Source organism: Engystomops pustulosus, chromosome 9, assembly GCF_040894005.1.
Source record: "Engystomops pustulosus chromosome 9, aEngPut4.maternal, whole genome shotgun sequence".
NCBI lineage: Eukaryota > Metazoa > Chordata > Amphibia > Anura > Leptodactylidae > Engystomops > Engystomops pustulosus.
This window is the reverse complement of record NC_092419.1, coordinates 11,496,546-11,783,793: the sequence shown is the minus strand read 5'-3', so window position 1 is coordinate 11,783,793 and position 287,248 is coordinate 11,496,546. Positions and strand designations below refer to the sequence as shown.

Sequence of the window (287,248 nt, the reverse complement as noted above, 5' to 3'; positions counted from 1 at the left end):
AAGCACCACAGCCCCTTCTATAAAATATTTAACAAGGAGTCAGACCCCACTGATCTGATATTGGATAGGTAATCAGTATTAAAATTCTGGACAGTCCCTTTAAGGCTTGGTTCATGGGAACCTGCATTAAGGGAAATCTACCATCAAAATCCATCCTCATAGATTGTGGTATCTGCTTATATTTGTTATCCGAGGCCTCCTTCCTTCAAAAATCAACTTTTAAAATGATGCTAAAAAGCCAGAAGGCTCTTGGGGGCATTACAAGAGACCATCTATGCACTAACAAGCACTTCCCCCCTCCCCCTGTGTGCTGAAACTTCCTATGCTGCAGGGAGATTACATCAGGCAGGGGGAGAAGAGCTGGGGGAGCAGGGTGAGACAGAGACAGAGAACGTTACTATAGCCCTTCTGTACTGTGGCTTTACAGGCTGTTACACTGTGCAGGAGCACTTCCTCACCCACCATGTGAGATTACATAAGGCAGAGGGAGGCGGATGTGCTGAGGGAGCAGGGGGAGACCGTGTAACAGCCTGTAAAGCTACAGCACGGAGAGGCTCTACTAACGTCCCAAGAGCCCTTTTGGCTCATTAGCAAAAATTTCAACGTTGATTTTATAAGGAAGGAGGTCATGGGTAATAAATGTAAGAAGATTACCAAAGACCTGGTGCTTGGATCTATGAACTATCTACTTGTACTTCTCCTTCTGGGTGGATCCACTGGATGGAGTTCTTCCAGAATATGCAATGGAGAGGATAAATTAAAGAAAATCATCCAGTGAAAAAACTGCAACTACTCACCTTCGCTCCTCTTCATCTTGATCCTAGCGCTGTCCATCACTAGTCTTGACATGCCCGGATCACCTAGAAAAGAAAGTTATAAATAGCAGCACGGAGAGCATGGACAAGATGTCCGGTGCTCCGGGCTGCTAATTATGCACACCCCAAACATCACTGTATACCATGCTGGGAGAGGGAGGTGACATCATGTGAGAGGCGTAAGTTTACGCCTCTTGTGCGACTTCACCTCGCTCTCCCATGCTCCCAGCATGGGAGAGGGTGGTCCTGGAGCGTGCATAATTAGCAACCCGGAGCACCGGACATCTTGTCCCTGCACCCCGTGATGATAATTATAACTTGTCAAGAATAAAAGGAACAGAGGTGAGTATTTGTAGGGTTTTTTTTTGTTTTTTCACTGGTTGACTTCCTTTAAAGGGCACCTACCACCACGATTCTACCTATAAAGGTAGATCGGGTGGTAGGTGGATGTAAGGGACGTGAGGAGAGCTCTTTTTAGAGCTAATCCTCACGTCCCCGCTAACTTTTACTAAACTTTATTCCACTAATATGTAAATTTACTTATGTGGCTACTTGGGCGTGGAGTAGCCAGGCACGAGGCTACACAGCGCGGCTACTCCACGCCCCAGTAGCCACGTTACTCCTCCTACCCTGTGTGTGCGGCGCGCAGCATCGGACAAGCCGGAGTTCTGCGCATGCGCAGTAGCTCCGGCCTCAGAGCTGTGGCAGATCAGGGCAGATCAAGTGAACATTACAATCCCTTTTTAGTATAATTTCAGTCCTCAATTAGCTAATTCTACAATGGGTCAAAATTATTTGAACATTTTTGGGTCATGCATTTTGGACAGTTTTTAGCACAAATCCCACCAGAATTCTTGTACGTTCTGCCAAGTTGATCTGTAAAAATCTCCTTACCCAGATGTGTATAAAGACTAAATTTGATAAATTTGTGCAGTATAATTGCAGGGAGAAGCAGACACAGCGCGTGGGCGGCCGCGGAGGGAGGCGGCCATGTTTTTCTAATGTCATCTCCCGCCTTTAATGAGCGCTGCTTTATAATAAATAACTCGTAAACACTAATAGCCCGGATCACTAGAGTACAATAGAGAGGCTGATGGCTGGGATATAATGGAGAACAGAAGATGCCAAGTTTCATTGCATACCTGAGGCTGCGGAAGTGCATGTCAATGGTTCTAGTGACCTTGGGAGCAGCTTTCTAGATCAATTAGACCTTATCACAGCGTTATATCTGGGAGGTTATATCTGCTCTCCAGCACAGGATTGGAAGGCATTGTCTGTTTAGAGCTGCCTTTACATTGTTGGTTGAAATATTATCAAGGAGCATAAACTGTAAAAACGGTCACATTAACCTGTTATCGTTTTGCGTTTACAGCTCCTATGTGAAGCTATGTGCCTAGGGGGTAGCAGACTACAAATCTGCAACTTAAAGGAAACCTACCACCACAGATAAAGTAGATCGGGTGGTAGGTGCATCTATAGGACGTGAGGATAGACCTCACGTCCCCGCAATCTTTTAATAACTTTAAATTCCCTAATATGCAGATTTTTGAAAGAGGCTACTGGGGCGTGGAGTAGCTGGAGCTGAGGCTACACCGTGAAGCTACTCTACGCCCCAGTAGCCTTTTTGATCCTCCTACCAGAAATCTTCAGCGCACAGATACAAGGAGCTGCGCGCCCTCATCCGCGAAACCTGCCGCCTGCGCGATCACTGCTCCTATAGATGCACCTACCACCCAATCTACCTTTATAGGTCGATCCGTGGTGGTAGGTTTCCTTTAACAAATATGGAATATTCCATATAAATCGTGGCCCACATGTCTTAAAGTGTTTGCGCCAGTTTTCTGTCTGACTTTGCACTGAAAAGAATGTGGAAACTGCTTGTACATATATTTATAAAGTGTCTGCGCCAGTTTTGTGTCGTGGCGGCTCTGTGCCCGACAAGACAGAAAAATGTGTGCACCTAAAGGAGCTGTTACTACTTAGTCGGTTCTGGGACAACATGTCTGTCAGGATCAGTGGATCCTCTGGAGCACCGCGGGAGATGGAACTAGCCGACACCTGGGACCGGAGTCTAAGTGGCACCTGGTTTTCACCAGAGTCCGCCGCAAAGCGGGATGTTCTTGCTGCGGCAGGATACCAATAGGTCGCTCCCAGGTGTGACTAGCCCGCGGTGGCAGCCGAGGTTGAGGTACCTTAGCGGAAGACAGTCTCGTAGTCAGGTCCAGGGTCAGGGCAGAGATGCAAGGTCAAGTCCAAATCCGGGGTCATCAACTTGAGGTCCAGGCAGGTGGGAACAGAAGACAGGCACACAGGACACAGCAAGACGGAGTAATACACAGAAATAATCACCAGGAAGCTTTCTCTTAGGCTGCGAGACAGGGGACACAGGAAGAGGCAGGATTTTAAAGGTGAGGTGTTTAGCCAGCGCACCAATTAGCGGTGCGCTGGCCCTTTAAATTTTCAGCAGGAGCCGCGCGCCCTAGGAGGCAGGGACAGGCGCGCACGGCAGTCCGGGGAAGAGCAGGATCCAGGAGAGGTAAGTGAGCTGGCTGGGCTGCAGTGGGGGCACACGGAGGAGCACGGGAGCACCCGTGACAATGTCTCTGGATTAAGACTGCCATGTGCCCTGGGCTGTAAGAATTTTATAGCCCTTACAAGTCTGGATTTGCTTCCGAAATATGGTACAAGAATCAAGTCCTTTCTGCCTGCTTTCAATCTATGGTTTCGGGACCTTTGGAGGACCTTTAAAGGTCCTGAAATGGCTCTTGTGTATTGAGAGCAGGAACAGATGTACAACGATTACATGGGCGAAGGTCCTTCTCGGTGTAAAATTTGGTGGATGGTTTGGGGTGCCATAGGCCCCCTAGAAGGCTTGGGCCTCGGGCTACTGCCCAAATCCACTATTGGTCTCTGTGGTAACAGACTACAAAAATTATTTGTAAAGTAGCCTGATCCTGCAGACATCTCTTACTGCCTGCCCATCTCTGCAAATGTATGTAAAGAAATCATTGCTTGAGTAGTTGTGACATAATAGGCTATTGCCATGTTTGGTAATGACATCAGGAACAAATTGGAGTACGAACATTATATGGAATTTACTTAGGGGGGGGGGGTGATGGGGTGATTGTCACTATGGCACACACTGGTAGTCAAAAGTGATTCGGAAAGTACTTCACAACAAATCTGTTTATTGGTGTCTCGGTAACACAATGCGTTTCGGAATCAGCAGCGATTCCTTTTTCAAGTGAGAGACTAAAAGAACATATGGGTACAATGTGTGTCGATAAAGGACAAGAAAATAAATCGGGAACGAGCCGCCGGTGTTTCGCGTTAAATTAACGCAAAACACCGGCGGCTCGTTCCCGATCGCAGGCGTTTCCATAGAAACGCCGATGCGATCGGGCCGAGGCCCGCCCCGGTGGGCGCGACTTTGTCTGCGTTTGCGTTCGCAAGCGCAGACAAAGCGCCCTGTGTGGCGCCGGCCTATGGGTTCACAAAAAAAAACAACTGAAACATTGTTTTTTGTCATCAATGAGGCTGAAAAACCAAGTGTGATGTTGTCAAATCAGTGTTAAAGGAAACCTACCACTGATAAAATCATGCGAGCAGACCACCTGGTAGGCTACAGGCGGTCCCCTACTTAAGGACACCCGACTTACAGACAACTCATAGTTACAGACAGACCCCTCTGACCTCTGGTGAAGCTCTATGAATGCTTTACTTTAGTCCCAGACTGCAATGATCAGCTGTAAGGTGTCTGTAATGAAGCTTTACTGATAATCCTTGGTCCCATTACAGCAAAAAATGTTTAAATTGCAATTGGCACTGGGGCCAAATTTTTTTTTGTCTGGATCTACAATTATAAAATATACAGACCCTATCTTGTACGTAACTCGGGGACTGCCTGTATTTAATACTGATGCCGGCACATACTTTAATTAGGCTCGGCGATCGTTAGTTCAGCTAAAAAAAATGTTTTACTTACATATGAAAATATCCCTCCGGTGCTACCCCTACGTCATCTTCGGAAGGGAGATGCCTTCCGATCTTTAATTATTCCCGCCTCCTTCATTGTAGCCGTCCTCCTTCAGGTGCCGAGAGCCGTGACGTCACCAAGCTCTCGGCACCTATCGCGCATGCGCAGATACTAACTCTCACACAGCCGGCTGGCGATAGGTGCCGAGAGCTTGGTGATGTCACGGCTCTTGGCACCTGAAGGAGGATGGCTACAATGAAGGAGGCGGGAATAATTAAAGATCGGAAGGCATCTCCCTTCCGAAGATGACGTATAGGTAGCACCGGAGGGATATTTTCATATGTAAGTAAAACATTTTTTTAGCTAAACTAACGATCGCCGAGCCTAATTAAAGTATGTGCCGGCATCAGTATTAACTAGCCTACCAGGTGGTCTGCTCGCATGATTTTATCATGCGAGCAGTGGTAGGTTCCACGGATCTACCTATAAAGGTAGCTTGGGTGGTAGGTGCATCTATAGGATGTGAGGATAAACCTTTTAAGGGCTAATCCTCACGTCCCCTGCAATATTTTACTAACTTCTTATTCCCTAATATGTAAATTTTGTAAAGAGGCTACTGAGGCGTCCACGCCCCAGTAGCCTCTTTGACCCTCCTACCAGATATCTGTGGCACGCAGCTACATGGAGCAAGAAACCTCGTCCGAGAAACCTGCCATCTGCGCATGCGCAGAACTGCAGGCTTCGGAGCAGTGACCGCGCAGCCGCGGGCCTGCTGTTTTGCGCATGCACAGACGGCAGGTTTCTCGGACGAGGGCTCGCAGCTACGAGGAGACACCTGGTAGGAGGGTTAAAGAGGCTACTGGGGAATGGAGTAGCCATGCCGTGTAACCTCAGCTTTAATCCTTCAGGTTTTTTTGCGGACACCGAGACAAAACGGAAGAGAAGCGGAGACGAAACGGAACAGATGCGCAACTGAAGCTGATGACGCCAATGTGAAAGAACCCTAACGCTGATACATTGTAGCAAACTATCAAAGCATTGACAGAAATGAAAAGTTGCAATACCAAAATCAGCCACAGTGCTCACCATCATACAGGTGATCAGCAGGGACATGGTCATCATTTTCTTTAGTCCTTGCATCACCCCTTTTAACTTTTCTGAGTGTATTACTAACCAGAGGTTTTATATCCTACAATGCCCAGGATCAGACACTAGATGGAGCTTGTGAACATCCTCGTTGCTTTGAGTAAAGTCTATTCACCGTAGTCCATGGAAAATGCCTTTAAGGATGTAGAGTTGTCAGCTTCTATAAAGAGCTGCTAATATCACACATGCCGGTGGATGTAAATGTCTCTGGAAGTTCTCACAAGTCGATACACAACGTGAGATAAAATAATCATCGGCGAGGCAGAGATTCTGCAGGACTTCCTGTCATTGATCCCATTGAAGAACCCTACAGTCTGCCTCGCCCCGGCCTGAAATGTCTCATAAATGGGAACAATAGAGGTCATTCTAATGCATCTCAAATACAGATAAGATCGACTTCAGGACAACCCCGATATTGTGCTTCCTGAGACATCCTTATGGCATGTAGTTTCATCACTGGGAGCCTACATGATGACCCTTTATCTCACGGAGGATCCACTTATTATGGGGCACCCACTGTGTAAGGATTATGGAGAAAAGATACAATTTGTACACTTTTTAGTCTGTATTTTGCTGGAGCCAATTATTACATAAGAGCCTGGTCCTGCCGGAGGATTCCCTGGTGCACGACTTTGCATGTACTATTTATAATACAAATATTTCATTTTGTTATAGAGGAGTCTTTGTGCCGCTTTAAGTTCCATACAAAGACCTTAAAGGGAATCTGTCCGCAGTTTTGACCATACAAAGTTGCATACAGTGTTAGGTAGCAGCCCCGGAGCTCTGTGTAATCCACCCTTTATGTATGTTCTTAGTAGGTACAGGACTGTGAAAAGTAAAAATATAATCCAGCTGTGCAGCTCTTGCATACAGTCAGGGTGGGTCTTTCAGCCTGAAGAGCTTTCTGCTCTGTGCTGCTCCATAGCCCCTCCCTCTTCTATATCAGGATTTTGGTTGGATACTTACAGCAGCCAGGCAAAAGGGGAGGGGCTGAAGAACAGATCATTACAAAGAGCAGAAAGCTCTTCAGGCTGATAGACCCACCCATAGCACTTGCAGGAGTTGAAAATCTAGTTTAAAATGTCACTTTTCCCAGTCCTGCTGCTACTTACTACACATAAAGGTACAGTTACACAGATCTCCAGGGCCTTTACCTAGCTCTGTCTCTAGTTCATTATGATCAAAGCTGATTATGTGTTCCCCAATCTATGCCAATATCGGACCCAAGTTCAGGCACAATAATGGGTCCTAAAGTTGTAGCACAAGTTCACCCCATTTAGTTTAAATTTTGGAGGTCATTTTCTTCCTGTATGACCACGGTCTTACATCAGTAGTATCACGTCTCTTTCCATGCTGTTCTCCGCATTGCTGGATGATTCCCGGAGAGTCACTACAGATTTCCAGGCTATACTTACTAGGGCAGTATACGTTGTCACACATTGAGTAGCCCTAGGGGGATGAATCAGGCCTTTCTTTTTGCTTTCTTTGGTGATTGAATAGTTGACAATAGCGTTGGTAATTGCAAGGATTTTGTAGCATTATGTCACATTATCCATAATCACTGGATCAGTAGAGATGGTGAAATGTGTCCAATACTCTTCACTTCAGTGCTAAGGACCAGATCCATCTTCTTATGCATAAAGCGTTAAGAGAATCTGTCAGCAGTTTTGCCTATACAAATCTGCAGCCAGTGTTAGATATTGTCCTGGAGATATATTTAAGCATTCTTTTGTGTGCTTGTTAGTAGAAGCAGGACTGTGAAAAATGCATTTACATTCCTGGATAGTGACAAGTGAACCCAAACATTGCGTGTTTCGGTCCGCAGAATATGAACCTGGACTTCAGTCCGGATAGAGATCGGGCACACACAGGTAATTATCCTTTACCTGCAACAGGTAAAGCCAACCCTCACCCAAATCCATATGCCTACAGAGATCTTCAGGGCCAATACCTCACACTCCCTAGTTCTGGTTTATGGTCAAAACTGCTGACAGACTCTCTTTACTAAAGTGCTACTGGTGACAAGTGATTAATATACTCCACCTTCACGTTTGTATTGTAGAAGGGACCATGCGTGACATAGGAATGCTCTTTAGTATTTACTTGTAAAGACGTAGTATGAATGAAGAATGTACCCGGACCTGCATGGATAAGGGACAAGCCACCTAAAATTGGGGAGGGAGAAGACTATAACTGAAACCTTTAAAGTATACAAAGAGTTTGATCCAGATTTAAGAAAGGTCATTTCAGAGTAAGAAGTGATGGGACAAAAAGAATTAGCAAATACAAACAGGACGAGGGATGTCACCAATCTGCCCCGAGATAAAGCTATTCACATGCAAAGCGTGGAGGCAGGTGAGAAACTCAAGCCCAACACAGAAACTCCTCAAGGCTTTGTCTCCAAGATTAAGAAACTTCATGTATCTCTCAGGTTCAGAGATCAGTAGTCAGAATTGTTTTACACTAGTTTTCACTTCTGTACAGTTGGCCAAACCGATAAGATACCTGCTCACCCGACACTTGTTTGTTGGATAGTATCATCCTTCACACACATGAACCCTCGGCTTAGCTGAGCATACATGTTTACTGAATAAGAAATCAAGTCACTGACTGAATGCCCCCCGCCAAATAGACTACACGGTTTATGGGACACTCGTCTGACCGAGTTTCCTGAAGATCTCATGTTATGACGTGGACATCTATGGGATGTTGGAGAGCTAACAATGTATGGCTAAATGTAAACCTACAGAAAGTAGGGTCATGCGGCATCTGGCATTATAAATGGGGGGCAATAATGACAAACAATGGTGGACCAACTGTATATTGTAGTATGCCTGGGCATGGAGAATGCTGTATAGAGTAGGTGTGGGTGAGGGCCTCAATAAACTAAGAGGTATCCTGTCACCCATCAAAAAAAAAGGAACTAGGTAAAGTAAACTAAAGTAAGCAGCTCCTAGTGCTACAACAGATGTAGCAGTGTTACACTTTTACTTTTATCAGAACCCTCCGATGACGCTAGCAGACACTGCCGCGCTGTACAATAGGAATTGTGAGCTTGGTCTGGTGTATTCATGAGGGGGCAGTCCGAGGCGCTGGTTCTTCCCAGGAGCGTTCCTCCCACTCCATAGGCTGGTGGTGACTGCCAGGCTTCATGCGGCAGTCGCGCCTCATAGTCCCGCCCCCTCATGAATACGCTGGACCGCTGTAAGCATCTAGACCAGTGGTGGTGAACCTATGGCACGTGTGCCAGAGGTGGCACTCAGAGCCCTTTCTGTGGAACCCAGGCCTTCACCCCAGAATAGAATTTGCTAGATGTGACTCAAGGCTTCCGCCTGCAGTCCAAGTAGCCATGGACATGCTATGGTCAGTACTAATTTTGGCTGCCAGGACTACACGAGAAACGAGAAGGTGTGGACAGAGATGGATTATGATTGAAGCTCCTGCTCTGGGTCCCCTGATTCTTCCTCTTCAGGGGACCCTGAAAGGAAGCTATAATCCAAATTTCTCCATCTTCTTTCTATTGTATTGGTGTCCTCAGGACGCCAATACAATTGAAACTCGTGATACAGCTGGGATCAATAGGTTACTGCATAAATTGTCATGTTGGCACTTTGCGACATAAAAGTAGGTTTTTTGTTGTAGGTGCCCAACCTACAACAAAAACCTACTTTTATGTTGCAAAGTGCCAACACTGATCTAGACTATTTAGGACATACTCACAGGATATTTCGTAAATAGACAATAGATCCAGGCTGCACCTCTTGGATCCACACCTATTTCGGAAACAGGGGTCCAACAATCCTCTGCCTGCTGCGGAGTGAATGGAGAGTGGACTGTACAGGAGCAACAAAAATAGCCAGATCTGTACGCTTGGCGCACAAATAGGGTTGAATGGAGAGTTGGCGTGTATCCACTGCCAGCGAGATTGATGTTGATCCCAGAGGTAGTACCCGCACCTATCATCTAGTTATGACATATCCTCTGGTTGGGTCACAAATATTCTATATGGTAAAACACCAATGTTAGACTCAAATGCAAAATATGTACCAGGTCTCCCAAAATATACTTCTTCTACTATTCGGAAGAAACACCCCTATGGCCCCTAGTCCCAAGTATGGGCACATTCTCTACAGAAGTCTCTCGGATTATGTGCCCCAAGTCCAATACGGGTTTATCAGATTACAATTTCATTAACCCAGATATTGGTCACGTCAGGATGACTTTAATATGTTGTTTCTCCCCAGTTTGGAGGTCGGTCTATAGCGTGAGTTATGATCAGCATTGGCCACTTACTTAGTGTTACATAGTTGGGTTTGAATGCTTTAGCTCAACCCGTCCAGTCCATTAGCACCCATTACTATGTGCTGTATTAGAAATAGGGAGGTGCCAGATGGCTGTCCACCATTGTGATTTGCACCAATCATGAATGGGCAGAATGGAACGTCTGGTCTGAAGACTCTCGATTGCCACCGGTAACCGCGTGATGGTAGTGGAAGATCAATCTACCATTTAAACCCATAGGGATATCAGATCCCGGGCAATCCATGGAAATCTTGGAAAGAATTTAAAGGTATTAAACCAGACCCCCATATCTCGCTACAATTAAAACCAGCATTGGGTGTATTCCCTAATGGTGCCGTAATGGAGCTACCCTTTAAGAAGGTAGTAAGATCAGGAAGTGTTCATCTCACTGATACTATGATGAAACGTCATATTTTACAGGCAATAACCACTGAGATATGTTGCAATGTTCCCATGACAGGAATAGTAAGATAAGTGTCAGGGCTCATTGTCACAAGTTACAGCCCTTACACTACAATGAGTATCAGGTGTCAAGCTGACGTAACTTCTGAGTTGTTCTTGTACTGTGTAATGTGGTTACCTGTATTTAGTAGTGGATTATATCATGGGCGATTGGGATGCAATCCTGGGGCCCAAGGCTTCTAGGGGGCCCATTCCCACCCAAACAAAGACATATTTTATAATGTCTTGGAGAGGGACATCCAGCCCTGGATCCTAATACATGTGTGCCAGCTCTAGAAGTAATAGCCCTTCTAGGACCTTTGAAGCTCCTCCATAGGTTCTTTAAAGGAAACCTACCACCATGGATCTATTTATTAAGGTAGATCCGGTGGTAGGTTCCTCTAATGTACAGTTGTATAGCCCCTTTTGGGGAAATTTTTTTGTAAATTTTAATTTGCACAATATTCAAATTTTCTAAAGAGGCTACTGGGGCGTGGAGTAGCCAGAGCTGAGGCTACATGGTGCAGATACTCCACGCCCCAGTAGCCTCTTGTGTTCCGCCTACCCTGACATCTTCATCGCCCAGCTCCTAATAGCTGCGTGCACTTGACTGAGAAGCTGGGTTCTGCGCATACGCAGTAGCTCCAGCTTCAGAGTGGAGACCCCGAAGCCAGCTGCCTGTGTTCTGCGCATGCGCAGAACCCAGCTTCTCAGACGAGTGCGTGCAGCTATCAGGAGCTGGGCGATGAAAATGTCAGGGTAGGCGGAACACAAGTGGCTACTGGGGCGTAGAGTAGCCACGCTATGTAGCCTCAGCTCTGGCGGGGGACTGTGGGGGGATTTACTTTTAAATGATGCAAAAGGAGGTGATTGGCCCCTTCTTTGGCGGTTACTAATGGGGGGCAGCTTGCTGAGCCCGCCCTGAGGGGTTATAAGCTATGGGGGCACGTGGGAGGGCCTCTTTTTCTGCCCTCTGGACCGAGCAGCGAGAAGTCCCCCCCCCCCCCCCCCCGCCCTCAGGATATATTTCTTTACAGGTTTTTCCCATAATTCCGGTTTCTGGCTGTTTTCAGATGTCACAGCATTGGCAGATTTTTTCCATGCCCGTAGGCAAAATGAAGTTGCCCCCATGACGTCTGCCGGCCAGCAGCCCCCATATGGGTGAAGGGTTTTTTCTCTGAAGAAGAGAAGGACTTGGCATGTTTTTTGTTACAACTGTTTTTGCACTTTATTATGTTTTTGTTTAGTTAATTAATTGTTTCTCAAAAAAATAAATGCTGTGGCCCCCACATAGCCACAACAATATAATGGTGTGTTGTCCTTCAATGGCGGGTTATTTGGGGAATTTGGAAAGTCCCCGGGTGAAGAGCCTTGATTTTGGGGTTTAATCCCTGCAGTCACATTCAATAAATGGTGATTTTTATGTCTGTGTTTGATTCTTTGAGGACATGTTTATTTGGGGCAATGAAACTAATGTTGGATGAACTATTATTTAGGAAATCTTCATATCATGTTAGGCCGCATTCACACGACCGTCGGGGCAACGTAAAACCGGCTGCAAATTTGCGTCTGAATATACGTCCCCCATAGATGGCTATGGCGCCCAGGCTCGGTAGATTGAGCACAACAAGTGCTCACCGTTCCGTGCCCTCAGAAAAAGATCAAAGATCATGCTCTATCTTTGGGGTGAGAACAGCTATGCAGCAATATTTTCTATGGAGAGGGGAGGGGTCCTTAGGCCGCGTTTGTCACGTTTTTAGTTGCGTTTTTGAGATATTTCAAAGGCTTCGGCCTTGATCACATTCTAGGGTTACATAGCGTCTCCACTGCATTTGCTAAAACACTTCAGCACGTAATCACGATTCAAGCCTTTGGAATCTGTCGAAAACGCATAAAAAAAGTGACAAAAACGCATTGAAAACGGATGTACGTTTGCACATGCGTTTTTCAAATGTTTGCGTTTTTGAGGCTGCGTTCAAACTTTTCATTTTTCTTTTGCATCAATGCATGTGTTTTCAAATGCGTCACGACTGCTGGGAAAATTTGCCTAATTACTTTGCTATCAACTTTGCGTTTACGAAATGTAAATAAAACACGTGTTAATGCAATGTTCACACAAGCGTTCACAGTGTTAACACGTGCGTTTTGTAAATGCAATGTTGGCAGCACTGTAATCAGACAAATCTCTTCTCAGCTGCTCTTTAGCGTTTCAAACGCATGCGTTAATGGAACGTGTGTAGGCAGCCTGAGGGCGCCTTCCCACGTGGCGTTTTTAAATGCATCCAAAACGAAAGTAGGAGGGGGTTTGACTAAAACGCATACGTGTTTGCAATAAACGCATGTGTTTCAGGCAAGCCAACCTCCCACTTTCGTTTTGGATGTGTTTAAAAACGCAACGTGGGAAGGCGCCCTCAGGGTGCCCATACTTAATGCCAGGCATTCAGAAAAGCAAGTACTGGTTGGCACAATATGTATTTTGTGGTTGGTGAATGGCCTTGGAGCTCTATGGCCGCCATTGATCTCCACACAGTATTTCGTTCTCTCATCTCTGGTGTGAGGCGGCCATTTTGGTTGTCACCCAGATGTTTTCCCAAACAAATGTCACCAAGAAACTGTAGAACAGATTATTGACATCACACAAGGGAAGGAACTCAAGGAATTTCGTTTTTATTAACCCAAATTGTCATGGAGGAGCAGAGTTGTGAGTTTATTGATGTCATAACAGTGTGAGTAAGTTTCAGGCGTGGAGATGCCTCACAGGGCTCTCCATGGTGTAACATGGGACTGGCTTCTGCTTATACCAAGGCCCGGGAGTCGCTTGGCTACGCAGACACCTGGCAGGGGAAAAGGGCGGGAACAGCCTCTCAGGGTGTGGGACATTGGGTGTGGTCGGTCGCGTCAGCTAGCGGTGGGCGGGACTCAAGTAGTTGAAGCGGGAGGCTTCTAATCTGTCGTCCATTGGGTCTTTGGGAAGGTGGGCGTGTCGCTGTCGCAGTAGTGCTCTGCTATTGGCTGGCACGGTTGAGGTGAGTGAGTAGACGCTGTGGTGGCGGAGGACGTACACTACGCATGCGCATTCGGCGCTGATCCCAGGAGAGGAGAGGAACCCAAGGCTCTCACACACCGGAGAGACCCCCTCACGTCTTACACAGCGGCTGTCCCCCGTTACCTGCATTCTCTGGCCCGCCATGGTGGACTATCACATGACCGGCGGCGGGGCAACCCTCATGCAAGATGGCAGATACATGGAGCAAGAGGAGGACTGGGACCGGGACCTGCTACTCGACCCGGCCTGGGAGAAACAGCAGCGCAAGGTGATTAGACTTATAGCGCGGTGTCCCAACGGTGATATGTACCCAGCTTGCAACCTGTAGCACTACAACTGCGGGGGACTACAACTCCCAGCATGTACGGACACTCTGCACTTACTAGTGCATGCTGGGAGCTGTACTCTGCACACAGGATACTCATTATGTGTCAGGTTACTAGGGGATGCTGGGGGTTGTTGTTTACTGTGAGATCTCAACTCTTGTATGCTAGATTTTAGTTTGAAGGTATAATGGGAGTTGTAGTTTGAACAGAGGTCTGGCTTATGTATCCTGTCAGTTACTTAAGCATGCTGGGAGTTGTAGTTTACTGTGAGCAGCCTATGCATGCAGGCTGGGAGTTGTAGTTTTACTTTGAGGAGCCTCTGCATGCAGGCTGGGAGTTGTAGTTTGCACACAGGACAATCATTATGTATCATTTAGGTAACCTGCACATGCTGGGAGTGGTAGTTTACTAACATGACAGCTCTTATATAGGCTATATGTACTTTACTGGTAATGCTGGGGCTTGAAGTCTGCAGATACAGCCCTCTATATACATCCTAGATATCTTAGGTATGCTGGGAGTTGTAGTTTGCTCATGGGATACTTCTTATGGGTCATAGGTTACTTCAGTATTCTGGGAGTTGTAGTGCACTGGCAGCTAACCTTGAACCTTGTAATGTGTTGAAAGGACAATTCTTCCACACCCTTGATGTATGTTGGGAGTTGTTGACTGTAGCTATTTATGCTATTGGCACCTTGGACATACATGTAGTTGTAGTTTATACACAAAACGCTCATTATGTTACCTGGGTATGCTGGGAGTTGTAGTTTGCAGACATGGAAGTTCTTATGAATGCTATCTGCCCAGTGAACCTGGTGTGCTGGAGTCAGATTGCTGACGGGATCCTCCTTTTGCATGCTGGGAGTTGTAGTCTACTGACAGGACACTCCTTACACACCCTGCATGTCACTTTGCAGGTATGCTGGGAATTATAGTGTTCTGGGAATAACTCTCCTAAAGCACCCTGTATGTCCCTCTGTAGGTGACCTCTGCTGCACCTGGGTGTTCCTTGTGACCCGGGGCGAGGTAGTGGTTGTACATGACTTGTTGTTCAGCATTTCTCTGTAATTAGATGCGTGTTATCACATCACATGACATGTATATAAAGTTGATACCCTCCCTGTATATATTATATATGGGATAGGCGTCAGTGTGGTGTGTGGGCAGCTGTGACAGGCGGCATTGCTTTTGGTGGCTTGTGGCTATCAGTAAAGTGTTGGTTATTATATGTAATCTGCTTTACAGGGTAATTGCACTTGCTATGTGTCATGGCCCTCTTGGTCATATACTATACATGTACTGGTGTAGGACAGGAATGTGCCTCGTACAGAGGATTATAATATGTCCCCATCCCCCTGCTATAGGCCCGTCCCCTCTGACCGTGCACTACTGGGTCTCTATAACCTGTTGCATTGGGCTGGGCCGTTTTGAAGCTGAAGTTGCGTAATGTCACTTCAAGTTTGGTGACATCAGAAATGTCACATTCCCATTCATTGTCATGTAGTGCAGATGTATGAGGCGTACAACTCCGATCTGCCTTTTCGGCTTTTTCAAAACTACAACTCCCAGCATGACCTGATATTCCAATAACGGGAGTTGTAGATTTCCGACAGTTTAGACTTTTAATTTGTCATCATACATGCACACATCCCTTTATATAATATAGGTCTGCATCAGGGTGAATCCCTAAAACCTTTGTTAATATCACCAGCACTACAAAGTCATTTACTGAGTTCCTGAGTCTTAAAGGGGTTGTCTGGAATATTACAAAAGTTGGACCAGGGTCAAAAATCATAAGAAGTTGAAAGAAAGGAAAAACGGCTATACATACCTTTCCGTTGAAATGTTTTGTCGCCCCTACACCTAGTCCCTACCATTTCTGGTCAAAGCAGGGTGCGAAGTGATGATTGGCAGGTGACAGTCAGACCAGATCACATGACATCATCACTTCTAGTTCTGCTGTGGGACCAGACTACTGGTGGCGGAATAGAGGTCACTTTAAAATGTACAAGTTTTGTTTGCTTAATGTTGTGATAAGTTCATCTCAGAGGACAAGTGCAAGTTTTAAGGGCCAACATCTTCTATCAATCAATCTTCATCAATCTTCTAGTTGCACTTCTATAGCCATCAATAAAATCGAGCCGAAAAAAGTTAGCGGCAGCAACAAAAGTGTCCATACTACTCAGAGATTGTAACTATGTTGTAAGATTTTATCTATGGCATCAACTTGTTACATCTTATGTCTAATACTCTCATTGAATGGTGACTATGTTCTGTGCTGTATTCTGGGGGCTTCTGGGTAACTGCTGTTTACAAATAGGAGAAATGAATATGAATGATCCCTTGGGTGGAGGTTTCCATAGGCGTCTATAACTTGCTTAGCCACCTGTGATTTGTTACACACCTCTTGTTTGTTCTGCAGCCTCCTATTCGGACATTTGCACTGCACTTGGCCGTAGCACCTAATCCCAGAGGGCTAGCCCTTTGTTGATAGCTTTTCTTGGAGGGTGCAGAAGTTGCTCACAGGTCTGGGCAGTGAACTTGTTGGGAGGGAATATGGGAATGTTGGGTGGTTTGACAGGGAGTCACAATGTACTGGAGGGTGTGGCAAGAGATCAGTGAGACATAATTGAGAGTCACGCGTATAAAATTCAGATATATTGGCGCGTTCACAGAGCGGTGGGGCTGTTTCCTAATCCCGGGGTGGGAGTCAGTGATTGTTGCCAAGCTGTTAGTTGTCACGCCGGGGTATGAGATGAGCGTGCCCTTTAATAAGACTATAAATATCCTCTGCAGATGGGGCATGGCCGGACTCATTAATGCGTTGCCAACTGGGCTGGGCTACCTGAAGGCATGGAGGCTTGTGGTTAGCAAGGGGGATATGTTTTTGACCTGAGATAAATCTGTCTGTAGGGTAGTTCCCTTTCTAGGCTGCTGTGGGGGAAGCCACGTTTGTACAGGTGACACTTGTCTTGCAGTCAGGGGAAGGTGTATGTACTCAGGGCTATTTTCGGCTAAATAAACAGGACTCCTGACTGTGTCTTCTGTATTTATGCGATTCTCCTGAATAACTCCTTTAATGCTCTGGCTTCTGTGGTCCAGGTCTGAGGCGGCTGTGTGATGCATGCACAATTGTGTCCCTTTCTTGTAAGTCTCTTTTCTTTCAGGCTCTGAACAGTTTAGTGTGTCCAAACCTGGTTTGCCAGTTGTAAGCGAAACCAGTGACCTATTAACAGAGAGCCTGGAAATCTTTCATGTTTGTGCTTTAAATCCCCCCTCCCCTGGCTGGGCACAGTCTTCCTCCTGTCTGAAAGACCTCTTTATGGGGACTCTCCAAGTGGAGCATAGTTGCCTTTTTGTGGCACACAATGACCACAGATAAGAAGGGCGCTCAGTGTTCACATGCTGACCAGACCTGAATTCTCATATTTTAAGGTTCCTGTCCTCATGGATTAGTAACATACTGATTGTTTGTGCCTCTGGAATAAAGACCTCAGATCACTTTCCTGGGCCTCATGTTATTGAAAGCTATTAACCCCGCGCATGCTGGTCTGCACTGATACACCTGTTCTAGCCAGACTGGGCCCATTACTGGAAATTTTAGTCCCTATTGTTTAGTAGTCAAGCATGAGAAAACAACTTTTGTCTGAATGCCCACTCTAGTTACACCGTGTTACAATCTTCTTATGAAATACATTTTTGGGTATTTTAGACCAAAGAATAATATAACTGGTGACGGTCTTTGTAACATTGCACTGGAGCCTAGGCCCTAAGCGAGTCAATCATTTGCTGATTTTGCTTTGTAATCCTTTATCATATTGGCCCATTCTGAGGCTTTTGTATACTTCAGCCTGGTCACCCTAAGACTCCAGTTTCACCCACAATTCACTGCATTAGTTATTTATTGAGTTTAGTAAGTGCATCCCAGTTGCCCCTCCAAGTAGATGGTGTCCAGCTTCATTGTAAGACATTGTATTTGGAGACGAGGGCTGGAAATGTCCTCTAAACGTACCGCTGTGTCGTTTGACTTGTGGACTTGTACTTTTAACCTTCCAGCTCTTTAATCATTAACATGCTTCATCAAGGCCCTGTCAGTAGAGAATAGGTTAATGAGTGTTGCGTTCGCTAACCTGTGCAAGCAGAAATGGTTTGAAGAGCTTAACCAGGTTTTAAAGTTGATGGCCCACTCTCAGGCCAAGCAAATAATATTTACCTTGTACGGGTCTGACTCTCTGCACGTCTGCTGATCAGCTGTTTGCAGGCTTTGTAGACATTGGGCAAGGAAAGCAGTGAGACAGACAGTGATAGAATATCACTTGCCTTAATACACACAATAAATATCGCTATCAATTTTACAACCTGGATAGCTTCTTTAGAGGGAACCTGTCAGTAGAAATTGACCTAATAAACCACTATCAATATGTTGCCCAGCATCTGGACACCTTCCAGATCGTGTTACTTTCATGACCCAGTATGGTGGCATCATCCAAAAAATCAACTTTGAAGTAAGATGTCAGCTGGTTCTATAAAGTCAAGGAGGCGTAGATTTTAACACTGAATTCAAGCTCTCTATTCCTCAGAAAGCCCCCTTTACTGTAATGGATGGTCCTGCATCAGTTACAGATCATGAATACATGTCAATCACAGAGGAGGGTGCAGTCAGAGCTTCCCATCTTGACTTTGGTACTTGATCTCTCCGCCTCCTTGACTTTATACAACCAATGTACAGGCGGTCCCCTACTTAAGGACACCCGACTTACAGACGACCCATAGTTACAGACGGACCCCTCTGCCCACTGTGACCTCTGGTGAAGCTCTCTGGATGCTTTATTATAGTCCCAGTCTACAATAATCAGCTGTAAGGTGTCTGTAATGAAGCTTTATTGATAATCCTTGGTCCAATTACAGCAAAAAATTTTGAAACTCCAATTGTCACTGGGGCAAGAAAAATTTTTGTCTGGAACTACAATTATAAAATATACAGTTTCGACTTACATACAAATTCAACTTAAGAACAAACCTCCAGACCCTATCTTGTACGTAACCCGGGGACTGCCTGTACATCTCACTTCAAAGTTGATTATCTGGATGATTCCACCACACTGAGCCAAGAAAGAAAGAAAAACGAGAAGGTATTACAATGTTTAACAATATACTTCGAGTGGTTTATTAGGCCTGTTGCTAATGACGGGTTCCCTTTAATGCTTGCCCAGCCTATCAGTTGTTACCCGGTGTTTGCTTTGGCCTTGTGTGCAGCCATGATTTTTTTTTTTTTCTTCTTCCTTCTCTGCCTCTTACGTGACTCCTTATTTATAACACAATAATGGCCTCTTAATTAGATGAGTCACTGGATGCAATCTAATACTACAAGCCCTATAGTACAACTAATAGATCACTAAAAGATGTGGATGATCTACTACAGAAAGCAAAAGTGGATTTCATTCATCTGTAGCAAACCTAAACTTTCCAACTTGATGTGATGTGCTCTGCTGTGCCCATCTGAGGAATATAGAATATATCCGAGCTGTACATATCTGACAGATGCCAATGAGTGACATCTGTCCGCCTTTAGGTATCATCACCATCCCCAATCTCTACTTGAAATCTGATTTATGTCCCTAATACCTGGACTTTCTAGGATTTTCTTAATATAGGACCTCACAAATTCCACAGGTGAGGTGATATTCCCATTTTGTGGAATCTCTTGTCATAGTCACTGGCATATTGCAGCATGTTTCCCCAGAATACCACCCTAGGGAGGTAACCAGTAGCCTGAAAATAGACCGTGCTGGAAAGTTGCTTGCTCATAATGTGTCTTTTGTGTAGTTCCTATTGGCAGCTATAATAACATGAACATCTGTGAAGCAGGCTTAGGTGTGTACACAGGACGCCGTGTCCTCAGAAGCTTGCAGTCTACAAAACTGCGCCCTCCCCTTGCAGACAATCGTGCTCTTCTATGGAGTCCACTTTTTTTTTTTCTTCTTCTTCTTGAGAGGTGTTCAGACCAGCGCTTCATTTACAGCTGCTAAAGTCCAAGTTTTCCTGTGGTTTTTGTTGGTTCGTTCCCTCGGGTTGCTGGACAGGAATCTCAGCTATGCACTTTTTTTTAAACAGCCAAGCAGAAAATGTGTGCGCCCTTTGCTTGTTTTCCCAAACTTCAACAAACCAGATCCCCACACTGTGCCAGTAAAGATGCTTTTCCATTTTCTATTCTGGATCCTAACTCCCAGGCCGCCTTATCACTATAATTAGCATCTCCCAGACTGCTGCAGGAGAGGAGAAGGGGAGAAAATAAAAGAGCGTCTTCAGCATCCCCCCTCCAGTCCCTGCTCCCACAAACCTGGCTGCTACCAGCTTTTTCCTTTCTGTTATTGCTGTGGGTGTAATATTGGTGTTTGCTCCAACTTGTGACTGGATGTGTGCCAGCCAAGAAACACAAGATGCATTTCAAGGCTGTATTGTGTTAATAGGGAAGCCTGGAGCCAGGAGGATGGAGCGGGGGTCTGCTTAGACCACTGTAATGAGGGGATTCCTGACAACCATTTATATAAACAAAATAGTGACTGCTAATAACCAGGCTATGGTTATGAGGTTATTGCAGGTTTGCATTTATCTCCAGTAAAGGATCAAAAGGCAATCTGATTGGTTGGCGCGGACACGGATGGTGAAGAAATCAATAATCAATGTTGGTTTTATTGGGAGTCTTAAAAGCACAACACATTTCTGGGTATAATTCTTCTCCAGGAAAAGTATACTTGGCAGCACCCAAAGTTACTGAAGTTACACAGATCAATGAGTAATTTGCACCCATACTGCCCTGTACAAGAATATAACAGGTATTACCTATTACCTGGATGATGTGAGGACGTGGGCATCCCAATCTCTGGCTGAACAGTCTGTGCTTCTATAATGGCTAAATCTCCAGCCCATAGCAGGATCTTTCTCTGAACCTCGCTGATCCTTTCACATTTATAAAATGCTTGGCTAACCACAATGTAATTTCACTAAAAATCCGTCTAAACAAAGAGGAGACGAGCATTTTGTTTGCTAGCTCAATTCCCCTAATGTACGTTCCAAACTTTTCTCTAGATATTTTGTATCTTTGCTGCAGGATTTGCCTTTCAGTCCTACTTTTATGCAGTTTGAATTGCAATTAGAAACGCAATTCAAGCACAGTTTATGCAGTACAGGCAGTCCCCGGGTTACGTACAGGATAGGTTCCATAGGTTTGTTCTTAAGTTGAATTTGTATGTAAGTCGAAACTGTATATTTTATAATTGTAACCTCAATTGCCCATGTGACGATTGGAGTTTCAAAATTTTTTGCTGTAATGAGGCCAAGGATTCTCAATAAATCTTCATTACAGACACCTTACAGCTGATCACTGCAGCCTGGGACTATAGTAACATCCAGAGAGCTTCACCAGAGGTCACAGTGGGCAGAGGGGGTCCGTCTGTAACTAGGGGTCGGGTGTCCTTAAGTAGGTGACCGCCTGTATAATTCATTTAGACCTAAAAGCTTGCATTCGGGAACAAGCAGCGTGTGTTGCTAGTTCATTTTATGGAAGCGTTTTAGGTCTTAATCCATTAGGTTGAATGAATCTGTATGTGTCCATAAGCCAAAATGGGTTCAGTAAAAAAATCACAAATACACTTGTTGCATTTCTGAGGCCCCTTAACATGTGGTTCCTCCAGTGATCACATGTTGTGGGGATCACCGGAGAAGCCTTGGTGCTGCGAATTCGACTGCAACATTGAATGCTTGAAGAGGCCTTGAAAATTCCTTATAGGTAACTCTTCTGCATGACTTTGGTGACTGATAACGTTGAAGAATAGCACGTGGTGTGTGTGGAGAAGAGGTCTGTGCTCTTGATTCAGTTACCTATCAGTATTGTGAAATCTTGACTTGCCCTCATAGTAACTTCTTTAATATTGTTATTCTTAATTATCTGTGTCTGCGAGCCATGACCAGTATCTCGGCCAAGCTGTGGGAAATGTGGTCAGCCAGTGATTGCAGGGATGGGAGTGTAACGTCTGTACGTCTCACCAGCCTCGCCCTTTGTGTGTGGCAATACCTCCATGAGGCACCTAGGTAGGATCTTAGTTTGGAGCTCTACCTAATTACATCATCAGGATCTTGGGTGCCAGTGGTCATTCCATTTTTTTCCATTATGGGGTCATGTGCACAGGTTATTCCAATAACAGGTTTTGCTGCCCTTTCATTGAATAGCGACAGGTAGGACCGGCTTATCCAGTGCGTCCTATTGTTGGGATCGTGCCTGTCTGCACCCAGCAATTACATATTTCTTGGTGGTTAACGCTGAGAAAAGTAAGATTTCCATGTTTGGTATAACCTCTGTACCTATGCTGTATGTTTTCTTGTAAAGCATTACCACAGTCCTCCTTTCGCTGTGTGGGCACCACTTCCAGGCAGCCGTTTTGCAAGAGGAAATTTAGAAACTTGATTGTGTTTACTTTACTGACCTTCTCCCTATTTTGTATGGAGGGAGCAAGTAAAACTGTGGTCCTGCAAAGGCTATAAAATGTGCTTAATCCCTTTTAGAGGCGGGGGGGGGGGGGGGGCAGGGAGAGAGTGCCCGAGGCTGGGTGCAGTGGCAAGGGCTGTATGTAGTGCTAGTACACAATGCATGCTCATTCCAGGGTGTGGCGGGTAGGGGATCAAGATCCAGCGGCTTCTTCATTCTCACATGTGACTCTTATATATTGCATGTCTGACGCTTCTTATTTTCCCCTTCATGTATAAAATGCCCTGAGACCTGAGTCAGTGTTTTCAGTCCCATTTATTTATAGCTGAGGAAGGGCAGACCCCTATTTAACACTGTATGATGTCAGACCCCGCTAGCAATATTTATAGGGGAGTTTTGTGTATACATTGGCTTATGTGGGTCATAAAACCTGCTGCACTTTGATGTTCCCATATACAGAAACTTTTAATAAAATCAAAATGTACGCGGCGGCGTCCCTCCCTCCCTCGCCCTGCCGCTTCTCTCTTTACATCCTAGGAAAGATGGCTTCCTGTCTCACACAAATTGAGATTAGGCGGTTTCCAATTTGCAATGGAGGAATGTGTTTGTTTGGGTTTTATATCACCAAAACATTTTTAAGGCGACCACCCAATAAAAAAAATAAATAAATATAAGTCCTGATTGAAAACTTTGCAGGTACAATAAATGAAATTCTACAATCAAAATCCATCAGGAGGTGGCACTGACTCATAGATTCAGGTGCCAAAACTCTGATAATATTCTTATTTTTGTTATCCGTGGCCTCCTTTCTTCTAAAAAATCAACTTGTAAAGTTATGCTAAAGGAACAGAAGGGCTCTGGGGTATTTCCAGAGTCCCTCAGTGTTGTATGTAGCTTCACAGACCGTTACACTCTCTACCCCTTTGCTCTCTCAGCACTTCCTGCACATTGTAACAGTTTGTGGAGCTACAGTACAGAGGGGTTTTGGTAATTAAGGCCAAGAAGGAGGCCATGGATAACAAATATTACAAGATTACCAGTTACACTGCCTGGTTTAACATGAGGGATTTTGAAAGCTTTCTATTAACATTATGTGGCCCATGTTACACCTGTAATAATGATTAATAGAATGTAAAACTATTCTTTGTGACCTTGTACTTCAATAACTCTATGGACTTGGCTGCAGTATTTCCATACAGGGGCATCCAGTACACATTGTATATCATGCAAATCCTTCATTGCCTGAAGGACCTGTCCAGTTAAGGTTTGATAGTCTGCAGGTGTTGTACACCACTTATACATTGTATATAGAAGCTCCAGACTGTGCTGATATTATGTTGCGGCCTCTTATTGGTCGTGTCTGTGAATATGCAATGGTTTCTGCATATAAAATAGGGGTGGATTCTGCTTTCTCAAAGCCGTCCGGGCTTCTTTACCAAGTAAGGACATGTCAGTGTTCTCAGGCCTCTCCCCTTGTGAGACAGGTAGTGTGACTTGTTCTTTCCTCACATTTGGCCCTGTGTATAGTTGTCGCTCACACCTTCTTTAAGGCAGATCTGCCTAGTTCCACAAGTCTGTCCTGAGACAAGAATGAGCAGAATGTGTCTGTGGTAAAACAGGACCATAAAGCTCTCACTATGCTGCCAGACATGGCTTTATGCTGCTGCTTCTCTCGCACAGGACGTTGTGGTAGCCTCCGCCATTACCTAGTATACTGCTATGATTGAATAATGACTCCTGTTTGTTGCAGGACTCCTCTAATAACCCTGCAGGCCACGTTCTGGTTGGCTTATGTAGTCATATGCTTGTTGCCTGCTTCCCTGGGAAATTATATGAGATCTACACCTGTGTCTGATGTAGACCCCCATGTCAACTTTTTTATTTTATACCCAATAAAGGTGGATTTTCTAACTTTTGGAAAAAACATTCTGCTTCTGTATAACCATAATCAATTAACACTCCTCTTGAGGTCGTCCTCCCCAGGAGTCACATCTTAATGCAATGTATAAGCTGAGGCCAATGGTGCACTCAATGGCCATTTGTAGGTGGAAAAAGTTGTGCTATACCCCACTTCCAAGTGTTAAAAATAATCCTTTTAAAGGAACAGCTGATTCATTGAATTAAACCTTGTGTGGGGAGGAGCAGGACTCTAGCAAGGTTCTAGGAATACAATGTCAATGAGTCCTGCTCCTCTCTTCTGACCATGCACCATGCATTATTCAATGAATTGGCTTTGGTGTGTGTCTTCTCTACCATCAAAATGAAGCACATACTCATAAGTCCAGGCACCAGGACTGTGGTAATCTTCTTATATTTGTTATCCATGGCCTCCTTCCTTTGAAAATCAACCTTTAAGCTTATACTACTGAGCCTGAAGGGCTCCTGGGGGTGTTACCAGAGCCCCCCCCTCTGTTTTACAGCATGGAGGGACTCTAGTAAAAAAAAAAACCCAGGATCATTAGCATAATTTTAAAAGTTGATGGAACAATGCCATGGATAACACATATAAGAAGTTTACTCAGGGTTTCCTGGATCTATGAGAAACGTCTCTGGTTTATCTTGATGGATTTTAGATGGAAATTAGATTTCTAATGTGTTTAGATTGTCCTGTATAAGTTGCTAATTTGGATGTTAAAATTTTGGTTACAAATGCAATTCAGTCATAACTGCAAGGAGCATTTCCATCATTTAGTCACCATTCAACCTCCCAAAGTGAACTCTCGTTAAATCCGTCTACATATTCCTCCTACATCAGGGACCACAAGTGACTTTTGCATCGGGGGAGGACAATGTCTTCAAATGACCCAACATCCTGTGTAGGCAATTGAGTTTGCATGACTTGCCCTGACATCTAAAAAGTTCTGTGTCCTAACTTGTGCCATAATTGGGACGTGTACTTTTTTTTTTTTTTTTTCCAGTGTTAATGTTGGGAAGTTGGAATGTGTAATAAAAGCAGGATTGTGCCAGCATGGAGTAAAGGAGCTTTGTGTGCACTTGGCGGCTTTCAGTACAGTCCAATTAGTGTAAGATTTGGGGGAGTGGGAAGTAACTCCAGGCTGTGCACCTCCCCTGGACTGTGTTCTGCATCACATCTCAGGGAGTAATAGAAAGTGACTGCAGTAAAAGTGCCAGAAGCAGTCAGCACAATCATAAAGTGCTGTCCCCTCGCATGCGCTTATCTCCTGACCGGCAGACTGTTGTCATATATTGTGCATGGAGCCAGCGCCTGTATTTATGGAGTTGGTGCAGGCCTAGACTTGCAGACATTTCGGTTTGTGGATGACTTCTCACGTGGAACAGACCTGTTTATAGGGTAGGGCTTGGGATCTGCTCCCAGGGTGGTAACAGTCCTGATCTAGTTGAGAAGGTGATGCAAACACTGGCACCGGAGAACTACTCGGTAAACACACGATCTCTAGGATATTCGCCCACTCCGTGTACAGAGCACTTTTGCAATGCAAATCACATAGGTGGCCTTGTTCAGTTCTAGTCTATTGGCTAGTGAGATGTGCGGCCTTTGTCTTGTCCTTTAGTAATCATGCAAATGCAACCCCTTGCACCCCCTCCCTATCCTGTCTCATAGGGGCTGCGTGAGATCCGGAAGTCAGAGCTTCCTTGCTTTAAGTCTCAGATAAACACACTGATTGCTTTCAAGGGCCCCTGTCAGCAGCCTGTTGCTTGCCAATTTTTTTTTTTTTTTTCATAACCAAACATTCCTTGGCCGGCTCGGTACATAATAACCGTACGTGTCAGTCTTGAATTGTATATGACACATAGAAGTTTGTCAAACGAGTATCTGATCACCTTTTATAGAAAGACTTCAGGAGATGATAAATGTGACTTTTGAATGTCTTTCATGCATATTATGACATTTTTCTTTACATTTTGGATATCTGAGAGAGGGATTGTTACCAAAACTGCAGGTCAGTTTTGCAGGTCAAATAAGTCTATTTTACTTATCCTTCCCGTAAAATTAAAACTACTTCAGTTTTTCTAATGCAGTTATCTCAGTCCTTCAGCAAAGCTTCATTTCTTCACCCTATTCAATTTAATACACACTGAATTATTTATACTTGAACTCACTACAGCTAGTTGTGATTATTTATGGGGCTTGTAACATATTTGTGTCTGTCTATAAATGTTTTTTTTTTTTCTTTTCCGCTGGCAACTTTTTGGGGCAATTTAGGACGCTAAACAACCCACAGATCCTTATGGAACGGTCGTTTAGGGTCTAAAATACGTATCTGGGTCTGTAATGCAAAAAACGTTTTGTTCTCCTTGGTCTGGAGCTTCTGTACCTGTTAATGCTTTATTAAAGCTTTCATGATATACCATGGTATCACTGCGCATATGCCATAGGTATGGCACAATAAATAGGGGGTGTATTGGTGTTTCTTTGGAGCAATATAGCAGAGATTAGTCTGATTTACTCAAATTGAACTCCTCTCTAGGTAAAGTATAAAGTTTGTTTGTTCATGACGCTGTAAAAGAAATAAAACCGGGCGAAATGGACCTGTTTTTCAGTGTCCCTAAAGGACTTGTTATCGGTTTAGTGTCGCCAATCGCCCCGGCATGTCCTCTTTAGAATAATGTAAAGATCAGACTGGTATACAGGGTTTTATGTAAGTGCTGCACCTGTCACACCCCGGGTTTCAGCAATGTCCTAGTGGTCCTAGCTGCTCACATGAAAGGTCAGACCGGAAGGCGTCTAAGTCGCATTGTAAGTCAGTGAGAGAGAGCGCATCCTCAGCCATGTTTGGGCTGCAAGTGACTCCTGTTTCCTACAGATACTGCCCTCCTTGCTCACATTTCCTGGAGCAGCTGCTTAATAGGATTTGTCCAGTAGGATCAAGCTATGGGAATTCTCCTCATTCTTCATCCTTATTAGGCATTTGCAAACTTTTGAATTTTAGGATGAGGAAATTCTTTCTCACACTGCCCCCGTCCCGGCTGCCCCCCCCCCATTATTCTCACACACGTGTGTGATCCCGTGCATCACTCTTTCAGGATTAATGTTACTTTTGAACCTGCCACTAACACACAAGAGTCACAAATATCTCTAAAAAATCTCCCCTGCTGCAGCCCCAAATATGGCAAATCTTGAGTGCCCGCAGTCGGCATTGCCTAAACTTAGCGGCTCTGGAATTTCTGTAGTTTTAAATAGGATTGTTATACATGAAATCCCAAAAGATTAGAGCAGGATAGTCTGTGCTGGGGCTAGACAAGTTACATCTGCACAAACTTTTAAGGAAATTTTTAGACTATATATGCCCTCAAATGCAAAATGGCACATATTGTCGTATACTTCATTTCATGATGAATCACTGATGCTCATTTTTTACAATCCAGTCTGATATAGTGTCTATAATGACCTCACACCAAGGGACTGGTGATGGATGGGCTGTCATGGGCGAATGAAGTTGGGTCATTACTACAGGTATCTATCAGTAAAAGTAAATTGAGCGGGTTTTTTTGGCATTTAATCATAAACGTACTGTATACTTTCTGGTTTTGTATAAGATTGCTTCCGACATGTCTATAGCTAATTTGGAGCCTTAAAGGGGTTGTGCAAGGTTTATATGGGGATAGAGAATTGCAAGGTGGTCGTTGAAAGCCTGACTGCCTGTACCCGCCACAATCATGAGAACAGCACCCCCACCAATACTAATAGTTACGAGAGCGCCAGAGATACGTCCCACTATCAGTTGGTGAAAGCAGAGCCCCCCTGTTCTCCGGATTACTGGGGGTCCCGTTTCATGATGGGCCAAGCCCTCGCTTATCAACTTGCGAGAAATTATGTTTCCCACTGATTAAACCTACTTTTAATGTGAGAATGAAAAGCAGCTCTTGCATTTAAGTGTAAAAAGTTTCACTTCTGACATAATTAAAAGCAGAGAATCCACCGCAAGCCTATGAATGTGCTGCCTGGTGGAGGGTCTGTGATACTCATCCCCAAACATGACCTGGAAGAGAGTCCCTGCTTATTATACAGGGGTGAAAGTCCAGTAACTTCGCTGTTACTGAATTACCTTCATGAACGAGGTAGAGTTGGATGAACATTGTAAGGAGATGGATGAACCATGGGGGATGTAGATGCATTTCATTAAAGGTGCAGCAGTAGGACAAACCCTATGTTTAGACCTGGGGTCTGTCTTACTCTCCAGACATTTTCTTTACTTTGTAGAACACTCTAATAACATTTTGCTTACATTGTTGCCTGCTTAGGGTCAATTGTAAACATAAAAAGCGACCTGATACTTGTCCAAGCGCCTTCAAAGAGGGATGGAAGCGAAACACTGCAGATAAATGGAATAGATATCGGCTATATTGCTAAAGGAAACCAGTACTGGAGAATGCATGCCTTATCTGCTTCCATACAACCTCTGGAGAGCATCTATGTATGTGCATAGATTATTTTGTAGGCTCTCAAATTGCCAAACTATTAGTATATTTCTGAGGGGTTGCACCAAGTTTACACGTTACTTCCTATTCACAAAATAAGGCATGCAATAAGCTGATTGGTGAGGGTCTTACTGCTGGATCCCCTGTTTTCTGGATCTCTAGGGGTCTATGTTCATGATTTGAGTTGGTCCCTCACTGATTAGCTTATCTTTTCACCACTATATCGCAGCTTAGTGGTTAGCGCTGATATCTATTAGCACTCTGACCCCGGGTCAAAATCTGGAGATTGTTTCCTCATTCAGTCCTACTGGGGACAGATGGAAATGGTGATTATGCTGCAGGATATGTTGGTGCTATAAAAGCAGTACCAATAACAGTGGTTTCTGCTCTGGAGGACAAGACATGACTATTCATTGGTACGGGGCTTTGTAATGCCTTGCTCCACTGCAGAAGTCTTCTCCAATGTTGTTCTCTTTGAAAGAGTTGCACTGAGTTTGCATTTTCTATGCTCACAGGATATAGGGGGATAACAGCAGATCTGTGGGTCTGACTACTTAGACCCCCAATCATGAGGGATCAGGATGATGGGGGTCCTGTTCTCGCTAATGAGTGGATGGACAGGTTGCACATGTGTCCTGCTGCTTCTTTCAGTAGTACAGAAGTGCCATCAGTGTTATCTCTGTGGCTAGAGGATCACATAAAAACTTGATACGACCCCTTTTAAAGTGAACCCAAACTAAAGTGACTTGCCTGTTTAATCACTCTGTCATATACTATTCCTCAAGATATATATAGCTGCTTTTTTTTTCCTGCCCACCGTACATGTCATACAATCATGGAGGCAGAAGGAAGCCCTGGCCCTGGTGGTCGCTTGTCTCCCTGCTAACCAAAAGCTCTAGTGCAGTGATGGCGAACCTATGACACGCGTGTCAGTGCTGACACGCGTAGCCCTTTTCACTGACACGCGGCCGCCAGAGAGTTACTGTAAGTTTCATCGTACACATTGCAGTAGCGGGAGGCTGAGAGATTGCACTGAGCTCCCAGCACTCCCTCCTCCTCCTCCCCACCCCCCTGTGTGAGCTGTGCCTCCTGTCTCCAGGTATCAGCAGGGCACCATAGGAGACTCTTCTGCAGCTAGTAGTTGTTCCCCCTCCTTTTCCTCCCCCTGTGTGAGCTGTGCCTCGGGTGTCATCACGGGGCACAGCAGGAGAGGTGACCCGGCCATAAACACATGGAGACTCCTCTGTTGCTCCTTATTGCTGCCACCCTACCCCTCCACAGCTCAGTCAGAGGCCACATTGCTGATGCTGCCTTGTGTGATGTCCCAGAAGCTGCCACCTCTACACTGACCAGCTCCACAGCAGAGACCAGGGAGGACAACCACTCCCATCATACAGTGAGTAAGGTCAGTGACTGTATGATAGAAGACATTTATCAGGGCTTGTGTGTCAGTTTTGTAACGTACAAGCCCTGAAATAATCTCAACGCCTTGCAAATCGCCAGACGTTGCGATTATTTTGCTCCTCACACCTTCTCCATGCCAAGAGGGCATGAAGAAAATGCTGACAGCGGCACCTGCTCCTTTGCTATAACTTATGAACTTTCATGACTGAAAGTTTGCAGGTTACTAAGCATTTCCACACTTGTCTGATTGTAACCGATTACAATGTGAAAATTGCACATAGTAATAGATGTGGAAAATCCCCATATGCTGCCATACTGTAGTATGGCAACATATGGTAGTATCAATCACACATTCCTAGGGTAAAGTACCCTAGAACAGTGATAGCAATCCTTTTCGACGCCGAGTACCCAAACTACAAAACCCACATATTTTTCACAAAGTGCCGATGCGACAATTTAAACAACTCCCTGCTCTGTCACATGTTTAGATTGAATAGGCACCTGAGGACACCAATACCGTAGAAAGAAGGAGAAAAAGCTTTGATTATCATAGTAGCTTCCTTCTAGAGTCCTGGGCTGCCTGGAACAGGCCTTGAGTCCTGTCTGGCGAAGTCTGCAGTGGGGTGATGGTGCGGGTGCCCATAGAGAGGGCTCTGAATGCCACATCTGGCACCCGTGCCATAGGTTCGCCACCACTGGTCTAGAAGTTAAATAATATACATATTTGTTATTTAAACTATAAATATCACAAAATGATGGTTTTTTTTGTCAAGGTGACACACCACCCAAGTTATGCTCGGTTTTTTGGCGAATTTTGACACGCCAAGCTCAAAAGGTTGCCCATCACTGCTCTAGTGTGTTATATAACCCCCTGAAGCTACTCCTTTCCCCTCCTCCCATACTGGTTCCATCATGATGGATGTTGTTGCTTTTTTCCCCAATAACCATGTTGTTTTTTTTTTTTTTTTTTTTTTTTTTTTTGCTGTACTGCTACCCCCAGACCTCCCCCTGCTATCCTACACTCCCAGTTGATATACTAGTTTTCCTAGTTTAAGCCGGAAGTTCTTGCAGACCGATTTGTGCAATGCTTTTCTACTGCCAAACCAGTTTGAGAAGCCATTGTGAGAGCTTGTAACTGTATGCATGAACCTATAAAAGGTGTCTGCGACCTGCACACTACATAGACTTCTTCTGCTGGGTCTCCGGTCCACAGTCCGCAGCCTTTCTATGTCCTGAGTGCGGGGGGGGGGGGGGCAGTGGATGCTGAGCAGATGGCTGGGCCTGTGTCTGTCCACTCCTGTGGTGTCTGTGATGTACTCTCCCTCACAGCTCTATGATCCCATATGTCCCAATACACCAGAGGTGGCACTAAGAGACCTCTGTGTGCCCAGAGTACACTATGGCCGCCTCCTGCAGTCCCAGACTACCCTGGATGTGCTACATCCTTGGCTATACGGGACTACAGAAGCGAGAAGTTATGGACAGGGCTGGATTATCCATTGGAGCTCCTGCTCTGGGCCCTGTAATTTTTCCTGTTCAGAGGAGCCTGGAGGGAAGCTAAAATAATTTAGCAAATTTCTCCTCTGCTGTATTCATGTCCTCAAGATGCCAAAAGGATTGAAAGCCGTGACAGAGCAGGGAGTAATAAATTGTATGCAATGTATCCACTAAATACTTTATTTTGGTTTTTAACTTACAAATTCAAATTTTAAAAAAAACAAGCATTTTTTTTTTGGTATATTATAGCTGTGATGGGGCTGTGCTTATATAGGATGACTACAAACTGAAGTATTTATAAGTGTGAAAACCACAGAAGCCTCCAGTATAGGCGCCTCAGTTCCTGTTAATGTATGGTCTTGCAGCCTCATCCATCTCTTTATTATTTTTGGTTTCTAGAAGTGTTTTTCATACAGTCTTTGCAGTGTAATAGCTGATTATACTCTTACACCAGGACCCTGATAGTCGGTGCAGGTTTTCTGTCCGCTACTACTTTGTATATTGACTTCTGTAGAGCACCCTGTCACACGACTGTACAGCTCTGTAGCAGGATCCATCTGTTATCCTGTGTGTAAAAGGTAGGGTTAGGTTGTACTGCCCCATATATGTCCCGACTTGCATCAGCCAAACTCTCTGATCACTTTACTTTGCAGGGAGGAAAGGATAGGATAGGGTTTGTCATATATTCCAATATGTGCTCCACTCATCTCTTCCAACTCTGGATGGATTGGATAGGTAGATGCTAGCGACTGACGACATTGCAAGTCATATTCTATACTGACATCTCATTAAAGCATAGCCATCCGACTACTGCTATATTCCCCCCCCCCTCCCCATATAGCACCCTACAGCCATGATTACTGCAGTTGTCTTAAAGGGAGCATGTCAGGTTGATATGTGACACCAAACCACCAATGGGTCTTTATGGACCTGGGTGTTGGTGTCCAAATCGCCCTGTATGAGTTTTCTCTGGTCACATGAAAAAAAACTTGTCTCTTTCCGAAATTTTGGAAATATCAACTCCAGTTACTTCCAGCCTTGTACCAACGACTCAAGAACTACCTGGAGATCTGCGTACTATAACCAGAGCTGAAAGCAATGTCTGGGTACACTCTTAATCCTGAATTACAGAAGATTAAATGTATGTGGTATATTCCTCATGACAGTAATTGCACATGTGGACATCTATGTGAAAAATAAAAAGGGTGGTTGTCTCCCATTCATTGGGGGACATTTATCAAAATTGACGGAGTCGTATAGTGCATATTAGACAATCCAGGCCTTCCCTCGGGGTAGTATTACACAGGCGTTGGCGCCCACGATTTCCTGTTAACTGCTCCTTTCCACCTAGAGACTTTTTAGCAGAATTGGTGTGAGATGGTAATCATTTGTCACTGGTTTTTGTGTAATACCTCCATAACATTAGCAGGTAGCAAATTTGCAGATTGGACCTTGGTAATTGTCAGTGCTTTGTCATTACTTGAACAATGGCCTCTAATGGTACATGATGGATAGTCTTGCTCTTCCAGAACTATATTCTATGACACCCCTCGCCCCCGCTTCTCCTCCTGTAATGTTTCTATATAGCATTCCTCAGATGTCACCAGCAGGACAGGCTTGGCGTGCCTATGACGTGTCCCTGTGCATTAGCGTTTACATTTTACAAGAGCCGAGTATACATTTGATGCATAGTTTCCGTCGGCTCGTGGTAATCCCTCATGTTCCCGTAATGCAAAAATCTGCCTCTCGTTTTTCAGTCCAATATGGAATTTACAAGTGTCTTGGCCAGAAAAGATTTGTCAGGGTTTGCTAACCGTGAGCGCGATCCAGCGGAAACGCTCAGCGGCAGGAAATATTTGTCTGCTGGGCCGGGGAGAGGCTCGTATGTGTGTCCTGCGAATACGGCTTCATTTCAACACCTCTTAGGCCGTCTGCAGACATGACTGCGACCACTTCCCCATTGTATTGGGAGGGAGGGGGTTATACATATATGTAGGGGGGGGTAGCTATTGCCGCTGTGAATCCAGCGCTGTCCCCACACATTCCTGACCTTCCTGTCCTATGTGGTTAACATTCCTGATGTCGCTTGATTATGTCTTGATGTGTGTGTTTTGCTGGATGCCGTCCCGGTCAGGAAACACTACATCATTCTCAGGGAAAACTTGTTTCTGCTTCTGTGTTCTTGTTATTTTTCCCAAAAAAACTGATCATTATTGAAGGTTTCATGATGTTTCGTCCTCTGTGGAGCTACTTACTTCACTGCCGTGAACTCTCTGCCTTCCTGCCTGCCCCTACCTTCCCGAATGATAAGGTGCTTACAAAGTTTAGGGACGGAGCAGGACTTTTATGACTGGTGCCCGGGCTTCCTGCCGCACCTCGCTCTGCTGTGGATTTTATTAGAGTCCAGGAAGCCGCTTGGTGGTTTCCCTTGTAAAATAAAGGGTTGAATTGCAACTTCAAATGCAAAAGAGCTTGCATCTTATTATGCTGCCCGATGCTTTAGGAGGTCTTTCTCCCATTGATAAACATGACTATGGAATATGTCAGTGCCCCATTCTCCCCGACCACCCCCTCCCCAACAAAATGCAACTGTTTGTCCAGCAAGAAAGCGCACACATCACTAGTGGATTCAGATTTACAAGCAGAGGCTTTGATGCCACATTCATGGGAATCTTTCACCCCCCTCCTTGTTCAGATGAATGAAAGATTTCACGACTTGCCTGTGCCACATTCCTCCGGGCTGAGCTAATGCCAGCCACGCTGGATCGCCCCAGGCAGGAGGGTGGGGAACAGCTGGCCCCATCCTTGTGTGCTGATCCAATGTTTACCTGGTACCGGCTCAGTAAACGCCAGGACCCCAGAGACGGTTTGTGCCGGTTATCAAGTTTATTAAAAGTTTACTAAAACTAATTGCCTCTTCTTGCAGACTTGAATCGAACCACTTTGTTTCATTGTCATTCATCCTTATCAGCTGCAAGTTTGTTGCGATGTAAAATTGTATTCTGGGTATTTGGGGGCAGGAAGATATTTAGGACGTGCATTTTGCTCTTGAAACTTGTTTCTATACATGTGAACACGCCCCAAACGTCCTTCATTGGTTACTATCAATTTGCTATATAATGTAATCAATGTAATCAGTATACTTATGTATTGGGTAATCTAGAGACAAGTGGTCCCCAGAATGCAATGACCTGTATGGAAATGATCCATTTACTTATTCTATAAACCTCTCCTGTTCAAAGGTCCCTTCTTTCCCCTATGTTGTAACAAAATGTCATAAATGTTCCTATATTCAGTTTTTGTGCAGAACTCCGTACACCCAGTTCACCAATTAGGAATAAAACATCGGAAATTCATTCCCATTTTTTTTCCTGACTCCTCCTAGGACGTCCCTACAGAAGGGTATTGGCGGCTCCTCCAGTGCACAATAAACCTTACAGCGCTTTAGAGACGTGTGTAAATCTCCTCCGGACCACACATGGGTCTATTCCCTCGTGTGTGTGCGCGACCTACGTTCTGGGGTGATGCACGGCGTGATGTATACATGATCCCTGGCTGGGGTGGGTTATTAGAATTGGGGCTGAATCTCTTGATAAGCGATTAGTGTATAGTAAGACCTTTTAATGGGGCTCTTCTAGGAGGTCCTTACAGCCAGCTGTACAACCCCAGGCGCTGACCCTTATCATTAGACATATGCAATGTCTACAGCTGTTGGCCCTTTACTCATGCACAGCTATTCTATCCCATCTCCCATGTGTATTCATGGTGACATAAGACCACATACAGAATACATGTTAGGATTGACTGGTACACATCAGCTTGGCAGCTGTACACTGCCTGACTAGGCCTATCTGAAGAAATTGCTTATGCAAAGTTCTTTGCAGGACTCGTTTTGACCCACAGCGAAGAATAACACTTTAATTTCTATAACTACCCATGCCTGGTGATTTTTCTATCTACAATTCATTCAGTAACTCCAGAGCAAACTATGAATTTGCATTCTTCTCTCTATAAGCTCGAGCCTTGTTTTCTCCGTGACGTTGATGCAGATTAGCGCAGAGGGTTGCGCGCGCCAAAAAGTGACTGCATTAGGTGTGGCAGGAGGTAATGAGCGCAGGGTAAGTCCTTGTATAGAGAGGACAGGGTGTGTGCGATGGGGGAAGTGCTGGTGACTGCAGCCGGTTCACATTCCTTACACCTCACCTGCCCCCTCCTCAAGGACGTCCCTATCCAACTCGTGAAACTATGACCTGGAAGGTGCAAGAATGTCAGGAATTAGAGAATTTGCGTGCTCTCGTTGGGCAGGTCTCCCGGGGAAGGGGACAGGGTGTTGTAAGAGTACAATGGAAACTTCTACACTGCCTGCCTGGTATGAGTAAGACGCTGCTGCAACAGGTGCTGCATCCAGGCATGTCCTCACCCTCGCCATATTGAGGGGTGTTGCCCGTAACGTCCCTTTCTACTCCACAACACCCTCCCTGTTCAGATTTTGCAATTAGAAAGGTATTCACACCTCCCTTACCCAACGAATTGCAGCAATGTGAAACTTGGAAAGGGCAGCAGAGGTGAATACAAAGAACATATTAAAATGTATTAAGGACGCAGCCTTGTTAGTGCTACATAAAAATAAAGTGCAAGTGGCATCTTGTGCACTGTGAGCCGGCAGCCAGGGGTTAAGCTGGATGCATTGTCTTTAGCTGTGAGATAATTGTGCGCCTATTTCAGGAGATGTGACTCAGTCTGGTGTATAAGGGGGGTGGGGACCCCAGGAAATGACCCAGAAATATGTCTGTCTTATTGGAGGTCTCTTGGCTGGCACCTAATTCCCCTACTGAGATGGTAGACACCCCCAGGCGCTGCCCAGCTGGCATGTCCTGGTTGGTGCCATGACATGAGACACTTATTCCATGTCACGCAATAATTCAGAGATCTTTGCTTTGCCCCATATTGTGAATCATTCATTCCCCGAGCTGAGGCCCTGGTGTAATAATTTACCCAGCCGTTCACTATGTGACATTCCTTATAAGCCAACATTAGCCTTTATGGCATGTGGTGAGGGCAGAGTCTGCCACCTGGAGCTCCATGCCAAAGGCCAAGGCGGAAGATGTTATAGAAACTTTAAGATCTGACTTAGTCGCCTCCCAAGACTGAGGTTTTCTAAATTCTGGCTCCAAAACCCTGGATGCAAACAAATAAAAGCCTGCACAATGCATAAAATATTCTTGGTCTGATATGTAGCGTCTCCACATTGAATACATTGTCACCGCCGAAATGTGATGAATCCTAGAGAATGAATTCAGCAAGAACTCTGAAATTATTTCTTTACTCAGTTATGGACCCGATCTCTATACCAGCTCAGTCTTTGTTCACACTAACAGAAGACACAGAGCTTTGACAGCCCGAACAGTCACGTGCTTCTACCCTTAAAAGGGTTTCCCAAGTTTTGTTATTCCCTCAACCCATACACGGGGAAAGGTACAAGAGTCTGTTTGGAGGGGATCCGACTGATGGACCCCACAGTTCCCAAGCATCGAGGTCCCATGTCATTAATTGAGGCAGCAGGTTGAGCTCATGTCCTGCCACTTCAGTCGATACTTTGGTAGTGAGAACATGACCCCTGGTCTTTCTGTACTAAGGGGGTCTGTTCTCTTTATCATTTGGGGTCTCCGCATTCAGACCACCACTGATCAGAGTCTGCCCAAATCCTTAGAGGAAATCTACCATTAAAATCCATCATGATAAACCAGGGACATTACTACAGCCCCGGAGCCTGGATCTATGAGTAATCTTCTATTTGTTATCAATGGCCGCCTCCTTTCCAAAATCAACTTTTATTATTATACTGGTGAGCCTGAATGGCTCTTGGTGGCATTACCTGAGCTCCTCTGTGCTGTTACACTGTACAGGAGGTTGCATCAGGCAGAGGTAGGGACGTGCTGTCAGAGCAGGGGGAGAGACAGTGTGACAACCTGTGATGCTGCAGCATATAACGTAAGCACTTCAGACTCCTAATTTTAAAAGTTGATTTTAGAAGGATGGAGGCCATGGATAAGAAATATGAGGATTAACACAGTCACGGGGCCTGGAGCTATGAGTAATGTCCCTGGGTTATTATGATGGATCCTGATTGTAGATTTTCTTTAATGTAAATCCTCTTGATATGAGTCCTATAGTCACATGTAATGTCATTTTGGATTTCCTGTGTAATTATTGGCCTTTTAAATGTTTTTAATTACCTCTATGGAAGTGTTACCATCACTACAGATGTCCCTGTGCTGCCGATTTTGTAGACACTTTGATAAGTGGATTTCTGTATTTATTTCTTCACTTCTAGCAGCCAAGGCTTCATGTCATCTCATCCATATTCACCAAAGCCGAGTACAAAGAATAGTTTCTTGTTTTTGCCTCTTGTGCCAGTATATTCATTGTCATGTGTATATCTATAAATTGCCAAAAAACTTGTCACCTGCCTCTATGTTGTTCCATTTATACCTTCAGTCCTATTAATGGAGCGGTCTCTTCTCTCCACAGACATTCACAGCTTGGTGTAACTCCCACCTGAGGAAGGCCGGCACCCAGATAGAGAATATAGATGAGGATTTCAGAGATGGGCTAAAACTCATGCTCCTCCTGGAAGTTATTTCAGGTGAGTTTTTAGCAAAGTGCCCAAAGACTAGAGGGTGTACGTGTCTGGTAACTAATTTCTGACTTGTCATTGTTCTATTTCCCAGGGGAGCGTCTTCCGAAACCAGAGCGAGGAAAGATGAGAGTCCATAAGATCAATAATGTTAATAAAGCGTTGGACTTCATTGCAAGCAAAGGAGTCAAGCTGGTCTCCATTGGAGCTGAAGGTAGGGGGACGTGTTATGTTTTTAGGCCTGGTCTTCATTGCAGCTTTCTGTAGCTCTGCAGATTGATTTTTAACTGTCCAGTGACTGCAGCTGTCCCTGCTAGCTTACATGTTGACATATTTCTTTTGTAAGGTAGTGCAATGGTTAAAGACAATGTGTAGCGCTATAGAAAGCCTCAGTATATCCCAGGCCTCCATACATCCAGCACAGGATACCGTTTTCATAAGTCTATGGTCACTGCTTGGTGGGGGGTTAATGCTGCAAGCTCCTGAGCCCGTGTGCAGTCAGTGTTCGGCTTGGAGTGCTTATGTTTTATCTTCCTTCCAGAAATTGTGGATGGAAATACAAAGATGACTTTAGGAATGATCTGGACCATTATCCTTCGCTTTGCCATTCAGGATATTTCTGTAGAAGGTGCGTGCTTTTACGATCTACAAATATTATGATCCAAATATCTTCCTTTTCCGCTGAACGTTTTGTTCTTTCCACAGAAACCTCTGCAAAGGAAGGATTATTGCTGTGGTGTCAGAGGAAGACTGCGCCTTACAAGAATGTCAATGTACAGAACTTCCACATCAGGTCAGGCTCTTTTCTGCAGAATATTGGCCCTCTCCATCCTTATTGGATTGTCATGGTGTCCGTGTGGTCTGCAGGTCAAATGTGAACACTCAGCCCAGTGCATACAACGTTTACCTGAAAATGCCTTTCCCAGTAGTGTCCTTGGCTTTAGCTCCACTCATAAAGACTAATCCTATTTAATAGAAATATGAATTTTTCAAACAAAAAATGTCCCTTGTCCCGTCACTGCTCATAAAATGGACTGTAGCCTGTTTCACTGAATGACAGACGTAGGAGTCTCAGAGGATTGCAGTGATTTGAGCTAACGTGGCGGATGGAAATCTACCATCAGAAACCTTTCTAATAAGGTAGATTTGATGGTAGGTACCTGCTTACCCGAATCTATATTTAGCTATTCCAAGTATACATCTTATCTAACTAATATGCTAATTTCTAGCAGAGGCTATGGGGGCGGGGACTAGCCTCTCCGGGCAGCGGGAGCAAAGGTTAATCCATGCCCAGTAGCCTCTGCAATCCCTCCCACCTGCTTGTCCCTTCTTCTTAGTCTGCCCAGAGAGGCTATTCCACGTGCCAGTAGCCTCTGCTAGAGATTGGCATATTAGTAAGATATACTGTAGTGTACTGTTTGGTGCACAAAGTATTCTCAGATTATGGTTTAGAAGGGCATTGGGAACCTACTATCAGATACACCTGAATAGGTAGAGTTCTGTCGGTAGGTTTCCTTTGACACCTGTGATTGGTGCCAGCACTGTATATGAAGAGGGCACAGTCTAATTCCTCTCCATACATCCTTAACATCACTGTGATGTATAGATCCGTCACGGGTCATCAAGGTGATGAATCCTTGTGCTGTATCCTAGTCACCATTTCTCTTCTGCTCAGTGTCTATACAAGTGTAAGAAGATTGAGTGCAGTTAGTTGCGTGCCATGTGTCGGAGCTACAGCGCCCGTATGTTCAGACTGTAAACGGGCAGCTGAGAGATTATGCACTAGGGAGTCTGAGAGCCTAATCCCCATAGATAACAGACTTTACTACAGTTTCCCTGTAACTAAATCTGTCTCGATGACTGACTGTTTCCCCTCCTGTTACAGCTGGAAGGATGGCCTTGCCTTTAATGCCTTGATTCACAGACACAGACCGGAGCTTATAGAATACGATAAACTGAGGAAGGTGAGAAAGGATCAGTCTCTGTCCAGTAATCCTGGAATGACCGTATCGTCCATCTTCTTACGCACCTTGTACTCTCTGCTCTTAGGATGACCCAGTCACTAACCTGAACAACGCCTTTGAGGTGGCCGAGAAGTATCTGGATATTCCCAAGATGTTGGACGCTGAAGGTATGGGACCCTCAAGCTGTGTCTTGATGATGAATTGTTATTGCAGATTTTTTTTTTTCTGGTGTTTTGGACTCCTGTCCATACTTGAAACCAACCTTTTGGATCTGATAAAACTTTGTTACACAATAATGGGAGGCTAGTGAGCTTCTAGCAGCTCTAAGCCCCTTTCCAATCACCCCTTACGGTTTTTCAACTTATTTCCTTCGTTCACAGACATAGTCAACACTGCTCGTCCCGATGAGAAGGCTATCATGACATACGTGTCCTCTTTCTACCACGCCTTCTCTGGAGCCCAGAAGGTAGTGTTTGGGGCGACCACAGCGCCCCCACCTGTCTCCTCTCCTGCGCTTTCTCTCTTCTGCATGCCTCATGTGCTTTTCTCGCAGTCGCGCGGCATGTTGTCATCTTGTGTCAGGAATCTTGTAGCTCGGATGTAGAAGGGTGACTGCACTCTTAGGGGAATAAGGAACTACTCCCGGCTCTTCATTCCTGGCACAGAGAAGAGGGCAGAGAGGTGCAGATCTGGGACAGGAAGCCCATAGCCCGGCTCCTGGCTGGTCCTGCACCACCTCCTCACCTGGCCACTTGTCCTTTTCTTTCCTCTTTGCACAGATATTGTGGGCACTCTCAGGCCTGATGAGAAGGCCATAATGACCTACGTTTCCTGCTTCTACCACGCTTTCTCTGGTGCTCAGAAGGTGAGCTGCTGCTGCTGCTACTACTGGCGTTTCTTACTTGGTGTTTAACCCTCGGAGTAACTTTCTTATTAATTACTAATAACCTGCAACATACTAATTATTTCCTATCAATACAAAAATCATCTCAATACCTGTCAACCTCAGATTCCGACCCGATAAAGTTTTCCTATATTGCCATTCTTGGAAAATGCATTTACTGTGTGACTAGAACATAATCTGACCTCCAAGTTGTCACTGTGCACGGTACTACAGTAATTGGGTTTAAGTTCTATATATCGTCGTGTGTCAAACTTGCTTCAAAATTATGCCACGTATGTAGTAATATAACTGAAAGACAATGCACATTTTATTTTGTTTAGTTGGTGGCAGTTTTTGGTTTTGCTGACCGGAGCATGTTCTGTATACAAGAAGGATTCGCTATGACGAGAACCGGGCTCCGCTAGTGATCCGTCACAGTAGTGTAACATGTAACTAGATTTTACCCCATTAACCCATCAGGTTGGGTATGGCATGTCCTTTCTAGAATTCCCTCTTTTTATGGAATTAATAAAATATCAGCTCATATGCAAACGAGCAGAGAAGAGTCAAATTTTACTATAGATTAGCCAAGAGATGCAGGGGGTGGGGCATCAGTGCCAGTGTCTAGAAACCTGCTTCAGGTGTCATATTAAAGGTAAGAATCTCCTCATTCAGATCACCCACAGCTTCGTCTGTATTTCTGGCTTTGTGGATCACAGAACCACATATTAGGTTCTATAGAAGTGACTCTCTCTCCCTGCAGCCTCTAAACTTGACTCCTGTCCGGTAAAATTATTCTTCTCTGCTCATTTTCACACGACTTTTGAGGAGATGCATTTTTTTTAAATGGATAAATGGGTTAGATTTTACAGAAATGCAGTGTGTAGCATCACCCTAAGGCCGGTTGCCCACAAGCAAGTTTAGTTTGGAAATCCCACCAGTATAGAGCTTTTTTGTTTGTTTTTTTTGTTCAGGACTGAACCTGTAGTCACTCGTGCATAACCAGTTTTAGGCTGCATTCACACGTTGCGTTTTAATTGTGTTTAGAAATGCAGTTCCAGAGCAGCGGGGACGACAGATGCGCCTACACCTCACATTTTGGATTGAGCAACCACTTGTTTGACCTGCAAATAATGCAATAATACTTCCTCCTACAAGCATTAAGGTCTAAACGCTTCTGTGTTCGATAGTAGCTCCTCCTCACTGCTCTTAAACTGTTTTAAAAAAATTGACAAATGGGCGTAAACACTCTGTCGATGAGAAGTCCTGTCAGTTTATTCAGAAGAAAAGCCCAAGTCGCTGCAGCAATGTTGCTGTGTTTAGAAAACTTCCCGGGGATTGTTGTAGTGATACATGATGATCCAGCACTAGTGCTTCCTCATAGGCCCACATCTATCAGAAACTGTGCAAAGTGCACTGTATGCAGTTTGCCTGTGTAGTGTGCAGGGGGCGCCCCTTGCACTGCCCACTTTTTTTTTTATAAATTAAATTTTTTTTGTGCACCTTTTAACATGGGACGTGCAACACAATTTTGTCAGACTTCCGGTGCTCTGTGCACTGTAACCCCCATTTCGGTGCAGGGTATAGTGCAGCTGCGACACAAATGTGTTGTAAACACTTTAAGTACAAGTACAAGGGGTGTGCACTGAGAAAAAATTGCAAAGTCAGAGGAAAAAAAACTAGTGCATGGGGTTTAATAACTGGGGGCTATTGTGTACGAGTATTTCTGCACACATGGATATAACTACACTGCAGGCGTCCAGGCTCTCATTTATTAGCCCCTGCTAGGTCCAGATTTTGAGGTTTATAATCTCAATCTTTCTATTATTGGATGTTATCAGATCTTCTTAAACATTTTGTGTGTCCTCCTTTTAGGCCGAGACGGCGGCCAACAGAATCTGCAAGGTCTTGGCTGTGAACCAAGAGAACGAACATCTGATGGAAGATTACGAGAAGCTGGCCAGTGATGTGAGTCCTTGTCTCCTCGGCTTTCCTGCGTCCCCCTTGTGCCTTATGTGAGGGGTATTTACACAGTGCTGTGCATCCACATCAATTAACCATCATCATGTGATCTGGCTCCATTTTTTGGTTTTGGTGCAATATTCAGTTTGGTTAATTACTACCGATTGACCCTTGTCCCCTTCTCTTAGCTCTTGGAATGGATTCACCGCACCATCCCATGGTTGGAAAATCGTCAGCCCGAGAAGACCATGAATGACATGCAACAAAAACTTGAAGACTTCCGGGATTACCGCCGAGTACACAAACCACCAAAGGTTCAGGAGAAATGCCAGCTGGAGATCAACTTCAACACCTTGCAGACCAAACTGAGGCTCAGCAACAGACCTGCCTTCATGCCATCAGAGGGCAAGATGGTGTCGGTGAGTGTCAGGATGACCACATACAAGGATAAGGTGGAGTCATGCACCTGTTATATAGTGTGACAATTTCCTTTCTATGGTACCGCATCACAGCGAGATTGCAGGATATTACGTCCAGCATTCACCGGCTCTGACACTTGGGATTGGAAAAGCTCCGATCCTGAGTGTTCAACACTACATGGGCAGCACTATGTAAGGAGCTGTAGAGCTCACTCTGCCACTCATCAGCACTGTACAGCTGCTATCATGGAGTGCCAATGACATCACAAATTAGCCGGGGGTCCACTGAAGTGTCAGAGCCGGCGAATGCTGGACGTAATGTCCTGCAAGGCTTCCTGTGTTAACTTTCTATTAGGCCAAGCCAGAGGCCTGGCTTGATGGACACCTACCTGTCTGTGACTGACAGTATATTACACTGTACAAGAAATCAAGTGATCTCCAGTCTGTGCCCCTTTTGTGGGACAAAGTATATACAAAGATATAAAAACTGTAAAAAAAAAAAAAAGTCACAAAAATTGCCCATTCCTTTAAAAAATTAAAGGAAACTTTCCAATATTCTGCACTTGCACCTCTGTACCAATCCAGTTAAAGTCATCATATCAATGCATGTGTGTAATTTATTTTTAAAAACATATATTTTATTTATTTTACAGAAAGGTTTAATAGCACAATTTTGAGTTTCATATGTTATTTAAAAAACCTACATTGTGTTTTGAAAAAAAACTCCATAATGCAATTTGGACAGAAATAAAAAAAAAAGATTATATCTTATAGAAGTCATTGACAGAAAAGTCCTAAACATTAATGTGGAAAACAGGAGTTAATATTGACCTTTTATTTATTTATTTTTTTTTAAACTTTCTTTGACGCTGCATATTTCTCCTTATTTCAGGACATTAATAATGGCTGGCAGCACCTGGAGCAGGCGGAGAAGGGCTATGAAGAATGGCTCTTAAATGAGATCCGTAGGTTAGAAAGATTGGATCACTTGGCTGAGAAATTTCGCCAGAAAGCCTCTATACATGAAAGCTGGACGGAGGGTGCGTAGTCTGACAGTATCACTCGATGTGTTTGGAGAAATAGCGGGTACTAAAGATTCTTAAAAATCACATCTTTATTTAACTCTTAATAGGTAAGGAGGCCATGTTGACACAGAAGGACTATGAGACGGCCACTCTTGCGGAGATCAAGGCTCTGCTGCGAAAACACGAGGCCTTTGAGAGCGACCTGGCAGCCCACCAGGACCGCGTGGAGCAGATTGCAGCCATCGCACAGGAGCTGAAGTGAGTCATAAAACACGGCTGCATCAGTCTACAGGTTGTGTGTCGTGTTGCAGCTCATCTCCGTAGAAGTGGACGGAGGTCAATACCACTCACAGCCTGAGGACAGGAGTGGCGCTACCCATCCAAAACCCCAGCCCCTAAAATCTATTGGAAAGTTGACACCCCGGCCTTTATTTATTGGGAAACTCAAAACCATTGCAGTAGCTGGCGGTGCTCAATTATTCACTACAGTGTTTATAAAGCCTGTGCCAGCATGGGTATCCCCTGGCATATTATTCTGTGTAGCTGGAGGCTGCACAGGGAGGATTATTAGTAATACTTTGAGGTTTGATCTTTTTAAGGCTTTGAACACTTTGAGACCTGCACAGATGGCTTTGTAGTTGTGATGCCACGTGGGTTTTGTGTGTGCGCCCCGGCATAGGTGTGTAACGCCACAGAGCGATCATTGTCTCGTCTCCTCGCACGCCGTTATTATAAGACATTCCAAGGCCGGATTTCCACAACTTTACATCTCTGAGCTTGCCTCGGCTGCAGTGAATAGATCCTTTTATTTCACGTTGTGTGGGGGCTGGGTGGATGTGTGTCTCCCCACCATATCCAGCTTATGCCCTTGTAACCTCTCATCATCATCTTCTTTTTTTCCAGTGAACTTGACTATTACGACTCCCCCAGTGTAAATGCACGTTGCCAAAAGATCTGTGACCAATGGGATGTGCTGGGGTCTCTGACGCACAGCAGACGGGAATCCCTAGAGGTAAGGACAGCCATGATCTTGCACTGCAGTGATGTTACACTTTCCTCCTTCTTGCTTACTTATTCATCGCTCGCTTTTTGTAGCAAACAGAGAAGCATCTGGAGGCCATAGACCAGTTGTATCTGGAATATGCAAAACGAGCGGCCCCATTCAACAACTGGATGGAAGGGGCTATGGAAGACTTGCAAGACATGTTTATTGTGCACACCATTGAGGAGATTGAGGTAAAGGGGATGCAAAGTTTATTAACCGTGCCGTCATCAGGGTCTGTAAACATAGAGATAACATGGCTGATGCGTTGTATCGCAGGGGCTTATCGCCGCTCATGAGCAGTTCAAGTGCACACTGCCGGACGCTGATCGCGAGAGAGAAGCCATTCTGGACATCCAGGCCGAGGCACAGAAGATTGCAGATTACAACCATATCAAGCTAGCATCCGGGAACCCCTACACCTCCGTCACTCCACAGACCATCAACTCCAAGTGGGAGAAGGTAGGTGTTAGTGGCACAGCTGGAATAAAGTGTAACTAGGTCACAAACACAGATCCATAATGCATGCATTCCTTTATGGTACCAGGTCCAGCAGCTGGTTCCTAAGCGAGACGGCGCCCTGAAGGGAGAGCAGGACAAGCAGCAGTCCAACGAGCGTCTACGTCTGCAGTTTGCTAACCAAGCGAATGTGGTGGGACCCTGGATTCAAGCCAAGATGGAGGTAGAGAATACGGCTCTAGTATTATCACACGTCTCTGATTACTACTTGTGTTAGGTCCAGTGCGCCTCCCAGTGTATGAGCTTTGGTACTACACGTGATTGTGCTGGATCCACATCTACAAAAGCCTAATGCAGAGGTCCCCAAACTACGGCCCGCGGGCCGTTTCTATCCGGCCCCCCTCTTATTGAGCACTTGGAGTGCCACTGGGCTGGCACTCATGGCCGGCGCCAGCACCCGGCTTACCCAGGCAAGTGCCGGGGCCCCAGAGCTTCCAGAGGGGCCCACGGCGCACGCTGGCCCGATCTTAAAACTCAATTACATCGGCTACCTTGTGCCGCCGATGTAATTGAGAGCCGGCGTGCTGGCGCAGGTGACGGGGTGGCGCTGCAAGCGGGACCCTCCAAGGACTCTGCAAGTGACAGGCAGAGCGTCTCTGTGCAGGACGCTGGCCGGCGACGTCATGACCTCACGCCGCCAGCGTCCCTGCTGCTGCACAGAAGACGCTGCCCTGAAGATTGCGGCCCCAGAAGAGGTGAAGAGGAGCGCGGGATGGAGCCCTGGACCTGCATGAGGTGAGTTAACGTTTATTATTTTTCTACTGCCCACTATATGGTTGCTAATCTGAGGGGCCGTGTGCTACATTAATTTTTTCGCTTCACACCTTCTAAAATCTATAACGTTTCCATTTTCCCGTGTACAGAGCTGTGTGAGGGCTTTATTCTGCATGACAAACTTTACTTCTCAGTGACGCTATTTATTATTCCTTGCCGTGTACTGGGAAGCTGGAAAAAAAATCCAAATGCGGGGAAATTGGCGAAAAAACGCATTTGTGTCACTTTATTGTGGGCTCAGTTTTTTTCCATATATGTAGGTTTTATTGCATTTTAATACAATTGAAAACGTTTTCATACTGTAGGCGCTGTGTGTGAGATGACGTTTTCATTGCTACCATTTTGAGGACTGCAACTTTTTGATCACTTTTTATGAAAAAAAAAAAAATGTATGTGATGATGTAAAGGTGGCGTTTTGGCTAATTGGGCGCGGCGGTCGGGCAGGGGCCTCCGTCTGTCCAGACAGGAAGCTCCTGCCCGTCACTGTATAGTGCTCGATGCGGCTGGAAACGGCTCGAGCTCTATTACTGCAGGTGGAGCGATGTGGCCGGAAGACAACCCCGGCGCACATCGCTACTTGAACCTGGATGCATCATCACGCGGGAAAGAAGACGCAGGAGCCAGTGGTGAGTATAGGATTGATTTATTTTTTTTAATTTTTTAATTTTTTGTAAAACAGCCGTAATAAGATTGTGGCAGCCGGGGGCCCAATATATGAAATAATTAATTATGGGGCCATTATAGAAAATAATTAATGGAGGGGTAGCATAGGGAATGATTAATTATGAGGGGCAGAATATGAAATATTAGTGGGGGCAGTATAGGGAATAGTTAATGGTGGAGGGGCAGCATGGGAAATAATTAATGGTGGGGGCAGTATAGGAAATAATTAATTATGAGGGGCAGTATAGGAAATAATTAATGGTGGAGGGGCAGTATAGGAAATAAATGGTGGAGGGGCAGCATAGGAAATAATTAATGGTGGAGGGGCAGCATAGGAAATAATTAATGGTGGAGGGGCAGCATAGGAAATAATTAATGGTGGAGGGGCAGCATAGGAAATAATTAATGGTGGAGGGGCAGCATAGGAAATAATTAATGGTGGGGGGGCAGCATGGGAAATAATTAATGGTGGGGGGCAGCATAGGAAATAATTAATGGTGGAGGGGCAGCATGGGAAATAATTAATGGTGGGGGGCAGCATGGGAAATAATTAGTGGAGAGGGGTTAATTTGGGCCAATATATAAAATGGTTCACAAGGGGGTGCAGTATATTAAATAATTACTATGGGGGGACCCAGTGTATTACGGATGCGGTCAACTGTACCACGAACGCTGTGTTTTCAAGGAAGTTCTTTTTTTTTTTTTTTAAACTTTAGTCCGGCCCTCCAACAGTCTGAGGGGGATAGTAAACGGCCCCCTATGTAAAAAGTTTGGGGACCCCAGGCCTAATGAATAGTGAACTTTCTTAATTGAGTCATGTAAGGCGGGAATCCGTTATTAGGAGAAGCAATGATTGGTTTTGCTGCTGCATCTCCACCCAGTGGAACCCAATATCAAAATTTGACTTAATTATGAACTCTAAGCACCTATATTAATTTCAGGGGGTTGGGAGAATCGCCATTGAGATGCACGGCACCCTGGAGGATCAGATGAGTCACCTGAAGCAATACGAACAGAGCGTCATAAACTACAAGCCCAACATAGACAAGCTGGAGCAGCAGCATCAGCTCATCCAGGAGGCCTTGATCTTCGACAACAAGCACACGAACTACACCATGGAGGTGAGAGCCCGGAACATGGAGTCTCTTCACGACCGACCTCGCCTCTTGAGCTCTTCCCTAATCTGTTACTCTGTCCTTTTGCAGCATATCCGTGTAGGTTGGGAACACCTACTGACCACCGTTGCAAGGACCATAAACGAGGTGGAGAACCAGATGCTGACACGTGACGCCAAGGGAATCAGCCAGGAACAAATGCACGAGTACAGAGCATCCTTCAATCACTTTGATAAGGTGAGGGGGGGGATTCGGGAAGTAGATGCCTTTCTGGTTAGGTTAGTAGGAAGGTTCGGGATCCCATTTCATTACATCTCACATGTCCCTACTCTTGTCCATCCAGAGATTTGGAGTCCTCGGAGCACCCCCTCATGTCTCCAGGCCATTGTATGCATTCTGTAACGTAATGTTTTGTTTCTCTTCCATTGTCCACGGTTTCCACCCATCGCCTTGCTCTCCATTTCATGGCCTCTGTCTCCCGCCCACCACCGCTTGCTCTCTCCGGGCCTCCATGTCCTTTCCCCACCACCACCACCACGTTCTACTCATGACAGGATCATACGGGTGCCCTGGGACCTGAAGAATTCAAAGCTTGTCTCATCAGTCTGGGCTATGATGTGGAGAATGACAAACAGGTACCACATGCTTTGTGCTATGCCCAACTAATGCTCTGCCGCTTCTCTCCTTTCTCTGTCTCCTCGTTCTTCCGTTGCTTCTATCTCGTTCATTGTTTTCCTTCTCTCCTCCGCTCCGTCTATCTGTCTCCTGTTTTTTTTTTTTCTTCTGCTGGATGTTGTTTATTACTGTTTCTTGGAAAAGAAGAGAATTTCTGCTCTGGATGCTGATGACTTTCGGGCTCTGCTTATATCCACTGGATACAGCTTGGTATGCGCCTCCCCTCTCTGTCCTGTCATTTAGCCTCTGGTGTTTCCTTTAGTATTACACTTTTTAGTTCTTCTTTTACGCCTTTCACCCATCCTGATCTGTTTGGTTGCCTCACGTCAGGGCGATGCCGAATTTCACCGTATCATGGCCAGCGTTGACCCCAACAATTCTGGCATGGTGACGTTCCAGGCGTTCATCGACTTCATGTCGCGGGAGACCACAGACACCGACACTGCAGATCAGGTCATTGCATCCTTTAAGGTCCTCGCTGGGGACAAGGTAAGTGGCTGCAGTGTATTATGTCGTCTGGTATACAATAGATTTTTCTCGTTGTATTACAAATTTTAACAAATTTTTTTTTTTTTTTTTTTGTTTCGTCAGAATTACATCACGGAATCAGAGCTGCGCCGGGAGCTGCCACCCGATCAAGCAGAGTATTGCATCTCCCGTATGGCCCCCTACCACGGTCCCGATGCAGTGCCTGGAGCACTGGATTACATGTCCTTTTCTACTGCATTGTACGGCGAGAGCGACCTGTGAGCTGGACGGGGAGAGATCTACACTGCCCTAGCACCCTCCATCAGCTGCAGAAGGGGAGAAGCGCCGGATGGTCAGGGGGAGATCACTAGCATCCTCCCTGCGAAGGGGGAGAGGGAGGGGATCACATTAGCTTTCATTCCCTTTGCAAGGAGGGAGGAGAAGACGGAGCAGAAGTTGCAGGACCACTCCTCCCCCCCCTTTTGCAAAGCTATCTATGCAATGGCTAAGGGGCAGGGGTGCTTCCATAGACTGCGCTTCTGGGGTATCTCTCTTTTTTTCATATCTCGCACCTTGTACAGTTCTGTTAGACCCCTCTCTCTCTCTCTCCCCCTTCCTTTTGGGTTATTTATTCCTAGTCCTACAAATCTCTGCGAGGGGCATGCGGTCCGTGCCTGCGCAGTCCAAGTACTAACGCCGTCTTCTTCCCTTATTCATCAGTTTCATAATGCAGCGACCTCCACGGTGAGGTCCTGACACAGAGGGCTCCGCACTGCAGGCAGGGGAGAGATCCATATTCCGGGGGGGGTGCTTTATGTCCCCCAGCTGTTTTACCATATAATATTTTAAGAGGGTTGGGCAGGGGCGCACACACACCAGTCAGCTGGTATCTGAGACAGACCAGAAGAGACGGCCACGTCATTCCACGTCGCACATTCCGTGTCACGATTTGCATGACCCTTCGGCGACGGTCACACATTCCCGGGATGCATTACCCCCCTACCCCCCCCCCCCCCCCCCAATTTTTCTTTTGTATCCTGAACATTCGCATCGGATCATGAATTTCGTTCTGTTCCTCGTCTTGATACTTTCTTAGCCCCTATCATGGTTTTTATTTTTTGTTTTTTTTCCCCTAAGGACCAAAAAAAAAAAATTATTATAATAAAGTAAAACTTTAAGAGGAGGGTTACTATTTACTTAATTTAGGGGGATTTATGATATAAATATATATTCACCTAGCAAAACCTATATTTGCAGTTTTTTTCTTTCTTCTAAATAATAATAAAAAAAAAACAAAAAAGGTTGCTGATTGTTTATCACGAGGTCTGTAACATTCCTTTATCTCATCCTTTTTATACCAGCGGCCCACCAGGAGCAATGTCAGGGGGCAGCGTCTCTTTCTATCATTCCTGCACCTCCTACAACTCCGTACAGAACAATAAAAAGTAATATTTTTAAGATAAGCATCGGCTTTTGTGTATTTATTTGCACTATACTATGTTAAAGCGCCGCCTGGTGGTCAGTTTGTGTAACGCCGTGCATGTCCACCTAATGAGCCCAGTGCTGGTGGACGCACAATCTCACACTCTGTCTGCAGGCAGGTCCCTGAGCAGATCAAACATTAGAAATGTGGTTTGCCCTGTTTGTCAGGACAGGAGCAGTCTCTGCAGTAATGAAGCAGAATAAGAGGGAACTAAATTTTTAGAAGGGGATTGAGGCCGATTATGACCTGATTCCTGTTTCTAGCAACACCAAAGAGGACTTGGTGGTGTGTGTGTGGGGGGGTGAGCTCATTTTAATGGTACGTATTATTGTGTTTTAGGATTGTTATGGACATGTGATATAAAGGGACAATCTATATGTAACATGACTGTAAACCCCTTTACATTACCCAATCCCCTTTATTACAGTAAGATCCATCTATATGGACATTTCATTTGAGAGCATCCGCATTACAATGTAATGAAGGGCCTGGGAGTTGCGTCTCTTTATCATGTGCCATCAAAGGGACCAAATGTAATTGGGTGATGGACTCTTGGGCAGTTTATGGATTTGTTTGCCCAATTCCTTTCATTATTCCCAATTTGAGCAGATAAAAGTTCCGGGGGGTTGGTTTGAGTGGTGGTGTCTGCATTTTGGAAGAGTTTGATGTGAGGAGAACTTTAAAATCTTTAACTGCATCTGAATTGTTTTGTTCAAAGGACCAAAATCTCTTTCCGAAAATTAATGGACCCAACTGTGAGTCTAAAAGTGCTGAGGAGATCTGGCAGTCGCCTATTTTACCGCCTGTTTCCATTGTCATGACCTAAATTGTTTTTTTGTTTTTTTTTGTACTTTGCTATACAGGCAATCCCTGGGTTACATATAAGATTGTAGTTTCTAAATTTTTTGCTGTAATTGGACCAAAAATTATCAATAAAGCTTCATTTTTGCAACCTGGGACTATAGTAACAGCCAGAGACTTACAGTGGACAGAGGGGGTCGTCTGTAAGTCGGGTGTCCTTAAGTAGGGGACCGACTGTATATGGCAGCAGAGTCCGCCTGGGCCCCAAATTAATCTGGGATCGTAAACCGTTTATGGAGGAAACAAGAAATGGGGCCGTGTAGTGACCCACTACCCGGAGAGACTGAGACCAGGGTTCAGACAATAGGATTAAAATAAACTAGTTTGTTATGGACTACGAAAATACAAAGAAAATTATACAGGAAAAATAGTCACAAATATAGAAAATTCATAATAGTTATTAGGATAATATTTATAGTAAATAATATAAAGGCAAACAAGTAATTGGTAAAATAAGTATAAAATATTTCTACATAAACAAAGTAAGTCATAAAGTTGTGTAGACAGTGATGTGACGATTATAATGAGTCATAAAATTAATCATAGTATCAGTTTATACAGATGAAATAAGACACTTGTCCATCAAGTTCAACCAAGGAAGGGAAGGGATTGGATGAGGAAGGGATTTAGGGGAAACAATTCTATATAACATAACAATCAATGTTATTTAGGTGTAAAAAGGCATCTAGACCCTTCTTGAAGCTCTCCGCTGTCCCTGCTGTGACCAGCGCCTGAGCTCTCTGCTGTCCCTGCTGTGACCAGCGCCTGAGCTCTCTGCTGTCCCTGCTGTGACCAGCGCCTGAGCTCTCTGCTGTCCCTGCTGTGACCAGCGCCTGAGCTCTCTGCTGTCCCTGCTGTGACCAGCGCCTGAGCTCTCTGCTGTCCCTGCTGTGACCAGCGCCTGAGCTCTGTGCTGTCCCTGCTGTGACCAGCGCCTGAGCTCTCTGCTGTGACCAGCGCCAGAGCTCTCTGCTGTCCCTGCTGTGCTGTGCTCCTGAGCTCTCTGCTGTCCCTGCTGTGACCAGCGCCTGAGCTCTCTGCTGTGACCAGCGCCTGAGCTCTCTGCTGTCCCTGCTGTGACCAGCGCCTGAGCTCTCTGCTGTCCCTGCTGTGACCAGCGCCTGAGCTCTCTGCTGTCCCTGCTGTGACCAGCGCCTGAGCTCTCTGCTGTCCCTGCTGTGACCTGCGCCTGAGCTCTCTGCTGTCCCTGCTGTGACCTGCGCCTGAGCTCTCTGCTGTCCCTGCTGTGACCTGCGCCTGAGCTCTCTGCTGTCCCTGCTGTGACCTGCGCCTGAGCTCTGCTGTCCCTGCTGTGACCTGCGCCTGAGCTCTCTGCTGTCCCTGCTGTGACCAGCGCCTGAGCTCTCTGCTGTCCCTGCTGTGACCAGCGTCTGAGCTCTCTGCTGTCCCTGCTGTGACCAGCGCCTGAGCTCTCTGCTGTCCCTGCTGTGACCAGCGCCTGAGCTCTCTGCTGTCCCTGCTGTGACCAGCGCCTGAGCTCTCTGCTGTCCCTGCTGTGACCTGCGCCTGAGCTCTCTGCTGTCCCTGCTGTGACCAGCGCCTGAGCTCTCTGCTGTCCCTGCTGTGACCAGCGCCTGAGCTCTCTGCTGTCCCTGCTGTGACCAGCGCCTGAGCTCTCTGCTGTCCCTGCTGTGACCAGCGCCTGAGCTCTCTGCTGTCCCTGCTGTGACCAGCGCCTGAGCTCTCTGCTGTCCCTGCTGTGACCAGCGCCTGAGCTCTCTGCTGTCCCTGCTGTGACCAGCGCCTGAGCTCTCTGCTGTCCCTGCTGTGACCAGCGCCTGAGCTCTCTGCTGTCCCTGCTGTGACCAGCGCCTGAGCTCTCTGCTGTCCCTGCTGTGACCAGCGCCTGAGCTCTCTGCTGTCCCTGCTGTGACCTGCGCCTGAGCTCTCTGCTGTCCCTGCTGTGACCTGCGCCTGAGCTCTGCTGTCCCTGCTGTGACCTGCGCCTGAGCTCTCTGCTGTCCCTGCTGTGACCAGCGCCTGAGCTCTCTGCTGTCCCTGCTGTGACCAGCGCCTGAGCTCTCTGCTGCCCCTGCTGTGACCAGCGCCTGAGCTCTCTGCTGTCCCTGCTGTGACCAGGGCCTGAGCTCTCTGCTGTCCCTGCTGTGACCAGGGCCTGAGCTCTCTGCTGTCCCTGCTGTGACCAGGGCCTGAGCTCTCTGCTGTCCCTGCTGTGACCAGGGCCTGAGCTCTCTGCTGTCCCTGCTGTGACCTGCGCCTGAGCTCTCTGCTGTCCCTGCTGTGACCAGCGCCTGAGCTCTCTGCTGTCCCTGCTGTGACCAGGGCCTGAGCTCTCTGCTGTCCCTGCTGTGACCAGCGCCTGAGCTCTCTGCTGTCCCTGCTGTGACCAGCGCCTGAGCTCTCTGCTGTCCCTGCTGTGACCAGCGCCTGAGCTCTCTGCTGTCCCTGCTGTGACCAGCGCCTGAGCTCTCTGCTGTCCCTGCTGTGACCAGCGCCTGAGCTCTCTGCTGTCCCTGCTGTGACCAGCGCCTGAGCTCTCTGCTGTCCCTGCTGTGACCTGCGCCTGAGCTCTCTGCTGTCCCTGCTGTGACCAGCGCCTGAGCTCTCTGCTGTCCCTGCTGTGACCAGCGCCAGAGCTCTCTGCTGTCCCTGCTGTGACCAGCGCCTGAGCTCTCTGCTGTCCCTGCTGTGACCTGCGCCTGAGCTCTCTGCTGTCCCTGCTGTGACCAGCGCCTGAGCTCTCTGCTGTCCCTGCTGTGACCAGCGCCTGAGCTCTCTGCTGTCCCTGCTGTGACCAGCGCCTGAGCTCTCTGCTGTCCCTGCTGTGACCAGCGCCTGAGCTCTCTGCTGTCCCTGCTGTGACCAGCGCCTGAGCTCTCTGCTGTCCCTGCTGTGACCAGCGCCTGAGCTCTCTGCTGTCCCTGCTGTGACCAGCGCCTGAGCTCTCTGCTGTCCCTGCTGTGACCAGCGCCTGAGCTCTCTGCTGTCCCTGCTGTGACCTGCGCCTGAGCTCTCTGCTGTCCCTGCTGTGACCTGCGCCTGAGCTCAGCGATTTCACAGATTCACAGTTCTCATAGTAAAGAAGCCTCTGGTGATTAAACCTTGTTTCCTCCAGATGGAGACAGTGTCCCCTCGTCACAGATAAATATATGTTATGCATTAGGATATGGGAACACAGTATATGTGGCGGCTTCATATTAAGAGGAGGAGAATAGTTAAGAGGGTTGAGCCTCACAAATCCATGTATATAATGACAATACAAGCCCATTCTGTGTGTGTATATAGAAGTATATACACTCACCGGCCACGCAAGTAACGAGTTGGACCCCCTTTTTCCTTCAGAACTGCCTCAATTCTTCACGGCATAGATACAACAAGGTGCTGGAAGCTCCTCAGAGATTTTGGTCCATATTGACATGATGGCATCACACAGTTGCCGCAGATTTGTCGGCTGCACATCCATGATGCAAATCTCCCATTCCACCACATCCCAAAGATGCTCTATTGGATTGAGATCTGGTGACTGTGGAGCCATTTGTGTCCAGTGACCTCATTGTCATGTTCAAGAAACCAGTCTGAGATGATTCCAGCTTTATGACATGGCGCATTATCCTGCTGAAAGTAGCCATCAGATGTTACAGGGTACATTGTGCTCATAAAGGGATGGACATGGTCAGCAACAATACTCAGGTAGGCTGTGGCGTTGTACCAAGGGGCCCAAAGAGTGCCAAGAAAATATTCCCCACACCATGACACCACCACCACCAGCCTGACCCGTTGATACAAGGCAGGATGGATCCATGACACCACCACCACCAGCCTGACCCGCTGATACAAGGCAGGATGGATCCATGCTTTCATGTTGTTGACGCCAAATTCTGACCCTACCATCCGAATGTCGCAGCAGAAATCGAGACTCATCAGACAAGGCAACGTTTTTCCAATCTTCTACTGTCCAATTTCGATGAGCTTGTGCAAATTGTAGCCTCAGTTTCCTGTTCTTAGCTGAAAGGAGTGGCACCCGGTGTGGTCTTCTGCTGCTGTAGCCCATCTGCCTCAAAGTTCGACGTACTGTGCGTTCAGAGATGCTCTTCTGCCTACCTTGGTTGTAACGGGTGACGATTTGAGTCACTGTTGCCTTTCTATCAGCTCGAACCAGTCTGCCCATTCTCCTCTGACCTCTGGCATCAACAAGGCATTTCCGCCCACAGAACTGCCGCTCACTGGATGTTTTTCCTTTTTCGGACCATTCTCTGTAAACCCTAGAGATGGTTGTGCGTGAAAATCCCAGTAGATCAGCAGTTTCTGAAATACTCAGACCAACCCTTCTGGCACCAACAACCATGCCACGTTCAAAGGCCTCAAATCACCTTTCTTCCCCATACTGATGTTTGGGAGAACTGCAGGAGATTGTCTTGACCATGTCTACATGCCTAAATGCACTGCCGCCATGTGATTGGCTGATTAGAAATTAAGTGTTAATGAGCAGTTGGACAGGTGTAACTAATAAAGTGGCCGGTGAGTGTATATTGTAGAAGTTATTAAGGAAATCTGAGCCCAGAAGAATAAAAGCAGCTGAAAAAGCTTAATCTCTGCAAAACCTGAAACCTCCAGTAGATGGCGTCAGAAACCTGTGCAGGGAGTCCTGGTGCCGGGGAGGACTATTTGCTGGGACTTGTCATAGAGGAAGTGTCTGATGCTGAATCTTTGTTAGACTTTATTGATTTCAGGCACAATTTCAAAATGTAAAGTTGTCTTTATGTGGACCTTGCATCAGTGTCATCACAGGTGCACGCTGCTGCAGGTAACTCCGCACATGATCCAATGCAGGGGCATCCAACATGACAGGATCCTTCTAATGTGTCACTGTCTGGCCCATAGTCTGAGTAGAATACTGTGATGGTCCAGTAAGAGCATAGACTGAAGGTCCTGCACACACCCGAGGCATGGGGGACATGGTGTCCGTATTCTAGTACTTGCTTTATTATAATTCTAGTGCAGTTATTACTGGAGTGTCCCTTTAAATCAACCCACAGGTTCGATGACGGTGCAGATATTGCAAAGTGGATAAATCGGGGGGGCCAACATGTGAGATGATTTCCATCTCTGATGTTCAGGTATCTCTGAGCCGGTGGTTATTATGTCTCCTACACTGCACACAGAACGTAGAGGAGGATCCACATCCGACATCATTCACATTTTGGATGGGGCTGTAGCACATTCTATGACATTGTAGATGTAATGACTTGTATTGAGGGGAAATAGAAACTTACTATTAGCTGCTGCATGACCTGTTCCTATGTGTTTGCTTCTCTCACACTTAGATCTTCTAATGCCACATAAGATCTGATATTACAGGGAGTCATCAGTTCACCTTGGGAAACCCAAGATGAATTCCGCTGAGTGTAAATGTTGGTACCCGGCTCGTGCACCCTGTGATGCTGCCGTCCTGTCGTCACACATCGGATCTGCAGGGATTACAATGATCCATCAGGTGAGTGTCCAGCTTTTGGCTTTGTCCCATTATTATGGAATGTGATCATCTTATTATCTTCTCGTCTTTGTCCTACTTTACCCGGACACAGAGTTGTACTTCTACTTATGGTTCACGATAAGCGAGACGTCTGCACAGAAGTCGTGTGATAACATCTCTATGTCGCCTGCATCATGTTACAATAAGTTACTCATTACTCTCTGGAAAAAGCATCGGAGAAACATAATTTCCTAATAAATGTAAGGCTCTGAGGGCGGCATTGTCACTACACAACTTCAAGGGGCTGCACTAGCACCCAGCACCCTACATGCACCAGCAACCACAGTACAACACAAATGCCCCCCCATTCAGAAAGTAACAGACCCCAGACCGGGCAATTATTATTATTATTATTATTATTATTATTATTACAAACCCCAGCACCCAAACATTAATAATACAGACATCTAATATACTTGAGACCCCAAAATAGCCTATAATAATAATACTGAAGACCCCCTGAGTAGACAGTAAGACCTTAGACCCCCAGAAAATAATAATAATAATAATAATAATAATAATGGAGACCCCTGAAACGGCTACAAAGTCTGTGTCCTGATGCTGACAATGGACAATGAGAAGAGAGCCACCTAAAGCAGGTGAGGTGCAGCATTACTGCTCCCAGGTTCTCCCCTCAGCTCTGGGTCCCGGCACCACCTGGACTCCTGCACCAATGAGTTCTGCCATCAGTGATTGCAGCGCTCTCTGGACTCTGCCGGGCTGAAAGTGTGGCCCGGTGGAACAGGCCTTGTCCACACTGAGCAGGACCAGCAAGGGGATGTAAGAAGAGAGCGAGGCCACAATATAATGGAAGGTTTTCCCCTGGGGCACTCCCAGTGTATGCGTGTGATCGGAATCCTTGTGTAGATGGTAGAGAGGAGGCCCATGATGTTAGAGGCAGCCTGGTATTACACGTAGAGACAAGATGTAGAACATCAAACTTACAGGCTCTTTATTTCGAAAACTTCAGTGCAGCAATGGTATCAGGCTGGGGCCTAGGTCCTATCTGCCAATGTCAGAGGTAACTGGTAGGATGCAATCTAGTAAAGAAGCGCAGAGCCTAGATTTAGTCACTTTGGCAGCAATCTCAGGGCAAACCCAGTATAGGTGCAGGGCTACCGCAGGTCTGATGGAGGGGTAACCCTCAGGCAGGAGAAAGCGGTAGTAGGCTGCTCTAGGAAGTCTTAGATTGGTCTAGAACTGAACTGGAACTTCCTGCCAGATGGAGCATAATTTATTTTTCACTCTGGGTGGAGCTTCCAGGCATCCAACCAATAATGAACCTCGAGGCAGAACCACATTGACATTAAACACTACTTATTATTGGTTAACAATAATTACCAGTAATGGTCCTTAGATGGATCCATACTAGAAGAAATTAATATATAATTAAGGCAACTACATATAGGACCACTTAGAATATAGGATATAATCGACTGTATCTCACCTACATAAGGATCACCTAAAGTGTAACGGTTCGTAAGGGACCTGTCCAGCGGGCCATTACAAACATACATTGTGACCTGAATGTTTACCACTTTCTAGTGGCACGAAACTTGATGGATATACTAATGTGCATCTCCATTAGCCGACCTGTCACTGTCACATTGGTTCTCCATCTAATCTACTTGGATTGAGATGATAAGCAAAACCATTTCAGTCTGATTTATAGTCGTTACAATATTCCATTCAGCGGTTACTTGTCTTGACAGGTAATTACTTTCAATGTTGCCTCCGTAGTAAACACAGAAGTAGGTTGATGGCCGAAAAACCAATTGTCACAGGTGCCCCCTCGCTGTGCAGGAGCCCTGCGACCCACATCCCCGGCCGCGGGCACACCCATGTCTCCCCGTGCCCCCGGCTCCCATCCTTGCCTTACCTGCCCACGTTCCGGGTCCCCGGCGTGCGCGTCCCCGCCTCCTAGGCCATGCGCGTGCTGGCACTCGATTTAAAGGGCCAGTGCATCGCTAATTGGTGCCATTTCCAGGAAATTGATAAGAGCCGGCCTCTCCCAGCATACCCCGCCGGATCTTTGTGCCTAATCCCACCGAGAAAGCTATTCCATGTGGTTTGCTTTGTTTCCCAATTCCCGTTGTGACCCCGGTTCCATTATTGACTGTGATCCGGTGCTGCCTGCCCTGACGTTCTGCTACGTCTTCGACTCCAATCCTGAACTGCCCGTTCTGACCTCCTGTCTGTCCCCGACCACGGGTGTGCCAGATGATTCTGTACCTCGACCTTGGCAGCCACCACGGACAAAGTGCGCCTGTGGAACAACCTGGTGGTACCACGCCGTAGCAAGACCAACCTGCTCTGCGGCGGGCTCTGGTGAAGACCGGGTACCACTTAGACTCCGGTCCCAGGTGGACACATGTTATTGTATCTATAGTCCAGATTTGCCAGAAGTTTAAATTGAGGCAATAACACGGAGACTGAGGTTTCTGTTTCTTTACCATTATAGATCCTGCAAACAGAACCCCCCGAGTCTACAAACACCCAGATCCGGAATACAAATATGTGAAGAAACAGACGCAGCATCAGAGCAAACAAGCCGCTGCGTAAATAGGAGTCTTTTTGTTTTAGTCAGTTTTTCATTAGTTTTTTTTTTTTTCATGTAAAATATAAAAAGAATAGACAAACAAATAGAACCATGGGGGGCCTGATCGTCAAACCCCCCAGCCTAACCCAAAATGGTGAAGTCAAACATTATTAAGGTGTTAATCGATAACAGCACAAAAAAAATCTCTTACTAACATCGGGGGCCAGAGCATGTGCATCAAGTCACGGGCCCAAATATTTTTTTTTAATTTTTATAGCATTACGTTTTTGGTAACTTTTGGTCCTACCTAGTGAAGAGCTTTTTCCCCAGATATAGTAAACGCAGTTATGACTCTCCCATACAGGAAGGTCCGAATATACAAACAATGTACAGATGTGTCCTACACTTTATCTATAAGGTCAAGAACAGAACTCCAATAACATCTCAATTTGTGGCAATTCCACATTAAATGTATCCAGTGCCCGATTCCTGACACCATGGACAAAGGTCACCCCCAAACATCCCATGTGATATAACCCGGCCTCCCTACCAGGTGAGAGGACAAACCACTGGTGGAGGCTGGGAAGACAGGTAAGTTATCCAAGGGTTCAGTGAGGCCAAACCACCAACCTCCTTAGACCTCAACTTGTTCTTTTTCCACACCAGGTCCCTGAAAATACAGGTCAGAAAATGGCAGGTCCTATCACTGACAATGGAGGTTTTCGCCAGTCTTTGACCTGCTGAAAACTCAATAAAGGAGGGGTCTATACTGAGAGCTACATGTTCCTCTGGTGTAGTTGATATCCCACAAACAAAAGTTATGCCCAATCCACGGGAGATAGAGATTAATGGAGGAGAATGGTCATGCGCGGCCGTCTGCTCCATTAGTCTGACGGAGTGACGAGGGGTCTGATGGGTCCGGCGGCACGCCCCCGATTTCTGTTGCATGAAAGCCGGCACCGCTGCACCAAAATCCGCTTGCATACGACACAATCCCCTTCTCAACGCGGCGCAAATCGGAAATCGTCAGATATTCTGAAGATGGTGCGGTCCGTGGACCCTTAATAAATGAGCCCCATAGACAGACCTAAAGAGAACAAGTTTGATAAATCCAAGAAGTCTCATCAGAGACAACCAACTTGATGGCTACAGGCGCCAACAAGATGATGATGGTGAAGATAACTGCACATTGTAATAACAGGTGATCCCTGACACCTTTACACGGCCTCGGGGAGCAGAGGTCACATGTCTCTCACATTCATCTCATAAGCCTCCACCTCCCTATATAACATTGACTATTACAATGAGGGTTCACTGCACTTACCTACCCGGCACTGACCAGGACTATAAGGACGACACAGACCCCTCCACAGCCAATAACCCACCCCCTAGTGATATGTTCCATTACACACGATTACATCCCTGGATCCATCCTTGTGAGATTCCGCTCCATTCCATGGATCTTCCAGCAGGAGTCTCTCTCGCTTCGCAGCTCGTCCTATGAAGTGGATTTTCCAGTTTTCGGAGAGAGACTCTTAATTCTCGGCTCTGCCCCTTCTCTCAGGATATAAAGCATCTCTCCACTTCATGAAAATTTAGTACTCAGCAATTCTTAATAGCAGCAAACATGGCGTTTGTACCAGCTCCGGGCTACCAAGCTGCCTTCAACCCCGTGAGTATTAACCCCTTCACCTGCACATAGTCTTTTATGTATTCTATAAACTTTATTACGCTGCAATTAGGATTTGCAGAAACTTGGGTCATGTGTTTTACTGATGTGTGTTTAGGATTCTCCGTGTCATGTAGAGCTGGGAGGGTGGATCTGATCTAAGTGCGTATCACATGTATCATACGTGTTGCAACTTTGTATCTAACCTATAAAAACTGGGGGCACATCTACTATTGCCATAAGTGGGGTGAACAGTGATCCCCCTTATATTCAGGGTCACACAACAAGAGCCGCGCCCCCTAGAAGTGGCAGCATTGGCATCAGATGCCCCCCACATTCTGATGTGCCCCCCTATCATCTTTATGCATAATAACAGTATCATGTATGTATGGATATAACCATATATTATTAGCTGGGTATCTGCTGCCAAATTCTTCGTCCAACCCTTAGTTATTAAATTCTTCGCCTAATTCTTCACCGGAGGCAAATATTCGGTTCACCTAGTTCTTAGTCTTATAGTCTGGTCACAATATGGTGGGTAACCTTACAGCCTGGTCACTATAGAGCAGCGTGTAACCATAATGTCCCGATCCCTATAGAGTGGGTAACGTGCACCCCTCCAGCACCTTGGCACATCCCCTACACCCAGGCTACACCCTCACCGTTTTTGTCTCCCTCCTCCCTATAGTTCAGTTATTTTGGCTGTGTATTTCTTGTCTCCCCAGTCTCCAGTTATACATATTTTACTAGTTTAGCTTCTTGCGGAAAGTTGGCATCGCCTGTAGATGGGATTCAGATGCCAAAAAGAGTTTTTCCAAACTTTTATTAAGTTTTGAAACTTTTAAAATCAGCTAAATCTTTGTGTAAATCTACCAGGAAATTACCACTGGAAATTATAACTATAAGTTGGAGGGGAACGGCAAAGCCTCGCCCAGTTCTTGCTGCAATGTATATGTGCATGTTTATGGGGCATCAGCACCCAGACAGATTCATACACATGATACCTGCAGGACTGGGCCCCTTAGCAGTGACCTCATGTGGTGGCATTAAAAATTCAGAAACTATAACAGTTTCCTGTTCCCTAAAATATTCCCTAATTTATCATCCCAAACATCCCCGTCATGGTTATTTTATATAAAGCCCCTCTCATCCCCATGGATTCCTTATGTAGAGCCTTGTGTGGGCCCCCCCAGCAGCCCTGGGCCCTAGTGCTGGCGCCAGACCTGTTGAACGACGCTGCTACAAATTTGCACTAGTAAATTTGCTGACTATTCCAAAATGTACATTTCCAAAAAGTTGAGCGTAGCATAAACCATCCTATACGGAGGGCAGAGGTGGTGACTCCTTGGTTGTGATGTAGAATAGAGACTGAATTGTCACCACTTGGGTAAAGGACGTTTGGTGATTGAGAGATTCTGCATTGGGGAGGACATTTGGCTAGAAGATCCACGGTAAACATTTCAAAAAGTTGAGGTTTTGCCTCCATTAAACAAGATAAGATAAGTTATGACCTTGTAGGGTCCTAGGACATGGGGGGGGGGGAGCATTGGTAACCTGGACTGTAAGGATTCATGATTTGGGTTAGAAGAGACATTTCTCGTTGTTTGGTGGAAACCAGGAATTAGACATGAGCAGAGCGGAGTGTGATCATCTCGGTGCTCCGGGAAGATGGGAGAGTCAGGGTGTGTCAGCTCCATGTCCCATCATTAACCACAGATGGGAGGACATCTGCTCCATAGATGAGTCTCTAATGGAAGCCAAATGTTTCCCGGATGAATATCTTCCTATCAGCCACAATGGGCACGGCGCAGCGTCGGATTGCCCCACCTGAGACTCGGAGAATACTCCGGTAGGACCCAACACTTGCTGGTCATGTGACCTCAGAGTCCACTCACCATGACAGATATAGTACCACGCAGTAGGAACCTTATGGCAACATCTAACATTACGAAGGCTTGAAAATTAGTTTTTTTATGGTGGGTAGAAGCAAAATCCATGAATGACCCAATGTCTCTGCTGTCAGGGGTGATATGCCTTGGATTGGTTGGATGTCATCGGTCTGAGGCTACTGCTTACCCGAGAATGACCCAGACACATTTTACCCCCCCGATATTAGTCAACAGTATATGGAAACCGTAGGAGAACATGTCCCCACCACCGGTGTCCGGTGCCAGAGCCGCCATCTTGTCGATAAATGTTGTTCATCTCCTCCAACTTTTAATTGAACCCAAAACTTAGATTGGAATGTAATCGGTTTATATCTCACCTATCCGCTCCCTAATATCCCCACAGCACAAGCAGGAGATACGTGGGATCATCATCGTCCTACATCCCACTAATTACGTAGGTTACATGTAAAAGAGGTTCTTCATCTTAGATAATCTATAATTGATAGAAAGGTCTCTTAAAACAAGATGAGAACATCTGCAAAGAGTTTGTATGTTCTCTCCGTGTTTGCGTGGGTTTCCTCCGGGTCCTCTGGTTTCCTCCCACACTCCAATACATACTGGAAGGTAGTTTAGATTGTGAGCCCCATTGGGGACAGGGACCGATTTGGCAAGTTATGTGCAGCGCTGTGTCATCTGTGTGCGCTATATAAATAAAGAATTATTATAGCAATGTCTCCGCCTGCTGGGACACTTATATGCGCTGGGGAATTTCTCTGCAGCGCCTCCAGAGGGGAAAGGAGTATTACATGACCATATACATCAATGGGTTGTTTGTGTAATGCAGGAGAGGTTGGGTCCATCAGAGCGGGGTCAGACTCTCTATACCTGGACCCCCACCATTCAGAATTCCTGAATACAATACAGATTTATGGGACAAACACTATTAACTTATGCAAAAGCACAAAAAGCAGATGTTGTTACAAAATTATAGCGAAAGCCGCTTCTCACAACATCTATTGAACACATAAATAGTAATAACTTACATATGAACACTTAGCCTATAGACAGAGGCCTCCTGTGCCTACACATGACACTGGCCCTGATACAATGTATATTGTATTGAATTGTTGCATTGTATTCAGAGCCAATATTACAGACGTTGTGCACAGTCATTACACTGAGATGATGAGGGTAGTAGTAAAAATAGCTTCATCTCTTGCAATATAAGAGGAATTTCTAGTGTCCGGTGAATGTGCAGCCGATATGTCAAGTGCCGGGGATTGTATTTGCACTCGCGGCTTCAAAGACTTTGGGGTTTATATAGGCGTCTGTTAGTGGTAAGTGCAGTAATGCATGTGGCTACGTATAGGGAGAGGACACTTATTTGCAATGGGGGATCTTCATAATGGGGGGCTCTGCTGTGGACATTTTATTAAGGGGGCTCTGCTGTGGCCATTTTATTAAAGGGGGGCTCTGTGGACATTTTATTAAAGGGGGGGCTCTGCTGTGGACATTTCATCAAGAGGGGTTCTACTGTGGACATTTTATTAAAGGGGGGCTCTACTGTGGACATTTCATTAAGGGGGGCTCTACTGTGGCATTTTATTAAAGGGGGGGCTCTACTGTGGCATTTTATTAAAGGGGGGGCTCTACTGTGGCATTTTATTAAAGGGGGGGCTCTACTGTGGACATATCATTAAAGGGGGGCTCTTCGGTGGACAATTCTGTAAAGGGGGGCCATTACAGGATGCGGTAGTTTTGTTGGGCAGAGGAGATTAGGCCTCGGGGCATGGAGTGGGTTTGGATGCTGGACCCCTGGGACACTTAATCCGCTTCTGGTTATTTGTATTGTAATAATGTTCGGCACCAGAAATCCTGCAACAAAATGACATCAGGTGCACAACACGGCACAGAAACAGCATCACCATAAAAGTCCATTAATGGGGTTACACTTATAGGGTCCGATGGGACCCCAGAGCATAACGATGTGTAAGTGTCCCCCCAGCCCTGGTGATATTTGACAATACCGCCCCCCCACCCCCACCCCTTGAAGATTATGAAGTATCTCTTAATCCCCTTCAGTGTTGGATTGATGGATGCTGACTGTATGCAGTGCTGATAAGTATAGACATGCTCCTCCGGGATGGGCTCTGACACGCTCAGCAAGTGCTCTCTTATTATCTTGATTATGAAGATTGAGAAACATGTCCTTTCATGGAGAGTAAAATGTCTCCCAAAATTATTGTAAGTTTTTAATATGAATCAGGTGCAGATCGGGCACAGAGGTGTTTGATGGCTTTCCAAGGCTCATTGTATCTCACACATTTGGGGCCACCTCTTTCAGGAAGAGCTTTTCCATCACTTTGCATGTCGGTTCTGAAGACAGAAAGATCTTTGTAGGATTCTCCTCCCTCCATTGGAATGGTGACTCATAAGAAGAACATGTTCTGCAGAACTTCTTACCAGCGGGCACATCACATAGAGGCGGCAGCAGACCAAGTTGTTCCTATCAGTGATATCCATCAAAGAAGTTCTAGAGACTTTTCCTGGCTTTCTGTGTGGGTTCCTTAAGCAGAATAATCCATATTATATAAGGTGAAATATCATAGATATTTGAGGAATTAATCCATAAAAAACAAATCCTACAGAGAACTGGTGCTCAATATTGAGAAGGAGCAGTAGCGGACTATAACATTTTGGGCAACAGCCCAAGGTCCAAGGCTCCTAGAAGGCCCATGGCCACCTAAACCACTAATCTGGTTTGATACTGTAATCTGGGAATAATAAAGACCAGGACCACCACCTCTGAAGTCTCCAGACAGTGCTGGCTCTCAACACTCATGTCCTTGCCCTTCTAGGACCTTTGTAGGTCCACCAACCAGCTTTCCCAAAAAGTTCAGATTTTGGTATCGTATGTAGGCAGTAAAGTTAGAGGGGCACATTTACTTACCCGTCCCGATCCAGAATGTCCGATGAGGATTCGGAGCTGCCACGATTCACTAAGATCGTGCGTCCAATTTCCTGCATGTGTCGCTTCCCCCGCTCAGGTCCGCAGGGGTTCACCTTCTTCTTCCCGGTGCATGTGAGTGCTGATCTTGCGACACATTTTGGTTTTTAAATCCCGCGGTTTGTCCGAATCAGTCGGGTTGTCCGACGTCCACGTCCTCCCGATTTGTGTCTCATGCAAGCCGGCGCCACAATCCGATTGCGTGCGCCAAAAACCCGGGGGCAAATCAGAAAAAAAAAACGCGAAACCCGACAGAAATGCGTCCGACGGACCTTTAGTAAATGTGCCCCAGACTTTTCCTACATCCCAGGGCTCATGGTAGTCTTAGTCCACCCATATTTAGGAGTTTAGGCTCTCCAGAAGATTCTCTTAGCCAGTTGCACCAACCCGGATTCTATGTGTATGTCAAGTCTACAAGGTGGATCCACCGCTGGTGCTTGTACTTTTTGCACCAGGTAGTATACGCAGTATATGATGGGGGATGGTCTCGCAGACACTGGTTTCTTATTAGTAGGAACAATGTCGTGTTTCATCACATTTTCTCAAGAGTGAGTCAAACCTGTGGAAAAATAATGGAAGGAATGGGGATAGCATCCCGCACGCTCAGGGACACACCCAACCTACAATAATATGTCTATGGGCAAACCACAAAACAAGTTCTGCATTACGAAAGAAGGGGTGAGTCACACACCCATCATGTGCTGACTCCGAAAGCACAACCAGAGAGGTAAAGAAAAGGAGGGGGAAAATGGCCGTCCCTGGTCTGCCAAATCCAAAGGATCGGGGATTACAATCTCCTTTGTTCTTTGGTTGAACAGATGTCCTCCTTGTATGACCATTAGCATATATGGAGAGGACCACCAACAAGATGACATGTGTAGGGGCAGGACTAGGTTTTGCATTACTATTCATACCCCTAGAAAAGGAAGACCCCAAGCTGTGCGGTCAACACTTCTCACAAAGGGTCTTCCAATCGGTTGTGTGTGTTGAGGTTGGGAAACAGAAGGTGTTGTCTAGAGTACGTCAACTCTTTGAGGGACATCAGATAACTGGAGCTACCGGAGATCTAGTGGTTGAATAGGAACTTGGGCTCCACCAGTACATTCAGCTTTTATAAGACTGGTGGATATAGCTGGAGGACTATAGACATGTTGCACCTAAGCAGACAGTAGACCACCACGTGCAGGATCAGAAGAAATCCCAAGAGGTCACAGGTCTGGGAAACATTGTCGTGACCCATAGTGTATAGCTGTTATGAGAGTATATATAATCATAAACACAGTTACACAGCAAATATGAGTGGGTAGCACTTCTGCCTTGCAGCGCTGGGGTCCTGGGTTCAAATCCCACCCAGGTCAACATCTTCAAAGAGTTTGTATGTTCTCTCTGTGTTTGCGTGGGTTTCCTCCGGGTCCTCTGGTTTCCTCCCACACTCCAAAACTTACTGTTACCTAGTCGTGCAGCAACACATCCTCAACCCTAGTATCACGTCATGACTTAAGATGGGAGGTCGTCACCAAGGTTTCCAATACAAAGGTACAACTAAGAAATATCCGGATAATAATAATAATTCTTTATTTATACAGCGCACACAGATTACGCAGCGCTGCACAGAACTTGCCAAATCGGTCCCTGTCCCCAATGGGGCTCACAATCTAATCAACCTACCAGTATGTTTTGGAGTGTGGGAGGAAACCAGAGGATCTGGAGGAAACCCATGCAAACACGGAGAGAACATACAAACTCTTTGCAGATTTTGATCCTGAGACTTTAACCAAAGTCCCCAGCGCTGCACGGCTGTTATGCTAATCAATGAGCCACCATGCTGCCCCTGATCTAGAAGAGGTGCCTCAAGGTTTTATATTGTCACATAGATTGGTGTGAAAGCAAATTTCTGCTTATGATATTTCTGTGATTTTTGCAGCCCATCCCTTTTACCACTATAATAGCCGGAGGTCTGCGTGTGGGGATGGCCGTGTATGTTCAGGCCACACTGCCCAAAAATTATAACAGGTAAGACCTATCATACGGTATTGTGAGACACATCATTCATTTTCATTCATTCCTTATAACTTTAATGGAGTATAGTTATATGAACTAATGCATTGCCCTCACGTACCCGATAGGGGAAGGGAGAACCTGCCGTGAGGGCACCATAATCTTATCTATAACACAATAATGGGGGTCATTTACTAAGGACCCGAATCACGTTTTTTCGTCGGGTTTCCCGAAAATTACCAATTTGTGCAGTATTTCCCCGGGATTTTGCCACACGGGATCGGATTGTGGCGCATCGGCACCGGCATGCATGCGATGGAAATTGGGGGGCGTGGATGTCGGTTAAACCCGACGGATTCGAAAAAACTGCCGTATTTTTTTTAAAAAAATGTATCGCTCGACACGCACTTACCTGCACCCAGGATAGGATGGTGAACTCCAGTGAACTCCGATGGACTTCAGCGCAGCAGCGACACCTGGTGGACATCAGGCGCACTACCTTAGTGAATCGCCGGAAGACCCGAATCAGCATCGGAGAACCCGCTGCTGGATCGCGAATGGACCAGGGAAGTAAATGTGCCCCAATATATGTGTTGCCCTTTCGGTAATTTATAAGATGCTTTAGGGAATTTCTTTCCATGATCTCTCATCAATAAGAAGTCTCCATCATCCTTGCGTCTGTGCTAGGCCTCCCAAACAATATTGGGGCACATTTACTTACCCAGTCGCGATACCGCAGTGCGTTGTCTGACGAGGATTCCGGTTCTGCCGGGATTCTCTAAGGTCCGTGCGTCTGAGTTCCTGCATGTGTCGCTGCGCCGAGGTCCGCCGGGGTTCACCTTATTCTTCCCGGTGCATGTAAGTGCGTGATCTCGCGACACAAATCGTTTTTTAAATTCCATGGTCTTTCCAAATCCATCTGGTTATCCGACAGCCACGCCCTACGATTTATGTCGCGTGAAAGCCGGCGCCGATGCGCCACAATCCAATCGCGTGCGCCAAAATCCCGGGGCAATTCTGAAATATTCGGGAAACTCGACTAAAGTACGGTGTTCGGACCCTTAGTAAATGAGCCCCATTAAGTCCACCATGAACCAACACTTATGGTTCTTCAAGTTCATCCAAAATTAGGTCTCCACTGCACAACCTGTGTGGAGCTCTATAAGGCCCCTGGGTCTCCACCAATTCTATACCAAGGAGAAGTAGAGGCACAAAAAATTCCAATAAAGATGGAGCTGCAGATTGTATCTTCCTATCTTGCTGTTTATTTGGCTGTTTTTGGTTGGTCAAGGTTCGCTATCAACTTAGCCGCCGGACAGGAGGACAGTGCAGATATTGCCTTACACGTAAATGCTCGATATGACGGCCGCGATCGTTGCGTCTTCAACTCAAGACAAGGCGACGTTTGGGGAGATGAGGAAATGAAGCGTGAAATGCCTTTCAAGTCCGGAAAGGTCTTCGCCATCATGATCGAGGTGACTCGCAACAACTTTCAGGTAAGACCATCTCCAAAACAACCACATGTAACCATCATATCCAATCCATGTTACATTCCTATCAGCATCTTCACTGGAACAAGATACATTTCATCTCTATGACTAATAGTGATCTTCTCCAACTCCCCATGACCGTGCCCAATCATTTGGTCAAACCAAGAACAGCTTATAGTACAAAGATCACAAAGGTTAAAATAGTTTGACCCTTGCTCCCCAAGCAAGCGCAGGCACTAAAGTTTCCTCCATGAAGGTTATTGATGGTAGATCCCATAAACAGATCCCCAAAACATGTTATTCCATCACTCATTTTGGCACATTCTTCTCTGTATTCCCCAGATATTTGCGAATGGTGCTCCTTTCTTTGAATTTGCGCACCGCATGCCCCTGGACAGAGTGAACTGGCTGCAAGTGAAAGGAGATATTACAGTCCAGGAGTTAAGCATCATTGGCAACGGACCAGGCGTCAAGGGCGTAAGTATGGCCAAAAAAGATGGAAGCCCTAAGGTTATCATGGAGAGAAGACCGTTCACCACCTGCACCTGCAACTCTTTGCATCCAATTATTCGGGTATCGTTGATATTCTTTACGAGCTACCTGTGCTCTGTGTGTGTTACCCAATATGGTAACTACACTGTATACTATGAGAAGACGAGGGGGGTCCTTCAAAAATTCAGACTGTAGAATGAAACCTATAAAAGGAACCAATGAGTCGGAGATGGAAAAGTCTTCAACGACCAAGCGTGCACAGCCACTTCTCTATCCAAAATTGTAGCTAAGCTGTGGGTACCAGTAAGGTCTCAGCAAGGTTTGGGGGTCCCTTCTGCAGTGCCCGGGTAAGGGGTGGTCCCAACACTATGGAAGGTCCGCCAGGCACCGGTCCCTTCTCCAGAAGGGATGGGAAGATGCGGTGCATCCATTATCACGTGTCAGAACCCGGGCCCACCAGGATCCTCTGCTACTCTCAGTGGCGTAACTAGGAGAGACAGGGCCCCCTAGCTGGCTACTGCATGGGGCCCCCCTTCCCACATGTGAGTTACAATCACATATAAATACACTCATGTGCATATACACATACATACAGTGCCATATGCAACATACTCACATACACATCACAGTATATGTTATATACATATGCTGGACAATATACAATACAATATAGCTATAATGGTGCACATCCTCCATTCTTTATTGTGTCAGGTTGGATGACGGGGCCCCCTGACACTATGGGCCCCATAGCGGCTGCTATGGCTGTTACCGCTGTAGTAACGCCCCTGGGTACTCTGGTTCTTAGGACTTCATGCAGGTGGACCTCTTTTATTAAACTTGGGGGTTCAGCATTATGTAAGGGGGGCAGTTTTTGATGGGACAGTGAATGTTATGTTTCTATACAATGTACTAACAATTCTGTATCTTTTTCAGAATCTTGTGTTATCAGAGTCACAGTCAAAACTTGTGGTCAGTATAATAAGGACTAGTTTATAGATCTTCTATATATATATATATACACACAATCATAACTCCGGTCCATATAAAGGATGCCCTGGAGCTGGAGAGGGTTCAATGAAGAGCCACAAAAATGATAAGGGGTATGGAGGAGGGTCTTAGTTATGAGGAAAGATTAAAACAATTAGATTTATTTAGTCTGGAAAAGAGACGACTACGAGGGGACAGGATTAATTTATATAAATATAGGAATGGTCCATACAAAAAATATGGTGTTAAGTTGTTTCAGATTAAATCAAATCAAATCAAAAGACAAGGGGGTAAAGTCTCCGTCCGGAGAAAACAAGGTTTAATCACCGGAGGTGACAGGGCTTCTTTACTGCGCTCAGGCGCTGGTCACAGCAGGGGCAGCAGAGAGCTCAGGTGCTGGTCACAGCAGGGACAGCAGAGAGCTCAGGGGCTGGTCACAGCAGGGACAGCAGAGAGCTCAGGCGCAGGTCACAGCAGGGACAGCAGAGAGCTCAGGCGCAGGTCACAGCAGGGACAGCAGAGAGCTCAGGTGCTGGTCACAGCAGGGACAGCAGAGAGCTCAGGCGCTGGTCACAGCAGGGACAGCAGAGAGCTCAGGCGCTGGTCACAGCAGGGACAGCAGAGAGCTCAGGCGCTGGTCACAGCAGGGACAGCAGAGAGCTCAGGTGCTGGTCACAGCAGGGACAGCAGAGAGCTCAGGCACTGATCACAGCAGGGACAGCAGAGAGCTCAGGCGCTGGTCACAGCAGGGACAGCAGAGAGCTCAGGCGCAGGTCACAGCAGGGACAGCAGAGAGCTCAGGCGCAGGTCACAGCAGGGACAGCAGAGAGCTCAGGCGCTGGTCACAGCAGGGACAGCAGAGAGCTCAGGCGCAGGTCACAGCAGGGACAGCAGAGAGCTCAGGCGCTGGTCACAGCAGGGACAGCAGAGAGCTCAGGCGCTGGTCACAGCAGGGACAGCAGAGAGCTCAGGCACAGGTCACAGCAGGGACAGCAGAGAGCTCAGGCGCAGGTCACAGCAGGGACAGCGGAGAGCTCAGGCGCAGGTCACAGCAGGGACAGCAGAGATCTCAGGCGCTGGTCACAGCAGGGACAGCAGAGAGCTCAGGCGCTGGTCACAGCAGGGACAGCAGAGAGCTCAGGCGCAGGTCACAGCAGGGACAGCAGAGAGCTCAGGCGCAGGTCACAGCAGGGACAGCAGAGAGCTCAGGCGCTGGTCACAGCAGGGACAGCAGAGAGCTCAGGCGCTGGTCACAGCAGGGACAGCAGAGAGCTCAGGCGCTGGTCACAGCAGGGACAGCAGAGAGCTCAGGCGCTGGTCACAGCAGGGACAGCAGAGAGCTCAGGCACAGGTCACAGCAGGGACAGCAGAGAGCTCAGGCGCAGGTCACAGCAGGGACAGCGGAGAGCTCAGGCGCAGGTCACAGCAGGGACAGCGGAGAGCTCAGGCGCTGGTCACAGCAGGGACAGCAGAGAGCTCAGGCGCAGGTCACAGCAGGGACAGCAGAGAGCTTAGGCGCAGGTCACAGCAGGGACAGTAGAGAGCTCAGGCGCTGGTCACAGCAGGGACAGTAGAGAGCTCAGGCGCTGGTCACAGCAGGGACAGCAGAGAGCTCAGGCGCTGGTCACAGCAGGGACAGCAGAGAGCTCAGGGGCTGGTCACAGCAGGGACAGCAGAGAGCTCAGGCGCTGGTCACAGCAGGGACAGCAGAGAGCTCAGGCGCTGGTCACAGCAGGGACAGCAGAGAGCTCAGGCGCTGGTCACAGCAGGGACAGTAGAGAGCTCAGGCGCTGGTCACAGCAGGGACAGCAGAGAGCTCAGGCGCTGGTCACAGCAGGGACAGCAGAGAGCTCAGGCGCAGGTCACAGCAGGGACAGTAGAGAGCTCAGGCGCTGGTCACAGCAGGGACAGTAGAGAGCTCAGGCGCTGGTCACAGCAGGGACAGCAGAGAGCTCAGGCGCTGGTCACAGCAGGGACAGCAGAGAGCTCAGGGGCTGGTCACAGCAGGGACAGCAGAGAGCTCAGGCGCTGGTCACAGCAGGGACAGCAGAGAGCTCAGGCGCTGGTCACAGCAGGGACAGCAGAGAGCTCAGGCGCTGGTCACAGCAGGGACAGCAGAGAGCTCAGGCGCAGGTCACAGCAGGGACAGCAGAGAGCTCAGGCGCAGGTCACAGCAGGGACAGCAGAGAGCTCAGGCGCTGGTCACAGCAGGGACAGCAGAGAGCTCAGGCGCTGGTCACAGCAGGGACAGCAGAGAGCTCAGGCGCTGGTCACAGCAGGGACAGCAGAGAGCTCAGGCGCTGGTCACAGCAGGGACAGCAGAGAGCTCAGGCGCTGGTCACAGCAGGGACAGCAGAGAGCTCAGGCGCTGGTCACAGCAGGGACAGCGGAGAGCTCAGGCGCAGGTCACAGCAGGGACAGCGGAGAGCTCAGGCGCAGGTCACAGCAGGGACAGCGGAGAGCTCAGGCGCTGGTCACAGCAGGGACAGCAGAGAGCTCAGGCGCAGGTCACAGCAGGGACAGCAGAGAGCTTAGGCGCAGGTCACAGCAGGGACAGTAGAGAGCTCAGGCGCTGGTCACAGCAGGGACAGTAGAGAGCTCAGGCGCTGGTCACAGCAGGGACAGCAGAGAGCTCAGGCGCTGGTCACAGCAGGGACAGCAGAGAGCTCAGGGGCTGGTCACAGCAGGGACAGCAGAGAGCTCAGGCGCTGGTCACAGCAGGGACAGCAGAGAGCTCAGGCGCTGGTCACAGCAGGGACAGCAGAGAGCTCAGGCGCTGGTCACAGCAGGGACAGTAGAGAGCTCAGGCGCTGGTCACAGCAGGGACAGCAGAGAGCTCAGGCGCTGGTCACAGCAGGGACAGCAGAGAGCTCAGGCGCAGGTCACAGCAGGGACAGTAGAGAGCTCAGGCGCTGGTCACAGCAGGGACAGTAGAGAGCTCAGGCGCTGGTCACAGCAGGGACAGCAGAGAGCTCAGGCGCTGGTCACAGCAGGGACAGCAGAGAGCTCAGGGGCTGGTCACAGCAGGGACAGCAGAGAGCTCAGGCGCTGGTCACAGCAGGGACAGCAGAGAGCTCAGGCGCTGGTCACAGCAGGGACAGCAGAGAGCTCAGGCGCTGGTCACAGCAGGGACAGTAGAGAGCTCAGGCGCTGGTCACAGCAGGGACAGCAGAGAGCTCAGGCGCTGGTCACAGCAGGGACAGCAGAGAGCTCAGGGGCTGGTCACAGCAGGGACAGCAGAGAGCTCAGGCGCTGGTCACAGCAGGGACAGCAGAGAGCTCAGGCGCTGGTCACAGCAGGGACAGCAGAGAGCTCAGGCGCAGGTCACAGCAGGGACAGCAGAGAGCTCAGGCGCTGGTCACAGCAGGGACAGCAGAGAGCTTCAAGAAGGGTCTAGATGCCTTTTTACACCTAAATAACATTGATGGTTATGTTATATAGAATTGTTTCTCCTAAATCCCTTCCTCATCCAATCCCTTCCCTTCCTTGGTTGAACTTGATGGACAAGTGTCTTTTTTCAACCGTATAAACTATGATACTATGATAACTAATATTGTCTATTGCTCCCTGATCTGGATTCCTGTGGATGCCCATACAGTCCAAGGCAATTAGTGAACTACATTATTTTCCTGGAAACATTGTATGGGGTTTCCCTGATCCATTGGGGCATCATGTAGGGGTAAATCCCGCACCCCCCTCTATACATGTATAGACTGTATATGTATCCGTACTGCTCCATGTTAGATGTAAGTCCACAGGTCTCACTGTCTTTTCTCCTTATTCTGCAGCCCATGATGGGACCCCCCAGTATAAACCCAGTAAGTCCCTGGTTCTTCCCATGACCTCTACAAGATCATAGTCACATTGCTATAATGTATCACTACTGAATGTCCTCTTCATTATTTACAGCCAGTTCCATTTTCTACAAACATCAGAGGTGGGATGATCCCGAAACGCACTGTGGTTGTGAAAGGAATGGTAAAATCTAGTGCGAAAAGGTGAGGGGGAAGGTCCCGCAACGTCCTGGTGGTCGAGCACGTGCGACGTCCTGGTGGTCGAGCACGTGCGACGTCCTGGTGGTCGAGCACGTGCGACGTCCTGGTGGTCGAGCACGTGCGACGTCCTGGTGGTCGGGCACGTGCGACGTCCTGGTGGTCGGGCACGTGCGACGTCCTGGTGGTCGGGCACGTGCGACGTCCTGGTGGTCGGGCACGTGCGACGTCCTGGTGGTCGGGCACGTGCGACGTCCTGGTGGTCGGGCACGTGCGACGTCCTGGTGGTCGGGCACGTGCGACGTCCTGGTGGTCGGGCACGTGCGACGTCCTGGTGGTCGGGCACGTGCGACGCCCTGGTGGTCGGGCACGTGCGACGCCCTGGTGGTCGAGCACGTGCAGTAGGGTCATGGGAGTCACACTGGTTCTTCAGGGGGGATTTGTGGTTCCTGATGGCTGCTAATTCCAGAGGTCGGAGTGATGTGACACTTCATAGGCGATTAGGGTTATTGGTGGGGTCACCCCATTCATTTGGACGCCAGGTCACACACCTAAACTCTTTCAGACCCCAAACCAACTGGCTAAATTTACCTCCTATACCAGACCACAAAAATAAGAATACAGGCGGTCCCCTACTTAAGGACACCCGACTTACAGACAACCCCTAGTTACAGACAACCCCTCTGCCCCCTGTGACCTCTGGTGACCTCTCTGGATGTTACTATAGTCCCAGGCTGCAATGATCAGCTGTAAGGTGTCTGTAATGAAGCTTTATTGATCATCCTTGGTCCCATTACAGCAAAAAATTTTGAAAATCCAATTGTCACTGGGGCAATTTTTTTTTTTCTATCTGGAACTACAATGATATAATATACAGTTTCGACTTACATACAAATTCAACTTAAGAACAAACCTCTGGAACCTATCTTGTACTTTTCTTGTTTTCGCAGCTTCTGTATTAATCTTAAAGTCGGTTTCAACAACGACGTTGCGTTTCACCTGAACCCTCGCTTAAACAAAAAGAAAGTGGTCAGGAACAGCTATATCAACGGGTCCTGGGGAGAGGAGGAGACCCAACTGGAGAAAAATCCCTTTAAGGAAGGAGAGTTCTTTGATGTGAGTCACTAAGGGAACGGTCATAGATGTATCTATTGCAGATTGTGAAGTCGTCTCTCAGGTCATTTATTGCGTTACATCAGAAGTAATTGGTAATTTTACCAATTTTATAGACTATCCCTTTAAGGGTCTCTTGATTCCTTCACGTCCAGTTGTTTTGAGCACCACTTCTGCCGTGCACAGCTGTGATGTCATCTATATTCTGCTGTACTGTGATGTCATCTATATTTGTCACGTAGTTTGCAGCTCAGTTTGATTTAAGTGAAGGGTCTGAGCTGCAATACCAAATATGGCCACTATACAGTGCACAGCGCTGTGCAAAACATTTGGACCTATACATGATATGGTCTTAAAATGATTCCCATATCCATGTCTGGGACCACCGCATCCATCCAGCTTTAAATGACTTCAGCAGGGTAAGAGTCCCACTTTATCTGTCATTATGGTTAAAGGGAATCTAATCATGATTAAAAATCCATCATATAAAGACACTTACTCATATGTCCAGGCACCGTGACCCTGGAAATCTTCTTATATTTGTTATCCATGGCCTCCTTCCTTCTAAAATCAATTTATTTTAAATTATGCTAATAAGCCTGCAGTGCTCTGGGGGTGTTACCGGAGCAACTTCCTGTTGCAGATTCACAGGCTGTTACAATGCGCAAGAAGCATTTCCCCTCCCACTGTGTGAGGTTACATCAAGCAGAGGGAGGGGGAAGTGCTGAGGTAGCTGAATGGGAACGGAGACAGTGTAACAGCCTGTGAAGCTACAGCACAGAGGGGCTATGGTAACTCCTCCAGGAGCACTTTAGACTCATTAGCATCATTTTCAAAGTTGATTTTACAAAGAAGGAGGCCATGGATAATAAATATAAGAAGATATCACAGCCCCGGTGCCTGGATCTATGAGGAATGTCCCCGGATGGAGCCTTCATTTCTCATCCCATCTTTTCCAGATTTCCATCCGCAGCGGAGAAAAGCAATTTAAGGTTTTCGTGAACGGTTTTCATTGCTTCGACTACGCGCATCGGCTCTGGAACCTGCAGCAGGTGGACAAGCTGGAGGTGGAGGGAGACGTCAACCTCATATACGTCTTCATCTAAATGCATCCATGTCCTGTCTCCTCCCAACGTATAGAACCCCCCCACGTGATGTCACCCAATGCTTCTGTGTCACATGATCTGAATAAATACATTGCATTAAGATTCTTATGTCTTCTCCATCCGGAATGATCTTTTCTTATCCCGAAAATCTGTCCAGTGTCCACCAATACAAAGCCACAAACCCTAAGGGCAGCACGGGGGCTGAGTGAGTAACACTACAGCCTTGCAGCACGGGGGCTGAGTGAGTAGCAGTACAGCTTTGCACCGATGGGGTCTTGGGTTCGAATCCCATCCAGGTCAACATCTGCACAGAGTTTGTACGTTCTCTCTGTGTTTGCATGGGTTTGCTCCAGGTCCTCCGGTTTCCTCCCACACTCCAAAACATACTGGTAGGTGATTAGATTGTGAGCCCCATTGGGGACAGGGACCGATTTGGCAAAGCTTTGCACAGCGCTGCGTAATCTGTGTGCGCTATATACATAAAGAATTATTAGAACAATCAGTGTTGGGATGTGGAGGTTCTCCAAGGTTCACCGGAGAGTGGCCTCCTCCTCCTAGGCCTCCGTATAAATACAAGCGGTCCCCTACTTAAGGACACCCGACTTACAGACGACCCCTAGTTACAGACAGACCCCTCTGCCCCCTGTGACCTCTGTTACAGACAACCCCTAGTTACAGACGGACCCCTCTGCCCCCTGTGACCTCTGGTGACCTCTCTGGATGTTACTATAGTCCCAGGCTGCAATGATCAGCTGTAAGGTGTCTGTAATGAAGCTTTATTGATAATCCTTGGTCCCATTACAGCAAAAAATTTTAAAACTCCAATTGTCACTGGGGCAAAAAGAAAAAAAATTTCTCTGAGGTTACAATTATAAAATATACAGTTTCGACTTACATACAAATTCAACTTAAGACCAAACCTATGGAACCTATCTTGTACGTAACCCATAGTAGTCTGTAGTCTACTAGTTGTATAATTGGTGTAAATTCTAGACACCTTGCCCATGAGTTGTAGGCGGTATTGCAGTTTAAAGGGGTTGACATGTCTCTGCATGTATCTGTGTCTTTGCCTCCTTTGATGATGGATTTTGATGATACATTTCCTTTAGCTGCATTGAAGTAAATGGCACGGAGCTGCAATACCACATATAACCTATGGATGGGGGTGGCACTGTTTCATATAATCATGGGCAGCCCCTATAAGTGGACTGTAAAAAAAAAAAAATAATAATAATGTAAAATAAAATATAGAGTTTAAAATAAAAAATTATGAACTAATTAAATAAACTCATTTATAAGTCATGTTTGCTGTGACTAGCTGCTCTGTCTATGGTGGACTCGGCCTTATCGCCACAGACTATGGGATTGTATAATAATAATTCCTTTATTGATATAGCGCACACATATTCCGGGCGCTGCACAGAGTTTGCCAAATCGCTCCCTGTCCCCATGGGGCTCACAATCTAATCACCTACCAGTATCTTTTGGAGTGTGGGAGGAAACCGAAGGACCCAGGGGAAACCTACACAAACACAGAGAGAATATTCAAACTCTTTGCAGATGTTGACCCTGGGACTTGAACCCAGGACCCCAGCGCTGCAAGGCTATAGTGCTAACCACTGAGCCACTGCGCTGCAAGGCTGTAGTGCTAACCACTGAGCCACCGTGCTGCAAGGCTGTAGTGCTAACCACTGAGCCACTGTGCTGCAAGGCTGTAGTGCTAACCACTGAGCCACTGAGCACGGTTGCTCAGTGGTTAGCACTACAGCCTTGCATCACGGTGGCTCAGTGGTTAGCACTACAGCCTTGCATCACGGTGGCTCAGTGGTTAGCATTGCAGCCTTGGTCCTGGGTTCATGTCAACACCTGCAAAGAGTTTGTATGTTCTCTCCATGTTTTTTATGGGTTTCCTCTGGGTCCTCCAATTTCCTCCCACTCTCCAAAACATACTGGTAGGTGATTAGATTGTGAGCCCCATTGGGGACAGGGACTGATTTGGCAAACTCTGTGCAGCGCTGGGGAATCTGTGTGCGCTATATAAATAGAGGAATTATTAAAATTATTATTACTACTACCAGGAATTGGACTTGTGGATCATAGTGATATATTTAGCAAGGAGTCCCTGCTTTCCCACTGAACAGCAGTGCTACAACTGATCGATGTGACGCAAGGAATCCCATCCCTGCAGTGTGTCCAGGCTGATCACGGATTGCATGAAATCTCTAGGGCTTATTCACACAATCATTTACGTTTTGCGCTATTATAACCCCAATTTATACGGATAAACGACCCTTTATTTTCTAAGTGTTTTATCAAGTCAGTTTTTTTTTCAAAAACATCATGGTTTTTTTTCTCGTGTTCACGGATCATGGATAACACGGATCCCAGCTCCCTCCCCAGGTTGTGTAGTTCCGGACTTGGCGTTCCTCGTATCATAAAGGATACGCGTTCTGCAGCAACCTGGCGGATTTATGCACGATATTACAGCTTATTATGTTTTCTTGGGTGTAATAATAATTATTATAGCTTATTATATTCTCATTAATCCTTGGATAATATTCTTGGGTGAGAAAATTCTTATAATAAAACCAAATTTATGAGCGTCTGAATCCACAGCCGGAAGGAGATTACACCCTGTGTTGCTGATTTCCTGTTATACCAGTAGGTGGCAGCACCGCTACACGTTTCCCTATACATTTGTTTTTCAGGCTTTGTTCACACTTGCAGTTTTTGTCGTAGTATTTTCTGCCAAATACTAAGGTTTTTCTATATACTTGTCCTGTCTATCAGCATCAACAGCTTCATGTGTGAGTTTGGTTTTATCCCGGGGGGGGGGGGGGTCACACGCATAGTAATTGCATCACACCACAAACTTGTCCGTAGCTTAACCCATTGCAATGTCTGTACGTGAATTAACCCTTGAAGTGGCTGAAGTCTATAATAAATGATTAGTAACCCTGTGCGTCACAACATTTCTGGGTCGCTGAGTTAGTGATGTTTGACCACAATAATCTTAGGATTATCCCCATGGAGCAGTGTAGAGATACAATCACTAGATCCCCCCGCATCGTAGGTGTACACATCACGCAGCATCACACGGACGCCTCATCTTTCAGTTTGCTTGCGGTTCTGTGAGCTACAGACGCATATATAGAAAGTTAAAAGCAGCAGGAACCACAAACCTGATGAGATTTGAAAGATGAGATTCTTATCTTTAATATGACACCAGCAGCATTCTACCAGGTGCTATAGAAACAAAGATTCTGAATTGATTCTGTCCATGAAGCCTCTAAACTTGACTCATCTGAAGCAAAATATGACTCTTCCCTTCTCATTTTCACAATGACTTTGGGGGGATATGTTTTTATAGGTAGATTCCATCTTTTAGGTGAGATCTCACATAATGAAAGGAATTCTAGAAAGGACGTTAGGGCCTGCTAGTTTAATGGTGTAAAATACAAGCTGACAGGTTCCCTTTAAGATTTTGAAATATTAAAAATCTCTTCCAGTGACCCAAGTTGGATGTTTCTCTGTTCCATAGATTGTTTCTTATAGATAACCACTGCACATACATGAAATGAATACTTACTAGTGATTTCTATTCATCACACATCCTAGTTGTGGTTTCATTTCAGAGTATTAGATTGTTAAAGGGAACCTGTCACCAGGGACCTCAATTTCACTAAAGACGTTTATGAGCAATCGCATTACAATATAATTGTGTGTTATAAATTACCTTGTACCCTGACAAGATCCTCTGTGTAGTCCCAGGGGTTGGGCTTTGGTTTGGATGCATTTAAAAAAAAAACAACATGTGACATGTCTGTGCTGCAGACTACTCATCTCTCAGCCCCAAACTTTGTGCTCCTGTACAGCTCCTCCCTCCTGATTCTTCAGAGAGGTCACATCCTGGTGAGCCGACATCAGTGGGGGAGGGAGGAGCTGTACAGGAGCACAGAGGTGGAAGCTGAGAGCTGAGTAGTCACAAGTCCCATTTTTGTTTTTTAAATGCATCCACACCAAAGCCCAACCCCTGCACCTCGGAGTGTAATGCGTTTTTGATGCATTTCCATAGACTTGTATTGGGTGTTTTTTATGAGCATGACTTGCAAATATAGAGCATACTTAAAGTTTCACGCACGTAAAAAAAATGTATGTGTCTGTAAAAACGCATTAAATACATTGGGTCATAGTCTAATGAAAGTCCTGCATCTCAGAAACACGTACAGAACGCACACGTGAAAAACGCTCATGTAAAAGGGGCATTACCCTTCCAGACTACTTTCCTTGAATGCATGCTAAGCTGCAGTACCCTGATGTGGCCACTAGGTTTATACATTGGGGCTCATTTACTAAGGGTCGGCGGAGCGCATTTTCGTTGGGTTTCTTGACAATTTCCGAGTTGCACCGCATTTAACAGGGGATTTTGGCGCACGCGATCGGATTTAGGCGCATCGGCGCCGGCTTTCACGCAACACAAATCAGGGGGCGTGGCCATCGGACGATCCGACGCATTCGGACAATGCGCGGGATTTGACATAGGAAATTGTGTCGCAATTTACAAGCACCGGGAAGAAGAAGGTGAACTCCGGCGGACCTCGGTGGGGAAGCGACACCTGCTGAATATCGGGTGCACGAGCCACGTGAATCGCGCCGGACTTCACCTTCGTCGGACTGTCCGGATCGGGGACCGCGACAGGACCGGGTAAGTAAATGTGCCCCATTGTGTACTTAAGGTGCTGCAAACAGCTTATTGGTGGGAGTGCAAGGTTTCGGTCCCCCACCGATTTGATATAGAGGTTTCTAGTGTCCTGGAAGACCCCTCTAACTATACAGGGCAGAAGGAGATGGATCTCTGGAATAGCACCCCCAGATATGGGGAACATTAGTGATCCTGAGTTATAAGCGTGTAGACTTGTATATGATGAGACAAGATCCTGCTCCATTTTCAGACCCAATGGGGATGATTTATCTCAAGTGTCTGAGGTAAAACTGGTCTAGTTGCCCATGGCAACCAATCAGAGCTCAGCTTTCATTTCCCCACAGCTGTTTATAACATGACAGCTGAGCTCTGATTGGTTTCCAGGGGCAACTAGACGATTTTTACCTCAGAAACTTAATAACAAATCCCTTTCTGTTCATATTTTTATGTCTATTTTACACGTCTGAGGAGCGACGACCACAGAACCGCTAGTAGAGTCATAGAAAGAGTCACATCAATGAATGTCCTTGAAGATATTACCCAATGTGCGTCTCCTACGATCCCTCCCCCCGGCTCACGACCCATTGACTAGATCCACGTCTCTCCGCCATTCACGAAAAATCCATCAGAACAATCGCCGCTCTGTAAACCTGTCTCGTAAAAAAAAAAACGCTGAGGCATTTGCGCCGTGTCGTAATCAGTGATCATCGAGCCCGCGACTATAAATAATGATAGACACGTCTGAGGAGGATCCGCTCGGAGGGGGTCCTGAATGGTTTGGTGGATCAGTTGCTATGGAAACGGGAGTGAAGTGCGAGCGACGTCTGTGTGTGTGATGGTGGGGGGTCTGTGTGCACAGAAACACAGTCTGCATCTCACAGAAGAGAGGAGCCGAGGCTGCACGCTGTGTAAGATGACGGAAAGGGGTGGGGAACCCAAAAACAGCAACGGCGGGGACATGCACAGACAACATAGACCCTCCAGACTGGGGTATATACTATATACAGGGGGGGGGGGCCATAATTACCGGAAGACAAAGGATCCACCTGTCATTCTGGTAGAGGAACTCAATCTACGAAAGAGGAACAGATGTCACCGCACTATTACCCCCCACCACTAGTCACCGCACCAGTGAGATGAACATCCATATTAGTGGGGATAGCCTGCAGGAAGATATGGATTCTATGGGGCAAATGTACTTACCTGGTCCTGTCGCGATCCCTGATTTGGACGGTCTGACGAAGATGATGTCCGGCGCAATTCACGTAGCTCGTGCATCTGAGTTCCTGCATCCGTCGCTTCCCCGCTCAGGTCCGCAGGAGTTCACCTTCTTCTTCCCGGTGCTTGTAACTGTGTGGCTTGCGACACAATTCTAAATGTTAGATCCCACGTGTTGTCCGAATTTGTTGGGTACGATGGCCACGCCCCCCAATTTCTCTTGCGTGCAAGCCGGCACCAATGCGCCAAAATCTGATCGCGTGCGCCAAAATCCCCTGTTAAATGCGGCGCAAAACGGAAACCGTCGGGAAACCCGACGAAAATGCGCTCCGCGGACTCTTAGTAGATGAGCCCCATTATGTATGATGCACATACTCATGACCTTGAAGACCACCTATACTATAGACTCCTCCGTAATGTCCGGTTACATGGGTCATGGCACATACAAACCCCAACAAGCACCTAGACAAGCACCTGTGCTAAAAACATCAAACTATAGTATTAAGATGATAACTTAGCATTTTGTGAAGATTTTGGGGCACAGTATTTGATTATTTTTAACAAAATAGTTTGACGCACTATAAGCGACCATCAGAGAATCCCAAACACGTGGGATATAGGGGGCAGCACCAATGGGTTTGGAAGATTCTGGTCTATTGTTATATGATCGTCTGATATGTAATTATTAATTTTGCAGCTCACCCTTCCTCGGCCGGCGCATGGAGAATTGACTGTCTCTGGTTGGACGGCACAGTGATACAATTCAGGTATGAAGAAAGGGTTAAAGGAAATCACTCATTAAAATCCATCCTGATAAACCAGCGACATTACTCATAGATCTGCGGTAATCTTCTTACATTTGTTATCCATTATAATCTCTTTATATTTGGCCTCATTCCTTCTAAAAAATCAACTTTTAAAATTATGCTTATGGGGGAAGAAGGGCTCTGGGGGGTTGTAACCAGAGCCCCTTTCTGCTGTAGCTTTAGAAGCTGTTACACTGTGAAGGAGCACTTCCGCTCCCACTATTTGAGATTACAGAAGGCAGATGGAGAGGGGGAGACAGTGTAACAGACTGTGATGTCAGAGTACTAAGGGGCTCTGGTAACACCCCCAAGAGCTCTTAAACATAATTTTAAAAGTTGATTTTAGAAGGACGGACAACAACTATAACAATATAACTAATATAAGAAGATTACCACTGTCACAGTGCCTGGATCTATTAGTATGTGTCGCTGGTTTAACATGCTTGATTTTAATAGGTGATTTAAAAAATTTGGATGCTACTGAGAAGTCTATAGACGGCCATACATTTCTGATAGCTCGTGTCCCCTGACTATGCTTTTAGGTTCTGTGTTCTGGATGGACAACTCTGTCCAAGAATATTCAGAATGTTTACATCAAACTTCCTTAAAGGGAACCTGTCACCAGGAGACCCATTTTTAGCACGCCCCCCCCCCCCCCCCCCAGTCCCCACAGAGCATAGCACATACACTGCCAAAGTGTTTTTGTATAAAAAAAAAATTGGTTTTACAGAAAAAAGATACGTTATATTGTACCTTTCATTAGCATCTTTTCATTGCTGTGTGACTAGGCAGTTGCCAAAAGGGAGGGTCTGGAAAGGAGCAGTCCCCCCCCACCCTTGGGAAACATGTGACCTTTTCAAATATATGAATAACTCCCAACACTCGGGATTGGCTGTAGAGGAGCATGGGGCGTCGCTAAGCCAAGTGATGGGTGTTTTCATATATTTGAAAAGGACACATGGAGGAGCTGTTTCCCAAGGGTGGGGGAAAACTGCTCCTTTCCAGCCCCTCCCAGTGGGCAACTGCCTAGTCACACAGCAGATGCTAATGAAAGGTACAATATAACAATTTTTTTTTTCTGTAAAACCAATTTTTAATACAAAAACACTTTGGCAGTGTATGTACTATGCTGTGTGGGGACTGGGGGAGTGCTAAAAATGGGTCTCCTGGTGACAGGTTCCCTTTAACTTTCTTCCCTGGTACCATCAGTTTGGAGAAAGTCCCCCACACATACATCCCCCCCCCCCCCGAATCAACTAACAATAACCTTAGACACTCCTGCCTGTATCCCCCATTACAAAACTATGCAGGGACACTTTGGCCAACTATGTCCTCTATTATTCATTATGACAATGGCCCCTGCACCAGTTTCTGTGCACGTTCTTGCATGTGTATTTATAAAGTGTCCACGACACAGTTGTGTCTGGTTGCACTATACCCAACACAACACAAAATTCTGCACTGAAAGGGGCGTTGCAGTGCACAGTTGGACCGTGCGCTACATTTATCATGCAGTGTCCGACAAAGTTGTGTTGCACACTCTTGGTGCACTCTGTTGAGCAGCGCAGGGGGCCACTAGATTCATGAAAAACGCGCAACACAATTCTGAATCTGGTGCCCCCTGCACACTACACAGGCGAATTGCAACTAGTGCAGTTTGCACTGGTTTTTATAAATGTGGGCCTGTGTAGGAAAAAAAAAAAATCAAAACTATGGACCACACTTAATAAAACCTGTGCAGTCTGCCTCAGTTTGCCTGTGGAGTGTGCAAAGTGCGCCAAATTCATCAAAACTGGTGCACAATCTTCATGCCCCCTGCACTGCTCTGGAAGTGGGCACCATTTTTCTTTTTTGGTGCACTTTGTTCATGCTGCAAAATTGAGGCGCACGGTTCGACTAAGCAGTAACTCGCCCCTTTAGGTGAACATTTTTTCTGTCTTGTGGGACACAGAGCAGCCGCAACGATATACTGGGGCACGTTCTTTCTAGTGCAAAGTCAGACAGAAAACTGGCGCAAACACTTTAATAAATGTGGCTCTGCATGTCACGATTTCCCAGGTCCACAGGAGGTATTGTAGGGGACCCCCCGATGACAAGATGTTTACACCCAGTTATTAATAACAGAGGAATGCAACAATGAAGAAAGATTCTCCACCTTGTTGTCACATTTTATAGAAAATGTTTTTGATATGTTTATGTAAATTAGCTTCTCCGTGTGGGGCAGTATATGCTGGTACACCCATTTTCTTCTTTTTGGTTCTTCTATATAGTGAGGATGTCAATTATTGTGAACATTGCTAGAACTAAGAATCCTAAAAAAAACCTAAACTGGGTCATGTAAGAGTTGGTTGATTGTCATTAAAACTTTGCAATTGTGCCGTGATGTGATATGTGATGGGTTTGTCTATGTGGATATTATTTACATTTGCAATATCTCCTTCCAGTCTCCTAAGACCCCACAATTCCCCCAGTTTAGAAAACATAGTACATGTGACGTCCATTGTTTCTGCTGCATTCAGCTGTTTTTCATTTATTTAGGTAGCCAAAAGACCTTGTACTGTGAAGAGATGGGGGTCTTGCAAATGGCCGAGTCAGAACATTCTGGAAAAGAAACATCCAAGGAACAAGAGATGTTGAGAAAGCCATCTACCGAGAGTAGCCAAAGTCCTAAAGCAGCGGAGCCATCCTGCCTAAGAGGAGCTTTCACCCGTATATTTCCAAAGAGGGCAGAACCAAACAATAAGACAGAAGAAGAACCTTCAAGTAACCAAAGTACAGAAGATCAGGAGGGAGTAAGAGGCAAGAAACGGAAACTGACTGGAAGCATTTTCCGACTACCATGCCTCAGACCGGCGGAGACAACCGGTAACGACATTCAAGATAAGTCTGGAGAACAAAGCAATGACAATGTTCAAGAAGAAGAACTGAAACCCTACTCTAAGGCGTCATTCCTTCGTAAAATTAGATGTTATAGATTGATGAGGGAAAAAGACGCTACGGAGAAGGAGAAGGTTGTAGAAGTGGCCCACCGTAAGCATGAGAAGGAGAATATTGAGGTGCAACAACACAAGGAGCCTGTGTTAGAGCAGAACGAAGACGGCCTTCAAAGTAGTGACCATGATGGAGTGGTGGGAGGAAATGCGAAAGACACATCAGAACTGGAAGGCTACGCTAAAAGTTTAGAGGAAGATGTTAATAACATCCAAGGACCAAATCTCAAGGTGGAGCATGGAACAAAGCAGGAGGATAGCTCAAGACAGGAGAAAGAGTCCTGCACAACACCTGTGAAATTAGAAAATCCTGCAAAAGATTTAGCGGTTGTGGATAAAGATATGGTAGAACATGAAAGTTGTGAAGAGTCTTTACAAGAGAAGAGCGTCAGACTCGAAGGTGAGGTGAGTCTAGATGACAAAGAGCAAAAATGTCCGGTAGAAAAGAAGGAATGTGCGTTAGTCGGAGTAAAACATCAGGAGGAAGACATGCAAGAACAAAAGAACGGTCCCGCTAACGTAGGAAGCGTAGACGAAACTTTGTCAGAGAAAGAGAGTCCACCAGAAAAGCCGGAAAAACACTTGTCCATCCAAAACCAGGCAGAATTACCCAAACAGGAGAGTCCTGGTATCACAATCACTGACAAACAAGAGTCCACGGACATAATGGCTAAAAAAATTCCAGAAAATAAAGGTCATGAAGATGACTTGAGAGATGATGGAAAGTATCTGTCAGAACAGGAAGATCTTACGAAAGAAAATGAGACCAATTTGTCAGGAGAACACCTTGAGGGAGACACAAGGAACTGCTTGTCAGAACAAGATGCTCAGCTAGAGACGAAGGGATTAGAGGACAAAGATATGATTGAGGGGGATAAGGAGAGCGATATTATCGACAAACTGGAAAATAACGTCAGTCATGAAGAAAAGGGGAACCATGTCGAGATAGGTAGAGACCAAGAGAACAACATGGATAATCCTACGGAAGAGACATCACATAAAAACATTCAACACGTTGTGAAGGACACTAAGGCAAAAACATTGGGAGAACCTGAAGATAATTCCGAGGTCTCAATAGTATCCAAAGAGCTTCAAGACGAGCAAAACTTTACAAACGACACGTCTAGTCACGGACAAACCAAAACTATCGAAGACAAACAGTCTGTGGCCTCATTGGGTTCAGAAGCCAACGAAGAGCTTCCTGTATCTGTCACCAAGACTACGGCCAACAACATCCTGACCTGTACTTCTTCTGGAGAAGGAAACCCACAAATTCTGGGGGTGCAAAAAGAGACGCCAACATTACCAAACACAATGGACCTTACTAAGCAGGAGCCCCAAACCATCCATCCACGTGTCAACAACGAAGAGGCTGGAGTAGGTTTGGGGTCTCTTAGAGTGGAGGTGAAGGACATGGTTGATTGGATGGTACAGGAGGCCTCAGATAGACTCTCGAATTACACACAAGAACCAGAAGGTACTGGATAAAATTATCTATATGTTCCGGATCATTTATCTGGCCCACTGTGACCCTCACACGTGATAGGGAGGTAACGAGTCCTAGCGCACTTGTGTGGTAGAAGAAGTAGCAGTCAACACATTACGAGTATCTAGTTGTGGAGACATTTACAATTTGTGACTCAAGCATGTGTCTTAGAATAAAGTATAAAACATTCTCAGACAGGAAAATGAAATGTTTAGCCATCACTATGCGTGGAACATATGTCTTAGAAGAATCACCACACATAATTAGTCAGCCAAGACGAGCCGCGAGCCTAGGGACATGCTGCATGCTGCACCGGAGATAGCAACCACCCAGCCATAACATGTAGGAAGAGAGTTCATGTCACTATATAGAAGAATAGAATAGAGTAATATATATATAGACTATGGGATGATCATAGAGAACACGGCCATTGGATGTGACCAGTCTTGGTGGTGCTGTCCAGAAGACCCTTCGCCAACACATTTCATTTTAGGTTCTTCACTACATATAAACTTCTTCAATGAATATATGAATAAATTTGCACCTTTTAAGACAATGTGGATTAGGAAATTATTGCATTAAATGTTCTTCAATGTGTACACGTCTCTAATGTGTGGTTATTATTGTGTCTTTGTGTATAGTAGACTGGAGGACATGAAACAGAACACCTTGGGGGGTCATTTACTAAGGGCCCGATTCGCGTTTTCCCGACGTGTTACCCGAATATTTCCGATTTGCGCCGATTTCCCCTGTATTGCCCCGGGATTGTGGCGCACGCGATAGGATTGTGGCGCATCGGCGCTGGCATGCACGCGACGGAAATCGGGGGGCGTGGCCGAACGAAAACCCGACGTATTCGGAAAAACTGCCGCATTTTTTTTAAAAAATGTGTCGCGGAGCTTGCACTTACCTTCACTCAGCCCGGCTCGATGTAGTCCAGTGCGTTCCGGGGAACTTTAGCGCAGCAGCACCACCTGGTGGACGTCGGAGGAACTGCCTTAATGAATCCCGGCCGGACCCGAATCCACCGCTGAGAACGCACCGCTGGATCGCGAATGGGCCGGGTAAGTAAATCTGCCCCCTTATGTATACCACCTGTAAGGGCACTTTAATGGATTATCCATAACACAAATGTGTAAGTAACAGTTTAACTGTGTAAGTAACTTACAAAATATGACAGACACTTCTTGCTGGGTCACAGCTTTATTTATTTTATATATTAACCCGTAATATCCAAAATCAGGCACTTGGAATAGAATCACACATTTTTGAGCTCAGGAAGCTGAAAGCCTGGACTCCCAGCTGGCAAGTCGGCCAACCGAGCAACCACCATCTCAAATCTTCCACCATTCCGCCTGCTGTGACTTGAAATTAATTATAAAATACAAGGGTAAAACGTTACAAAAAAGCATAACATCTCAATAACATAGGGAGGGAGGGACCGCTTGAGTGTCGCCTAAAAGAGGGAGAGTCATCAGCCATATAAACCCCCACGTCCTGTAGGAGGGGAGGACGTCAGGAGGTAACAGGGGAGGGCTGAGAACACATTTTAAAGGCACAGATCACCAACCCTATTAAAGGGCAATAGTACCCAAACTTTTACCCCTTTTCATCTAGTAATGTCAGCCCCCAGTCTAGGGGTACCTTCCTTAAACAGTCAGGTGTACCCCACATGTAATCCTATAATATCTTGGGCTATCCATTAGCTTGTAATCCTGGCCATGAGATGGGGGTCAAGGGACCCCTTGTTCTCGAGATATGTGCAAGTCCTTGGATCAGAGGTGGATTATAATATAGGCAGTTTGGGCAGTAGCCTCTTAGGGGGCCCATGGCCACCCAAACCACCCACAAAATTTTATACTCAGAAGGATCTTCCCCCATGAAATCCTCACACATATATCGCTGCTGCTTTCAATATACATGTACACAAGAGCCATTTCAGGACCTTTGATGGTCCTCCAAAGATCCTGAAACGGCAGATTGAAAGCTTCAGAAATTCCCCAAGAAGCTGATCCTAGCACCAGATGTAGAAAGTGATTCCAGACTTGTAGGGGCCATAATATTCATACAACCCAGGGCCCATGGTGGTCTTAATCTGCCGCTCCCTAGCATGAAACATGAACGTTATTGCAGCCCCTTCAAGAGCCTAAATCTAGAAGTTTGGGCTTTTGGCCATAAGTGTAATGAATCAATAACATCAGTCACATAGATCGGATGCCGGAGCAGATGGCCACAGCATGTGCACAGGCTCGTAGCATCTAACTAGAGCTAGGACAATAGTATTGGCCAGAAAGGAAATGGAGGGTGAGGGGAAGCAGATGGGAGACATAGCCATCACGTAACAGAGGGTCATCCCATATACAAGCCATCCGAATTACTGCAACTTATTCATGTTACTCCACACTGACTGCTCAGAATGGAATAAACATGGGAAGATTGGATGATGTGTGTACAATGCATTACATGGCAATACCGGGATATGGTGTAAATGCCGGAATTCTCCTCTGATGTCAGAAATTGTAACACCTAAAGCCTTTAAATTAATAGAATACAACTTCGCTTTAAAGTTATCAAGTTAATAAGGGGTGAGGGATTCAGCTCCCTGTTCCTGCCGCACGGCCCCTGGTCTCATCCTTTACTTTTGGCTGGGCTATTTTCAGCGGTCTCAGCAGTCATCAGACCCGGAAAATTACTGTGGAATAGGGTAAGTACATATTTGGCTGGGCCCTGATGACTCTGAAACCGGAGAGGGGTAAGGTCACTCACACAATAGCAAGTGCCATGGGTCCAACTCGCATCAGAAGTGCCTCGTGTGCCAGCTGGAACATCCGGCCCGAATGCTGACAACTGGAATTGAACTGACATGCTGAATGGCTGCTCAGTTTTCGGGCCGGAACACGCCGCCAATTTGATAGAAGATGGAAAACCCGTCTGCTGCCCTGAACACAAGGGATAGGTATGCTGTGGGTTACAATAAGCCCCCTGCAATAGTAAAATTACAAAATGGGCAGCAAAAAAAATCCGTACAGAAGACGCCCCTCCAGTAACTCAGATATCTCAGAGTGTGTGAATGGGTAAAGTATTATGAACATATTGGAGCAGATTTACTTACCTGGTCCTCTCGCGATCCCGCGGCGCGTTGTCTGACGCTGATTCGGGTCCGGCGCGATTAACTAACATCGTGCGCCTGAGTTCCTCCATGTGTCGCGCTGCGCCGAGGTCCGCCGGAGTTCACCTTCTTCTTCCCGGTGCATGTGAGTGCGTGATCTTGCTACACAAATTCTTTTTTAAATTCCGCGTTTTTTTCCGAATCCGTTGGGTTGTCCGGCGGCCCGACCCCGATTTCTGTAGCGTGCAAGCCAGCGCCGATGTGCCACAATCCGATCGCGTGCGCCAAAATCCCGGGGCAATTCGGCGCAAAACAGAAATATTTGGGAAACCCGAAAAAAGTGCGGCGTTCGGAACCTTAGTAAATGAGCCCCATTGGGGCAGATTTATCAAGCTGTCTGAAAGTCAGAATATTTCTAGTTGCCCATGGCAGCCAATTACAGCTCACCTTTAAAATATTCATGAGCACTGGTAAAATGAAAGCTGAGCTGTGATTGATTGCCATGGGCAACTAGAAATATTCTGACTTTCAGACACTTGATAAACCTGCCCCATTTAGTACATGAAAATGTAAGTTCAGTCACGGTTACCATATTATATTTTAAAAACTACACAAATTTCGCTCCTCTTCCTTACAAACAGGGGGCTGGCATTTACTGCTTTAATGTAGGGTTCCACAGATATGTAATTTTTCACCTGACGAAGTCTCCAGCCCGGAGCCGAAACACGTAGTATTTTACCTTTTATTAAAATTATTGTTGTACATCCATAGATCGTAGTCAAGCAATCTCTGCCGTGTCCCCACAAGAGTTTCTTAGTAGGAAAAATCTGTACCAGGAAATTTTGATGATTTTTGTTTTGAACCTCCATTTCATTAGGTATTTCATTAGTGAAGGGAGGCTGCTGGGTATTTTATAATTGGGGGAGGCTTCTGTGTATTTCATTAATAGGTGGAGGCTGCTGGGTATTTCATTAATTGGGGGAGGCGTCTGTGTATTTCATTAGCGGGGGGAGGCTGCTGGGTATTTCATTAGTGGGAAAGGCTGCTGGGTATTTCATAAGTGGGGGAGGCAGCTGGGCATTTCATTAATAGGGGGAGGCTGCTGGGTATTTCATTAGTGAGGGGGGGGGGGGTTGCCCGGTACTTCGTTAGTGGGGGGAGGCTGGGTATTTCATTAATAGGGGGAGGCTGCTGGGTATTTCATTAATAGGGGGAGGCTGCTGGGCTTCACACAGTATTGCACAAAGAGGCGCGCAGCAAGCTAAGCTGCACATGTGAGTCATGTGCCTTATTCTGCCTCACTTCTAGGTAAATGTTTTGTAATTTTACATGGGGGCCAACTAGAGACCTGATACAGGCTGATTTGGGACCCTAAACCATTGGACCTGTGGTTTAAGCTCCCGGATCGGTGTGGCAAGGTCCTCTTTAAGTAGAAATGCTGAACAAATAAAGAAGGCACCGCGCATGCGCAGACGCAGCCATAAAGCTTTTCTTTTTGAATGGACATTGTGCCGGTGAGACAGTAGGCGTGAGGGTAAGCACTGCGCCTGCGCATTACGCTGCCTGAGCCAGGGCGAGGGCATCGGACATGCGCAGAGCGCACGTCACAGCAGTGTGATGGCAGTGCGCTGGGTGGGCGGGTCAGTGCGCATGCGCGGCTGGTTTCGGTGTGGTTCTGCTGCCCGCCGCCCTTCCGATTCCGGATCAGGAGCCGGGACTGTAGAGATTCTGCCGCAGCCGTGACACCGGGGGCAATGTATGTGCTCGGATGTGTATGTAACGGGGTGCGGGCGGTGCTGGGGGCAGGGTGACAGCTCACAGCTGGGGCTGTGCAGTAGGTGGCCATTGTCTGGGATGTGCAGGGGTAACAGTGGGAGGGTGTGGGGGGCTGATCATGGCTCATGGTTATGGTGGGGTAAATGCAAAGACCCTCATCTGGGGCGGGGGGTAGGTAACCGGTAAGTTATGAGTCAGGTAGGTACTCACGTGCTGCTGGATTTGCTTGGGTCCATTGAATTACTGAGAAGTTGCAGTCAGCCTCAAGTTATGGTGACCCTGCAATCTTATAGGGGGCTTCTAGTGTGTATTTACCCCCCCTTATACACAGGTAGTAGATATTAAACCCTTAGATCAAGAGATTGGGGGACCCCTGTACACCCCTATCCATAATCAGCCTGTTCTGCTGCTCTAGTAGACCCCCAGAGATGGACCCCATCCATTAGAGACCCCGCATTGTGGCCATTCCACCCAAATTCCTCTTAATGTAAAGACTCAGGACTTCCCTAATCCTGTATCATCACAGAATATCCAGTATATAGGAGAGCGGTTCTGATCCGCAGATTTACATGTTCTACTGGACACCATAGACATCTGGCAGAAAGTTATTTTGTAGTCTATACACTAGAATAAAAATAATTGTATATTATTAATTAGCAGCTTAGGCCACGCCCTCTGCCAAAGAAGTGGTAAAAGTGTCTAGAAGTGATCTCTGCTTGCTGTCAGTGAATGTTGTTGGAGGTTATTGATCTCTTATTCTTTCAGTCTTCAGCTTAAGACTAAGCAACCTCCAGAGGTCTCGGGGGATAGTGGTGCTCAGACGTGCACTACCGGCTCGAGGGGAGTAGTGCTCAGACTGCCGGCTCTGCGTTGCTTACATCTGTCTGTGTAGTATTGGCTGTGAAGGATATTGCAGCTGTAATCCATGCAGGGTCACTAGTTATCTACCTTGGGGTCCATCCACATTGAGGAGACAGTGTAACAGCCTGTGAAGCTACAGCATGGAGTGACTCTGATCACGGATTTTAATGGTAGATTTCCTTTAAGGCTGCGTCCACACGTTCAGTTTTTTGGTGTGGATTGTAATGAGTGAGGATCATCATTGATAAGAGTTACTCCTCTATCTTCACTCCACTCCTGGTTTGGACATCAAATACTCTATCTGAAAAACTGAAGGTGTGTCCGCACCCTGAAAGGAAAACCACCATTAAAATCCGTTATCAGAGCCCCCCTCATCCCCAAATGCCGGAGCTTCACAGGCTGTTACACTGTCTACCCCTCTCCATCAGCACTTCCCTCTGCCTGCAGTAATCTAACAGTGGGAGTGCTTCTCCACAGTGTATCAGCCTGTGAAGCTAGAGCATGGAGGGGCTCAAGTAGCACCTTATAGAGCCATTCTTCATTATCATAATGTTAAAAGTTGATATTAGAAGGAAGGAGGCTATGTATAACAAATATAAGGAGATATCACAGTCCCGGTGCCTGGGTCTATGAGCAAGTGATTTTGATGGTAGTTTTCTTGCAGCAATCACAAAACCTGAGCGCCCCATATGGAATAAGGCGGCATAGGGTGGTCCTATGGGAAATGGGCAGAGCATAGCGCTACAAGGTATCGGTGTCCTGGCCTCTTGCGTTACATTTTGTATAGTTTTTATCATTGTTATGACAGATCATACATGTGGCTGTTTCGGGCCGGTGGTGCCGCACACAAGTCTGACCCGACATCTGATGGTGTCATCAGGGATCACTAGGGTCACCCACCTCCTCTTGTGTATCAGAGGTGGCTCCATAGGAAGCTCCCTCTCTGCAGGCATTTCCCTTTCCTTCGCTCTCTAGTATTGTGCTTGTAGACATTGCTGGAGGTCACTTCTAGTTGTGTCCACATTTATTACGTGTCCTTTCTCAATATATAACTTGGATGTCCAGTATCGAAACTTTAAAGGAAATCTACCACCAAAATCCACCCTGATAAACCCGGGACATTACTCATAGATCCCGGCACCGGGACTGTGGTATCTTCTTATATTTGTTATATTGTTATAGTTGTGGTCCGTCCTTTTAAATTCAACTTTTAAAATTATGCTGGAGTACCAGAAGAGCTCTTGGGGGTGTTACCAGAGCCCCTTAGTGCTCTGACATCACAGTTTGTTACACGGTCCCCCCCTCTCTCTGCCTGCTGGTATCTCAAATAGTGCAAGTGCTCCTTCACAGTGTAGCAGCCGCTACAGCAGAAAGGGGCTCTGGTTACAACCCCCAGAGCCCTTCTTCCCCATAAGCATCATTTTTTAAAGTTGATTTTAGAAGGAAGGAGGCTTAATATAAGGAGATTATAATGGATGGCAAATTCCTTCTAAAATCAACTGTTAAAATTATGCTAATGAACCAGGAGTCATCTTGGAATTATTACCAGATCCCCTCCATGCTGTATCTTGTTGAACTGTGCAAGAGCACTGCTCCCTCCCACTGTGTGCGTTTACAGAAGGTGGGAGGGTAAGACTGTGTAACAGCCTGTGAAGCTACAGCATGGATGGGGCTCTGGTAAAACCCTTTTAGCTCATTAGCATAATCTTCACCTCTAATAAATTGCGATAGTGTCTCTTGCTCTGAAGGTTCTGTCCTTCATTGATGATAATAGACAAGGTGTAATACTACTTTCCCCTCTGGAGGTGCGGCCGAAAAGCTTGATCCATCGCTGCACAGAATCCCTGCGGATCATAGCGGATCGCTGGAGGTCTCGTCTACTATGTCAGGGGATCCTTATAAGAAGTAGGGATCGTCTAAAGCTGACATTTTTCACTACAGACAGCTCCAACCATAGTGTAGTGGCCGTTTGGGCTCACTGCAGGCGTCGCTAGAACTGTGCAACTCAAGTAACTTTTTTCATTCCTTTTTTTTTGTTTTGTTTTTTTGCATGTGAAGTGTTAAAAAAAAGTAGACGCTATCGGCTTGTACCCTCTGTGCGTCTCCGTCAGTAAGGTCTCCTCTGACCTTTGCATACAGTGCGCCCATTGTCTGCCCCGGTTCCCACTCCATTTGTTCCGCACATTGTTTTGGGCGGTTACATGTGCAGTGTCCTCTGTATCCATCCCGGGTCGTGTAGATTGTGATTTATGACTCCATTGTAGCTCGTGTTCAGGAAAGCTGAAGACTTCACTTCCCGAAACTAAATATTTGTGCAGATAAGGACCGTGTCCACGTCTGTGCGTCAGGGCCTCGTAGATTATGGGCAAAGTAACGCAACAAGCGGATGAACGTAACGGACCCTTTAATAGTCAGTAGGATCCGTCTGGATAAATATTCCGCTCTCATCAAAGTGATAGGATCTCCATGGAGCTCAGCCTTGGCCCAAAAAGTGGGACGTTATGATTGTATTCGTGAATATAAGACCAAGGTCCTGGCAGGGCGATTGTTCATGGACATAAAAAGATCACATGATCCTCCATCTGCGGCCAGTTTATGGTCAGGAATCTCCGGCTGATGAAGTAAAAGACAGGAGACGTCACTTTACATATCAAGAGCAGAACTATTACTAGATGTATATTGGTATATTTCCTAATATCCTGCACCCCCACACTTACACACACTACAAAAAAAACATGAGGTCAAGTGGTCATCCCCTTTAAAGGGGTTTTCCCCCCAAGCAGGTTGGGCTCAATTATTACTAGAGCCCCTCCGTGCTGTATCTTCACAAGGTGGTACACTGTGCAAGAGCACTACTCCCTCCCACAGTGTGTGTTTACGGGAGGTGGGAGGGTGAGACTGTGTAACAGCCTGTGAAGCTACAACATGGAGCTTCGCATGGATAAGACCTAACTTGCTGATCTGTAGGGATCTCCATAATGAGACCCACACAGATCATGAGAACTGGGGTACAAGGGACCCTGTTGGAACCCCCCGTTCTCATGATCATCACTGAGACCCCCACCAATTAGCAAGTTAGACCCGTTCCTGTGATTTGGGCCTAACTTGCTTGGTGGCAAATCCCCTTTAATGTATTTTAATTATAAATCTAGTGACACTTACCTTGTCTTCTCTCTGTTTCTCCAGCCCAGCTGTATGGACTCTAGGCCTCCATCATGGGGCATATGCTATCCAGGGTGTTCGGGAACAAAGAAATGCGGATATTGATGCTGGGCCTAGACGCGGCCGGGAAGACGACCATCCTCTACAAGCTGAAGCTGGGCCAGTCTGTCACCACCATTCCCACCGTCGGCTTCAACGTGGAGACGGTGACCTATAAGAATGTTAAGTTCAACGTGTGGGACGTGGGCGGCCAGGACAAGATCCGGCCTCTCTGGCGGCACTATTACACGGGCACGCAGGGCCTGATATTTGTGGTAGACTGTGCTGACCGGGATCGTATCGATGAGGCGCGGCAAGAACTCCACCGCATCATCAACGACCGCGAGATGAGGGATGCCATCATTCTGATTTTCGCCAATAAACAGGACCTGGTGGACGCCATGAAGCCTCACGAAATCCAGGAAAAGCTGGGACTAACCCGGATCAGGGACAGGAACTGGTACGTCCAGCCGTCTTGTGCCAACACTGGAGAGGGACTGTACGAGGGCCTGATGTGGCTGACGTCAAACTACAAATCTTAAAAAAAAAACAAAAAAAAAATTTTTCCTCTTTTTATGGTGATTATTTTTTTAATATATATGATTTTTTTTGGTTTTTTTTCTTAATTTTATCGGTTGAGTAGAGGAGCATCGAAAGGCACGATCCTCCTCGACCCGTTTATTTTTTTTGTTATGTCACGGAACTTAAAGGGACGCGAGGGACTGTGCTGGATGACGGACGGCTCCCTGCGATATCTGCCTTAATAAGTAGTGAGAAGCGACGAACGCGCTCTTCCTTCAGACCTCAACAACCAACGCTCCGTCCGTCGCCCTTAAAGGGGCGGTTATACCTCCTCGCTCGGCAGCATAAATCACAGCGGCCCGGTGTTACCGTATTATTTTTGTTTTGGGGGTGGAAAAAATGGACTAACAGCAAAGTCTGTTCAGGGTGAATGTTTCAGTGTTACGTTACGACGGCTGCTGTGACCTCGGAGCGCCTCGCTTCTCATACCAGACTGGTGCCTGTACTTTAAAACGCTTGATTGTGTTGGTCAACTCTTAAAGGGGATGCCCCCTCTGACATCATAGAGGGAGATCCTTAGCCCGCAACCTCCCCTCTGAGCCAGATTCTAACCCGTCCATCCGTTACATCATTCCTATACAATACATTCCCTTTACTCATTCCTATATGTTCCAGTTCATTCCCTAAATTTTTGTAAAAATCCACTATATTTTCCATTACGTAGCTGAGACTCGTGGTCTGTTTTCCCATAGCAGTTGCCTTCACCCAAACTTTTACACTGACCCCCCAAACATTTTGCACACTAAGCGTTTATCTTTGGAGCAATTTATCACTTTTCGGCACTAAGCCCCCCCCATCCACAGGCATGAAACAAAATCAGAGATGTCTGCACTTGACTGTAAGGACGAGGAGCCTCGTCCTGTTTCTAGTGTTAGTTGCCCCCGGCCACGTCCTCAGTGTAATGTTATATTGCAGTGTTCATTATGAGGCCACTTATTTTTTTTGTCTGGCTCAGTCTTCCAGCCCCCTCCTGGGCAGTTGTTCCGATGTTATCCCTGCTTCCCATTGAGACATTTGGGGAGTGATGGGGTTCAGTTTTTTTTCCCCTTACTGACATACAACGCTGAGCTATGCAGCCTCCGTCTTGATTTCTGCCCTCCTGGCCGGTGCACTAACCCTAATCCTGCTCCCATATGTTTTACTTTCCATAGGACTTGTTCCATGTTGTACTGCTTAAAACTTCAACTGATCAATAAAAGCTCAATAATGCATCCAAACTCGGGTCTGTGTGTCCGGGAATGTCTGTCCGTTGTGTGGTGTCCGGTGGCTCTATAGCTGATGTGGTTCTTGTACTGGTGGATGATGGGTGTTGTCATTGTATGTTGTATGTACACTGTGTGATTTGTGTACAACTACCAGGGTCCGACAAGCTTACACAGGTAAGTCTATAGACGCTTGTCCAGAATTATAGGACATTTGTTCCTAAAACCGAAACATCACAAGTATGACCATCGTAGGGGCAGTCATTATGGGGCCTTAAAAGAAATCTACCATCAAAATCCATCATGATAAACCAGGGACATTACTCATAGATCCAGGCACCAGGACTGTGGTATCTTCTTATTTTGGATATTGATGGCTTCCTTCTGAAATCAACTTTTAAAATTATGATCTGAGAGGTTGTGCTGTAGCTTCACGGGCTGTTACACTACCCCTATCCCAATGTGTGAGATTACATCAGACGGAGGAATAGGAAGTGCTGTGGTGAAAGGGAGAGACGGTGTAACAGCCTGTGAAGCTGCAGCACGGAGGGGCTCTTTGTTGACGCCCCCTCCCCCCTTATTATAATTTTTGAAGTTAGTTTTAGAACCGATATAAGAGGATTACTAGTGTCATATTGCCTGGATCTATGAGTAATGGCTCCTACTGACTATCATGGTCATTCTGTGAATCGGTGTCCAGGACGGGATTCCATGTTTTATAGTGATATATGATAGATATATATTAGATACAAGTACAAGATACAGCAGTCATGATTACAGCAGGGAGATTATATATCACTAGGAGGTATGGAGTTCTGTCCTCTATGGTCAGTCCATGAAACGGGACACTTCACAGTCCATGATTCACAGAAGGACCACAGCACTGTGAACCTGCCCCAAGTGTCCGATAGCTGGGGGTCTGACCGCTGGGGCTTAGAGAATGCTGATATGAACAGAAACCTCTTGTCCAACCATAAAAAGCTCGGCAAACACAAAAGGGTATTGTTTATTCTTCAAAAAACAAGGCCAAGTATATAAAAAAAAAAAAGGTTGACCAATCTCCTGGGCATTCCAGATCATTCCCAGAAAACAAATGCTCCGTGAATTTTCCTTTGCGGGGTCTATAGATGCTTTAAGGTCTCATTCACAAACTCGCTTGTCTGCTAAATTCTTTATATTCTCCGGTCGGGTGCAAATGAAGTTGGTTGTTTGCAAAAAGCTGGTGCCTTCCCCTTAAAAGGGGTTGGTCACGTAAAGCAAAAATTTAACCGGGTACATTTAAGACTCTTATACTTACCCTGTTCTAGGGAACCTGTCGCCTTAAAACCCCAAATGGTACCTTCTAGATGTCTAATTGTGTTGTCATGGTTTGCTTTGGCCCAAAAATATTACCCCTCTTTTATGTCAGAGAACCTGGATCCAGTCAAACTCCCTCACCTTCTAACAGGCGCTAGAAATGCCCCTGGGCACTGCCACCAGCTCCACGTCACTACGACGAAATTTCCGTGTAAGAGTATTGTGCCCAGTGCCGGCTGTGAGCGAGAGCTGGCCGCTCCGGTGCTTATTGGGGTGTAGTAACGTGGGGCAGTCCCGAAAGGTGGATTTTACCTGCCATAGCGCCTGTTAGGAGGCGAGGGAGCTTGACTGGATCCAAGACCTCTCCCACCATTTTGACTGGAGCTTGAGAATAAAAGTCTTTTTTTGGGCCGAAGAACAGACACCGAGGAGCCACACTGGAACCATGACAACACAATTACACTCATCTATAAAGTACTGTTTAGAGTTTATGGTGGGGTTATAAAGATCCCATTAAAGTTGGCTATTTGGTGCCGGCAGATCCACCGGCCGAATTTTCTGTGTCCTGGTGGATGGAGGTCCCTCCTGACATGGGAGTTGGTATGACGGAGGGGACATGTAGACCGTAATGGCTGCACGGTCCCCTCCATCCGCAGGAAGTCAACAGGACATGACAGAAAGCCCTGCTGCCTGTGGGTCATGTAACCCATGCTGAACGGAAAATATTATCAGGGTAGTATATTTTAGGTGACCCTATTGGGTTAAAGTTTTTGAGCTTTAGTGGCCAACCCCTTTTAATGAAGAACTCTCTTCACAATGGGTGCGGGTCCCTCCTATGGATATGTCATAAATACATGAGGTGGGACATTCCCTTTAAGATATGTCCAGGGAGATTTCCTCGTTGTATGTTAGATTGTGGCGCATGGGGTTAAAGAATTGGTACAGGACCTTTTTTGGTGTAATGGGACCAAGGATTATCAATAAAGCTTCATTACAGACACCTTACAGCTGATCATTGCAGCCTGGGACTATAGTAAAGCATTCAGAAAGCTTCACCAGAGGTCACAGGGCTCTGTCTGTAACTATGGGTTGTCTGTAAGTCGGGTGTCCTTAAGTAGGGGACCGCCTCTATACAGCCGATATACGTCCCCCATAGACAGCAATGGGCTCATGGCGGCCAACGGGAGCGGTACGGTGCAGCACATGTCCTATCTTTCTACTTAATACGGCGTCGTGTGCCATATATTCCTATGGAGAGGGGCGAGGGTGAGCAGTGCTCCCCCCCTCTTCCTCTTTCCGGCACTGCGGGTGCGGCGGGCAATGGCAGTGTGAATGTAACCTCATTCATAGGCCGGCAATGGGCACGCGGCGCCGTATGGAGCGTATTTCATAGCCGTGAGAAGATAGGACATGTCCTATCTTTTAACGGAATACGACGAAGTGCCCCATGTTACTCTATGGAGAGGGGCGGGGGTGCCCGTTATGCTACGGTACGGCGGGCACACGTTCTGTGTGAATGTAGCCTAAGTGTGCGCCAAAAAAGTGTCAGAAAACTAGAAGTGCGGGAAAAGTGATGGATTCCCAAGAAATATTTTTGGGTGTCTGATAACCACCAATATTGTGGTGCCAACACTTCATAAATAAAGTGCAGCAATGCAAAAAAAAACAACAACCACGTTTTGTGGCGGAAAGTCAATAGGAAATGCCCCCCATTATCTGCCATTCAACTATCTTAACCGTGGCTCAGCGGAACTGAACCCGGCATTTTGTTTCCGTTCAGGCCTGTAAATCTGCTAAATAAACAGACCAGGGCTAAATTTGGCTGTTTGCTAGAGAACGTCCTACATAAAGATATGTGTCTTACAGGGACCTGACAGAGATCCGGGTCTCGGTTCTGTGAGGAGTTTTATGAGGAGAAATGTTGAAAATAATCACTGTTGCCGTAGTAACCCGTTCCAGTCTGCTGCTTTTTTTTTCCGAAGGGCATCGGGATCGGTTGCTAGGAGCATTAAAGATGTTTTCGTTTTTTTTTTTTAATTTTGGATATTTCATACATGTGCCCCATTTTGTGTGTGAACTATAGTTTTACAACATTTTAGTTATCATATTCCTTTAATTACCACACAGATAGTTTTACATGTTGATGAAGTGTCCTTTCCAGAATTCCCTCTTCTCGCCCATTTACCTATCATCAAATCTCCTCCAAAGTCATGTGACACGGACGAGACCTGAATTGCTTATCTGAGAGTCACTTCAGATGCCGCTATCTTTGGTTCTGTGGTACCTAGAACCGTACCTTTTGGTGACATATTAAAGATAAGAATCTCGTTCATCAGATCACATCAGGCTTGTTTTACTGTGATCTACAGAACTGGACATGTAAGTTGTTGAAGAAAAAGGCGGGAAATGGATCTTTATCTGCAGCTTACATTTCCAAACATGTATTTAACTGCCTGTATCTGTGGTTCTGTAGCTCACAGAACCACAAAACACCAAAACCATGTTCGAGGTGGCGGATGCAGTGACCTGTCCAATCACTGGTGGATGCAGTGACCTGCCCAATCACTGGCGGATGCAGTGACCTGCCCAATCACTGGTGGATGTAGTGACCTGCCCAATCACTGGTGGATGTAGTGACCTGCCCATCACTGGTGGATGTAGTGACCTGCCCATCACTGGTGGATGTAGTGACCTGCCCAATCACTGGTTGATGCAGTGACCTGCCCAATCACTGGCGGATGCAGTGACCTGCCCAATCACTGGCGGATGCAGTGACCTACCCAATCACTGGTGGATGTAGTGACCTGCCCAATCACTGGTGGATGCAGTGACCTGCCCAATCACTGGTGGATGCAGTGACCTGCCCAATCACTGGTGGATGTAGTGACCTGCCCAATCACTGGTGGATGTAATGGCCTGCCCAATCACTGGTGGATGTAGTGACCTGCCCAATCACTGGTGGATGCAGTGACCTGCCCAATCACTGGTGGATGTAGTGACCTGCCCAATCACTGGTGGATGCAGTGACCTGCCCATCACTGGTGGATGTAGTGACCTGCCCAATCACTGGTGGATGCAGTGACCTGCCCAATCACTGGTGGATGCAGTGACCTGCCCAATCACTGGCGGATGCAGTGACCTACCCAATCACTGGTGGATGTAGTGACCTGCCCAATCACTGGTGGATGCAGTGACCTGCCCAATCACTGGTGGATGTAATGACCTTCCCAATCACTGGTGGATGTAGTGACCTGCCCAATCACTGGTGGATGTTGTAACCTGCCCAATCACTGGTGGATGTAGTGACCTGCCCAATCACTGGTGGATGCAGTGACCTGCCCAATCACTGGTGGATGTAATGACCTTCCCAATCACTGGTGGATGTAGTGACCTGCCCAATCACTGGTGGATGTTGTAACCTGCCCAATCACTGGTGCATGCAGTGACCCGCCCAATCACTGGTGGATGCAGTGACCCGCCCAATCACTGGTGGATGCAGTGACCCACCCAATCACTGGTGGATGTAGTGACCTGCCCAATCACTGGTGGATGCAGTGACCTGCCCAATCACTGGTGGATGTAATGACCTTCCCAATCACTGGTGGATGTAGTGACCTGCCCAATCACTGGTGGATGTTGTAACCTGCCCAATCACTGGTGGATGTAGTGACCTGCCCAATCACTGGTGGATGCAGTGACCTGCCCAATCACTGGTGGATGTAATGACCTTCCCAATCACTGGTGGATGTAATGACCTTCCCAATCACTGGTGGATGTAGTGACCTGCCTAATCACTGGTGGATGTTGTAACCTGCCCAATCACTGGTGGATGTAGTGACCTGCCCAATCACTGGTGGATGCAGTGACCTGCCCAATCACTGGTGGATGTAATGACCTTCCCAATCACTGGTGGATGTAGTGACCTGCCCAATCACTGGTGGATGTTGTAACCTGCCCAATCACTGGTGCATGCAGTGACCCGCCCAATCACTGGTGCATGCAGTGACCCGCCCAATCACTTGTGGATGTAGTGACCTGCCCAATCACTGGTGGATGTAGTGACCTGCCCATCACTGGTGGATGCAGTGACCTGCCCACCACTGGTGGATGTAGTGACCTGCCCAATCACTGGTGGATGCAGTGACCTGCCCAATCACTGGCGGATGCAGTGACCTGCCCAATCACTGGCGGATGCAGTGACCTGCCCAATCACTGGTGGATGTAGAAACCTGCCCAATCACTGGTGGATGCAGTGACCTGCCCAATCACTAGTGGAAGCAGTGATCTGCCCAATCACTGGTTGATGTAGTAACCTGCCCAATCACTGGTGCATGCAGTGACCTGCCCAATCACTGGTGGATGTAGTGACCTGCCCAATCACTGGTGGATGTAGTGACCTGCCCAATCACTGGTGGATGTAATGGCCTGCCCAATCACTGGTGGATGTAGTAACCTGCCCAATCACTGGTGCATGCAGTGACCTGCCCAATCACTGGTGGATGTAGTAACCTGCCCAATCACTGGTGGATGTAGTGACCTGCCCAATCACTGGTGGATGTAATGGCCTGCCCAATCACTGGTGGATGTAGTAACCTGCCCAATCACTGGTGGATGTAGTGACCTGCCCAATCACTGGTGGATGCAGTGACCTGCACAATCACTGGTGGATGTAATGGCCTGCCCCATGACTGGTGGATGTAGTGACCTGCCCAATCACTGGTGGATGTAATGGCCTTCCCCATGACTGGTGGATGTAGTGACCTGCCCAATCACTGGTGGATGTAGTAACCTGCCCAATCACTGGTGGATGTAATGGCCTGCCCAATCACTGGTGGATGTAGTGACCTGCCCAATCACTGGTGGATGTAGTGACCTGCCCAATCACTGGTTGATGTAGTAACCTTCCCAATCACTGGTGCATGCAGTGACCTGCCCAATCACTGGTGGATGTAGTGACCTGCCCAATCACTGGTGGATGTAGTGACCTGCCCAATCACTGGTTGATGTAGTGACCTGCCCAATCACTGGTTGATGTAGTGACCTGCCCAATCACTGGTTGATGTAGTGACTTGCCCAATCACTGGTGGATGTAGTGACCTGCCCCATCACTGGTGGATGTAGTGACCTGCCCAATCACTGGTTGATATAGTGACCTGCCCAATCACTGGTTGATGTAGTGACCTGCCCAATCACTGGTGGATGTAGTGACCTGCCCCATCACTGGTGGATGTAGTGACCTGCCCAATCACTGGTGGATGTAGTGACCTGCCCAATCACTGGTTGATGTAATGACCTGCCCAATCACTGGTGGATGTAGTGACCTGCCCCATCACTGGTGGATGTAGTGACCTTCCCAATCATTGGTGGATGTAGTGACCTGCCCTATCACTGGTGGATGTAGTGACCTGCCCCATCACTGGTGGATGTAATGGCCTTCCCAATCACTGGTGGATGTAGTGACCTGCCCAATCACTGGTGGATGTTGTAACCTGCCCAATCACTGGTGGATGTAGTGACCTGCCCAATCACTGGTGGATGCAGTGACCTGCCCAATCACTGGTGGATGTAATGACCTTCCCAATCACTGGTGGATGTAGTGACCTGCCCAATCACTGGTGGATGTTGTAACCTGCCCAATCACTGGTGCATGCAGTGACCCGCCCAATCACTGGTGGATGCAGTGACCCGCCCAATCACTGGTGGATGCAGTGACCCACCCAATCACTGGTGGATGTAGTGACCTGCCCAATCACTGGTGGATGCAGTGACCTGCCCAATCACTGGTGGATGTAATGACCTTCCCAATCACTGGTGGATGTAGTGACCTGCCCAATCACTGGTGGATGTTGTAACCTGCCCAATCACTGGTGGATGTAGTGACCTGCCCAATCACTGGTGGATGCAGTGACCTGCCCAATCACTGGTGGATGTAATGACCTTCCCAATCACTGGTGGATGTAATGGCCTTCCCAATCACTGGTGGATGTAGTGACCTGCCTAATCACTGGTGGATGTTGTAACCTGCCCAATCACTGGTGGATGTAGTGACCTGCCCAATCACTGGTGGATGCAGTGACCTGCCCAATCACTGGTGGATGTAATGACCTTCCCAATCACTGGTGGATGTAGTGACCTGCCCAATCACTGGTGGATGCAGTGACCTGCCCAATCACTGGTGGATGTAATGACCTTCCCAATCACTGGTGGATGTAGTGACCTGCCCAATCACTGGTGGATGTTGTAACCTGCCCAATCACTGGTGCATGCAGTGACCCGCCCAATCACTGGTGCATGCAGTGACCCGCCCAATCACTGGTGGATGTAGTGACCTGCCCAATCACTGGTGGATGTAGTGACCTGCCCAATCACTGGTGGATGCAGTGACCTGCCCACCACTGGTGGATGTAGTGACCTGCCCAATCACTGGTGGATGCAGTGACCTGCCCAATCACTGGCGGATGCAGTGACCTGCCCAATCACTGGCGGATGCAGTGACCTGCCCAATCACTGGTGGATGTAGAAACCTGCCCAATCACTGGTGGATGCAGTGACCTGCCCAATCACTAGTGGAAGCAGTGATCTGCCCAATCACTGGTTGATGTAGTAACCTGCCCTATCACTGGTGCATGCAGTGACCTGCCCAATCACTGGTGGATGTAGTGACCTGCCCAATCACTGGTGGATGTAGTGACCTGCCCAATCACTGGTTGATGTAGTGACCTGCCCAATCACTGGTTGATGTAGTGACCTGCCCAATCACTGGTTGATGTAGTGACCTGCCCAATCACTGGTGGATGTAGTGACCTGCCCAATCACTGGTGGATGTAGTGACCTGCCCCATCACTGGTGGATGTAGTGACCTGCCCAATCACTGGTGGATGTAGTGACCTGCCCAATCACTGGTTGATGTAGTGACCTGCCCAATCACTGGTGGATGCAGTGACCTGCCCAATCACTGGTGGATGTAATGGCCTGCCCCATGACTGGTGGATGTAGTGACCTGCCCAATCACTGGTGGATGTAGTGACCTGCCTAATCACTGGTGGATGTAGTGACCTGCCCAATCACTGGTGGATGTAATGGCCTGCCCAATCACTGGTGGATGTAGTGACCTGTACCAATCTATCCATAGTCATTTATATGGAGTCGATCCAAGGTTGCTTGGTGTTGGGGGATGTACCCCATAGTGTTGGTCATGTTGGACTCTTGGTGCTTTGGCAATGTCAAAAACAACTTCTTTCTAAAGTCACTGAAAGAAATAAGATGGATGTTATCCCCCAACACTACCCCCCACTAGCAGCATCTGAAAAAGTTGTAAGGAGGCTAATGATTAACTCTTTCCATACATAGAAAATATTTCCCTTAACCTCTTACCGACATGTGACGTTGCCGGAGGCATTTAAATCCTAATGGTGCATGAGTGCCGCCATCTTGGATTAGATCTTGGGCGGGGGGGAGGCGGCGATCGGTTGCCATGACAGCCTCTGGTCTTCCGAAGACCCAAGGCTGTCTGGTTTTATCCTATTCATTACAATGTGCGATTTGCACATTGTAATGAATAAGAAGGTAAATCCCCATATACTGCCATACTGTAGTTTGGTAGTACATGGTAGGATCAATCAGAAAACCGAGGGTTAAAGTACCCAAGGGGTCTGAAGAATAGTAAAAAAAAATAAAATGAAAAAAAAGTTATATTTAAAAAAAACTAAAAATAAAAAAGTTATAGATTTGTGAAGGTGGAGAGTGAAAAATAGAAACGCAAAAATGAAAAAGGGCTTCGGGATTAAAGGGAACCTGTCAGCAGAGAGGTATTTTTCACTGGTGACAGGCTCCTATAGACACTATACAGTATGTAGCAATGGTGTTTTTTATGAAATGTATGGCTTACTTTATTAGCGAAATATGCATTATCCAACTGTAGGGCTGCGCATTTCAAATCCTATATGCTCATTTGCACAACAGATGGACTTGGCGCCCCGCTCTACGTGATACAATCAAACCCCCTCCCACATCCTCCCGACCCAACCCCTAATGAAGTCGGCTCATCGCACTAGGAAAATTTGCGCTTGCGTGGTGAGCTTGTATTGCCGACTCAGCTCGCTGCACCTCACTGCGCATGTGTCGTTTTCCTGCGCATGTTGCTAGACAGGAGATACTCAAACTCCGCAGTGACGCCTCACTGCCAGACAACTATGCGCAGGAAAACGACGCGTGCGCAGTGAGGTGCAGGGAGCCGCGTCGCTGCGCAATGCCCATGTTGGCAATACAAGACTCACCGCGCAAGCGCAAAGTTTTGCGAAGCTGTTGTACATCTGGCATAATCTAATCCTGTAGCTCCATTTAACCCCTTTAATGTCATGGCCTGAAAAGACTTTAAAAAACCAGGGCATTTTTAGTGAATTTTCGAACGTGGCGGTTTAAGGGCCATAACATTTTTTTGTGTGCTACCTTAAACATTTTTGCAGTTTTTTTTCTGGACACATAGGGGGTAATTTACTAAGGGCCCAATTCGCATTTTCCCGACGTGTTGCCCGAATATTTCCGATTTGCGCCGATTGTAGCTGAATTGCCCCGGGATTTTGGCGCACGCGATCGGATTGTGGCGCATCGGCACTGGCATGCACGTGACGGAAATCGGGGGGGCTTGGCCGAACGAAAACCCGACATATTCGGAAAAACCGCCGCATTTAAAAACCGAAAATGTGTCGCTTGGGAAGCGCTTACCTTCACGTGGTCCAGCTCGGTGTATTCCCCGGCGTTCAGATGCTTTTCAGCGCAGCAGCGCCACCTGGTGGACGGCGGAGGAACTACCTTCATAAATCTCGTCCGGACCCGAATCCTGTTCAGAGAACGCGCCGCTGGATCGCGAATGGGCCGGGTAAGTAAATCTGCCCCATAGGGTTAGTTAAACGTAATAAAAGTTTAAAGATTTTTATTTCATTTTTAGTTTCCTGTAATGGGACCAAGGATTATCAATAAAGCTTCATTACAGACACCTTACAGCTGATCATTGCAGCCTGGGACTATAGTAACATCCAGAGAGGTCACCAGAGGTCACAGCGGGCAGAGGGGTCCGTCTGTAACTAGGGGTCATCTGTAAGTCGGGTGTCCTTAAGTAGGGGACCGTCTGAATATTGCAGACAGATAACAGCAACAATAGCAATCTATGGCTCCTTCTCCACCCGGCCGCGTGTTACGCCTGGGATCCGGCCTGGGCTTAGACTTCTATAGAGAGACTGTGCCACAGAATACAGGACATGTTCTACATTTTGCGTCTCAGTCTCAAGGCCAGTTCACGGTGCAGTGAAAAATCTGTCCATCTTATAGTCGTTTTTCCCATTAAAGTCAATGGGTTGTGTTTCAGATGCAAAAAAAAAACATTGCAGTGTCCGTTTTTGCGTCCTGCTCTGATTATTTTTTTCACGTATACCAGGGGTACATGGCGCTGAGGAATCCTCAGCTGTGTGCATGGGCCCATAGCAATACATGGAGCCGTGAGACAGCTGCCAAAATCTCTGCCGTATCACCTGAGGAAACAACGTTTGTATACATGAGGCCTTAGGGCGCGGTCACACGTTGCGTTTGCAAACGCAGACGCAGACCAAACCGCGCCCACCGGGCGGTCCGCGGTCCAATCGCATTGGCGTTTCTCTATGTTTCTATTGAAAACGCCGATGCGATTGGACCGCGGACCGCCCGGTGGGCGCGGTTTGGTCTGCGTCTGCATTTGCAAACGCAACGTGTGACCGCGCCCTTAGGGTGATGCCACACATGGCGTTTTGAACCCGTTTTGAGTCCGTTTTTGGCTCGTTTTTAAGCAAAACGCATGCTGTTTGATTAAAAACGGGCCAAAAAACGGATTCAAAACGGGTTCAAAACGCCATGTGTGGCATCACCCTTAGGCCCCCATACATTCAGCAGTGCTGTATACGCTGTACTGTTCATAGTGGTCCGTATGACGCCATATTGGACTTATTTCATCTAGAGCACAACTTTTGGCTCCTGAATATGGCTCAGTACATCTTGTCCTGTGTACCATCGTCACCTGACTTCACAACCGGGATGGGTTCACACCGTCATCAAACATTTGACACGTTGACTCAAAATGCGGATTTTTACCAAAACTATTATTAGATGGATAAAACGTGACAACATAATGTTGTTTTAGCTAATTGATCGCTGTCTGTCATTGTGACAAGTCCATGAAAAAATTTTCTCCACAGAAATCTTGTTCAAATTTCACTGAACACGTATAGGACTGTAATCACCGACATGGACTGAACCGTGGAGGACAACGTCAACGAAACAAGCGTGGGGCATGCCGATCAAAATCCACATCAGACTTTGACGTGGATTCTCCATGTTAATTTGCAGCGTCTCAACTCGCCCTTGTGTTCCTCGCACACTACGGATATGTACTCCAAAGCTGTTTCTGTCCTCTGTGGAGCCATTTTGTTAGTATTTCACCTAAAGAAGCCGAACTTTGTACACAAGAAGCCTCAGGGCAGATTCCAATGTGGCGTTTTTTGTTGTGGTTTTAAACACATCCAAAATGCAAGTGGGAGGGGGTTTGGCTAAAAGGCGTGTGCATTCATACCTCCCAACCGTCCCGTTTTGGGCGGGACAGTCCCGTTTTTTAACCCTTGTCCCGCCTGCACGGACCGTTAAGTGAAAGTCCCGGTTTTTTTGCGGTTTCACGGATTTTTCCGTTTTGTCCCGCCCCCGAGTCCCGCCCCCCCCGAGTCCCGCCCCCGTCCTGCTCAGGATACAGAGAAGCCAGGGGGCGGGGTACAGCGTCCTCCTCCTCTCCAGCTCCCGGGCTGTCTGCTGCAGAGCCGGCACCTCCCCCATCCCCTCCCCTGGGAGGCAGAGCCCTCCCTGTCCTCAGGCTGCCACTTGCAGGCACATGGATGGATGGATGGATGGAGCAGTGCAGAGTGTCATATTCTCTGCACTGCCCCTGCACAGCAGCCCCAGGGGATCAGCCTCCGTGCAGGCAGGAACTCTCCAGCACTGCTACATCAATGGCTCCCTGCCCCCACCTCCTCCTGCTCCTCACTGAAGTTCGTCTGATGAAGCAGAGCCGAGTGTGTGCAGCTGCTGCAGTGTGATAACAGGTACTCTACAGTGACTGCAGGCAGCAGCTAAAGGGTTAAACACTTTCCCCCATAGACCCCCTGCCCCCATCCCTAACCCCCCCAGTGCCCTTCTATTCTGCTTTTATTGTACCATATACTTAATCCCTTAACCCCTTAAGGACGCAGGGTTTTTCTCTCATTTCTCGCTCTCCAACTTCAAAAATCCATAACTTTTTCATTTTTCCGTGTACAGAGCTGTGTGAGGGCTTATTTTGTGCGTAACAAATTTTACTTTCCCGTAATGTTATTTATTTTAACATGCCGTGTACTGCGAAGCTGCAAAAAATTCCAAATGTGGAAAAAATTTTTTAAAAAACCGCACATGTCACGTTCTTGTGGGCTCAGTTTTTTCGACTTTGACTGTGCACTCAAAATAACACCTCAGCTTTATTCTTTGGTTTGGTGCGATCGCGGTGATACCGGATTTATAGGTTTTATTGTGTTTTAATACATTTTCAAAAATTAAACGCATGTGTGCAAAAAAAAAAAAAAAAAAATTTTTGCCATCTTCTGACGCTAATAACTTTTTCATATTTCGGTGCACGGAGCTGGGGGTGGGGTCATTTTTGGCGAAATGAGCCGACGTTTTCATTGCTACCATTTTGAGGTCTGTGCGACATTTTGATCATTTTTAATTTCATTTTTTATGTGATGTAAAAAGGTGTAAAAGTCGCATTTCGGACATTTGGGCGCCATTTCCCGCCTCGGAGGTCACCGCCGCCCGTAACCGTTTTTATATTTTGATAGATCGGGCATTTTGGGACGCGGCGATACCTAATATGTCTGTGATCTTTACTGTTTATTATGTTTTATATCCGTTCTAGGGAAAGGGAGGTGATTAGAATTTTTAATATTTTATAAATTTTTTTTATTTTTAAAACCTGTTTTTTCTTTTTTTTCCACTATTTCTTAGACCATCTACAGTACATTAACCCTAGATGGTCAGATCGCTCCTACCATATACTGCAATACTTCTGGCTCATTGTAACGAACCTGCAGAAGCCATGTAGCCTCGTGTCAAAAGAAGACCCGAGGCTACCACGGCAAACGATCGCCGCCCCCGATGACGTTCGGGGGCACAGCGATCGTAAAAAAGACTTTGCCGGCGACAATGACCGACTGCGGTTATTAGCGGTGGGGGTTTTCTGCAACATGCAAAACCCCCCACCTTGTATGAAGAAGACTCAGCCCGTGAGCCCTCTTCATACACTCCTTATACTCTCTGCGTCGTAGAGCTACGGCGCAGAGCGTTAAGGGGTTAAAGGGGTTTTCCCACAAATACAAGTTAGGCCCTATCCATAGGACAGGGCTTAACCTGCTGATGTGTGGGGGTTTCAGTGATGTGACCCCCATAGATCATGAAAACAAGGGGTCTGTTGGGGTCCACATAAGGTCCATGTCATCGCTCTATGACAGTAATGGAGCAGAATGGTCATACACGGCCGCCTGCTCCATTACTCTGACGGAACAATTTTTGCGTTTCCATATTTCACTCCCCACTTTCAAAAATCAATAACTTTTTTATTTTTCCACGTACAGAGCTGTGTGCGGCCTGTTTCTGCGTAACAAATTATACTTCCTAGTGACAGTATTAAATATTCCAGGCCCTGTACTGGGAAGCGGGAAGGAAAATATCAAATGTGTTTTTTATGGCTTTCACTGCGCGCTCAATAGGACTCCTCCCCTTTACTGCGCTCCATAGGACCCCTCCCCTTTACTGCGCTCCATAGGACCCCTCCCCTTTACTGCGCTCCATAGGACCCCTCCCCTTTACTGCGCTCCATAGGACCCCTCCCCTTTACTGCGCTCCATAGGACCCCTCCCCTTTACTGCGCTCCATAGGACCCCTCCCCTTTACTGCGCTCCATAGGACCCCTCCCCTTTACTGCGCTCCATAGGACCCCTCCCCTTTACTGCGACAACGAGCATGTCCCCCCCCTAGACAACGAGGATTTCCCCCCCTAGACAACGAGCATTTCCCCCTGCTAGACAACGAGCATGTCTCCCCCTGACCCCTAGACAACGAGCATGTCCCCCCCCAAGACAACGAGCATGCCCCCCCCCCTAGACAACGAGCATGTCCCCCCCCCCAGACAACGAGCATTCCCCCCCCTAGACAACGAGCATGTCTCCCCCCGACTCCTAGACAACGAGCATGTCCCCCCCCCTAGACAACTAGCATTTCCCCCCCCCCTAGACAACGAGCATGTCTACCCCTGACCCCTAGACAACGAGCATGTCCTCCCCTGTGGCTGCGTGCCCTTTTTTGTGTGTTTGTGTTATTTTTGTCTTCCAGGACCGTGCCTGCTGTGGACTGCTTCCGATTCGAAGGATTACGTCTATGACCGACATTTCTAACAAATAAAATGGTCAACGAGGGTGTGTCTGCGTCTTTTGTTCAATAAAATTTTCTGAAAACGGTGTGATTATTTATTTTTTTGCGACACTCTTCATAGTTTGCCGTAGTAGTGGTGCCGGCTAGGTGACGGTGCTCATTACTAAGGGCTGGCCTTAGTGTTTGCCTTAATTTTTTTGGCAAATTTACACTAACGCCCATACCATTACCCCGGTACCCACCGCCACCAGGGGTGCCGGGAAGAGCCGGGTACAAACCAGTACCTGACCGTCTATAGATGGTCAGGTGTTGGGGCGGCTGCAGGCTGTTATTGTTGCGCTGGGATAGCCCCCTAACAGTGGCCTATCCCAGCTCAGTAATAGCAGGCTGCTGCTGCTTTTTTGTATCTGGCTGATTTGAACAATAGGGGGCACCCCATGCCGTTTTTCCCCCCCATTTTTTTGTAAAAATGGGGGAAACAGCCTGGGAGCCCCCTTTAAAGGGGGGACCCCACGCATATTTTTGTCAAAAATTTGAAGAAAAAACGGCATGGGGTGCCCCTATTTTTCAAATCAGCCTGATACAAAAAAGCAGCAGCAGCAGCCATTACTGAGCTGGGATAGGTCACTGTTAGGGGGCTATTCCAGCGCAACAATAACAGCCTGCAGCCGCCCCACTACCTGACCATCTATAGACGGTCAGGTACTGGTTTGTACCCGGCTCTTCCCGGCACCCCTGGTGGCGGTGGGTACCGGGGTAATGGTATGGGCGTTAGTGTGAATTTGCCAAAAAAATTAAGGCAAACACTAAGGCCAGCCCTTAGTAATGAGCACCGTCACCTAGCCGGCACCACTACTACGGCAAACTATGAAGAGTGTCGCAAAAAAAGAAATAATCACACCGTTTTCAGAAAATTTTATTGAACAAAAAACGCAGACACACCCTCATTGACCATTTTATTTGTTAGAACTGTCGGTCATCGATGTAATCCTTCGAATCGGAAGCAGTCCACAGCAGGCACGGTCCTGGAAGACAAAAATAACACAAACACACAAAAAAGGGCACGCAGCCACAGGGGAGGACATGCTCGTTGTCTAGGTGGGGGACATGCTCGTTGTCTAGGGGGGGGGGACATGCTCGTTGTCTAGGGGGGGACATGGTCGTTGTCTAGGTGGGGGTACATTCTCGTTGTCTAGGTGGGGGTACATGCTCGTTGTCTAGGGGGGGGTACATGCTCGTTGTCTAGGGGGGGGCATGCTCGTTGTCTAGGGGACATGCTCGTTGTCTAGGGGGGGCATGCTTGTTGTCTAGGGGGGGCATGCTCGTTGTCTGGGGGGGACATGCTCGTTGTCTAGGGGGGGGCATGCTCGTTGTCTGGGGGCGGACATGCCCGTTGTCTGGGGGGGACATGCTCGTTGTCTGGGGGGGACATGCTCGTTGTCTAGGGGGGGGCATGCTCGTTGTCTGGGGGCGGACATGCCCGTTGTCTGGGGGGGACATGCTCGTTGTCTAGGGGGGGACATGCTCGTTGTCTAGGGGAGGACATGCTCGTTGTCTGGGGGGGGCATGCTCGTTGTCTAGGGGAGGACATGCTCGTTGTCTAGGAGGGCATGCTCGTTGTCTAGGAGGAGTGGAATATGCCCCCCAATTATATACATAAATATACATTGGTGCCAGTGGATGCGTTGAAGGTATGAGCAGTGGCGTGGCCAGGGGGTGTGGTTAGGGGGCGTGGCTAGGGTGTGGCTTCTGTGGGTAAAAAAATCGCCGCGGCGCGCTTCGCGCGCCGCCATTTTGTCCCTCTTTCTCCTCCACAAAAGTTGGGAGGTATGTGCATTTGATGCAAAACACGTATGAGTTTTGGCCGAACCCCCTCCCACTTGCATTTTGGATGCGTTTAAAAACACCACATAGGAATCCGCCCTCAGGATTTGATATCCAAAAAAAGAGGAGTAGTACCAACTCACAATGATATGTTCTCACCCATTAGGATCCACACTTGCTTTTGGCTTCGAAAACTTTTGGTGCATGTGATCAAGGTTGAAGCCTTTAGAATGCATCAAAAACGCATTAGCCCGTGGCACAAGTGGCGTTTTGAACCCGTTTTGTCCCATTTTTAAGCAGTCCGTTAAGAAATGCATGTGTTTTAAAAACGCATCAGTTTTTGACAGGTTTTTCCAATTATCTTAAAGGGGTTGTCCAAGAGTTATGAAAAAAAAACTGAAGGTGGCCGGAGGGGCCCGACAACCATCCGGCCCGCATACACAGTGCTGTGAATAGGGACGGGTAGGCGTGGCCGGCCACGGCTGGCCGGAAGCTGAGTCCTGCACTGCTCCGCGGCCATGTTTGTTTACATGGTGCCTGGACTGGAACGACAGCAGCACGGGACACCGGAGGGCGCCGGAAGGTAAGTAGATATTTATTTTTTTAAGCAGCCCCCTCCGGCCACCTTAGGTTTTTTTCATAACTCTTGGACAACCCCTTTAGGCCGCGTTCACACGTACCGCTAGACGTCCATTCATAACGCGACGCTAGCGCACACGGGGGAGTCCTCGCCCCGAACGCACATGCGTTTCCAGAGAAACGCATACAATCGGCTTATCAATTGCTTGCATTTCCCTAGAAACGCATGTGCGTTCGGGCCGAGGACCTCCCCCTCTGCGTTAGCGTCGCGTTATGAACGGTACGTGTGCGGTATGTGTGACCGCGGCCTTAATAAGGGTATTTGGAAAACGGACAAAAACAGTCAAAAAACGCATGCGTTTTTTTAACGGACTGTTTAAAAACGGCCCAAAAATGGGTTCAAAATGCCACGTGTGCCGCCGGCCTAAGAAAACGCGATGCAACGCATTGGGGGACATTTACTTAAAGTGTCGGTGTCTGCACTGGCTTTGTTACCGACCTGCTCTGGGAAAGAAGACACACATGTAATATTGTAGAGCTGTGCAGAGACATTTCTGGCGCCGAGACCATTTTTTGTCCCTGGGACCAAAATCTGTCCCGAGCACCAGAAATGTGTCCAACAGTCCCTGCTAGACCAGTTTTCTTTTGGTCTACTTTCTGCCAGTTTACAGCGCCCAAAAAGGGCTGCGACACATATTAATTGTGTCTGAGTTTCCACTCCGCCAAAGCCACGCCCCTTTTCGGAGAAGAGTCGGAGCAGACGGAAAAAGGCATTTTTTCTGGCGCCGCCAGCTAATAAATAGGTCTGAGAGCAGAACATGTGGTGAGAGCGCCACAAAACTGGCGGAAACGCCATAGTAAATGTCCCCCATTGTGTGAACACGCCCTGAGAAGTTTGGATTATTCAAATGCAAGTAGGCAGGGATCGTCTCGATCGCATGCGCTTTTGGAAGTAGCACCCAGTGTTTAGCATTGTATACCTGCAAAACACTGGGTGCACGTTACCAATCGCATGCGAAAGGAAACGGATATGCAATTGGGCCGGTTCCCACCCAACTGCATTGCACTTCTAAACGCAATGCAAACGCAAGGTGTGAATGCAGCCTGGACCTGGCTTTAACCATTTATTTGGTTTTCAAGGCGTTTTTATTTTCCTAATTATTTCTCATCTTCCCCTATAATAAATCAGAGGAACCTTATGCCCGTCAGTAATAAATACTTCCGCTAACACCATTCGCGGTTTTAACTTTTTATTACAGTGCTTTTATTACAACTTAGTAATGAATGAGGCGCCATTACACAGAAGCCGAGCGCGCACAAGATGGCGGCTCTTCTTCTCTGTGAATTCTCGTCGCCTCACCGACCACAGCCAATAGGGACGCTGCAAAAATAAACGGGACAAAAGAGCTGATTGACGAAAGCATTGACCAATGAGAGAAGCGGTCGTTAAATTCCCTCCTTTCCCATTGTATCCAATAGGCTGTTTTGCTGCCTGAGTGGCGTGGTCTGTAAACCAATAGGTGCTTTGTGTAAAGGAGTGGCATTCCTCTAGACCAATCATACTGCGGTAAGGAGGCGGGGCGGCTCAGGTTTAGCCCCGGCGCCATGTTACGGAGCTCTCAGTCCCGGCGGAGATCTGAAGATGGCGGCAACTGCAGCTGTGGGAGGAAGGTCAGCTTATTACGGGACCGAGGGTGGCCGTGCCCCTAAGAGGCAGAAGACGGACGGAAACGAAGACAACGTGGCGGCCACGTCGGTAAGAGGAAGGCCCCTCGTGCAGTGGAGACACCTGGCGGCTGTGTTTTGTATTGTCTTCCATTGTGTGGAATGTACTGGATGTGACCATAGACATGTGGCGGTGTGTAGAGTGTACAGCAGCGGCCTGCACTCTATGGTCTCCCGGATTGGTATGGATCGGCCTCGTCCTATAGCGATCCATGAAATCTCTGCTCCGGCCATGATCCCTACAGTGTGACCCTTCAGGCATCCGTATGGAGAGTCCCTTTAAGGCGGACTCTGCATCACCTCAATGGTTTGTGCTGGGGATCACTCCCTTTAACTCCCTAATCTGAAATACCCTTAAAGGGGTTTTGTCTCATAATGGGCCTCCATTCCCAGGAGAATAAGGGCTCCCTGCTTCCTCCTGCAGGGGCTCTGGATCTTTCTGGTCTGTGTTGGCCGGGGTCTATGGCCGTCCGTGTGGTCACATGTGAATGGACGCGGTGACTACAGACGCTGGTGCTCGGGGTGTTGTGCATCATCACTTACCAGTCCTGGAGACCAGGGAGCGGAGGATGGGGGGTTTCTACTATTGTTCCTTTATTATCTTCCTTTAAGGAGGTCCTAACTTCTGGGGGGGGTCTGACCTCAGGAATATCAGCAGGTTACCTTCTCCCAGGGGTTTGTGTGTTACCTCCTAGTCTCAGGATAGATGATCACCTGCTTGTTGAGGGTCTGAATGCACTGAATCTGGAGAATGGGGCTCCCGATCTCCCTAATGTGTGGAGCTGTGGGGTGACGATGTGTCCTGCTGCTCCCTTAAGTACTAAGTACTATGTGATGGTGATGAGCCGGCTCATTCGCATGAACGTTGTGAGCGAGCTGATGGCTCACGTGGTGTGGGGGGCACTGATTGGTCTGTGGCTCCCCGTTATAAGTTTAATAGGGAGCAGTTCAGGAGCCAGAAGAGCTGACTCTTCTAAGTGAGTGGAGCCTAATGAACCAGCTCACTAAGAAGAGCCGGAATTCTCATCACTATTGTGTGGGGGTCAGTAGTTTCTGGACCCACTCCCATAGTACTGGGTGGAGTGGTGGGGAGGTCATGGTTTGTGGGATCCCACCAATCAGATTATTCCCTATCCTGTGGGTAGGACAGAACTTACTTGTTACACATTTGTTTTAAGAAAATCTCATCTTTTAAATCGAAGCCCATCATGATGAACCAGGGACCCCTCTCTCATGCTGTAGCTTCATAGGCTGTTACAGTGTAAGCCAGTGAAGCTGCAGCATGGAGGGGCACTGGTAACTCAATCAGGAAACCTGGTTCATTAGCATAATTAAGTCTCCTTTTAGTAGGAAGGAGGCCATGGGTTACATATAAGCAAATTAGCACACGGTGTCTGGATCTATGAGTAAGTGTATCCATAAATCAGAATATTGACCCTTGGGATTGGTCATGTAGGGTCTGACTCTCCCCTTCCCCACTGTTCAGCGTCTTTGCTGCTTTTTTTCCCCCACATTGCGGCCTCTTCATTGTTGTTGCTGCTCAGGACATGCAGCAGATGTTCCGGATGCTTCTCCTTTGTCCCATTTGATTGAATAGGCCGGAGCCGCTGTACCCAGCAGCGCCACGGTCTATGGTGCAGCCTTTACACTGAACCTGCCTTGGCCCATTATGCCTGGTGGGATGTATCTACCCAGTGATGGTAACTCTTGGCCTAGTATTTCCGGGGGTCTGCCAGCTCCTTGTGATGCTCCTGTAAATGGATGATTGTGCATTTTGTGGCTGTGACATTCATTGATGAGCTGTAATGAGGCGCGGGCAGGCTGCCCGGGTGCCCACGCTAATAGTATTGCTATGTAGACATGCCAGCCTTGGCGTCTGCCTGATGAGATGTGCCGTATGGGAATAGTATCACTTCTATGATTGATTTCTCTCTGTCTTCTTCTTATCAGGAAGGATACGAAGACCCTCACAAGACCCCGGCTTCTCCGGTGGTCCACGTGAGGGGGCTCATTGATGGAGTGGTGGAGGCTGATCTTGCAGAGGCCCTGCAGGAGTTTGGGACCATCAGGTAAGACCTGAGTAATGTCAGTGCTCATAAAGGACACCTACCTTCAGTTTAGTGATGCTGGATGTTCCCGCAGAACCTTATTCCTCAGAACTTCTTTTATTTCTCTGTATCCCGCGGTAATAGTTATAAGTTATGCAAATTACATCAGCTGAGCACCTCAGGGAGCCTAGTATTTCAATGTATGCACAACCCCGCCCTGTCTTGGGCTTTTATTAAAAGATATCTACCACCAGGATGAAGGTTTATAAACCCAGCTCACTGACATACTGGTGAGTGCCCCTCTGGCATGATCTGCTTTTCTTTTAGCTTCTTATGCCTTTGCTTTCACAAAAAAAGGCTTTTAAATTATGCAAATGAGCCCGAGGGGCCCCGAGCTCCATAGGTGTTAATGGAACCTGGAGCCTCTCGGGCTCATTTGCACAATTTTTGAAAGCCTTTTTTTTTCTTACAAAGGGCATAGGAAGCTGAAAATGAGTGGATCCTGCCACAGGGGGCGCACACTGGTTTGTCAGTGTGGTTTATAATCCTGGATTCTGGTGGTAGATGTGCTTTAAAGGTGTTTTTGAAGATTGACAATTTGGGATAGGTCAATGGTATAGGCCCCAAACTGATCAACTGACATGTCAGGAAGCACCAGTATAATAATCTATGTATATCGCTATTGTATTCTGTAGCGGTTGCCATAGTGATATAGCTGAGCCACTACACAGCGCTCAGAGCCGTCTGCATCTGGCTCCATGCAATAGAGACGGAGGCTGAGCAATGCAGATCGCCACAAATCGCAGGGGTGTGCAATGGTCTTGTAATAAAATCCTAACCAGTGATGGAGAGAGAAAGATGTATAGTTTGTTTCCAGGAGCCTTACGATTTTTTTTTTCTCTTGCAGTTATGTGGTGGTAATGCCCAAGAAGAGACAGGCCCTGGTGGAGTTTGAGGATATTCTGGGGGCCTGTAATGCCGTAAACTACGCAGCCGACAACCAGATCTATGTCGCAGGTCACCCGGCATTTGTCAACTACTCCACCAGCCAGAAGATCTCGCGTCCTGTCGACACCGGCGATGACTCGAGGGGGGTCAACAACGTCCTGCTCTTCACCATCCTGAACCCCATCTATTCAATCACTACGGTAAGGATGGGCGACTGACACGGGTTCTGCTGTTTGGCCTTAGCTGCTGCTTTGTGCTTTAACATTGCATGAATGTTTTCTATTAGGCAAGTGCTGGGGTTTCTGTTACATGCCCAGTCATCGACTAGTCTGACCTGGGCCTCCCATGTGGACTCCCCTTCTCTATTATCTATGGGGGAGGCTTATTACCAGTTTTAGTAATGGGTGCCTCTTATCTGTTGTAGTTTTTCTTGCCACTTAGCTTTCGTTTCTTTTTCTAGGATGTGTTGTACACCATCTGTAATCCATGTGGACCCGTCCAGCGGATCGTTATCTTCAGGAAGAATGGAGTGCAAGCCATGGTGGAATATCCTTTTACTGACTTGAGCATTTCTAATTTATTATGTGTATATAAACAAATCTAAAGCAGAGGGGTCCTGTTTCCCTTTCCAATTTTAAAGGATATCTTCTACCATGATGAACACTTACATGCTGGTGTGTATATGCTCTTATTTTGGCTTTTGCAAAAATTATGCAAATCAGGCTTTCAGGTCTGGACTCTATAGCTGTTAATTGAGCTCAGATCCCATCGGGCTAATTTTTAAAGCATTGTGTGCTTGGTTTACAATCCCAGATCCTGGTGGAAGATTTCTTTGGGGATTGACACGGGTTCTTTACTGCTACCGACCGCTGCTTAGTTAACAGTGCTCAATACTCTGTCCCTCTACAGAGATTAGCAACACTGCATATAGTGATTTCCTCTATGCTGTGTCCTCATCTATGTATAAAATCCTACGTTGTTTTGCATATTTTTCCTTAACCCTCCGCACATTTGACTCGGTGCAAAGTGCTCAACGTGCTAAGGCGTCGCTGAATGGAGCGGACATATACTCTGGATGTTGCACTCTAAAGATCGAATATGCTAAGGTAAGAACCAGGTGCTAAAATTGGTTTTCGGCTCCCTGCGTTATAGGGTGTACATGTCAGATTTCTCAGGATCTTGTGTGTAAATTGAGGGTGGACTGCAGTTCTATTCACTTGTATGAGACGGAGGAGCTCTGTACTTGGCACCTCTCGGGGCGATGTTTACACGTGAACTAATTCTCCATTCTCACATGAGTCTTCAAGATAAGTGGGGGATACCCCTGCATTTATTCTGGCTCGCTTTGTAATTTTACTTTTGCCTCTTTCCAAAGCCCACAAGACTGAACGTCTTCAAAAATGACCAGGACACCTGGGACTACACGAACCCAACGCTGAGCGGACAAGGTAAAGATTTCCCTTCTCGTGTTTTGTGTATACATTCTCATTAGTTTGATCAAATGCACCAGACTGGCACGTCACACTCTAATGCCATTGCTGTGGCTCTTGGCTCCCAAGAAACGTGGTCTCTTTATATTTCTCTCCCCAATCCTTAAACTGCAGCTTTATTCGCTCTAAATTAGTTAGTGTTTCTTAAAATTCAATTATTCTCCAAATTTGCGTAGATTAGGGACGAATACCTCTTACTTCCTGAGTCTTTTTTTGACTCTTGACCGTTTCTCCCTGGAGCAGGCAATGGCATTACATGTCCAAAAACCTAACACATTTCTTTTCCAAGGTACATACTAGAATCCATGTGCAGGGGCCAGCTCAGTGCTCAGGCGTTGGTCTGTATCTGACCCTGGAGGCGACGGTATTGGTTTTCAGGGGTGTCCCACTAATGGGAAGTTTCCCGACTCCCTCTCGGGGTCTAGGACTGACGGCCCTCGTCTGCACATTGTCTTTGTTATAAACACACAGTGTAGTGAGAAAGCATGGAGACACTCATCGCAGAGATTACCAGGCCTTCTGCAGAGCTCACACACGGAGAGAACATCACATGGTGCAAGCAAGAGAAAGACGCTGAAACTGGGGCTTCCAACAGGCATGTAACAAGTACAGTGACGCTTCCAACACGCTGCAGGCATGACCACTACACGGAACCTTCTCCACATTACAGCAGACATGATGGTTACACGCCATAGCAGTGTATTCACAGAGGGCACGGAAGTGGGTCCGCACATGCCACGGCAGGCAGAAAGACGGGACATGCAACAACATTCCCTCCATTCCCACCACAGACAGTTCCTCTTCACCAACCAGAAAAGAGTCCAGAAGAGCCGAACACAACCTCTTTTACACCTCTTCAAGATACAGGAACGTGTGCCAGACACCAGCTAGCAGCCCCACAAGAGAGAACATGCACATGGAGCACACAGAACACGGAGAAAACATGTTTTAGCAACTTGTTCAACCGTATAACAGAAATTGTTGAGTTGTGTTTCTCCTTCTTCGATGTAACTCATGACTGAAACCATGTGATGCAGGGTCGCAACGTGTGTATGGCGGGGCGGCACCTTTCAGAGCTCTGCTTACGCACACATGAGGTATCCAATGGTAAGAGAAATACAGATATGTTGTTGTCCCTGGGACACGGCTGTAAGTAAGTCTTTTCTCAATCTTCCCAAATGAAATGTCTTGTGCTCAGTCAGATATTGCTAAGGGCTGGTGGCTGATTTGTATCTCATTCCGGGGGTGGATTGGGTGGATCTGTGTATCAAGGTGACATGGTTCCGGGAGGCCTTAAAGGGATGTTTCATATTAATGGCATAAGAGGACTGTTTAGTGGGAGCTTGGTAGTATGTATGTTATTTTATAGCCTTGATACACAGCTCTTTTATAACCTGGGCAGCCAGCATTACATTTACCCCAATTATGATTAGTTGGTGGGGGTTCACAATGAAAAGAGAAATCGATTCTGATCGAGCTTTATGCTTTGCTTTTTACAGGAGAAGGTGCAGGAAACCCGAACAAACGACAGCGAAACCCACCATTACTGGGAGACCACCCCGCAGAGTATGGTAAGAACATTGTCATGGCTTTACATTGAGTTTTATATATCTATAGTATTCTCCTAATTGCAGACTTGCAACCTCTTACAATCACTTGTCTGTAGCACATGATGTGCTGCTTGATGGGGTCAGACTGTCAGCAGATGATTGACATTGTGTAATGAAAAGTTATAAAAATTTTCCAGTGCTTTCTGTATCATTTACTCAGTTGTCTAGATCTCTAGCTCTTTCTATAGGAAGCTTCATCATTTACTTCCTGTGGATAGAAACCGGCCCCTGGTCATGTGATGTCACACGGCTCGTTATGTTCGAGTGATCAGAGCAGTGATGCCACATGGCCAGGGAATGGTTTATATCTACAGGAAGTGAACAATGGAGCTTCCTATAGAATGACATCTAGCAGAGATGTAGAAAATGGTGAAGAATTGATATAGAAAGTATATTGGAAAAATGTAGAAGTAGCCGTTGCACAACCTATAGCAATAATTTGCTGGAAGTGGACCGCCCCTTTAACATGCCTATAGTGTAAATACTTGAGGAGGGTGGGAGTTCTGTTGGACACATGCACTTCCCTGCAAATACTGGCAATAAAATTTTTCACAATCTTGTTCAAGGGTGGTCTGGTATCTGAAGACCACCGGCTTTCGGATACATGTAGGGAATGGCACAGATTCCCCATAACACTTGCCTTTATTCCTGTGTTGTAGGCTCACATGGTGGATATCACGGTCACTATCATGACGAGGGTTACGGCCCTCCTCCCCCTCATTATGAAGGCCGCCGGATGGGGCCACCTCCTGTTGGAGCACCTCGCAGAGGACCTAATCGCTACGGTCCTCAGTATGGTCACCCTCCACCACCGCCCCCAGAATATGGACCCCATGCAGACAGCCCTGTGCTCATGGTCTACGGACTTGACCCGAAAAAGATGAATTGCGATCGCGTATTCAACGTGTTTTGTTTGTATGGAAATGTAGAGAAGGTAAGAACCTGTCAATAGTGTCTACCAAAATCTTCAACTTCACAGTATCGGCCTGTGGTAACATTAAACTTGTGGTTATTAGGTGAAATTCATGAAGAGCAAACCTGGGGCAGCGATGGTAGAGATGGCGGATGGGTATGCAGTGGACAGGGCCCTCACTCATCTCAACAATAACTTCATGTTTGGGCAGAAGCTCAGTGTCTGGTGAGTTTACTTGTATATCTTTTTCGGTACGTGCACAAAGTTTAGTTCTCTTTTGGTTTTTCTAACGCTACGCCTTACACTTTTAGCGTATCCAAGCAGCAGTCTATTGTGCCCGGTCAGTCTTACGGCCTGGAGGACGGCTCCTGCAGCTTCAAGGTGTTTAGCGGATCCAGAAACAATCGCTTCACTTCTCCGGAGCAGGCTGCAAAGAACCGCATTCAGCAGCCCAGCAACGTGCTGCACTTCTTCAATGCCCCACCAGAAGTCACCGAGGAGAACTTCCTAGAGGTGAGGATCAACTCTCCATGTTGGTTGTAAAGCTTATCGTGCCTTGCCATCCTGATTCACTACATTCATCAAGCGGCAATTAGATTGGGAAAGACGTGAGACCCTTGTGTTGTGTTCATGTCTACCCAGTGTCCACCAGACCTACTGCTGGGATCAGAACCTATGCAATACTTTAAAACGGTGGTTCAGGTTATAAGCCCAGCACGATGCACCGTATGTGTATGAGGCCCAAGACTAGGCCCGACTGCATGTAGGTTTTCATTGTGCTTTTGTCTCTTCTGCTTCCTGTAGATAAGCGATGAGCTGGAGTTGAAGAAACCAGGATCCGTCAAAGTGTTCTCTGGCAAAAGTAAGTGTAGTGACCAGTGCCAAAATCCACCAGATTTTGGAAGGTGGGGGCGGCTGGAGGCTTTATAAACTTTGGAAGGAGCTGCGGTACAGCATACAACTTCCGTAAACTAACAATGGCGTATTAATAAGATCTAGTCTACAGACAAATGTGCCGGGAGGGTGCGTTCTGCTCCAGAGATGTCTTCATGTCTGACTTGTTGTTGTAGGTGAAAGGAGCTCCTCGGGGCTGCTGGAGTGGGAGTCTAAGAGCGATGCGCTGGAGACCCTCAGTCTTCTCAATCATTACCAGATGAAGAATCCTAGTAAGTGCTGGAACATGTGTAAGCCAAGTGTCTGTACCTGTGCTCGTTGTTCCTGTTCACACCCCAGAACAATGTGGCCTCTTAGTTTGGGGTGTCTGACTATGTGTGAGGCAGACGTAGAGTCCTTTAGTACAAAGTTGTGGGAGGCCCTGAGGACGTATAATGAAGCACAGGGAACCAATCCTTCCCTGCTAAATCTTGGCCTACGTTAACCACAGATCCTGAAGTTCCTCGACCAGTGAAATCCCCAGTATAAACACATGACCTTCAGGATCTCTAATAGATTTAAAGGTTAAAATGTTATATTTGAAATTCTAGAACATTGATGATAACATTGTGTTTGTTCTTTCTTTCAGACGGCCCCTACCCTTACACCCTGAAGCTTTGCTTCTCCACCGCCCAGCACGCATCATAACATCCTGGAGCGGATCAGAACACTCCTCCTCCTCCCTCCCCTCCGCTGATGTTTAGAACCATTTGGGCTCCTTGAGCCAGTTTTTATTTTTTCAGTTTATTATGAAAATTTTTTTATGTACGGTTGTGCGCCCCTGCCTAGCACATGCTCACGATCTGTCTGGGGGATACTTGTTTTTTTTGCGTCAGTGAATGAGCGTCTGCTAGTCTTTCCCATGTTTAATAAAGCCTGAAGCTTTGATTGGTAACCGCTCGTGTCTCTGTTCTGGTCGCTGTGCAAAGGTTGATAACAGCCTCCTTTATAGAAGTAATAAATCTCTTATATAATATGTATGTTCCGATATGCTGTGATACATGAACAAAGTGACATCACAGCGCAATAGTCAGGAGATAGGAGTGAGGGTCTTGCTATCTTACCTGTTATTTTCCCCATAGATAGACGCTGTTAACCTTGAGGGATGACTGAGGGTAGTAACCAGACCTACTGAGTAGTTTCTTGTATTTAGTACAGTTTGAGGTACTAGGATGCAGCTTGAAGTGGTCCAGGTGCCCCGTTGAGCGCCCCCCACAGGCCTGTGTGGCGATGTCCATTGTTTAATCATATGTAAGTAAAAGCAGATGAGCTGCTGATCCCTGCACTTGATTCCCCTCCTATGAATGTAAGGTTATGCACCTGGGGGCCAGTAATCCATCCAAAGGCAAAATATGTCCTTGGGGGGGGGGGGGGGGAGTAAATCTGAGAGAGTCCCTTGTTGAGAAGGACCTGGGGGTACTAGTAGATTATAAATAGAATAACAGCATGCAATGTCAATCAGCTGCCTCTAAAGCTAGTAGGATCTTGTCATGTATCAGCAGTGGTCTGGACTCTCGTGATAGGGATGTAATATTACCACTATACAAGGCATTGGTTCGGCCTCACCTGGAATATGCTGTCCAGTTCTGGGTACCGGTCCATAAAAAGGATGCCCTGGAGCTGGAGAGGGTTCAACGTAGAGCCACAAAAATGATAAGGTGTATGGAGGGTCTTAGTTATGAGGAAAGATTAAAACAATTAGATTTATTTAGTCTGGAAAAGAGACGACTACGAGGGGACATGATTAATTTATATAAATATAGGAATGGTTCATACAGAAAATATGGTGGTAAGTTGTTCCAGATCAAATCAAAAGACGAGGGGGCACTGTCTCCTCCTGGAGGAAACAAGGTTTAATCACCAGAGGTGAACTTGATGGACAAGTGTCTTTTTTTTTTTTCAACCGTATAAACTATGAAGGACTGGGATCCCTTTTATCTGATTTGGCTCCTCAGTACATCTTGTGGCACTTTCCTCTGTGCGGTACCTGCTGCCTCAGCCATGATCAGTACCGCTTCACATCACTATCAGCTGCTGTATAGAAGTCTCCTTTTTATGGAATGTTCACCATTGACAGAGGGGGAAGAAGTGATAAAATGCAATTATGTGTAATACCTCCTCCAAATGGAGCTGGTCTTCACAAGGGGCGATTCTCCTCCTATTCTTGGGTGCAATCACTTTGAGTACGGAAGTTACAACACATTAATAACTTGTTTAGGGGCCCATACATTATGGGTTGGATTAGTCATCTGTATGTCACTAATGTATGGATACAATACAAGGAAAGCTGGGAAAAGTGCAGTGCTGTTTATGACCACTAGAGGTCAGCGCTCACATTCAGCCCTAGGAATCACCTCTATAGTCACCACTGATTGCTTTGTCCCTTATGTTTTACCCCAAGAAGGGGGAAACTGGTCAGAAATATCACAGTTCTGTTTAATGCTCCTATACACCCAGTAGTCAACTTTGTGCACCCCATCCTCCACAAGGACAGCAGGCAGCCATACGACCTTGCCGGTCACCAGTGCCGCATCATGGAGAACTGGCAGCACCCATATTCCCTGTGGAACACAGCTCTGGTCAGGGTGCCCTTGAAAATGTGGTGCACATTTTGTATGTTTGTCTTTGACTCTCCTCCAGGTCTTAATAATGTAACCCAATGTATATGCAGCGCCAGATTAAGTTTGGTGGGGGCCCTGGGGCATGCACCACGGTAGCCCCCACCTATAATCCAGCCCTGTGTATATGCACTGGTAAGGTAATGTGAGAAGCCACGTCAGAGAGGACCTTGTGTTATCTACAATGAAGATAAGAGAAATATCTCGCACTCCTCAGCGTGAACAAATTAAACCTTTTTGTGGTTGGCTCCAGGCGGCCATGTTGGTTGATTCTACATTTGGACAGAGTGTGCCTTCTGCAATCTGGGTGATCTACACGGCGGATACCCAAAAGACAAGTCCGACTTGGTGTAATTTTGTGGAAGAATTTTCACAGGTTTTCAGATTGTGCATGAAACAGGGACACCGTGTGCCTATTCGCGCTCCCCTGGCGGCCGCCCCCCACGTGGGGTGGAGGCGGCAAAGTCGTAAATCTCAATTTCTTGCAGTGCGCAAGAAATTGCAATGTCAGCGCTTCTATGCCACAAACGGGCATAAAAGTGTCGTCTTCCCCTTGGTATCTCATCTATAACAACTTTGTTCAATAAATCTGAATCATTATTGGAAAATAAATGCGACAACATCTTACAACAAAACAAAAAGAAATAAATTATAAATAAAAAATAATAAAAAAAACTATATGAATGAGGTATTGCTGGAATCATACTGACCTATACGGTTCTGAATAAGGAGAACTGGTTTTTATTTTTTTTTTGTGAACGGCCAAAGAGATTTCTAAAAAAATCCAAAACACAAATTGCTAAACTTTCTGGTTGGAGAAAAAGAACATCAAATCTCATCAATGAGCTATAGACAAACCAAAACGAATCATCCGAAAAGTGCACCCCGTCCCATAAAAAATAAGCCCTCATTATGTCCAAGGTTTTATTGTTCGATAAACATAGGAAAATGCCTTACAATAGGTCAGGGCGCAAGGTGTGACCCCACGCAGGGGGATTAGTAATGAAAACAGAATGTTTTTTTTTTTGATACATAACCAACTTCTGTATCATTCATAGGGGAACCAGGGATCAATATGTCCATGTAAAATATCATAGCATGCACAATGTGAGACGGCAGATCCTCTCTGGATGGCGCCCCCCCCCCATGCCATGTTGTGTGCCCATACAGCAGGTTATCAAAAAATTTGCAGTGCACCTTGTCCTTTTTCTCCATGGTGAATGTGTAATTTTAGCAAAATACAATCAATTAGGCAAACAACACTTTCCTAAATTGCACCTTCATTTTGTTTTATCCCCTGCAAAATTATAATAGTTCCTTTATTTATGTAGCGCACACAGATTACGCAGTTCTGCACAGAGATTCCCAAATTGGTCCCTTTACCCAATGGGGCTCACAGTCTAATCAGCCTACCAGTATGTTTTGGAGTGTGGGAGGAAACTGGAGGACCCGGAGGAAACCCACACAAACACAGAGAGAACATACAAACTCTTTGCAAATCTTGACCTGTATGGGACTTGAACCCATGTCCCCAGCACTGCAAGGCTGTAGTGCTAACCACTATGCCACTGTGCTGCAAGGCTGTAGTGCTAACCACTGAGCCACAGTGCTGCAAGGCTGTAGTGCTAACCACTGAGCCACCGTGCTGCAAGGCTGTAGTGCTAACCACTGAGCCGCCGTGCTGCAAGGCTGTAGTGCTAACCACTGAGCCACCGTGCTGCAAGGCTGTAGTGCTAACCACTGAGCCACCGTGCTGCAAGGCTGTAGTGCTAACCACTAACACTGAAAGGGTTAACAAACTGTCTAAAGGTTGTTTTACATACGTTGCGGGGTGCTATTTCTCTAAATGGGTAATTTATGGGGTTTCTATAAATAGGTTCTGGCGATTTTCGTGAAAAGTTATGACAATTATAAAGCTACAAAAAACATCCTACAAAAATCAGTGTCACCATAAAGCAGACATTGTGTAAATGTTGGTCCTGCCACGCAAAGAACTGGATAACTATCTGTCTGGAAATCAAAAAATTTTGGCTAACAGAGGTTTTTAAACTTTTTTTTTGCCAAATTTCATTTTTTTTTTTTTTCATAAAAGCAAGAAATGACACCTCAATTTTTAATTTTTTTTTAAACTAGTTTGAAGTGTCACGAGAAAAAAACACTCTCAGAATCTCCTGGATATGTTGGTCCATTAGACACGAGGAGGTGCGATGCGCCCAATAGCCGGACGCTGGCTGGAATGTGCGGCGTTGCATAGCGTTCGGTCCGGACGTTCCAGCCAGCAGCCGCTATTGGACGCATCGCACTCGCTGGTGTGTAAGGGGTGTAAGGGATTCCAAATTTCTAACCTCCTCACGCACACAGACGTATATATTCCTGGCCGTGCGCTCCCTGTACCGCACAGCGTTTATATGGATAGTATACGTCCACATTCATTATCATGGGCGATACGCTCATTCATATGATTGGCCTTACAGGCCACAGTACTATGAGGGAGATGTATATAAATATAGAGTGTGGCCTGCGCTCCCGTATCTCTGTTCTGTCCGCCCTTTACATGTCAATAGGAACCGAAAAAAACCTGCAACATGCAAAGTTCACTGCATGCGTCCCGTATATACAGTTTGTAGCCAAGAACACCCGGAGCTGTGGGGACGGCTGTGGATCGATACGGTGCCATATGGGCCATACGGGTGAAAAACGTACTGGTTTTATGGCCAAAATATATACAGAACCGAAAAACAAATGCTCATGTGCATGAGGACAGAAAGAGGACCTCTCATGGCAATTTGGGACACTAAACCACCCACAGGTCCTTATGGATCGCTGGTTAAGTGTCCCAAATCGCCGTTTTCCAAGTCCCAATTTGGCCGCAATGAAAAAAATAAACTTTAAACTTACCTAGAGACGAGTCAGATGAGGTCGGTCTCATCTCTTGTACTCCCTGCGGCGTCGCAGTTCTTCCATGAAGCCGCAATGGCCGCACGGTGCAGCACTGTACCGCTCCGTATCCGGGAGGTAGATAGGACATGTCGGTGCCGTGCCCCATGTTTATCTATGGAGAGGGGCGCTGACGCGTGCCCGCCGTGTTACAGTATGGCCGGCACACGTTAGTGTGAATATAGCCTTATCGCGCAGACGCACGGAGCATCGAACCACGGTATATATAAAGTTTTTTTTAAATTTTACTAGCGGCCACAGCGGTCTTCATAAAGGGCCGATTTGGGACACTAAATCACCGATTCATAAGGACCTGTGGGTGGTTTAGTATCCCAAATCGCCATGAGGGCGCATTCACACCATGCGGTGCGTTTTTTGACGCATTGCGAAGGCTTCAGCCTGGATCACGTGCTGAGGTTACGTTGCGTCTCCACTGCAGCTGCTGAAACGCAATGTTACCTCAGCGCGTGATCAAGACAAAAACGCATCAAAAAACGCAACGCGTGTGAAAGCGCCCTGACAGGACACGGCAAATTCTAAAAATAGGGCTCTATCAGGTGAAAAGCGTCTCTGGAGGTTACGGGGTTAACCGTCTCCTGTCCAGATCCCACATTTTAGAGAAAACACAAGTCCCAGAGACTATCCAGAGATCCTCAGCCATCTCCAGCTTCATCATGTGCCTCCATTACCTCAGCAGCTCCCTCCCTCCCTCCTCATGTGCCTCCATTACCTCAGCAGCTCCCTCCCTCCTCATGTGCCTCCATTACCTCAGCAGCTCCCTCCCTCCCTCCTCATGTGCCTCCATTACCTCAGCAGCTCCCTCCCTCCCTCCCTCCTCATGTGCCTCCCTCCCTCCTCATGTGCCTCCATTACCTCAGCAGCTCCCTCCCTCCCTCCTCATGTGCCTCCATTACCTCAGCAGCTCCCTCCCTCCTCATGTGCCTCCATTACCTCAGCAGTTCCCTCCCTCCCTCCCTCCTCATGTGCCTCCATTACCTCAGCAGCTCCCTCCCTCCTTCCTCATGTGCCTCCATTACCTCAGCAGCTCCCTCCCTCCCTCCTCATGTGCCTCCATTACCCCAGCATCTCCCTCCCTCCTTCCTCATGTGCCTCCATTACCTCAGCAGCTCCCTCCCTCATCATGTGCCTCCATTACCTCAGCAGCTCCCTCCCTCCTCATGTGCCTCCATTAGCTCAGCAGCTCCCTCCCTCCTCATGTGCCTCCATTACCCCAGCAGCTCCCTCCCTCCTCATGTGCCTCCATTAGCTCAGCAGCTCCCTCCTCATGTGCCTCCATTACCTCAGCAGCTCCCTCCCTCCCTCCTCATGTGCCTCCATTACCTCAGCAGCTCATTCCCTCCCTCCTCATGTGCCTCCATTACCTCAGCAGCTCCCTCCTCATGTGCCTCCATTACCTCAGCAGCTCCCTCCTCATGTGCCTCCATTACCTCAGCAGCTCCCTCCCTCCCTCCTCATGTGCCTCCATTACCTCAGCAGCTCCCTCCCTCCTCATGTGCCTCCATTACCTCAGCAGCTCCCTCCCTCCTCATGTGCCTCCATTACCTCAGCAGCTCCCTCCCTCCTCATGTGCCTCCATTACCTCAGCAGCTCCCTCCCTCCTCATGTGCCTCCATTACCTCAGCAGCTCCCTCCCTCCTCATGGGCCTCCATTACCTCAGCAGCTCCCTCCCTCCTCATGATGAGGGGAGGAGGAGGCTGTCAGCACAATATGGCGCTGCCCACAGTCTGACCTGAGCCGTGTTTACTACAGGAAGATACAGAGAAGCTATGGCTGCCATGAGGGGACTCCTGAGGAGAGGTGAGAGACATCACAGTAGTCTCCTTAAAGGGGAAGTCATAACATTGTTTTCCTGCATATAATAGTGACTCTTATGTCATCCTAATACTAATATCACCCTAATAATACACTGTATAGTAGAGGGTCACACCCCGTCACCCCATGGCGGTGACCTGTAGACTTTGGCACCAGGTCTGCGCCCTCCTCCCCCTTCCCTGAACTTTACCCCATACACTACTACATGATCCGGAGGCGGCTGTTCAGGTACATGACTGTCTATGAGACCTCTACGTCCCCTCTAACCCCTCACTACTGCGCTTGCTTTGCACCTTAATGACCATTTTTTTGTTTTTGGGTTTCTGTTTTTAACCCCGCACTGTCCAAAAACCGTAACTTTTTTGTAATGTTTTCCGTGTACAGAGCTGTATGAGGACTTGTTATCTGCTGGACACATTGCGCTTTATACTGTCAGTATTTTATATTCCATGCCGTGTACTGGGAAGCCAGGAAAAAATGCCATATGCAGCGAAACTGGTGAAAAAAAACGCAGTTACGCCATTTTCTTAGGGACCCCCACAGGCGACGAGGGGCGCTGAGACCCCCCCACAGGCGACGAGGGGCGCTGAGACCCCCCCACAGGCGACGAGGGGCGCTGAGACCCCCCCACAGGCGACGAGGGGCGCTGAGACCCCCCCACAGGCGACGAGGGGCGCTGAGACCCCCCCACAGGCGACGAGGGGCGCTGAGACCCCCCCACAGGCAACGAGGGGTGCTGAGACCCCCCCCCCCCCCACAGGCAACGAGGGGTGCTGAGACCCCCCCCCCCACAGGCAACGAGGGGTGCTGAGACCCCCCCCCCCACAGGCAACGAGGGGTGCTGAGACCCCCCCCCCCCACACAGGCAACGAGGGGTGCTGAGACCCCCCCCCCCCCACAGGCAACGAGGGGTGCTCTAACCTCCCCCCCCCCCCACAGGCAACGAGGGGTGCTGAGACCCCCCCCACAGGCAACGAGGGGTGCTGAGACCCCCCCCCCCACAGGCAACGAGGGGTGCTGAGACCCCCCCCCCACAGGCAACGAGGGGTGCTGAGACCCCCCCCCCCCCACAGGCAACGAGGGGTGCTGAGACCCCCCCCCCCACAGGCAACGAGGGGTGCTGACCCCCCCCCCACAGGCAACGAGGGGTGCTGACCCCCCCCCCCCACAGGCAACGAGGGGTGCTGAGACCCCCCCACAGGCAACGAGGGGCGCTGAGACCCCCCCCCCCCACAGGCAACGAGGGGTGCTGAGACCCCCTCCACACACAGACAACGAGGGGTGCTGAGACCCCCCCCACACACAGACAACGAGGGGTGCTGACCCCCCCCCCCCACAGGCAACGAGGGGTGCTGACCCCCCCCCCCACAGGCAACGAGGGGTGCTGAGACCCCCCCACAGGCAACGAGGGGCGCTGAGACCCCCCCCCCCCACAGGCAACGAGGGGTGCTGAGACCCCCCCCCACAGGCAACGAGGGGTGCTGAGACCCCCCCCCCCCACAGGCAACGAGCGGTGCTGAGACCCCCCCCCCCACAGGCAACGAGGGGTGCTGAGACCCCCCCCCCACAGGCAACGAGGGGTGCTGAGACCCCCCCCCACAGGCAACGAGGGGTGCTGAGACCCCCCCCCACAGGCAACGAGGGGTGCTGAGACCCCCCCCCACAGGCAACGAGGGGTGCTGAGACCCCCCCCCACAGGCAACGAGGGGTGCTGAGACCCCCCCCCACAGGCAACGAGGGGTGCTGAGACCCCCCCCCCCCACAGACAACGAGGGGTGCTGACCCCCCCCCACAGGCAACGAGGGGTGCTGAGACCCCCCCCACAGGCAACGAGGGGTGCTGAGACCCCCCCCACAGGCAACGAGGGGTGCTGAGACCCCCCCCACAGGCAACGAGGGGTGCTGAGACCCCCCCCCACAGGCAACGAGGGGTGCTGAGACCCCCCCCCCCCACAGGCAACGAGGGGTGCTGAGACCCCCCCCCCCACAGGCAACGAGGGGTGCTGAGACCCCCCCCCCCCCACAGGCAACGAGGGGTGCTGAGACCCCCCCCCCCACAGGCAACGAGGGGTGCTGAGACCCCCCCCCCCCCACAGGCAACGAGGGGTGCTGAGACCCCCCCCCCCACAGGCAACGAGGGGTGCTGAGACCCCCCCCCCCACAGGCAACGAGGGGTGCTGAGACCCCCCCCCCCCACAGGCAACGAGGGGTGCTGAGACCCCCCCCCCCACAGGCAACGAGGGGTGCTGAGAGCCCCCCCCCCCACAGGCAACGAGGGGTGCTGAGAGCCCCCCCCCCCACAGGCAACGAGGGGTGCTGAGACCCCCCCCCCCACAGGCAACGAGGGGTGCTGAGACCCCCCCCCCCACAGGCAACGAGGGGTGCTGAGACCCCCCCACAGGCAACGAGGGGCGCTGAAACCCCCCCCCCACAGGCAACGAGGGGCGCTGAGACCCCCCCCCCCCACAGGCAACGAGGGGTGCTGAGACCCCCCCCCACACAGGCAACGAGGGGCGCTGAGACCCCCCCCCACACAGGCAACGAGGGGCGCTGAGACCCCCCCACTCATCAGCAAGTTGATAGGATCTAACTTTAGTTAGTTGGAAAACCCCTTTAAGACTTTAACCTTGTGCTCCAAATGATACTTCCCCGTTTATTTTTGGACCTGTATGACCATGGAGATACCAAATTTATAAAGGTTTTATTATGTTTTAATACATCTACCAAAATGTCAATCTTTTGTACCAAAAAAAAAGTCTTCATGTTTCCCTATTCTGACACCAATAACTTTTTCATACTCTGCTGTACGGACCTGGGAGGGGTGTCATTTTTTTTTTTGAGGGTTTTGATGACATTTTCATTTATATCATTTAGGGCAGTGCTGGTGAATCCTTTAGAGGCCAGGGGCCCAAAATTCTGCCAAAAATCCACTTTATTATCAACATTTCACCAACATAGCAATTTAATCGGTAACTTATTGCTCGCTGCTTTGCCACCGCTGTCTATCGTATTGGCATCCAGAGGACATCAATACAGTTGAAAGAAGGAGAGGAAATTCGGATTATCACTGTAGCTTTCCTCCAAGGACCCCTGGACCAGTGAGGGCGCGTTCACACGTTGCGTCTTGTCCTGCGTTTTCATTGCGTTTGAAACTCATTACAACAGCTGAGGAGGGGTGATTTGCCTAATTACATTACTGTTTACATTTGTTAATGCAATGTTAACGCATGCATTAACATCGGGTTTACAATGCTCTTTGTAAACGCAAACGTTAACAGTGATGTCATTAGGCAGATCACCTCTCCTCAGCTGTTGTAATGCGTTTTAAAATGCAATGAAAACGCAACCAAATTGCAACGTGTGAACGCGCCCTAAGAATCATGGGGCCGGAACGCCAATGATAATCCAGCCCTGTTCACACCTTCGCACTCCTACCCAGGACAGCAGGACGATGCCTGATTCACTCAACCTGTCTGGCAAACTCTGTGCTGGAGTGAAGGCCTGGCTGCCCACAAGGATGGCACCAAGTGCCCCCTCTGGCACGCGTGCCATAGGTTCGCCACCACTGATTTAGGGGGATTTATGACGTTCTCACAGAGACTCTCGGAGACCCCCCCCCCCCCCCCCGGGTTACGATGATCAAAGCTAATATAGCGCCGGAGCACTAAAATGGTTTTTAAGTATGGGTGGTCTGTAAGTCAGGTGTCCTTAAGTAGGGGACCGCCTGTACTAAAATATGTGTTCTATTACTTGAAACTAAAATCCTGTTGTTCTTCACTCCAGACCTACACAAGGTGGTCTTAGGTCTCCGAAACATGTCGTCCGAGGCGGGGCTATCCTCCTACAACTATGAAACTCTGAAAGTCACCTCCCCGGCGGATCACATCTTCCATGTAGAAATAAACAGGCCAGAGAAGAGAAATGCGATGAACAAGGCTTTCTGGAGGTACGGGGGTCTGGTATTACCATTATTACTGGTGCCTATAGCGCCAACACATTCTGTAGCGCAGTACAGAGTGAAGCTAAGTATAGTTTTTATAGGGGGTCTTCCCATATATTTCTGGATGTAGTGGCTGGACATGAGGTTATGCAACTCCCCCATTACATAATGATGATGGGAATACCCCTTTAAAGGACATCTACCACCAGGATGAAGGATTGTAAACCAAGCACACGCACATACTGGTGTGTGCCTCCTCTGGCAGGATCTGCTCTTCTTCTAGCTTCGTATGCCCTTGTTTTTAAGAAAATAAAGGGCTTTAAAAATTATGCAAATGAGCTTGAGGGACTCCAGGCTCCATTAACTCCTATGGAGCCTGGAGCCCCTCAGGCTTATTTGCATAATTTTAAAAGCTTTAAAAAAAAAAATCAGGGCATAAGAAGCTAAAAGAAGAGCAGATCCTGCCAGAGGGGGCACACACCAGTATGTCGGTGTGCTTGCTTTACAATCCTTCGTCCTGGTGGTAGATGTCCTTTAAGGGGCGGCCAGACAAATTTTGGTACCACATGTATGAGGGAATCCTAGCATCAGACGGATAACAATCGTGTTGGCCGATGTTGGGAGACTACTGAATCTACTGGACCTAGGGGTGCACTCTGCATGAGGCGAGTTGATCCTCTCGCCTCAGGCGGCAGGGGCACATCAGCCACATATAATAAAATAAATGAGGTTGTACACACAGTCTGTTCCATCCCTTAAAGGAAAAGTAATGTGAATTGTCCCCTACAGGGAGATGGTCCTTTGCTTTCGGGCTCTCGGTGAAGACTCTAACTGCAGGGCAGTTGTTATTTCTGGAGCTGGGAAGATGTTCACATCAGGTTTGTACTACGACCGATATAGGATGAGCCATACAAGGTATTAGGAGATGAATAGGTTAAAGGGGAATGTGGTACATGGTGAGGGTCTACCCTAAATCAATTACTGGAAGCCTCCTGACAGCAATGATCATTAAGGAAATGCACTAGAAAGGGTTAACTTTTTTTTTTTGCGCTGCACAGCGCCACCTCTGCCGCAGTACAGTGCAGGTACTGCAGCACAACCCCAGGTGCATGACTAAGGAATACTAAAACTTGCTGATGAAGTTTTCCTCGTCTGCAGGGATCGATCTCATGGATCTGGCGAGTGAGTTTTTGCAGCCGCAGGAAGACGACGCCGCCAGGATCGCCTGGAACATCCGGAAAAAGATTTGCGAATATCAGGAATCGTTCTCCGTGATTGAAAAGGTTTGTTAAATTAATATCAGGATACTGGATGCTAAATCTCAGCGTCTGTACGATTGCGGCCAGGTCTTTGTTATGTGGGCGTGCATCACTCCCTTCTATTGAAAACACATGCATGCTCTGCCAAACTGAGTGTGCATGTGTATAAGGGGATATGAAGGAATAGCTGTCACTTTGTAAAGGTTATTGCTTACAATGTGTTTTTCCCCTGCAGTGCACAAAGCCGGTGATTGCAGCCGTCCACAATGGTTGTATCGGGGGAGGTGAGATAATACTGGGATCACCCTAATATTGCAGTAGGAGAATCTATAGTAATGCTACATGTATATATATATCTCAGGTGTGGATCTGGTCACTGCCTGTGACATCCGCTACTGCTCCCAAGATGCCTACTTTCAAGTGAAGGTAAGAGCTATCCCCAGAGATGTCATGGGGGGATTCTGGTGGACACTATATACAAAAAGCCTATAGGGTTTGATGGATAAGGGGCACTTCTCTCAAAGATATCACCAGATTTCACCCCATTATACTACCAGCGCCCCTCAGGTATGAAATGTCCTTTCTAGAATTCCCTCTTTCATGTGTATTTTTACCTGTTTACCTATAAAAAAAAAATCTTTCCTCCAAAGTAATTTGCAAATGAGCAGAGAAGAGTCACTTTTTGTCTGAAATGAGTCACTTTTTGTGGTTGTAGTTGGAGCTTCAGTTCCCTTTATTATGGGCTCAAAGGGGCTAGTAGTTTACTGGGGTAAAATCTGGTTACTTGATGAGTCTTTTTAAGGGCTGTTACAGTGGGTACAGCTGAACTGAACGTAGTGTTTTAGTTCAGGTAAATGTGGCTCACTTCTGTAGTGCAGTACAGAGTAAAGCTAACTATAGTTTTAGTAAGGTATTCCTGTATATATCTGGATGTGGTAGCTGGACATGTGGTTATGCAACCTCCAATTACCTATCCGACATTTATGGGGTTGCCTGAAGATGATGGGAATACCTCTTCAAGGGGCGGCCAGGCTGATTTTGGTACAACATGTATAAGGGAATCCTAGCATCAGACGGATAACAATCTTGTTGGGTGATATTGGGAGACCTTCAACTCGACCCAGTGCATCTGCCAAGAGGGGAGTTAAACCTCTCACTTCAGGCGGTGTGCACAGCCTCCTAGAGGGGCAGCACGGTGGCTCAGTGGTTAGCACTACAACCTTGCAGCATGGTAGCTCAGTGGTTAGCCTTGCAGCGCTGGGGACCTGGGTTCAAGTCCCATTGTCAACATCTGCAAAAAGTTTGTATGTTCTATCCGTGTTTGTGTGGGTTTCCTCCGGGTCCTCCGGTTTCCTCCCACACTCCAAAACATACAAGTAGGCTGATTAGATTGTGAGCCCCATTGGGGACAGGGACCAATATGGCAAAGCTCTGTGCAGCGCTGCGTAATCTGTAGGCGCTATATAACTTAAAGGAAACCTACCACTTGTAGTGGCAGGTTTCCGATGGAAATACCGGGCACCAGCTCAGGATGAGATCAGGGTGAGCTGGTGCCGGAGCTTATTTTAGTTAGTGTTTTAAACCGCGGTATCGCGGTTTAAAACACTTTTTAAACGTTATAGCCGGCGCAGGCAGGTACACGCTCGGCGCTTACCATGCACGCGGCTCTCATTCACTTCCTATGTAGCCGCGCGCACGGTCGTGCGCATGGTAAGCACCGAGCGCGTACCTGCCTGCGCCGGCTATAACGTTTAAAAAGTGTTTTAAACCGCGATACCGCGGTTTAAAACACTAACTAAAATAAGCTCCGGCACCAGCTCACCCTGATCTCATCCTGAGCTGGTGCCCGGTATTGCCATCGGAAACCTGCCACTTCAAGTGGTAGGTTTCCTTTAAGGAATTATAATTATTATTAATATTTGTATTTTTATTTGTTGTTTATATTTATTTTATTTTTTTTATCTAAAGTTTTACATAAACTTTTTTTCTTTGTAATCGTCCATAGTAATAAATGTGGCGTTTTATACCATAGTTTCTTCCCGCAGGAGGTGGATGTGGGTTTAGCTGCTGATGTGGGAACCCTCCAGCGTCTGCCGAACATTATTGGGAACCGGAGGTATGTCAAATTATACACGGTGGATGATAACACCTTCCTGTCTGGATTCAGCATTTATTCCGCATTGAATATTCCGAAACCAATTAATCATTTCTATATAGATCTTTCAATTACATTGTTCCAAATCCCCTGCTCTGTGTATACCTCCTGCCATGTGGCCTCTGTACCACTAGAGGGAGCTGCCTGCATGCAGTTACACCTCCTGCCATGTGGCCTCTGTACCACTAGAGGGAGCTGCCTGCATGCAGTTACACCTCCTGCCATGTGGCCTCTCTACCACTAGAGGGAGCTGCCTACACACCTCTGCACTGTGGAGAGGAACCGCACAATGTACAGTTATGAGAAAAAGATATTCAAGGATTATTATATTATACAGAATATAAATATTTCATCCATGCAAGGAGGGGCAATAGGATTTTTTTTTTAATTAGTTGATAAATTGGGGAGGGGGGGGGGGGTCAGATATATATTTGGGGGGCTGAGATAACAAGATTCCTTTCTTCCTCTCTCTAGTTTGGTGAATGAGCTGGCCTTCACCGCCAGGAAGATGATGTCGGATGAAGCCCTGAGCAGCGGACTAGTCAGGTATCACCACATCACTGCTTACTTCCTCATAGACTGCTCGCTCTTGTGTCACCCCCTCATCCTCATAGACTGTAAGCTCTTGTGTCACCCCCTCATCCTCATAGACTGTAAGCTCTTGTGTCCCCCCTCATCCTCATAGACTATAAGCTCTTGTATCACCCTCATCATCCTCGTAGACAGTAAGCTCTTGTATCACCCTCATCATCCTCGTAGACAGTAAGCTCTTGTGTCCCCCTCATCCTCATAGACTGTAAGCTCTTGTGTCCTCTCATCCTCATAGACTGTAAGCTCTTGTGTCACCCCCTCATCCTCATAGACTGTAAGCTCTTGTGTCACCCCCTCATCCTCATAGACTGTAAGCTCATGTGTCACCCCTCATCCTCATAGACTGTAAGCTCTTGTGTCACCCCCTCATCCTCATAGACTGTAAGCTCTTGTGTCACCCCCTCATTCTCATAGACTGTAAGCTCTTGTGTCACCCCTCATCCTCATAGACTGTAAGCTCTTGTGTCATCCCCTCATCCTCATAGACTGTAAGCTCTTGTGTCACCCCTCATCCTCATAGTCTGTAAGCTCTTGTGTCACCCCTCATCCTCATAGACTATAAGCTCTTGTATCACCCTCATCATCCTCGTAGACAATAAGCTCTTGTGTCACCCTCTCATCCTCATAGACTGTAAGCTCTTGTGTCCCCCCTCATCCTCATAGACTGTAAGCTCTTGTGTCACCCCCTCATCCTCATAGACTGTAAGCTCTTGTGTCACCCCTCATCCTCATAGACTGTAAGCTCTTGTGTCCTCTCATCCTCATAGACTGTAAGCTCTTGTGTCACCCCCTCATCCTCATAGACTGTAAGCTCTTGTGTCACCCCTCATCCTCATAGACTGTAAGCTCTTGTGTCACCCCTCATCCTCATAGACTGTAAGCTCTTGTGTCACCCCCTCATCTTCATAGACTGTAAGCTCTTGTGTCACCCCTCATCCTCATAGACTGTAAGCTCTTGTGTCACCCCTCATCCTCATAGACTGTAAGCTCTTGTGTCACCCCTCATCCTCATAGACTATAAGCTCTTGTATCACCCTCATCATCCTCGTAGACAATAAGCTCTTGTGTCACCCTCTCATCCTCATAGACTGTAAGCTCTTGTGTCCCCCCTCATCCTCATAGACTGTAAGCTCTTGTGTCACCCCCTCATCCTCATAGACTGTAAGCTCTTGTGTCACCCCTCATCCTCATAGACTGTAAGCTCTTGTGTCCTCTCATCCTCATAGACTGTAAGCTCTTGTGTCACCCCCTCATCCTCATAGACTGTAAGCTCTTGTGTCACCCCTCATCCTCATAGACTGTAAGCTCTTGTGTCACCCCTCATCCTCATAGACTGTAAGCTCTTGTGTCACCCCCTCATCTTCATAGACTGTAAGCTCTTGTGTCACCCCTCATCCTCATAGACTGTAAGCTCTTGTGTCACCCCTCATCCTCATAGACTGTAAGCTCTTGTGTCACCCCTCATCCTCATAGTCTGTAAGCTCTTGTGTCACCCCCTCATCTTCATAGACTGTAAGCTCTTGTGTCCTCTCATCCTCATAGACTGTAAGCTCTTGTGTCACCCCCTCATCCTCATAGACTGTAAGCTCATGTGTCACCCCCTCATCCTCATAGACTGTAAGCTCTTGTGTCACCCCTTCATCCTTATAGACTGTTAGATCTTGTGTCACCCCCTCATCCTCATAGACTGTAAGCTCTTGTGTCACCCCCTCATTCTCATAGACTGTAAGCTCTTGTGTCACCCCCCTCATCCTCATAGACTGTAAGGTCTTGTGTCCTTCCTCATAGACTGTAAGCTCTCGTGTCCCCCCTCATCCTCATAGACTGTAAGCTCTTGTGTCACCCCCTCATCCTCAGACTGTAAGCTCTTGTGTCACCCCCTCATCTTCATAGACTGTAAGCTCGTGTGTCACCCCTCATCCTCATAGACTGTAAGCTCTTGTGTCACCCCCTCATCCTCATAGACTGTAAGCTCTTGTGTCACCCCTTCATCCTTATAGACTGTTAGATCTTGTGTCACCCCCTCATCCTCATAGACTGTAAGCTCATGTGTCACCCCCTCATCCTCATAGACTGTAAGCTCTTGTGTCACCCCTTCATCCTTATAGACTGTTAGATCTTGTGTCACCCCCTCATCCTCATAGACTGTAAGCTCTTGTGTCACCCCCTCATTCTCATAGACTGTAAGCTCTTGTGTCACCCCCCTCATCCTCATAGACTGTAAGGTCTTGTGTCCTTCCTCATAGACTGTAAGCTCTCGTGTCCCCCCTCATCCTCATAGACTGTAAGCTCTTGTGTCACCCCCTCATCCTCAGACTGTAAGCTCTTGTGTCACCCCCTCATCTTCATAGACTGTAAGCTCGTGTGTCACCCCTCATCCTCATAGACTGTAAGCTCTTGTGTCACCCCTCATCCTCATAGACTGTAAGCTCTTGTGTCACCTCCTCATCCTCATAGACTGTAAGCTCTTGTGATCAGGACCCTCACATATGCACTACGGAATATGATGCCGCTATATAAAGATTATTATTACTACTATTTGGTGCCTGTAGGGGGCAATGTATTCCCTTAGTTGCACTTTTATAACATCTTATACAATTTGTTTACATTTGGGACTCAAGAATTCATATTCCTTAATGATTGTCACAAAAAACAGCTCCACCCTGGTCCAGAGGATGTGGATGGCATTGCAGTTCAGTCCAAATTTTTTTGTCACATTTTTTTTTTCTCTCCCTCTTCCCTCCAGTCGGGTGTTCCCTGACAAGTCCTCCCTCCTTGGTGCCGCTTTCGACCTCGCCTCTGAGATCGCCAGTAAGAGCCCTATCGCCGTCCAAGGAACAAAAGTGAATTTACTGTATTCCCGAGACCACTCTGTGAAGGAGAGTCTGGATTACATGGTGAGTAACGGTCCTGTCCGATAGTCTCCTGCCTGTTGGTCCCTTGCGGTCTGATAACCACGTTCTGTCCGTGTCTCAGGCCACGTGGAACATGAGCATGCTGCAAACCCAGGACATCACGGCGTCAGCGCAGGCCGCGCTGCAGAAGAAGACCCCAAAGGACGTCACGTTTTCTAAGCTGTAGGAGTCCTGGGAGGGGTCCAGGACCTGCTGGGGGTCTCTCCAGGCCTGTAGTAGGGTCAGAGGGGACATTCTGCTTGATACATAATAACAAAATATACAAATGTAACCCCATTAATATGAATGTAAAGATAGAACTACAAGGTGAGCACTTAAAGGGCATGTCCATTTTGCAACAGTTTGAAGCTCTTTGCATTTACTGTTATAAATTTAAGAAAATTTGCAGATCGTTTTTTGGAAAACCTACAGACGGCAAAAGGAGTGGAATGATGCAGGGTCAGACTACGCTGGGATTTTTTTTTTGTAGTCTGTTACCATGGAGACACATACTTTACATCTGCAAAATTTATTCAAATTTTTTTTTCTGATGGTTGTAACAATAAAAAAAAATTTCAAATGTGTTAATAATATTTTGGTGATAAATGATCGACCTGATACTGAGTTTTCTAATTGCCTAAATTTTCTGACTGTTTTTTTGTAATGACTTTATTTAGTACAATGCTGTAATAAGTTAATAAACTTGGGGTCGCTCTATCGTATCTCTCAGCTCTCACTGTGATGTGTCTCGGTTGTTGGACTTTCCTAATGACCCGCAAGGATGTATCAGATAGATTATGGGTGTGGACTGATTTATTTAGGCTCGATTATTGAGAGAAGCAGGACTCACAGGCTTTCTCTATGAGGGAGTGTGGGAAGCAGGACTCACAGGCTTTCTCTATGAGGGAGTGTGGGAAGCAGGACTCGCAGGCTTTCTCTATGAGTGGGTGGGGGAAGCAGGACTCACAGGCTTTCTCTATGAGTGTGTGGGGGAAGCAGGACTCACAGGCTAACTCTCTATGAGTGGGAGGGGGAAGCAGGACTCACAGGCTTTCTCTATGGGCGGGAGAAGCGGGACTCACAGGCTTTCTCTATGAATGGGAGGTGGAAGCAGGGCTCACAGGTTTTCTCTATGAATGGGAGGGGGAAGCAGGACTCACAGGCTTTCTCTATGAGTGGGAGGAGGAAGCAGAACTCACAGGCTTTCTCTATGAGTGGTTGGAGACGCAGGACTCACAGGCTTTCTATATGAGTGGGTGGGGAAGCAGGACTCACAGGCTTTCTCTATGAGTGGGAGGGGAAAGCAGGACTCACAGGCTTTTTCTATGAGTGTGTGGGAGATGCAGGACTCACAGGCTTTCTCTATGAGTGGGAGGGGGAAGCAGGACTCACAGGCTTTCTCTATGAATGGGAGGGGGAAGCAGGTCTCACAGGCTTTCTCTATGAGTGGGAGGGGGAAGCAGGACTCACAGGCTTTCTCTATGAGTGGGAGGGAGAAGCAGGACTCACAGGCTTTCTCTATGAGTGGTTGGAGAAGCAGGACTCTCAGGCTTTCTCTATGAATGGGAGGGGGAAGCAGGACTCTCAGGCTTTCTCTATGAATGGGAGGGGGAAGCAGGTCTCACAGGCTTTCTCTATGAATGGGAGGAGGAAGCAGGACTCACAGGCTTTCTCTATGAGTGGGAGGAGGAAGCAGAACTCACAGGCTTTCTCTATGAGTGGTTGGAGACGCAGGACTCACAGGCTTTCTATATGAGTGGGTGGGGAAGCAGGACTCACAGGCTTTCTCTATGAGTGGGAGGGGAAAGCAGGACTCACAGGCTTTTTCTATGAGTGTGTGGGAGATGCAGGACTCACAGGCTTTCTCTATGAGTGGGAGGGGGAAGCAGGACTCACAGGCTTTCTCTATGAATGGGAGGGGGAAGCAGGTCTCACAGGCTTTCTCTATGAGTGGGAGGGGGAAGCAGGACTCACAGGCTTTCTCTATGAGTGGGAGGGAGAAGCAGGACTCACAGGCTTTCTCTATGAGTGGTTGGAGAAGCAGGACTCTCAGGCTTTCTCTATGAATGGGAGGGGGAAGCAGGACTCTCAGGCTTTCTCTATGAATGGGAGGGGGAAGCAGGTCTCACAGGCTTTCTCTATGAATGGGAGGAGGAAGCAGGACTCACAGGCTTTCTCTATGAGTGGGAGGGAGAAGCAGGACTCACAGGCTTTCTCTATGAATGGGTGGGGGAAGCAGGACTCACAGGCTTTCTCTACGAGTGGGTGGGGGAAGCAGGACTCACAGGCTTTCTCTATGAGTGAGAGGGGGAAGCAGGACTCACAGGCTTTCTCTATGAGTGAGAGGGGGAAGCAGGACTCACAGGCTTTCTCTATGAATGAGAGGGTGAAGCAGGACTCACAGGCTTTCTCTACGAGTGTGTGGGGGAAGCAGGACTCACAGGCTTTCTCTATGTGACCCCCCCCCCCCTCCTGTGACCTATAATAAGATACTGTCCCTACATACAGTACATGGGGAGTAACATGACACTTTCCTGGCCTAATAACCTCATTAACAAATCACCTTCCCCAGGAATCCTTTCTGCCTACACTTTGCAGTCACCTTTAAAGTTAATTATTTTATGACAATCCATTTACTATCCAGACATCTGTCACCACCGCCCTGCTAGATGATATTGGACAGTCTCCAAGGGGAGGGAAGCAGTAACTTATCATATAATGGAAGGGGCCTCTTTGATTGATCCTCGAGCCAGAATCCATTTTATGACCTGGTGTAACAAGACTGTAATGGGTCCTGGTGTAAACTTGTCGGGGTCCCATAAATACCAAACCCCCCCACTGATGTCTGCATCCCACACATTATACTTGAGCATAAACCTAAGATTTATAGACACTACACATAAATATATACCAGCATTTACTATGATGTGCATATAAATATAGCATCAATCAATTTACATATAACATAGACCTCCTCATACTTATCAAATCAGTCACAGCTTCTGCCTTCTCCCTCTGTGCTGGCCCGGTCCATCCTAGTCTGTATCCCAGTGGGTTCTTACAATTGTTCTCCATCAGGTATAACACCTCATCATGACTTCTCTCATCCTTCACTGCAGGGTTTGCCAGCCATTTCCTTGCTGCACATCTCCACACTGTGCTCCTAAAAATATCCTGGATAGTCAGAATGTCCCACACTGTGCTGCTAAATAACACTTACTCCATACAACTGAACACACTGCCCCCTACTTATACTAAATAATACACTGTCACCCCCTCAATATATAATAGTAGATACTTTAATCTATTATATAGTACCCCATGCATAAATTGATATTTTACCCACTAAAAAACATTTATACAGCAACCCCATAAATTATATACTGCACCCACGGCGAGATATACAGGGGCAGATGCATAATGCTACCCCACCAGAGCCTGACTGCAGTGTGAGGGCAGTTGGATTCCTAGGGACTAGTGTGGCCTAGTGCTGGGCTATGTCACGGTAGCTTGGTCCAGGATAACAGGCAGGAGAGGGAGGCAGCATTATAGATAAGGGATCCCCCTGGGGTACTCCTGGTGTGTGTGGTATCGGATCCCCAGGCAGGTGGTGAAGGGGAGGCCTGTGATGTTAGTGGCAAGCCGGGATTGCACTGGACAACAGAAATTGTGAAATAACTTGGCAGACACAGACCACTCGGCAGCAGGTAACACAGAGCAATAGATTGGTTAATTGGGTGAATGATTCCGATGTGAAAGAAGAATTTAGTAGTAAATAACAATTGACTCAACCTAACATAAACATCACATTTTAACCCTTCAACAGTAGGCATGATATACTGCAGGTGGTCTGGGAGAGCTGGCCAGACCCTCTCCAAATGACCAGGACACTAATTGGAGCTAAGGCTTTTACCCATGCAGCTAGGTTTCAGCTGATCCTTTATCAGCTGTATAAATAATTAGCTTTTGGTGGCAGAATGGCTTCTACGGGTGAAAGACTCAAGGGGGACACATATGTGAACGACAGCACTGAAGAATTTTACTAAGGCTACATTCACACTGCCGTTGCCCGCCCGTACCGTAGCGGGCAACGGCAGTGCACACGGGGAGAGGAGGAGGAGGTGAGCGCAGCTCACCCCCGCCCCTCTCCATAGGAAGTTATGGCGCACGGCTCCGTATTACGGGAAGATAGGACAGGTCCTATCTTTTTCCCGGGTACGGAGCGGTACGGTGACGCACGTGTGCTGCACCGTACCGCTCCCGTAGGGTGCCGTGCGCCCATTGCCGTCTACGGGGGACGTATATCGGCCGTATATACGTCCCCCATACGGTCGTGTGAATGTAGCCTAAGATGGAGGTATCACGCTTGGTGGTTACTGTATTTATAGAGCTTGTAACATTTTGCTCCTAGGTTCCTGATAGTGTCAGTAAGATCTATGATACATTACTGTCACTTTCTACATTCCCTACAATCTCAGCTTATCTCCGCAGTCCAGTCTGTGTTTGCACTAGTGACATCCCCTGCAATGCGCTGCCAGTACCTGGTCTGGTCCCTGCACCAGAAGGATCATCGATCTGACAAGTATGTGGTCACAAACAACAGCCATAAAGCTAGAAGCACATTCCTCAATGATGACACAACTTTACTCACTGATGTGCAAACTCTTAGAGAAATTCATGTCAAAGAGTATCCCATTGTTATCTAGTATAACTGTGTACGTGATGAATATTATTATTATTTGTACCATTATTTACTTATATCTCTATGCATCCGATCTGCTATGATGGAAGCATAGTGGGTAGGACACACTTGTATTTTTACTTCTCTCTCATTCTGCACCTACTTCTCCTCCATAGACTTCTATGGGCTGCTTGTAATATGATCCATCAATGAGCTGTAGTCTGTCTACCACAACAGATTTAAGCTCCATGCACACGACCGTCTGGGGACGTATGTACGGCCACAAGCTTATGGCCATACATATGTTCCCCATAGACGGCTATGTGCCCACCGTTCCTAGTCATAGCCACAAAAAGATTGAGCCTGCTCTATCTTTGGCTGTATCCATGGCCGTATGGCTACTATTTTCTAAGTAGAGGGGCAGGGGTGAGCGCCGCTCACCCCCTTCTCCTCTCCTGCGCACCAACGTATGCACTTGGGCATACGTTCCTCTGCATGAGACCTTGAAGGAACCCTCTGGTCACAGCTGAGCAGTGTCGGACTGGCCCACCAGAGCATCAGAGAATCCTCCGGTGGGCCACAAGTTCTATCATGTTATAATGGGCCCCAAAGATATTAATTTGGAAGTAAATAAAGTAATCATTTGAAATTATCTATTTCATATGATGATTCCAATAGATTATTGAATCTAGTTGTTGATCATGTTACGATTTTTATAATGGTATCTTATGGCTGAAGGAAAAGCCGTCAAGATCACCTCTGGTGGGCCCAACATATAACAGTCCAGCACTGCAGCTGATTCATTGAATTATACCTTGTGCAGGGCCAGAAGGAAGGAGCAGGACTCTAGAAATACAATGATAATGGGGCACATTTACATACCCGTTCATGTCGCGATCCAGCAGCGCGCTCTCCGGCGAGGATTCGGGTCTTCCGGCGATTCACTAAGGTAGTGCGCCCAATGTCCACCAGGTGTCGCTGCTGCGCCGAGGTTCACCGGAGATCACCAACCTATCCTGGGTGCAGGTAAGAGCGTGTCAAGCGAATCCATCGGGTTTTCCGATGGCCCGCCCCCCAATTTCCCTCACATGCAACCCGGCGCTGATGTGACACAATCCGATCGCGTGTGCCAAAAACCCGGGGCAATTCGGTGCAAACCGGTAATTTTTGCGAAACCCGACAAAAAAAGAGAGATTCGGACCCTTAGTAAATGTGCCCCAATGAGTCCTGCTCATCCCCGCAGGCCCTGCACCATGTATTATTCCATTAATTCACTTTAACCAAGAGCTCAACGCAAGTGAACAATTCAATATGGGATGGAAGGATAGGGCGAGTAAGCATCATTTGGATAACCACCCCTGGTTTGGTTACATTACAATACTTCCCATTTATAACGTGGCTAATGTTGGTGAACCATGTTTTTGAGAAGTATCAGAACATGGATAGTTGGGTGGGACACATGAAATTAAATCACGAGACGTCCAGAGATCTAGGAAATACTCAGGTTGTGTCTTTAGTGGTGTAGTTGCAGTCAGTACAGATTACAGCTTCCCATAATAGCTAACCCATTACTACCATGATATGAAATAATAATATTAAAAGGATTAGGATATGAAAACGTGGCTTCTTCCTTCAAAAACACAACTCTACACCCGTCCATACATTACAAGTGCTCCATTCTCTTCATTTAGACCCTGCTGCAATACCAGACACAACCCATTGACATGTGGGGCGCTGTTTCTGGAATAAGCAGCCATGATTCCTGCTCTTGTGCCAATATCACATTCATGGCCTCCTGACAGCTCTCTCTGGCCAGAGGTCGCGGGTGCTCCTGAAACCCATGTTTCGGGTCGCAGGTGTACCCATGGTGCTCTACATGATAGAGATAGTATGATACGGCGCCGCCCTGTTATCTTCCCCTGAACTTGCGTTTATGAAGGTTTATAGAAGCGGATCTTCCAGCCTCTCCCATCTGATAAGCCTGTTAATAATTACAATTTTCCAGCCCAGCCCCACACGACACACAGGCATAGGTGTCCTTTTGTGGGCAAAGGGAAGATAAAACATAACCTTTGTCCCATAGTCATCCTCCATCTGTGGATTAAGGTCAGGGTGTGAAACGTATGGGTGACGAGTGGGTGGAAAATGAAACGTGTTTTTGAGTAAATCGTCCATTACTGAACTGCATCCCATGGTCCCACATCAGTAGCCTAGCAACTGAAAATGAGGCTTGTCAACTGCGAGTAGGCCTCAAGATGGATTTCATCTTCTTCCAGATTTCTATTCACTACTAAAATTATAATGGTTGTTCAATAGTGTCCAGTCATTATCTGACCCAGATCTTTGTGTCTTCCTACAAAAAGTAGGTATTATAAAGCTCCACAGAGGGAAGAATATGGAAGTTATAGGGTATCCATATGATAAAAATAAAGTTTGGATTCTATCCTATCTACAATACTGCATAATATGATCTTACTTAGTATAGATCCTTCAGGTAAACTACTAATAACATTAGTCCAGTAATGTCCCAGTACAGACCCTTAGGTTACACTACTAATAACATTAGTCCAGTAATGTCCCAGTACAGACCCTTAAACTACACTACTAATAACATTAGTCCAGTAATGTCCCAGTACAGACCCTTAGGCAGCACCACTTATAACATTAGTCCAGTAATGTCCCAGTACAGACCCTTAGGCTACACTACTTATAATATTAGTTCAGTAATGTCCCAGTACAAACCCTTAGGCTACACTTCTAATAACATTAGTCTAGTAATGTCCCAGTACAGACCCTAAGGCTACACTTCTAATAACATTAGTCCAGTAATGTCCCAGTACAGACCCTTAGGCTACACTACTTATAATATTAGTTCAGTAATGTCCCAGTACAAACCCTTAGGCTGCACTACTAATAACATTAGTCCCATTAATGTCCCAGTACAAACCCTTAGGCTGCACCACTTATAACATTAGTCCAGTAATGTCCCAGTACAGACCCTTAGGCTACACTACTAATAACATTAGTCCAGTAATGTCCCAGTACAGACCCTTAGGCTGCACTTCTAATAACATTAGTCCAGTAATGTCCCAGTACAGACCCTTCGGCAGCAGTACTAATAACATTAGTCCAGTAATGTCCCAGTACAGACCCTTAGGCTGCACTTCTAATAACATTAGTCTAGTAATGTCCCAGTACAGACCCTTAGGCTACACTACTTATAACATAAGTACAGTAATGTCCCAGTACAAACCCTTAGGCTGCACCACTTATAACATTAGTCCAGTAATGTCCCAGTACAGACCCTTAGGCTACACTACTAATAACATTAGTCCAGTAATGTCCCAGTACAGACCCTTAGGCTGCACTTCTAATAACATTAGTCCAGTAATGTCCCAGTACAGACCCTTCGGCAGCAGTACTAATAACATTAGTCCAGTAATGTCCCAGTACAGACCCTTAGGCTGCACTTCTAATAACATTAGTCTAGTAATGTCCCAGTACAGACCCTTAGGCTACACTACTTATAACATTAGTCCAGTAATGTCCCAGTACAGACCCTTAGGCTACACTACTAATAACATTAGTCCAGTAATGTCCCAGTACAGACCCTTAGGCTACACTACTTATAACATTAGTTCAGTAATGTCCCAGTACAAACCCTTAGGCTGCACTACTAATAATATTAGTCCCATTAATGTCCCTTAGTACAGACCCTTAGGCCACACTACTTATAACATTAGTACAGTAATGTCCCAGTACAAACCCTTAGGCTGCACCACTTATAACATTAGTCCAGCAATGTCCCAGTACAGACCCTTAGGCTACACTACTTATAACATTAGTTCAGTAATGTCCCAGTACAGACCCTTAGGCTGCACTTCTAATAACATTAGTCCAGTAATGTCCCAGTACAGACCCTTTGGCAGCAGTACTAATAACATTAGTCCAGTAATGTCCCAGTACAGACCCTTAGGCTACACTACTTATAACATTAGTTCAGTAATGTCCCAGTACAGACCCTTAGGCTGCACTTCTAATAACATTAGTCCAGTAATGTCCCAGTACAGACCCTTTGGCAGCAGTACTAATAACATTAGTCCAGTAATGTCCCAGTACAGACCCTTAGGCTACACTACTAATAACATTAGTCCAGTAATGTCCCAGTACAGACCCTTAGGCTGCACTTCTAATAACATTAGCCTAGTAATGTCCCAGTACAGACCCTTAGGCTACACTACTTATAACATTAGTCCAGTAATGTCCCAGTACAGACCCTTAAACTACACTACTAATAACATTAGTCCAGTAATGTCCCAGTACAGACCCTTAGGCTACACTACTTATAACATTAGTCCATTAATGTCCCAGTACAGACCCTTAGGCTACACTACTAATAACATTAGTCCAGTAATGTCCCAGTACAGACCCTTAGGCTACACTACTAATAACATTAGTCCAGTAATGTCCCAGTACAGACCCTTAGGCTACACTACTAATAACATTAGTCCAGTAATGTCCCAGTACAGACCCTTAGGCTATACTACTTATAACATTAGTCCAGTAATGTCCCAGTACAAACCCTTAGGCTTCACTACTCATAGCATTAGTCCAGTGATGTCCCAGTACAGACCCTTAGGCTGCCCCACTTATAGCATTAGTCCAGTAATGTCCCAGTACAAACCCTTAGGCTGCACTTCTAATAGCATTAGTCCAGTAATGTCCCAGTACAGACCCTTAGGCTATACTACTTATAACATTAGTACAGTAATGTCCCAGTACAGACCCTTAGGCTACACTACTTATAACATTAGTTCAGTAATGTCCCAGTACAGACCCTTAGGCTGCACTTCTAATAACATTAGTCCAGTAATGTCCCAGTACAGACCCTTTGGCAGCAGTACTAATAACATTAGTCCAGTAATGTCCCAGTACAGACCCTTAGGCTACACTACTTATAACATTAGTTCAGTAATGTCCCAGTACAGACCCTTAGGCTGCACTTCTAATAACATTAGTCCAGTAATGTCCCAGTACAGACCCTTTGGCAGCAGTACTAATAACATTAGTCCAGTAATGTCCCAGTACAGACCCTTAGGCTACACTACTAATAACATTAGTCCAGTAATGTCCCAGTACAGACCCTTAGGCTGCACTTCTAATAACATTAGCCTAGTAATGTCCCAGTACAGACCCTTAGGCTACACTACTTATAACATTAGTCCAGTAATGTCCCAGTACAGACCCTTAAACTACACTACTAATAACATTAGTCCAGTAATGTCCCAGTACAGACCCTTAGGCTACACTACTTATAACATTAGTCCATTAATGTCCCAGTACAGACCCTTAGGCTACACTACTTATAACATTAGTCCAGTAATGTCCCAGTACAGACCCTTAGGCTACACTACTAATAACATTAGTCCAGTAATGTCCCAGTACAGACCCTTAGGCTACACTACTAATAACATTAGTCCAGTAATGTCCCAGTACAGACCCTTAGGCTACACTACTAATAACATTAGTCCAGTAATGTCCCAGTACAGACCCTTAGGCTATACTACTTATAACATTAGTCCAGTAATGTCCCAGTACAAACCCTTAGGCTTCACTACTCATAGCATTAGTCCAGTGATGTCCCAGTACAGACCCTTAGGCTGCCCCACTTATAGCATTAGTCCAGTAATGTCCCAGTACAAACCCTTAGGCTGCACTTCTAATAGCATTAGTCCAGTAATGTCCCAGTACAGACCCTTAGGTTACTGTACCGTGTATCAGACTGTATTGAGGGGAATCCTCTCTATCTATGGCCATTAATCATTTGCCATGTGGAAAGCCCCATACCTCCCGTCTCCTAGCAGACTGTACTCTGACTTCCTCAAACCTATAAATTACACGACTAAAGGTCCTTTTTTTTATATAGTACATAGGCGCAGTAAAGCTGGGGACAAAGGTTAATGGCCTGTGCGGAGACCATCCCATGTTACGTGTGTGTATATAATCAATGCGCTGTATGTACAGAGCTCTCATAGTCATTGTACTATCTAGGTGAACATCTTCAGACATGGCGTTTGTTTCACCCGTAGGATACCAGCCCGTTTACAACCCGGTAAGTAACGGCTGCACACATTTCTCCATGACTATATCTTTGACTTATATTTTTCCTCATCATCTGCTCATTGAACAGCACCAAACACATAACATCCAATCGACTGGACCTACAAAAGCTCAGGGCACAGCAGTGTGAGGAAACGCAACCAGCGTACTCTGAACGGTTAAGTCAATTTTACTCCCGAGTGTGTGGACAGTCGTGGAGAAATATGTAGGTATTGTTGGTAGCAGCAGGACTGTTAAAAATCTATTTATATTCCAGGATTGTAGCTTCACTGAGTGCATTGGGTTGTGTCCTCACACTGCTGTTCTCTTAGCTCTCTGCATTTAACTGCATCGTAGCCTCAGCACTCATCTTTAAGTTAAGGCTGTAGTCGGCTTCTGGTTGCCTACTGGATTAATGGCATAACACCATTGATTTCCACTGAGCTCCAGATTAATATGACTCCTGAAAGTTTATATGTAAATTATCTTGTATTAGCCAAGGGGGTGGTAACCTATTATTTTCATACCAATAACAGAGACACACCCCCAGAGAAAATAAATGATTACCGCCCCTATCAATTTCACATTAGCGACCTCCAGGGGCCTTCTTTTCATGTACAGGCGGTCCCCTACTTAAGGACACCCGACTTACAGACGACCCCTAGTCACAGACGGACCCCTCTGCCCACTGTGACCTCTCTGGATGTTACTATAGTCCCAGGCAGCAATGATCAGCTGTAAGGTGTCTGTAATGAAGCTTTATTGATAAAATTTTGAAAATCAAGTTACTGGGACAAAATATAGAGTTCCGACTTACATACAGATTCAACTTAAGTACAAACTGCCTCTATTTCTTTTTTAAAAACTCCCATTTAAAATAAGGTTTGGTACCGGGAGATTCACTCATCCTTTTAATCTTTCTATCTTTCTTTAGGCTGTTCCTTTCAGACAACCGGTCTTTGGCAATCTGCGGCCCGGCATGTCGGTTTACATTCAGGGGATGGTCCCTCATCACAGCAAAACGTAAAGTATCTAAACATTATACAAAGGAGATGTATAGTAATAATAATAGTAATAGGTGTACTATAATCCTTGTCTTAGACAGTTTGCTCCTAACCACCCAAACTAGTAAAATAAACCTTAAATTAGTTTTTTCAACATTATTTCAAAATAATATAAAATAGAACCCCATTTGTCTCATTGGGCTGTCTGCTCCAGCTCGGGACCGCCCATTTGTCAATAAAGAATCTAATTGGCCTTGTTTCAGAACCCAGTGTCAAATGGGTGGTCTGGGGATACAACAGACAATCAGGCTCCGCCCATTTGAAAGTAGAGATGCACAGATAACGACATAGATTGCATAGAATGGTGGGTTATAGAGAAAAGGAGGTTAGATGGCTGACCGAATCCATTGAGATCAGTGTTTTGGATCATATACATATATGCATGTTGATGTATATGATTATGGATATATATTGGAAGGCTCCACCCTATGTATACGGCAGGTGTGCCAATTGGCAATTGTATTAGGCAGGCAGGGGCGTAACCTGAGGGGGTGCAGAGTGTGCGGTCACAACCGGGCCCAAGAGGCTTTGGGGGCCCATAAGGTGCCAATTTCCCATACATTATAATCGGGGCCCCAACACTGTAGGCAGGGCTTTATCAGCCTGAATGGGTTCAGGCTATAGCTAGCAGGAACACTCTGTACCTATCCGCTCCACCACCAGGCCCCCTTAACACCTCTCCACGACCGCTCCACCACCAGGCCCGCTTCACACCTCTTCACGCCTGTTCCACCCCCAGGACGCTTCACACCTCTCCACGCCCGCTCCACCACCAGGCCCGCTTCACACCTCTTCACGCCTGCTCCACCCCCAGGACGCTTCACACCTCTCCACGTCGGCTCCACCACCAGGCCCCCTTCATACCTCTCCACGCCCGCTCCACCACCAGGCCCGCTTCGCTCATCTCCACACCCGCTCCAACACCAGACCCGCTTCACACCTCTCCACGCCCGCTCCACCACCAGGACGCTTCACACCTCTCCACACCCGCTCCACCACCAGGCCCGCTTCACACCTCTCCACGCCCGCTCCACCACCAGGCCCCCTTCACACCTCTCCACGCCCGCTCCACCACCAGGCCCCCTTCACACCTCTCCACGCCTGCTCCACCACCAGGCCCCCTTCACACCTCTCCACGCCTGCTCCACCACCAGGCCCCCTTCCCACCTCTCCACGCCCGCTCCACCACCAGGCCCCCTTCACACCTCTCCACGCCTGCTACACCACCAGGCCCCCTTCATACCTCTCCACGCCCGCTCCACCACCAGGCCCGCTTCGCTCATCTCCACACCCGTTCCAACACCAGACCCGCTTCACACCTCTCCACGCCCGCTCCACCACCAGGACGCTTCACACCTCTCCACACCCGCTCCACCACCAGGCACGTCTCATACCTCTCCACGCCCGCTCCACCACCAGGCCCCCTTCACACCTCTCCACGCCCGCTCCACCACCAGGCCCCCTTCACACCTCTCCACGCCTGCTCCACCACCAGGCCCCCTTCACACCTATCCACGCCCGCTCCACCACCTGGCCTGTCTCACAACTATCCATGCCCACTCCACCACTAGGCCCCTTTCACACCTATCCACGCCCCTGCTCTACCACCAGGCCCCCTTCACACCTCTCCACGCCTGCTCCACCACCAGGCCCCCTTCACACCTCTCCATGCCCGCTCCACCACCAGGACGCTCACACCTATCCACGCCCGCTCCACCACCTGGCCTGTCTCACAACTAACCATGCCCACTCCACCACTAGGCCACCTTCACACCTCTCCACGCCCGCTCCACCACCAGGCCCCCTTCACACCTCTCCACTCCTGCTCCACCACCAGGCCCCCTTCACACCTCTCCACGCCCGCTCCACCACCAGGCTCACTTCACACCTCTCCACGCCTGCTGTACCACCAGGCCCCCTTCACACCTCTCCACGCCCGCTCCACCACCAGGCCCGCTTCACACCTCTCCATGCCCGCTCCACCACCAGGCTCGCTTCACACCTCTCCACGCCCGCTCCACCACCAGGCTCACTTCACACCTCTCCACGCCTGCTCCACCACCAGGCTCTCTTCACACCTCTCCACGCCTGCTCCACCACCAGGCCCCCTTCACACCTCTCCACGCCCGCTCCACCACCAGGACGCTCACACCTATCCACGCCCGCTCCACCACCTGGCCTGTCTCACAACTAACCATGCCCACTCCACCACTAGGCCACCTTCACACCTCTCCACGCCCGCTCCACCACCAGGCCCCCTTCACACCTCTCCACTCCTGCTCCACCACCAGGCCCCCTTCACACCTCTCCACGCCCGCTCCACTACCAGGCTCACTTCACACCTCTCCACGCCTGCTGTACCACCAGGCCCCCTTCACACCTCTCCACGCCCGCTCCACCACCAGGCCCGCTTCACACCTCTCCATGCCCGCTCCACCACCAGGCTCGCTTCACACCTCTCCACGCCCGCTCCACCACCAGGCTCACTTCACACCTCTCCACGCCTGCTCCACCACCAGGCTCTCTTCACACCTCTCCACGCCTGCTCCACCACCAGGCCCCCTTCACACCTCTCCACGCCCGCTCCACCACCAGGCCCCCTTCACACCTCTCCACGCCCGCTCCACCACCAGGCCCCCTTCACACCTCTCCACGCCTGCTCCACCACCAGGCCCCCTTCACACCTATCCACGCCCGCTCCACCACCTGGCCTGTCTCACAACTATCCATGCCCACTCCACCACTAGGCCCCTTTCACACCTATCCACGCCCCTGCTCTACCACCAGGCCCCCTTCACACCTCTCCACGCCTGCTCCACCACCAGGCCCCCTTCACACCTCTCCATGCCCGCTCCACCACCAGGACGCTCACACCTATCCACGCCCGCTCCACCACCTGGCCTGTCTCACAACTAACCATGCCCACTCCACCACTAGGCCACCTTCACACCTCTCCACGCCCGCTCCACCACCAGGCCCCCTTCACACCTCTCCACTCCTGCTCCACCACCAGGCCCCCTTCACACCTCTCCACGCCCGCTCCACCACCAGGCTCACTTCACACCTCTCCACGCCTGCTGTACCACCAGGCCCCCTTCACACCTCTCCACGCCCGCTCCACCACCAGGCCCGCTTCACACCTCTCCATGCCCGCTCCACCACCAGGCTCGCTTCACACCTCTCCACGCCCGCTCCACCACCAGGCTCACTTCACACCTCTCCACGCCTGCTCCACCACCAGGCTCTCTTCACACCTCTCCACGCCTGCTCCACCACCAGGCCCCCTTCACACCTCTCCACGCCCGCTCCACCACCAGGACGCTCACACCTATCCACGCCCGCTCCACCACCTGGCCTGTCTCACAACTAACCATGCCCACTCCACCACTAGGCCACCTTCACACCTCTCCACGCCCGCTCCACCACCAGGCCCCCTTCACACCTCTCCACTCCTGCTCCACCACCAGGCCCCCTTCACACCTCTCCACGCCCGCTCCACTACCAGGCTCACTTCACACCTCTCCACGCCTGCTGTACCACCAGGCCCCCTTCACACCTCTCCACGCCCGCTCCACCACCAGGCCCGCTTCACACCTCTCCATGCCCGCTCCACCACCAGGCTCGCTTCACACCTCTCCACGCCCGCTCCACCACCAGGCTCACTTCACACCTCTCCACGCCTGCTCCACCACCAGGCTCTCTTCACACCTCTCCACGCCTGCTCCACCACCAGGCCCCCTTCACACCTCTCCACGCCCGCTCCACCACCAGGCCCCCTTCACACCTCTCCACGCCCGCTCCACCACCAGGCTCACTTCACACCTCTCCACGCCTGCTCTGCCACCAGGCCCCCTTCACACCTCTCCATGCCCGCTCCACCACCAGGCTCGCTTCACACCTCTCCATGCCTGCTCCACCACCAGGCTCTCTTCACACCTCTCCACGCCTGCTCCACCACCAGGCCCCCTTCACACCTCTCCATGCCCGCTCCACCACCAGGCCCCCTTCACACCTCTCCACGCCCGCTCCACCACCAGGCTCGCTTCACACCTCTCCACGCCCGCTCCACCACCAGGGCCCCTTCACACCTCTCCACGCCTGCTCCACAACCAGGGCCCCTTAACACCTCTCCACTCCTGCTCCACCACCAGGCCCGCTTCACACCTCTCCACGCCTGCTCCACCACCAGGCCCCCTTCACACCTCTCCACGCCCGCTCCACCACCAGGCTCTCTTCACACCTCTCCACGCCTGCTCCACCACCAGGCCCCCTTCACACCTCTCCACGCCCGCTCCACCACCAGGCCCCCTTCACACCTCTCCACGCCCGCTCCACCACCAGGCTTGCTTCACACCTCTCCACGCCCGCTCCACCACCAGGGCCCCTTCACACCTCTCCACGCCTGCTCCACCACCAGGGCCCCTTAACACCTCTCCACTCCTGCTCCACCACCAGGCCCGCTTCACACCTCTCCACGCCCGCTCCACCACCAGGGCCCCTTCACACCTCTCCACGCCTGCTCCACCACCAGGCCCCCTTCACACCTCTCCACGCCCGCTCCACCACCAGGCCCCCTTCACACCTCTCCACGCCTGCTCCACCACCAGGGCCCCTTAACACCTCTCCACTCCTGCTCCACCACCAGGGCCCCTTCACACCTCTCCATGCCCGCTCCACCACCAGGCCCCCTTCACACCTCTCCATGCCCGCCCAGCCAGTTCCTCTGTATTAAAGTATATTGGAGTTTATCAATAGTAAAGTCTATGTCAGAGCCTGTCTATTGTAATCTTATCATCTTCTTGGCAAACGCACAGAGAAGCCATCTTATCTTCTTGTGACAGTAATATGGATGAGTTGTCATGGGAGGACTGTGTGACATGGCTCGGGGCTTTAAACCTCTATGACATTCACATGATCACAGCAATAAATGTAAATGGCGGCCGCAGCCATCACGTGAGCTCAGCTCATATTATACCTGATATCAGCCCTCAAATATTATCCCATAATTTAAGTAATTTGTATGTTGAGTAAATATGGATCACCCCTCCCAAAAGCAGGATCCCCCATCTTGTAAGGCCTAACTAGCTGTTCCGTGGGGGTCTCAGTGCTGAGACCCCGACAGATCACGAAAACAAGGTGTCTGATGGGGTCCTAGGTACCTCGTCACTCCGTCAGACTAATAGAGCAGACGGCCGCGCATGACTGTTCTGCTCCATTCATCCATTTCCGTCAGCTCCATAGAGATGAATGGAGCAGAACAGTCATGTGCGGAGTCTGACGGAGCGATGAGGGGTCCAACGGAGTTACGTCAGACTCCATCAGACCCCTCGTTTTCATGATCTGTGGGGGCCTCAGCATTTTGTGGATAGGGCCTTACTTTTCTTAGTTGGAAAACCCCTTTAAAGCTGAGCTGTTAATTGACCATCAGCAAATAGAACAGTTCTGCTCTTACACACTTCTGATAAATTTCCCCCCAAATCTTCTTACACAACCAACTGGACATTTTCAATATAATTTTTTTAGCACAGGGTATGACTAATCTTTTTGGGGCATGAATGTATATTATCTAGGGCAGTGATGGTGAACTTTCTACAGACCGGGTGCCCAAACTACAACAAAAACCTGATTATTTAACGCAAAGTGCCAACATGGCAACATAATCGATAACTTATTGCTCCTTTTCAATTGGATCGTCCCAAGGACACTAGTACAGTAGAAAGAGGGAGGAGAAATTTTGATTACTACTGCAGCTTCCCTGCAGGGTCTCCTGAACAGGAAGAATCGCAGGGCGTGGAGCAAGTGCGCCAATGATAATCCAGCGTTGTCCACACCTCCACGTTACTCCGGTAGTCCCACGCAGCCAAGGATGTATGGCTTCAAAATAATGCTGAACATGCCACATCCTAGGTGTCCTGGGACCACAGGAGGAGGCCTTTAATCCTGTATGATGAACTCTTCTGCTTGGGGTGATGGCGCGGGTGCCCACAGAGAGGGTTCTGGGTGCCACCTCTGGGACCCGTGCCATTGGTTCACCACCACTGATCTAGGGGGATCTAAACTCCACGACTTTGAGAAATTCATTGTAAATTCTGTTAGAAGATGAAATAACTGACACAATTATGGAAACCAAATGGACCAATACAATAATCAAAGGAGTCCATTAGATGTGGAGATTGTCCACTATAAGACCATCAACACAAAGCTGTCATTATCAATGTTCAGAGATGGAAATCTAAGGATGGGGTGAGGACCGGGATGTGAGATGTTCTAGCAGAAAGGTCTATGGTACAGATGTAACATTGGTCTCTTTGTCTTCTTCCTCGCAGGTTCAGTGTGAACCTTTCGTGCGGTCAGTTTAATGGATCTGACATTGCCTTCCACTTTAATCCTCGATTCGATGGGAAGAGGGTGGTGTTTAACACTTTCCAGGGAGGGTCATGGGGCGGTGAAGAGAAAAAGAAAGATGGATTCCCCTTTAACAAAGGGGGTTACTTTGAAATGGTGATTTTTGCCAATCCCGGAGGATACCAGGTAATAAAATGTCAATAACTAATATGAACTTGTATTGTGTCCAATGGTTTATGTTTATAATGTCAAAATATTAATCATGGATCGTCCCTCTTTGGCCATTCTCCTTCCATTCTCCTTTTTACTAGGTCAATGTAAACGGTTCCCCCTTCTATCACTTCAATCATCGGATTCCTCTAGAGAGGGTGGACAACGTTCAAGTAGATGGAGAGGTCAACATCCAATCTCTGAGCGTCGTTGGAGGAGGAGGCGGAGGAGTTGGAGTAAGTTACATTTCCAGTGTAAAGTAAGAACCTAAAAATTAAAGGAAGTTTTCGAAAAGATCTGTAGGATAGGTCTTCAATTCAACAACTCCACTATTCAGCTCATATCATTGACGTTTAGTGTTGTGGAGAGGACTGTTATCAGGCTTACAACAATCAAGCTTCTTAAAGAATAAGGTGACTAAGATTTCCTAAGACAAAAATAGACCTTGTTTGTGACTAAGCTGGCCAAATACGCCTCCAACCTCTTTGTGTACTTCAATGGGTGAGGAGAATGTACTGATAAGGTCTCCTTTGAACATGATCTTCTATAGACAGAAGAATCAGACATCTTGGGGGACATTAATCATAGTCTGTTAGACTGGTTTGAGCGTTTTTTAGCGCAAAAATCCGGCGCATCTCGTTAATTTGGCGCATTTATGGTGGCACGGCAAAGTTCGGCACTTAGTGGTTCTGAGTCCCTGCGCCTTATCTGACATAGTGAGTGCGTCCTATACAGCGGGATCTTTCACTAATTTGTGCCTAAAAAGGCGCAAAATAGGCGCAAAAATGCACCTCCTCTGAGCAGCTGCACTTCCAAAAAAAAATCACTTTTCATTACTAAAAACATACATTTTAGGTTCCCAAATGAAGAATTCCCTCCATGCAACATGGGAAATACTTCGGAGCAATTATAAAATGTAACATTTCTCCAGTAACGACTTCATCATTGTCTCTGGGATCATCTCTGGGAGTGATTATTGTCTTATTGTACAGATCTGAGAATATTATCAGACGCCATTTCATGTAAATTATAATAAAAAAGGAAAAGACTCATTTCAGCAAGAATTTTTTTTTTTTCCCATCTCTGTCACTTTTAGTCCCTGCAGTTACATCACAATGATAGTTTTTGTGCAGAGATGACGCCCTGAACGTTCTGTCACATTTTCTCAGTCTCCTTTCATTATTGCTCACAAATGAGATCTAACAATTTGCGGCAAATTTGGCGCAAATTTAGGCGCAAATGAATGGGACATGCGACAAATCCAAAGTGCATTTACTAAGGCAGAACCAGATCCATCATAGATCAGGAGCCAAAAAGAAGAGCAAACCAGGCGCTAAAACAGGCGAACCTGAGACCCCCTATGATTAATGTCCCCCCTTGTATTCTGCCAAACCTTAGACTTCTTTCTCCGGCTATGTAGCATGTAGGGATCGCTGGAATGTCTCCATAAACATCTGAGTCACAACCAATTCTGATAAAAAGGGGGTCCGGGTGGCTTTGATCCAATATTTACAGACAGTGTTAGAGCACAATATGGAGAAGAAAGATAAAAAGAATCGGAGGTATAACCTAGAAGGGTTCACTCGGGTAATGGAACATTGAGGGGAAAAACTTTGTGGGTCCATGTGGGTCCACCTTGGTAGAGAGAGTCTTCCTCTGCCCATCCTCCATCAACCCAATAGACCCTAGTAGCTTACATATGAGATTGTCTGCTTCTGCTGGACCTCTTGGGTCTAGTATTACGTATTACAGTAATATGTACATGTGCTTTTCCCGTGTGCCAGCCGCACAAACTGTGCCTAACTATTAGGCGGTCCTATTAGGTGTAACCATGAAAGAGCTGACTGCCGCACCACTAAATATGGGCTCGGTCCTGACCATCTTTGGGGTGGAGGCAGTCACCTCCTATAGACATTGGTGGGGTGAGTGGCCACAAACAGTGACACGTTCTGGTGTATGAGGCCTAACTGTGGGGTTTTCTAAACTTTATAACACCTTCAATGTCAAGAAGAAGACTATAAGGGTAAAGCTATGGTTATATTAGAACTGAACTGGTATTTAAAATGTACATTTTTTTTTATTGTAGGGCCCTGCCTACCCACCTGGTGGGGTAAGTATTATAGGGTAGACTGTGGATGTTGTGCCATTGGGCACCTTGAGATATGACCATTATAATGTATTTTCTCTAGATGATGCCGGGGCAAGGGTATCCAGTGATGACCCTGCCTGTGAGTATTTGACTTACACAAGTCCATATATACACATTGTTATCATCCTAATTCAATTATTCTTATGGATTATTGCTTCTATCTTTATAGGCAATGGGAGGACCAACCTATAACCCGGTCAGTATACAGGGGTCTTGTACATTCTCAATCCCATTCTGTGTATATCCATCTATATACAGGGCAGTAGCCACTATTTTGTAGGTGTTTTTTTCATCCTTGACTTTCAAAAGATCCTCACTTTATGTGATGAGGGCTTGTATTTTGTAGGTTGAATTGAGTTTTTTGGGTTATGTATAATATATTATAATATGTAAACATTGTTTCTCTTCTCAGCAAAGTTTTACAAATAAGTTCCTTTTTTTTTTTGTCCGGGACTTGTTTTTTGCCAGACTATTGCACCTTTTATATTGGCTTTCTCTTCCTTATTTCAATGTATTAAACACTAACAGGGAGCGAAAAAGTTCCTGGCTAAGTACATGGCAGAGCTGGGGGCCTATTTCAGGCTAAGGGCAAGTGATAGGGACAATTAGATATCAGAGGGAGTGGAAGACACCTAAAGATTTAAGATATCCTCCATACAAAACCTATTGGGGGCTTAAGTACAGGCGGTTGACTACTTAAGGACACATGATTTACAGACGACCCCTAGTTACAAACGGACAGATATAACAGTTGTCTGTAATGAAGCTTCATTGTTAATCCTGGTTCTTATTACAATTCAACATTTTTAAAATCCAATTGTCACAGAGACCCAAAAATTTTTGCCTGGAGCTAAGTATACAGTTCCGACTTACATACCATTTCAACTTAAGAACAAACCTGCAGAACCGATCCTGTACGTAACCCGGGGACTGCCTGTACTTGGGTTGAGGATTTGTATTTCAAATTATTACTTTTTGGTTTCTTGACCGGTTGTACATTTTATCTACTTGCAGCCTGTTCCCTATCGTGCCAACATACCCGGTGGAGTGTCTCCCAAGAGGACCTTTGTGGTTAGAGGGTTCATGCCCATGGGAGGCCAAACGTAAGGAAGCAGTAATATTATGTAATGGCTGTGTAATGGTATCTATGGCTTGGGGGGTGGGGGAGAGCATAAACCCCTTTTACTCACCTCTTCCGCCACCATCCGTCATTGCCTGGTCTTTGATTGTATACAGAGGCCTACGGTGGCATCCTGACCACTGCCATGTGCCTGTTACAGCAGGACTTTCAGGCTTTAGCAGGTGGGTGGCAGGGGTTGGGACAGTTCCACCGGCCTATGTAAACAGAGACCCAGCTGTGATGGGAGGTCCCACATGTGGACAGTAGCAATGGTCCCACGGGTGGACCAGTAGAGATGAGTATAAGTGGTTTATTGTTTTTATGCGCCACTTCCAAGTCATAGACCACCCCTCTAATTCAGACCCCAGACCACACTGTTAAATGAATTCAGACCAAGGCCAGCAGAATAATTCTTGATCCTAGTCCTGTATATAAATTCAGACCCAAAATAAACTTCAGAGCATAAAAATAAAATAAATTCAGACTCTAATCAGATGCAAGACCAGGCCCTAAAACAAACTTACCCCATATTCAGAACTTACATCAGACTCAAATTTAGTCCTCAGACCACAACCAAAGAAACCCAACCACAATTCTCACCGACCCCAGAAAATACTCCATTAAAAAAACAATACTTTATGAATTTAGACTCAGCCAAAGAACCTCAATACAGTAAATTGTGACTCAGACCCTTTCATCAATTTAGATCCCAGACCAGATCCTAAAATTAATTGAAACCTGGTTATTACAACCACAGACTAGGCTCAGAATTAAAGGGAACCTGTCACCAGGGACCTAATTCTCACTAGAGACTCATCACACCTGCAGTGCACATCGCCCTCTCTGCCTTCTCTAAGCATTTTCATTACAATATACACTCACCGGCCACTTTATTAGGTACACCTGTCCAACTGCTCGTTAACACTTAATTTCTAATCAGCCAATCACATGGCGGCAGTGCATTTAGGCATGTAGACATGGTCAAGACAATCTCCTGCAGTTCTCCCGAGCATCAGTATGGGGAAGAAAGGTGATTTGAGGCCTTTGAACGTGGCATGGTTGTTGGTGCCAGAAGGGCTGGTCTGAGTATTTCAGAAACTGCTGATCTACTGGGATTTTCATGCACAACCATCTCTAGGGTTTACAGAGAATGGTCCGAAAAAGAAAAAACATCCAGTGAGCGGCAGTTCTGTGGGCGGAAATGCCTTGTTGATGCCAGAGGTCAGAGGAGAATGGGCAGACTGGTTCGAGCTGATAGAAAGGCTACAGTGACTCAAATCGCCACCCGTTACAACCAAGGTAGGCAGAAGAGCATCTCTGAACGCACAGTACGTCGAACTGTGAGGCAGATGGGCTACAGCAGCAGAAGACCACACCGGGTGCCATCCTTTCAGCTAAGAACAGGAAACTGAGGCTACAATTTGCACAAGCTCATCGAAATTGGACAGCAGAAGATTGGAAAAACGTTGCCTGGTCTGATGAGTCTCGATTTCTGCTGCGACATTCGGATGGTAGGGTCAGAATTTGGCGTCAACAACATGAAAGCATGGATCCATCCTGCCTTGTATCAGCGGCTCAGGCTGGTGGTGGTGGTGTCATGGATCCATCCTGCCTTGTATCAGCGGCTCAGGCTGGTGGTGGTGGTGTCATGGATCCATCCTGCCTTGTATCAGCGGCTCAGGCTGGTGGTGGGGGTGTCATGGATCCATCCTGCCTTGTATCAGCGGCTCAGGCTGGTGGTGGGGGTGTCATGGATCCATCCTGCCTTGTATCAGCGGCTCAGGCTGGTGGTGGTGGTGTCATGGTGTCTTTGGGCCCCTTGGTACAACGCCACAGCCTACCTGAGTATTGTTGCTGCCCATGTCCATCCCTTTATGAGCACAATGTACCCTGTAACATCTGATGGCTACTTTCAGCAGGATAATGCGCCATGTCATAAAGCTGGAATCATCTCAGACTGGTTTCTTGAACATGACAATGAGGTCACTGGACACAAATGGCCTCCACAGTCACCAGATCTCAATCCAATAGAGCATCTTTGGGATGTGGTGGAACGGGAGATTCGCATCATGGATGTGCAGCCGACAAATCTGCGGCAACTGTGTGATGCCATCATGTCAATATGGAGCAAAATCTCTGAGGAGCTTCCAGCACCTTGTTGTATCTATGCCACGAAGAATTGAGGCAGTTCTGAAGGCAAAAGGGGTCCAGCCCGTTACTAGCATGGTGTACCTAATAAAGTGGCCGGTGAGTGTAATTGTGAGTTATAACTAACTCTTGCACCCTGACAAAATCCTGGGGTAGTCACAGGGGCTGGACGCATTTGGATGCATTTAAAAAAAAACAACAACATGGGGCTTTTCTGTGTTACTCCCTCCTCAGGGCTTGGCCCCCACCTTTGTGCTTCTATAAAGCTCCACCTCCTGCTCCTTCTCAGAGGTCACATCAGTGGGGGAGGGACAAGATATACAGGAGCACAAAGATGGAGGCAGCCTGCAGCTCAGACAAGTTACATGTTGTTTTTTGAAATGCATGCAAACCAAAGTCCAACCCCTGTGACTACCCCAGGATTTTGTCAGGATGTAAGGTAAGTTATAACACACAATTATACTGTAATGCAAATGCTTATAAAAGGCAGAAAGACATTTTTGCACTGCAGGTGTCCTGGGCTTTTACAATCTGTCTTTAGTGAAAATGAGGTCCCTGGTGACAGGTTCCCTTTAAGATCAGACCTCGGAGAAGACCTCAGACTTGGTATAGTTTAGATCCTTACAAAAATGAAGCCCTCAGACCTTTAAACCAATGTAAACCCTAAACCAAATCCCATATTTAATGAAGCTATCATAAGCTCCATAACCCAGACAAGACCCCAAAATTATTTCAAATTCTTTGCCTTGTTATGACACTATTATTGGACTCTCTTCCAGGTTTAGCATTAATTTTAAGACAGCGAGTGGAGAGAACGCTTTTCACTTCAATGTTCGTCTGAATGAGCGCGCGGTGGTGAGGAACAGCTGCCTTCGGGGCTCCTGGGGCCATGAGGAGAGGGCCATGGGACACAACCCCTTTGTGCCAGGGCAATACTTTGATGTGAGTATTTCTTTGGGAGATATAGATGCCGCATGGTATGACCCTGCTGGTTCTCTTGGGATGATCGGAGGGTTATTGGACCAATGAGGAAGCATCTAATAAGTATCTATATTCCCACAGATCTCCATTCGCTCCGGCAATGGCCGATACAAGGTGTTTGTGAATGGGCAGCACTTCTGTGACTATGCTCACCGCTTCCCCACCCTGCAGATGATTAACAACCTGGAGATTGTTGGAGATGTTGTGTTGTCACTTGTACAGTTTTAAAGAAGCTCCAGAGGTGCCTACGGGGGAAGAGCAGGAAAAATAAAAGTTAACTTTTGGTATAAATTTTAAAATCTGCTCTTGAGATGATTATGAATAAAATACTGAGATTGTAGAAATAATGACGTTATACATAAAAACCATTGGTCAGAACGGGGCTAACCATACTGGAGGAGATTCATTATGACTTCTCCGACCCACACGTCACTATAGGAGTGTCGGAGGGATAGACAAGCCAGGGGTGAAAGCCGTGCCCATCACATTTACTATAGCCGCCACCGAAAAACTGCCTGAGATTATTGCAAAAAACTAGTCCGAACTGGCAGAGTTTGTGCCGGCATTTACCAAGATGACCAGGAGCATGACCACCAGCGGAGGGGATTTTAAGACTGGTGTTCATCTATCATCTATCTATCTATCTATCTATCTCCTATCTATCTATCTATCTATCTATCTATCTATCTATCTATCTCATATCTATCTATCTATCTATCTATCTATCTCATATCTATCTATCTATCTATCTCATATCTATCTGTCTATCTATCTGTCTCATATCTATCTATCTATCTATCTATCTATCTATCTATCTATCTATCTATCTATCTCATATCTATCTCCTATCTATCTATCTATCTATCTATCTCATATCTATCTCCTATCTATCTATCTATCTATCTATATATCTCCTATCTATCTATATATCTCCTATCTATCATCTATCTATCTATCTATCTATCTATCTATCTATCTATCTATCTATCTATCTATCTCCTATCTATCTATCTCATATCTATCTATATATCTATCTGTCTCATATCTATCTATCTATCTATCTCATATCTATCTCCTATCTATCTATCTCCTATCTATCTATATATCTCCTATCTATCTATCTATCTATCTATCTCATATCTATCTATCTATCTATCTATCTATCTATCTCATATCTATCTATCTATCTATCTATCTATCTATCTCATATCTATCTATCTATCATCTATCTATCTATCTATCTCCTATCTATCTATCTATCTATCTATCTATCTCCTATCTATCTATCTATCTATCTCCTATCTATCTATCTATCTATCTATCTATCTATCTATCATCTATCTATCTATCTCCTATCTATCTATCTATCTATCTATCTATCTATCTATCTATCTATCTATCTATCTCCTATCTATCTATCTATCTATCTATCTATCTCCTATCTATCTATCTATCTATCTATCTATCTATCTATCTACTATCTATCTCATATCTATCTATCTAAAAATCCAAAAAATGAGCAGCACTCTGGATGTGTGAAGAAACGTGATTCTATATTATTCCATAATGAGTAATAACATGGAATAAAATAGAATCACGTTTCTTCACACATCCGGAGTGCTGCTCATTTTTTGGATTTTTTGCTACCAGAGGATCTGGGGCCCGATCCCAAGACGCCTGCACCCACTACAGTCAACCAGATAGTGCCGCTGGATCTTTCTATAAGTATCTATCTATCTCATATCTATCTATCACTCATCAGAACAGGGGCAGAAGGAAGTAGGGAAATGGGGTTTTCCATGAAAACAAATAAGGAAAATCCCCAGGGAACAGGAGTGAAATAAAAAAAAAAACACACCCTTTCCCCTGGTTGATTTTCAGGAGTTATTGAGACCCGCTTCTTGGACACGGAATGTCACTTCCGTTTTCCTGGGGACCTCCTGTGTTATCAACCCTGGTCCGAGGAGGCCACTCATTGGATGAAATGGGCCCCACTTCCCCCAAGAACTTCCTTCCAGACGTACAGGAGTGTTAACGATAAGTCATGGTCTGCCATCGGGGTCATTATACAAAACAGCCCTGAAACCTGGAGTTTCTGTGTAACGTGTTGCTATTTAAGTGACCTTCCACCCAGAAAACACATTATTAATGTATAGTTAACATATCTGGTATCTGGTACCCTTTGGTATTTAACATTGACCCAAGCAAGAAGGCTTGAACTTAGCTATAAAGAGCCTGATGTGGCACATAGGTTCAAGCTGTCAGCTGCCTGTAGACAATGACCAGAACTGTAAATCCAGGACTAGAAGGAAAGGAGATTATGTCAGGAAGGATCCGAACAGGAAGGAAGATACTTCACACAGTGTATCCAGACTATTTCCGAGGACCTTACACCTGTCCAGTACGGTGGGAGAACTTGGGGTAAGCGCTTTCATGCCAAGTGGTTTCCAGCTGTATGTCAATGGTATCCAAACGACTCCGGCCTTTGAGAAGTGCGGCCAAAGACCTTCCTTTAGGGAACTTTGTGTAAACCCTAAAGAACTTGATTCCTGGATTGCTTTTTCTTAAGCAAATTGCGTGGAAACAAGTAAAAAAATAAATATGTTTGCAAAGAATTTGACTCGGTCAACAGCCCATAAACTTTCCCTCATATTATGGCCCACATCTGCTTCTCCCTAATATTGTGGCCCCTCACCTCCTTCTTTCCTTTCTTCTTTCCAGATACTCACCTCTTCCCATTCCCTTGCATCAGCTCCTCTTTCCTCCTCTTCTTCTGTGTGTAGCACTGAAGCTGAGCAGGGGCCGTGCATTATCTCTGTATTAGACTCTGTCCGCGTCCAGAGGATCCCAATGGACTTGATGCCCCAGGACATATCTCCCGCGGGCCGGACAGTGGGACAGAGCCAGAAATCCAGGACTGTCCAGCTGGATCAGGGACATTTCGGAGGTATGTGATTGTTCAATCAGGTTCAGATCAAGTTAAGGGGTCGTCCATCAGCCTCTCTTCAGGGTCTGGTTCATCTTTGGGATGGAATATGGGAAAACTTGCATCAAACTTGTTTATGTAATTCCATATTTTTATGTAAAATTGTTGCCTTTTACAACACAATGGGGGTCATTTACTAAAGGGGCGATTCGCGTTTTCCCGACGTGTTTCCCTTAATATTTCCGATTTGCGCCGATTTCCCCTGAACTGCCCCGGGATTTTGGCGCACGCGATCCGAGCGATCGGATTGTGGCGCATCGGCCCTGGCATGCACGCAACGGAAATCGGGGGCATGGCCGAACGAAAACCCGACGGATTCGGAAAAACCGCCGCATTTAAAACAAAAAATCTGTTGCGGAGCTTGCACTTACCTTCACTCAGCCTGACTCGGTGAACTCCAGTGCGTTCCGATGCTCTTCAGCGCAGCAGCGCCACCTGGTGGATGGCGGAGGAACTACCTTAATAAATCCCGGCCGAACCCGAATCCAACGCAGAGAACGCGCCGCTGGATCGCGAATGGACCGGGTAAGTAAATGTGCCCCATTATCTAGCAGTATAAAGAGGTGTGTGATGGGAATGATGAGGGGCTTCATGTCTTCTCGCCTTGTCATTCACCCTTGTTCCACAGACCCTTTATAATTGTAATAAAAGTTCCCCACTTCATCATAGCTGTCATTATATCCGGCCTCTCCTTACTGATAAGCCTCCAGCCCAACCCCATATAACACACAGACCTCGCTATAATCGTCCGAGGGAAGGGACACGATGCCTCATAGGATTTCTTAATGGGAGGGTTTACATAAGGGGATGTAAGAAAGGTCCAGGTTTCTAACTTGAGGGCGGAGAATGATACTCGGAATTGTCATTTTTGTCGTTTAACCTTGAAAAATTTGCAAAATCAGTGCAGCCAAGGTCATCGTCAGATAATGATCATGTCCGAGCCCTAAGTAGAAGGTCCTTGACCCCCCCATGCAAAACTGTAACAACCCCCCAAATACATTACATTTGATGAGGAAGTCTCGATCCAACCTGAAGACATTTACCTTTCTTTATTGAAATGCACCACAATGGGGCTCATTTACTAAGGGTCTGAACGCCGCACTTTCGTCGGGTTTCCCGAATATTTCCATTTTGCGCCGAATTGCCGCACGCGATCAGATTGTTGCACAACGGCCCCTGCTTTCACGCAACAGAAATTGGGGGGCGTGGCCGTCAGACAACCCGACGGATTCGGAAAAACCACGGAATTTAAAAAACGATTTGTGTCGCAAGATCAGCACTCACATGCACCAGGAGGAAGAAGGTGAACTCCGGCGGACCTCGGCGCAGCAGCGACACCTGCTGGATATCGGGCGCACGACCTTAGTGAATCCCGGCAGAACCCGAATCCTCGTCGGACAACGCGCAGCGGGATCGTGAATGGACCGGGTAAGTAAATGAGCCCCACTGTCTCACATCTTTCTATTTAAGGAATCTATCCAGTTTTAGTGGGGTCAAGTCATCTCATGGGAATCCATGTCAAACACCAGGTTTCCTGTTTATTAAAAGATAATTTCACTGATAATTTCAATGATATTGACTTAAAGGGGTTGTCCATTTTCAGCAAACAATTGATATTGTTATGAAAAGTTTTACAATTCTGTATCACTTTCTGTATCAATTCCTAACGGCTTACTAGATCTCTGCTTGCTGTCATTCTATAGGAAGCTTTATCGTTTAATGCTCCTCCTTTTTTTTCGTTTTTTTTATTTTAAAACTTTGTATTAACTTTTTAAATATAAAACATACCAGTAAATTACCATCAGTGGACTGCGAACAACAATTGCCATATAAGTACATACATTCACTTATGCGTCAGTCACAGTATACAATAATCTTTTCAACCCCCGACCCCGACCCCCCCCCCTTCTACTGACAAGAGGAAAAGAGAGATTGTTGACTGCTCCTTGGTCATGTGATGTCACACAGGTGCACAGCTTGTTATATTCCTGGTCATGTGACAGCTCACAGTGCATGTCAAAGCACATGAGAATCACAAGGTCTAAGGAACTGCCTAAGGAGCTCAAAGACAGAGTTGTGGCAAGCCGCAGATCTAACCAAAATAATTTCTGCAGCACCTAAGAGCACCGGGTCCATTCGCAATCCGCGGATTCGGGTCTTCCGGTGATTCACTAAGGTAGTTCCTCCGCCGTCCACCAGATGTCGCTGCTGCGCTGAAGAGCATCGGAACGCCGGGCTGAGTGAAGGTAAGCGTGCGCCGTGTGTCATTTTTTAAAAAAAATGCGTCGGTTTTTCCGAATCCGTCGGGTTTGCGTTTGGCCACGCCCCCTGATTTCCGTCGCGTGCATGCCGGCACCGATGCACCACAATCCGATCGCGTGCGCCAAAAACCCGGGGCAATACAGGGAAAATCGGAAATCGGAAATATTCGGGTAACACGTCGGGAAAACGCGAATCAGGCCCTTAGTAAATGACCCCCAATGCATACACAAAGAAACACAAAGACACAAACATCCCGAAGATTCTCTAATTCAGAGAATTAAGAGGGAGCTTGAGAGGGAGGAGCCCTCCACGCTTCGTTGTGATTGGCTTATCTTTATTTGGTCATGTTTCCCCATATGCGAAGATAGAATAATAGACAACATATCACGTGAAATCCCATGAGGCATCAGACCCGCTTCAATCAATGAGAGGCCTCCATCTCTACAGTGGGGACTTCATTTCCTGTATTGTCCCCAGATCTAAGTAGGCCACTCATTGGCTCACATGGGTCTCGTGTTCCCACTGGGATTTCTGGCTGTTTGCAGGCCCAAAAACCAAAAGTACCAGAATACAATGAGAACTGGGAGCCATAGAAGTTTATTTATAAACCCCACCCCAGCCCCCTAGGGTTTTTCCAGATTCCTGAAATACTCCTCTAAACAAAAGGCCAATCAGCATTGGCATCTGATTCAAAACATGTGAATCGGAGAACCTCTCAATACAAACATACACTCACCGGCCACTTTATTAGGTACACCAGTCCAACTGCTCGTTAACACTTAATTTCTAATCAGCCAATCACATGGCGGCAACTCAGTGCATTTAGGCATGTAGACATGGTCAAGACAATCTCCTGCAGTTCTCCCGAGCATCAGTATGGGGAAGAAAGGTGATTTGTGGCCTGTGAACGTGGCATGGTTGTTGGTGCCAGAAGGGCTGGTCTGAGTATTTCAGAAACTGCTGATCTACTGGGATTTTCACGCACAACCATCTCTAGGGTTTACAGAGAATGGTCCGAAAAAGAAAAAACATCCAGTGAGCGGCAGTTCTGTGGGCGGAAATGCCTTGTTGATGCCAGAGGTCAGAGGAGAATGGGCAGACTGGTTCGAGCTGATAGAAAGGCAACAGTGACTCAAATCGCCACTCGTTACAACCAAGGTAGGCAGAAGAGCATCTCTGAATGCACAGTACGTCCAACTCTGAGGCAGATGGGCTACAGCAGCAGAAGACCACACCGGGTGCCACTCCTTTCAGCTAAGAACAGGAGACTGAGGCTACAATTTGCACAAGCTCATCGAAATTGGACAGTAGAAGATTGGAAAAACGTTGCCTGGTCTGATGAGTCTCGATTTCTGCTGCGACATTCGGATGGTAGGGTCAGAATTTGGCGTCAACAACATGAAAGCATGGATCCATCCTGCCTTGTATCAGCGGGTCAGGCTGGTGGTGGTGGTGTCATGGATCCATCCTGCCTTGTATCAGCGGGTCAGGCTGGTGGTGGTGGTGTCATGGATCCATCCTGCCTTGTATCAGCGGCTCAGGCTGGTGGTGGTGGTGTCATGGATCCATCCTGCCTTGTATCAGCGGGTCAGGCTGGTGGTGGTGGTGTCATGGTGTGGGGAATATTTTCTTGGCACTCTTTGGGCCCCTTGGTACCAATTGAGCATCGTTGCAATGATGCCACAGCCTACCTGAGTATTGTTGCTGACCATGTCCATCCCTTTATGAGCACAATGTACCCTGTAACATCTGATGGCTACTTTCAGCAGGATAATGCACCATGTCATAAAGCTGGAATCATCTCAGACTGGTTTCTTGAACATGACAATGAGGTCACTGGACACAAATGGCCTCCACAGTCACCAGATCTCAATCCAATAGAGCATCTTTGGGATGTGGTGGAACGGGAGATTCGCATCATGGATGTGCAGCCGACAAATCTGCGGCAACTGTGTGATGCCATCATGTCATTATGGACCAAAATCTCTGAGGAGCTTCCAGCACCTTGTTGTATCTATGCCACGAAGAATTGAGGCAGTTCTGAAGGCAAAAGGGGGTCCAACCCGTTACTAGCATGGTGTACCTAATAAAGTGGCCGGTGAGTGTAATTGTGAGTTATAACTAACTCTTGCACCCTGACAAAATCCTGGGGTAGTCACAGGGGCTGGACTTTGGTTTGGATGCATTTAAAAAAAAAAACAACATATGGCTTTTCTGTGTTACTCCCTCCTCAGAGCTTGGCCCCCACCTTTGTGCTTCTATAAAGCTCCACCTCCTGCTCCTTCTCAGAGGTCACATCAGTGGGGGAGGGACAAGATATACAGGAGCACAAAGATGGAGGCAGCCTGCAGCTCAGACAAGTTACATGTTGTTTTTTGAAATGCATGCAAACCAAAGTCCAACCCCTGTGACTACCCCAGGATTTTGTCAGGATGTAAGGTAAGTTATAACACACAATTATACTGTAATGCAAATGCTTATAAAAGGCAGAAAGACATTTTTGCACTGCAGGTGTCCTGGGCTTTTACAATCTGTCTTTAGTGAAAATGAGGTCCCCGGTGACAGGTTCCCTTTAAGATCAGACCTCGGAGAAGACCTCAAACTTGGTATAGTTTAGATCCTTACAAAAATGAAGCCCTCAGACCTTTAAACCAATGTAAACCCTAAACCAAATCCCATATTTAATGAAGCTATCATAAGCTCCATAACCCAGACAAGACCCCAAAATTATTTCAAATTCTTTAACTTGTTATGACGCTATTATTGGACTCTCTTCCAGGTTTAGCATTAATTTTAAGACAGCGAGTGGAGAGAACGCTTTTCACTTCAATGTTCGTCTGAATGAGCGCGCGGTGGTGAGGAACAGCTGCCTTCGGGGCTCCTGGGGCCATGAGGAGAGGGCCATGGGACACAACCCCTTTGTGCCAGGGCAATACTTTGATGTGAGTATTTCTTTGACTCATTGGGGCTCATTTACTAAGGGTCCGAACGCCGCACTTTCGTCGGGTTTCCCGAATATTTCCGTTTTGCGGCGAATTGTGAAGAAGGTGAACTTTGGCGGACCTCGGCACAGCAGCGACACCTGCAGGATATCGGGCACACAACCTTAGTGAATCCCGGCAGACCCGAATCCTTGTCGGAGACAATGGGGGTCATTTACTAAGGGCCCGATTCACGTTTTTCAGATGGGTTATCCGAATATTTCCGATTTGCGCCGATTTTCCCCGAATTGCCCCTGGTTTTTGCCGCACGCGATCGGATTGTGGCACCGGCATGCATGCGACGGAAATCAGGGGGCGTGGCTGTAAAAAATCCAGACGGATTCGGAAAAACCGCCGTATTTAAAAAAAATAAGTGTCGCTTGACACGCACTTACCTGCACCCAGCGGAGGACGGTGAACTTCAGTGCACTCCGACGAACTTCAGCGCAGCAGAGACACCTGGTGGACATCGGGGGAACTACCATAGTGAATCCCGGCCGGACCCGAATCCACCGCAGAGAATCCGCCGCTGGATTGCGAATGGACCAGGTAAGTAAATGTGCCCCATTGAGATATCGATGTCCATAGTATGACCCTGCTGGTTCTCTTGGGATGATCGGAGGGTTATTGGACCAATGATGAAGCATCTAATAAGTATCTATATTCCCACAGATCTCCATTCGCTCCGGCAATGGCCGATACAAGGTGTTTGTGAATGGGCAGCACTTCTGTGACTATGCTCACCGCTTCCCCACCCTGCAGATGATTAACAACCTGGAGATTGTTGGAGATGTTGTGTTGTCACTTGTACAGTTTTAAAGAAGCTCCAGAGGTGCCTACGGGGGAAGAGCAGGAAAAATAAAAGTTAACTTTTGGTATAAATTTTAAAATCTGCTCTTGAGATGATTATGAATAAAATACTGAGATTGTAGAAATAATGACGTTATACATAAAAACCATTGGTCAGAACGGGGCTAACCATACTGGAGGAGATTCATTATGACTTCTCCGACCCACACGTCACTATAGGAGTGTCGGAGGGATAGACAAGCCAGGGGTGAAAGCCGTGCCCATCACATTTACTATAGCCGCCACCGAAAAACTGCCTGAGATTATTGCAAAAAACTAGTCCGAACTGGCAGAGTTTGTGCCGGCATTTACCAAGATGACCAGGAGCATGACCACCAGCGGAGGGGATTTTAAGACTGGTGTTCATCTATCATCTATCTATCTATCTCATATCTATCTGTCTATCTATCTGTCTCATATCTATCTATCTATCTATCTATCTATCTCATATCTATCTCCTATCTATCTATCTATCTATCTATCTATCTATCTATCTATCTATCTATATATCTCCTATCTATCTATCTATCTATCTATCTCCTATCTATCTCCTATCTATCTATATATCTCCTATCTATCTATATATCTCCTATCTATCTATCTATCTATCTCCTATCTATCTATCTATCTATCTATCTATCTATCTCCTATCTATCTCCTATCTATCTATATATCTCCTATCTATCTATCTATCTATCTATCTATCTATCTATCTATCTCCTATCTATCTATCTATCTCATATCTATCTATCTATCTCATATCTATCTGTCTATCTATCTGTCTCATATCTATCTATCTATCTATCTATCTATCTATCTCCTATCTATCTCCTATCTATCTATATATCTCCTATCTATCTATATATCTCCTATCTATCTTTCTATCTATCTATCTATCTATCTATCTATCTATCTATCTATCTATCTATCTCCTATCTATCTATCTATCTATCTCCTATCTATCTATCTATCTATCTATCTCATATCTATCTATCTATCTCATATCTATCTATCTATAATCTATCTATCTATCTATCTATCTATCTATCTATCTATCTATCTATCTATCTATCTCCTATCTATCTATCTCATATCTATCTATCTAAAAATCCAAAAAATGAGCAGCACTCTGGATGTGTGAAGAAACGTGATTCTATATTATTCCATAATGAGTAATAACATGGAATAAAATAGAATCACGTTTCTTCACACATCCGGAGTGCTGCTCATTTTTTGGATTTTTTGCTACCAGAGGATCTGGGGCCCGATCCCAAGACGCCTGCACCCACTACAGTCAACCAGATAGTGCCGCTGGATCTTTCTATAAGTATCTATCTATCTCATATCTATCTATCTATCACTCATCAGAACAGGGGCAGAAGGAAGTAGGGAAATGGGGTTTTCCATGAAAACAAATAAGGAAAATCCCCAGGGAACAGGAGTGAAATAAAAAACACACACACCCTTTCCCCTGTTTGATTTTCAGGAGTTATTGGGACCCGCTACATCTGATGAGAGGCCTTCTTGGACACGGAATGTCACTTCCATTTTCCTGGGGACCTCCTGTGTTATCAACCCTGGTCCGAGGAGGCCACTCATTGGATGAAATGGGCCCCACGTCCCCCAAGAACTTCCTTCCAGACGTACAGGAGTGTTAACGATAAGTCATGGTCTGCCATCGGGGTCATTATACAAAACGGCCCTGAAACCTGGAGTTTCTGTGTAACGTGTTGCCCTTTAAGTGACCTTCCACCCAGAAAACACATTATTAATGTATAGTGAACATATCTGGTATCTGGTACCCAAGCAAGAAGGCTTGAACTTAGCTATAAAGAGCCTGATGTGGCACAGAGGTTCAAGCTGTCAGCTGCCTGTAGAAAATGACCAGAACTGTAAATCCAGGACTAGAAGGAAAGGAGATTATGTCAGGAAGGATCCGAACAGGAAGGAAGATACTCACACAGATGAATTACCAGTGGACGAGCCAGGGATGATCCAAAAGTGTCCCAAATACATTCTGGGGCTCATTTACTTACCCGGTCCAGTCGCTATCCAGCGGTGCGTTCTCCGACGAGGATTCGGGTTCTGCCGGGATTCACTAAGGTCGTGCACCCGATATCCAGCAGGTGTCGCTGCTGCGCCGAGGTCCGCCGGAGTTCACCTGCTTCTTCTCGGTGTATGTAAGTGCTGATCTTGCATCACGTTTTTCCGAATCCGTCGGGTTGTCCAGCGGCCACGCTCCCTGATTTCTGTCGCGTGAAAGCTGGCGCTAGTAAATGAGCCCCTCTGTGTATCCAGACTATTTCCGAGAACCTTACACCTGTCCAGAACTTGGGGTAAGCGCTTTCATGCCAAGTGGTTTCCAGCTGTATGTCAATGGTATCCAAACGACTCCGGCCTTTGAGAAGTGGGGCCAAAGACCTTCCTTTAGGGAACTTTGTGTAAACCCTAAAGAACTTGATTCCTGGATTGCTTTTTGTTAAGCAAATTGCGTGGAAACAAGTAAAAAAATAAATATGTTTGCAAAGAATTTGACTCGGTCAAGAGCCCATAAACTTTCCCTCATATTATGGCCCACATCTGCTTCTCCCTAATATTGTGGCCCCTCACCTCCTTCTTTCCTTTCTTCTTTCCAGATACTCACCTCTTCCCATTCCCCTGCATCAGCTCCTCGTTCCTCCTCTTCTGCTTTGGGTAGCACTGAAGCTGAGCAGGGGCCCTGCATTATCTCTGTATTAGACTCTGTCCGCGTCCAGAGGATCCCAATAGACTTGATGCCCCAGGACATATCTCCCGCGGGCCGGACAGTGGGACAGAGCCAGAAATCCAGGACTGTCCAGCTGGATCAGGGACATTTCGGAGGTATGTGATTGTTCAATCAGGTTCAGATCAAGTTAAGGGGTCGTCCATCAGCCTCTCTTCAGGGTCTGGTTCATCTTTGGGATGGAATATGGGAAAACTTGCATCAAACTTGTTTATGTAATTCCATATTTTTATGTAAAATTGTTGCCTTTTACAACACAATGGGGGTCATTTACTAAAGGCCCGATTCGCGTTTTCCCGACGTGTTACCCGAATATTTCAGATTTGCGCCGATTTCCCCTGAACTGCCCCGAGATTTTGGCGCACGCGATCGGATTGTGGCGCATCGGCGCTGGCATGCACGCGACGGAAATCGGGGGGCGTGGCCGAACGAAAACATGACGGATTCGGAAAAACCGCCGCATTTAAAACAAAAAATCTGTTGCGGAGCTTGCACTTACCTTCACTCAGCCTGACTCGGTGAACTCCAGCGCGTTCCGATGCTCTTTAGCGCAGCAGCGCCACCTGGTGGACGGCGGAGGAACTACCTTAATAAATCCCGGCCGGACCCGAATCCAACGCAGAGAACGTGCCGCTGGATCGCGAATGGACCGGGTAAGTAAATCTGCCCCATTATCTAGCAGTATAAAGAGGTGTGTGATGGGAATGATGAGGGGCTTCATGTCTTCTCGCCTTGTCATTCACCCTTGTTCCACAGACCCTTTATAATTGTAATAAAAATTCCCCACTTCATCATAGCTGTCATTATATCCGGCCTCTCCTTACTGATAAGCCTCCAGCCCAACCCCATATAACACACAGACCTCGCTATAATCGTCCGAGGGAAGGGACACGATGCCTCATAGCATTTCTGGGGAAGGTCATTGACCCCCCCCCATGCAAAACTGTAACAATTTACCTTTCTTTATTGTCGGGTTTCCTGAATATTTCCATTTTGCGCCCAATTGACGCACGCGATCGGATTATGGCACATCGGCCCCGGCTTTCACACGACAGAAATCGGGAGCGGGGCCGTCGGACAACCCGACGGATTCGGAAAAACCACGGAATTTAAAAAATGATTTGTGTCGCAAGATCAAGCACTCACATGCACCGGGAAGAAGAAGGTGAACTCCGGCGGACCTCCGGCGCAGCAGCGACACCTGCTGGATATCAGGCGCACGACCTTAGTGAATCCTGGCAGAACCCGAATCCTCGTCGGACAACGCGCAGCGGGATCGTGAATGGACCAGGTAAGTAAATGAGCCCCACTGTCTCACATCTTTCTATTTAAGGAATCTATCCAGTTTTAGTGGGGTCAAGTCATCTCATGGGAATCCATGTCAAACACCAGGTTTCCTGTTTATTAAAAGATAATTTCACTGATAATTTCAATGATATTGACTTAAAGGGGTTGTCCATTTTCAGCAAACAATTGATATTGTTATGAAAAGTTTTACAATTCTGTATCACTTTCTGTATCAATTCCTAACTGCTTACTAGATCTCTGCTTGCTGTCATTCTATAGGAAGCTTTATCGTTTAATGCTCCTCCTTTTTTTTCGTTTTTTATTTTAAAACTTTGTATTAACTTTTTAAATATAAAACATACCAGTAAATTACCATCAGTGGACTGCGAACAACAATTGCCATATAAGTACATACATTCACTTATGCGTCAGTCACAGTATACAATAATCTTTTCAACCCCCGACCCCGACCCCCCCCCCTTCTACTGACAAGAGGAAAAGAGAGATTGTTGACTGCTCCTTGGTCATGTGATGTCACACAGGTGCACAGCTTGTTATATTCCTGGTCATGTGACAGCTCACAGTGCATGTCAAAGCACATGAGAATCACAAGGTCTAAGGAACTGCCTAAGGAGCTCAAAGACAGAGTTGTGGCAAGGCGCAGATCTAACCAAAATAATTTCTGCAGCACCTAAGAGCACAGTGGCCTCCATAATAGTTAAATGGAAGAAATTTGGGACAGCCTTCCTCAACCTGGCCAGCCAAGCTAACAAATCATGGGGTAAACCCTTAGTGAGAGAGGTAAAGAAGAACCTCAAGATCACTGTGGCCAGAGCCCGGACCTAAACCCAATTGAGCATCTCTGGACAGACTTGAAAATGGCCTCCACCAACGTTCACCATCCAACCTGAGGGAACTGAAGAGGATCTGCAAGGAAGATGCAGAGGATCCCCAAATCCATAATTTCCCAAATCCATCCATTCCCAAGAAGACTTCTGGCTGTAGTAGCCCCAAAGCTACCTCTACTCAACACTCAGCAAAGGGCCGAATACTTAAGACCATGTGATATTTCAGTTTTTCTTGTTTAATATATTAGCAAAAATTTCTATATTTCTGTTTTGTTCTGTCAAGATGGGGGGGGGGGTTATTAATGAGAAAATAAAAGAACTTGACTGCAATGAAATAAAGAGTGAAATATCTCAAGATATGCGAAAATAGAATAAACAACATATCACGTGAAATTCCATGAGGCACCAGACCCGCTTCATTCAATGAGTGGCCTCCGTCTCTACAGTGGGGACTTCATTTCCTCTATTGGCCCCAGATCTAAGTAGGCCACTCATTGGCTCACATGGGTCTCGTGTTCCCACTGGGATTTCTGGCTGTTTGCAGGCCCCAAAACCAAAATTACCAGAATACAACGAGAATTGGGAGCCATAGAAGTTTAATTATAAACCCCACCCCAGCCCCCTAGGGTTTTTCCAGATTCCTGAAATACTCCTCTAACCAAAAGGCCAATCAGCATTGGCATCTGATTCAAAACATGTGAATCGGAGAACCTCTCAATACAAACATATATTGGGGGTCATTTACTAAGGGCCCGATTGGCGTTTTCCCGACGTGTTACCCGAATATTTCCGATTTGCGCCGATTGTACCTGAATTGCCCCGGGATTTTGGCGCACGCGATCGGATTGTGGCGCATCGGCGCCGACATGCGCACGACGAAAATCGGGGGGCGTGGCCGAACGAAAACCCGACGTATTCGAAAAAAACGCTGCATTTAAGAACGGAAAATGTGTCGCTCGGGACGCGCTTACCTTCACTCAGCCCGAGCCGGTGAACTCTGGCGCGTTCAGATGCTTTGCAGCGCAGCAGCACCACCTGGTGGACGGCGGAGGAACTGCCTTATTAAATCCCGGCCGGACCCGAATACAGCGCAGAGAACGCGCCGCTGGATCGCGAATGGACCGGGTAAGTAAATCTGCCCCATTGTGTTACAGAAGGATGTAAACCTCTATAGCAGTGATGGCGAACCTTTTACAGACGGAGTGCCCAAGCGACAACTAAAATCCACTCATTTACCATGAAGTGCCAACAGGGCATTTTATGCATTAACTTATTGCTACCTGTTCTTCAATTGTATCAACCCCCTGAGGCCACCAATACAGTTGAAAGAAGTAGGACAAATTCAGACTCCAACATTGTAGCTTCTCTCCAGGGTCTCCAGGAAGAATTGTAGGTCCAGCAGGGTGACCTTCAAAGATAATGCAGTTCTGTCATCACCTTCTCACTATTCCTGCAGTTCCAAACAGCCAATGAAGTTTTGCTTTAAAATAGCGCTGAGAGAAGCATCTCTTAAGTTTCCTGGGACTGCAGGAAGATTTGGTGGATTTGTTCCTGTGTGATGAACTCTGTCCTGGGGTGACAACTGGAGTGCCCACAGAAATGGCTCTGAGTGCAACCTCTGGCATCCGTGCCATAGGTTCGCCACCACTGCTCTATAGGATATCGCTACTATTGTGTGGTAACTTTTGCACAGGTCCCACCAAGTTTCACCAAGAAGAGTTTACAGGGTCTACATGGTCTACATTGTCTACAGGTTCTACACGGCCTACAGCTTCTACATGGTCCATGGCCTACAGCTTCTACATGGTCTACAGCTTCTACATGGTCCATGGCCTACAGCTTCTACATGGTCTACAGCTTCTACATGGCCTACGGCTTCTACATGGTCTACATTGTCTACAGGTTCTACACGGGCTACGGCTTCTACATGGTCTACAGTGCCTACAGCTTCTACATGGTCTACAGCTTCTACATGGCCTACGGCTTCTACATGGTCTACATTGTCTACAGGTTCTACACTGCCTACAGCTTCTACATGCTCTACAGGTTCTACACGGTCTACAGTGCTTACATTGTGTACAGGTTCTACACGGTCTACAATGTCTATGTGGTCTACAGGTTCCACACGGCCTACGGCTTCTACATGGTCTACAGTGTCTACAGGTTCTACACAGCCTACAGGTTCTACACGGTCTACAGTGTTTACATTGTGTACAGGTTCTACACGGTCTACAATGTCTACATGGTCTATTGCGTCTTCATGGTCCACAAGGTCTTTTCTCCATGCACTAATAGGAGGAAATCTCTATGTTTATGGTCAGTTATCAGATTTGTGCTTGTATGAGGTATATAATTACGGGTCCAAAGGTTCTTCATCCTGCACGTTGGAGCAGAGAGCCGGGAACAAAGGTTAAATGACTGAATAAGAAGGCGACATGCCCATATCAGCGTGTATATAAGGAACCTGCTGTGAGCACAGTGCACTTAGTATTTCCCTCGGTGGATATCATCAGACATGGCGTTCGTTTCACCTCTAGGATACCAGCCCGTTTACAACCCGGTAAGTGATGGCTTGGTTCTTCCAGCTAAAATTTTTGTTTCATTTTTAAATTTGGAAAAGTAATCTCTAGAGATGAGCGAACACTAAAATGCTCGGGTACTCGTTATTCGAGACGAACTTTTCCCGATGCTCGAGTGCTCGTCTCGAATAACGAACCCCATTGAAGTCAATGGGAGACTCGAGCATTTTTCAAGGGGACCAAGGCTCTGCACAGGGAAGCTTGGCCAAACACCTGGGAACCTCAGAAAAGGATGGAAACACCACGGAAATGGACAGGAAACAGCAGGGGCAGCATGCATGGATGCCTCTGAGGCTGCATAATCGCACCATTATGCCAAAATTATGGGCAACAGCATGGCCATGACAGAGTGACAGAATGAAGCTAGATAGCATCTAAAACATCCAATAATTGACCCTGACACTATAGGGGACGGCATGCAGAGGCAGCGGCAGCAGCGGCAGGCATGGCAACATACCCTAAATGGACTCAGGCTTCAAACCAATGGGTAGCAGAGAGGAACCAAAGGAGGTGAGCAAGAAGCGCTCAAATAATATCGGTACATGATAAAAGTTTGCCAGTATATTTTGTGGATTACACAGCAGGGTGGCGACAAAGTTAACATGGAAGCCATGAAAACAACCCAAAATTCTGCCTGACACAGCTCGTTTGATAAGGGGACCATGTATGGAGGCAGTGAACTAGTAGTAGATTAAAGGTGCTGCAGTTAAAACTATGTTAGTTGGATCTTGGCATGGAGCTGGCGCTCCGCTGCCAGGCGAGCTTTCGCCAATCCAAGCCCCTGTCTCTAGGCTACTCCCCAAACAGCACTTCTAAGAACCTTTTGTATAAGATCAAGTGTAGTAGCGTTCTTATAAGTTTAGGATATGCCGGGTGAGGGGAATGTAAACAGATGCGCAAGAAGCGCTGAAATAATATCCCTAAATGGTAAAAGTTTGCAAGTATATTTTGTGGATTACACAGCAGGGTGGCGACAAAGTTAACAACTTTGATGTGGAATGCCCTGTAATAGCTCTTGGGCGGTGTGCCTTTTATCGCCTAGGCTCAGCAGTTTCAGCACCGCCTGCTGTCGCTTAGCGACGGCACTGCTGCTGTGCCTAGAGCTACCGACTGATGGCGCCATGCCCACGGATGGTAATTCGGAGGAGGAGGAGGTGGAGGAGGGGTGGGAGGAGGTATAGTAGGCCTTTGAGACCTGGACCGAGGTAGGCCCCGCAATTCTCTGCGTCGGCAGTATATGACCAGCCCCAGGGTCAGACTCGGTCCCAGCCTGCACCAAGTTAAGTGTAGTAGCGTTCTCATAAGTTTGGGATATGGCGGGTGAGGGGAATGTAAACAGATGCGCAAGAAGCGCATGATGCGCATGGAGCTGGCGTTCCGCTGCCAGGCGAGCTTTCGCCAATCCAAGCCCCTGTCTCTAGGCTACTCCCCAAACAGCACTTCTAAGAACCTTTTGTATAAGATCAAGTGTAGTAGCGTTCTTATAAGTTTAGGATATGCCGGGTGAGGGGAATGTAAACATCTGCGCAAGAAGCGCTGAAATAATATCCGTAAATGGTAAAAGTTTGCCAGTATATTTTGTGGATAACACAGCAGGGTGGCGACAAAGTTAACAACTTTGATGTGGAATCCATGAAAACAACCCAAATTTCTGCCTGACACACCTCGTTTGATAAAGGGACGATGTATGGAGGCAGCTATATGGACGACTTTTGGAGGTAGCAATGGAGACAACGTGTGGAGGCTGCTATGGAGACAATTTAATTTGGATAGTGCCTGTATGTGGCAGTCCCAAACATTTTTCAAACCAGAGGAGCAGGTAGGTGGCCCTCCAGTAAAATGGGATAGATTGAGTGCCTGTATGTGGCAGTCCCAAAAATGTTTCAAACCAGAGGAGCAGGTAGGTGGCCCTGCAGTAAAATGGAATAGATTGAGTGCCTGTATGTGGCAGTCCCAAAAATGTTTCAAACCAGAGGAGCAGGTAGGTGGCCCTGCAGTAAAATGGAATAGATTGAGTGCCTGTATGTGGCAGTCCCAAAAATTGTTCAAACCAGAGGAGCAGGTAGGTGGCCCTGCAGTAAAATGGAATAGATTGAGTGCCTGTATGTGGCAGTCCCAAAAATTGTTCAAACCAGAGGAGCAGGTAGGTGGCCCTGCAGTAAAATGGAATAGATTGAGTGCCTGTATGTGGCAGTCCCAAAAATGTTTCAAACCAGAGGAGCAGGTAGGTGGCCCTCCAGTAAAATGGAATAGATTGAGTGCCTGTATGTGGCAGTCCCAAAAATTGTTCAAACCAGAGGAGCAGGTAGGTGGCCCTCCAGTAAAATGGAATAGATTGAGTGCCTGTATGTGGCAGTCCCAAAAATTGTTCAAACCAGAGGAGCAGGTAGGTGGCCCTGCAGTAAAATGGAATAGATTGAGTGCCTGTATGTGGCAGTCCCAAAAATGTTTCAAACCAGAGGAGCAGGTAGGTGGCCCTCCAGTAAAATGGAATAGATTGAGTGCCTGTATGTGGCAGTCCCAAAAATTGTTCAAACCAGAGGAGCAGGTAGGTGGCCCTGCAGTAAAATGGAATAGATTGAGTGCCTGTATGTGGCACTCACAAAAATTGTTTCAAACAGAGGACCGGGTAGGTGGCCCTCCAGAAAAATTAAATGCATGAAGTACTATAGCAAGAGCCAGTGGGCCCTGTCAAAAAATAGCCAGTTTCCTCTGCTTTACTGTACAAAGAGGAGGAGAAGGAGGAAAATGAGGAGGAGGAGGAGGAGTGGATCAATTATTCAGGTTGAGCTTCCTTCACCTGGTGGAGATTGGAAATTCTGAGAAATCCAGCCTTTATTCATTTTAATAAGCGTCAGCCTGTCAGCGCTGTCAGTCGACAGGCGTGTACGCTTATCGGTGATGATGCCACCAGCTGCACTGAAAACCCGCTCGGACAAGACGCTAGCGGCAGGGCAGGCAAGAACCTCCAAGGCGTACAGCGCCAGTTCGTGCCACATGTCCAGCTTTGAAACCCAGTAGTTGTAGGGAGCTGTGTGATCATTTAGGACGATGGTATGGTCAGCTACGTACTCCCTCACCATCTTTCTGTAAAGATCAGCCCTACTCTGCCGAGACTGGGGACAGGTGACAGTGTCTTGCTGGGGTGACATAAAGCTGGCAAAAGCCTTGTAAAGCGTACCCTTGCCAGTGCTGGACAAGCTGCCTGCTCGCCTACTCTCCCTCGCTACTTGTCCCGCAGAACTACGCACTCTGCCGCTAGCGCTGTCAGAAGGGAAATACTGTTTCAGCTTGTGCACCAGGGCCTGCTGGTATTCATGCATTCTCACACTCCTTTCCTCTCCAGGGATGAGAGTGGGAAGATTTTGCTTGTACCGTGGGTCCAGGAGAGTGAACACCCAGTAATCGGTGCTGGAATAAATTCTTTGAACGCGAGGGTCACGGGATAGGCAGCCTAGCATGAAATCTGCCATATGCGCCAGAGTACCAACGCGTAAGAATTCACTCCCCTCACTGGCCTGACTGTCCATTTCCTCCTCCTCCAACTCCTCCAACTCCTCTTCTTCTGCCCATACACGCTGAACAGTGAAGGACTCAACAATGGTCCCCTCTTGTGTCTCGCCAACATTCTCCTCCTCTTCCTCCTCATCCTCCTCCACCTCCACCTCCTCCGATATGCGCTGAGAAACAGACCTCAGGGTGCTTTGGCTATCAACAAGGGAATATTCTTCCCCCGTCTCTTGTGACGAGCGCAAAGCTTCCGACTTCATGCTGACCAGAGAGTTTTTCAACAGGCCAAGCAGCGGGATGGTGAGGCTGATGATGGCGGCATCGCCACTGACCATCTGTGTTGACTCCTCAAAGTTACTCAGCACCTGACAGATATCAGACATCCACGTCCACTCCTCATTGTAGACTTGAGGAAGCTGACTGACCTGACTACCAGTTCTGGTGGAAGTTGACATCTGGCAGTCTACAATCGCTCTGCGCTGCTGGTAAACTCTGGATAACATGGTCAGTGTTGAATTCCACCTCGTGGGCACGTCGCACAACAGTCGGTGAGCGGGCAGTTGGAGGCGGCGCTGCGCTGCCCTGAGAGTGGCAGCATCTGGGCTGGACTTCCTGAAATGCGCACAGATGCGGCGCACCTTCGTGAGCAAATCAGACAGATTGGGGTATGTCTTGAGGAAACGCTGCACTATCAGATTTAACACATGGGCCAGGCATGGCACATGTGTCAGTCTGCCGAGTTGCAGAGCCGCCACCAGGTTACGGCCGTTGTCACACACAACCATTCCCGGCTTGAGGTTCAGCGGTGCCAGCCACAGATCAGTCTGCGCCGTGATGCCCTGTAATAGCTCTTGGGCGGTGTGCCTTTTGTCGCCTAGGCTCAGCAGTTTGAGCACCGCCTGCTGTCGCTTAGCGACGGCACTGCTGCTGTGCCTAGAGCTACCGACTGATGGCGCCGTGCCCACGGATGGTAGTTCGGAGGAGGAGGTGGAGGAGGGGTGGGAGGAGGAGGAGGCATAGTAGGCCTGAAACACCTGGACCGAGGTAGGCCCCGCAATCCTCGGCGTCGGCAGTATATGAGCAGCCCCAGGGTCAGACTCGGTCCCAGCCTCCACCAAGTTAACCCAATGTGCCGTCAGCGATATATAGTGGCCCTGCCCGGCAGCACTCGTCCACGTGTCCGTGGTCAGGTGGACCTTGTCAGAAACGGCGTTGGTCAGGGCACGGATGATGTTGTCTGACACGTGCTGGTGCAGGGCTGGGACGGCACATCGGGAAAAGTAGTGGCGGCTGGGGACCGAATACCGAGGGGCGGCCGCCGCCATGAGGTTGCGAAAGGCCTCGGTCTCTACTAGCCTATAGGGCAGCATCTCCAGGCTAAGCAATCTGGAGATGTGCACATTAAGGGCTTGGGCGTGCGGGTGGGTTGCACTATATTTGCGTTTCCGCTCCAGCGTCTGGGGTATGGAGAGCTGAACGCTGGTGGATGCTGTGGAGGATCGTGGAGGCGACGATGGGGTTTTTGTGGCAGGGTCCTGGGCAGGGGGCTGACTAGCAGCTGACACAGGGGAAGGAGCAGTGGTGTGCACGGCCGGAGGTGAACGGGCTTGTTGCCACTGAGTGGGGTGCTTAGCATTCATATGCCTGCGCATACTGGTGGTAGTTAAGCTAGTAGTGGTGGAACCCCTGCTGAGCCTGGTTTGGCAAATGTTGCACACCACAGTCCGTCGGTCATCCGGTGTTTCCTTAAAGAACCTCCACACTTCTGAAGATCTAGCCCTCGCCGCAAGAGCCCTCACCACGGGAGCTTCACTAGTTGACAGTGGCGCTGATGCACCAGCTCTGGCCCTGCCTCTCCGTCTGGCCCCACCACTGCCTCTTCCAACCTGTTCAGGTCGAGGACTCTCCTCCGTCTCAGAAGCACTGTGTTCACCCGGCCTCTCAACCCAGCTTGGGTCTGTCACCTCATCATCCTCCGATCCCTCAGTCTGCTCCCCCCTCGGACTTCCTGCCCTGACAACAACTTCCCCACTGTCTGACAACCGTGTCTCCTCATCGTCGGACACCTCTTTACACACTTCCACTACGTCAAGAAGGTCATCATCACCCACAGACTGTGACTGGTGGAAAACCTGGGCATCGGAAAATTGCTCAGCAGCAACCGGACAAGTGGTTTGTGACTGTGGGAAGGGTCCAGAAAACAGTTCCTCAGAGTATGCCGGTTCAAATGCCAAATTTTCCTGGGAGGGGGCAGACTGGGGGGGAGGAGGCTGAGGTGCAGGAGCTGGAGGAGTGGCGATTTCGGTGACATGGGTGGACTGCGTGGAAGACTGACTGGTGGTGGACAAATTGCTCGAAGCATTGTCAGCAATCCACGACATCACCTGTTCGCACTGTTCTGGCCTCAACAGTGCTCTACCACGAGTCCCAGTAACTTCAGACATGAACCTAGGGAGTGTAGCTCTGCGGCGTTCCCCTGCTCCCTCATCAGCAGGTGGTGTCTCACCCCGCCCAGGACCACGGCCTCTGACCCCTGCAGTAGTTGGACGCCCACGTCCCCGCCCTCGTCCTCTACCCCTAGCCCTCGGGTTAAACATTTTTAAAATGAGAGTTATAACTTTATTTTTTTTTTTACTTTTTTTTGTTTTTTTTTGTGTTTTTTTTTTTTTTTTGTGTTTTTTGTTTTTTTTTGAGTTTTTAAAACCAAACAATGCTATCCTATTGCTATGGCTATTTTCTAGCCAAGTATCAAAGGAAGCACAGTACTATGCCAGATGAGATGACACTGAGTTCTTGCCTAATAGAAATCCAACCCCTACTGAATTTTGCCACTTCAGCCTTTGCTATGGATATGTGCGCCACTAAGCGCAGAACACAGCGGTCGCAAGTCCCACTACAAATTGCTCAGAATTGGCTAGTACATGCACTGCAGAAAGTACAGCCACCAGCAGATCAACCAGAAATCAAATATATAGAACGCTACTGTAGGCTTCAAGAAGCTGTTTGTATTCTCCTATGGCTATTTTCTAGCCAAGTATCAAAGGAAGCACAGTACTATGCCAGATGAGATGACACTGAGTTATTGCCTAATAGAAATCCAACCCCTACTGAATTTTGCCACTTCAGCCTTTGCTATGGATATGTGCGCCACTAAGCGCAGAACACAGCGGTCGCAAGTCCCACTACAAATTGCTCAGAATTGGCAAGTACATGCACTGCAGAAACTACAGTCACCAGCAGATCAACCAGAAATCAAATATATAGAACGCTACTGTAGGCTTCAAGAAGCTGTTTGTATTCTCCTATGGCTATTTTCTAGCCAAGTATCAAAGGAAGCACAGTACTATGCCAGATGAGATGACACTGAGTTATTGCCTAATAGAAATCCAACCCCTACTGAATTTTGCCACTTCAGCCTTTGCTATGGATATGTGCGCCACTAAGCGCAGAACACAGCGGTCGCAAGTCCCACTACAAATTGCTCAGAATTGGCAAGTACATGCACTGCAGAAACTACAGTCACCAGCAGATCAACCAGAAATCAAATATATAGAACGCTACTGTAGGCTTCAAGAAGCTGTTTGTATTCTCCTATGGCTATTTTCTAGCCAAGTATCAAAGGAAGCACAGTACTATGCCAGATGAGATGACACTGAGTTATTGCCTAATAGAAATCCAACCCCTACTGAATTTTGCCACTTCAGCCTTTGCTATGGATATGTGCGCCACTAAGCGCAGAACACAGCGGTCGCAAGTCTCACTACAAATTGCTCAGAATTGGCAAGTACATGCACTGCAGAAACTACAGTCACCAGCAGATCAACCAGAAATCAAATATATAGAACGCTACTGTAGGCTTCAAGAAGCTGTTTGTATTCTCCTATGGCTATTTTCTAGCCAAGTATCAAAGGAAGCACAGTACTATGCCAGATGAGATGACACTGAGTTATTGCCTAATAGAAATCCAACCCCTACTGAATTTTCCCACTTCGGTCTTTGCTATGGATATGTGTGCCACTAAGAGCTAAACACAACGGTAGCAAGTCCCCCTGCTAATTCCTCACAAAATGGTAAAAGATGCAAATTAAAATAAAAAAAGTAGAACGTTATTGTAGCCCTAAGAAGGGCTGTTGGGTTCTTTGAGAATCACTCCTGCCTAACAGTAAGCTAATAGAACACCCTAACGCTTTCCCTGAGCAGCAGCAGCTCTCTCCCTAGCGGCATCCAGAGACAGAATGATCCGAGCAGCGCGGCCAGCGGCTAGTCTATCCCAGGGTCACCTGATCTGGCCAGCCAACCACTGCTATCGACGTGTAAGGGTACCACGTCATGCTGGGTGGAGTGCAGAGTCTCCTGGCTTGTGATTGGCTCTGTTTCTGGCCGCCAAAAAGCAAAACGGCGGGAGCTGCCATTTTCTCGAGCGGGCGAAGTATTCGTCCGAGTAACGAGCAGTTTCGAGTACCCTAATGCTCGACCGAGCATCAAGCTCGGACGAGCATGTTCGCTCATCTCTAGTAATCTCCCATAAATTCATGTTTGGGTCCATGATGCTTATGGTCATCTGTGAGATTGCTGGTTCTGTACTAGTCATAATTTTGTGCTTCAGCCTTACGGGTTGTGCCATAAAAAACACTTATTCCCTACAGTAGCATGGACATGGATAGGAGGTCTGATCACTTGGGATCTTTAGAAATTAGGAGGAGGGTCCACGGATACCAGAATTGATAGTCAGAAAGTCTATAGCAAATATTTTCAATATGAATTGATTGGCTCTCCCATAATGTCCCATGATGTCATTGTGGGTGGGCGCTGATCGCTCGCTATGACACTAGGGATCTGTCATAGCAGGATCTCTACAGATCCAGTAAATTTACAGTAGTATCACTGTTTATTGGATCAGCATGTGTTTAGGTAGACTAAAACAAAACCCAAAAAAGGTTAAAAAATGTAAAAAAATTAAAAAGTTAAACCCCCCCCCCCTTTCCCTAAATCATAAACATGTTAGGTATTCCATGTTTATCAAAACAAATAAATAATTATGCCATGTAATGGAAAAAAAATACGTCTAAGTGTCCGAATCGCAGTTTTTTTTGTTATTTTTACATAAAAGTTGGAATAAAAAGTGATCAAAAAGTTGTCCAGTCTCACAAATTGTAGCAATGGAAATATCAGCTCATCGTGACACCTTACACAGTTCTATACACCAAAGTATGAAAAAGTTATCGGAGTCAGAATATGGTAATATGGAAACAAAAAGAAGTAAAGGACGAGGCGTCTTTTAGGCTGTAAAGTAAAAACCATTTATACTAAGACCATAAGAAAATGGCGCAACAGTTTTTTTTGGAAATTTTTTTGGAATTTGTTTCCAGTTTTACTGGTGCACAGATTGGATTATTATATACTGACACTTGGAAATACACTTTGTCCCACATAAAACAAGCCCCCATATAGCTCTGTACACAGAAAAATAAAAAAAGTTCTGGCTTTTGGAAGGTGGGGAGTCAAAAACAGAAATGTCAAAACAGGAAACGTCGTTAAGGGGTTAAAATCATTTGCAAAAATGTACATTACCCATTTTTTTTGGACAAGTTTACTCAAAACCATTCGTATTTGTTTCTCTCTTTTTAGGCTCTTCCTTTCAGACAACCGATCTATGGCGGTCTGCGGCCTGGCATGTCGGTCTACATCCAGGGGATGATCCCTCATCACGCCAACACGTAATTGTCTATTTACCTTCAGTTATTACAGATACATTTTGGCATAATCTGATATGGGTTAAGAGTAAGGATGAAGGAAGGTCATCCATTGATCGTGGACCTGAGATCTGTCTGTAGACCCCACCTGATTTGGTTTGTCTTGGATCCTTGGGCACCAAACATGGTCATATGTACCAAAGAAGAAGCTCAATGGAGGGGGAGACCAGGTTTGGTTTTGTATGAGAACCTTATACAATGTGGATGTGGTCTACAAGGCACGGGAGTAGGTCATGTATAGAGGAGATAAGGAGACCTTCTCCATCATTCATATCTTTGCTATGTCTCCTAATGGGAAGGGGGCAAGAAAGATCTTACATTGTGGTTTTTACCCACCATTAGTTGTCTGTGTAGACATCATAAAATACCATATATACTCGAGTATAAGCCTAGTTTTTCAGCACAAAAAATGTGCTGAAAACCCAAGCTCGGCTAAAAAAAAAAAATCAAAACTCACCTTTCCGGCTTCCCCCGCTGCTGGCTATATACTGGGGCAGGGGCTGGCTATATACTGGGGCAGGGGGCTGGCTATATACTGGGGGATATGGGCTGGCAGGCTATATACTGGGACAGGGGGCTGGCTATATACTGGGGCAGGGGGCTGGCTATATACTGGGGGATATGGGCTGGCAGGCTATATACTGGGGGAGGGGACTGGCTATATACTGGGGCAGGGGGCTGGCTATATACTGGGGCAGGGGGCTGGCTATATACTGGGGGATATGGGCTGGCAGGCTATATACTGGGGCAGGGGGCTGGCTATATACTGGGGCAGGGGGCTGGCTATATACTGGGGGATATGGGCTGGCAGGCTATATACTGGGGGAGGGGACTGGCTATATACTGGGGCAGGGGGCTGGCTATATACTGGGGGATATGGGCTGGCAGGCTATATACTGGGGCAGGGGGCTGGCTATATACTGGGGGATATGGGCTGGTAGGCAATATACTGGGGGGGGCAGGTGCTGGCTATATACTACGGGGCAGGGTCCGGAAGGCTATATAATGGGGAGGCTGTGACCAATGCATTTCCCACCCTCGGCTTATACTCGAATCAATAGATTTTCCCAGGTTTTTGTGGGAAAATCAGGGCCCTCGGCTTATACTTGGGTCGGCTTATACTCAAGTATATATATATATGGTAAGTCTGGATCTACTGTTCAGTCAATACCAGTAGTATCTGAAGACCCTTATAATGGGGTCTACATAATTCAGCGGTGGCATTCGTAGAGTGCAATTCCTTTCGTACCATCCGCCCCTTCTCCCATTGCAGGAAGTATGAACTTCTCATTTGACTTGGCCCAATAAATCAAGTTAACATTTATATGGTATTTGGTTGATTACAGCCATATCAGGTACAATTTGGCTCCCGAAGAGCTTGAGCGGCACGATATGGCCAGTATTTGCACAAAAGCTTTATCTGGTACCAAGCCATAAAGCAGAAGTGCACACCCTATGAGTCAGATCCGTATCAAATTTTCCATAATTTGCTTTAGGAAACAATGGGGCAGTATATGAAAGTCCAAAAGCTGATGATGTTTGGCCCCTAGGTTGTACACCTCGCCAGAATGACTATTTAGGGTTTTGTTATGGGAGGTCCATGTTCTAGCTTTTAGGCTCCTAGATGCTTAGACAGAAGCCAAGTCGGACCCTTGTAGAGCCACCAGGCTTTACTCCGTTTGGAAAGGAATCTTAGGAAACCTAGACCATATCTACAATCCTGCTCAAGGTTCATGGGTTACACTTGTTAGATTTTTGATACAGATGAACTGGTGGTTTACATTGAACCACGTGAACTTTGCACCAGTATTACTGATAAGCCTACAGATAAATTACAGATAATACTTGAGACCTGATCTTCCAATTGGTGACCCTGGATGATACGTGCGCTGCGGTGTCTTTTCTGGGATATACCGTCGATGGCCTTTGCTCTGGAAAGGTCTTTACTGCTTGTTGCTGATCTTTGGTGATTAAGCCTGAAGAATGTCCTTTAGCAAACCCAGAAGACACACCTGAGGGAGCAGACACCTGGGAGACCCAGACGCTTGGTGAGTAAGAAGGAATGTCCATCCAATAATCTTTAAAGAGGACCTGTCACCCATAATTTCGCCACTAGGAGCTGCTTAATAAAGTAAGCAGCTCCTAGTGCTTGAACAAACGCCGCAGTGTTAGAGTGATAGCGTTACCAGAAACCTCCGGTAATGCTATCTAACACTGTGGCAGGATACAATGTAAACACCGGACCACTCGCCAAGCGGTGCGACGTATTCATGAGGGTGCGGGGTTGGGGCGTGGTTAGGGGCATGATGCGCGGCAGTCACTGCCGGCCTATGGAGCGAGCGGGGCGGTCCTGGGTAGAGGCAGTGCCTCGGACCGCCCCCTCATGAATACGTCGGACAGCTCTGCGCGGTCCGAAGATTACATTGTACTCCGCCGCAGTGTTAGATACCGTTACCTTAGGTTTCCGTTAACGCGTTTGTTCAAGCACTAGGAGCTGCTTACTTTAGTGCCGAAATTAAGGGTGACAGGTCCTCTTTAATGGATGGGCATTCCCAAACCCTGTGGAAGATGCTACCCGTACTCTCCCCGCACCTAGAACACAAATCCGAGGGGAGTCTTTGCATCTGACGCAGGCGCAGAGGGGTCAGGTACACACGGTGCCACCACTTGACCTGTATTAACTGGTCCTGGGCGCTGATAACACTTGAGCGCCAGTTGTGTGCGATTTCCCTAAGATGATGGTCCTCTAGGTCAGGGATATCATGTTGCCATATATGAAAGTTTCTCTCAGTGGGTGAAGGCTGGAAGACCATCAATTGCTTATAAAAGGTCTCAGGATCTTTGGTTCTGGCAATGGCTTCTATGGGACGGTGCTCCCCCTTCCAAACTAGACCCCCAGCACAACGCACTTGCAGGTACCTATAGAAAGCTGTAGGAGCTACATTAAACTATTGACTAAGGGATGCAAAGGTTTTGACAATCCTATTCTGGTACAACCTGAACCAGGTATAAATCCCTCTACACGCCCAGAACTCAAAGTCTGACAGAGACTTCAACTTGGGTAGGAAGGGGTTTCACCACAACGGAGTAACCGGAGACCAAGCCCTAGAGTCACCCCCCCCCCTACAGTCCACCATTCTATTCGATCTACGGTGATTTTGGAGACCAGAGCTCTTAGGGATGATCTGCATAAGTTCTGGTAACCTTTAAAGACAGAAGAACTCAAAAGTATTTTAGAGGGCAACATAACAGTTCTTCAGATGGTTCAATGGACTATGAAGAGCGCCATCATCACATTATAGAAGGTGGTTGCAGAGCAGGGACATTACAAGCTGAGGGCCAAGAAATCATAAGACGTCTTCTCAGTGGCCTCCATCATACAGATTGAAGATGTTAAGTTGGTCTCATTTTTGTCACTTAGGTTCTGTGTGAACTTCTCATGTGGTCAATATGATGGATCAGACATTGCCTTCCACTTTAATCCACGCTTTGTCGGGAAGGACAAAGTGATGTTCAACAGTTTTGAGTCCGGGTCATGGGGAGGTGAGGAGAAAAAGAAAGATGGATTCCCCTTCCACAAAGGAAGACACTTTGAATTGGCGATTTTAATCAATCCTGGAGGCTACCAGGTAACGGAGCGGCTCTACATTTCCTTCATCATCATTTCCAATCATTGGTCGTCCTTCAATAATGAACATCTGGTCTCTCCTTGTGTCCAGGTCAATGTTAACGGCAACTTCTTCTACGAGTTCCAGCATCGGATTCCTGTAGAGAGGGTGGACAACGTTCACGTAGACGGAGATGTGACCATCCAATCTCTGAGCGTTGTCGGAGGAGGAGGCGGTGGGGTGAGTAAAATGTTAGTTGAAAACATGTCAATGCGAAGGAGGGTCAAGGAGAAAACAGAGGGTCATCCTGGTGGGTAAGAGAAGGCCGAGGAGAAACCAGAGGGTCATCCTGGTGGGTAAGAGAAGGCCGAGGAGAAAACAGAGGGTCATCCTGGTGGGTAAGAGAAGGCCGAGGAGAAAACAGAGGGTCATCCTGGTGGGTAAGAGAAGGTCAAGGAGAAAACAGAGGGTCATCCTGGTGGGTAAGAGAAGGTCAAGGAGAAAACAGAGGGTCATCCTGGTGGGTAAGAGAAGGCCGAGGAGAAAACAGTGGGTCATCCTGGTGGGTAAGAGAAGGCCGAGGAGAAACCAGAGGGTCATCCTGGTGGGCAAGAGAAGGCCGAGGAGAAAACAGAGCGTCATCCTGGTGGGTAAGAGAAGGTCAAGGAGAAAACAGAGGGTCATCCTGGTGGGTAAGAGAAGGTCAAGGAGAAAACACAGGGTCATCCTGGTGGGTAAGAGAAGGCCGAGGAGAAAACAGAGCGTCATCCTGGTGGGTAAGAGAAGGTCAAGGAGAAACCAGAGGGTCATCCTGGTGGGTAAGAGAAGGTCAAGGAGAAAACAGAGGGTCATCCTGGTGGATAAGAGAAGGTCAAGGAGAAAACAGAGGGTCATCCTGGTGGGTAAGAGAAGGCCGAGGAGAAAACAGAGGGTCATCCTGGTGGATAAGAGAAGGTCAAGGAGAAAACAGAGGGTCATCCTGGTGGGTAAGAGAAGGCCAAGGAGAAAACAGAGGGTCGTCCTGGTGGGTAAGAGAAGGTTAAGGAGAAAACAGAGGGTCATCCTGGTGGGTAAGAGAAGGTCAAGGAGAAAACAGAGGGTCATCCTGGTGGGTAAGAGAAGGCCGAGGAGAAAACAGAGGGTCATCCTGGTGGGTAAGAGAAGGCCGAGGAGAAAACAGTGGGTCATCCTGGTGGGTAAGAGAAGGCCGAGGAGAAAACAGAGCGTCATCCTAGTGGGTAAGAGAAGGTCAAGGAGAAAACAGAGGGTCATCCTGGTGGGTAAGAGAAGGCCGAGGAGAAAACAGAGGGTCATCCTGGTGGGTAAGAGAAGGCCAAGGAGAAAACAGAGGGTCATCCTGGTGGGTAAGAGAAGGTATAAGGACACTCTATGAGAAGAGGAACATATAGGAGAGGGAAGGTGGACACATACTCATGGGGTAATTCCACCATTTTGGCCTAAAGTTCTGGTCTAAGATGTAAGGACTATGGATGTAACAACATTGGGGAAAAATGGAACCAGAGACAACAGTAGCAAAGAAAACCAAAATACATAAAACCCCTAAAATATTAAAATTCACCTTGTACTTTTCCCTTTTAGGGCCCAGTGATGACTCCTTCCTACCCCGATGGAGTAAGTGTCATGTGGTAGAGATGGGTCATCAGCGCTCAGACATGTGGGGATTGTGATGTTTACTCCTCTTTGTATTTTAGGGGGTGATGCCTCTACACGGATATCCCTCCATGACCCTGCCGGTAGGTACACAATGAGGTGCTCCATGTTCTGCTGTCATTGAAATCTTGTCATCTCCATAAACCCTAATCTGTTTTTTCTCTTTATCTTTTCAGGCAATGGGAGGGCCCACCTATAGCCCGGTCAGTATACAGGGGGTTCTGGTCCAATGAAGATCTCTCCACATCCACAGTGATGTCACAGTACAGAGATAATACACACAGTGATGTCACAGTACAGAGATAATACACACAGTGATGTCACAGTACAGGGATAATACACACGGTGATGTCACAGTACAGGGATAATACACACGGTGATGTCACAGTACAGGGATAATACACACAGTGATGTCACAGTACAGGGATAATACACACAGTGATGTCACAGTACAGGAATAATACACACAGTGATGTCACAGTACAGAGATAATACACACAGTGATGTCACAGTACAGGAATAATACACACAGTGATGTCACAGTACAGGGATAATACACACAGTGATGTCACAGTACAGGGATAATACACACAGTGATGTCACAGTACAGGAATAATACACACAGTGACGTCACAGTACAGAGATAATACACACAGTGATGTCACAGTACAGGATATAATACACACAGTGATGTCACAGTACAGAGATAATACACACAGTGATGTCACAGTACAGGGATAATACACACAGTGATGTCACAGTACAGGGATAATACACACAGTGATTTCACAGTACAGGGATAATACACACAGTGATGTCACAGTACAGGGATAATACACACAGTGATGTCACAGTACAGGGATAATACACACAGTGACGTCACAGTACAGAGATAATACACACAGTGATGTCACAGTACAGAGATAATACACACAGTGATGTCACAGTACAGGGATAATACACACAGTGATGTCACAGTACAGAGATAATACACACAGTGATGTCACAGTACAGGGATAATATACACAGTGATGTCACAGTACAGGGATAATACACACAGTGATGTCACAGTACAGAGATAGTACACACAGTGATGTCACAGTACAGGGATAATATACACAGTGATGTCACAGTACAGGATAATACACACAGTGATGTCACAGTACAGGGATAATACACAGTGATGTCACAGTACAGAAATAAAAAGATATCCTCAGGATTTAGTTTCATGCTGTGTGTCTGGTTCTCTTGCAGACAGTGCCATACAATGCTTTCATACCTGGTGGAGTGACGCCTAAGAGGACCTTTGTGATCAGAGGTTACTTGCCAGAGGGCAGCCAAGGGTAAGAAAGCGCTAGTATTATTATCACACAACTCATCATAGTCTTAGGCTACATTCACACACATGTATGGGGGACGTATATGCGGCCGATATACATCCCCCATACACTTCTATGGGCTCACGGCCCTGTACGGGAGCGGTACGATGCAGCACGCGCGCGCCACCGTACCGATCCATAGCCCGGGAAAAGAAAGGACATGTCCTATCTTTCCCCGTGATACGGCGCCGTGCGCTGTATCTCCCTATGGAGAGGGGCGGGGGTGAGCAGCGCTCATCCCCTGCTCCTCTCCGCAGCGCCGATGTATGCCCGCCGTACAGTCTGCTCAGCTCCTCCTGCTCTATAACATGCTGCCTGCAGATAGAACACTATGTACAATCTGCTCAGCTCCTCCTGCTCTATAACATGCTGCCTGCAAATAGGACACTGTGTACAATCTGCTCAGCTCCTCCTGCTCTATAACATGCTGCCTGCAGATAGGACACTGTGTACAATCTGCTCACCTCCTCCTGCACTATAACATGCTGCTTGCAGATAGGAATCTATGTACAATCTGCTCAGCTCCTCCTGCTCCATAACATGCTGCCTGCAGATCGTTCACTATGTACAATCTGCTCAGCTCCTCCTGCTCTATAACATGCTGCCTGCAGATATAAGATATCTAATAATTTCTCTCTTTTTCAGCTTCCACATTAACTTTTTAGCATCCACTGGTGACATCGCTTTGCACTTCGTTGTTCGTCTCAATGAGTTTACGGTGGTGCGAAACAGCCTGCTGGGGGGCTCCTGGGGGGCAGAGGAGAGGGAAATGGTGGATAACCCCTTCATGCCTGGACAATATTTTGATGTGAGTATCTGTAGTTATCAGTGTAATGAATATTAAAGGAGCTTGGGATTAATATGTTCACAAAAACTAGAGGTGAACATGATAGGACCTCAGAGGGTCTCGGGATGTCCAGTGGATTTGATCCAGTCCCGTTTTCCTCCAGATCTCCATCCGCACTGGCAATGGCCGATACAAGGTGTATGTGAATGGGCAGCACTTCTGTGACTATGCTCACCGCTTCCCCGACCTGCAAATGATCGAAAACCTGGAGATCGGTGGAGATATCGTGCTGTCACTTGTCCAGTTCTAAGGAACCATCTGAGATGCCTACAAGCCAGGAGCAGGAGACGTGATGTCCTCTCCGGGAGATTCTTATAATGGGACAATCATCCAGGTCACAGAATCTCAAAATCTGTCGTTAGTGTTAATAAAGTTTGGTTATTTTTGAAATAAAGATGTCGTTCTGTAAAGAAGTTCCCAAGCAAATATGTGTTACCTTCCAGGCCCGTGTCCCTTGTTTGTGGCCTGTGTGAGCTCCTCTCACGTTCCGATGACACTAGAAGAAGCCTGAGGAATAGGACCTGCTCTATAGTCTGCGGAAGCAATGAAGCCAGTAGAGCCTCTTGCCTCAGGCAGCAAGATGTTGGGGGCAGCATGGGTGCGAGACACTACATGGAGAACTAAGTTACTTAAAAAATTAGCCTGATGTATTACTGCTGGTGGGGCAGAGGGGGCGCCATTCTATAGCTCACCTCAGGCAGCAGAGAGTCTAGTCACCCTTTGGTGGCCTGGGCTGTAAGCTCTGACACAGGTCCATTGAGACCATGACCATCCTAAGGGTCCATTTACACGCGGTATGCCCGCCGTGTGCTGGAGAGGAGGAGGAGGTGACCCCTCCTCTCTCCATAGAGAATAGCGGCGCACAGCCGCACACACGCCAAAAGATAGAGCAAGCTCTATCTTTTTGCGGTGTACGGCCCGGATCGGTGCCAGACATGTGTGGCACCGTATCTGCGCCGTGCCGCTATTGCCGTCTATGGGGACGTACATGCGGCCGCAAATTTGCCCCCACCTTACAATGCCCCCACCTTACAATGCCCCCCACCTAACAATGTCCCCACCTTACAATGCCCCCACCTAACAATGTCCCCACCTTACAATGCCCCCCACCTTACAATGCCCCCCACCTTACAATGCCCCCCACCTTACAATGTCCCCCCCTTACAATGTCCCCACCTTACAATGCCCCCCACCTTACAATGCCCCCACCTTACAATATCCCCCACCTTACAATATCCCCCACCTTACAATATCCCCCACCTTACAATTCCCCCCACCTTACAATTCCCCCCACCTTACAATTCCCCCCACCTTACAATTCCCCCCACCTTACAATGTCCCCCCACCTTACAATGCCCCCACCTTACAGTGCCCCCACCTTAGAATGCCCCCCACCTTACATTGCCCCCCCCCTTACAATGCCCCCCACCTTACATTGCCCCCCCCCTTACAATGCCCCCCACCTTACATTGGTCGTCACCCGTTCATACCTGTTAGCAGCAGCTATAGAGATGCAGCCCAGGATCTACCATCCATGACCAGTAGGGACAAACCTGAAGATCCATCCGGGGGGCTCTGGAGGAGTGGCTTATAAGCAGGATGCACTTACATCAATCATCCAGTATCACCCAATGTACTTGCTACTATTAACACATGAAAAATGCCTTTAAATGTTCACATTGACCATCCCTGGTGGACAGAAGGACCAGTTGTTGGCAGATGTTTCATTCTCCTGCAGCTCCCCCGCAGGAGAGACATGAGAATTGCAAGCAGTGGGTCCTCCAGAGAAAAAAACTCTACTAGATATGTATATTCACACGTTGTATATTCCACGTTCACTTTCCATAAAAATTTATTTTGTTTCCGTTTCTTATGAATATCATTCCTTGAAACATTATACATTTTTGGGGAGGTCGGGGGCGGGGACAAGCGTTCACGCACTATATACAGAGCGGGGCGTAACCCTAACCAGCGGTCAATAATAAATATACTTTACACAGGTATAGACTATACATTCAGTCTTTGTATACACCACGTCCATCCTTCTACTGACTCTTATCTGTCCCATTGTGTTGGGGGGGGGGGGGTGAGACTCATCCAGTTTTTAAGATACTGTCGTTAAATTTTAATCAGAACCCCCAATACCAAATACTTTGATCTGATTTCTACCCCAATGGGCTATCGATCCATTTAATGGGTATAAACGACAAAAGTGAGATTGCTCCGATCCATCAATCATTCATTGTCACCACATGTACCTGTAAACTAATGAAAATGCCTTTAAGAGAGGTTGGGGGTCATTTACTAAAGGCCTGATTCGCATTTTCCCGACGTGTTACGCGAATATTTCCGATTTGCGCCGATTGTACCTGAATTGCCCCGGGATTGTGGCGCACGCGATCGGATTGTGGCGCATCGGCGCCGGCATGCGCGCGACGGAAATCGGGGGGCGTGGCCGAACGAAAACCCGACGTATTCGGAAAAACCGCCGCATTTAAAAACCGAAAAAGTGTCGCTTGGGGAGCGCTTACCTTCACTTGGTCCGAGGTGGTGAATTCCGGCGCGATGAGATGACTTTCAGCGCAGCAGCGCCACCTGGTGGACGGCGGAAGAACTACATTCATAAATCCCGGCCGGACCCGAATGCAGAGCAGAGAACGCGCCGCTGGATCGCGACTGGACCGGGTAAGTAAATGTGCCCCGTTGTGTACATTAGACAACCCCTGGGGGGCATAACGGGCCTCACGAAATTCACTCAACACAGGATCCTCTATTGGGACGCCAACTGTTCTCTGTGGAAGAATGTGGTGGCAGATGTTTCGTTCTCCTGCAGCGCCCCCGCAGGAGACTTGAGAATTGCAAGCATTGGGTCCTCCAGAGAAAGAACTGTACAAGACACGTATATATATATATATATATATATATACACGGGAATCCTCACATCAACTTCCGGAGGATTAGGGAAGCTCCCGAATGTGATCTACTGGATCTTAAGTCTTGTTAAGGTGTCATCATATCCTACAAGAACTGTTTTATATCGGTGGAGGTCCGTTTACATAGGTGAGCATAAGAGACCAGGAGAAGTGTTTCGAGGGGCAGGATTGACGACCCCACGGAACGAGAAGAGATGTAAATAGGACCAAGAGCAAGATGGAGGCCAAGGTCAGGCGCTTAATCCAGAGGCAAAGAGAACATGAAGGTCTGGAGGAGGATTTCTGCAGATCCATATGTGACAAGTCATCCCTGACAAGAGAGAAGAATCAGAGGATTAGTGGTGGCCACTAGGGGGAGCTCAATGAACACGTTTTCATTATTCAATCAATGCCCCCTAGTGGTAGCAGTATTATTAATTTTTCTTTTAAAGGGAACCGTCACCACATTTTTCACAAATACAGGTAGTGGCAGGTTCCTATAGAGCCCTAGTAACTATCTGACACCCTTCTTTTAGCTAAAAAAAAAGTTACCCTCAAAATCCCTATAAAATCAGGAGCAAGTTGAAAGGGCGTGGCCTAATGTCATGTGATCAGGGTGACATCATCAAAGCTCCTTTAGCTACTCAACATTAGCAAACTGCACCCCATGTACATATATGACCACATAAAGCAATCGCAGCAGCCTGCATGGGACTTCTACTCCTCTCCATGCTGCTGCTGTGATTTCATGTAATACAATATGCTGTGATTTCATGAGATATATGCTTGGTGTACCGTTTTCTAATGCTAAAAATCTAAAAAGGACCTGCAATGATGTCACCCTGGTCACATGACATTACAGCTACATACAGAGATAGCAAGGGGGGGAGCTGCTGGATTCAGCTCAAGGAGGCCACGCCCACATCGACTCTCTGTAGCCATGCTTAGATACCAGGTAAAGTTGAATATATGGGAATCTCAGGGGAATCATTTTTAGCTAAAAGAAAGTTGTCGGTTAGTTACTAGGGCTCTATAGGAACCTGTCACTACCGGTATTTGTGGTGTCGGGTTCCCTTTAATGCTGCTGTAGAACGCTGACATGTTCTCATAATTCTGTACAATCCCTTTAAATCAAAGAGTCAAAATGAGTTTGTTATTAAAGTTTTTTTTACCCATTTTCCATGAGAATTGAGACGTCCGGCTTTGTAGACTTCAGAGTCCTCTTTGCGTCCTAGAACATAAAGACGACATATGGAAATAAGGCCCCGCCCATCTATAACTCAAGCACATGAATGGCTGTATATATACGTGTAGCACGCGGCCCCATTCATCACTTTGGGCAGTACGGCCTCCATTTATACTCTCCCTAGTGACAACCAACAGGTGTGAGTGCCCCCTAGTGGACAAGCAGAAAAATTTTGAAAATTTTGTTTGGGACCCTAAACCAACTACAGGTCCTCATGAACCTATGGTTTAGGATCCTAAACCACAGGTCCATGAGGACCCTAAACAACAGGTCCTAAAATGGCCTGTATGAGGTCTGTACGTGGAGAAAAGGTACAAAAAAAATAACTTTTTTTACTTACCTAGATGCGAGTGTGATGAGACACATTGGACATCTGGCGTCTCCTCTTGCGATGCAGCAGTTGATGCCAGGATACTGTCCCAGCTTCATTGCGCATGCGCCATAGGACTTGGCCTATAAGGACCTGTGGGTGGTTTAGTGTCCCAAATAGCCCCCTGACAGGTTCCCTTTAAGTCTAACACAATGACAGTGGCTTGTCTGGTTCCTTATGCGTTGTGTAATACTTTGGCGCACTGTTTTAATGGTGTACGAGTATCTCACCTGGTTCCGGGTCACTCGCTTCTTCTTCCTCTGACGTCTCCTCTGTCCAGAGGACGGGTTGTTAATCTCCTTCCCATGGGAAGTCAATGGACCATCATCAGTGGTTTTCCAGGAATATTCAGGGAAATCAAAATGACCGCCCTTCCTGTTTCCAAAATCGGGCTCATCCATGGGGCGGGAATCTGAGATAAAAGTGAAATGGATCATTAAATACTTCACGTTTATTGGTCGGCTACAGTCCTCTTATTCAAAGTTATTACTAACGTGCACCCCAATTCTGCAGCAGGAACAAAGTGCACCAAAAAAAATGATGCCCACTTCCCCATTAATGAAGCACACTCCACAGTACAGATTGCAGTAGCTTTGATAAATGTGGGCCATACAGATTACGAAATACAATTTTGGTTACCTGTAATGGCCACTAGGGGATGTACACTGCATAATGGGGGTCATTTACTAAGGGCCCGATTCGCGTTTTCCCGACGTGTTACCCGAATATTTCCGATTTGCGCCGATTTTCCCTGTATTGCCCCGGGATTTTGGCGCACGCGATCGGATTGTGGCGCATCGGCGCCGGCATGCACGCGACGGAAATCGGGGGGCGTGGCCGAGCTAAAAGCCGATGGATTTGGAAAAACCGCCGCATTTAAAACAATAAAAGTGTCGCTTGGGACGCGCTTACCTTCACTTGGTCCGGCTCGGTGAAGTTGAGTGCGTTCAGATGCTTTTCAGCACAGCAGCGCCACCTGGTGGACGGCGGAGGAACTACCTTGATGAATCCCGGACGGACCCGAATCCAGTGCAGAGAACGCACCGCTGCATCACGAATGGACCGGGTAAGTAAATCTGCCCCAGTGACTTTCACAGTTCCCATAGAAGTCAGTGAGAGTTGTATAAATGCATATACTCCTCCTAGAGGTGGGTGGGGGAATTACAATGATGCTTAAACGGGAGCAGCTGTCAGTAATCTAAGCTCCTCCTACAGTGGGGAAGATTTAAAGATGGCAATAGTGGGTTATGTATTCGACTGAATTAAAATAAAATAATCTAAAAATTAGGCATTTATACATTTTGCTGCACTTTTAGAATCATATTGTAATTGCAAAATTGTAATTAAGGTGATGAACTATGTCAAATGTGATGAACTTTGTATGAAATACAGAGAAGCTATGGTTACAGTCCATCATAAATATCTCATGCAAGGTTGGTGGGGGCCCCTTGGCACAACTTCTGGTGGGGGCCCCCACTGAATATAGCCCATAAGTGATACACAAATTCAATATTATCATTAATATTCTAAACTTTCTCCTGCTTATATGTCAGTCTAACTGCTGGACTAGCTGCCACATTAGCACTGGCAGTAGTATTGCCATTCCCAAGCGCCACAGCTTCTCTGAGATTTCCCTTTCCTCCTCTCACAAATCACTTGGTGGGTTGGGGGAAGGAAGGCCAAGTGATCTGTAAGGAGGTAAACCTAACACTGATTGGCTAGGACTTGGCTTGGAACCAGTGTTAGGTACTAAGGGGGAAGTCATACAGAGTATGGGCAGGCTGCGCCACCACACTCTCACTGTCACAGCAGCCAACTTATGAGGAAAGTGGTGGGGGCCCAGGGGTGCGCGCCCTGGGAGCCCTTCCCATAATCCAGCCCTGCATGGAGTACACTCACCAGAAAGGGAGATGACGTCTTGTCCGATGTCCATTTCCAGTTGTAGAAGAGCGTTTGGCAGTGCCTATGGAGTTAGGACAGACAAGTCACTCAGCACTTATCATTTAATAAGGAAGATGTCCTGGGTCAAAATGAAATTCCTTGGAATTGTGAAAATTTAGTCTATAGATGGTGACTGGCATTGCAGCCCATCTCGGCTATTGGGTTGAATCCTCATTCTAGACACATTCATGTACAAAAGTGTTTTAGTATAGGAAAACTAACCTAGTTATCCCATGGTCAACACCCCATGGGGGTACCTTCACTGTATGTACAGTGAGATCTGAAATAAAGCAAATACTAGCACTACAATCAAAAACCAATGTACTTACATGTGTATTTTCCATCTGTCCTTGGCCAAGCATCTTTTCTTGAGTCCATTCGAAGTGATAGGTCTTCTGAGGTGGAGCATGGTTGGCATGAAGATCTCCCAGAGGTTCCTTGGCTGCATATCGTCTCACATTAGAATAAGTGATACCAGAATGTGAGCTGAGACTGCTCCGAGATCCCTCACTCCTCTGGGAAATTTTCCAGGGTGCTGGTGAAGGAATTGTATGGTAATTGTGGATTCTGAATTGTGGATATATGAATATTGGATGACAATCGAAAGGTTTAAGTACCAGAGGTGGCTGTGTAGAAGGACTCTTGCCCATCGTGAGAACTAGATCCACCAACATCACCTAATGGGTCCCACTCCAGCTCTACAGGCAACGCCGTTTTGGTATAAGGACCATTAACTGGACCTGCATGTTCTTCACCTTCAATGTCCACATCTAAGAACACATCTGAGGAGCCCGATGATAGATGTTCTATGGCACTGTCCAGGAAGTCATCTTCAAATACCTTCAAGAGAACCAATTAGAATCATGATAACCAGTAATTCCTCCAATTATACCTTAAAATACTAATGACTTCTTATATCACTTTCAATAGTGAAGACCAGTAGATGATCTTCTTATTCCTTGTCTTCAAGGACTTGGAGGAGCACGGAGAGTCCTTCAAGATCTGAGACCAACATGACAATATGGTTGCATGGAATTACCATAGAAATTAAAGACCGTAGCCCAAAATCTAGAAATCTGTGTCCAAATTGTCAATAAGTTTAATACTATGGGGAGATGATCAGACCCCACATACCAGTTTGGTGCTCACAAGTCTTTTCTGTAGGCGAGAGAGACGGATGTAGATCTGTTGGCAGTATGAGCCCAGCTCGGTCATCTCCACCTCAAGGTCTGCGGCATCTCGAGGGTCGCTGTCATCTATTAGTTGGTCTCCTCGCTCTAGAAGACCTTCTACCCTTTTCATATTGCTCCAGACATCCTCCTGGAAGGCCTGGAAATAAAGGATTATCTCAAGCTCTGATACTGTTCCTGTAATGTAAGACAATGGGGGTCATTTACTAAGGGCCCGATTCGCGTTTTCCCAACGTGTTACTCGAATATTTCCGATTTGTGCCCATTTCCCCTGTATTGCCTCGGGATTTTGGTGCACGCGATCGGATTGTGGCGCATCGGCGCTGGCATGCACGCGACGGAAATCGGGGTGCGTGGCCGAGCGAAAACCTGACAGATTCGGAAAAACCGCCGCATTAAAAAAAAAATGCACTTACCTTCACTCGGCCCAGCTCGGTGTATTCCAGTGCGTTCCGATGCTCTTCAGCATGGATAGGGCCTAACTTGCTGATCAGTGAGGGCCTCAGTGCTGACACCTCCACAGATCGCGAGAACAAGGTGTCCACCGAAGACGGCCACACATGACCGTTCTGCTCCATCAATCTCTATGGAGCTGACGGAGATCACCGAGCGCGGCTCATTTTTCTGACGGACCGACAAGGGGTCCAACGGACCCCCTGTTCTCGCGATCATGCATAGGGCCTAACTTAAATTTGTGGCAAGTCCCCTTTAATGTAGCCTTGTTTGAGCTTAGATATTTGAACAGAATTCTCCATACTAATTCTGTTTGGTCTCCATAATTGCTGGTTCCTTTGGACCATGCTTACATGTTCATCATGGTTCTGCCCGGTCTACGTTAACCTGAACTTAGACTTGTCTTAGACATCTGATCCATAGTACTACATGACCCGATCTGCTAGATCTCTATCCAGTTTGTCTACTCTCCAAAATTAACATAGAATCCATACCTTCAGACGTTACTATTGAATGTTATCCTACCTGAACTTATCTAGATGTTATCCAATTGTTGACTACCTTACGGCTCCCAATGACTGGGTCTAGCCTATATTTTAAACCTAAGTCATGGGCAAGCAAGGGTGCTATAGATGAATTGGGCCACCGATACATTTGAGGTAGATATTAGGCTTGTGACCTTTTGAAGGATGTTTCCTAAATGTCTGTTACTATCCATTACCCTAATAACATGAAGAATTCCAGCATCTCCTAATCTTATGAAGTAAAGAGAACATGACATCCATTGACATGACCATTACTCCTTAGTTCGAGCTTTCATACCCTCAGTTGTTGTATTTTCTCTGTAGAGTTGCCCCCATAGATATACTCCACATTAGATAATTCTAGGTCCATCTCCGTCAGGCAAAGTTTCATGTCATCCTGGTCAGTTTCAAACTCTTCCCTTTGCTGGACCCTGGACTGTGGGAAAGATGAGACAAAACAATAGTTGCATCTCATAGTCTTATACAACTAACTCAACTCCAGGTGAGATCTTCACTTACCTTCAATGTTCTGTGTATGGTTTCTGCCTCGCCCTCCAGACTGTCCCATAATGTGTTCACCTCCTGCATCCTACTCCGGAGAACGCTGGGAAGAAGCATCTGCTGAGGGGTCTGGGTGAGTTTCCAGTACTGTCTGTTTAGAGACTCCAGGTCTAATAATTTCTCGCGCATTTCTTTATGTAGGACCTACAATGGTGGAGATGGAGGTTGGAGAATAATCGTTCTCTAATAGTTTGTAAAAACAAGGTAAAGGGGATTTTTGGGAACAGTACCTCATACTTCCTCAGTGCCAGTTTAGCTTCTCGGTGAAGGGTCTTAAATGAGTTTCCTTGAGATGCGGTTATCTGAGCGGTCTGTAGCCAATCCTCGAAACGGGAGAGAGAGTCTAAGAATTGTTCACACAGTAGTCTGTCCTGATCCATGCTGGTGGAGAAATTGGTACACAAGAATATTTTAAAGAAGCCAATGGGATAGTTGAGATGGGATAGAAGAGTTTGGTGGGACCAGTTGACCACTTTATCTCCAAAGGACCTTGGGTCAGAGAAGATAGTGTTACACCCTACGCACAACAATTATGTTGTTATTACTCACCGAACTTTATTTTCCAGTGATGCCTGGCATACTTCACATTCCTGGACTGGGTTCTCTCCCTCGGAGATTGGATCAAACTTAGATGTTGCTCCAGAAGAAAACTTATGAGAACAGCTTTGGGGCATTTCGAGGTTTTTACCATGAGTGTTGGTGAACAATGTATTCTCCGGCGACGTAGAACAAGTGAAGTCTTGAGCTGGAGGAGTGTCAGAATAAGTAGAAGAATTCACAACTTCACTGTTCACTGAAGAGTCAACGAGGTTAGGGCTGTAGTTGGATTGGGTGGACAACTCTCTACAATGTCCCCCATCAAGTAAATGGTTGACAGATGTCTCAACACTGGGGTGAATCTCTGTAGATGTAAGAGACTGGCAACTCTTGATGGACCATGGAGTGAGATTGGCAAAGTTTGGGTTGTTACATTTAGAGGAATGGGTTGTAGCATTCATCTGTGGGGGAGCGATAGCATTAAGGATATTGCTTGACAGATCTAAATAGTTTGGAGACTGTGTCTTTTGAGGGGTTCTACATGGAGAAGGTATTTCAGAATGGTTTTGGGATGAACAGTCAACCCTAGAAGACACAACATTGTTGGCCATGGTACCACATGGAGGATAACAAGTGAAATGAGATGAAGACATCGGAGGTGGGAAGCCATTGGGCAACTCACAAGTGCAGACACAGGGAAAATCATCAGCGGAACAGTTCTCAGACAGGGGGTTACTTTGACCTTCCATAATGGTTTTGGCATCCTGGTTGTCAACCTGGCAGGTGAGCGCTGAGGAATCTCCGTGTACAGATAACATTGGTAAGTAGTAACTTAGGTCTTCAGTTGGCGGTGTCATGTAGCACGAGGAGGAATCCAGATGAGATTTAGTGTAGTTGATTGTTCTGGATGTAGAAGCTCCATTCATTTTTGGCATAAAGGAACGTTCAGATTGGCCATGTTCAGATATGGGTTTGCTGTCTTGAAGTGTATATGTCATTTGGGTTACAGAAGTCAAGTTCTGACATGTGGTGGATGAGGATTCAGCTTGACAGGAGCACTTCAAAGATGACTTAGAGGGAGTGAAAGAGGCAGGTTGTGGTGTAGAAGAACCATTCATTGGAGATAAAGAGTGGTTGAAGCTCTGCAATGTGGCGGTGCCATTCAGAAGTAATGAAGAGGAACGTTCAGCTTGGGATTTAGATATGTCGGTGTACTCAGTTATGGATGAGTGGTCCTCAAACCTTATAGGGGAACATCGAAATTGAGATAGGGAAGAAGAGTCCTGACAAGATGTCGAGGAGAAATATTCAGTTTGGGAAGGGAAGTTCAGGGGCGATAGAGATGATGAGGCTCGTTCTGATGTAGAAGAACAGTCCTGAGGAGCAATAGAAGAAATATTTGAGAGCAGGGCAGGGGAGGACTCAACTTTGGTTTCAATGGAGACAGTTTCATGAGAAGTGCAATTCAGTAGAGGGAAAGATGAGGGGAAATCTGATAGATCTGAAGATGAGGGGGAACCAGGAAGGGAGAAAGAGGGATCATTCATGAAGATAGCGTCTTCTTCTCTCATGACTCCATAATGTGCGATCCTTCTGTGAAAATAATATGAAAGAGATAATAAGTGTAAAATGATTAGCACATAATATCGGTGTTACTCATAGTTTATTACTGTGACCGACAGTCACATCTCCTTATGGTATCGCTACAGAAAATGTATCACAAAAGGACTGGTTCCTTAAAATATTATATGTGAATGAGCTCATAGTAGTCAATGGGGCTGAAAACCGCCAAATTCATATATAGGGGCTCATTTACTAAGGGTCCCACGACCGCATTTCCGTCGGGTTTTCCGACGTTTTCGGGGATCATGCCTCTGGGACAGGTATTTAGCAGGTGATTGTGTCGCACGCGATCGGATTTTGCCGCAATTGCGCCGGCTTTCATGCAAATCGGGGGGTGGGAAGTCGGACGATCCGACGGATTTGGACAAACCTCAGAATTTAAAGTAAAAATTGTGTCACATCCAATGCACTTACATGCACCAGGAAGAAGAAGGTGAACTCCGGGGACCTGATCGGGGAAGGGACACATGCAGGATATCAGGCGCAGGATCTTAGTGACTCCCCGCACAGCCCATTATACACGGACAATGCACTTACATGCACCAGGAAGAAGAAGGTGAACTCCGGGGACCTGATCGGGGAAGGGACACATGCAGGATATCAGGCGCAGGATCTTAGTGACTCCCCGCACAGCCCATTATACACGGACAATGCACTTACATACACCAGGAAGAAGAAGGTGAACTCCAGGGACCTGAGCGGGGAAGCGACACATGCAGGATATCGGGGGCACGATCTTAGTGACTCCCCGCACAGCGCATTATACACGGACAATGCACTTACATGCACCAGGAAGAAGAAGGTGAACTCCGGGTACCTGAGTGGGGAAGCGACACATGCAGGATATCAGGGCACGATCTTAGTGACTCCCCGCACAGCGCATTATACACGGACAATGCACTTACATGCACCAGGAAGAAGAAGGTGAACTCCAGGGACCTGAACGGGGAAGTGACACATGCAGGATATCGGCACACGATCTTAGTGACTCCCCGCACAGCGCATTATACACGGACAATGCACTTACATGCACCAGGAAGAAGAAGGTGAACTCCGGGGACCTGAGCGGGGAAGCGACACATGCAGGATATCGGGCGCACGATCTTATTGAATCGCGGCAGATGTGCATTATACACGGACAATGTACTTTCGGGAACTCCTCCGGACCGGGTAAGTAAATGTTCCCCATAAACTTTCGGGGGCCATATCTTTTGATCAGGGGCTCTGCAACATTGTACCATTTTAGGTTTGGTATCAGATTTGCTCTTAATGGTAAAAAGACTTTTTTAAGAAGTTTGACATTTTAAAAGGCAGGTAATGTGTCTTATGTGTAATATGTTGCATGGCAGAGAGTGTATGGCCTGTGGCATTGTGCATTCTGTCTCATCTGTCATTGGGGAGCTTGATATTGCGCCCCCAGGATTTGGCTTGGTCTCTGTAGTGGCATAAACATTTCGTTTTACCTGTTCTATGATATTATGTGATACGTCATATACATTTTACACAACTATAGGATCTGACTTCTCATCCCTCCTAATGATTTTGTATAAACAGGCAGTCCCTGACTTAAAGAGGACATGTCATGGAGATCTGGGACACTAAGCTATTTCGGACCGGTGGTTTAGTCTCCCAAATTGCCCTTTATTATGTCCCTTCATGGCCGCTGATCAAAATAAAAAAACCTTTGCACTTACCTTAGTCCGGTGCATCGTGTGCATGCGCAGTGAAGCCGATGTACTACATCAGGGTTTCACTGCACATGTGCACATGCACAATAAAGCCAGGGTGTAGTACATCGGCTTCATTAAAGAATTGCGACAGCGCCTCATCGGATTCATCTCTAGGTAAGTACAAAGTCTTTTTTCTTTACATTGCCGGCACACAGGGACTTGGTAAAAGTTGATTTGGGACACTAAACCACTGGTCCTTAAGGAGCCCTCTGGGTGATTTAGTGTCCCAAATCACTATGACAGGTCTACTTTAAGAACATCCGACTTACAGCCAACTCCTAGTTACAGACAGACCTCCTGAACATTAGCCCCAGGCTGCAATGATCAACTGGGAGAGGTGTGAAAGGGTCTGCTATTAAGCTTTATTGTAAAACCTTGTTCTGATGACAAACCCAAAATTTTGAAAGTTCAAATCCAAAATTTGGTCTGCAGTTACGCCTACAATATATATCTGGTCTGTCAACTTAAGAACACACCAACAGAACCCATCCTGTACATAACCCAGGGGCTGCCTCTGCTTGTATACAGAGTGTTTATTATCAAATCCCACTTTGAAGTCTGCCCTTAATTGCCAGGGTTTGTGGATGCCAAGCCAAGGCAAACCTAAGTAAATGGGATGGCTTGTTCCTGAAATTTTGGAATAATCTGTTAAAATTCAGAAATGTTGCCAACAATCTATCATTTGGAATGTTATGTAACAATGTTCTATTGCGTAACAATATAACTGGGGGGTGATACTTATGGAAGACACACAATTATCGGCACTGCTATTTATCCAAGCTTTGCTCAAGAGCTCCCCCAGTGGTCATTGTAGGCTATACAAATTTTGTCATGTAAAGCATCCCCCCCAACCTAGGAAAAAGTATTACAGACAGTCCCCGGGTTACGTACAAAATAGGTTCTGGAGGTTTGTTCTTAAGTTGAATTTGTATGCAAGTCAGAACTGTATCTTTTATCATTGTAATCCCAGACAGAATTTTTTTGGACAATTGGATTTTAAAAATGTTGGGTTGTTATAAGAACCAGGATTAACAATAAAGCTTCATTACAGACGCCTCTGATAACTGTTACAGCTGATTATTGTAGCCAAGTACAGTAATTTAACAATACCCAGAGGTCCATTTGTAACTAGGGGTCGTCTGTAAGTCGGGTGTTCTTAAGTAGGGGACCACCTGTACTACATATATTGGGGGTCATTTACTAAGGGTCCGATTCGCGTTTTCCCGACGTGTTACCCGAATATTTCCGATTTGCGCCGATTGTACCTGAATTGCCCCGGGATTTTGGCGCACGCGATCGGATTGTGGCGCATCAGCGCTGGCATGCACGCAACGGAAATCGGGGGGCGTGGCCGAACGAAAACCAGATGGATTCGGAAAAACCGCCGCATTTAAGACAAAAAATGTGTCGTGAAAATTACACTTACCTTCACCAGGTATAGGCCGGTGAATTTCAGGGCATTCCAGCGCGCCTCCGGGGAACTACAGCGCAGACTGCCACCTGGTGGACGGCGGAGGAACTGCCTTAGTGAATCCCGGCCGGACCCGAATCCAGCGCAGAGAACGCGCCGCTGGATCGCGAACGGACCGGGTAAGTAAATCTGCCCCATTATGTTTAATAAGGTTCTCTTGGTTCTTATTACGGTGCCTCCATTAATTTAGACACATCCCCCAATCGAGGTCTCACTAATATGTTGCCTGAAAGTCTTAAACACAGCCCTTCCATAAACCGGTACAATACAGGGGGCATCTTAAGGAAGACCCCCGATGGGAATAAAGCAATGGAAGAACCATGAGCAGAACAGGGGGATCAGATATTTTTGCTTACTATAAAGTCAAATTTTGGTTTTTTTTTGGGCGGAAAGTCACTTTAAAATGAGAACATTCATGTCTGTGCAGGGCGTTTGGTGCTTTGTATCAGAAGAATCAGTATAACGATTAATAAAGAGTTAATTAGGACAAATACAACGTCCACCCCCATTGTAATCACTTCCGAGAACCAAACATAAGGACCTAATGATTATTTTAGGGTACAATAATTATTATAATTTCACAATGGGCAAGGTTTTATACTTACATCACATCATTATAATTAATGAAGGAGCTAATTTTGGGTAGTGAAGTCACTAATTGTCCTTTGGCCCAACAGTTGGATCCTGGAAGTGCACGTTTCCAGTGCGGTTTTTAAAAGGTGAAGATTCCATATTGTCAAGATTCCATGTTAAAATCACAATTCACCCTGAAATCTCATCCTGCCCCATTCATCTGTATAAAGAAGAGCTCCCCCTGCTGGTAGGACTGATATTACCATGATAACTAAAGACCTATACTAGTATTATGACAGCGTGACAATGTAAAGATGACAAATAATAGAGGATAAGGTGATACTTATAGGATTACAGGCACGTAGCTTTCATGCTCAATGTCTATGCTAATTACCTGCCCCCCCATCCCAGCGCAGGCACAGCCCCACCGTATACATACCTAGACTGTATGGGGGTGAAATGCCCAGGGTAGTGTCTATCACAGCGGACAAGGGATTTCCACGTGGACGCCCCTGTGATGTGTTGTCAGGTTTCGGGTTAGTATGTGTCCAAAGTCCAGAGTAACGTCTCCCTGACACCGCGCCAAAGCAAACAACAACCCAACCACACACTGCCCTATAAATAGTATATGATACCCCCACTACTCAGGGCATAACGACAACACAATATGTTATGTGCACAAGACCAGAGAGGTGACACCTTCCTGATCACTGATCGTGGGGATCTACATAACGTTCTGGGAGATACCATGTGGCCCCCAATGCCCCATCCTGTAATATAGGACACAACTCATAGGGCAGAATTAGAATCACCAAAAGTTTATGTGAATACTGACTTTTTTATACAAAATTTTTCACATGCAATTAAAAACATAAAAATTACAACGCTGAACATACAGCAAATACTGTATAATGACTACTCAAAGGAAATCTACCACCAGGATGAAGGATAGTAAACCAAGCACACTGACATACTGGTGTGCGCCCCCTCTGGCAGGATCTCTCTTATTAGCTGCTTTCAATTATGCAAATGAGCACAGGCGTTAATGGAGCCCCTTAGGCTTATTTGCATAATTTTGAAAGCCTTTTTTTGTAAAAACCAGGGCATAAGAAACTGAAAGAATTGCAGATTCTGTCAGAGGGGGCACACACCAGTATGTCAGTGTGCTTGGTGTACATTCCTTCATCCTGGTGGTAGATTTTCTTTAAAAAGGAATCCGTCATCAGTTTTGACCATAATAAAACTGCAGAAAGTGCCAAGTATAGACCTCATAGTAGATCTGTGTAATCATACCTTTGTATGTTTAGTAAGTAGCAGCAGGACTGTGAAAAGTGAATTTTTAATCCAGGTTTGCAGCTTCTGGGTAGGTCTTTCTGCTCCTTGCAATGGACTGTTCCACAGCCCCATCCATCTGCTCTGAGTGACTGCTGTAAGCATCCAACCAAAATCTTGATACAGCAGTGGGGAGGGGCTGTAAAGCACCGCAGTACAGAGCAGAAAGCTCTTCAGGCTGATAGACCTGCCCATAGCACATACAAGAGCTGCAGAGCTGTATTATAACGTACACAAAGGTATGGCTACACAGATCTCCAGGGCTGCCATCTAATAGTGTCTGCAGCATTGCAGGGTCAAAACTGCTGACAGATTCCCTTTAAACTACTATGGACCACGGACCAAAGACAAAATAACGACCTCAGATCAGGATCACCAAATAAATATGGATACCAGACTAAACCGATGAAGTGAAGTCCCATAATATAGACCCCAGACTAACAGGGTGCAGTCACACGTCACGTTTAATGCATTGTAAACAGCTGTTAACACTTGCGTTTACAAAACGCAAATGTTAACGCTCGCAGTAACGCACGTGCGAACAATGTGTTAACAAACACATGCGTTAACGTGGTGTTAACACATGCGTTAACATTGCAAGCTGTTTAATTAGGCAAATCTCTAACAGGCCGCTGTTGCAATGCGTTTTTTTTAAAACGCATTCGTTAAATGCGACGTGTGACCGCACCCACACTCTGAGACCAGACATATCAATGATATAGGACATGATTGATGATTTCTGACCCTATAAGTGGTGTCTATACACTAAGCCATGGCACAGGGGCTTGTGGGCACTGGACCTGGTACCAAGGATTTAGGACCCCCAGATAAACATCAAACTGGATAACATTGCTCCAACTAGGGTCCCTATATCTGTGCCGTCACAGGACATTATGGTGACATCTGGCAAAGGACCTTTGTGCCAAACGAAGGTCTTACATCCCTGTTGTAGGGAATTCTCCCAGGTCCTGGAGGTTCATCATTTTCGTCTCACCTTGGTGGATCCGTGTTTTGTTTCATGGGCCGCTGGGAATGGTCGTTCTGTGCCAACGATAGCAAGTGACATAGAGATAGCGACTGCGCCCCTGGGACTGGCAGCAAAACACTGGATGATGTTATGTAAGCAGAGAACCGGCATGACTCAAACCGTCTGCAAACACCACAAATAATTACCCGCCATTCTCATGCCAAATTATAACGAGTCTAATCTTATAGACAATGGGGGAGGGGGGGGCCCATAATCAAAATCACCCCACCACTCCCATACAGAACGAGAATACATAGAACAATTGGGACGGAGCCCGTGCAGCCCCAGATCACACAGTCCTTGTCTGATTACTGGTAAATATTAGGGAAGAACAAGTCTTCTCCATCTGGGATGGACTTCATGACTGGACACGGTCAGAATCCATGTAGTCATCCCCCATGGAGGAAATGAATGGTCATGGTGATTGTTGTCAAGAACTTCTAGTTGAAAGGGTCAAAAACTTTTATCCCACTAAACTTCAAGCCCCCAAAATATGAAACGTCCTTCCCCTCTTTTAGGTTAAATCTCACCCGTTTCTGTAAAAGTCATGTGCAAATAAAGTGAGAAGAGTCACTTTCTGCTATGAGATGAGTCATGTTGAGAGGCTTTCACACTGGACTATCTGAACCAGCTACAACTAAGCTTCTGATATCATATTAAAGATAAGAATTTCATCTTTTAGATCACACCAGGCTTGTGGTTCTGTGATTTACAGAGCCAGAGATGCAGAAAACAAAAGAAATTACTTTTATTGCTTTTACAACTATATCTTTATCTGCCAGTAGCTCTGGTTCTGTAGATCACAGAAGGGGTTTTCCAACAAAGCAAATTAACTTGCTGATCGGTGGGGTCACACTCCTCGTAGCACCGCTGTGATGGCCGGAGTAGCCGGTCGCGCTCGCGCAGGCTTCCCTGTTTCTGTTGATAGGGCCTCACTTGTTTTGTGGAAAAACACCTTTTAAAGACGAGATTCTCATTTTTAAGTTGAGCAGATGGTACTAGGTACGACAGAGCCCAAAATGAGTGCATATTACTGTCACTACTCCTTCAACTGCTAAAAGTGACTCATCTCAGACAAAAGGTGTCTCTTCTCAACTCATTTGTTTATAATTTTGGATGAGATTTTTTTTTTTTATAGGTGAACAGGTGAGATTTCATGTAAAAAAAGAGGGAATTCTAGAAAGGGCATTTATACCCTAAGGCTATGGGAGGGGGTTGGTGGTTTAAGTAGGTAAAATCTAGTGACAGGTTCCCTTTAACAGTGGCCTTAAGATAATGTTGCGCACTGTAGACCGTCTGCAGACAAATGTTTCTTCTTTTTATACAGGGGGAATATTGGGGAGGCCAAGTACCCATTACATAGAGAGTGGGTCACACTAGGGGGCACTATACCATGTGAGGGCCACAGGACAAGGCCATTATATGACAGCAGGGCATGCTGGGAGTTGTAGTCACATACAGCCAGAGAGATTGTGCAATGTCTTCTCTTCCTATAAATCTAGTATTTATTAGCGGCCGGCAGGAGGGGCAAATAATATGTTTGTACAGTCCTCCCTTTATACGCTTACGGAGGAGATGACACTTTTGCCTCCTTTCATGTGGCAGGTTTATGGCCATTTGGCAACTGCTAATTATGTTTACAAGGTAAAAAGCAGAGATATTCAGGAGTTTATACTGGGTGATGTCTGTCATTTCCAAGCCCGTGTTAATGATTACTGGCCAGCAGGTGCGGGGTTAATGGAGGGATGCGGACCGGATGGTGGTTGTAGTTATAAAGAATGGGAGTACAGGTTAGACATATCCAGCGCAAATTTGTAAATTAAATTGGAAATGGCGTAACTACAAGAGACTGAGCCCCATAGCAGATTTCTGCATGGAGCCCCCCATCCCCTTAAAAGAAAATAGACATATTTGTACAGACATGTTTATACAATCACACACATTTATACACACATTTATATACTTATATACACACACACACACATTTATATACTTATATACACACACACACACACACACACACACACACACACACATTTTTACACACATTTATATACACATTTATATACTTATATACACACATTTATTCACACTTTTATATACTTATATACACACACACACACACATTTATACACACATTTATACACACACACATAAAGCTCTACACTCATACACACCTTCATATACTTGTACACACATACATACATACATACAGTGTATACAGAATATACACACATACAGCATATATATATGTGCATTTTTGGTGTGCATGTGGTGGTGTCATGTCGGTGGGAGGCTGTGCAGGCAGATGTGCTGGAGGGCTCTGCGGGCAGGTCGCAGATGAGGTGTGCAGGAGGGCCTGGTCAGCGCAGCAGGAGTGGCCCCATTACATTGCTGGCATCATACGCCTGTTATTGCTGTCCTGTTGCTATGCCCAAGCGTCCCTGTCAGCGGGGAGAGATGGGTGCGGGAGAACAGCATTGATAAATTTTGGTTCCGTCGTCTATCCCGGGCCCCCGTGCAACGCCGGCCTCTGCTGCCTACTCGCTGGCCTCTGCTGCCTACTCGCTGGCCTCTGCTGCCTACTCGCTGGCCTCTGCTGCCTACTCGCTGGCCTCTGCTGCCTACTCGCTGGCCTCTGCTGCCTACTCGCTGGCCTCTGCTGCCTACTCGCTGGCCTCTGCTGCCTACTCGCTGGCCTCTGCTGCCTACTCGCTGGCCTCTGCTGCCTACTCGCTGGCCTCTGCTGCCTACTCGCTGGCCTCTGCTGCCTACTCGCTGGCCTCTGCTGCCTACTCGCTGGCCTCTGCTGCCTACTCGCTGGCCCCTGCTGCCTACTCGCTGGCCTCTGCTGCCTACTCGCTGGCCTCTGCTGCCTACTCGCTGGCCCCTGCTGCCTACTCGCTGGCCCCTGCTGCCTACTCGCTGGCCCCTGCTGCCTACTCGCTGGCCCCTGCTGCCTACTCGCTGGCCCCTGCTGCCTACTCGCTGGCCCCTGCTGCCTACTCGCTGGCCCCTGCTGTGTACTCACTGGCAAAGTGTAGTTAAAAAGTTTCTTTTAGGGGAAAGGCAGGGCCGGCGCTAGCGCTGGGCATACCTGGGCAATTGCCGGGGCCCAGAGCTGCTGGGGGGCCCACATAAGGCTGTACATAAGGAATCCTTGGGGGTGAGGGGGGCTGTATATAAAATAGCCATAATGGGGCTGTATGATAAACTAGGGAATATTTAAGGGAACAGGAGCTTTAGTCTCATTTTTAATGCCGCCATGTGAGTTCACTGCAAAGGGACCCACTGAGGCTCTGTTACCAGGGGCCTCCTGAAACCTGGAGCCGACCCTGCGGAAAGACATAGCTAAAACGGGTGCAGTTGCAACTGGGTCCAGGATTGGATTGGAGCCCTGCCACTTCTAATAATATCTCTAGACTCTCTACTAGAATCTCTAATAAATTATCTTCACAGGTATCTACAAGCTACAATACAAACAGCGCCCCCTACTAACCGAATTTTCATGCAAATTTTTTTTTTTAGAAGCAGCGCTCCAAAAGAATTTTCCTTTTTTTATTCCACCGCAGATGTGATACACCCTCTCTCATTATCATTATAGTAATATAGCTACGAAAAACTCATTAACTTAAAGCAGGAGATCCCCAAGATAATAGAGCGTTACAACAGATGAGGTGAGAGAGATAGGAAGGGCGTTGCGGTGACATGGCGCCTCTAGTATAGAGCTTCTCTGCAAACCACTGATAATTTCCATATTTCTATGGGACGTGATAAGGGATGAGCCTCGTTCTGCAGAGTCACAGAGATACACATAAGACGTCATTGTTCCATCTGCCCCTCATTATCCATCATGTAAATCTCCAGCGCTCAGACCCGGCCCCATACACGTCCAGTGACCCGTTCTAATGAGAGCGAAACCGGCGGCCACCAAATATACAATGATGTAGTCATTCGCCCTCCTGTCTATGCTTCCCTTGTGTGTACAAGGCTTTGGGGTGCTCCATACAGGTCCTACTATCTGTGATACAGTATTGGGGACCAGGGGGGTAACTAGGAGAAGCAGGGCCCCAAAGCAAACTTGTGAATGGGGCCCCATACCCCTTTAAAAAAATTACATATTTGTATACTCACTTAGTCACACACATTTATACACCCACATATACATATATTTAAATACTTATATATATAGATACACATACAGCACAAACACACACACACCATATACACCCACACAGCATATACACATATGCACACACATATATAACATGTATGCATCATATACACACATACAGCAAATACACATATACATACAATACCATATACACACATACAGCAAATACACATACACATACAATACCATATACAGACATACAGTATATACACACATACAGCAAATACACATATACATACAATATCATATACAGACATATAGCATATACACACATACAGCAAATACACATATACATACAAAACCATATACAGACATACAACATATACACACATATAGCAAATACACATATACATAGAATACCATATACAGACATACAGCATACACACTCCCAATACCCCAGATGCTGAGGCCCCCTGACACTATGGGCCCCATATGGCTGCTACCCCTGTAGTAATGCCCCTGTTGGGGACCCCTATCCTGCAGCGTTGAATGTGCACTCCTGCTTCTCTCCATTCACTTCTATACTAGTTCAGAATCCACCCAGAATAAAATCCGTGCTGAAGATTCTAAATTTTCAGTATGGAAAGATTAGTCACCTTAAAGGGATTGTCCATTGAACATACCTTAGCTCCTATCCACAGGATAAGGGATAAGTTACGGATCACTGTTGAAACACATGCATGCTCAGCCGAGCCCAGTATGCATGTGAATGGGGTAGTCTGGAAGCCTAGTTATATGTTATAAGCCCTTGTTTTCTGTCTTATGTTGTGATGTGTACTTGGTCTTTGATAGCTGTCAATGGCCAAATCCCATAATCCAAAACCCCAGCTGAGTGTGCACGTATCCCCAATAACATAGGGGAATAACTGCTGCCAAGGATGTAGAGCAAATTAAAGTCCAAAGTCTTATACACCCCCTTTATATCAGGGGAGAGTCAGGATACTGCCACACAGTCCTGTGGGTTATGGATAAGCAGCCCCAGTGGGGATAAGTCTCCTGCAGAACATTGCACCACGTGATGTGCATCTACCTGCGCTGGATAAACAAGCTGAAGACTGAGCGCCATTTCATACCAGGCCAAAGACACTCAGTCAATATTTGCAGTGCGTTACAGACAGGTCAGATGGGATCTACACAGGGATCTTTTATAAACACAGAGCACTGGATAAAGCGTCAGCTCTTGGGACGAGTACATGAGGCACCTCCTGCCCCTAAACCATCACAGCTGCCGTCAGTCATCACCTTTATCCTAGGTGCTTATATAAGATTAGTCAGGGCAGGTCGCGGGGTGAAAAGTACACGGGGCGCCGCTGCTCTCCGATATGGAGTATTGATTTATGTAATCATGGAACACGTTCGCAGCAAATAGCAGCAGGAATCGGGAGTCTGATTACCCAGAGGAATTGGTCGTCTCTTTTGACGCTTATCTTGGGGTTGGACATTGATATTCGAAGGGTTAATACAGCTCCCAAAAGACTATGCTATGTAGGGAGACCATGGACCCGGTATGGATATAGATACAGCATCAGCCTTGGTTTTATAAGAGATAAGGGGCCGCCAGATACCAATAGGAAAAGCGTCATCTGATCCACCTGTTGTGTGGGTTCATATAAGGAGAAACCTTATAAATCGGCGGAAATTTATCATAAAACCGGCGGCACACGTTGCGTTGTGAACTCGTTTTTGGGCCGTTTTAAAGCAGTCTGTTAAAAAACGCATCCCTTTTTGACCGGTTTTACCAATTATCTTAATTAAAACGGGTCAAAAACACATGCGTTTTTTAACGGACTGCTTAAAAACGGGTTAAAAACGCCACCTGTGCCGCCGGCCTCAGTCTTTTAGAGCAGAAGTATTCTAGTTGCCCATGGCAACCAATCAAAGCTCGGCTTTCATTTTCCAACAGCTGTTTATAAAATGAAAGCTGAGCTCTGATTGGTTTCCATGGGCAACTAAAACAGTTTTACCTCAGAAACTTGATCAAACTCCCCCTATGTGTATATATATATATATATATATATATATATATACACCTGCGCCCAATCCTACCCCAGCAGGTGTACTACATTTACCCCGCAGTCATCTCGGCTCTGTCCTACTAATCCCTAATCTTCCATCATCACAAGCAGGACGTCTGATAACCATCTTGACCTCCTGCTATGTGATCCCTGGGACTAGTATTAGGTAACGCGCACCGCTGATCCCGAACCCCCGATCTTATCACTACATCCTGGATATGATCTCCGCATGATCTGGATTATACAAGGATAACAGATATAGCAGAGCTGAATTTCCCATTTCAACTTTAAAATGGAACCAGTCACCAGGTTTTACCCCACTGAACTTCTAGTCCCCTCAGGTCGGGTATGACATGCCCTTTCTAAATTTCCTCCTTTATGTGAAATCTCACACGTCCCAAAAAATCTGTCCCAAAAATCGGCAAATATGACTCTTCTCATCCCATTTCCATGTGAGATGAGTCAAGTTTAAAGGTTGCAGGGTAGTGCCATTTCAGAAGCTCCTAGTTTCTGTTATGTAGCACCTAGAAACACGCTTTTTGTGTCATATTAAGGATAAGAATTTCACCTTTCAGATCCTAATGGTTACGCTTCTGTGAGCTACAGAACTTCAGATACAGACAGCTAAAAGTAGGCAGGAACTGGATCTTTATCTGCAGTTTGCATTTCTAACCATGTCTTTAGCTGCCTGTATCTCTGGTTGTGTAGCTCAAAAAGCCATAAGCCTGAAACATGAGATCTGTATCTTTAATATGACACAAAAAGCATGTTTCTAGGTGCTATAGAACAGAAGATACAGGCTTCTGAATTGACACTACCCCTGCAACCACTAAACTTGACTCATCTCATGTGATAATGAGGTGAGAAGAGTCACATTTTACTGTTTTTACATAAAAAAGGGAATTCTAGAAAGGACCTAGTAGTTTAGTGGGGTAAAACCCAGTGACATGTTCCCTTATAATTTGTTCAATGCACTTAATTTAAGAGGACACAAAACGTTGTCCTTTTTTTTTCCAAGCTGCAACGAACTCGTCTTTGCTACATCTATAACGCTCATGACTCTGCTCAGTTCACAGTTTAGGGCTGGTTATACCTCTCCGACGCAGACGGTTACTGTTGGTAAACAGAGATGTCGTAAAAACGTTCATACAACACAGGCGCACAATCAGCCCTGCTACATCTCCTCTGTGCACACACAGCTCTGCTACATCTCCTCTGCGCACACACAGCTCTGCTACATCGCCTGCCTTCTGTATGTGAGATCAAAACCGTATTGTCCTACAAAACCGCAGACGCGCTTGTTAACTGTTGCCTTGCCTGCCAGCTGTATGCAAACTTAGTCATTGTTATGGTGGCACCGGACAAACTCAGCACTGATACATTGTAACGAATTGGAACACAGAATGGAACACGGAATGTATCGTTCTAATTTATGGATAACGGACGTTTAGCTTACGGCAATCAGATCTATCCCCCACCCCCTACCTTATTACAGGTCTTGTGGGGGTCCTGGGTCAGGGATGCTTCCAGATGATGTGCTCTCCTGACATTTGTGGTGCTGTCTTGCTCCCGGGGAGGGGCGTCTGTAGTCACACCCATAGGGGGCGAGACCGATTCGGGTTACCTGACCCAGGTAAAGAGGAGGCTCTGCCTCTCACATGCTACTCAGCAGACCGCAGCTCGCTGATTGTTTAACCCATTGGATGCTGAAACCTAAAGCAGCTCTGATAGCAGGATGCACATTGTTATAACATCTACTTACAGTATCCGTGTGGGGGCAATGCAGACACCGAGAGGGGGGTCCTGCTGGGTCGCCCGAAACTTCTCCTTGTAATTTAGAGCTTTGTGCAGCATAAAGGAGACGGTCACGGAGATGATGAGTCAGACAAATACTGGGCAGATAAAGAACACAACACGGTAAACAGGTCTGAAAACTGATCCTGTACGAGGAAGTGAAGCCTTTATCTTGAAAAACACAATGCCCCACATGACGGAGGGGCTCCTTATCGCCCTGGAACTTTTTAGGATAGGTTTTGAGATGTCGTTGCACATTGCCACAAAACCTAGTAAAGCGTAATACACCTGATTCATATGTGTTAATCAACCTGTATGCACGAAGCTCCAGAGCTCCCCCTAGTTGTCGCTACAGGCAGGTAGAATTTTATGATTTTCCTTTATGTCTAAGCAGAGAATTTAGGACCCCGCATCAGGAACTCTGAGCGGGAACAGGATCGTTCACAATGTACATGGTAAACGTGTTAATCAACCTGTATGCAGGAATATACTGAGCTCCCCCTAGTGGTGGCTGCAGTAAGGTACAATTTTATCATCTTTATCTATACAGAATATTTGGGGAACTGTATCCAGAAAACACAATATTTTTTTAAAGGGGAATGTCCTCAATGTACATGATACATGTGTGTTGATCAACCTGTGTGCAGAAGGATCCTGGGTTCATCCTAGTGGTGGCTGCAGGAAAGTAGAATTTTATGATATTCCTCTAGATCTATGCAGAGTTTTTAGGACACTGTATCAAGAAAAATGAACAATTTAATGAATGGGATACATGATACATACATGTTAATCAACCTGTATTCAAGAAGCTCCTGTGCTCCCCCTAGTGGTGGCTTCAGGCAGGTAGAATTTTATGATTTTCCTCTGTGTCTAAGCAGAGTATTTAGGGCTCTGTATCAGGAAAACTGAACAATCTATTAAAGTGGATTGTGCACAACGTACATAATACTTGTGTTGATTAACTTGTATGCAGGAAGCTCCTGTGCTCTCCCTAGTGGTGGCTGCAGGCTGCAGAACTTTATAATTTTCCCCCATGTCTATGTTGAATATTTTGGGCACCTTCAACAATTTATCAAAGAGGATTGTGCACAAAGTACATAATACATGCGTGTTGATAAACTCCTGAGCTCCCCCTAGTGGTGGCTGCAGGCGGGTAGAATTTTATAGTCTTTTTCTATGCCCGTGCAGAATATTTGGGGCACTGTATAAGGAAAACTGAACAATTTACTGAAGGGCGTTGTCCACAATGTACTTTATACAAACGTGTTGCTCAACCTGTATACATGAAGCTCCTCCTAGTGGTGGCTGTTGGCAGGAAGAATTTTATGGTTTTCCTCTATGTTCATGAAGAGTATTCAAACTATATTCAAAGCATGGGGAAGAGTTGTACATCATGAGGGTCGAACTGCTCGGACCCTGGGATCACCAGAATCCCATGTATCACATGTGAACCCCAGAACAATTGTAAAGCGCCACAGTATATGATGGTGCTATATAAATACAAATTATTATAATTGTTCTCTGTGCTGCTGACATTACACCTGGTCATTATATACCAATATCTGTTGCCCTGGTCACAAAGTAATGTAAATTACCCTACAAATCTATATTTAAAGGGATAGTACACTTACACAAATCAATAATGAGAGGTGACTAGGCACGAGTAATTACGGTTGTCTGGACTATACCTAGCATGTTAAAGTATGATGAGAGTAGTAGTTAGGCTACATTCACACGGCCATATGGGGGACGTATATAAGGCCGACGTAGATACGCTGTATATAAGTACCCCATAGGCAGTAATGGGCTCACGGCGCCGTACGTGAGCGGCATGGTGCAGCGTCTTACCGTTCCGTAGCCAGGAGAAAGAAAGGACAGCTCCGTTCTCTGTGTAGTGGTCAGACCAGGTTACTGCAGATCAGCTCCTGTCTATATGAAAAAGTACTAAGCTGCAGTGACATTGTTCAGCCACTATACAGTGAACGGCGCTGTCCACTTCCTGTTTCTTTATCTGCTAGGTGGCACAGCTCATTTTTGGGGGTGCTGGGGGTCAGATCCCTCAAATGTCAATGATATTGGGAACCGATTCGTAATATTTTAGGACCAGAAAACCCCTTTAAGATGCGCTCTGCTATGAGCAGGGACCTGTAGATGCAGTTGGTCAGCTTCCTACCATTATACGTACACTATAACGATAATTCAAGCCCATTGATCCTGCATCGACCGAGAGACATAGGTGGAACCAACCCTCCGCAAACAGAACCAGCGTCTCAGTGGACCCGGAGTGTGATGTATCATATATGTAAATATTAAAGGAAAATATTGCTGGAAGGAAGGTGAAGCGCCTTTTGTACAGTAGTGGCCATGCAGGGTATTGCAGCTTAGTCTGGTTCACTTGTAGGGGGACTGAGCTGCATTTTTCATATCTATGTGTGTCCCAAGCCTTAAAGGGAATCTGTCAGCAGGTTTTGTGTTACTTATCTTTATGCACGGGGGGAAAACTATCCAAATCCTTCCTGTAAAAGGGCCATTACACTAAACATATGTCCTTGCCAGTAATTTGCAGGATAAGCGCGGCCACACCTGTTGTTTCATATTTCATAGCCGCAACCCGCAGAATTTTGTCTTTTAATTTATATGCAAATGAGTTCTGTGGAGCAACGAGGGCGGGGCTACACCCTCCAGTGTCACCACCCAGCGCTGCCTCCCTTGCTGTAATCTCACAGAACCCCAGGCACAGTTATCGTGCACAGATTTCGGACACGTGCCTATAGATGTGCGGGTGGTTTCATGCTCCAGGGTAAAGGAATAGGTAAACACGGTATAGTTTCCAAAAAAATGGTGTAAATGCCCCTTGGAAAGGAATTTTTATGTTGCGAAACGATGGTGGATTAATAGGATATAACATTACAAGGTCCAACAACCATCAGAACGTACCTGTCCCGTTTACCTGAAGGGAGGCAAGCTCCAGTTCCCTGCACAGTGGATAGCCGACGTTTAAAGCTGATCAGTGAGGGTCCAAATACCGGGACCCCCACCCATCACAAGAATTGGACCACCATTTTCACATTTTAATGGGTGAAGCCACAGGTCAAGCATACATCTTGGTGCTCTATTCAATAACATTGAACTGTTGGAAATTGCTGAGTACAGCGCTCAGGTATCTCTGACACTCTCATTAACTGTCTAGATAGCCAAGTGCTGTACTTGGCAATTCCTGACACGATCATAGTATTGAATGGAGCAGCAGGACACGTGCACAGCCTGCTGCTATGTCCATTAGTAAGAACGGACCCTCATTTTCTGGATTGCTGGGGGGGGTACTGAACTTGTGATCAGTGCGGGGGGTCCGACTGCTGTGGAGATAACTTGCTGACTTTGCACAACCCCTTTAATGGGGAAAAATCCCTTTAAGTAGATGATCGAACGTGGAAAAAAAGATCAATAAAAAAGTAAAATCTGCGTTAAATACAATTCGTTGATCCGTCCTCTTCAGCCGCGCCGCACAATGAAGTCTCTGGAGCCGTGCAAAAGTCTTAGGCAGGTGTCTGTCTTACTTCCTCTTCCCCAGAAATAAAGCTGCTTTCAGGACTTTGGGAACAAATCGGATGGTCAGGGAGACGCGCGTCGTCCTGGTCAGTCTGTCTCCGGGTTGGGCCGTGCACTGGTCCAGATTGGCCACTTTATGGTCTAGCGTGTCCTCAGTCGCTGGGCGGATACCGTGCAGGTAAGTTTTATATAAGTCTTCACGTAAAATAAAAAGACTCCGCGGCTCCAGTAAGAGGGAAAGGACGTGGCGCTGCTCTTCTGTCATCGGGACCTGGAATATATAGACAAGTGTTTAGAGGTCAGAGGTCACCTCCAAAAAAAAAGATGGCGGGAACCTGAACCTGAGAAAGTAAGGACAGGCTTGTGAATGGGTCCCGGCTGCCATCCCCTACACAGCGAGATTTCGGGAGCGCTGCTGTGAAGGAAAAGAGCCAAAAGGAGGTTCTGCCGCTTCGTTCTCAGGAGCAGAAGTTGGATCCCCACCAATAAAACAAGTCCTGGCGTCCCCCTGGCATCTCATACAGTAGTGGGGAAAGCCGCTTACCTGGGTGTGTTCTTCACCATTGTCTCTGGTGATGGGAAGGTAGAAGTCTAGGAGAGTATGAGACCCCAAACTGATGGTGGTGACGGTGGGAAAGTACAGGGGCCCATCCTCATGCGGCTGCAAGATACATACAGGGGGGGAGTGAGCGAGTACTCATCATGTAATATATCATATAATAACTTACACTCACCATTATCCCTTCTCCGGGGTTGTACTCGTTCACCAGCACGTGGTTGGCACAGTTACCCCCAAACACATCCAGAGAGGAAATTCTGTCAGTATATGTCTGGAGCCAAGTGGGAAGCTTCTCGGATACCATTCCCCGGGGGTGAGGGAGTCCGCCTGTAGGAGGAACACACAGGGGCTCATTAACTAAGGGTCCGTCGGACACTTTTTCGTTGGGTTTCCCAACGATTTCCGTATTGCCCCGGGATTTTGGCGCACGCGATCGGATTGTGGTGCATCAGCGCTGGCTTGCACGTGACAGAAATCTTGAGGAGGGCCGTCGGACCACGCAACGGATTCGGACAACGCGCAGGATTTAAAAAGTATTTTGCATGATCAAGCACTCACATGCACCGGGAAGAAGAAGGTCAAATCTGGCGGACCTCGGCGCAGAAGCGACGGGTGCAGTGAATCGCTTCGGACCCGAATCCTCATCGGACAACGCACCGTGGGATTGCGACAGGACCAGGTAAGTAAATCTGCCCCGCAGAGTTACCTAGAAACTACAGATCCACACTGATATCAGATATACAATGTATACAGAACATAATGGGAGGTGGGTTCTATTTGGGGACGCACTGTCTCATCTCACTAGTTTGGATTATAAAGATGTTAACCAAGTGACCTACCCAGTTTTCACCCTTTAACCCCTATACAGACGGTCCCCTACTTAAGGACACCCGACTTACAGATGACCCCTAGTTACAGATGACCCCCCTGCCCCCTGTGACCTCTCTGGATGTTACTATAGTCCCAGACTGCAATGATCAGCTGTAAGGTGTCTGTAATGAAGCTTTATGGATAATCCTTGGTCCATTTACAGCTAAAAATTTTAAACTCCAATTGTCACTGGGGCAAAAAATTTTTTGGTCTGGAATCACAATAATAAAATATACAGTTTCGACTTACATACAAATTCAGCTTAAGAACAAACCTATGGAACCTATCTTGTACGTAACCCGGGGACTGCCTTACAAAGGTATGAACTTTGCTGCAAGGAGAATAGGGTTCTCGGTGTAGGTCACAACCAGCTTAGAGTTGACAGTGGTGAACAGCACACGGGGTCGGGCTGAAGAGTCCAGCACAAGCCGAGGTCAGGGCGGGCAGAGAACATGCAGAGTTGATATAATTAGGCTACAGACACTTGGTGTCACAAGATCAAAGTTGCTGTGTACTTAAAAGGAAATCTACCATTTGTTCTTCTGCATTATAAACCACACATACCTTGAGAATGCTGTAGCTACACTGATGCAGAAACATATCTTGTTTAATCCCTGATCCGAGTGGTTTTGCTCAAAAACCCTGGGTAAGCTGGGTTGCATGCTGGCTGCTGTATATAAACACATTACACACGGAGCTTCCTGAACTGTCCAGACAGGACTTATCAACCTGAGCTGGATGACTCATACACAGCAGCTGGGGGATGGTGCAGTGATTGATTACTTCTGCCTGTCAGGAACAACACAGTGATTACATCATTCTCTGTAGTAAGACATAATCAATGGGAGAGAAGAAATACTGAGCCCCAGCACAGGAGGGAAAGAGCCTCATTATCATAATTTTAGAATTGTTTTTTCAGCAAAACCACTTAGCACAGGGATGAAACAAGATATGTTTCTGCATCAATGTAACTACAGCAGTCTCAAGGTATGTTTGGCTCATAATGCATGAAAACAGATGGTAGATTTCCTTTAATGGGTCTATCTATGACTTATACCGCCAGAACGTGAGACTCCGCTACTACAGAATAAGTGAGAAGCACTAAGGAGACAAGTGAAGGCGCAGCGTCCAGAAACAACACTCACATCAATCTTGTCTGTCAGTGCATCATTTTCCATTATTTTGGTGATTGTGTTTTAAGTTTAATAATTAGTAGAGGATCATTGTGGCGGCTGCCAAACCAATGGCTTCTCAAAGCTTCCTTTCATCTCCTGCAGATTCTTGGTCTGTGCCAAGGCCCTTGGGGGGTGCGACTGGACAAGCCGGGGCCAAGCCATTACATAAACCCCAAAAGCCAAAGCAATTTATTTGTTTTCTCAGAGCTCCGACACATCGGCGAGCGCGCCAACTACAGCAACCGGCAAGCGTGCAGGAGCTATAGGCCCCGACTGCTGCAGAATATCATAGAGAACCTGTGTCCTCCACACCCAACAGTGTCTTATCTCATCCAGGGTGCAGGCATCAACATGGTCCTAGAGCCTCCCCTCTATTGTAACACTTCTATCTACAGGGCCAGATTAAGGTTAGTGGGGGCTCGTGGACACAAAATCTGGTGGGGGCCCCCATTGAATGTAGTCCATACAGGGAACAGCAACCACTATTTACAGCCCCCCAGCCATAACTATATACTTCCCTAAGTAATCACTATATATAGCCCCCCAGCAATCAATATATACAGCCCCCCAGCAATCGCTATATACAGCTCCCTCAGCAATCACCATATACAGTCCCCTCAGCAGTCACTTTATACAGTCCCCTCAGGAATCACTATATACAGCTCCCCCCAGTAACCACTATATACAGCCCCCCCCAGTAACCACTATATACAGCCCCCCCAGTAATCACTATATACAGCCCCCCCCAGTAACCACTATATACAGCCCCCCCCAGTAATCACTGTATACAGCCCCCCCCAGTAATCACTATATACAGCTCCCCCAGTAATCACTATATACAGCCCCCCCCCAGTAACCACTATATACAGCCCCCCCCAGTAATCACTATATACAGCTCCCCCAGCAATCACTATATACAGCTCCCCCAGCAATCATTATATACAGCTCCCCCAGTAATCACTATATACAGCCCCCCCCCAGTAACCACTATATACAGCCCCCCCCAGTAATCACTATATACAGCTCCCCCAGCAATCACTGTATACAGCTCCCCTGCAATCACTATATACCCCCCCCAGCAATCACTATATACAGCTCCCCCAGCAATCACTATATACAGCTCCCCCAGCAATCACTATATACAGCTCCTCTAGTAATCACTATATACAGTTCCCCCAGCAATCACTATATACAGCTCCCCCAGCAATCACTATATACAGCTCCCCCAGCAATCACTATATACAGCTCCCCCAGCAATCACTATATACAGCTCCCCCAGCAATCACTATATACAGCTCCCCCAGCAATCACTATATACAGCTCCCCCAGCAATCACTATATACAGCTCCCCCAGCAATCACTATATACAGCTCCCCCAGCAATCACTATATACAGCTCCCCCAGCAATCACTATATACAGCTCCCCCAGCAATCACTATATACAGCCCCCCCAGCAATCACTAAATACAGCTCCCCCAGCAATCACTATATACAGCTCCCACCAGCAACTATATACAGCTCCCCCAGCAATCACTATATACAGCTCCCCCAGCAATCACTATATACAGCTCCCCCAGCAATCACTATATACAGCTCCCCCAGCAATCACTATATACAGCTCCCCTGCAATCACTGTATACAGCTCCCCTGCAATCACTATATACCCCCCCAGCAATCACTATATACAGCTCCCCCAGCAATCACTATATACAGCTCCCCCAGTAATCACTATATACAGCTCCCCCAGCAATCACTATATACTGCTCCCCCAGCAATCACTATATACAGCTCCCCCAGCAATCACTATATACAGCTCCCCCAGTAATCACTATATACAGCTCCCCCAGCAATCACTATATACAGCTCCTCCAGCAATCACTATATACAGCTCCCCCAGCAATCACTATATACAGCTCCCCCAGCAATCACTATATACAGCTCCCCCAGCAATCACTATATACAGCTCCCCCAGCAATCACTATATACAGCTCCCCCAGTAATCACTATATACAGCTCCCCCAGCAATCACTGTATACAGCTCCCCCAGCAATCACTATATACAGCCCCCCCAGCAATCACTAAATACAGCTCCCCCAGCAATCACTATATACAGCTCCCCCAGCAATCACTATATACAGCTCTCATCGCAATCATTGTATACAGCTCCCCAGCAATAACCATATACAGCTCCCCCAGCAATCACTGTATACAGCTCCCCCAGTAATAACTATATACAGCTCGCCCAGCAATCACTATATACAGCTCCTCCAGCTATCACTATATACAGCTCGCCCAGCAATCACTATATACAGCTCCTCCAGCTATCACTATATACAGCTCCCCCAGCAATCACTGTATACAGCCGCCCCCCAGCAATCACTATATACAGCTCCCCCAGCAATCACTATATACAGCTCCCCCAGCAATCACTATATACAGTCCCTTCAGCAATCACTATATACAGTCCCCTCAGCAATCACTATATACAGCTCCCCCAGTAATCACTATATACAGCCCCCAGCAATCACTATAAACAGCTCCTCCAGCAAGCACTGTATACAGCTCCCCCAGCAATCACTGTATACAGCTCCCCAGCAATCCCTGTACACAGCTCCTCCAGCAATCACTATATACAGCTCCTCCAGCACTGTATACAGCTCCCCCAGTAATAACTATATACAGCTCGCCCAGCAATCACTATATACAGCTCCTCCAGCTATCACTATATACAGCTCCCCCAGCAATCACTGTATACAGCCGCCCCCCAGCAATCACTATATACAGCTCCCCCAGCAATCACTATATACAGCTCCCCCAGCAATCACTATATACAGCTCCCCCAGCAATCACTATATACAGCCCCCCCAGCTATCACTATATACAGCTCCCCCAGTAATAACTATATACAGCCTCATCTTTCCTAGACTGAAGTCTAAGGGGGTACCGGACCATAGAGCCGGATCCCAATTTACCTTGGGCGGTTCAAGTCTCCCCCACACACACATAATCCGGCCATGTAACTATCTATCTATCATCAGCTATTACAAAAATTACAACTGACCCCAATTCTGCAACTTCCTCCCAGAAAGCTGAGTCCATTTTGGCTTTGGAGCATTGTAGACCTGTAGAAGACATGGTAAATGATAATGCAGTATTACCAAGCACCGGAAAGATCAATGTACAATCTGCTCATCTCCTCCTGCTCTATAACATGTTGCCTGCAGATAGGACACTGTGTACAATCTGCTCAGCTTCTCCTGCTCTATAACATGTTGCCTGCAGATAGGACACTATGCACAATCTGCTCAGCTCCTCCTCCTCTATAACATGCTGCCTGCAGATAGGACACTATGTACAATCTGCTCAGCTCCTCCTGCTCTATAACATGTTGCCTGCAGATAGGGCACTATGTACAATCTGCTCAGCTCCTCCTGCTCTATAACATGGTACCTGCAGATAGGACACTATGTACAATCCACTCAGCCCTTCCTGCTCTATAACATACTGCCTGAAGATAGGACACCATGTACAATCTGCTCAGCTCATCCTGCTCTATAACATGCTGCCCACAGATAGGACACTATGTACAATCTGCTCATATCCTACTGCTCTATAACATGCTGCCTGCAGATAGGACACCGTGTACAATCTACTCAGCTCCTCCTGCTCTATAACATGCTACCTGCAGATAGGACACTATGTACAATCTGCTCATATCCTACTGCTCTATAACATGCTACCTGCAGATAGGACACTGTGTACAATCTGCTCAGCTCCTCCTGCTCTATAACATGCTGCCCACAGATAGGACACTATGTACAATCTGCTCAGCTCCTCCTGCTCTATAACATGCTGCCTGCAGATTGTACATAACGTCCTTTCTGCTTAGCACATCATTCTTATCTTGCTTAGAAAGATTTTAATAGTGGTCAATAAATTAAGTCAACCGTACCTGACGCAGCAAGTACTCCTCTTCTGCCGCAGTGATGTATTCAGGGATGTAATAGGCCGCCCGGGGAGCCTGGGAGGAGACAACCAAGACTTTATGTTACGCCCATATCCAGCTCCACCATTATAATTCTGCCAATGCTTCTGTGTACACAATAATGGGACACTGGGGATATAAAGGGTCGCTGTGAGACTGTACGTTATATCTGGACAGGGGACACTTTACTGGTCCAACCTCTGAGACCCCCACTGACAACGAGACAACAGTCTCCATTCTCCTATGTCAATACGGAGTAACAGGCCGAAATTTCATGTTAAAGGGAGTGGCGGAGATCGTACAACACCCGGTTATCTCCAGCAGCGCCATATAGAATCTATAGGCACATATGTGACCGGCCAATTTATAAGAAGTAACAATCAGGTGATCAGCGTAGGATCAGGAACTCAACCCCCACCCCACCAGGGATAATAACTAATCCCCCTTAAATGCCCCAGACCACAGGCAGTATTAATATTAACCCTTCTACTGCCGTTGAGCAGCCAGTGCACTGCTATTGAACCCCTACACAGATGATGACTGGTTATTGCATTGCTACCTTGTCTATTAGGAAGTTTTCCAGGACGGCTGCAGAGATTTCGGTTTGCATTTTGGGAGCCTGCGTATAGAGGAAGACAGAACGGACACATTATACATGCACCAGTCATGAATAAAGTGCAACAGAATTTGTATTTGTGTGTGAAGTGTCCTATGTACAGATATGTACATGTATACACCTTCCTATACAGATGCGCAGGAAGACCGGGGGCTCCTTTACTGTAATTTAACCTGACAACCCGTCACATGGAAGCAACTACCTGCTCCATTCTCATAATTACAATTAATAGGATTAATTATAGCCAAGTACAGGCAGTCCCCGGGTTACATACAAGATAGGGTCCATAGGTTTGTTCTTAAGTTGAATTTGTATGCAAGTCGAAACTGTATATTTTATAATTGTAGCTCCAGACAAATTTTTTTGCCCCGGTGACAATCGGAGTTTTACATTTTTTTGCTGTAATGGGACCAAGGATTATCAATAAAGCTTCATTACAGACACCTTACAGCTGATCATTGCAGCCTGGGATTATAGTAACATCCAGAGAGGTCACCAGAGGTCACAGGGGGCAGAGGGGTCCGTCTGTAACTACAGGTTGTCTGTAAGTCCGGTGTCCTTAAGTAGGGGACCGCCTGTACTGAGGTTACTGCTAGAGGATACAGGCCGCGGTCACACGTACCGCTAGGCATCCGTTCATAACGCGACACTAGCGCACAGGGGGAGGTCCTCGGCCCGAACGCACATGCGTTTCCAGGGAAACGCATGCGTTTCTCTGGAAACACATGTGCGTTCGGGCCGAGGACCGCCCCCTGTGCGCTAGTGACGTGTTATGAGCGGACGCCTAGCGGTACGTGTGACTGCAGCCACAGGGTCGCCAGGTTCTCCATCCCTCAAATCTTGCCTGTTTAACCCCTTTAATCACCATAATCAGGAGGGACTGTGGCGTGATCCAAGGGGATTACCCTGTGGTGCGGTCAGCATGGCAATAAAGGGATTTAGAGGCCAAAATAAATGAAATTCATTTAATAAAATGATCAATTTTTATCTTAGTTTTCCGTGTATCTGAAATGATGAGATCCAAGCAGAAGAAATTGGTTTCCCATATCCCTATACTGGCAAATCTGCTCCATTTTTATATCTCCTTCTACCAACCCTGTATGGAGGTGAATGCGTCTTTCAGAATTCTGGGATAGCTGGGTGCTCATTTACACAGTTTAATTAGAAATCTGGACTACTATGATATGAACACAATCCATACATTGTTGTTGATTATAATATAAGGATAGACCATGTCTATCCCATGGTAAGGATAGACATATTGGTTGTCACCCAGCTTTTCCCAGATCCTGTTTGAATCATTTTGTGGCACCAGATAAAAGGCAATGTGTTGGATTTGTTGGATATTGTGCAGTATTAAAGGGAAGGATTCTAAATTATAGGGAAAAAAGCACACAGGGTATCCAGCCATTACAAAACTACAACTCCCAGCATGCCCTGACTGTCTGCGACTGTCTAGGCATGCTAGGACTTGTAGTTTTCTCTACAGCTGGAGAGTGCTAAATTGTAAACTACTGCAAAAAATTGTCAAAATAAACGCAGAAATGGTAAAACAGCTCCCTCCGAGAATATGACGCACGTGTACACCCATTCACCCAGAATATGAATACATTACCGTTTCCCAGAATTCTTAGCGAGGATAAACTTCCGGGAGGCTAGCGTCCTTGAGTGACAGCGGATTCAGCCTATGAGGTATTGGAATAGGATCTTCCGTGTGAACCAATGAAATAGCTGGTAAAGGGAGGAGGCGGGACTAATCATCCGTATACTTACCGTAGTGGTGGATTGTAGTAATAAAGAAACAATATGGAAGTGCTAGAGATTTTAGAGACGTTCAGGATTATAAAATAGTCTAAAAGAGTGACTGTTTTTGCTGTAACCCATGGCAATTTCCCAATAAGCCACGCCTTTGTCCCCACCCCCTCATGTACCCCCTAAAAACAGTTCTGCCTCATAAAAAATGCCACCCCATTCTCTTACGTACACAAAATGTCCCCACACTTGAAATTGTGACTCCTAAACTTTGTAATGACCCTCAGTATAGCCGCAAACAACGTAATACATCACAAGCTGGTTCATGTACAATACATTGGGGCTCATTTACTAAGGGTCCGAACGCCACACTTTCTTCGGGTTTCCTGAATATTTCCGTTTTGCGGCGAATTGCCCCGGGATTTTGGCACACGCGATCGGATTTTGACGCTTCGGCGCTGGCTTGCACGCGACAGCAATCGAGGGCAGTCCGTCGTACAACCCGATGGATTCGGACAAACCGCGGAATTTAAAAAAGGTTTTTTGCGCAAGATCAGCACTCACATGCACCAGGAAGAAGCAGGTGAACTCCAGCGGACCTCGGCGCAGCAGCGACACATGCAGGAACTCAGACGCGCAATCTTAGTGGATCGAGCCTGACCCGAATCCTCGTTGGACAGCGCACCTTGGGGATTGCGACAGGACCGGGTAAGTAAATGTGCCCCATTGTGGCCCCACATCTTATAATGAACTACCCAATTATGCCCCCCGATATGACCCCAAACTTTATATTATTCCTCATCTTCAATATGGTCCTAATTTGTTCATTATTAATCCCCATAAAAGCCTGAGATAAGTCATGGCCCCGCAGATGTCCCACCGCACCAGTCATATTATCTTATCCCCGGATCCCATTTTATTCATATGATATTGACCTAAACCCTTGAGTTTCTATATCCATCTACACACTAGATGCCCGTCTAGTGCCCCTAAGGCCGTGTATATGGCAGAGCAGGTACCGGGCAGGTGCCACCGGGAGATTCTATTGGCCATCCTGGGGTCATGTGACTGGCGCACGCGCAACTGCCGATCACTTTTCAACTGTCAAGTAGAAGAGAGTGGGATTGCTCTGCGCCAGATCTTTGGAAAGAGGCGTCCAAAGGACAAGAAGAAGGTGAGAAGATGAATGGAAGAGAGAAGAGGAAGATGAGATCCAGACGAAGAGGAGGGGACCCAATGCCAGAGGCTCAGAGGATTAGGAGCCAAGATCCGGTAGGGATCACTTCAGTCACAGGTTCTTATGGGCCAGTGGTTTAGTGTCCCAAATCACCCTATATTTTTTTTCATTACTTCAATCAGAGGGAGGGGGGAAGTGCTGAGGGAGAGTGGAGGGCTAGTGTAACAGCCTGTGAATCTGAAGCACAGAGGGTCTCCGGGAACCACCCCAATAACCTTTCTGGCTCATTAGCATAATTCTTAAAGTTGATTTTAGAAGGAAGGAGACCATGGATAAGAAATATAAGAAGATTATCACAGTCCCGGTGCCTGGATCTATTGATTTTCATTGTAGATTTCCTTTAATTCAGTTATTGAGCAAAATGATTCAATAAAAATATGAGGAACTAAAGTATTTTCTAAACGCAAGAAAAAAACTCAAAAGTAATTGGACAAATTGAATAATTGAATAATTGTAAATAAAATGTTAATTTCTAATTCTTGGGTAAAAACCCTTTGGCCGCGGTCACACCATCCGCTAGGCGTCCGTTCGGCCCGAACGCACATGCGTTAACAGGGAAACGCTTGCGATCGGCTTATCAATCGCATGCGTTTCCCTGTTAACGCATGTGCGTTCGGGCCGAGGACCTCCCCCTGTGCGCTAGCGTCGCGTTATGAACGGACGTCTAGCGGTACGTGTGACCGTGGCCTTTGCTGGCAGTGACTGCTCATGGAAATGCGGCTCCATTGGGTTGAGATCAGGGACTGACTTGACCATCAGATACCTGCAGATATCTTACAAGTAGATGTGTGTGTGGTGTATACTGTGACCTGCAGCAGCAGCCATTAACCTGAAATCCTGCTGACAGATTAGACTCTACTCTATGTACATTCAGAATTCATTAAGAGGGTATTTTCTAGACCTCCCTTTACACTTGGCAAATGCTATGCATCCTGACTCTGCCCCTTAGTTTGGCTCTGCCGCTCCCAAAACATATCAGGGCACATTTACTTACCCGGTCCCTCGAGGGTTCCCGAAAGTGCATTGTCCGTGTATAATGTGCTGACTAAGATTGTGCGCCCGACATGCTGCATGTGTCGCTTCCCCGCTCAGGTCCCTGGAGTTCACCTTCTTCTTCCTGGTGCATGTAAGTGCTTGGGCTTGCGACACAATTTGAAAGCTAAATCCCGCGCTCAGTCCGAATCAGTCGGATCGTCAGGAGGCCCGTCCCCGATTTCTGTCGCATGAAAGCAGCGCAGCGGTGCCACAATCCAGTCGTGTGCGACACAATCCTCAGTTAAATACCTGTCACAGCGTCGCAAATCCAGAAAACATCGGAAGAACCGTCAAAAGTGCAGCCGCTGACACTTGGTAAATAAGCCCCATCGTGTCAACTATGACCAGGAGAGTCAGAGTTTTTGACTAAATGATGAAGAAGTTGGACATCACAGGGACAGCTACCTATCTAATCACCCACTGAGGCTCATTTACTAAGGGTCCGAAAGCCGCACTTTTGTCGGGTTTCCCGAATATTTCCGATTTGTGTCAAATTGCCCCGGGATTTTGGCACACACGATCAGATTGTGGCGCATCGGCGCCGGCTTTCACGTGACAGAAATCGGGGGCGTGGCCGTCGGACAACCCGACAGATTCGGAAAAACCGCAGAATTTAAAATTTGTGTTGCAAGGTCAAGCACTTACATGCACCGGGAAGAAGAAGGTGAACTCCGGCGGACCTCGCCGCAGCAGCGACACCTGCTGGATATCGGGCGCACGACCTTAGTGAATCCTGGCAGACCCGAATCCTTGACGGACAACGCGCCACGGGATGGCGACTGGACCGGGTAAGTAAATGTGCCCCACTGTGTCTGATCAGATCACATGTCATATCTGACTTCTCAATCTTGAACACGTGGTATCTAGATGGTCACGAGATGTAATTTTATAGTTGTGTTTCCCATGTCTTCTGTAGCGCCAACCTACGTCACAGTGATGTAGACAGATTGGGAAACTGGATGGTGATGACAATCTTACACACGTAACACAAATGAATCATCACAGAGGATCAGTAGTTAAATCAGTTTATTATCCGACATACATCCACGTGTCCCGTATACAGGGTTAATAAGACCACAAGTTACAGGCAGATCACAAGATTTTACGCAAAGGTTACAGGAAGGGGCCCCAGAACACGTTTCAAGGAAGATATGCGGGGTCCGCTATATGAGAGAATTAGTGATGTGCCCCCACCCCCGGGGGGTCATTTATTAAAACACATCATCACAAAGGTGTCCTATATACCTCCACATACGTATGTGACAGTGTATCTGTATACAGGTAGTCACTGTAACCGGATGAATGTATATAACTATACAGATCACTGCTACGGTGCATGTATTGTGTACGCTGTATGGTTATGTAGTGTGTGTGTGTGTATACGCTCTATAGATTGTATATGATCCTCTCTTAAGCGCCCAGTGAGCCCCGGGTGGGGGTTGTGCTGGTTAATATATAGCACAATGTACAGAGTTACTTACTACTCACAGCACACAGAATACCCCATGCTACTATGTACAGAGGAGGGGGCTGCATGCAGTGACCTGTTATACATAGGTTAATAGACAGGGTTGGAAGGGCAAATCCAATGGGCAACGTCTGGACCACATGCCACCTGGGATCTTGGACATTGACCCAATGGACCCAAGAGAGTTATTGCAAGAAGACGCCAGAGGATGGATAGAAGGGATGAAGAGAAGAACCAACAAGAGCACAGAAGACATAAAAGGCACCACAGAGGAGAAGGAGAAGACCACAAACCAAGATGTGATGGTCTGGGATCCAGATGATGGAAAGAAAGTCTGACGCCATAGATTAGGGCAAGAACAAATAGACCTCATACTCTAGATCTTCCATATTAATCAAAGTTTAGACTATATACAGTGTATGGCCACATTCAAGACTGATCCGAGAAAGATTGGAAGAGAGACATGACGGTTCCAAAATGGGATGAGATAGAGTTGCCACCAAGACGAGAGTTAGACCATCGCAAGAGGAGTAAAACATTAAGGCATATTACACATATACAATAGAACTCAAAATACTACAAGACTGGAGCCAACAAAGCAACACTCCCGATGGTCCATCCTCGACTCTACGAGCAACGGTGACAAAATAATCGTCAACGTGGTCTGATTTCTCCCATCAATCCATTGCTGTCTTTCCAATATGACGCACAACATGGTGTGTGGTGTCTTGGTCAACGAGGGTCAATGTCCTAGAGTGTACCCTCAAGATATAGCGGTGTATACAGAATAGAGTATAGGAAATGGATACTGTGGAGCTCAGGCATGCTATATACATACATTAAGTCTTGTTTTTACATTACATTCACTTTTTTTTTTGTTTGCAACCACTTACCCAACAATATCATACAACAGGTCTTGCTCAAGTCAAGTGTGAAGACCACGTGGAATGGACTTCTGACCACTACTACATCACTTGAGAGATGACTTTATTTAGGAAGGAGAATATATGGTGGACCATTGTTGGCCAAGTCGTGGGTTACTACGACTAGTACCCTGACATTTGGTCATGCCTTGTATGATCTTTATGGGTCACCGAGCATGACTGAAGCAGTTAGTAGATGTTTGGTGGACCATATGGTGGACATATGGTGGACCATTGTTGGCCAAGTCGTGGGTTACTACGACTAGTACCCTGACATTTGGTCAAGCCTTGTATGATCTTGATGGGTCAACGAGCATGACTGAAGCAGTTAGTAGATGTTTGGTGGACCATATGGTGGACATATGGTGGACCATTGTTGGCCAAGTCGTGGGTTACTACGACTAGTACCTTGACATTTGGTCAAGACTTGTATGATCTTGATTGGTCAACGAGCATGACTGAAGCAGTTAGTAGATGTTTGGTGGACCATATGGTGGACCATTGTTGGCCAAGTCGTAGGCTATCTAGTACTCTGACATTTGGTCAAGCCTTGTATGATTTAGATGGGTCAACGAACATGACTGAAGCAGTTAGTAGATGTTTGGTGGACCATATGGTGGACATATGGTTGACCATTGTTGGCCAAGTCGTGGGCTACAACTAGTACCCTGACATTTGGTCAAGCCTTGTATGATCTTGATGGGTCAACGAGCATGACTGAAGCAGTTAGTAGATGTTTAGTGATGGTTAGTAGTATATTGGAAGCCGTTGTGGAGTTTCTACAGACTCGAGGTGACAGAAGATTAATAGAAAATGAATGGCAGCTAGAGAAAGCTTGGGTAGTGTTGTGGGTTCCTGCATTTGGTGTCCAGTTGAAGGTTCTGTCAAGGAAGGAAGTAAGTGAAACCTTCACCAGCATGAAGCAGGATCTTCCTTACCCCCTCCTCCGGTCATTTATTTTGCACTGAATGAGACAGTGACACACAGAGGGGCCCCTGTTTCAGAGGAACATTAGACAAGGCACTGGGGAGTCAAGGGATGCAGACACAGACAGAAGGAGGCGGAAGTCTGTGGCTCCAAATGACAGGGCATAGAAGATGCGGGGCTCACTGGGAGGAAAGGTTAAGATTGCATCTCAGCCCGAAGCAGCCAGGGAAACCAACAGCAAAACAGCAACCTGAAGGAGAACAGAAAGGACAGTGAGTGCAGTGCAGAGTGGAGACAAGGAACAAGGCGAGCCCAGCACAGAAATGCATACAACCCAAAATAATGAGGAAGCTTAAAGGAGGACCTCCAGGTTCAGGGCTTTCTGCAATGTCTTAAACTAGTGCCCTGGAAGACAATAACTCCATGGGGTGATGGTTATTTAGATGAAATGCAATTACCAAGAACGTCTGCCCTTATTGGGGGTTGTCCACCCTCACGATAAGCGGTGGAAGAACCTAACAGATCACTTGCGGAGCTGCTACATTAGGAATTAAGTATTGGACAGTTCCTATTGGAATGAATGGACTAAAAAACCGTCCTGATGTACAGATAGTCAGGGTCCTACAGAGCGGGGGGATGGTCCTCTCTTCTCCAGGAGACTACTCATTACAAGGGTATTTTCTAGACTTCCCTTTACAGTTGCCAAATACTATTCACTGCTCTCTGTTCATTTTAGACAATTGCCAAGCGGCTAAATGTATAAATTCAGCTGCAGTTGGCGCCACCTAGTGGTGGCTGTGCGCAAGCAGAATTATATCATTAGTCCAAAGATTAACCTAAGTCTCTGGAAGGGACCAATGCAGATACTATGGGGGTCATTTACTAAGGGCCCGATTCGCGTTTTCCCCAACGAGTTACCCGAATATTTCCGATTTGCGCCATTTCCCCTGAATTGCCCCGGGATTTTGGCGCACGCGATTGGATTTTGGCGCATCGGTCCCGGCGTGCACGCGACAGAAATCGGGGGGGCGTGGCCGAACGAAAACCTTCCGGATTCGGAAAAACCGCCGCATTTTTAAAAAAAAATCTGTTGCGGAGCTTGCACTTACCTTCACTCAGCCCGGCTCGGTGAACTCCAGTGCGTTCAAATGCTTTTCAGCGCAGCAGCGCCACCTGGTGGACGGCGGAGGAACTGCCTTTATAAATCCCGGCCGGACCCGAATCCAGCGCAGAGAACGCGCCGCTGGATCACGAATGGACCGGGTAAGTAAATCTGCCCCAATATGTTTATTTTAGACTTCTGCTGCTCTCCAGTGGATAGGAGCTAACTTGTTGTGACTGGACAACCCCTTTAAGTATCTAATGCATTGCACTTTGTGCTTAGGCTATAACCAGAACACAAGGGTCCAGATGTTATATGTGTATAAGCCAACAGGTATAAGCAGAGAGCCCCTTTAACGAAAAGGTAGATGGATGTAATGCAAAAACAAAATATGCAAAAAATCAAAGCACATAGTGAATGTAGCACAGACAGACCACACACATAGATGCAGAGCAGAGACGGATTGCATGATCCAGGGAGGGAGCTAAGGCTTATGGGAGGTCAGGAAGACAATGAGACTGGTGAAAAAATGAACAATGATGTTGCCCTTGGCAACCAATCAGATCCGAATTGTTATTTTTAAGGAACTAAAAGTTGATTGGTTGTCACGGCAATGCTGATGATTTTGTTTGCACTGCTATTCATATAACACATACACACCATACAATGTATATACATAGTATATACAATGAGACAATACAGTACGGGGAGAGTCACGGCGTACAATGCATAGTGGCAGAATACAATACAGGGCTGAGCTTTACTGCAAACACTTCTCAATGCCGTAAAGTGAGGGCAGCTGTGACATCTTAAAGGGAACCTGGCAGCAGCTGTGACCACACAAAGCTGTAGACAGTGCTATATATATATAGTCTCTGGAGATCTGTGTGATCGTACCTTTGTGTGTGTGGTTAGTAGCAGCAGGACTGCGGAAAATGGATTTATATTCCAATCAATCCTGAAATATAAACCGATTGTGCACAGTCCTGCTGCTACTAACAACACATACAAAGTACCTATTAATCCTCATTGCTTCCCTGGTTACAAGGTGACCTGAATGTAGCAAATACTCACTGTTCATTTTAAACAATTGCCAAGCAGCTTAATGTATACATTCAGCTGCAGTTGGCGCCACCTAGTGGTGGCTATGTGCAAGCAGAATTATATTATTAGTCAGAAAAACTCCTAAGTCTCTGGAAGGGACAAATGCAGATACTATTTTTTTTTTTTAGACTCCTGCCTTTGTTATTAAGTTTTTTCTAGCTGCCACTATTCTCTGTGGAAAGGAATAAATTGTATCCTATTCGCCAGTCCATAGAATACCACGGAAGAGCAATTCATCTAATAATATCATAAATTCTGCAAAAGCTGATCGGAAAGAAGGCAAAACACATTTTTACTGGATTTGCTCATCTCTGTGTTTTTTGCTACCAGATTTCTTACCCAAAAAATATCTACAGTACAGTAAAACCTCTCCAATAGACTCCACCCCTTCCCTAAAAGTCTGACTTTTTTCCTACTATACTCTATGGAAGCAGAACACCCCTGGAAAAGAACAATTAAAGGAAACCTACTATTAGGGATCTACCTAGCCAGGTAGATCCTATGGTAGGTTTCTATTATCTACCTGATCCCTATACTGTCCCTCTGTAATCCCTGTCCCAGTAGCCTCAGCCAACCCCACATAGCAGCGTCTCCTTGGCGCGCTCCTGCTCCCTTCTGTGTTCTTCTACTTTGCAATGCGCATGCACATAACAGCGCTCCCTTCGTATCCGGAGCTCCTGCGTGTGCGTTCTGCATGGTCTGTGCAAAGCACATGTGCATATCGGTGCTCTCTTCCTATCCAGAGCTCCCGCGTGTGTGCTCTGCATAGTCTGTGCAGAGCGCATGCACATAGCAGCGCTCCCTTCGTATCCGGAGCTCCTGCGTGTGTGCTCTGAATAGTTTGTGCAAAGTGCATGTGCATATCGGTGCTCCCTTTGTATCCGGAGCTCCTGCGCGTGCGCTCTGCATGGTCTATGCAAAGCGCATGCACATATCGGCACCCACTTTGCGTTCGGAGCTCCTGCGCATGCGCTCTGCATAGTCTGTGCAAAGTGCATGCGCACAACAGTGCTCCCTTCGTATTCTAAGCTCCTGTGCATGCGCTCTGCATAGTTTGTGCAAACTGCATGCGCATAGCAGTGATGGTAAGTTTCCTTTAACTGTGCAAAATTGGGTGGTCTGCTCAAAGAGATTTCACTTTCCGCTCAAGTTATCATTCAATATTCATCAGAACATGGATAGGCTGTGACTTTGGTATATTGGCCACTATTCCATGTATAAATCTGTATATATAAGGTCAGCGCACAGACGCATGCTATAGTTATTGTGAGTTACAATGAGTCCTGATTATATAGAGACCTGCCAGTCGCTGATACGTGGCTGGCTGTAGGTCATGTCCTATTGGCAGCAGTGATACCTGGAGAGGGAGTTTTCCGATGCCAGTTCTTTCGGTGTCCGGACTGTGTTGAAGTTACGCTTTGGTTGTGACACTGGATATAAGGAAGAGAGGAATTCAGAGGTGGATATGATACTGATAGGTCACATGTTTGGGCTTCATATATTGGGGTTGGTGTGGCCCATCTACTACATGGCTGATACATAAGGACCATTATACCTACTAGTAACTTGATGAACCTTTTTCACACTGTTGTTCTCGGCTTGAGGTTCTTTTGGGCCACCGATCCTGCAATAGATATCCAGATATTTACATAATGCTCCGATTATTAAAGTCTGGAGACCCTGAGCATAACACTAAACTCACCTCTGAACTCTGGAGGGTGGAGCAAATACCCCATGTTTTGGGGAGCAGGTGAAATACCGGACCCCGAACACTGAACCGTCATGTTTCCCTGTCGGCTTTTCTAACTCAACTCCGAACCAGTATCCTGATGGATAAGGACAAGTCTTAGACAATTGCAGATGATATACACTCCAAAGCTGGGCAGCTACTCCCTTCATTCCCCGGATACACATGCATGCTTGGCTCGGATGAGTGTGCATGTGTTCTCAAAGAATCTGACATGTTGAAATCCAACATATATACATTATGGTTGGCTGGTCCGGCTGGAGTTTCAGCCAAAGTTTATCTACTTTGTCTACTAAAACTATCCATAGTGTCTTCCTGCTCCATTTAGAACTCACCGGGTGCAAAGTCTGTCTTGCCATAGAAGCGAACCACTCCCTGTTTCTGTCCAGCGACGAGCACCTGGTCCCCCAAGTCGATGTTCAGCCCCTCTTTGTCTAAGCTGCCCACGCTGATAGACTTCTTCTGTGTTGCTGGGGGAGAGACATAGAAAGATTCAGGGACAACCTCTAGGTCATTGCCTCTGTACAGTACAGAGCTGCCATTGGACTGGGTGTTGACCCCCATGGGGTGTCATGTCTTTGCACCTTTTTTCTCTTTCTTCCCTTTGCCGGTGACCCTGGAGAAGTCCATCCGTGGGGTCTTTGGTGTGGAGGTGACAGAAGACGGCGGCTGTTCCGGAGCTTTACTGATTTTGGACACTGAAGCAAACATTCCTAGGAAATACAGAGAAGGATTGGGTATAGGACGAGTTTATGGGAAGACAGTATATACGGGTAAGGAATTATATGGCATGTGATGTAGCAGAGCCAAAGCACCATATGCCCTATGTCTATTGTGTACGGATATATGTAGACCCCTGTACTGTGTGTGTATGGATGTATGTAGACCCGTGTATTGTGTATTGATGTATGTAGAACCCTGTATTGTGTATGGATGTATGTAGACCCCTGTATTGTGTATGGATATATGTAGACCCCTGTATTGTGTATCCCTGTATGTAGACCCCTGTATTGTGTATGGATATATGTAGACCCCTGTATTGTGTATGGATATATGTAGACCCCTGTATTGTGTATGGATGTTTGTAGGCCTGTGCATTGTATATTAATGTATGTAGACCCTTGTCTTGTGTATGGCTGTATGTAGGCCCATGTATTATGTATTAATGTATGTAGACCCCTGTATTGTGTACAGATATATGTAGACCCCTGTATTGTGTATGGATGTATGTAGACCCCTGTATTGTGTATGGATATATGTAGGCCCCTGTATTGTGTATGGATGTATGTAGACCCCTGTATTGTGTATGGATATATGTAGGCCCCTGTATTGTGTATGGATATATGTAGACCCCTGTATTGTGTATGGATGTATGTAGACCCCTGTATTGTGTATGGATATATGTAGGCCCCTGTATTGTGTATGGATGTATGTAGACCCCTGTACTGTGTATGGATGTATGTAGACCCCTGTATTGTGTATGGATATATGTAGATGCATGTATTGTGTATGGATGTATGTAGACCCCTGTACTGTGTATGGATGTATGTAGACCCCTGTATTGTGTATGGATATATGTAGATGCATGTATTGTGTATGGATATATGTAGACCCCTGTATTGTGTATGGATATATGTAGACCCCTGTATTGTGTATGGATGTATGTAGACCCCAGTATTGTGTATGGATGTATGTAGGCCCCTGTATTGTGTATGGATATATGTAGACCCCTGTATTGTGTATGGATGTATGTAGACCCCTGTATTGTGTATGGATGTATGTAGACCCCTGTATTGTGTATGGATGTATGTAGACCCATGTATTGTGTATGGATGTATGTAGACCCCTGTATTGTATATCGCTGTATGTAGACCCCTGAATTGTGTATCCCTGTATGTAGACCCCTGTACTGAGTATGGATGTATGTAGACGCGTGTATTTTGTATGGATATATGTAGGCCCCTGTATTGTGTATGGATATGTGTAGACCCCTGTACTGTGTATGGATATATGTAGATGCATGTACCGTGTATGGATGTATGTAGACCCCTGTACTGTGTATGGATGTATGTAGACCCCTGTACTGTGTATGGATGTATGTAGACCCCTGTACTGTGTATGGATATATGTAGATGCATGTACTGTGTATGGATGTATGTAGACCCCTGTACTGTGTATGGATGTATGTAGACCCCTGTACTGTGTATGGATGTATGTAGATGCATGTACTGTGTATGGATGTATGTAGACCCCTGTATTGTGTATGGATGTATGTAGACCCCTGTACTGTGTATGGATGTATGTAGACCCCTGTACTGTGTATGGATATATGTAGATGCATGTACTGTGTATGGATGTATGTAGGCCCATTTGTATTAATGTTTGTAGACCCCTGAATTGTATATCGCTGTATGTAGACCCCTGAATTGTATATCGCTGTATGTAGACCCCTGAATTGTTTATCCCTGTATGTAGACCCCTGTACTGAGTATGGATGTATGTAGATGCATGTACTGTGTATGGATGTATGTAGATGCATGTACTGTGTATGGATGTATGTAGACCCCTGTATTGTGTATGGATATATGTAGACCCCTGTACTGTGTATGGATGTATGTAGATGCATGTACTGTGTATGGATGTATGTAGACCCCTGTATTGTGTATGGATATATGTAGACCCCTGTACTGTGTATGGATATATGTAGATGCATGTACTGTGTTTGGATGTATGTAGGCCCATGTGTATTAATGTTTGTAGACCCCTGAATTGTATATCGCTGTATGTAGACCCCTGAATTGTATATCGCTGTATGTAGACCCCTGAATTGTTTATCCCTGTATGTAGACCCCTGTACTGAGTATGGATGTATGTAGATGCATGTACTGTGTATGGATGTATGTAGATGCATGTACTGTGTATGGATGTATGTAGACCCCTGTATTGTGTATGGATATATGTAGACCCCTGTACTGTGTATGGATGTATGTAGATGCATGTACTGTGTATGGATGTATGTAGATGCATGTACTGTGTATGGATGTATGTAGACCCCTGTATTGTGTATGGATATATGTAGATGCATGTACTGTGTATGGATATATGTAGACCCTTGTACTGTGTATGGATGTATGTAGACCCCTGTATTGTGTATGAATGTAGACCCCTGTATTGTGTATGATTATATGTAGATGCATGTACTGTGTATGGATATATGTAGATGCATGTACTGTGTATGGATGTATGTAGACTCCTGTACTGTGTATGGATATATGTAGATGCATGTACTGTGTATGGATGTATGTAGACCCCTGTACTGTGTATGAATATATGTAGATGCATGTACTGTGTATGGATGTATGTAGATGCATGTACTGTGTATGGATGTATGTAGACCCCTGTACTGTGTATGGATATATGTAGGCCCATGTGTATTAATGTTTGTAGACCCCTGAATTGTATATCACTGTATGTAGACCCTTGAATTGTGTATCCCTGTATGTAGACCCCTGTATTGTGTATGGATATATGTAGACCCCTGTACTGTGTATGGATGTATGTAGACCCCTGTACTGTGTATTGATATTTGCATCAATATGGTGAATACCCAATATATGAAAAGATGTCCAAATATGTCTCTTCCTCTAGGGCTCTGTACACACACATAAAGGATACTCACCATGTTTGGGGGGACAGATAAAGTAGCGGATGCCTCCCACGCTGCCGTCGTTCTTTCCATCTGGTTCGTCCAGCTCCACTCCCACCCACTGACCACTGGCAAATTCGGTCGTCCCACAGAACCGCAGTGTGCCCGCCTGTCATAAAATACACAGTGACAAGATAAGAAGATACCCAGATCCTTAAAGGAAATCTACCATCAAATCCATCATGATAAACCAAGACGCTTACTCATAGATCCAGGCACTGGGACTGTGGGAATTTTCCTATTTATTACCCATGGCCTCATTCCTTCTAAAATCACCTTTTAAAATTATGCTAATGTTACCAGAGTCGCACAGTGCCATAGCTTCACAGGATGTTACACTGTCTCCCCTTTTCCCCTGCTCCTCTAGCACTTCCTCTTCCTGCTGTAATCTAATGGCAGTAGGGAGTTATAGCACACAGTGGGAGGGGACAGTGATGCTGAACAGTATAACAGCCTGTAAAGCTACAGCATGGAGGGACTCTGGTAACGCCTCCTCATTAGAATAATTTTAAAAGTTGATTTTTAGAAGGAAGAAGGCCATGGATAACAAAGATCCCCACAGTCACTTTACAGGATGGGGCCTAACTTCCTGATCAGGGGGGATCTCGGGGATAACACCCCCATGGATCTCGAGTACTGGGGTCTGTTATACACCATTGCGCCGCTTGCTCTATTCATCTCTATGGAGCTGATGTAGATTGCTGAGTTTGCCGTTCGGCTATCTCCATCAGCGCCATAGAGATGAACAAAATAGCCAGCGCATGCGTGAATCTCAACGAGGTACAACGGACCCCCGTTCTCAAGATCACTGAGACCCCCACTGATCAGCAGGTTATGCCTTATTCTGTGGACACTAACATGCTTTGGTTGGAGAACCCCTTTAAGGCTTAAAGCTAGATAATGGCCTATCCATTGTGTATGGTTGGAGGGTAGATAAGCGACTGGTAGACATTCACATTGCCTTCACAGATGTGTGGGTTGTATTGGGTACCTTTTCCGAGTCCAGCAGTACCCTGTCACCTAGCCGGAGCCCGAGAGATGCCAGCATCAGGTTACCGGGGATGTTGTCGTAGTTTGGGAGGGTGACTTTGGGCAGGTTGCAAGTCAAGGGCACAGCGTCCAGAAGCAGCTGTTTCAGTTCCTTCGCAATCATGGCCGACTCTGCCTTGTCCAGTCCCATATCCATTGGATCCGGAACCACGTCGGCTGGGACCTGACCCTTACTGTTCTGTGATAAAAAAAAAGGAAAAGCATACGAAATGTTATCACATTGAGGTCCAGTAAAGTCCTATAGTGGACTGAGGTGCCATGTTACATCTCTATATTGGGAATCCCAGAATGATCACAGTAATACAAGACCACACTACGCCCCTAAGGAAATACTTACCCTGACCGAGGGGTTGGCCCCATGTTCCAGGAGACATTTAACAGCCCCCAGACAGAGATTAGAGGCGGCGATGTGCACAGCGGTCCCATGGTTGAAATCGCTGCAGGTGGAATTGAGCACTAACAAGGGGAGAGAGGTGTAAGATATCGTGACACTCCATTATTCATCGCATTTCTACGGAGACGTTCTTTGTGTCCTCACCTTTAGGCTTTGACGCTTTCAGTAGGATTCGGAGCAGTTCAGGGACATCGAAGTAGGCAGCATAGTGCAAGGCGTTCATGTTGGTCCAGCGGCTGCGCAGGGTCACGTCCGCCCCCAGTACCAGAAGCTGATTGGTCAATCGCACGGCAGCCGCCGGGTCTCCTATGTGTAAGGATACACCATGTAGGAAAAGTTATAAACCCCCCCTTATTTTGTAGGATTTGGCTTTGATGAACACAATGGGGCACATTTACTAAGGGTCCGCGGACCGCATTTTCGTCGGGTTTCCCTACTTCTTCAGTTTTGCGCCGCATTTAACTGGGGTATTTGGCGCACGCGATCGGATTTTGGTGCCGAATTTCATGCGACACAAATCGGGGGACGTGACCATCGGATAACCCGACTGATTCGGACTAAGCACGGGATTTAACATTCAAAATTGTGTCGCAAGCCAAGCACTTACATGCACCGGGAAGAAGAAGGGGAACTCCGGCGGACCTGGGCAGGGAAACAACACATGCAGGAAATTGGACGCGCGACCTTAGTGAATCGTGGCAGCTCCGAATCCTTGTCGGACACCTCGAGGATCGCGACGGGACGGGTAAGTAAATGTGCCCCAATATTTCACCATGAAACGACTCACAGCTAGGCAATGCAGAATCTGAGATGTCGGGAGTCCAGTCTGTAGTTGGTCGTTACTGATGTGGTCAGATAGGAAAATGCAAAGCTTAAAGGGAACCTACCACCACGATTCTACCTATTAAGGTAGATCGGGTGGTAGGTGGATGTAAGGGACGTGAGGATAGCTCTTTTTAGAGCTAATCCTTACGTCCCCGCTAACTTTTGGTAAACTTTATTGAACTAATATGTAAATTTTGTTATGCTACTCCACGCCCCAGTAGCCACATTACTCCTCCTACCCTGTTGCGTGCGGCGCGCAGCTCCTTGTAGCTGCGCGCCCTCGTCCGACATGCTGGCGTTCTGCGCATGTGCCGCACACAACAGGGTAGGAGGAGTAACCTGGCTACTGGGGCGTGGAGTAGCCGCGCTGTGTAGCCTCGTGCCCGGCTACTCCACGCCTCAGTAGCCGCATAACTAAATTTACATATTAGTTCAATAAAGTTTACCAAAAGTAAAAAAAGGGCTGTCCTCACGTCCCTTACATCCACCTACCACCCGATCTACCTTTATAGGTAGAATCGTGGCAGTAGGTTCCCTTTAAAGGGAACCTGTCAGCTGGTTTTACCCCACTAAACTACTAGTCCCCTCAGATAGGGTATGACATGTCCTTTCTAGAATTCCATCTTTTATGTGACATCTCATCTGTTTACCTGTAGAAAATCTCCTCCAAAGGCAGGAAAATATGACTCTTCTCATTTAATTTTCCCATGAGATGAGTCAAGTTTAGTGGTTGCAGGGGTAGTGTCACTTCAGACACCCTAGGGCACATTTACTAGGAACAGTGCTGTCTGTACTATGTGCAGTTTGCCTGTGTATAATGCTGGGGGCGCCAGATTCAGGATTTCTGGTGCACTTCCTTCATGACTCTGGCGCCCCTTGCACTGCTCTGACAGAGTGCACCAACTTTTTTTGGTGCACCATTAACATGGGGCGGGCAACCCATTTCTGTCAGACTTTGCATGATAAATCTGGCGCACGGTCCGACTGAGCACCGGAACGCCCCCTAATTTGTGTCACATGGTGCCTAGTGCAGCCGTGCCTCAATCGTGGTGAGGACAATTCTTAAATACCTGTGCCAGCAGTTTGTACCTAAAAGATTGTGCAAGGTCCGACAGAAAACTGGCGCAAAGCCCTGATTAATTGTGCCCCCTGTGAGACACTGAAGGGGTTAACTGTGGATGGGCGGTATGTTTCCCCTAGGTTTTGCTTCTATGCAAGGCCTTAGTGCTGAGGTGGGTTTGTCCAGCACCTTGGACACAGGTGATGGGAACAGCCTAATTAGCCTGCATAAAATGACTCAGCAGAGTTGAGTGGGTTGTCTCTCTGTGGAAGGAGGCTGAGAGGACACAGCTCTGACCTGTGTGTCTGGAGCAGCCACGTGATCTTTGTTTAGTGTGAGTTAGTGGACTATCTGTATAGTTAGCACCCTGACGGGTAGGTTTTCTTTTGTTTATTCAAATACCTGAATGTAAAGGCTGGTTTATTTTTGCTGCAATAAACGCAGGCGAGACCTGTTTGGACTGTACCCTGGTGTCCCTGTCTTGAACTGCATCCCAGCACCCCGCTACCACGGTCTCTACTGGGCCAAACCTCCACATATGGTGGAGGATGCGTGCAGTTCAAAAAGACACACACCTGAAAGGCTCGCTACATCCTGCAACATTGCATGGCCTGGGTGAAAGCAGCAGGCAAAGTGCAGGATAAAGCCAAGATGGAGGACTTTATTAAATACCTGCAAGAGGAGGCCAGAGCTAATCGGCAGCAGCAGCAGGAGGAGGCCAGAGCTACTCGGCTGCAGCAGCAGGAAGAGTCCCAGGCTAATCGACAGCTGCAGCAAGCCATGCTCCAGCAGCAGGAGGAGAGGTCCCGACAGCAGCAAGCCATGTTCCAGCAGCAGGAGGAGAGGTCCCGACAGCAGCAAGCCATGCTCCAGCAACAGCAGGAGGAGTCCCGAGCCATGTTCCAGCTGATGATGGAGAAGTTTTCTGGCATTATGGCAGCACCGCAAGCATCGACTACTGAGGGGTCCCATACTGGTCTACAAGGGTACCCGGTTGTCCAGCGTTCCGCACGGGCTGCAGTACAAAAGGCTTTACAAAAAATGGCGGCGACCGACGACGTGGAGGCGTATCTCACAGTGTTCGAGCGAGTAGCTGAGCGAGAGGAGTTACCGGCTGAGCAGTGGGCAGATGTCCTGGCACCGTTCCTGACCGGCGAGTCGCAGAAGGCTTACTACGACCTGAGTGAAACGGAGGCCCGTGAGTACCCCCAGCTAAAGGCGGAGATTCTGGCTCGTCTTGGGGTCACCGTTCAAGTTCGCTCCAGCCGGGTCCACCAGTGGGCTTACTCAGAAAAATTACCCCCACGCTCCCAAATGCATGACCTGATCCATCTTGTCCGGAAGTGGCTACAACCAGAGGACTGCACCCCCGCACAGATGGTAGAGAGAGTGGTCCTCGACAAATTCACCCGTTCTCTGCCCTCTCGGCTCCAGCGGTGGGTTGGACAGGCCGGTCCCACAAAAGCTGAGGAGCTTGTGTCCCTAGTAGAGAGGTATCGGGCTACGGAGGACCTTCTACTTACCTCTCCGACACGAAGCAGTGCCAGTGACAGGGTCACCAAACCAGCTGGTAAGACTGCTACTGCGGAAAAGGGGAGACATGTCAGGTTGGGAGGGGGTTCATTGGGGGGCGTGGATACCCAGAAACCCAGTGAGGCTCGTGACAGAGGTCATGGCCGCATCCAGTGCTGGCGGTGCCATGAAATGGGCCATATTGCTGCCAACTGTCCACTGTCAGTGGAGCCAATGGACTGCAACCAGACCCGGCGAGTGTCACTGTTTGCCCGGCCAGTTCTGGCGGCTGAGTCAGTCACGGATGCAGAACCCCAAGTATGCATGGTCACAATCGGTGGTCACACAGTGGAAGCCTTGCTAGACTCAGGGAGTCTGGTCACCCTGGTGCGGGGAACTTTGGTTGATCCTGGACTATACAGTGGGCGGAGAGTGGGAGTGTTGTGTATACATGGGGACACTCGCGAATATCCCACTGCTGTCATCAACCTACATACCCCTTGTGGTACTGTTACCCATGAAGTGGGGGTGGTGGGGTCCCTTTTTCATGAGGCTATTATCGGCAGAGACTTACCGGTGTTTTGGGACCTCTGGAGACGAAGACCCACCTCAGGTGCTGTTGCAGATAATGGACATCAGGTATGTCCGGCCTTGGCCCCTGAACCCTTTGAGGCCGAAGTACACACACCAGCAGTAGGGGTGACCCCATGTGATGAATTCTCTCCCCTAGAGGTCCTAGCTGGTGAGGTCGAGGGCCACGAGGAGGTGGCCGACATGCTGGACCTTGAGATTTCCCGTGACAATTTTGGGGCTGCACAGCTACAGGACCCTACCTTGGTTAAAGCACGGGAGAATGTCAAGGTGATAAATGGGGTGCTCCAAATACCAGGGGCTGATAAAATATACCCCCGAATGGTGATTATTGGGGAACTGTTGTACAGGGTCGACCAGATACGGGGTGAGGAGGTTGAGCAACTTGTAGTACCCCAATCTCACCGTAGGCTGGTGCTAGAGTTGGCACACAAACATGTGCTGGGAGGGCACTTAGGTGCTGAGAAGACCCGAGAAAGGATCCTGCAGAGATTTTTCTGGCCCGGGGTGTGGGAGGAGGTAAACCGGTATTGTAGCTCCTGCCCTGAGTGTCAACTTACTGCCCCGGTCTCCCACTTCAGGAGTCCTTTGGTCCCGCTACCGATCATAGAAGTGCCCTTTGAACGGATTGCAATGGATCTGGTTGGCCCCATAGTCAAATCCTCCAGGGGGCACCAATACATCCTAGTTATCCTGGACTACGCTACGCGGTATCCCGAGGCGATTCCATTAAGGAACACCTCCTCCAAAAATATTGCTAGGGAGCTGTTCCAGGTGTTCTCACGCACAGGCCTCCCCAAGGAAATCTTGACTGACCAGGGCACCCCATTCATGTCTAGGGTAATGAAGGAGATGTGCAAGTTACTACAGGTAAAACAGCTCCGCACCTCTGTGTATCATCCTCAGACAGATGGCCTGGTCGAGAGGTTTAATAAGACCTTGAAGGGGATGCTTAAGAGGGTGGTCAGCAAAGATGGGAAGGACTGGGATTGTTTGTTGCCCTATTTGATGTTTGCCATACGTGAAGTTCCCCAGTCCTCCACGGGTTTCTCACCCTTTGAGCTGTTATATGGCCATTCCCCACGTGGGCTTTTGGATGTAGCCAAGGAGACCTGGGAGCAGGAGAGGACCCCCCCACCGTAGTGTGATAGAACACGTCTCCCTTATGCAGGACCGCATAGCGGCGGTAATGCCCCTTGTAAAGGAGCACATGACAAGGGCACAAGAGGCCCAGTCTAGGGTCTACAATAGGTCAGCCAGACTCAGGACCTTTAACCCAGGCGACAGAGTGCTAGTTCTGGTGCCCACCGTGGAGAGCAAGTTCTTGGCCAAATGGCAAGGGCCATATGAGGTCATGGAGAGAGTGGGGAAGGTAACCTACAGGGTATCTCAGCCGGGGAGGAGGAAACCCGAACAGATATACCACGTGAACCTCCTAAAGCCATGGAGGGAAAGAGAGTCCCTGATGGCCATGGGAGTAGAGAAGGCGTCTGTCTCCAAGAAGGGGACACCGGAGGTAGGTGTACCCGATGCCAAGGTGCCTGAAGTACGGATCTCGGAGTCCCTCTCCAGGGCCCAGATTCAGGAAGCGAGGGAGTTTGTGCTCCGAAATATGGAGGTGTTCTCTAAGTTACCGGGACGTACTTCAGTCATCAAGCATGACATCATAACCGAACCCCACATCCGGGTACACCAAAAACCTTACCGGGTCCCTGAAGCGCGCCGGCTTGCCATATCCGAAGAAGTCAGGCAGATGTTAGACCTGGGGGTTATCGAGGAGTCTAAAAGTGACTGGTCGAGTCCTATTGTGTTGATTCCCAAACCTGATGGTTCCCTACGGTTCTGCAATGATTTTAGGAAGTTGAACGAGGTGTCCAAATTTGATTCCTATCCCATGCCCAGGGTTGACGAGTTGATAGAACGACTTGGACAGGCTAGGTTCTTCTCCACCCTTGACCTGACGAAAGGGTATTGGCAGGTACCCCTGACTGACAGGGCTAAAGAGAAGACCGCTTTTGTTACCCCTGATGGGCTTTTTCAGTACGTGGTACTCCCCTTTGGGCTACATGGGGCTCCCGCCACATTCCAGAGGTTAATGGATCTCGTGCTAAAACCTCACCGGAGTTATGCCTCGGCCTACTTAGATGACATCATAGTCTATAGTAACGACTGGGAGAGTCATCTAGCCAAAGTACAAGCAGTGGTAGACTCCCTGAGGGCAGCAGGGCTGACAGCGAACCCCCAAAAGTGTGCACTGGGTCTGGAAGAGGCCCGTTACCTGGGGTACCGTATTGGGCGAGGGGTCATCAAACCCCAAGTAAATAAAGTAGAGGCGATCCAGCAGTGGCCACGACCTTTGAGCAAGAAGCAAGTGAGGGCTTTTCTGGGCATAGTGGGCTATTATCGCCGATTTATCCCCGATTTTGCGACAATAGCGGCACCCCTGACTGACCTGACTAAGGGTAGCAGGGCGGTGATGGTAAAGTGGAGTGAAGAGGCTGAGGGGGCGTTTCAGCGACTTAAGACGGTTTTGTGTGAGGGACCGATACTGATCACCCCTAACTTCACCAAGACCTTTATTGTGCAGACTGACGCTTCTGACGTGGGCTTGGGGGCTGTCCTGTCCCAAGTAGTGGAGGGTGAGGAACATCCTGTGACATTCCTGAGCCGCAAGCTCACACCTCCTGAAAAGAACTATAGTATAGTTGAGAGGGAGTGCTTAGCGATCAAATGGGCTCTGGAATCCCTGAGGTATTATCTGGTAGGGCGGCAGTTTACACTAGTGACCGATCACTCTCCCCTAACCTGGATGAGTCAGGCCAAGGAGAGGAACGCCAGGGTCACAAGGTGGTTCCTAATGCTCCAGAATTTTAAATTCACGGTGGAACATCGAGCAGGAAAGCTGCATGGGAATGCCGATGCCCTGTCTCGTACCCACTGTCTGATGGCCAAAAGTGTTCGCCCCCACAGGGTCAAACAGAGGGGGAGGGTATGTGAGACACTGAAGGGGTTAACTGTGGATGGGCGGTATGTTTCCCCTAGGTTTTGCTTCTATGCAAGGCCTTAGTGCTGAGGTGGGTTTGTCCAGCACCTTGGACACAGGTGATGGGAACAGCCTAATTAGCCTGCATAAAATGACTCAGCAGAGTTGAGTGGGTTGTCTCTCTGTGGAAGGAGGCTGAGAGGACACAGCTCTGACCTGTGTGTCTGGAGCAGCCACGTGATCTTTGTTTAGTGTGAGTTAGTGGACTATCTGTATAGTTAGCACCCTGACGGGTAGGTTTTCTTTTGTTTATTCAAATACCTGAATGTAAAGGCTGGTTTATTTTTGCTGCAATAAACGCAGGCGAGACCTGTTTGGATTGTACCCTGGTGTCCCTGTCTTGAACTGCATCCCAGCACCCCGCTACCACGGTCTCTACTGGGCCAAACCTCCACACCCCTATCTTTGGTTCTATAGCACGTAAAAACAATATTATTACAGATAAGAATCTAATCTTTCAGATCCCATTAAGCTTTGAGTTCTGGGATCTACAGAACTGGACATAAAGGTAGTTAAAAAAATAAGCAAATTTATCTGCAGCTTGTATTTCGCTGCCTGTATCTCTGGTTCTGTAGATCACAAAGCCATAATCTGATGTGATCTAAATGATGAGATTTGTATCTTTAATATGACACAAAAACCATGTTTCTAGGTGCTACAGAACAGAAGATAGGGTGATACCCCTGCAACCACTAAACTTATCTCATATGATGTGAAAATGAGGTGAGAAGAGTCACATTTGTCTCCCTTTGGGGGAGAAGGGGTACGATTTAACATAAAGGTCTAAAATTATAAATAGGACATTTTATAACCTACCTGGGGGGAAGGATGGCTGGTATTATAGTGGGATAAGACCTGATGACAGGTTCTCCAAAGCCCCATTGCATAATCCACAGCAGAGCAGGTCCTTACACCTACCATGTGCCAGCAGGACCTCCTTGATTTCCCATTGTGTGCACTCTAAAGTAATAATGCAGTAATACTGCTCATGCATTACCCTGATGCCGGTACATACCCACACCATGCGCTCCAGCCTTACACGCGTAGTGTAATAACGTCATGTCTGTTAGTCCATCCCGGTCGTTCACATGGCAGCCCCTCTTCAGTATCTGTCCGGGAAACAAGATGAATAGGTCTCATTTATGTTTGGGCCCATGCTATAGATGCTCACTGGTTGCCATACATCCTATACAGATGACGTCTGCTAGCTTTTCATTCTGACCTCATACACAGGATCGGACTGGCCCACAGGTGAACAGGTGGATCAACCGGTGGGCCCCCAGACCCTGCATTAGTAGTAGTGCTGGACAAGGTAATATATAAATATATTTAGCAAAGAGCATCTATCCTATGTATTTATATGATTACATTAATAGATTATGTAGCAAATTTATAGCTGCGGTGGCCTCTAAGATCAGATTTTACTGGTGGGCCCAAGGTATCCCAGTCCGACACTGCTCATACAGAATAGTGAATGTGTATGTGTTCTCAATAGGGAAAGGGGAACAAACTGCGGCCGGGCTTTGGATGAGGACATGTCTTCCATGAGAATACATGGTTGGGCAGATTAAAACTCAACATGACTGATCCTTCTTCCTGAGCAGGAATGGGAACATTTAGGTTATATTACTCTATGGGTCCAAATTGAACCCTAATATACTGTTTATGCACAAAGGCGCTTAGATAAGAAGCTGTTATGTCCCAAGCAGAGATGAGCGGACCCGACATTCGCGTTCGGGGTTTGGCTTCGGCAACGTGACCCGGCCATATTGCAGAATTGGAGGCCTCACATCTCATACGGCAAAGATTAGGCCGCCAATCCGGCAATTTGTCCAGGTCGTGCGGCTGAACCTGAAACCCGAACCCAAATATCGGGTCTATGGTAGGTAACTGTGACATCATAAAGATGTTTCCATCAGGTAAAGGGAAGTGACGTCACAAGTGATTTTTATTTTTGCTATGACATCACAACTGATTTATTTATTTTTTTGCTATGACATCACAACTGATTCATTTATTTTTTTGCTATGACATCACAACTGATTTATTTATTTTTTTTGCTATGACATCACAACTGATTTTCCATCAGGTAAGCGAATATGATCTCATTGTGGGTTTCAATCATGTAAACTATAGTGACATCACAGGTGGGGTAGATAAGCTAATATGACGTCACAGGACAGTTTGAGTCAATGGTACTCTGTGACATCACAAGCGCGCATCACTCAGACGTTAGGACGTCACAAATGGTTGTGGTCAACTGAGTTACTGTGATATCACTACAGTGTTTTACTCAGAAAAGCAGCGGTGACTGCACAGCGGTTCCAGCAATAAGCATTCGAAATGAAGGATCTGCCACAAAATGGTGTGGTCTGTAACCATGGAGACACTTAGGCCTGCATATGAGCTGTAAACAGTAGAATTGTAATGAAAATTAGGAAAAAAGTGACAGAATTTATATTTTTGATTCACAAACCCCAACAGAAAGTTAAAGGGGCTGCCCATTTTACCTCATGCTGTTTGTAATGAGCGTGTGTGTGCGTGTGTGTGTGTGTGTGGGGGGGGGCAGGATATGAGGTAATTTATCGATATACATCTATTAATAGTTCTGCTTCGCTTTCCTGATATATAAAGTGAAGCCTCCTGTCTATTACCTTATCAGCCAGAGATTCCTGACCATAAAATGGCCGCAGATGGAGGGTCATGTGATCTCTACCTGTCCATGAACCATCGTCCTGCCATTGTCAATTGCTCATGGACAGATTGAGATCACATGACCCTCCATCTGTCGCCATTTTATGCTGATGAGGTAAAAGACAGGAGGCGTCAGTTTACATATCAGGAAAGCGGAGCAGAACTAGTAATAGATGTATATCAGTAACTTACCTCATATCCTGCCCCTCCCCCACTTACACGCATTACAGAAAACATGAGGTAAAGTGGCCAACCCCTTTAACATGCATGTCATTATTTACTCCTACAATGAAGTACTTACCTCACTCCCGATGACATCTATCTTGTGTTGGACCTGCGGCACCCATTGACGGATGATAGCAAAGAGTTCAGGGATACTAGTTTGGGGGTCAAACAAGATTTCCTGGCACGCAGGGTCATTGGGATCGAAGAATGTAAAGGCTGTGGTAAAAAAGAAAAGGTCGAGGTGAACCCCAACATATTCCTATAAATATAATATAAAAGCAATATGGATTATGGGAATGTATGAGCGATTACCATAATCCTTGGGCAGGGGAGCCGGGGCTGAGGAGTGGACCACCGGTCTTTTCCGTTTCTCGAGGATCGGACTCTGGAAATCGATGGGACGCTGGTTCTCCTCTGCCGGAGCACAATCGGGAGGGTCCTCTCTGGTCATAATTCTGTGGTAACAAATAGGATGAACATGAATAAAACGCAAGGAGACACATTGAATATCGTGCCCCAAAGACCAATCAGACATTATAAGGTTAATCCATGGCTCTGATTGGGTTCTCGGGTTGAGTAGATATGAAATTTGAGAAAACCAGGCAGACAACTCTAGACTTGTAGTGATGGGTCGTTCGCGAACGAGTCGGCACAAAGAGCCGGCTCAATCGCTTGAACGACGCTCGCTAAACCCCACCCCTAAATGGCTCACCACGTCCCCTTTAACTCAATAATATCGGGTTAAAATTGGAGTGGTGCGGGGCGCCTGACTGGCCTGCGACTCCCTATTATATATTTAATAGGGAGCCGTTCAGGAGCCCGAAGAGCCGGCTCTTCTTAGTGGGCGGAGCCTAATGAGCCAGCTCACTAAGAAGAGCCAGAATTCCCATCAATACAGTCCTGAGTGAAATGAGCATTGTGATGAATTACTAGATGTTTACAAAGAGAAAAATGACAAATCCATGGCATGCGGGGCAATACCATTTGTTTTTATGCATTGTGAACCAAACAAACCTTGAGAATGCGGTAGTTATACTGATGCAGAAACATATTTTGTTTAATCCCTGAACTGAGTGGTTTTGCTCAAAAAACAATAAAATTGTATGAAATTCAGGAGCTTGGGAAAGCTGGGTTGCATGCTGGCTGCCTGCATAAACACTTCCTGAACTGTCCAGACAGGACTAATCAAGCTGAGCTGGATGACCTATACACAGCAGCTGGGGAATGGTGCAGCGATTGATTGCTTCTGCTTGTCAGGGACAACACAGTGAATGCAGCATTCTTTGTGGGCAGCCGGGTGCAGACAGCGGAGCGACAGAGCCTCAGTTTTTTCAGTAAAACCACTCAGCTCAGGGATTAAACAAGATATGTGTCTGCATCAGTGTAGCCACAGCATTCTTTGCAAATGCATATCAGTTGTGTAATGATAATGAGATGACTCTGCTCATTCCCAGTCTGCAGCGGCGTAACAACAGCGGTACCAACCATAGCAGCCGCCACAGTGTGAGGGGGCCCTGGCATCCGAGGTATTGGGAGTATGCTGTATGTCTGTGTGGTGAGTATATAATGTACGTGTGTGTATATGTTGTATGTCTGTATATGGTATTGTATTTATGTGTGTATTTGCTGTATGTACGTATATGCTGCATTGGTGCATACGGTACTGTATGTATGTACGTATATGCTGCATTGGTGCATATGGTACTGTATGTATGTACGTATATGCTACATTGGTGTATATGGTACTGAATGTATGTACGCATATGCTGCATTGGTGTATATGGTACTGTATGTATGTACGTATATGCTGCATTGGTGCATATGGTACTGTATGTATGTACGTATATGCTACATTGGAGTAAATGGTACTGTATGTATGTACGCATATGCTGCATTGGTGTATATGGTACTGTATGTATGTATGTATATGCTAAATTGGTGTATATGGTGCTGAATGTATGTACGTATATGCTGCATTGGTGCATATGGTACTGTATGTATGTACGTATATGCTACATTGGAGTAAATGGTACTGTATGTATGTACGTATATGCTACATTGGTGTATATGGTACTGAATGTATGTACGCATATGCTGCATTGGTGTATATGGTACTGTATGTATGTACGTATATACTGCATTGGTGCATATGGTACTGTATGTATGTACGTATATGCTACATTGGAGTAAATGGTACTGTATATATGTACGTATATGCTACATTGGAGTAAATGGTACTGTATATATGTACGTATATGCTACATTGGAGTAAATGGTACTGTATATATGTACGTATATGCTACATTGGAGTAAATGGTACTGTATATATGTATGTATATGCTGCATTGGTGTGTATGTATGTATGTGGTGCGTGTATACTGTATGTATGTTTTTGCTGTATGTCTATATACTATAAGTATATTAATATGTTTTTATATGAGTGTATACTTTATATATTTTTAAGTGGAGAAGGGGGACACAATTCAGAAATGTGCCATGGGACCCTGCCTCTCCTAGTTACGCCCCTGCCTCTCCTAGTTACGCCCCTGCCAGTCTGTACAGCAAAGTTGACACCCAAACTACAGGAAATTCCAGCGTGTTGTGATGTCTCTAGTGGCCAGTGTGAAAACTGCAATCATTTACAAATTTTGTGAAGTGGATGGTCACATTAGTTAAATATAGAAGGCAAAACCTTTAAGGTTTACATTAGTGTACTGAGCCCATGCTGTTCTCTTGTGATTTCTACTATTTGGATTTGTTTGTTGGCCTCCTATGTGAATTATGTAACATTTACTGCTGCTCCACTTCTTTTACTTCTTATGTAATGGTGGAAAATCTGTTATATTCTGTGAGTTTCAGCCATATGCATAAATTGGGGGTCATTTATCTTATTTCCCCCTTCTCTGCGCTCATTTTGTGCATGTTTTGGCTATTTTTTGCACGTAATTTGTCTTTGTTGTTTTGGCTCTTTGTCAAGTGCAGTTTATTTTGCGCCTTGTTAGGCGCAAATTTTTTAAAAAGCCGCAATTTTTTGCACAAATCATACCATTGCCTTTCCTAAGCACGGTCAGGACTGGCGTATTATTGTGCAATTATTTGCGGCCATATAGGCACAATAGTATAATTAATTGGGCGCAAACATCTGTAAAGCTGAGCCCTGATTGGTTTCCATTGGCAAGTAGAATAATTTTACCCAAGAAACGTGATGATAAATCTCCCCCTATGTGCCTATATAGCGGTACTATATATAGTACTAGCAGGTGATGGATCTAATCCTACAAGTAAGACGCTGCCCTTTGGTAAACAATTCTGCAGCTCGACCTCAATCCGTGTGACTACAAGCCCCTGATTGTACGACACGCACAATGCTCCAGTCTCCAGCCAGCGAGAGGTGGGACACAGCCCGGATAGGAGCCAAGGCTGCATTCAGGATTATTCCAGGCCGCGTCTGGAAATGTCCGCAGGCACCGAGCCAGGGCTGCGAGGGGAGGGCTGGGGTGTAGACCGGGCTCAGCAACCACAAAGAGCAAAGCGATGGAAGACAGCGATGTAAAAGGGACAGAGAATGAATGAGTCACAACCAAAGAGCAGCCCCACACAATGGAGCAAGGGAGAGGGAATACACATAGAGCCGGAGACGATGGATCTGTAGGAGAGACATGGGAATAGTGGATAGGGCCAGGAGATAACAATCACAGCTGGTATTCAGGATGAGACATAGTCAGGTGTACAGCACATATCCCCGCCGTAGCCATAGGGAGATGGTAAATAGTGTACAGCACATATCCCCGCCATAGCCATAGAGAGATGGTAAATAGTGCACAGCACATATCCCCGCCGTAGCCATAGAGAGATGGTAAATAGTGCACAGCACATATCCCTGCCGTAGCCATAGGGAGATGGTAAATAGTGTACAGCACATATCCCTGCCATAACCATAGAGAGATGGTAAATAGTGCACAGCACATATCCCCGCCGTAGCCATAGGGAGATGGTAAATAGTGTACAGCACATATCCCTGCCATAACCATAGAGAGATGGTAAATAGTGCACAGCACATATCCCTGCCATAGCCATAGAGAGTGATAGTAAATAGTGTACAGCACATATCCCTGCCATAGCCATAGAGAGAGATGGTAAATAGTGTACAGCACATATCCCTGCCATAGCCATAGAGAGATGGTAAATAGTGCACAGCACATATCCCTGCCATAGCCATAGAGAGTGATAGTAAATAGTGTACAGCACATATCCCTGCCATAGCCATAGAGAGAGATGGTAAATAGTGTACAGCACATATCCCCGCCATAGCCATAGAGAGAGATGGTAAATAGTGCACAGCACATATCCCTGCCATAGCCATAGAGAGAGATGGTAAATAGTGTACAGCACATATCCCTGCCATAGCCATAGAGAGATGGTAAATAGTGCACAGCACATATCCCTGCCATAGCCATAGAGAGATGGTAAATAGTGCACAGCACATATCCCTGCCATAGCCGTAGAAAGAGATTGTAAATAGTATACAGCACATATCCCTGCCATAGCCATAGAGAGATGGTAAATAGTGTACAGCACATATCCCCTCCACAGCCATAGAGAGATGGTAAATAGTGTACAGCACATATCCCTGCCATAGCCATAGAGAGATGGTAAATAGTGTACAGCACATATCCCCTCCATAGCCATAGAGAGATGGTAAATAGTGTACAGCACATATCCCTGACATAGCCATAGAGAGATGATAAATAGTGTACAGCACATATCCCTGCCATAGCCATAGAGAGAGATGGTAAATAGTGTACAGCACATATCCCTGCAATAGCCATAGAGATATGGTAAATAGTGTACAGCACATATCCCTGCCATAGCCATAGAGAGATGGTAAATAGTGTGCAGCACATATCCCCTCCATAGCCATAGAGAGATGGTAAATAGTGTATAGCACATATCCCCTCCATAGCCATAGAGGGATAGTAAATAGTGTACAGCACATATCCCTGCCATAGCCATAGAGAGGGATGGTAAATAGTGTACAGCACATATCCCTGCCATAGCCATAGAGAGATGGTAAATAGTGTACAGCACATATCCCCTCCATAGCCATAGAGAGATGGTAAATAGTGTACAGCACATATCCCTGCCATAGCCATGGAGAGAGATGGTAAATAGTGTACAGCACATATCCCTGCAATAGCCATAGAGAGATGGTAAATAGTGTACAGCACATATCCCTGCCATAGCCATAGACATATGGTACATAGTGTACAAAACATATCCCTGCCATAGCCACAGAGAGGGATAGTAAATAGTGTACAGCACATATCCCCGCCATAGAGAGATGGTAAATAGTGCACAGCACATATCCCTGCCATAGCCATAGAGAGATGGTAAATAAGGTACAGCACATATCCCTGCCATAGCCATAGAGAGGGATAGTAAATAGTGTACAGCACATATCCCTGCCATAACCATAGAGAGATGGTAAATAGTGTACAGCACATATCCCTGCCATAGCCATAGAGAGATGGTAAATAGTGTACAGCACATATCCCTGCCATAGCCATAGAGAGATGGTAAATAGTGCACAGCACATATCCCCTCCATAGCCATAGAGAGATGGTAAATAGTGCACAGCACATAACCCCTCCATAGCCATAGAGAGATGGTTAATAGTGTAAAGCACATATCCCTGCCATAGCCATAGAGAGGGATGGTAAATAGTGTACAGCACATATCCCTGCCTTAGCCATAGAGAGATGGTAAATGGTGTACAGCACATAAACCCTCCATAGCCACAGAGAGATGGTAAATAGTGCACAGCACATATCCCTGCCGTAGCCATAGAGAGATGGTAAATAGTGCACAACACATAACCCCTCCATAGCCATAGAGAGATGGTAAATAGTGCACAGCACATATCCCTGCCATAGCCATAGAGAGAGATGGTAAATAGTGTACAGCACATATCCCTGCCATAGCCATAGAGAGATGGTTAATAGTGTACAGCACATATCCCTGCCATAGCCATAGAGAGTTGGTAAATAGTGTACAGCACATATCCCCTCCATAGCCACAGAGAGGGATAGTAAATAGTGTACAGCACATATCCCTGCCATAGCCACAGAGAGATGGTAAATAGTGTACAGCACATATCCCTGCCATATCCATAGAGAGAGAGATGGTAAATAGTGTACAGCACATATCCCCTCCATAGCCATAGAGAGATGGTAAATAGTGTACAGTACATATCCCTGCCATAGCCATAGAGAGATGGTAAATAGTGTACAGTACATATTCCTGCCATAGCCATAGAGAGATGGTAAATAGTGTACAGTACATATCCCTGCCATAGCCACAGAGAGGGATAGTAAATAGTGTACAGCACATATCCCCTCCATAGCCATAGAGAGATGGTAAATAGTGTACAGTACATATCCCTGTCATAGCCATAGAGAGATGGTAAATAGTGTACAGTACATATCCCTGCCATAGCCACAGAGAGGGATAGTAAATAGTGTACAGCACATATCCCCTCCATAGCCATAGAGAGATGGTAAATAGTGTACAGTACATATCCCTGCCATAGCCATAGAGAGATGGTAAATAGTGTACAGCACATATCCCTGCCATAGCCATAGAGAGGGATAGTAAATAGTGTGCAGCACATATCCCTGCATTGCCATAGAGAGGGATGGTAAATAGTGAACAGCACATATCCCCTCCATAGCCATAGAGAGATGGTAAATAGTGTACAGCACATATCCCTGCCATAGCCATAGAGAGATGGTAAATAGTTTACAGCACATATCCCTGCCATAGCCATAGAGAGATGGTAAATAGTGTACAGCACATATACCTGCCATAGCCATAGAGAGATGGTAAATAGTGTACAGCACATATCGCTACCATAGCCATAGAGAGATGGTAAATAGTGTACAGCACATATCCCTCCATAGCCATAGAGAGATGGTAAATAGTGTACAGCACATATCCCTCCATAGCCATAGAGAGATGGTACATAGTGTACAGCACATATCCCTGCCATAGCCATAGAGAGATGGTAAATAGTGTACAGCACATATCCCTGCCGTAGCCATAGAGAGAAATGGTAAATAGTGTACAGCACATATCCCTGCCATAGCCATAGAGAGATGGTAAATAGTGTACAGCACATATACCTGCCATAGCCACAGAGAGATGGTAAATAGTGTACAGTACATTTCCCTGCCATAGCCACAGAGAGGGATAGTAAATAGTGTACAGCACATATCCCCTCCATAGCCATAGAGAGATGGTAAATAGTGTACAGCACATTATTCTCCATAGCCATAGAGAGAGATGTTAAATAGTGTACAGCACATATCCCTGCCATAGCCATAGAGAGTTGGTAAATAGTGTACAGCACATATCCCCTCCATAGCCACAGAGAGGGATAGTAAATAGTGTACAGCACATATCCCTGCCATAGCCACAGAGAGATGGTAAATAGTGTACAGCACATATCCCTGCCATATCCATAGAGAGAGAGATGGTAAATAGTGCACAGCACATATCCCCTCCATAGCCATAGAGAGATGGTAAATAGTGTACAGTACATATCCCTGCCATAGCCATAGAGAGATGGTAAATAGTGTACAGTACATATTCCTGCCATAGCCATGGAGAGATGGTAAATAGTGTACAGTACATATCCCTGCCATAGCCACAGAGAGGGATAGTAAATAGTGTACAGCACATATCCCCTCCATAGCCATAGAGAGATGGTAAATAGTGTACAGTACATATCCCTGTCATAGCCATAGAGAGATGGTAAATAGTGTACAGTACATATCCCTGCCATAGCCACAGAGAGGGATAGTAAATAGTGTACAGCACATATCCCCTCCATAGCCATAGAGAGATGGTAAATAGTGTACAGTACATATCCCTGCCATAGCCATAGAGAGATGGTAAATAGTGTACAGCACATATCCCTGCCGTAGCCATAGAGAGAAATGGTAAATAGTGTACAGCACATATCCCTGCCATAGCCATAGAGAGATGGTAAATAGTGTACAGCACATATACCTGCCATAGCCACAGAGAGATGGTAAATAGTGTACAGTACATTTCCCTGCCATAGCCACAGAGAGGGATAGTAAATAGTGTACAGCACATATCCCCTCCATAGCCATAGAGAGATGGTAAATAGTGTACAGCACATAATTCTCCATAGCCATAGAGAGAGATGTTAAATAGTGTACAGCACATATCCCTGCCATAGCCATAGAGAGTTGGTAAATAGTGTACAGCACATATCCCCTCCATAGCCACAGAGAGGGATAGTAAATAGTGTACAGCACATATCCCTGCCATAGCCACAGAGAGATGGTAAATAGTGTACAGCACATATCCCTGCCATATCCATAGAGAGAGAGATGGTAAATAGTGCACAGCACATATCCCCTCCATAGCCATAGAGAGATGGTAAATAGTGTACAGTACATATCCCTGCCATAGCCATAGAGAGATGGTAAATAGTGTACAGTACATATTCCTGCCATAGCCATGGAGAGATGGTAAATAGTGTACAGTACATATCCCTGCCATAGCCACAGAGAGGGATAGTAAATAGTGTACAGCACATATCCCCTCCATAGCCATAGAGAGATGGTAAATAGTGTACAGTACATATCCCTGTCATAGCCATAGAGAGATGGTAAATAGTGTACAGTACATATCCCTGCCATAGCCACAGAGAGGGATAGTAAATAGTGTACAGCACATATCCCCTCCATAGCCATAGAGAGATGGTAAATAGTGTACAGTACATATCCCTGCCATAGCCATGGAGAGATGGTAAATAGTGTACAGTACATATCCCTGCCATAGCCACAGAGAGGGATAGTAAATAGTGTACAGCACATATCCCCTCCATAGCCATAGAGAGATGGTAAATAGTGTACAGTACATATCCCTGTCATAGCCATAGAGAGATGGTAAATAGTGTACAGTACATATCCCTGCCATAGCCACAGAGAGGGATAGTAAATAGTGTACAGCACATATCCCCTCCATAGCCATAGAGAGATGGTAAATAGTGCACAGCACATATCCCTGCCATAGCCATAGAGAGATGGTAAATAGTGTACAGCACATATCCCTGTCATAGCCATAGAGAGATGGTAAATAGTGTACAGCACATATACCTGCCATAGCCATAGAGAGATGGTAAATAGTGTACAGCACATATCCCTGCCATAGCCATAGAGAGATGGTAAATAGTGTACAGCACATATCCCTCCATAGCCATAGAGAGATGGTACATAGTGTACAGCACATATCCCTGCCATAGCCATAGAGAGATGGTAAATAGTGTACAGCACATATCCCTGCCGTAGCCATAGAGAGGGATGGTAAATAGTGTACAGCACATATCCCTGCCATAGCCATAGAGAGATGGTAAATAGTGTACAGCACATATCCCTGCCATAGCCATAGAGAGATGATAAATAGTGTACAGTACATATCCCTGCCATAGCCACAGAGAGGGATAGTAAATAGTGTACAGCACATATCCCCTCCATAGCCATAGAGAGATGGTAAATAGTGTACAGCACATATCCCCTCCATACTCATAGAGAGAGATGGTAAATAGTGTACAGCACATAATTCTCCATAGCCATAGAGAGAGATGTTAAATAGTGTACAGCACATATCCCCTCCATAGCCATAGAGAGATGGTAAATAGTGTACAGCACATATCCCTGCCATAGCCATAGAGAGGGATGGTAAATAGTGTACAGCACATATCCCCTCCATAGCCATAGAGAGATGGTAAATAGTGTACAGCACATATCCCTGCCATAGCCATAGAGAGGGATGGTAAATAGTGTACAGCACATATCCCTGCCATAGCCATAGAGAGATGGTAAATAGTGTACAACACATATCCCCTCCATAGCCATAGAGAGATGGTAAATAGTGCACAGCACATATCCCTGCCGTAGCCATAGAGAGATGGTAAATAGTGTACAGCACATATCCCTGCCATAGCCATAGAGAGATGGTAAATAGTGTACAGCACATATCCCTGCCATAGCCATAGAGAGATGGTAAATAGTGTACAGTACATATCCCTGCCATAGCCACAGAGAGGGATAGTAAATAGTGTACAGCACATATCCCCTCCATAGCCATAGAGAGATGGTAAATAGTGTACAGCACATATCCCCTCCATACTCATAGAGAGAGATGGTAAATAGTGTACAGCACATAATTCTCCATAGCCATAGAGAGAGATGTTAAATAGTGTACAGCACATATCCCCTCCATAGCCATAGAGAGATGGTAAATAGTGTACAGCACATATCCCTGCCATAGCCATAGAGAGGGATGGTAAATAGTGTACAGCACATATCCCCTCCATAGCCATAGAGAGATGGTAAATAGTGTACAGCACATATCCCTGCCATAGCCATAGAGAGGGATGGTAAATAGTGTACAGCACATATCCCTGCCATAGCCATAGAGAGAGATGGTAAATAGTGTACAACACATATCCCCTCCATAGCCATAGAGAGATGGTAAATAGTGCACAGCACATATCCCTGCCGTAGCCATAGAGAGATGGTAAATAGTGTACAGCACATATCCCTGCCATAGAGAGATGGTAAATAGTGCACAGCACATGTCCCTGCCATAGCCATAGAGAGATGGTAAATAGTGCACAGCACATATCCCCTCCATAGTAATAGAGAGATGGTACATAGTGTACAGCACATATCCCTGCCATAGCCATAGAGAGATGGTAAATAGTGTATAGCACATATCCCTGCCATAGCCATAGAGAGATGGTAAATAGTGTACAGCACATATCCCTGTCATAGCCATAGAGAGATGGTAAATAGTGTACAGCACATATCCCTGCCATAGCCATAGAGAGATGGTAAATAGTGTACAGCACATATCCCTGCCATAGCCATAGAGAGATGGTAAATAGTGCACCGCACATATCCCTGCCATAGCCATAGAGAGATGGTGAATAGTGTACAGCACATATCCCTGTCATAGCCATAGAGAGATGGTAAATAGTGTACAGCACATATCCCTGCCATAGCCATAGAGAGATGGTAAATAGTGTACAGCACATATCCCTGCCATAGCCATAGAGAGATGGTAAATAGTGCACCGCACATATCCCTGCCATAGCCATAGAGAGGGATGGTAAATAGTGCACAGCACATATCCCTGCCATAGCCATAGAGAGATGGTAAATAGTGTACAGCACATATCCCTGCCATAGCCATAGAGAGGGATGGTAAATAGTGCACAGCACATATCCCTGCCATAGCCATAGAGAGGGATGGTAAATAGTGCACAGCACATATCCCTGCCATAGCCATAGAGAGATGGTAAATAGTGTACAGCACATATCCCCTCCATAGCCATAGAGAGAGATGGTAAATAGTGTACAGCACATATCCCAGCCATAGCCATAGAGAGATGGTAAATAGTGCACAGCACATATCCCCTCCATAGCCATAGAGAGATGGTAAATAGTGTACAGCACATATCCCTGCCATAGCCATAGAGAGATGGTAAATAGTGCACAGCACATATCCCTGCCATAGCCATAGAGAGATGGTAAATAGTGTACAGCACATATCCCCTCCATAGTAATAGAGAGATGGTAAATAGTGTACAGCACATATCCCTGCCATAACCATAGAGAGATGGTAAATAGTGTACAGCACATATCCCTGCCATAGCCATAGAGAGATGGTAAATAGTGTACAGCACATATCCCTGCCATAGCCATAGAGAGATGGTAAATAGTGCACAGCACATATCCCTGCCATAGCCATAGAGAGGGATGGTAAATAGTGTACAGCACATATCCCCTCCATAGTAATAGAGAGATGGTAAATAGTGTACAGCACATATCCCTGCCATAGAGAGATGGTAAATAGTGCACAGCACATATCCCTGCCATAGCCATAGAGAGATGGTAAATAGTGCACAGCACATATCCCCTCCATAGTAATAGAGAGATGGTACATAGTGTACAGCACATATCCCTGCCATAGCCATAGAGAGATGGAAAATAGTGTATCGCACATATCCCTGCCATAGCCATAGAGAGATGGTAAATAGTGTACAGCACATATCCCCTCCATAGCCATAGAGAGATGGTAAATAGTGTACAGCACATATCCCTGCCATAGCCATAGAGAGATGGTAAATAGTGCACCGCACATATCCCTGCCGTAGCCATAGAGAGATGGTAAATAGTGTACAGCACATATCCCTGCCATAGCCATAGAGAGATGGTAAATAGTGTACAGCACATATCCCTGCCATAGCCATAGAGAGATGGTAAATAGTGCACCGCACATATCCCTGCCGTAGCCATAGAGAGATGGTAAATAGTGTACAGCACATATCCCTGCCATAGCCATAGAGAGTGATAGTAAATAGTGTACAGCACATATCCCTGCCATAGCCATAGAGAGATGGTAAATAGTGCACAGCACATATCCCTGCCATAGCCATAGAGAGATGGTAAATAGTGTACAGCACATATCCCTGCCATAGCCATAGAGAGGGATGGTAAATAGTGCACAGCACATATCCCTGCCATAGCCATAGAGAGATGGTAAATAGTGCACAGCACATATCCCTGCCATAGCCATAGAGAGGGATGGTAAATAGTGCACAGCACATATCCCTGCCATAGCCATAGAGAGATGGTAAATAGTGCACAGCACATATCCCCTCCATAGCCATAGAGAGATGGTAAATAGTGTACAGCACATATCCCTGCCATAGCCATAGAGAGTGATAGTAAATAGTGTACAGCACATATCCCTGCCATAGCCATAGAGAGTGATAGTAAATAGTGTACAGCACATATCCCTGCCATAGCCATAGAGAGTGATAGTAAATAGTGTACAGCACATATCCCTGCCATAGCCATAGAGAGGGATGGTAAATAGTGCACAGCACATATCCCTGCCATAGCCATAGAGAGATGGTAAATAGTGCACAGCACATATCCCTGCCATAGCCATAGAGAGGGATGGTAAATAGTGCACAGCACATATCCCTGCCATAGCCATAGAGAGATGGTAAATAGTGCACAGCACATATCCCCTCCATAGCCATAGAGAGATGGTAAATAGTGTACAGCACATATCCCTGCCATAGCCATAGAGAGGGATGGTAAATAGTGTACAGCACATATCCCTGCCATAGCCATAGAGAGATGGTAAATAGTGCACAGCACATATCCCTGCCATAGCCATAGAGAGATGGTAAATAGTGCACAGCACATATCCCTGCCATAGCCATAGAGAGGGATGGTAAATAGTGTACAGCACATATCCCCTCCATAGTAATAGAGAGATGGTAAATAGTGCACAGCACATATCCCCTCCATAGCCATAGAGAGATGGTAAATAGTGTACAGCACATATCCCTGCCATAGCCATAGAGAGATGGTAAAAAGTGCACAGCACATATCCCCTCCATAGCCATAGAGAGATGGTAAATAGTGCACAGCACATATCCCTGCCATAGCCATAGAGAGATGGTAAATAGTGTACAGCACATATCCCTGCCATAGCCATAGAGAGATGGTAAAAAGTGCACAGCACATATTCCCTCCATAGTAATAGAGAGATGGTAAATAGTGCACAGCACATATCCCTGCCATAGCCATAGAGAGATGGTAAATAGTGTACAGCACATATCCCTGCCATAGCCATAGAGAGATGGTAAAAAGTGCACAGCACATATCCCTGCCATAGCCATAGAGAGATGGTAAATAGTGTACAGCACATATCCCCTCCATAGTAATAGAGAGATGGTAAATAGTGTACAGCACATATCCCCTCCATAGTAATAGAGAGATGGTAAATAGTGTACAGCACATATCCCCTCCATAGTAATAGAGAGATGGTAAATAGTGTACAGCACATATCCCTGCCATAGCCATAGAGAGGGATAGTAAATAGTGCACAGGCCCAGGAGGCAAACAGGAATAGGCAGCTAAGGCGACATGGGATAAAGAGATGGAGGGAGACGAAAGACTCCAAGAGTCAGGAGAAGAGGAGGAGGAGCGGGAGGAGAGAGTTACGGATATTCTGGAGATGGATAATGGGGGGAGGGGGGGGGGGGTCTGGATGGGAAGTAATTTAGAAAGTACTTGTTAATAAATCATAGTCACTTGTGCTGGTTACTGACCACACTGCAACGTATCACCGATCCATACATCTGCCACCTCCCACTATGTGTCACCGTGACATGCCGACATATTTTCTACCCTATGTACGGTACAACATGTGTAGTATATATTACTCCTTGTACTCCTGTGTGTAGTATATATTACTCCTTATAATACTGTGTGTAGTATATATTACTCTTTAGATTCCTGCGTATATAGTATATATTTGTACTCCTGTGTGTAGTATATACTTGTACTCCTGTGTATAATGTATATTTCTTCTGCGTATGCGATTCCTCCATGTGAATAGTGGGATGCACTGATGCATTTCTTTATTCTGTATAATATCCAGACTGTATATTACACATTAGACTCCTGTATATATATGTCTGATCTTGTACTTTTCCTTCCTCCAGTATATAGTATACAGTCATATACCTTTACAACAATTATTTCCCCCTTCCCTGAGCTCTTTTTGCCCCTGTTGTAAATCTATTTTTTGCACCTCATTTGTCTTTGTAATTTTACCATTGCCTTTGCTAAGCAGGGTCAGGACCGACTTGTGCAATTATTTGAGCCCATAGAGGTGCAAATCAATGTTAAATAAGGTGCAAACAACTGGAAGCAGGAGAAATGCAAAGACAAATGCAACCTGCATCAGACTAAGATAAATCTGCTCCAATATATGTCTGCGTATGAATCTATAGATAGGTAGATAGATATTACAGATTTATAAATGAGAGAAAGATAGCTGTGAAATAGATGAAAGGATAGATAGATATGAGATAGATGGATATATGTATGGATGGATGGATAGATATGAGATAGATAGATAGGAGATAGGAGATAGATAGATAGATAGATAGATAGATAGATAGATAGATAGGAGATAGATAGATAGATAGATATGAGATAGATAGATATGAGATAGATAGATAGATAGATAGATAGATATGAGATAGATAGATATGAGATAGATAGATAGATAGATAGATAGATAGATAGATAGGTTCAGTAAAGAGGCAGCACTCCTTGTAGTGGTGAAAGGGGTGAAGCTTTATTCCATAAAAAGCTTTTTATGGAATAAAGCTTCACCCCTTTCACCACTACAAGGAGTGCTGCCTCTTTACTGAACCTAGATAAATATATATAGATATGAGATAGATAGATAGATAGATAGATAGGAGATAGATAGATAGATATGAGATAGATAGATAGATAGATAGATAGATATGAGATAGATAGATAGATATGTGATAGATAGATAGATAGATAGATAGATAGATATGTGATAGATAGATAGATAGATAGATAGATAGATAGGAGATAGATAGAAGATAGATAGATAGATAGATAGATAGATATGAGATAGATAGATAGATAGATAGATAGATAGGAGATAGATAGATAGGAGATAGATAGACAATATATATATATATATATATATATATATATATATATATATATATATATACTGCTCCATGTGTATACAGGTCGGCCTCCATTGCTCGGGCAGGTAGTCAGGAGTCAGACTCACCCAGGCCTTGCTGTGCCAGTGGCTGCTGTCCTTGGTCCTGATTCACCTGATGCTCGGTCCTGATGGTCCCTGCTGGATCAGGTGTCCTGTGGTCCTGATGCTGAGTCCTGGAACCTCTGGATTTGGGTCAGATTAGCGTCCTGATGCTGCTGCTCCTGTGATGTTTTTTTCTTTCATTCCTGCGTCACTGGATGCTGGGGACTGTGCAGATAATGAGAGGGAGGAGAGAAGGGCGGTGGAGGGACCAGGCGCTGAGGATGGAGGGAGGAGGAGGAGGAGGAAGCTGCAGCTTCTGGAGAAAACCCAGACACCAGGAGGCTGGGACATACAGGAATATAAGAGACATGTACAAATACTAGAAGCAAACGTGATACAATGTAACGTTCCATCAATGTACAAATAGTGATCGGATGATGTTACAGAATATAACAAGATAACCAGGTGCATCTACATATAGACATGGGACAGGGGCCACTGAGACGTCTATCTCCTTATAGACCGTAGTAAAGGCAAAGGGTCTCATTCATATTACAGAGAATGAAAAATTTCCTTCTTCCTAGATCAATCACCTTGATCATTGATTAGATTGTCCAAGGATAAGATATTAGTATAAATAGATTGTAAGCTCTTGCACACAGGGCCCTCTCTCCTATTGTTTCATATAACCATGATGTTACTCCGTAATCATGATATCAGGGGTCCTGAGTCCCCCCATTTGAATGGAGCAGTGGTCACACACATGTATGGGATAGCCCGGCCTGGGCAGGCGCTGTACATGGCTATGCTCATGGATGTACATGGAGCAATGGTCACACATATGTATGGGATAGCCCGGCCTGGGCAGGCGCTGTACATGGCTATGCTCATGGATGTACATGGAGAGGTGGTCACACATATGTATGGGATAGCCCGGCCTGGGCAGGCGCTGTACATGGCTATGCTCATGGATGTGCATGGAGCGGTGGTCACACATATGTAAGGGATAGCCCGGCCTGGGCAGGCGCTGTACATGGCTATGCTCATGGATGTGCATGGAGCGGTGGTCACACATATGTATGGGATAGCCCGGCCTGGGCAGGCGCTGTACATGGCTATGCTCATGGATGTACATGGAGCGGTGCTCACACATATGTATGGGATAGCCCGGCCTGGGCAGGCACTGTACATGGCTATGCTCATGGATGTGCATGGAGCGGTGGTCACACATATGTATGGGATAGCCTGGCCTGGGCAGGCGCTGTACATGGCTATGCTCATGGATGTACATGGAGCGGTGGTCACACATATGTATGGGATAGCCCGGCCTGGGCAGGCGCTGCACATGGCTATGCTCATGGATGTGCATGGAGCGGTGGTCACACATATGTATGGGATAGCCCGGCCTGGGCTGGCGCTGTACATGGCTATACTCATGGATGTGCCTGGACCGGTGGTCACACATATGTATGGGATAGCCCGGCCTGGGCAGGTGCTGTACATGGCTATGCTCATGGATGTACATGGAGCGGTGGTCACACATATGTATGGGATAGCCCGGCCTGGGCAGGCGCTGTACATGGCTATGCTCACGGATGTACATGGAGCAGGGTCACACATATGTATGGGATAGCCCGGCCTGGGCAGGTGCTGTACATGGCTATGCTCATGGATGTACATGGAGCGGTGGTCACACATATGTATGGGATAGCCCGGCCTGGGCAGGTGCTGTACATGGCTATGCTCATGGATGTGCATGGAGCGGTGGTCACACATATGTATGGGATAGCCCGGCCTGGGCAGGCGCTGTACATGGCTATGCTCACGGATGTACATGGAGCAGGGTCACACATATGTATGGGATAGCCCGGCCTGGGCAGGCGCTGTACATGGCTATGCTCATGGATGTACATGGAGCGGTGCTCACACATATGTATGGGATAGCCCGGCCTGGGCAGGCACTGTACATGGCTATGCTCATGGATGTGCATGGAGCGGTGGTCACACATATGTATGGGATAGCCCGGCCTGGGCAGGCGCTGTACATGGCTATGCTCATGGATGTACATGGAGCGGTGGTCACACATATGTATGGGATAGCCCGGCCTGGGCAGGCGCTGTACATGGCTATGCTCATGGATGTGCATGGAGCGGTGGTCACACATATGTATGGGATAGCCCGGCCTGGGCTGGCGCTGTACATGGCTATACTCATGGATGTGCCTGGACCGGTGGTCACACATATGTATGGGATAGCCCGGCCTGGGCAGGTGCTGTACATGGCTATGCTCATGGATGTACATGGAGCGGTGGTCACACATATGTATGGGATAGCCCGGCCTGGGCAGGCGCTGTACATGGCTATGCTCACGGATGTACATGGAGCAGGGTCACACATATGTATGGGATAGCCCGGCCTGGGCAGGTGCTGTACATGGCTATGCTCATGGATGTACATGGAGCGGTGGTCACACATATGTATGGGATAGCCCGGCCTGGGCAGGTGCTGTACATGGCTATGCTCATGGATGTGCATGGAGCGGTGGTCACACATATGTATGGGATAGCCCGGCCTGGGCAGGCGCTGTACATGGCTATGCTCACGGATGTACATGGAGCAGGGTCACACATATGTATGGGATAGCCCGGCCTGGGCAGGCGCTGTACATGGCTATGCTCATGGATGTACATGGAGCTGAGGTCACACATATGTATGGGATAGCCCGGCCTGGGCAGGCGCTGTACATGGCTATGCTCATGGATGTACATGGAGTGGTGGTCACACATATGTATGGGATAGCCCGGCCTGGGCAGGCGCTGTACATGGCTATGCTCATGGATATAAATATAGCGGGGTAACACATATGTATGGGATAGCCAGGCCTGGGCAGGCGCTGTACATGGCTATGCTCATGGATGTACATGGAGCGGTGGTCACACACATGTATGGGATAGCCCGGTCTGGGCAGGCGCTGTACATGGCTATGCTCCTGGATGTGCATGGAGCGGTGGTCACACATATGTATGGGATAGCCCGGCCTGTGCAGGTGCTATACATGACGATGCTCATGGATGTACATGGAGTGGTGGTCACACATATGTATGGGATAGCCCGGCCTGGGCAGGCGCTGTACATGGCTATGCTCATGGATATACATGGAGCTGAGGTCACACATATGTATAGGATAGCCCAGCCTGGGCAGGCGCTGTACATGGCTATGCTCATGTATGTACATGGAGCGGTGGTCACACATATGTATGGGATAGCCCGGCCTAGGCAGGCGCTGTACATGGCTATGCTCATGGATGTACATGGAGCGGTGGTCACACATATGTATGGGATAGCCCGGCCTGTGCAGGTGCTATACATGACTATGCTCATGGATGTACATGGAGTGGTGGTCACACATATGTATGGGATAGCCCGGCCTGGGCAGGCGCTGTACATGGCTATGCTCATGGATGTACATGGAGCGGTGGTCACACATATGTATGGGATAGCCAGGCCTGGGCAGGTGCTGTACATGGCTATGCTCATGGATGTACATGGAGTGGTGGTCACACATATGTATGGGATAGCCCGGCCTGGGCAGGCGCTGTACATGGCTATGCTCATGGATATACATGGAGCGGTGGTCACACATATGTATGGGATAGCCCGGCCTGGGCAGGTGCTGTACATGGCTATGCTCATGGATGTACATGGAGCGGTGGTCACACATATGTATGGGATAGCCCGGCCTGGGCAGGCGCTGTACATGGCTATGCTCATGGATGTGCATGGAGCGGTGGTCACACATATGTATGGGATAGCCCGGCCTGGGCAGGCGCTGTACATGGCTATGCTCATGGATATACATGGAGCTGAGGTCACACATATGTATAGGATAGCCCAGCCTGGGCAGGCGCTGTACATGGCTATGCTCCTGGATGTACATGGAGCGGTGGTCACACACATGTATGGGAAAGCCCGGCCTGGGCAGGTGCTATACATGACTATGCTCATGGATGTACATGGAGCGGTGGTCACACATATGTATGGGATAGCCCGGCCTGGGCAGGCACTGTACATGGCTATGCTCATGGATGTACATGGAGCGGTGGTCACACATATGTATGGGATAGCCCGGCCTGGGCAGGCACTGTACACGGCTATGCTCATGGATATACATGGAGCTGAGGTCACACATATGTATAGGATAGCCCGGCCTGGGCAGGCACTGTACATGGCTATGCTCATGTATGTACATGGAGCGGTGGTCACACATATGTATGGGATAGCCCGGCCTAGGCAGGCGCTGTACATGGCTATGCTCATGGATGTACATGGAGCGGTGGTCACACATATGTATGGGATAGCCCGGCCTGTGCAGGTGCTATACATGACTATGCTCATGGATGTACATGGAGTGGTGGTCACACATATGTATGGGATAGCCCGGCCTGGGCAGGCGCTGTACATGGCTATGCTCATGGATGTACATGGAGCGGTGGTCACACATATGTATGGGATAGCCAGGCCTGGGCAGGTGCTGTACATGGCTATGCTCATGGATGTACATGGAGTGGTGGTCACACATATGTATGGGATAGCCCGGCCTGGGCAGGCGCTGTACATGGCTATGCTCATGGATGTACATGGAGCGGTGGTCACACATATGTATGGGATAGCCAGGCCTGGGCAGGCACTGTACATGGCTATGCTCATGGATGTACATGGAGCGGTGGTCACACATATGTATAGGATAGCCCGGCCTGGGCAGGTGCTGTACATGGCTATGCTCATGGATGTACATGGAGCGGTGGTCACACATATGTATGGGATAGCCCGGCCTGGGCAGGCGCTGTACATGGCTATGCTCATGGATGTGCATGGAGCGGTGGTCACACATATGTATGGGATAGCCCGGCCTGGGCAGGCGCTGTACATGGCTATGCTCATGGATATACATGGAGCTGAGGTCACACATATGTATAGGATAGCCCAGCCTGGGCAGGCGCTGTACATGGCTATGCTCCTGGATGTACATGGAGCGGTGGTCACACACATGTATGGGAAAGCCCGGCCTGGGCAGGTGCTATACATGACTATGCTCATGGATGTACATGGAGCGGTGGTCACACATATGTATGGGATAGCCCGGCCTGGGCAGGCACTGTACATGGCTATGCTCATGGATGTACATGGAGCGGTGGTCACACATATGTATGGGATAGCCCGGCCTGGGCAGGCACTGTACACGGCTATGCTCATGGATATACATGGAGCTGAGGTCACACATATGTATAGGATAGCCCGGCCTGGGCAGGCACTGTACATGGCTATGCTCATGGATGTACATAGAGCGGTGGTCACACACATGTATGGGATAGCCCGGCCTGGGCAGGCGGTGTACATGGCTATGTTCATGGATGTACATGGAGTGGTGGTCACACATATGTATGGGATAGCCCGGCCTGGGCAGGCGCTGTACATGGCTATACTCATGGATGTACATGGAGCGGTGGTCACACATATGTATAGGATAGCCCGGCCTGGGCAGGCGCTGTACATGGCTATGCTCATGGATGTACATGGAGTGGTGGTCACACATATGTATGGGATAGCCAGGCCTGGGCAGGCGCTGTACATGGCTATGCTCATGGATGTACATGGA

The 287,248-nt window shown here is 46.9% G+C and overlaps 11 protein-coding genes across 17 annotated transcripts; 8 read left to right on the top strand and 3 right to left on the bottom strand.

The window, feature by feature from the left end:
* The first annotated feature begins 13,715 nt into the window (after positions 1-13,715).
* Positions 13,716-51,449, top strand: ACTN4 (actinin alpha 4). Of its 4 annotated transcripts, XM_072124915.1 has the most exons (22): positions 13,717-13,994; positions 38,372-38,486; positions 38,572-38,691; positions 39,019-39,105; positions 39,183-39,270; positions 40,363-40,441; positions 40,527-40,608; positions 40,822-40,907; positions 43,200-43,292; positions 43,475-43,705; positions 44,598-44,745; positions 44,838-44,988; positions 45,634-45,742; positions 45,826-45,966; positions 46,052-46,234; positions 46,320-46,454; positions 48,670-48,849; positions 48,934-49,080; positions 49,398-49,478; positions 49,663-49,728; positions 49,849-50,007; positions 50,110-51,449. In XM_072124915.1, the coding sequence occupies exons 1-22, from the start codon at positions 13,869-13,871 to the stop codon at positions 50,266-50,268; spliced, it is 2,766 nt and encodes a 921-aa protein (XP_071981016.1). In that variant the 5' UTR covers positions 13,717-13,868; the 3' UTR covers positions 50,269-51,449. The 4 variants fall into 4 exon arrangements, with proteins under 4 accessions (XP_071981017.1, XP_071981016.1, XP_071981015.1 ...); XM_072124916.1 differs by lacking the exons at positions 40,822-40,907; positions 49,398-49,478 and adding an exon at positions 41,221-41,306 and having other exon boundaries at positions 13,716-13,994; XM_072124914.1 differs by lacking the exons at positions 40,822-40,907; positions 49,663-49,728 and adding an exon at positions 41,221-41,306 and having other exon boundaries at positions 13,718-13,994.
* A 10,416-nt stretch (positions 51,450-61,865) lies between these two features.
* Positions 61,866-78,235, top strand: LOC140076813 (galectin-4-like). Its single transcript, XM_072123539.1, has 9 exons — positions 61,866-62,056; positions 68,874-68,962; positions 70,239-70,443; positions 70,780-70,914; positions 71,863-71,898; positions 75,705-75,734; positions 75,826-75,914; positions 76,859-77,024; positions 77,981-78,235. Exons 1-9 carry the CDS (start codon positions 62,012-62,014, stop codon positions 78,125-78,127), a joined length of 942 nt encoding a protein of 313 aa, XP_071979640.1. The 5' UTR covers positions 61,866-62,011; the 3' UTR covers positions 78,128-78,235.
* Positions 78,236-83,406: 5,171 nt separating this feature from the next.
* Positions 83,407-89,331, top strand: LOC140077522 (uncharacterized). Its single transcript, XM_072124767.1, has 3 exons — positions 83,407-83,737; positions 84,745-84,814; positions 87,392-89,331. The coding sequence occupies exon 3, from the start codon at positions 87,421-87,423 to the stop codon at positions 89,329-89,331; it is 1,911 nt and encodes a 636-aa protein (XP_071980868.1). The 5' UTR covers positions 83,407-83,737; positions 84,745-84,814; positions 87,392-87,420.
* A 4,616-nt stretch (positions 89,332-93,947) lies between these two features.
* Positions 93,948-100,075, top strand: LOC140076722 (ADP-ribosylation factor 6-like). Of its 2 annotated transcripts, none has more exons than XM_072123381.1 (2): positions 93,948-93,972; positions 98,262-100,075. In XM_072123381.1, the coding sequence occupies exon 2, from the start codon at positions 98,291-98,293 to the stop codon at positions 98,816-98,818; it is 528 nt and encodes a 175-aa protein (XP_071979482.1). In that variant the 5' UTR covers positions 93,948-93,972; positions 98,262-98,290; the 3' UTR covers positions 98,819-100,075. The 2 variants fall into 2 exon arrangements, with proteins under 2 accessions (XP_071979482.1, XP_071979481.1); XM_072123380.1 differs by lacking the exon at positions 93,948-93,972 and adding an exon at positions 94,032-94,194.
* Positions 100,076-118,828: 18,753 nt separating this feature from the next.
* HNRNPL (heterogeneous nuclear ribonucleoprotein L) lies at positions 118,829-127,794 on the top strand. The gene is made up of 13 exons (XM_072125382.1): positions 118,829-118,988; positions 120,908-121,026; positions 121,913-122,153; positions 122,414-122,499; positions 122,963-123,059; positions 123,329-123,401; positions 124,943-125,014; positions 125,713-125,987; positions 126,070-126,191; positions 126,278-126,479; positions 126,771-126,828; positions 127,037-127,132; positions 127,489-127,794. Exons 1-13 carry the CDS (start codon positions 118,875-118,877, stop codon positions 127,545-127,547), a joined length of 1,614 nt encoding a protein of 537 aa, XP_071981483.1. The 5' UTR covers positions 118,829-118,874; the 3' UTR covers positions 127,548-127,794.
* A 6,317-nt stretch (positions 127,795-134,111) lies between these two features.
* On the top strand, positions 134,112-145,848 carry ECH1 (enoyl-CoA hydratase 1). The gene is made up of 10 exons (XM_072123652.1): positions 134,112-134,273; positions 138,071-138,233; positions 139,017-139,105; positions 139,386-139,510; positions 139,722-139,770; positions 139,848-139,912; positions 141,532-141,602; positions 142,116-142,187; positions 144,979-145,129; positions 145,209-145,848. The coding sequence occupies exons 1-10, from the start codon at positions 134,243-134,245 to the stop codon at positions 145,311-145,313; spliced, it is 921 nt and encodes a 306-aa protein (XP_071979753.1). The 5' UTR covers positions 134,112-134,242; the 3' UTR covers positions 145,314-145,848.
* A 6,232-nt stretch (positions 145,849-152,080) lies between these two features.
* Positions 152,081-170,241, top strand: LGALS4 (galectin 4). 3 transcript variants are annotated; one of them, XM_072123724.1, is made up of 11 exons: positions 152,081-152,169; positions 155,859-155,919; positions 156,841-156,929; positions 163,297-163,501; positions 163,627-163,761; positions 165,612-165,635; positions 165,715-165,753; positions 165,844-165,870; positions 166,689-166,777; positions 169,722-169,884; positions 170,005-170,240. In XM_072123724.1, the coding sequence occupies exons 2-11, from the start codon at positions 155,875-155,877 to the stop codon at positions 170,149-170,151; spliced, it is 963 nt and encodes a 320-aa protein (XP_071979825.1). In that variant the 5' UTR covers positions 152,081-152,169; positions 155,859-155,874; the 3' UTR covers positions 170,152-170,240. The 3 variants fall into 3 exon arrangements, with proteins under 3 accessions (XP_071979825.1, XP_071979826.1, XP_071979827.1); XM_072123725.1 differs by lacking the exon at positions 152,081-152,169 and adding an exon at positions 152,278-152,301; XM_072123726.1 differs by lacking the exon at positions 152,081-152,169 and having other exon boundaries at positions 155,865-155,919; positions 170,005-170,241.
* Positions 170,242-186,323: 16,082 nt separating this feature from the next.
* On the top strand, positions 186,324-203,651 carry LOC140076926 (galectin-4-like). Its single transcript, XM_072123727.1, has 10 exons — positions 186,324-186,460; positions 195,618-195,706; positions 199,164-199,371; positions 199,462-199,594; positions 200,957-200,982; positions 201,063-201,104; positions 201,198-201,224; positions 202,276-202,364; positions 203,046-203,208; positions 203,351-203,651. The coding sequence occupies exons 1-10, from the start codon at positions 186,416-186,418 to the stop codon at positions 203,495-203,497; spliced, it is 969 nt and encodes a 322-aa protein (XP_071979828.1). The 5' UTR covers positions 186,324-186,415; the 3' UTR covers positions 203,498-203,651.
* A 2,304-nt stretch (positions 203,652-205,955) lies between these two features.
* LOC140077521 (uncharacterized) lies at positions 205,956-228,519 on the bottom strand. Its single transcript, XM_072124766.1, has 12 exons — positions 228,412-228,519; positions 212,994-214,574; positions 212,675-212,825; positions 212,403-212,588; positions 212,182-212,319; positions 210,851-211,045; positions 210,334-210,556; positions 210,046-210,251; positions 209,675-209,738; positions 208,006-208,187; positions 207,332-207,390; positions 205,956-206,490 (listed from the first exon to the last, which is right to left on the bottom strand). The coding sequence occupies exons 2-12, from the start codon at positions 214,550-214,552 to the stop codon at positions 206,280-206,282; spliced, it is 3,174 nt and encodes a 1,057-aa protein (XP_071980867.1). The 5' UTR covers positions 214,553-214,574; positions 228,412-228,519; the 3' UTR covers positions 205,956-206,279.
* A 3,586-nt stretch (positions 228,520-232,105) lies between these two features.
* On the bottom strand, positions 232,106-241,091 carry ALKBH6 (alkB homolog 6). Its single transcript, XM_072123183.1, has 7 exons — positions 241,054-241,091; positions 239,418-239,477; positions 238,826-238,894; positions 237,935-237,995; positions 233,004-233,155; positions 232,814-232,930; positions 232,106-232,540 (listed from the first exon to the last, which is right to left on the bottom strand). The coding sequence occupies exons 1-7, from the start codon at positions 241,063-241,065 to the stop codon at positions 232,274-232,276; spliced, it is 738 nt and encodes a 245-aa protein (XP_071979284.1). The 5' UTR covers positions 241,066-241,091; the 3' UTR covers positions 232,106-232,273.
* A 3,416-nt stretch (positions 241,092-244,507) lies between these two features.
* On the bottom strand, positions 244,508-281,851 carry CLIP3 (CAP-Gly domain containing linker protein 3). Its single transcript, XM_072125616.1, has 14 exons — positions 281,616-281,851; positions 266,182-266,324; positions 265,946-266,085; positions 263,966-264,059; positions 256,064-256,225; positions 255,863-255,981; positions 255,467-255,703; positions 254,449-254,584; positions 251,354-251,482; positions 251,105-251,239; positions 250,725-250,848; positions 250,582-250,646; positions 250,380-250,452; positions 244,508-247,066 (listed from the first exon to the last, which is right to left on the bottom strand). The coding sequence occupies exons 2-14, from the start codon at positions 266,318-266,320 to the stop codon at positions 247,012-247,014; spliced, it is 1,608 nt and encodes a 535-aa protein (XP_071981717.1). The 5' UTR covers positions 266,321-266,324; positions 281,616-281,851; the 3' UTR covers positions 244,508-247,011.
* Between the last annotated feature and the right edge of the window lie 5,397 nt (positions 281,852-287,248).

What these genes read in the sequence shown, in the direction of transcription:
- ACTN4 (XM_072124915.1), top strand. Translation starts at nt 13,869, where the DNA reads ATGGTGGACTATCACATGACCGGCGGCGGGGCAACCCTCATGCAAGAT. An exon ending in CCTCCTGGAAGTTATTTCAG is followed by an intron (nt 38,487 to 38,571) that starts GTGAGTTTTTAG and finishes TCTATTTCCCAG; the next exon opens with GGGAGCGTCTTCCGAAACCA. An exon ending in GTACAGAACTTCCACATCAG is followed by an intron (nt 39,271 to 40,362) that starts GTCAGGCTCTTT and finishes CTCCTGTTACAG; the next exon opens with CTGGAAGGATGGCCTTGCCT.
- LOC140076813 (XM_072123539.1), top strand. Translation starts at nt 62,012, where the DNA reads ATGGCGTTTGTACCAGCTCCGGGCTACCAAGCTGCCTTCAACCCC. An exon ending in ACCAAGCTGCCTTCAACCCC is followed by an intron (nt 62,057 to 68,873) that starts GTGAGTATTAAC and finishes TGATTTTTGCAG; the next exon opens with CCCATCCCTTTTACCACTAT. An exon ending in GTAAAATCTAGTGCGAAAAG is followed by an intron (nt 75,915 to 76,858) that starts GTGAGGGGGAAG and finishes TTGTTTTCGCAG; the next exon opens with CTTCTGTATTAATCTTAAAG.
- LOC140077522 (XM_072124767.1), top strand. Translation starts at nt 87,421, where the DNA reads ATGGGGGTCTTGCAAATGGCCGAGTCAGAACATTCTGGAAAAGAAACA.
- LOC140076722 (XM_072123381.1), top strand. Translation starts at nt 98,291, where the DNA reads ATGGGGCATATGCTATCCAGGGTGTTCGGGAACAAAGAAATGCGGATA.
- HNRNPL (XM_072125382.1), top strand. Translation starts at nt 118,875, where the DNA reads ATGGCGGCAACTGCAGCTGTGGGAGGAAGGTCAGCTTATTACGGGACC. An exon ending in TGTATGGAAATGTAGAGAAG is followed by an intron (nt 125,988 to 126,069) that starts GTAAGAACCTGT and finishes TGTGGTTATTAG; the next exon opens with GTGAAATTCATGAAGAGCAA. An exon ending in CCGAGGAGAACTTCCTAGAG is followed by an intron (nt 126,480 to 126,770) that starts GTGAGGATCAAC and finishes TGCTTCCTGTAG; the next exon opens with ATAAGCGATGAGCTGGAGTT.
- ECH1 (XM_072123652.1), top strand. Translation starts at nt 134,243, where the DNA reads ATGGCTGCCATGAGGGGACTCCTGAGGAGAG. An exon ending in GAGGGGACTCCTGAGGAGAG is followed by an intron (nt 134,274 to 138,070) that starts GTGAGAGACATC and finishes TCTTCACTCCAG; the next exon opens with ACCTACACAAGGTGGTCTTA. An exon ending in AACATTATTGGGAACCGGAG is followed by an intron (nt 141,603 to 142,115) that starts GTATGTCAAATT and finishes TCCTCTCTCTAG; the next exon opens with TTTGGTGAATGAGCTGGCCT.
- LGALS4 (XM_072123726.1), top strand. Translation starts at nt 155,875, where the DNA reads ATGGCGTTTGTTTCACCCGTAGGATACCAGCCCGTTTACAACCCG. An exon ending in CTGCCTACCCACCTGGTGGG is followed by an intron (nt 165,636 to 165,714) that starts GTAAGTATTATA and finishes TATTTTCTCTAG; the next exon opens with ATGATGCCGGGGCAAGGGTA. An exon ending in ATGCCCATGGGAGGCCAAAC is followed by an intron (nt 166,778 to 169,721) that starts GTAAGGAAGCAG and finishes ACTCTCTTCCAG; the next exon opens with GTTTAGCATTAATTTTAAGA.
- LOC140076926 (XM_072123727.1), top strand. Translation starts at nt 186,416, where the DNA reads ATGGCGTTCGTTTCACCTCTAGGATACCAGCCCGTTTACAACCCG. An exon ending in CTCCTTCCTACCCCGATGGA is followed by an intron (nt 200,983 to 201,062) that starts GTAAGTGTCATG and finishes TTTGTATTTTAG; the next exon opens with GGGGTGATGCCTCTACACGG. An exon ending in ATCCCTCCATGACCCTGCCG is followed by an intron (nt 201,105 to 201,197) that starts GTAGGTACACAA and finishes TTATCTTTTCAG; the next exon opens with GCAATGGGAGGGCCCACCTA.
- LOC140077521 (XM_072124766.1), bottom strand. Translation starts at nt 214,552, where the DNA reads ATGAGAGAAGAAGACGCTATCTTCATGAATGATCCCTCTTTCTCCCTT. An exon ending in TGGCACTGAGGAAGTATGAG is followed by an intron (nt 212,589 to 212,674) that starts GTACTGTTCCCA and finishes CCACCATTGTAG; the next exon opens with GTCCTACATAAAGAAATGCG. An exon ending in GACTTGTGAGCACCAAACTG is followed by an intron (nt 210,557 to 210,850) that starts GTATGTGGGGTC and finishes GTTCTCTTGAAG; the next exon opens with GTATTTGAAGATGACTTCCT.
- ALKBH6 (XM_072123183.1), bottom strand. An exon ending in AAAACTTCCTAATAGACAAG is followed by an intron (nt 238,895 to 239,417) that starts GTAGCAATGCAA and finishes GTCTCCTCCCAG; the next exon opens with GCTCCCCGGGCGGCCTATTA. An exon ending in ACCCCGGAGAAGGGATAATG is followed by an intron (nt 232,931 to 233,003) that starts GTGAGTGTAAGT and finishes TGTATCTTGCAG; the next exon opens with CCGCATGAGGATGGGCCCCT.
- CLIP3 (XM_072125616.1), bottom strand. Translation starts at nt 266,320, where the DNA reads ATGACCAGAGAGGACCCTCCCGATTGTGCTCCGGCAGAGGAGAACCAG. An exon ending in GGCTGGAGCGCATGGTGTGG is followed by an intron (nt 256,226 to 263,965) that starts GTATGTACCGGC and finishes CCTTACACATAG; the next exon opens with GAGACCCGGCGGCTGCCGTG. An exon ending in CAAGACAGACTTTGCACCCG is followed by an intron (nt 250,849 to 251,104) that starts GTGAGTTCTAAA and finishes CTTATCCATCAG; the next exon opens with GATACTGGTTCGGAGTTGAG.